At 49.2% G+C, this 275,171-nt stretch overlaps 17 protein-coding genes and 2 long non-coding RNA genes across 52 annotated transcripts in view; 9 read left to right on the forward strand and 10 right to left on the reverse strand.

Moving 5' to 3' along the window:
• Nucleotides 1-360: 360 nt before the first annotated feature.
• Nucleotides 361-9,737, forward strand: ACTL6B (actin like 6B). 6 transcript variants are annotated; one of them, XR_005028654.2, is made up of 14 exons: nucleotides 361-486; nucleotides 931-1,007; nucleotides 1,211-1,376; nucleotides 1,673-1,773; nucleotides 5,726-5,823; nucleotides 6,481-6,575; nucleotides 6,642-6,748; nucleotides 7,444-7,533; nucleotides 7,693-7,754; nucleotides 7,865-7,979; nucleotides 8,144-8,224; nucleotides 8,312-8,407; nucleotides 8,593-8,696; nucleotides 9,461-9,736. XR_005028654.2 is itself a non-coding variant. In XM_036904588.2 (14 exons), exons 1-14 carry the CDS (start codon nucleotides 462-464, stop codon nucleotides 9,539-9,541), a joined length of 1,281 nt encoding a protein of 426 aa, XP_036760483.1. In that variant the 5' UTR covers nucleotides 361-461; the 3' UTR covers nucleotides 9,542-9,736. The 6 variants fall into 6 exon arrangements, 3 of the variants coding, with proteins under 3 accessions (XP_036760483.1, XP_036760485.1, XP_036760482.1); XM_036904588.2 differs by having other exon boundaries at nucleotides 8,610-8,696; XR_005028653.2 differs by having other exon boundaries at nucleotides 8,312-8,696; nucleotides 9,461-9,737.
• Nucleotides 9,738-10,001: 264 nt separating this feature from the next.
• On the forward strand, nucleotides 10,002-23,310 carry TFR2 (transferrin receptor 2). 5 transcript variants are annotated; one of them, XM_036904592.2, is made up of 19 exons: nucleotides 10,002-10,060; nucleotides 11,126-11,186; nucleotides 11,413-11,662; nucleotides 11,771-11,957; nucleotides 15,219-15,359; nucleotides 15,428-15,539; nucleotides 15,648-15,770; nucleotides 15,908-16,024; nucleotides 16,149-16,288; nucleotides 16,655-16,818; nucleotides 17,487-17,606; nucleotides 17,982-18,064; nucleotides 18,143-18,206; nucleotides 18,302-18,369; nucleotides 18,452-18,528; nucleotides 18,622-18,706; nucleotides 18,794-19,021; nucleotides 19,382-19,522; nucleotides 22,580-23,310. In XM_036904592.2, exons 2-19 carry the CDS (start codon nucleotides 11,154-11,156, stop codon nucleotides 22,862-22,864), a joined length of 2,418 nt encoding a protein of 805 aa, XP_036760487.2. In that variant the 5' UTR covers nucleotides 10,002-10,060; nucleotides 11,126-11,153; the 3' UTR covers nucleotides 22,865-23,310. The 5 variants fall into 5 exon arrangements, with proteins under 5 accessions (XP_036760487.2, XP_036760486.2, XP_036760490.2 ...); XM_036904591.2 differs by lacking the exon at nucleotides 10,002-10,060 and adding an exon at nucleotides 10,086-10,356; XM_036904595.2 differs by lacking the exon at nucleotides 10,002-10,060 and adding an exon at nucleotides 21,077-21,149 and having other exon boundaries at nucleotides 10,901-11,186; nucleotides 22,580-22,717.
• A 3,185-nt stretch (nucleotides 23,311-26,495) lies between these two features.
• On the reverse strand, nucleotides 26,496-29,247 carry MOSPD3 (motile sperm domain containing 3). 7 transcript variants are annotated; one of them, XM_036904619.2, is made up of 6 exons: nucleotides 29,099-29,247; nucleotides 28,335-28,599; nucleotides 28,027-28,102; nucleotides 27,561-27,790; nucleotides 26,813-27,046; nucleotides 26,496-26,720 (listed from the first exon to the last, which is right to left on the reverse strand). In XM_036904619.2, the coding sequence occupies exons 2-6, from the start codon at nucleotides 28,534-28,536 to the stop codon at nucleotides 26,689-26,691; spliced, it is 774 nt and encodes a 257-aa protein (XP_036760514.2). In that variant the 5' UTR covers nucleotides 28,537-28,599; nucleotides 29,099-29,247; the 3' UTR covers nucleotides 26,496-26,688. The 7 variants fall into 7 exon arrangements, with proteins under 7 accessions (XP_036760514.2, XP_036760513.2, XP_036760519.2 ...); XM_036904618.2 differs by having other exon boundaries at nucleotides 29,048-29,159; XM_036904624.2 differs by having other exon boundaries at nucleotides 26,813-26,977; nucleotides 29,004-29,136.
• LOC118922173 (uncharacterized) lies at nucleotides 28,986-30,746 on the forward strand. The gene is made up of 3 exons (XR_005028656.2): nucleotides 28,986-29,205; nucleotides 29,864-29,957; nucleotides 30,332-30,746. It is a non-coding gene; the product is annotated as an uncharacterized LOC118922173 (long non-coding RNA).
• A 983-nt stretch (nucleotides 30,747-31,729) lies between these two features.
• On the reverse strand, nucleotides 31,730-36,720 carry PCOLCE (procollagen C-endopeptidase enhancer). 2 transcript variants are annotated; one of them, XM_036904613.2, is made up of 10 exons: nucleotides 36,527-36,720; nucleotides 35,575-35,683; nucleotides 34,895-35,153; nucleotides 34,626-34,700; nucleotides 33,913-34,037; nucleotides 33,286-33,422; nucleotides 32,754-32,989; nucleotides 32,422-32,499; nucleotides 32,116-32,286; nucleotides 31,730-31,969 (listed from the first exon to the last, which is right to left on the reverse strand). In XM_036904613.2, exons 1-10 carry the CDS (start codon nucleotides 36,619-36,621, stop codon nucleotides 31,833-31,835), a joined length of 1,422 nt encoding a protein of 473 aa, XP_036760508.1. In that variant the 5' UTR covers nucleotides 36,622-36,720; the 3' UTR covers nucleotides 31,730-31,832. The 2 variants fall into 2 exon arrangements, with proteins under 2 accessions (XP_036760508.1, XP_036760509.1); XM_036904614.2 differs by lacking the exon at nucleotides 34,626-34,700 and having other exon boundaries at nucleotides 36,527-36,715.
• A 135-nt stretch (nucleotides 36,721-36,855) lies between these two features.
• FBXO24 (F-box protein 24) lies at nucleotides 36,856-46,749 on the reverse strand. The gene is made up of 10 exons (XM_036904610.2): nucleotides 46,472-46,749; nucleotides 44,279-44,377; nucleotides 43,996-44,179; nucleotides 42,835-43,073; nucleotides 42,365-42,599; nucleotides 41,528-41,686; nucleotides 41,140-41,261; nucleotides 40,773-40,904; nucleotides 38,586-38,756; nucleotides 36,856-38,264 (listed from the first exon to the last, which is right to left on the reverse strand). Exons 1-10 carry the CDS (start codon nucleotides 46,484-46,486, stop codon nucleotides 37,902-37,904), a joined length of 1,719 nt encoding a protein of 572 aa, XP_036760505.2. The 5' UTR covers nucleotides 46,487-46,749; the 3' UTR covers nucleotides 36,856-37,901.
• A 141-nt stretch (nucleotides 46,750-46,890) lies between these two features.
• On the forward strand, nucleotides 46,891-58,006 carry LRCH4 (leucine rich repeats and calponin homology domain containing 4). Of its 4 annotated transcripts, XM_036904597.2 has the most exons (19): nucleotides 46,891-47,246; nucleotides 50,801-50,945; nucleotides 51,081-51,207; nucleotides 51,378-51,483; nucleotides 53,467-53,603; nucleotides 53,746-53,861; nucleotides 54,003-54,102; nucleotides 54,343-54,433; nucleotides 54,523-54,599; nucleotides 54,714-54,775; nucleotides 54,864-54,977; nucleotides 55,097-55,165; nucleotides 55,252-55,355; nucleotides 55,475-55,558; nucleotides 55,762-55,847; nucleotides 56,011-56,148; nucleotides 56,243-56,320; nucleotides 56,627-56,700; nucleotides 57,624-58,006. In XM_036904597.2, the coding sequence occupies exons 1-19, from the start codon at nucleotides 47,027-47,029 to the stop codon at nucleotides 57,733-57,735; spliced, it is 2,040 nt and encodes a 679-aa protein (XP_036760492.2). In that variant the 5' UTR covers nucleotides 46,891-47,026; the 3' UTR covers nucleotides 57,736-58,006. The 4 variants fall into 4 exon arrangements, with proteins under 4 accessions (XP_036760492.2, XP_036760491.2, XP_036760495.2 ...); XM_036904596.2 differs by having other exon boundaries at nucleotides 56,627-58,006; XM_036904600.2 differs by lacking the exon at nucleotides 56,627-56,700.
• Nucleotides 58,007-58,453: 447 nt separating this feature from the next.
• On the forward strand, nucleotides 58,454-60,330 carry SAP25 (Sin3A associated protein 25). 2 transcript variants are annotated; one of them, XM_036904616.2, is made up of 7 exons: nucleotides 58,454-58,622; nucleotides 58,783-58,935; nucleotides 59,140-59,240; nucleotides 59,313-59,422; nucleotides 59,516-59,669; nucleotides 59,782-59,879; nucleotides 60,014-60,330. In XM_036904616.2, the coding sequence occupies exons 2-7, from the start codon at nucleotides 58,790-58,792 to the stop codon at nucleotides 60,254-60,256; spliced, it is 852 nt and encodes a 283-aa protein (XP_036760511.2). In that variant the 5' UTR covers nucleotides 58,454-58,622; nucleotides 58,783-58,789; the 3' UTR covers nucleotides 60,257-60,330. The 2 variants fall into 2 exon arrangements, with proteins under 2 accessions (XP_036760511.2, XP_036760510.2); XM_036904615.2 differs by having other exon boundaries at nucleotides 58,454-58,935.
• Nucleotides 60,331-61,833: 1,503 nt separating this feature from the next.
• Nucleotides 61,834-63,139, reverse strand: LOC118922117 (insulin receptor substrate 1-like). The gene is given in 4 exon segments (XM_036904464.2): nucleotides 61,834-61,966; nucleotides 61,968-62,421; nucleotides 62,600-62,966; nucleotides 63,104-63,139. Coding segments are annotated over 4 exon segments (990 nt in total).
• Nucleotides 63,140-65,621: 2,482 nt separating this feature from the next.
• AGFG2 (ArfGAP with FG repeats 2) lies at nucleotides 65,622-87,554 on the reverse strand. 6 transcript variants are annotated; one of them, XM_057487316.1, is made up of 13 exons: nucleotides 87,120-87,548; nucleotides 79,035-79,128; nucleotides 78,114-78,229; nucleotides 76,869-77,022; nucleotides 76,119-76,284; nucleotides 75,362-75,487; nucleotides 74,661-74,693; nucleotides 70,301-70,418; nucleotides 70,018-70,112; nucleotides 69,759-69,830; nucleotides 68,701-68,829; nucleotides 68,114-68,199; nucleotides 67,572-67,806 (listed from the first exon to the last, which is right to left on the reverse strand). In XM_057487316.1, the coding sequence occupies exons 1-13, from the start codon at nucleotides 87,338-87,340 to the stop codon at nucleotides 67,747-67,749; spliced, it is 1,470 nt and encodes a 489-aa protein (XP_057343299.1). In that variant the 5' UTR covers nucleotides 87,341-87,548; the 3' UTR covers nucleotides 67,572-67,746. The 6 variants fall into 6 exon arrangements, 4 of the variants coding, with proteins under 4 accessions (XP_057343297.1, XP_057343298.1, XP_057343299.1 ...); XM_057487314.1 differs by lacking the exon at nucleotides 68,114-68,199 and having other exon boundaries at nucleotides 65,622-67,806; nucleotides 87,120-87,554; XM_057487317.1 differs by lacking the exon at nucleotides 74,661-74,693 and having other exon boundaries at nucleotides 87,120-87,546.
• Nucleotides 87,555-88,758: 1,204 nt separating this feature from the next.
• Nucleotides 88,759-93,714, reverse strand: LOC118922108 (uncharacterized). Of its 2 annotated transcripts, none has more exons than XR_005028640.2 (3): nucleotides 93,411-93,714; nucleotides 92,167-92,293; nucleotides 88,759-91,618 (listed from the first exon to the last, which is right to left on the reverse strand). It is a non-coding gene; the product is annotated as an uncharacterized LOC118922108 (long non-coding RNA). The 2 variants fall into 2 exon arrangements; XR_005028641.2 differs by having other exon boundaries at nucleotides 88,759-91,621.
• A 20,742-nt stretch (nucleotides 93,715-114,456) lies between these two features.
• NYAP1 (neuronal tyrosine phosphorylated phosphoinositide-3-kinase adaptor 1) lies at nucleotides 114,457-122,879 on the reverse strand. Of its 2 annotated transcripts, none has more exons than XM_036904626.2 (7): nucleotides 122,745-122,879; nucleotides 121,358-121,512; nucleotides 119,544-119,899; nucleotides 117,591-119,108; nucleotides 116,475-116,693; nucleotides 116,141-116,250; nucleotides 114,457-115,611 (listed from the first exon to the last, which is right to left on the reverse strand). In XM_036904626.2, exons 2-7 carry the CDS (start codon nucleotides 121,423-121,425, stop codon nucleotides 115,366-115,368), a joined length of 2,517 nt encoding a protein of 838 aa, XP_036760521.2. In that variant the 5' UTR covers nucleotides 121,426-121,512; nucleotides 122,745-122,879; the 3' UTR covers nucleotides 114,457-115,365. The 2 variants fall into 2 exon arrangements, with proteins under 2 accessions (XP_036760521.2, XP_036760522.2); XM_036904627.2 differs by having other exon boundaries at nucleotides 114,458-115,611; nucleotides 116,475-116,690.
• A 2,672-nt stretch (nucleotides 122,880-125,551) lies between these two features.
• On the forward strand, nucleotides 125,552-136,080 carry TSC22D4 (TSC22 domain family member 4). 2 transcript variants are annotated; one of them, XM_057487318.1, is made up of 5 exons: nucleotides 125,552-126,021; nucleotides 126,487-127,532; nucleotides 129,769-129,935; nucleotides 134,951-135,059; nucleotides 135,323-135,397. In XM_057487318.1, exons 2-5 carry the CDS (start codon nucleotides 126,771-126,773, stop codon nucleotides 135,380-135,382), a joined length of 1,098 nt encoding a protein of 365 aa, XP_057343301.1. In that variant the 5' UTR covers nucleotides 125,552-126,021; nucleotides 126,487-126,770; the 3' UTR covers nucleotides 135,383-135,397. The 2 variants fall into 2 exon arrangements, with proteins under 2 accessions (XP_057343301.1, XP_036760523.2); XM_036904628.2 differs by lacking the exon at nucleotides 135,323-135,397 and adding an exon at nucleotides 135,416-136,080 and having other exon boundaries at nucleotides 125,572-126,021; nucleotides 134,951-134,999.
• Nucleotides 136,081-136,223: 143 nt separating this feature from the next.
• SPACDR (sperm acrosome developmental regulator) lies at nucleotides 136,224-140,148 on the forward strand. Its single transcript, XM_036904629.2, has 3 exons — nucleotides 136,224-137,372; nucleotides 137,626-137,952; nucleotides 139,683-140,148. The coding sequence occupies exons 1-3, from the start codon at nucleotides 137,319-137,321 to the stop codon at nucleotides 139,887-139,889; spliced, it is 588 nt and encodes a 195-aa protein (XP_036760524.2). The 5' UTR covers nucleotides 136,224-137,318; the 3' UTR covers nucleotides 139,890-140,148.
• A 12,203-nt stretch (nucleotides 140,149-152,351) lies between these two features.
• On the forward strand, nucleotides 152,352-153,691 carry PPP1R35 (protein phosphatase 1 regulatory subunit 35). Of its 2 annotated transcripts, XM_036904631.2 has the most exons (4): nucleotides 152,360-152,780; nucleotides 152,858-153,101; nucleotides 153,183-153,319; nucleotides 153,440-153,691. In XM_036904631.2, exons 1-4 carry the CDS (start codon nucleotides 152,544-152,546, stop codon nucleotides 153,611-153,613), a joined length of 792 nt encoding a protein of 263 aa, XP_036760526.1. In that variant the 5' UTR covers nucleotides 152,360-152,543; the 3' UTR covers nucleotides 153,614-153,691. The 2 variants fall into 2 exon arrangements, with proteins under 2 accessions (XP_036760525.1, XP_036760526.1); XM_036904630.2 differs by having other exon boundaries at nucleotides 152,352-152,780; nucleotides 153,183-153,691.
• A 797-nt stretch (nucleotides 153,692-154,488) lies between these two features.
• MEPCE (methylphosphate capping enzyme) lies at nucleotides 154,489-159,180 on the reverse strand. The gene is made up of 4 exons (XM_036904632.2): nucleotides 156,886-159,180; nucleotides 155,475-155,693; nucleotides 155,173-155,299; nucleotides 154,489-155,066 (listed from the first exon to the last, which is right to left on the reverse strand). The coding sequence occupies exons 1-4, from the start codon at nucleotides 158,542-158,544 to the stop codon at nucleotides 155,014-155,016; spliced, it is 2,058 nt and encodes a 685-aa protein (XP_036760527.2). The 5' UTR covers nucleotides 158,545-159,180; the 3' UTR covers nucleotides 154,489-155,013.
• Nucleotides 159,181-159,714: 534 nt separating this feature from the next.
• On the forward strand, nucleotides 159,715-182,807 carry ZCWPW1 (zinc finger CW-type and PWWP domain containing 1). 4 transcript variants are annotated; one of them, XM_057487320.1, is made up of 17 exons: nucleotides 159,715-160,014; nucleotides 164,371-164,427; nucleotides 165,154-165,404; nucleotides 165,805-165,883; nucleotides 166,722-166,812; nucleotides 167,225-167,391; nucleotides 167,589-167,699; nucleotides 171,077-171,193; nucleotides 171,930-172,050; nucleotides 172,640-172,715; nucleotides 173,143-173,247; nucleotides 174,215-174,298; nucleotides 174,888-174,954; nucleotides 175,349-175,440; nucleotides 180,792-180,852; nucleotides 181,303-181,434; nucleotides 182,318-182,807. In XM_057487320.1, exons 2-17 carry the CDS (start codon nucleotides 164,400-164,402, stop codon nucleotides 182,635-182,637), a joined length of 1,902 nt encoding a protein of 633 aa, XP_057343303.1. In that variant the 5' UTR covers nucleotides 159,715-160,014; nucleotides 164,371-164,399; the 3' UTR covers nucleotides 182,638-182,807. The 4 variants fall into 4 exon arrangements, with proteins under 4 accessions (XP_057343303.1, XP_057343302.1, XP_057343304.1 ...); XM_057487319.1 differs by lacking the exon at nucleotides 159,715-160,014 and adding an exon at nucleotides 160,322-160,463; XM_057487321.1 differs by lacking the exon at nucleotides 159,715-160,014 and adding an exon at nucleotides 160,322-160,463 and having other exon boundaries at nucleotides 167,225-167,382; nucleotides 167,583-167,699.
• A 55,632-nt stretch (nucleotides 182,808-238,439) lies between these two features.
• Nucleotides 238,440-260,956, reverse strand: LOC118922181 (paired immunoglobulin-like type 2 receptor alpha). Of its 2 annotated transcripts, XM_036904639.2 has the most exons (9): nucleotides 260,338-260,956; nucleotides 259,849-260,039; nucleotides 258,917-259,048; nucleotides 258,225-258,614; nucleotides 241,683-241,880; nucleotides 239,683-239,713; nucleotides 239,162-239,211; nucleotides 238,916-238,947; nucleotides 238,440-238,748 (listed from the first exon to the last, which is right to left on the reverse strand). In XM_036904639.2, exons 3-9 carry the CDS (start codon nucleotides 258,969-258,971, stop codon nucleotides 238,638-238,640), a joined length of 867 nt encoding a protein of 288 aa, XP_036760534.2. In that variant the 5' UTR covers nucleotides 258,972-259,048; nucleotides 259,849-260,039; nucleotides 260,338-260,956; the 3' UTR covers nucleotides 238,440-238,637. The 2 variants fall into 2 exon arrangements, with proteins under 2 accessions (XP_036760534.2, XP_036760536.2); XM_036904641.2 differs by lacking the exons at nucleotides 259,849-260,039; nucleotides 260,338-260,956 and having other exon boundaries at nucleotides 238,440-238,710; nucleotides 258,917-259,415.
• Nucleotides 260,957-262,964: 2,008 nt separating this feature from the next.
• Nucleotides 262,965-275,171, reverse strand: part of PVRIG (PVR related immunoglobulin domain containing) — a 20,355-nt gene continuing 8,148 nt past the window's right edge. Inside the window, exon 4 of the mRNA XM_057487325.1 lies at nucleotides 262,965-263,985. Within this exon, the coding sequence (XP_057343308.1) occupies nucleotides 263,908-263,985 (78 nt within the window). The 3' untranslated portion in view covers nucleotides 262,965-263,907. The remainder of the gene's footprint in view (nucleotides 263,986-275,171) is intronic.

Here is a 275,171-nt window from a genome sequence, read left to right on the forward strand (position 1 = left end):
ATTTCATTCATGGCAGAACCTTGCTCAGGAGCCTAGAATGGACTACTGTCCAGAACTATGGCGCCGCTTCCTCGATCCACTTTAAAAATGTAAGGGAATAGGGGCCTTATTAGTCACCCCGTGGAGCCCTGGTCTCCGGATGGACAAGGTCTCCATCTCTTTCGCACGACCGCTGGCTACTGCCTATCCCCTACGTCCAGTCTAGAGGTGCTTGCTATCCTTTCCACAATCCCCTCCCGGTGGCCTAATCGTGAGGTGTTTGCGCCTTTAACTCAGCGGCCCTCGGCCGGGTTATTGTCTCGCCTCGCAGCCAATCGGCGGTGCCGTTGGGGGCGGGGGAATCCAGCCTCCGGATTGGCAGCCGCGCGCCCCGCCCCGCCCGGGATCCCGGGAGCTGTCCGGCCGCCTCGGTGCTGATCCCGCCGCCGCCCTCCGGCTGTGAGCAGCGCTGAGAGGGCACTATGAGCGGCGGCGTCTACGGCGGAGGTGAGCGAGCTTCGGGCTTCGCAGTCTGGCAGGTTTCGCCACCAGCCCTGCGCCCCCAACCCTCACGACCCAAGCTTTGGGCACCCTGCGGCCTGTCACCTCGGCGCTAGAGCAGGTCCAGCCCCGGGTTTGGGTCCTGCGCCACTCCTACCTTCGGTCCTCCCCGGACGCTCGCGCGCACCGGGATCAACCTTTCCACCATTCAACTCACTTCCGTCCGGCCCCCGGCCCCTTGTTTCCCGGCAAGGAGAATGGCCTGAGCAAGGCCACTGGGCAAGGAGGGACTTTGGAGGCTTCACCCCCACTCCCAGGACCCCGGACTCCAGGCCGAGCTCCCACCTGTCCCGGCCGGCTTTGAAGGTGGCGAGACTGTGGCTCTGCCCTGACCTCCTCTCGGAGCTATCCAGGGTAGAGATACTCTCACACGCCTGTCTCCCCGCACAGATGAGGTGGGGGCGCTGGTCTTTGACATTGGCTCCTTCTCAGTCCGCGCTGGGTACGCTGGGGAGGACTGTCCCAAGGTGAGCCTTCCAACCCCCTCCCCAAATCCTAAGGGCTCCGGACTCCTCTTCAGACTTCCCAGTGACTCAGGGCTCTCATAACCCAGAGAGAAGCTCTGCTGAGCGGGAATGTGGGAGTAACCCAGAGGCGGGCTGAGGGTTCTGCCGTGCTCCGGGACAGGAACGAGAGTTTGATCCCGCTCTCTGCCCATCCCCCACTCCAGGCTGACTTCCCCACCACCGTGGGGCTGCTGGCCGCGGAGGAGGGGGGCGGGCTGGAGCTGGAGGGGGAGAAAGAGAAGAAAGGGAAGATCTTTCACATCGATACCAACGCCCTGCACGTGCCTCGGGATGGAGCGGAGGTCATGTCGCCCCTCAAGAATGGCATGAGTAAGGAGCCCCCACCCACCGTCTCCTGAAACAGACCTGGAGCCCACACCCCACAACCCGAGACACATCACTCCACATCCACGGAGTCTTCCTTGCAGCTACCCAAGTCCCAGGAATCCCCTCACTGCTTTCCGCAGCTGCCTGGTTCACAGCCCAGAGGGTCCTGGGAAGGGGGGATTTCTGCTGAAGCTGACCTCACTTCTTCTCCCCTGGACTTGGCCTCCCTCCTTCCTTTCCTTCCTGCCCCCGGTCCCCTGCCTGCTCACCCTCATGTCTACACGCTGGTCTGGCCCCAGTCGAGGACTGGGAGTGCTTCCGCGCCATCCTGGATCACACCTACAGCAAACACGTCAAGTCCGAACCAAACCTGCACCCAGTGCTCATGTCTGAGGCTCCGGTAAGTGCCTCATCCAGCCCCTAACCCAGCCCTGGGGAGCAGCGTCTCCTTTCGACCATTAACCTCTCCCCTTAAGTCACTGCCACCAATTACTCCACTTCACTTTTCAGACTTTCCTTCCAGCTCCATCATCTTCAACCACTTTGCTTCGTCCCTGCTTTAGTCTCCATCCCTCTCTCTCTCCTCTTGCTCTAGCCATTCACCCTTCCCCCATTCAACCTTATCTACTGCCCCTTTTCCCCCCAAAGTCCTTTTCTGACCTTTTAACTTAAAATTTTTGTCAATAATATAAATGCACATAAACAATTTGCTTTATAAAGTATGGTAAGAAAAACTGCCATTCATACCGTCCTTCATTTCTCCTTTTCCAGCAGCAACTGCTTTTCTCCTTTAGCTAATTTTTTGGTCATTTCCTCCATATCTCTAAATGTCACACTTAAATTGTTGCTTGTAGATTTTTTTTTTAGTTTTAGGCATTATCTATGGATCTCCCACTATGGAAAATAAACATTTAGCTCTCTTTCCTCACCCAGCCCACACCACACACATTCCTCATTCCCCACCTTTAAGTACAGTTGCATTTTAGTGTTTTTGTTTAAGATCAGTTTTCAGTATTTACACTCTCATTATTATATATGCTAATCAGGCCTGAGCCAGCAATAAACTATGATCACTTTTTTTCCTATTCAGCCTTTTGTTTTCTCTAGAACTGAACATTATTTTGCTTTTAATTTTTCTTAGTTTTCTATTTACTTAATGTGACTCAAAATTATTCATCAGTTATTTATATTTTTTCTTCAGACATTAATTCCTTTAAGCGTTCTATCAGTTTCATCTTTTCTCTGCTTTGGACTGGTTATCTTCTACACAGAGGACATAGCTATCATTCTGACATCTTTCATCTTAGCGAATCCCTTTGCCTCTCTCCCATGTTATTAAGTCCTGTTCACTGAGTCTCATGACTTCGTGATTTACTCCCTTGTTTTCATGGAGCACATCCTCCAGTAAATGCCTTAGAAAGGTAATGAGAAGTAAAGGTTTTGAGACCTTGCATATCTGATCTTGGACTGATAGCTTAGCTAGGTATAATGTTCCAGGTTGGAAATTATTTTTTCTTTAGAATCTTGAAGGCACTTCTTCATTGTCTTCCAGTATCTACTGTTGCCATCAAGAAGGCTGAAACCCTATAATTCCTGATCCTTTGATGGATTGTTTTTCTTTGTGAAAGTTTATAGAATTTCACTTTATCCTCAGTGTTCTTTAATTTCACAATATTACATTGGTGTATTTTCAACCATTGCTTTAGACATCAGTATGTCCCTTCAGTCTGGAAATCTATGCCTTTCAATTAAGTGAAAAAATAATTCAGTAATTTTTCAATTCAGTAATTTTAATTACTTATTTGATGGTTTATTTCTCTCAATTTTCTGTCTCTCTTTTGGAAAATCATATTATTTGAATTTTGCACCTCCTGAATTAGTCTTTTAGTTTTCTTATCTTTACTCTTATGTTTTCCATCTCTTCATCTTTCCCTCAAATTTCCAAGATATTCCCTTAAGTTTAATTTTCAACACTTCTATTGAATTTTTCACTTCTGCTCCTGCATTTTTAACTTCCAGAGCTCTTTTTTTTTAATGTTACTTTTAAGAGCATCCTATTCTTGTTTCATGGGTGCAGTATCATCTGTTATTTCACTAAGGATGTTATTAGTTTTGTTTTTGGTAAGTTTTCATCTCCCTGTATATTCTCTGTTCTCCCAAGTTTATTTTTTTGTCCTTTTTGGGGGGTCTCCGTCTAATTTTAGAGGCTTTTCTCAGATTTCTGAAAATCCTTGGTTGTCTGCTATGTTTGTTGGTTGGGGGTGTGTGACTAAGGAAGCAGTGTGGGGCAGGGGACTTGTTGCCTGTAGTCTTTGTTATAGGATGATCTGACTGGGATGTTTGTTAGACAACTTCTCATAATTGGCATCTTTAGGTCTTTGATGTAACCCACAAGGAAGACTTCCATCCTAAAGACTGGCCTGGCCACTCTCTTTCTGGGAGCCAAGTGAGGAAATAGGGCTGATGTTCTCAGAATTCAATATGCATGGCATCATTTAATCTCCACATTTTAAGTATATTGTCCTCACTCCCAACTGTGTCATGTACCACCAGTTCAGAGACCCCCCATTTTACTCTGTCTAGAAAATAAACTTTCAGTTTTCTGCTGAGGCTGGTCAGAATTCAATATGCATGGCATCATTTAATCTCCACATTTTAAGTATATTGTCCTCACTCCCAACTGTGTCATGTACCACCAGTTCAGAGACCCCCCATTTTACTCTGTCTAGAAAATAAACTTTCAGTTTTCTGCTGAGGCTGGGGTGGGCAATAGCCCAGTGGCATGGAACTGGGGAGAGAGTTTAGGATTTGTTACTTAAATAGCTCTAAACAATCTTTTATTTTAGCTTTCTTTTCCCTTCCACATCCAGAGTACCTGATACTACCAATTCCTGAGCCCTTTGAGAATTCTGTGACTTAACACAGGTTGTTACTACTTTTTTTCCACTAATGGCTTAGGAGTCAGCATTTTTAAATCTATTAAGTAAAATATCACTCACCTATCTAATTTCCAACTTCTAAAAATATGTTGCTGTTCCCTCGTTTCTTATTACTCCCAACCTTTGAGGGTTTATTTCTTTCTCTCTCCCTCTCTTTTTGCAGTGAAACTTACATAACATAATATTAACCTTTTTAATGTTTAAAGTTCAATGGCATTTAAAACATTCATGGTCTTTTGTAATCATCACCTCTATCTAGTTCCAAAACATTTTCATCACCCCAAAAGAAAATCCATTTTCATTAACCAGTTTTTCACTATTCCCCCTACCTCCAGCCCTTGGCAACCATCAATCTTCTTTCTGTCTCCATAGATATATCTATTTTGGATCTTTCTTATAAATGTAATCACACAATATGTGACTTTTTTGTGTCTGTATTCTTTCACTTAGCATATTTTCAAAGTTCATCCATATTGTAACATACACCAGAAATGTGCTCTTTATTATGGCTGAGTAATATTCCATTGTGTGGATATACCACAATTTGTTTTTCCATTCATCCATCCATAGATATTTGATTGTTCCCACCTGGGCTATTGTGGATTGTGCTGCTATGAACAGTTATGTACAACTATTTGTTTGAGTACCTGTTTTCAATTCATTTGGGTTTATAACTAGGAGTGGAATTGCTGGATTATATGGTAATTCTGTTTTACTTTTTGAGGAACTGACAACTGTTGTCCACAGTACCTGAACCATCTTATCTTTCCACCAGCAGCATACAGGGGTTTCAATTTCTACACATCCTTTCCAACACTTATTTTTGTTTGTATTTTAATTATCACCACCAACCTAGTGGGTATTAAGTGGTATCTCATGGTGCTTTTGATTTTCATTTCCCTACTGGACAACATTGAGCATCTTTTCAGGTGCCCTATTGGCTTTTGTGGGTTTATGTCTTTTTAAATTGTCCTTTTATTATAGTTTTGCTGGGACCTTAGAAGGGAATAAAATTAGATGTTTATATTCAATATACCATTTTTACCCAGAAATCCTCTTCTCCAGCTTTCTTGCCTCTGAGATGATTAGAATGGGGAAGACGGATATACTAGGGACTGGAAGGAGCCTGAAGCGTGACACTGGGCTAGAAGTCAAGAGACTGGTTTTACTGAATCTTCCAAAAGTTTTCTGTGTGATCTGGGGCAAGCCACTCTCCCTCTCTGAATTTTATTTGCTTTAGCTGAGTTTGAATTTTGATCTTTAAAATTCTTTGTAGTTCTCACATTCTAAAGTTCTGTGTGGGTCAAGGGGCCTGACCTCTGTCCCCAGCCCAAGTTGTATGTGTGTATGTGTGTGTAAGCGGGCTTGTGCCTCTCCCTTCCTGAGTCCTCCCCTCCTGCACTTTCTCCCCAGTGGAACACACGGGCCAAGCGGGAGAAGTTGACAGAGCTGATGTTCGAGCAATACAACATTCCTGCCTTCTTCTTATGCAAGACGGCTGTGCTCACTGCGTATCCTGTGTTGAGCTGCTCTGGCTGGGTGGAGGGCCAGGGTGGTGTGAACAGTGTGCTGAGTTGGAACTGGGCCTGATTCTGTGATCAGTGTTCTAGATGGGCAGACACCCCACCCTGAACCCCATTAGTGGAGAGGGCCCCTGTGGGCTAAGTGCCTTCGATCATGGGGTGGTCAGATCAGTGGCCCTTTCCCATTCCTTAGAACAGACTGAGGAGAGAGAGAGAGAGAGTCAGGCCAAGTAGACAGCAGGGACTGGGCCAGGAGAGAAGAGGGAGGGGCATATGATACTGAGGCATTTCCTTCCCAAACAGCCAATAAACATTTATGATTTTTAAGGATCTGCCTTGCATTAAATCTTGTGCTAGGCACTGGGGTGATATGGCCCCTAACTTCAGGGGCTCATGGGACATAGAACCAAGACTAATGGGAGGCTGAGAGCTCAGAAGGAAGGAAACAAGGAAGAAGTTGTAGTTCAGACAGGGAAGAAGTGACAGGGGTCACAGGAGCCTTTGTGCAGCAAATGGGTCATAAACCAGGAGAGATTTGCAGACTGGGAGTGGGCTGGACCACGGGAGAGCAGTATGACCACCCAGCCATGGATCTCAGCCCCCTTCACTTGTTGCTGTCTCTTTGACTTACCAATCCCACGCCAGCTTTGCAAATGGACGCTCCACAGGTCTGGTGCTGGACAGTGGGGCCACCCACACCACGGCCATTCCAGTGCATGATGGCTATGTCCTGCAGCAAGGTGAGGCCTCGGCCAGGATCGGCAGTGCCTTGGTGGACCGAGTCCTGACACACCCTCCCTTTCCAGGCATTGTCAAGTCACCCCTGGCAGGGGACTTCATCTCTATGCAGTGCCGGGAGCTCTTCCAGGAAATGGCCATTGACATCATCCCGCCTTACATGATAGCAGCCAAGGTGGGGCCTCCAGAGTCTTAGACACTCACTCTATGACCGTCAACCCACTGGCCCATCAGATATCAGAGTGGGGAGCAGCAGGATCCCCAGAGTTCCTGGGTCCAGTTCCTCAATTTACAATCAAGGCATCAGAGATCTGGACAGGCTGAGGAATGTGACTGAAGTCATGTAGCTGGCTAGTAGCAGGATGTGTGAGGGTCAGTGTGATGGGTGCTGGGGTCCAAGAGACCCAGGTTCAAAGTCCCCTCTGGCCATGTAAGAGCTGTGTGACCTAGAGTCTGAGTATGAAGCTCCCTGAACCATAGCTTCCTCCCCTGCAAAGTGGAAAAACAACAAACAGGGTGACCATGAGTTTAAATGAGACCCTGCCTGCAAGGGTCCATTCTGGAGCCCCATATGGGACATGGCTCAAGAACAAGGCTGTTTCCTTAGGGTTCTGGCCTGCACTGTTTCCCCCTCACCAGCTTTCTCTGCCCGGGACTTCTCCCATCAGCTGTGCCTCTCATGCTTGGTGTGCAGGGGGACGGGTCCTCCCCGCTCGCTCTCCTCTAACCGGGAAGGGGGAGAAACACCTTTGTGGGCGACCCAGTGCCTGTCAGTTGCAGAGCCAGCGAGTGCTAGAAGGGCAGGTGTGGTCAGGGTGGGCTACGCATGTGTGGAGTGTGGAAGGGTAATCAGAGGCTGTGCCCCCACAGGAGCCTGTACGGGAGGGTGCTCCCCCAAACTGGAAGAAGAAGGAGAAGCTACCCCAGGTTTCCAAGTCCTGGCATAACTACATGTGCAATGTGAGGCCCTGGAGAGGGTCCCCTGAAACACTCCCTTCCCCTACCTAGCATCTAGTCCTCTGCCATGAATAGAGGGAAGCGAAAGAGGCCCTTCAGGAGGGTGGGCTTAGGGGTGCTGAGGAGGGAGACTGGGCCCTCACCACATCCCTGGGTTCCCAGGAGGTGATCCAGGACTTCCAGGCCTCCGTGCTGCAGGTTTCAGACTCTCCCTACGATGAACAGTGAGTGGGACCCACAGCTGGGGTGGGTAAGAGGGCAGGCCTAGAATTCAGGGGGGACCTCTGGTCCTTTATGAGCACCTCCAGGCCAAGTCTTGCTCCTTCCTGGGCAGGGTGGCTGCGCAAATGCCCACAGTGCACTATGAGATGCCCAATGGCTACAACACCGACTACGGCGCTGAGCGACTCCGCATCCCTGAGGGCCTGTTTGATCCCTCCAATGTCAAGGTTGGGGTGGCTGGAGTCCCTGTATGCCCTGTTTGATCCCTCCAATGTCAAGGTTGGGGTGGCTGGAGTCCCTGTATGCCAGGGTGTAGGGAGGCTGGGAAGGATCACAGGATTCTCGAGACAGGGGACAGAGGGTCCAAAGCCCAAGTCACCTTTCTCTGCAGGGCCTGTCAGGGAACACCATGTTAGGTGTGGGCCACGTGGTGACCACCAGCATCGGCATGTGCGACATCGACATTCGCCCGGTGAGGCCAGAGCCTGTGGCTGGGCAAAGGGATAGTGGGAAGACAGGCAGGGTTGTTCCCTGCAGACTCACTCCTCTCTGCTCTCAGGGCCTGTATGGCAGTGTCATTGTCACTGGAGGGAACACACTGCTCCAAGGTTTCACTGACAGGCTCAATCGAGAGCTTTCCCAGAAGACCCCACCGGTAGGAGCCCACCTCCTGGCCAGGGCCTTGAGCACCAGTCCAGACTTAGCCCTTAGGAGGAAGAAGACCAAGTCCTTCCTCACTCCCCAGTGCCCAGCGTTCTGGCCACCTCCCCCAGTGGCTTCCCAATCTTCCCTACCACCAGCCCTGTCCCTTCCCAGAACCCAGGTGTCTGCTTCCCCCAGCCCCTCTTTCCCCCCAGAGCATGCGACTGAAGCTCATCGCTAGCAATAGCACCATGGAGCGCAAGTTCAGCCCCTGGATTGGGGGCTCCATCTTGGCCTCACTGGTGAGAGGGAAGGGGCCTGGCCTGGGACTGACTGGGGGAAATGGGCAGACCAGACCCAGATAGCCCTACCGCCTTGCCTGCCTCATTCATTCATTCAACAAACATTTATCTCTGAGAAAGCACAGGCAGTGCGCCCAGCAGATGAATGCTCCATCAGGACACAAATCAGTGGGCAGAAGGACAGGAAGCTGAAGAGATTGGTTGGGATGAGACTGTGGTGACTTTGTGTGCCAGGATGAGGCACAGGCATTCACTTTCAGGCAGAGACAGGGCAACCAACAGAGAAAAGGGACAGTCTGAGATTCTGGGTGCAGGAGACCATCAAGGGACATGTTTCAACTGGGGTGTGGGGTAAAGCGGGGTGCCAGAGTGAAGACAACCCACCCAAAGGTTAGCTGGTACCAGGCTGGTGAGGGTGGAGGTCTTTTCTTGGGAATGAGGGAGGCTTGACAAGTTTGTAAGACCTGATGGAGTGATAGGGTACCTGGTGGAGGAGGAATGGGTGTGTGTGGGGTATTGGGGTGACGGTTGGCTGGCCTTGGTCCGTGAGCCAGGTGCACAATAAATACTTGTTGAATGAATGAATCAACATTGAGGAGGGGAGTTCGACCTCTGAACTTGAAGGAGACAGGAGGGTATGGGCCTGAGAGGCGGGGAGGCCAGGAGGAGGGCTTCTGAAGGGCAGAGCCTGCAAGAAGGGAATGTAGGGGGTCCCTCCAGTCTCCATGGCTGCCCTGATCACCGATGTCGTCACCCGCATCCAGGGCACTTTCCAGCAGATGTGGATCTCCAAGCAGGAATATGAGGAGGGCGGGAAGCAGTGCGTTGAGCGGAAGTGCCCCTGAGGGCGCCCCCTTCCCACCCAGTGGTGGGGGAGGGGACGCGAAAGGCGGGGCGGGGTGTATGTGTGTGCCCCAGACCGGCCTACGCACGCGCAGATCGACGCCCCCGTCCCTGTCGTCCCCTTCTCTCCTCCCTCTCATCCTCTTAGATTGTGATGTTTCCGGATTGAAAGAAGTAAAAACGTTTTAAGAAAAATAAAGTTTGGCCTTTTTGGGGGTGGGGAGGGGGGCAGGGGCTGGGGAGAAGGGAGGGCCACACCTACATCTCTCAGGATCCCACGGTGGACGCGGGGGCCAGGTTTGCAGGTGGGGGCAAACCCCAGGAGGTTTCAATCGGGCCGCGCGACCCAGGAGGATCCGGAAGCGAGGACGCGGCTAAGGCCACGATAAAAGCCCCAGCGAGGAGCCCAGTTGGGGCGAGATTGGGGCTCTGAGGGGGCGGGCGGAGGGCGGGGCCATATGTGGGAGGGGCCTCGGCCCAGCCCGAGTCCGCACCTAGGCACCCGCGGACCTGCAGCTCAGGTGAGCCGGGCTGCTCTCCTGTCTTCCTTTCCCGAGCTCGTGGCGGTTGCAGGAATGAGGCGGGGACTGGGGCATTGGAGCGCCTCTGCTGCTTAGAACTTCCCTTTCGACTTGAGCAGGAGCTGAGGTTTCCCAAGGGAAACCTCAACACTGACCCCTGAGCCCTTCTATTCCTGAGCTATTTGTCCTGGCATCCCTCTGCGGGGTTTAGGGACCTGCGACGCCTGCATGAAATTGTGGGCAAAACTTAGCGGTTTGTGCCTGTGATGTGCTCCTGGGGTCTCCAGATCAAAGAGGTAGGAACCTGCGTGGTCCACGACCTTTAATCACGAAAGAGGCGCGGGTTCCCAGAGAGGACCGTGACTTGTCCAAGCTCCCCACACCTTGGCCAGGACTCTTCCCACCAATGCTTGGTGCGCTTTGACCCACAGATCCCAACCTGGAGCATTCACTGTCCTGCCCCACCATGAGCTGCCAGCCATGCCACTGGCTCCCCAGCAGCCAGCAGAAACCTGAGACCCACTTTTCAGACCAAACCCTCAGGTCACACCACCGTGGCACCTTCAGATTAGGAGCCCACTAAGGCAGACATTGGGACAGGAAGGACAGCTAGTCTGTTACAGGGCCTGGGAGCTGGGGGGCCTTGGAGCCAGATGAGGAGAGGGCAGAGGTTTTCATGGTGGGAAACTCTGGAAGGGGTCCCCAAGGACACTGGGTGGCATGGAAGCGTGGGGGGGCATCCATTTTCCCCTCCCTCCCCACCCATCAGCCCCTTCCCCCACCTCTGACGGGAAATGGGAGGCCAAAGTCTGCCCAGAGGTAAAAAAATTGATTATTTTCAGGGAGAGGGAGGAGGGTCACTGTGGTGAGGTTGGCAGGGGCGGGCGCAGCCCCTTGTCCTCTAGCGTGGGCTGGGGTCCATATCGGGGCGGCTGGACTGCGGCCAGGACTGTGCCCCCACCCTTTTAGGGGGAGGAACGGCCTGGGCTCCAGCTGCCTGCCAGGACTGATAAGGGGCCCTCTTGGGGCTCCCACAAACGGTTTATCACTGGGGTGGGGGGACAGCCTTGTAGGGCTAAGGAGGGGCACAAGCATGGAGCGACTTTGGAGTCTACTCCAGAGAACGGTAAGACCACGTGGGGTTCGGGATACCTCTCCAGGTCCTTCAGCCCCCTCCCAACCCCCAAAGCCAGCCCCTCCCCTGCCCACCTCTATCTCTTCCCTGGCCTGCCTCTTGAGACCCTCTCCCTTGCCTGTGTTCGTTTGGCATCACAAAAACCCTATAATTGCCCGGTTTCTCCCCATCCCCCAGACCTCTTTCCCCAATCTCATGCCCACTGTGCCCCCCACAGCAAAGGTTGTCCCCACGACCCTCTCAGACCATCTACAAGCGTGTAGAAGGCACCCAGCAGTGGCGCCTTGAAGAGGAAGAGGAAGACGGAGAGGAGGGGGCTGAGCCACCAGCCCACTTCTGTCCCATGGAGCTGAGGGGCCCCGACCTGGGCTCTCGACCTAGGCGGCAAAACCTCGGATTCTGGGCAGCAGCAGGACGAAGGGCTGCCCCCTACCTAGTCCTGACCACCCTGCTGATCTTCACTGGAGGTGAGAGTCATGCCCCCCACCCCGCCCCCCGTGAAGGTCCTGGGTGGGGGGAGATTTCTGGAGTCCAGAGGAGGGCACAAGGAGAATCTCCATCTTGCTACCTGCCAGCCTTCCTTCTGGGCTATGTGGCCTTCCGAGGGTCCTGCCAGGCATGTGGAGATGACGTATTGGTGGTCAGCGAGGACCTGAACTATGAGCCAGTCCCGGACTCTCATCAGGGCACGTTGTACTGGAGTGACCTCCAGGCCATGTTCCTGCAGCTCCTGAGGGAGGGGTCTCTGGAGGACACCATCAGGTAAGGGTCACCCTGCCCCACCCCTGGCCCTCACAACCCTCATCCAGCCTCCCTTCCTCCTCACCAGGACCCTGGTGGAGGGGTCTCCCTTCTGGGGCCCTCCACCTGCCTCCCTGGCCTTCCTGCTCAGTGGTCCAGAGAAGGAGGGCAGGCATTTGGAGCCAAGAGGAGGGACAGCACTTTTGGAGATGAGCCTGTAGAGGGTGGCACATTTGGGAGATGGGGGTGCTGACTTTCCAAATAAGAGCAGAGAGGTCCGCTATTTAGATATGGGGCAGGACAGACCCAGCAAAGTCTCGAATGTTACACCAAGGAGATTGGATTTTGACCTGTGGCAATGGGGCACTCTGAGAAGGAGCATTTTAAGAAATCAGAAAAACAATCAAGAAAGTGTATTTGTGGACAGAGACCTCCCCTCTTCCATTTACACTATGGAGATGCCAGCCAGCTGCAGACTGTGTAGGCCTGCAGCACAGCATGAGCTGGCTGTGTTTCTTGGGTCCTGCTTGGGGTCACCTTTCCCTGGGGGAAAGGAGTCATCCAGGTAGGCCTAGAGGTAAGGCCACTAATAATCCTCATTTTGGTCAGGAATAGTTTTTCAATGCATGGCTTTTAATTTTCTTGAGCAAGACTTAGTAGTCTGGGTACAGTTGGGTACCCCAAACTGGGTAGACAGTTTGACGGGTCCAGGGGTAGAGTGTGGCATCATGGATGCCATCAAAGGGCAGGGAGGCAAGAGAGTAGCAGTGAGGGAAGAGAGCAAGGAAGTCATGCAGGGAAAGACAGGAAGGGAAGCCAGAGATGAGCTGATTGACTTGATAAATTGGACCATGCAGAGTGAAGGTAAGGAAGCAGTTTAGGTAAGGGACCTAGAAAGTTCTAGTCAGAGAGTGGGATTCTGGAACTTCCAAGATTTATCTTGGAGTCTCCAGAGCCTACCCAGTGCCTGGCAGTTAGTAGGCGTTCAATAAATCCTCAGTGAGCAAATATCCTGGCAATGGAGCTCTGGGTAATGGCAAGATCCATGTCCAGGGTGTGGCCAGGGAAGTGGGTGGCTGGATCCGCAGTGACAGTGATGAGGTCATTCCTTCATTTACCCAACAAATATTTTTGAGCCCCTACTGCGTGGCAGGTGCGCGGCTAAGTAGATGGTGCAGAGAACAAAAATCTGGACCTTGCCTTCATGGAGCTCACAGTCTATTGGAGGAAATACATACTAAACTAATAATCCCATTCATGACTGCATACTCACTACTGGGATCAGTTTTGAAGGGAAAGTAAAGGATGTGAGGACTATAGCCAGGGGGACCTGATTGAGATTGGGAGTCAGGGAAGGCTTCCATGAGGAAGTGACAAGTTGAGGCCTAAGGGGTGAGTCGTTTGTCAGGCAAGGAGAAGGTGGAAAAGCATTTCTGGCCAGAGGACCGCAAATGCAAAGGGTCTGGAGATGAAGACAGTGGGCTGATGGAGGAAGTGAAATGTGGCAGTTGAGGTGGATCTGGCTCAGACCATTAAGGGCCTTACTGGTTACATGAACTGCTTTGGATTTTATTCTAAAGGCAAAAAGAGAACTGAAATCATTCAAAAATAGAGTAACATGATCAGATGTGCAGGGGTGGGATTTTTTTTTTCAGATCAAGTGTGGGGAATGGAGTTGATCATACTCCAGAGACTGTCGTTCAGTGTCCTCTGTGAAAGGGCTTTCCTGTTCAGTTTTGTTCCCCATCCGTGAGCACTTCTCCCGGGCCCTTCCCCAAAAAGCATCTCATCTAATGTGCTTGATATGTGCCTTTAGATACAAATATATGTGTAATATTTGTCATACATGTAGTGCTTTATGTACATATGGAGGTTTTCCAAAACATTAATACTTGAGTAAAATGCTTTATGTTTGTAATTTTAAAAATCAAGCACCATGGAAAAATACAAAGAAGAAAGGGGAAAAAAAATCACTCCAAGGCCCATTATTCATCTATAGCTATCTCTACTGTGTTTTTAATTCTGATCAACTGTCTTTTGATGTACCACTATGTTTTTAAGTTGTCTAAATTGCAGTGTGTACATTTACTTTATTATTGTTCCTTTCTGCTGTACAGGAATCCACAGTGTGCATCCCCTATTTTATAAATGCATTGATAGGTATAGTTTCAAACACTTGAGCTCCTGGATGGGGACTGGAAGGGGGCTGGAAGGGGGGACAGGAATGGTCCTGAGAAAGCCACTATGACAATGGATGGCAATAGTCTTCGTGAGAGCCAAGAGGAGGGTGGCTGAGACTAAGGTGCACCATCCACGTGGATCTAGAAGTAGTGCTGAAGCATAGTGGACTGTTGCATGGGAGGCAAATGATCAACTAGGTGCCTCAATGAAAGCAGACAAGTGACTGATTGGCTAAAAGAGGGACAGAAGATGGGAGAGCAGGATGGCATGGATGTCAAAGGAAGAAAGTTATGCCAGAGGAAATATGGTCAGAAATGCCAACAGTGGAACCAGGAACATGCCTCCGCTCCAAGCCTGAGAGGTTTGACGACCCGAGCTGCCTTCGGGAAAGTATGCCCTATGCCTACAGGAAGGAGACCTGGCTTCTCAAGGGACAGCTGGGTAAAAGGTAGAGGGGTAGTCACTGATGATGCTGAGGAGGGAGGAGCTTGTCTGCCATGGAAAGGGCACAGGTGGAGCCTGTGGACAACGAGGCCATGTGGGGGTGGCCCAGGGCAGAGGTAAGACAGAAGAACAAGGGAGAGCTCAGGAGACACGAGGCTTGCTAGTTAGGTTAGGTGGTGACTCACGTGAGGTCTCCAAGGAGACAAGGCACCCACTATTTCATCTGGAGCCTTGGCAGATAGTCTCTGAGTTCCCAGTAGAGGATGGGGTAGAAGGAGGGTCAGCCCTTTGGAAGAAAAGTGTGTTCATGCCTGGGGCAAAGAGCAGGCTGCTGTGCCCACGTGTGGAGGGACCAGAGTAGACTGGTGCTTGCCCTGAACCTGGAAAAACATAAGGGATAAGGGACAGGACCCCGAGCTCTTGGAAGCTAAGGTTTTAAGCAGTTGGAAGCCCTAAGGACGGGGTCGCAGCCCTGAGAGTGATGGACTGGGTGGTTGTGGTACAGTAAATGAGAGACAGGAGCTCACCACCGCCCAGGGCCCAGGGCCACCCACGTCTCCAGCATCGTTACCCCCTCCTTCCCTCTCCTCCAGAGACCCAGAAGTCCAGACCCCTCCCCCCCACCCCCGCGCCCCAGTGCCATTTCTTCCCACTCAGGCTAACCAGCTTTCGGGAAAGGGTGTCCGGCTCTGCTGGAATGGCAGCCCTGGCCCAGGACATCCGCGCGGCGCTCTCGAGCCAGAAGCTGGACCACGTGTGGACAGACACGCACTACGTGGGGCTGCAGTTCCCGGACCCGTGAGTGCGCGGGGCAGGGCGCGAGGGGCGCACGGCGGCGGGGGACGCTCACCACCCCCGTCCCGCAGGGCTCGCCCCAACACACTTCGCTGGGCCGACACGGCCGGGAGGCCTGGGGAGCAGCTGCCGCTGGAGGACCCCGACGTCTACTGTCCCTACAGCGCCACGGGCAACGCCACGGTGAGCGCCTCCTGCCCCGCCCCCAGGACTGGGGCCGCGTGCGCCCGTCGTCCCCTGTGGCGGCCAAGGGAACGGCGGCCGCGCCTTAGCGTCCTCCCCCATCCTCAGGGAGAGCTGGTGTACGCCCACTACGGGCGGCGGGAAGACCTGCAGGACCTGCGGGCCCGTGGCTTGGAGCCGGCGGGGCGCCTCCTTCTGGTGCGCTTGGGGGTGATCAGCTTTGCGCAGAAGGTGAGGGTCCCTGGACAGCGGATGGTGGGTGCCGTGCGGATCAAAGCTGGTGTCATTTCAATTTTCCTTACTTCTCCTGCCCTTATAAATCGATTTTCTCTGGGAGAAGGAGTCCTTTAGCCATCTCCCTTCCCCAGGTGGCCAGTGCCCAGGACTTTGGGGCCAGAGGAGTGCTCATATACCCCGACCCTGCAGACTTCTCCCAAGACCCACACAAGCTCAGCCTGTCCAGCCACCGGGCTGTGTATGGACATGTGAGTTGAGGAAGCCAGTGGTGGCTTCCTGGGGTCCCAGGGATACACCTGGCCCCATATGAAGCTGGCATGTAATTCCCAGGAGCCCAGGTCAGTTTCAGTGTGGGCACCCCTCTTCCCATAGGTGCACATGGGAACTGGGGACCCCTACACACCTGGCTTCCCTTCCTTCAATCAAACCCAGTTCCCTCCTGTCCAGTCCTCGGGCCTGCCTGGCATCCCAGCCCAGCCCATTAGTGCAGACATCGCCTCCCTGCTGCTGAGGTAAGCGGCATAAGGGGACAGGAGGAGGCAGGGAGAGTAGCCAGCTTATAAGATGCCTTTGTGTGAACTAGAGAAAAGTGGCTATTTTGAATGGGCACAGCCTCTTGTCAGAGCCTACCATCTGTCAGTGGAGCTCCAGCTGAATATCACATCCACCTCCACTGGGCACCCTTGAGCAGGACACAACCTATACAACTGTCCATGGAAGCCCTGGCTGCACTGCCTCCCCAGGCAGGGCACAGAGGCAGAGAGCTGGAGCTACAGGGTGGGGAGAAGAGAAAGAGCAGAGAGGGGGCTCTGGGCTCTTCTAAAGCCTGGGCCTCTCTGCCACTTCCAACCTTTTCTGCCCCACCCACCCCTCTCCAGGAAGCTCAAAGGTCCTGTGGCCCCTCAGGAATGGCAGGGACACCTCCCAGGCTCTTCTTACCACCTGGGCCCTGGGCCAGGCCTGCACCTAGTGGTCAACAACCACAGGGTCTCCACCCCCATCAGCAACATCTTTGGCTGCATTGAGGGCCGCTCAGAGCCAGGTGGGCTTGCTTGCCCAGCAACACTCACAGCCTGTGGGAGGGGAGCAGTTCATAATCCCTGGCTAAAGATGGGGCTGGAGCAGGAGGCCCAGCAGAGCAGGAAAGGCTTAGGGGAGGGTGTGGCAGGGGTGAGCAGGGAGGGAGGCTGGCAGGTGGAGGCTCATCTGGAACTGAGATGGCAGTGAGGAGACCCTATGGTGAAATCTGTCCAGACCCAGGATGGGCAGTCCTGCAGTTGTGAGTTCCCCAGCACTGGAGCTAAGCAAGCCTGAGTGAGTGAGGTTACAGCAGGAAAGGGAGGTCAAGGAGATAGATGAGCCTTTCAAGCCTAAGTGGACGTGGATAGTGGCAGGGATTGAGGATGCTGGTGGTCATAGGGTGTGGATTAGAGATTCAAAGGAGAAAACCTATGGGGACCCAGTAAACAGCAGGATATGGCTGACAAGGGGGGTGATGGTCTCTGCTGAAGGAACAGACCAACAGGTGGGGCTGAGGGGAGGAGGGCACCCTTTTCAGGGGACAGCAAGGGTTGCAGGGCTTGGGTTGCAGAGATGTGAGGCACTGAGCGATGGGACTAGAGAAGAGGCCTGGTGGCCTTCCCAGGTGGCGGGAGAAGCCTGTGAGTGCTGCCAGTGTAAGAGGTGGACCCCAAACATCCCCTCCCTCAGATCACTATGTTGTCATCGGGGCCCAGAGGGATGCGTGGGGCCCAGGAGCAGCCCAGTCTGCTGTGGGAACTGGCATACTGCTGGAGCTGGTTCGGACCTTTTCCTCCATGGTGAGCAATGGTAAGGTCAGGGCCCGAGCCAGGACGGGGCAGAGAGGCAGTTAGGAGCACAGGCTGGTGGCCACTCAGACCTGGACTCCAAAGCCTGGCTCCTCCGTGTCCTACTTCGTGGTCCTGGGCAAGTGACTTCACCTCCATTTCCTCGTTTAAACGTGAAAGTGGTTAGTCGGTGGTCTGAGAGAAGAGTAAGCAGGGAGTCCACGTGGAAGCAATCCGTCACCGCTACAGTTGAGTGAGGTCAGACCTGGTGAGCTGGGTTCTGCTGGGGCTTGATGGGAGGGGAGAGACCCCAGGGGGCCAGGACAGAGGAAAACAAAAAGGGGGTCTTTGTTTGGTCCCCAGCTGGGTCCATCCTCCCTCTCCGTTCTGCTCCTAGGCTTCCGGCCACGCAGAAGCCTTCTCTTCATCAGCTGGGATGGAGGTGACTTTGGGAGTGTGGGCTCCATGGAGTGGCTGGAGGTAATGTGGGGTCCTGGGTAGGCAGTCAGGCAGAGGGGAGAGGTGGGGGGTTTCATACTCCACATCCCTCGCCCACAGGGCTACCTCAGTGTACTGCACCTCAAAGCCGTAGTCTACGTGAGCCTGGACAATGCAGTGCTGGGTGAGTGGGGACAGTGCCACCAGCTGGGCCCCCTCTGTGCATTGTCCTCGGGACCAAGCCTTCATCCTCGCATCCCTCTCCCTCCCTCTCTGCAGGAGATGACAAATTTCATGCCAAGACCAGCCCACTTCTGATCAGCCTCATTGAGAACATCCTGAAGCAGGCAAGAGCCCAGTCAGGAGCAGGGGATGAAGGGCAGCTGGCAGCTGCTAGAGCCTAACTGGTGTCCCCCACCCTGCTCCCAGGTGGACTCTCCTAACCGCAGTGGGCAGACTCTCTATGAGCAGGTGGTGGTCAACAATCACAGCTGGGATGCTGAGGTGTAAGTTGGGGTGAGCGGGGAGGGTGAAAAAGCTGAGAGGGGATATGGGGGTGAGCCTGAACCCACAGAGTGCTCCAACCTGCCCCCCGCCAGGATCCGACCGCTGCCCATGGACAGCAGTGCCTATTCCTTCACGGCCTTTGCCGGGGTCCCTGCCGTAGAGTTCTCTTTCACGGAGGTGAGACTGCCTGGCCCTGCCCCAGAGCAGCGGTCCCTCCGCCTGTCTGCACCATGCCCCTGCGCCACTCCCTCCCTGTCCCAGCAGGATGGCCAGGCGTACCCGTTCCTGCACACTAAGGACGACACATACGAGAACCTACACAAGGTGTTGCGGGGCCGCCTGCCCGCCGTGGCCCAGGCCGTGGCCCAGCTCGCTGGGCAGCTCCTCATCCGGCTAAGCCACGATCACCTACTGCCCCTAGACTTCGCCCGCTACGGGGACGTGGTCCTCAGGCACATCGGCTGCCTCAACGAGTTCTCTGGGGACCTCAAGGTCCAAGATGCCAACCCTGCTCCTGGGTTCTGGGGGCGGAGGGGCCCCATATCACCCCTAAGCGCTGCCCAGGCCAGGGGTCTGGCCCCTCCTCCCGCCAATCTTTGGGGTCTAGGTCCCCTCTGGCAGTCTGCCCCAGCCACCTGGGCCCCAAGGCAGCCACCAGGACCCAGCTGTACCCTCCCAACCGCCTAAGTCTTCTTTCCTCTTCCTTCATTCAGCCCCCACCACTCTGTCCCCTTATACCTCCCCATTCCTGTCAGGCCAGGGTTCCCAGCCCCGTCCCCCAGCACCTGGACCCCCATTCTAGGCCGGGTCCTGGCCCCTGCATCCGGCCCCAGCACGCGCCTCCGCCCTCAGGCCCGCGGGCTGACCCTCCAGTGGGTGTACTCGGCGCGGGGGGACTACATCCGGGCCGCCGAGAAGCTGCGGAAGGAGATCTACAGTTCGGAAGAGAGTGACGAAAGGCTGATGCGCATGTACAACGTGCGCATCATGAGGGTGAGGCCCCGCCCCCTCCTCCGCCCCCCTCCCTCTCTGCGCTGCCGTGAGCCTCCCTTCCCGTCTGCCAATTAACGCTGTTCTCTCTCTGTGCTTGTTCTCCGTCTCTGGTTCTCTGTCTGTGTTCCCGGGGAGCTCGCGGTCCTGCACACACAGTGCTCACAGACCCGCCAGGCTAGAGCCATCACTGAAGCAGGCCCTGCAAAGTGATGAAACGGACAGGGAGGGCCAGCCCCTTAGCAGAACACGTGGCAGAACTGGGACCAAGCCTCCCCTCGCCCCACCTCCAGACATGCACGCACACACATACACACAGCCTTCCACTACCTCCCCACCCCTCTGGAGAGAAAAAGAATGTTCATGACGGTCCACAGGATTATGGCCCGGGAGGTGTAAAAAGGCTTAGGAAATTCAGAGCGGAGGAGCACTCTCTTCCTTCTGGTAATGAGATAGGTGAAACCCAGAAAGACTGCCTGGAGGAGGTACCACGTGAAAGTTGTACAAGATCTTATTTCCCCACCAATCCCTCCTGCATAGCGTTGAATACAACCCGCACCCCATATCCAGTTCCAACCCCTTGTCTTCCTTCAATCCGAGAACTCAAACCCACAACCCTTCGATTTCAGGAAATAGAAGGATAGGGACGGTGGCTGTGGGAAAAAGCCTGTAAGGCAAAATTATAAACAAGACCATCCTCAGTGAGCCTACGCATGCGCACGGGTTTGGGAAGAACATGGGTGGGTCTTACAGGTTCGTATTCTTGCATTTTCCTCCTTTTATCCCTGCCTGTTTCTCCTGGCACCACTCATTTCTTCCTTCTGTTTGCAAACCCATCCCTCTTGCTCTTTCATCCTTGCTTCTTTCTCCTGATCCCTCTCATTCTCTCTCAGTATCCTCTTCTTCCCCACCCCCGTTCCTGAACTCTTGTCTCTTCTTCCCTTTCCTTTGTCCCCTCTACTGAGATGAATGTGACCCTGTGGTGAGACAGCTTGGGCATGGTTCATTCTCACTCACAAATCTTGCTTTAACCCCTGCTGTCCAGACTCCAGGAACACAAAAAGATAACTCTGTCACCAGACCTCCAAAATTGTCATATGGTCCTCAAGGGATAAAGGGCATCTGTGTGTAAGGGGCATGATGCAGACTCAGGGCTGGAGAGCAACAGATGCAGGACTTCAGAACGTGAAGCACAGGGCAGGGCCAGACCCAGGGAACTCTAGCTCTAGACCAGGGGTTGGTTAAATATGTTCAGTCAACCAGATTTGGCCTGCCATCTGCTTTTGTAAATAAGGTTTTATCTCATTGGTTTTCATATTGTCCGTGGCTGCTTTTATGCTATAGTGGCAAAGTTGAGTGGTTGTAAAAGAAACAATATGGCCTGCAAAACCTAAAATAGTGACTGCTTCTTTTGCAGAAAAAAATTTGCTAACCCCTGCTTTCGACTGTGATGTGGGTCTTAAAGGATGGACCTTGAGTTAGTACAAAGAAAAGACATTTATGGAGTAGAGACCCAGAGTAAGGGTGTCGCAGTGAAATAGGCTTGGTTTTCCTTAGGAGGAGGGTGTGGACCAGCAGAGCCAGAACAGGAGCCTTATGGAGAAACAGGGGTGAAGAGCGTCAGAGTCTGGTAGGGATCTCCTGTACGGAGTACTGAATGCCAGGATAAGAAATTTGTATTTTCAGGGTCTGGGCATCAAGGAAATTAGGAAGGTGTTTGAGCAGGGAGGTATTGTGGGCAAAATAGAGTTTTAGGAAGGATTTGGCCAGAGTGTAAACTTCATTCCTTAAGGAGGAAATGAAGTTAGTGATTGCATATCTCTAGGTGACGGTGACAGATGGCAGAAATGCCACCTGTGGGGGAGGGGACTGGCATAATTTGACACATTTGTCAGGAAAATGGTGTTGAAGGAAGAGGAGGAGAAGAATAGCAGCTGCCATTTATTGGGGGCTGCCAGGAGCTAGGGCTTTACTTCCTTTTCTCTCACAGAACTCCCACAAATCTGGTGAGGTTGCTGGTATTGTACACAGACCACGAGGCTCCGAGGGGCTAAGTAACTTATCCAAGATCCCAGTAGGTGGTGGAGCTGAACTTAGAAACCAGACCATGTGATCCCAAAGACTTGGACTCACCTCTTGAGGCTGGGAGTCTGGCACCTGGGGAAGACCAGGTGCTCATGAGGGAATGTGGGCACCAGGGTCAGGTTTGGAAGCAGTTGCTGCCCATGTGTGAGCCTATGTCCAGGTGCCCCCAACCCCAGTGGGGAGGTCCAGAAGGCCGAAGGGCAGGATTCCGGCAGATGATTTGTTGAACAGACTTGGCAACTGTTCTCAGAAGGTCCTGGTTGAAGCCTGGGGCATGCATGAGCTATTTGAGTGAAAGATGGAGACCTTAAAAAGATAACGGGCGTGTGAATAGACAATGATTTTGCTGGAGTGGCACTCATGCAATGGTATTTAAAAAGCCGCCTCCAAGTGATTCTAATACGCAGCCAGGGATGAAAAACAGGAAGGAGGAGGGCAGAGGTTGGAGGTTGAGCTTTGGGCCTGCCCACAGGTGGGAGCAGAAGGAACCAGAAAGATGGGAGAACTGGGCTAGGTGGGAGGCCATTTCAGGAAAGCTGAGCAGCATGTGAGTCAGAGGGTGAGGACAGAGAGTCAGGTGCTACATTAGGACTAGCCTGTCCCTTGACCTTTTACTCTGGGCTGTGGACACTGGCGGAGGTAGGGCGGAACAGCAGGACGACTATATTTTGAGGCTTTGGGCAGGGGAGCGAATGAGTGAGGAGGGAAGACAGGCGAGAACGAGATGCAGACTTGGAGGCTCAAGGGATAGAAAAAAGAAATCCAAAGCACAGCCTTAGGACGCAGCCTACCTGGCCACTGATGATGTCACATAATAGGCATTCTTGATTGGTTAGCCAGTGGGGAATGGGACTTAAACTGTTCCAACAACCTTTATTAAACGCGTACTAGGTTACCCCTTGGATAGGAGTTGCGGTTCAGGCCTTCGCTTCCAGGCAGAGCCATCACCCCAACCTGATCCCCCTCTTTGCGCAGGTGGAGTTCTACTTTCTGTCCCAGTACGTGTCGCCGGCCGACTCGCCGTTCCGCCACATCTTCCTGGGCCGCGGAGACCACACGCTGGGCGCCCTGCTGGACCACGTGCGGCTGCTACGCTCGGGAAGCTCCGCTGACCCTGGGGCCCCCTCTCCCCGGGTGGCGCCCGGTCTGGGCTTCCAGGAAAGCCGCTTCCGGCGCCAGCTGGCCCTGCTCACCTGGACGCTGCAGGGGGCAGCCAATGCACTTAGCGGGGATGTCTGGAACATCGATAACAACTTCTGAGGCCGCCAGGGACTCCACAGGTCCCGCCCCCTGCCGGGAGCTCCTGCTCATCCCGGTTGAGCGATTTCTGGGTGACTGACAGGCACTTCCTTTCATTGCTGGCCGATTTCTTATTGGCCCTTCCTGTCTTTCCAAGGGGCCCAGCACAAACACCTGCACACCCCTGGCCCTGCAGTGTAGGCGCAGGTGATCTTTGCCTTCCATAATGGGACTGTCCGTCATACTGTCAGCTAATCAGAGAGCGTCATCCGCTCCTTCAATCACACCTCCTTCCCTTTCTGGGTGGGGTATCCCACCCCTAGAGACCACTTTGGAAGGTTTCCTAGGCACTGGGACCTGGCTTGCCCTCTTGGTGGGAGAGATGGCTGGAACCATAGCCTTATAGCCAACTATGGTGGGAGGGACTTGGATTTGGACCTTAATAAACCACCTGGTGGCATCCATCATTCTTAAGCACCTTTATTCTTCTTTCTCAACTTCACTTCATCCAGTCATCCCTCCCTTGAGACCTAGGAGAGGGCTAGGCAGAAAGGGCCAAAGACAGTGCAAGTGGGGGTGCTGTTCCCTTTACCTGAGGAAGTACCGAAACTGCCTAAGGAAATAAGGAGAGCCCTTCTCCAAAGACCACCATGGAGTTAGAGGCTGGCTCTGCATCTTCTCCTGGGACCAGGGACAGCTACATAATTTGCAAGGCCTGGTGCAAAATGGAAATGCAGAGCCTCTTGTTCAAAAAAGAGCAACACTTTTTTCTTCCACAATCTATCAACCTGTCATGGTGGGGTTTATTTGTTATTGAATGTCTACATCCCTCAGACAGAAATACTCTGGGGCAGATACCCTGACCCAAACCAGAGCTTCCCTTTGCCTGTACCCAGGGGTAGGAGCGGGGTAGCTGTTACTGGATGGGGGCAGGGAGCTGGCAGGTGAGAAGTCATCCTGGGAAGGCAGGACACCCAGCACATACCACTGTCTCATTAGGCTGCACTTCCAAAATGTAAATCCAAAGACTTTAATTACGAATCGTTAAGAATTTCAAGATGGTGACCATTGAGCATTAACCCACACACACAGGGTCCCTTTTGGAGCATGGGGCCCTGGGAGACTGCAGCAGTCACATACCCATTAGATTGGCCCAGCTGGCGACCTCTCCCCACCAGGGTCCCCTTTGGCCAATCTTTGTCCACTGAGGTGAAAGCTGCAGGAGGCCAGGGAATTAGAAGTGCTTCTGGCGCCACTTTACTGTTAGTCATAGTCACTGGAGGCTGTGGCTCTGGCTGTCACCCCCAGGAGAGCTGCATAAATCCTAGGACTTGTCTCTGGGGCCATTTGATCCTCTCTTGCTCCCAGTATGGCGTGAGAGGCCCTACCCTTCTCCACAGGATGCTGATAAGTGAAGGGCTCTTAGTTTAGCTGTGGATGTCCCAGCCCCTGGGTTCCAGGGTGATACTGCCCCTCATTAGCCCCTGAGCATGACTTAGTGGGTTCTCAGGAGCTTGGACTGGGTCAGAACCCTCTTCAGCTATTCACTTCTCTGATGTACTGTCCAGAACAAATTTCCCAGAATGGTTTCCCAGCCCTTGTTCACCTTGTCCATTTGCTTCCTGTAGTAAACAGAATAATGCTCTGGATAAAGACGTCTAAGCCCTAATCCCCAAACTTGTGAATGAATGTTACCTTATGTGACAAAAAGTTAATTGCAGATGTGATTAAGTTGAGGATCTCAAGGTGGGGAGTGTTTGGGGGCTGAACTGTGTCCCCATATCCATATGGTGAAGCCCTAATCCTCAGCACCTCAGAATGTGTCTGTTTTTGGAGATAGAGCACATTTAGAGGTGGCTAAGTTAAAATGAGGGTGAGCCCTAATTCAATGTCTAGTGATCTTACAAGAGGAAATTGGACACAGAGATACCAGGGATGCGCAGGCACAATGAAAGGAGCACTTGAGGACAATGGGAAGGCAGCAGTCTGCCAGCCAAGGCGAGAGATTGCAGGAGGAACCAAATCTGCCAACAGCTTGATTTTGGACATACAGCCTCCAGAGCTGTGAGAAAACTAATTTCTGTGTTTAGGCCGCCAAGGCTGTGGCAGCCCAAGCAAAGGAACCCAGGGAGAGTATCCTGGATTGGGGAAGGGGAGACATGCAATGACTAGGGTCCTTATAAAAGGAGGCAGAGGGATCTGAGAGGAAGGAGACATGACAACAGAAGCAGAAGGTCAAAGTAGAGATTTGAAGACTCCTGGCTTTTTTTTCCCCCCCAGTAATTTAAAACAATGATCATTTATTTTCTCCACTCCTGGCTTTAAAGATGGAGGAAGACACAACGAACCAAGGAATGTCAATTGCCTCTGAAAGCTGGAAAGGCAAGGAAACATCTACTCCAGGTGCTTTCAGAAGAAACACAGCCCTGTTAACACCTTTTTTTCCCCCAGAACACTCATTTTGCATTTTAGACCCCCAGACTGTGATAATTAATTTGTGTTGTTTTAAGACACTAGGTTTGTAATATACTGTCACAGGAGCCACAGGAAACTCACAGACACTCCAACTACTGCAAGCTCAGTATTTTCTGGAAAATTTATTTGAAAGAAAGTCTGTGTCCCAAGCCCCTCCCACCCCTATACTGCCCCTTCATAGCTTTGTCTTGGAAAGCCTTCCTGATACCAGCAGGATACCTCAGTGCCCTTTTGGGTCCTGGGCGCAGCTAGCTCAGTGTGAGTGATTATCACACATACACGTGTAAGTTGGTGAGGGATTCACTGGGCCATGGCACAAGCCCTCCCTATGTTCCTAGAAACCCGCTGCAGAGCCATTCTTTGCAAATTATTGGGGCTACATTCCACAGGGACCAGCTCTGGGTGTAGGAGGGTCAAGACTCCCGAGGAGGTGGGGCAGTTCCCAAAGTCTGTAAAGTAAAGCTGCAACAGCTCATAACCTTCCAGTTGCCTAACAAATTGTCTGTCTTAGCAATATTATCCTACAGATTTCTGTCACTAATCACCAATCAGCAAGCTGCCCCTCTGCCCTTCTTCCCCCTTCCCCCTGCATCTGAAGGAGGGCTGGAAGCCTATCTTGTCCTGTGCCTTAGTTTCTCCTGCCTGGTTGAGGTTATGTCAGGTAATGCCATTTCCCCATGTCTTGGCAGGGACCTTGGTGTTTCTGACCCACAGAAGTTGACATCTTAAAGGAGGAGACAAAATAAAAGCAGATAAAGGGTTAAAAAGGCAGAAAAGGATTCTGAGGGTTGGAAGCATCTGGGCAACATTGGCAAGACACTCTGATGACTGAAGACAGTGAGACTTGGGTTTTACAGTAGATGGGATTTGATTAGATGATATTTGTTTCTCTTTTTAGTTTAGGGACAGGATCCTATCTTAGGGCTAAAAGGGATCTTAATAGTCAATTTGCCCAATTCCCTCATTTTAGAGGTAGACACTGAAGCTCAGAGAAATTGCATGACTTGCTCAAGGTCACAGTTTTTTTGTGTGCAGCACCAGGACTAGAACCCAGGTCTTCTAAATCGTCACTGGGCCTCTTCACTGCCCCAGGCACTCTGGTCCCCTGGGAATGGGAGTAGAAGGAGCTGGAGGAAAAGAACTGGGAAGAAAGGTGCATGTTTCTTACATTTCTCAGTTTAACTTTAAAAATGTATTTTATTCAACTTGAAAATGAATACAAATCCCTGGGTATTGTGTGGGGTGGGTGGGGGGGAGGATGGGCAGAAAGAGGAAGGGCAGAGGAGTTCAGGCAAGAAGAGTGAGCATCACAGTGGCTGTCTCCCATTCGCGGCCCTGCCTAGGACAGGGGCGAAAGTTGAGCAGGGAGCTCAGGTCCGGAGGAACACCATGGTGAGGAGGCCTGGGAGGGGAGAAGAGCAAGGTCCCATGAGCAGCCTTGTGGCTCTGCTAGCTCTCTTTCCAGCTCCAATCTCCTCATACTACTGTGCTTACCCAAAACATAGGCTGCCACCAACTTTTGTCCCAGAGAGACGTGCAGGATTTGGGGCAGCTGGCTGTCGAGTTCGTCCTGGAGTGGTAGCAGCAGGAAGGCCACAGAGACTATGCCCGTCAGCAAGAAGAGAAGGAAGGAGCTGGTGGCCAGTTGTGAGTGGGGGTCTGGGAAACAAGGTTCATCAGAAGCGTCAGCCCCCCTCCTGCCCAGCCTAAGGTCCTCCAGGGAGGGGGCTGAAGATGATGGAAGGTGTATGCATTTCTTATTGCCATCCAGGAACATACTGCAAGTGTCCTCTCCTCCCTGGAGCCTCTGTCCCCACAGCTGCAAAATCTCTCTACTCTGGTCCCTCACCATGCTTTCTCTCTCCTCCCTGCGTGATTACTGGCTCCTGTATACCCATCTGTCAGTTGGAGATCTCCAACTCCCATACCCAGCACGCACCTTGGTATAGTGTAATTGATCAATACAGGTCTCTAACTGAACCTAACTGAGCTGACACATGATAGGAGGTACGCAAGTGAGAGCTAAGGAACAACTTCTCCCTCTAAGTAGCAGCCAAAAACCAGGAAAACTGCCGTCTGCCTTTTCTCTAACCTGATATAAAATCTCAACTCCTAGGAATGTATCCCAAAAAAACAAATGAATGAACCAGAAGACCTCTTCAACTCCAACTAAACTCATCTCTAGGGCAATGCTAGGTTCTCCCCCCTCTACAGAACTCAAGAATTCCCATCCCCAACTCACTCTCTGGGAAGGGTCTGGCCGTGGGTAGCGCTGTCCAGGAAGGAGGCCCTGGGTGGGGCATTGGGTCAGGCTGTTCCTGAAGCTCAAGGGGGTGGGCTGGGGCCCTCAGAACCGAGGTGATGTCCTTGTGCCCCACCACTCGGCCCTCAGCTCCCTCCTCAGACAGCTCAATGCGGAAGCGGTCCTGGACATCATAGTGGCTGGGAATGGGGGCCACGTGGCGAATCACACTGGTACCAAAAGAGGAGAGAGGCCCACTGAGAAGAAGTCAGTGAGAGGCAGCGATCCACGTGGATCCAAGCCCCACCTCCCAGGAGCCTTTCCTTCAGGGATGCAGACAGAGGTGGGGAAAATGGGTTGAAGAGCACCAGATCTGAGACCTCAGAGAGTGACAGCGTAATTCAGAGAAAGGTGGCAGCGACCCCTGGCTTCCATCAGTCCCCCCTCCCCGCCTTTTCCAACTCACATGTCAATGCACGACTGAGGTTTCACATATCCTTCCGCGTCAAACACTGTGTATTTGGCAGGTGCTGTGCACAGAACTAAGAAATAAAAGCACACAGAGACTAATTGTCTCAGAGACCTTAACACGGGCCTTTCCCATGGAGGCGCACTATTGTCACCCTTGCCTTCTTCCCCAGGGCCGGGTATGACTCTTCCAGTCGGCCAAGGCTGGGAATCTGACCCACTCATTTGATTCCCTCAGCCCACACAGGCCCCCAGTGTCCTGCCGCCAGCCCCCGAATCCCTAGCATGAGGCGCCCATCCCTTCACCTCGGAAGCGAAGAGCAGCTCCTGTGGGGTTATAGAGGGTCAGCAGTTGCCGAGGTCCGCTCCGCTGGTCCGCTCTGAATACTAGATCCGGGGGAAAGACGAGGACCGGGACAAGTCCCGAGGGAGGAGGGGCGCCTCGGGACCCTCGCCGAGGAGGCCCCGGACCCACCAGCTCCTGGTCCTGGGGCGCCCCACGGCGCATGCAGGCTCTGGACAGTGGGACATCCGAGGGCAGAGCTCAGGGGACAGGGCCTGTAGTCTAAAACTGGGGAGCGAGAGGGGCGAAAGGGAACGGGATGAGATCGTGGGGCAGGGCCTTGGGCTGATGCCGCCGTCGCCGCCTCTGAAGCCCGCTAGATGAGGATCCCGCAGGCCAAGCCCGGGCCCCCAAACCTTCCCGTCTCCACCTCTGCCCCAGGTCTCTTTAGGCCCCACCCCTAAGTACCACCTCGTTGGCCACGCCCACCCCGTAAAACCTGCCCCTCGCGGCTTTCAGCCCGGGTAGTGTCTCCAGGCCCCGCTCAAAATCGCCGCAAGCCTCGCCCACTCCACCGCAGGACCCGCCCCTTCCTGTGTCCCGACGCTCCCGCCCCTTCTCTCCGGCCAGACTCCGCCTGCTGCAGCAGCCTCCTCCCGAGCTGCCCTTTCCGCCTCCTGCTCTCCGGAGACCTGTATCTGTGCCTCCCTGAGCTCGGGCCCGCGCTCCTTCGGACCTCCGGCTATGAGGCTCTCGGGTTACGAGGCTTTCCTTCTGGTCACAGCACCTGCCAATTAACTTGTGGCGAGACCCGGGCCGCCATCTTAACGAGAGACCTTTTCTGCTCTTCCGCCGTACGACCTTTGTCATTGGCTAGGGCGGCCTCGCTTTGTCGTTTTAAGTATACGCCGATTGGTGCGCTTAAAGACGTGATTGGCTTGATCCCAGTGACGTAAAACTTTACGGAGGTCTCTGGCTTGAATTACAGCCCGAGGTAAGTCAGCGGAGACCCAGTCGAGGCTGTGAGCTGCGCTCTGTTCGTTTATACCCAGTCCTGAGACCGTCTGAATTGTTTGAATCACATCCCACAAAGAAGCCTTTTTCTCCGCTTCAGTCCCGGGTTTTCCTGGAAGGCTCTTCAGCAACCAAAACCGTTTTCTGTAGTACTCGTTGGAGGTTTCTCCCAGTTGGACTCGGATCTCAGCCGATGGATCCTCTCCTGATTCTTTTCTTCCTGCTCAGGACTCGGAAATACTCATATTTCACAGGGAATTAAGATTTCCTAACCTTGCCACTTATATCATCTCACCGAAACTTCAACTCCTTTTACAGATGAGAAAACAAACAGCCTTGGTTGGCATGGTGAAGGATCTCACCCTAGGCCACCCTATTGATTTGGCAATGGAGCAGAAACAAAGTTGATCTTAGTCCAAAGCCTTCCCTGAGCACCCTGTCAAATGTAGAATCTCCCTTTGTCCTCATTATACTCTTGGTTTCTTGATAGCATTTAGCACTACTTGACATCATGTTTATTTCATTATCTCTGCTCCAGGACAATGTACTCTGCTCTCCACAAAAGCAAGGATTTCTTTCTGTCTTATCTTCAGCACCTAAAACAGTGCCTGATATTTGGAACGAACAAACAAGTGAGTGACCGAATGAACTTTGAGCTGAGATCTGATTGCAGTTAGGAAATGAGCAATGAAATACTGTTAGGCAAAACAATAGATATAAGTGGGTGGAGGGAGAATAAGGCCTGTAAAGCCCATTAAAAGGGACTCAAAGAGTTAACCAGATAAAACTAGCCAGAAAGGACTCACAGAATTTAATTAGTTGAAGCTCCAAAGGCTAAGGGCAAGTTGGAATATTCAGATATTCCCCAGATAAAGAAAAGTATCCTAGCACAGCCCATATCTTCATTGTATCAATTAGATCATGCTGTAAGATTTACTTTAGATTGTTGAAAGGCCTAGTTTATTCTTTAACTTAACCTATATGCTATTTTTTCCTCTTCCTGCAGTCCCTAATCAAGTGACTTTGTAACCAGGGCAGGAAGACAGACCTCGGAAGTGTAAATAAAGCTATATGGACAAAGAATGCTGAAGTCCCAAACCAACATAGTCACCTAAATAACCCTTTTTTTAAAAAACTAAAAGTTGCTTTATTTACTTCAAATTTTTTTTATTAAGGTAAAACTGATATACACTCTTATGGTTTCACATGAAAAACATTGTGTAAATAACCCTAAGACAAAACTCCAAAGGAATTATAAATCACCTGCCGTATGCTGACACTTACCCAAAACAAGTTCTATAAAACTCCAGACCCCAAACCCTTAAGTATGCCTTCTCCTTTCTGAGGTTGCCCACATTTGTCTTCCTTTGAGTGTGTCACCCTTTGTCCTACCTCAGATAGTTAGGGAGGGGCTGCTGAGAGCTCTGATATGGTCTTGTAAGTTCCCACCACCTGGATAGAACTGCAGCTGTACAATTATGGTTCTTAGTAGCTTGCCTGAAAATCTCTTTTTGCCTTTGGGAAGTTCTCAGAACATAATCTCACTCTATCCAGTGCTCTGTGGCTCCCCCAAACCCTGGGGTGGTAGGGTCTTAGATCCCAAGCTATGCAGATCCAAGTGGACACTGACGCCAGGTGACCCTGGCTTTAGGAGTTGGTAAGGTATTACGCCCTTATGCTGAGCAACCGTTCAATGAGCTTCCCTTTTCCTTCCTCTCTGCTTTATTCAAGTAAACCTGTCTTTATCTACCTTGACTTGGGCCCTCTCCTCCTTTGGAGTGTATTTGAATAAAACTTTTACTCTGCTTCACTACTGTGTCTGCCCTTCGATTCTTAGTTGCGCCGGGGAAAAAACTGAGGAAATTAAACTCTCGCCCCCCCTAACAATACTAATGGAGAGAATCCTGGATGCTGGGAACAGCAAAGGCAAAGCCCTGAAGCAGAAGTGCACTAGAAATGGTCAAGAAACCAGTAGGACTGGAACAGTTTGCAAGGGAACAAGCAAGGGTGGATGCAGATCACCTAGATGATTTTATTCTGAGACTGATGGGAAACTATGGGAGAGTTTTTTAAATTTCTTTTTTAAAGACAGCTTTATTGAGCCATCTTCAACATAAAAATTGTATGTATTTAAAGTGTACAACTTGACATCTTGATATGCATATACATTGTGAAAAGATCATCCCAGTCACACTAATTAACATCCATTACCTCTACATAGTTACCATTTTGTGGGTATGTGTTTGTTGAGAATATGGGGAAAGTTTTGAGCAGAGGTGACAAGAGCCAGCTTACATTCTTAAAAGATTCTGTATAGTAAACATCTGTTGAGTTGAATGAATGAATGAATGAAGAGAAATCCCTAGGATGGGCACCAAAATCATAGAAATGGAGATGTGACCCCTTGTCAGTCAAGAAACATTTATTTGGATAAGAATTGGGTCCCTAGGGCAAGGGATGGGAGGCTGGCCTGAGTCTCAGGCCTGGGACCCAGCAGCCCCAACAGGCTATTTGGGGCACCTTCTCTTGCTGAGGTTGGTGAGGATCTGGTCCTGGTTGGGCCGGTAGGGAACCACAAAGCTCTCTGGAGGAAGGACAGGACCTCTGTTTTCTTCTACCTGGCCCATCAGAAGATAACTGATTCCTGTGGGAGGGGAGGAAGGGAGGGATTGAGAGCTCATGTTATTGAGATCTTATAGATGTACCCCCTCATCAGAGTCCCTCAGGTTCTACCACCTCTATCATTTTTATGAGGCTAAGTTCCCTTCCCCATTTTCCCACATCTCTTACCTTTCTTCATGAGGGGACACTGCTTGCATGGCAAGTAGAACTTCAGAGAGGTGTCAGTGGGTGGAGAGGGCAGGTCCAGGCCTCCGGTTTTGTAAGCACCAATGAGACTGACAGTGACAGTGAGGCCCTCCTCTGGGCCCCGAACCATGGACTTCACTGTTGCGGTCACCACTGTGGGAGAGTGGGGGTGAAAGGTGAGGAGACAGGAGGCCAGGGCAGGGCTGCAACCAGAAGGAGGGGGACTTTGGGGATAGGAGGGGAGGTTAAAGGAGCTGCAAGAGCAGAGGTGGGAATGGGGCTCCTTACCCAGGCTGCTGGCACAGAAGCTGCTCTGCAGGGTGACTGTCCGCCGACACTGCTTTGGGCAGGGGACACTGGCTGCATCTAGGAGTAAGGGGCGGCTGTTTGTGGAGGGTGACCTACCCAACAGCTGGGAAGGACCACTTTTCCCTAACAACCTCCTTGCTTTGACCTTGTTCAGAACTCCATCCAACTCTAGGCCCAACACCCAGGACCAAACAGGCCCACAGCAGAGACAGCAGTGAGTGTTGTAGGAATGAAGCCATGAGCCCCGAGACGAACTCTTTGAAAAGGCCCCCTTCAGTCTGCGTCCCCTTCCTCCCCCTTCCCAGACTCACCCCGGTCCCCTGGAATTGCTTTGGCCTCAGGCAAGGCCTTCGGTTTCTCCGCAGGCAGGATTCCAGGCTTGTCTTGGGACCCAGTTCCGGGCTTGGGAGCCGGGATCGGGAGTGGAGGACCGGCTTCGGAGCTGCCCCGCGGCAGCATCTTGTAGGAGGCCGAGAAGCCATCGGCCGTGACACTGAGGTCCGAGACGAACTGCACAAGAAGCTCGTTCCCTTCGGAGGAGATGGGCCTGCAGGCGGTGGGCCATTGGGGCAGCGTCAGGCGGGCCGTGAACCCTGTCCCTACCTAGACCGGTGGACTTTTAACCTCTGCCCCTCGGTTGGCTGCATTAGCTTACCGACTTCGCAGGAATCTGGATCTGCCCACCGCACACCCAACGCCAAGCCTCCCTTCTGGCCTCGCCCCCTACCGGGTCCGCCCACCTGGAGCTCTCGGGTTCGGACCCCGCCTCAGCAGCCCCGCCCCGCCCCTCCCCCGGGGAGTGCCGAAGTCGCGACCTGCGGCCCACAGGTCCCGCCCCCTCACCCTGGGGCTGTGTCACCGCAGAACTTCCCCAGCCTCTTGGAGTCGTCGTTGACGGCTCCGTTAAACACGCTGACCGAATCGTAGCGGCAGTAGGTGTCAGGCTCCAGGTCAAACTTCCCGAAGGTCAGCGAGATCACCTGGCGGCGGGGCAGGGCGAGGCTGCGCCGCGGGCCCCCGGGCGGCCCGAGGGCGCAGAAGCTCTGCACCTTTCACCACCTCCGCCCTGCTGCCAGTCTCCCAGACGCTCGCGGCAGCCCCCCTCCCATGCATTCACACCACTGCTCCGAGGATCACACGCACGTGGGAACCCTGCAGTGGCGTCCGTCGCAGTCGTCGACAAGGTTAAGTCCTGGCTCTTTCTCAAGGAACAGCCCAGAATCCACCTCCACCACCACCACATACAAAACCTAGTTTATATTATCAACATCTTGTACCTCGCTCACCAGAGACTCGTCACAGCCGTAATTTTACATTGTTTGCGTGCAAGCAGGTCTGGGTCTGCTTTTGCTCCCCACCAGCGCAAGCTCAGGGCTCGGGACAGAGTAGATGCTCAATAAATCTTTGCTGGCTGCACGCTGGAGGACGCCGCCGGGGTTCCCGAGGGCAGCCCGGGCAGGGGGTCAGTACCTGGTCCAGGGGCGCGATGATGTGCCAGGAACAGCTGATGCCCGGGGGATAATCGGACTCGGGCCAGTTGGGCGTGGTCAGGGTTCCCTGGGCCTTCTCCAGCCGCCCCCCGCAAAATTGGTGCTCTGGGTAGGGGAGAGAGGAGTGGGGGTGGGGGGCGGTGGAGACCCTCGGTCAGCTCGAGGACAGCTCTAGACTGTCAGCCCGTGCAGGAAGCTCGGATTCCTGGGTCTCAGAATGAGGGGAAAGAGAAGGGGGGTAGGTTAGCAGAGGGGGCTTGGAGGAGCGGGGCTCAGGGACGTCTCGAACCGCCGGGCTTCCAGGCGGGCGGTGGAAGGGGAAGGAATTGGCTGGGTACGCTCCCTTCTTGCCCCTCCCTCTGACCCGCGGCCACACCGCTCCTCCTCCCCTGGGAGATCCCATCTCCCCGGCCCGGCAGAGAAGTCCCCTTTGCAGGCTGGAGAGTCTCCGCGCTGTGAGGGTGCCCTCAAATTGGGGCACAGCCCCCGAGGCCCCTTTGGGGAGGCCCCTGCCATGAAAAACTTTTCAGAGGAGACTTCTGCCGCCAGGAGTGGGTGATGGGACCGCAATCGGGAACCCTGGGCTGGGTGTAGGGGGCTCCGGGCCGGGGGAACCTAGTCCCCCAGGTCGGGGTGGCCCCTCGCGCCCGTCTGAGGGAGCCCGATTGCGGACGGGGGCGGGCAGTTACTCACCGTCCCAGTAACCCCAGGCCGCCCATTCCACCCGCGGGTCGGTGACCCATTTCCGCCTCGCGCCTTGGGGGGCGCCTAGAAGAGGGGTGGGTGGGTGCGGGATGGGGGAGAAAAGATGGGGAGGAGGGACTGAAGGGGCGGTTAGCAAGGGAAAAGGGTCAGGGAGGTGAGGGTCCCTAGGCTCTCGGGGTAGAAGTTAGGGCTGGGGGCGGGGCCTGCGCCGGGGGCGGGACCAGGAGAAGGGAAGGCGGAGGTGAGGGAGGTCTCACCAGTGCCTGAGGTGGCCCGCCCGCTGTACCAGAGCAGGAAGCCTCGTCCTCCCGTGCCCTCGTCCGCTGTCATCCGCAGGGTCACCTGGTTGCCGGGGGCGACTAAGGGTGCCGGCCGGAAGGTCCCGCAGAAGCGTCCGAGCCGCTGACCCGAGGTTCCAGAACCGGCAAAGACCTCAAGAGCATCGTAACGACAGGCGGGGTGCAACTCCAGGTCGAAGACTCGGAAGGAGAGGGACACAGTCTGGCTCTTAGGGACCTGAAGGCGGGGACAGGGGACAGGACCTCCAAGTCAGGCCACACACCACCCAGGCAGTGGACACCTCCATTTCCCCCAGCACTTCCTACAGAAATGGCCTGAACGGAAAGGGACCCCATGAGGGTGCAGAGCAGAGAGCTTGTACAGGGAACAAGACCTGGGGTCTGTGGAGAGATTAGAGGAGGCAGGAATGAGGTTGGGAGTGGAGAAACAGGAGGCTCTGAGTTAAGTGTGAGGACACTTGCCATATTTTATTGTGGGCATTGATGCCATCAATGACCAGAGGGGAGGGGGCTTGCACTTCCCCTGGGAGAAGTGGTGCTGCTGGGGAGAGGAGGCCCGGTAGCAGTCAAGCCTTTGGCTGCCAGGACTGGGCCTTGGAGACTTTGACAACGGGGCGGGACCAGAGGGGCCCTCTCACCGTTATTGTCCAGATGCACTCCTTATTGGGGGGGTAAAGGTTGGGGAAACCTTCACTTGCCACGTAACCTGACTCCCCAGTCACATCCCCTCCACACAGGAACACGGGTCTGGAGGAGAGAAGAGGGGTCAACCATAAGTGGAGAGCTCAGGAGGGGTAATGAGGAAGAGGAGACCAGGGAGGGAAGCCAGGGGTATTGAGGGAGAAAGGACCAAGGGATCTTAGGCAGCCTTGTTCAGCCCGAATGACAAACACTCCAGCAGGATCAGGAAAAAGTGGGGCCAGCAACTTGGCTGTCCCTCCAATCCCCCAGAGTCCCCACCCCACAACAGGAATTCCCGGAATCCTCCTCAGGGGTCCCCCCCCCTTCCTTTCTCTCCTCCGCCCCGCCTGGCAGTCAGGGACAGGAGCCGCCTAACTACTTCCAGATGTGGACACAGCCACGAGGCGGGAGGGGGGGAGGGGGCGGGGAGATGAGGGAGAAGCAGCAGCGATGGCCCTCAGATTGAACCTGGGAACGGACTCGCTGGGCTCTCCACCTTGGCCCTGCTGCTGTTCCAACTAACTGCTTGAGTATCTGACTCCCAAGTCTCCTTCTTGCTGCCCCCTCTTCTCCCTACAATGTCTAATTTCCTCCTGGAATCCAGATGTCCAGCTACCAGGCAAGTTCAAGGTCTTGGTGCACTCAGGTTCCATGGTGGCCAAGGGTCTGGGCGGATGCGGAGATGCAGAGGGCAGAGGACGGGAGGATGGAGGGATGGGGAGCAGTGGTGACCTGCAGGGACAGTGGACTTAGCACAGGGAGGGGGGACTTGGGGGCCAGAGAAGGGGGTGCTGTGGGAAATCTTGGAGTAGTATGTTAGCAGAATCCACAAGATCCCTAGGCAAATCCCCCCAGGAATCAGGGCTTTCGAAGCTCCCTAAGCTTTCTTGAAGGTGCCAACAGACCTACCTGGTGTAGTTGGGGGTCTGGCCCTGGGCAAAAGGCAGCAGGGCCCAGGCAGTGAGGAGGGTCCCCAGGAGCAAGGCTGTGGCAGCAGGCATCATGGCCAGGGGGTAGAGGAGCTGGGGTCCTCGAGGCAGAGGCAGCAGCTGAGTTCAGCAGCAACGGCAGCAGCAGCAGAGATACTCAGTGCCAGATGAGGCTGCCTCGGGTGTGGGCGTGGGGGCTGGCCAGTAGGGCGGGCGGCGGGGAGGCGGGACAAGGAGAGGAGAGCCGGACAGTGGTGAGCCCAGGGGCCTCTCTAGGTCCAGGACACATAAATATTGACCTAAGTAGAGGGTGGAGCAAGGAGGGGCAGAGGGAGCATCAGGCTCTCAGCCATGATCCAGGCATCAAGTAACGTCATCTGGAAACCTGCTCTGTCCAGTACCTGAGCATCCTGAAAACAGCCTCTGGTCCTTCCTGAGGATTCTCCAGCCCACCCATGATCCTCTCCATTCCTGCTTCCTCAGCACCCAGAGGATGTCCTTTCTTGGACTCCCAACCTCTAATCACTCACCCCCTTCCTGACCACTCCCTGCTCCAGCTTATTTTCCACTTAAAATTTCTACTGTTTTCTTTCCATCCCCAACAAGACTAAGCTAAGGAGAAAGAACTCTGTTCTCCCATTTTTCTCTCCCGAACATTTGGAGGCACAGGAGTGGGGTAGCAAGACATAGTATGCGGATAAAGGGAGTGTCTCCCTTGTCAAAAAAGAAGAAGATGGAGTAGAAAGTAAGGGAAAAGGACAGCATTTGAGGTAAACAGGAAGAGAGGGGGTTGACTTCACAGGGATGAAAAGAAATGGGTGAGAAGTTTCTGAAATCAGAGGAACCGGCTTCCTCAGGATGGGTATAAGCATAGCAGACAGAAGGTCCAAGTGGAGGAACCCAGTAGCACATGTTGACTGAGATGTTCCAGAAGATGGGCCCAGGACTCACAGGTCCACAAGGCTGGGCTCATCCTGGGAGAGGGAGGGGAAGCAAGCAGAAGGCCTCAGGTGCTGTCAGCTCTGCAGCACTGAATCTCCAGCCACTACTGCTCTGCTGCCTGTTTGCGCTCCCCTCTGGCCAGGCATCGGGCCCCCACCCCCAGCCCAGTTTTTCTCCCAGGCCCCAGGGTTCCAAACCAGGCCTCACTTCAGCCTTTTATTCTATTTGTCCATCAAATCTCTTGTCCATGATAGTCAGGTTAGCTCCTGGGTAGCCCCTGAACATTTTACAAAACACCCTGTCATGTCTAGAAGGCCCCCCTTCTGTATCCCCCTCTCCTTGCACCCACTCCACTCTCCTTAGCCCCTGGCCCAGGGCCAGACTCTCCCTCCAGGAGACCAGGAGAAGGGGGGTCAGTTCTCAGGGGCTGGGGGGCCCAGGCCAACCCCTTCAGCAGCACTCTGCAGCATATCCAGGGCCTCCCAGAAGAAATCCTTCTGTGTGGCCATCAAGGGCATCCAGCCCACGATCTCCTTCATCTTCTCCATGCGGTCCTGCAATGTAGAGCAACTGTGGATCTGGCTGAGGTATTCTTCACAGGCCCAGGCTACCCCCCGAGGGTCCTGGGGTGCTCTGGCCTCCAGGCTGGGCTCAGAGGTCCCCACCACCCTGCTGGCTGGTAGGTCCCGATAGGCTGGGTGGTGCTCGATGTCATGGCTAGACAGCACGTAGAGGCACTCTCTGGTAGAGCAGAGGGAGCAGGCACACAAAGGGACCTTGGAGGAGAGAAGGGTGTGATGAAGTGGGGCCTTTATTGTAGGGTTCCAGGGAGCCCCAGCTTTTGTGTTCCTCCCTCTCAGACCAGCCCTGAGCCAGCAAGTGAACTAGGGCTGGCTGAGACATGGGGTTGTGTGAGGTCAGAGAGGGTCACCAGGGATTAAGGGAGAGAGCCAGAAGCTTTGGTATATTGCCAGAAAGGGAGGTGGGTGGTGCTGGGCCTTGGGGCCCTGCAGGAGCCCCAGCTATAGTCCGCTGGGCTAGCTGGCTCTATTGTGCCTGCCCTCCCTGGTTGCCCTCTTGCCTGATCCTGCTCTGACCTTGATGTGGAGCTTGACGAAGGAGGCACTCCCCTTAGGCCAGCCAGGGAGGCGGCCTCCAGCCCCACAACCGCAGCCCAGCAGCTCCTTGCTGAAGTCCGAACCCTGGCTCAGCACCAGGGAATGGTTGAGGCCACACCACAGGGCAATGGGGCGTTGTAGATAATGTACCTGCGGACACAGGCCAGGGCCCCTAAGGGAGCTAACACCAAGGGACTGGGGGCTCAGGGCAAAGAAGGGCTATAAGAAGGCTCAAGGCAGAATCTTGGCAAACTAGGAGAGAGAAGTGGGGCCCAGAGTCCCCTCCCCACCCCAAGGGGGTCCACCCTCCTGAATGTAGCTGGGCAGAGGTCTCTCACTCCTTGATCCTCTGGCAATCCCAGTCTGACCACATGGGTTCTGGCACTTCTGTTGGTTGCTCATCTTTGCTCCCCAGAAAAGAGGCTCCTTGCCTAAGGCAGGCCTACTACTGACTAGTCACACTCACTATGTGGGCCAGTGCCAGTCCAGTCCCTCATCCTACCTTCCAGCCTCAGGACCAGGACTGTCCTTCCTCTCCCCAAAGCTGAAAGACTGCCCCTCCCCGTGCAAGTCCTGGTTAGCCCCCAGGAAGGACTTTCCTGCCACTTCTTCTCCCTTCCCTCTGCAGCACTGTCAACTTGTCATATTGCTGTTTTCCAAAATGACCACTCTACTTTGAAGAAACATTTCTGTATGATTCCTGCTGCTGTTTCTCTGTCTTTTAGGCGGCAGAACTGGTTATATGACCAGTATGAGGCTGCCCACATTCTTGTTCTCACCACAGCCAATCTTTCCTGAACCGTCCTGTGATGTCCCTTCTCTTCCTACTGTGCTACTGACATGTTCTCTCCAAATGCACTTGACCTTTCAGCTGCCTCTCCTGTACGCTTCCTCCTGAGATTGTGAGGGCTTTCATTTTGGAGACAGAGATAAGTAATTTATGATCATTAGAAAAATCATAAAATATTGGGAGGCAAAATTAATTTAAAAATCACTGGAAACCCCACCACCTATTAACACCTTGCTGGATATTCTTCTTCACTGCTGCCTATACAAATATGTATATACAAATTGTAGATTTTCAAACTAAAATGGAATCTCACTATGTAAACCAATTCATCGTTTTTTTTTTTCACCTAAAAATTTGGCATGACCATCTTTCCATGTCCGTAAGTATGGTCTTACATTATCACTCTGTTACCATGAATGAAACCCTCCTGTTTGAAACTTTCTGTGCCCTGTGGCTCCTGGGATTTGACATTAGAGGGTGTGCCTCCTGTCTCAGACAATTTTTTCATTCCCTTGCCTTATTTCCAGTTTTCTCCTCTATCTCTACTTTTGTCATTTCAACCTTGTTTCAACCTGGGATCTAATTTGGACTCTTCCTGTTTCCTCAAACCTGCATCCCTTTCCAACTTAAACTTTTGTTGGTTGGTGATACCACCTTTCTTTAAAGGATGTATTGCCAGAGCCACCTTTGTCCTACACCCCTTTCCTCACACATCCAATCTGTTTTCAGAACCCGTTTATTTTCTTTCAAAACATCTCATGTAGCTATTCCTTTCCATTCTTGCTGCCACTGTACAGCGTCCAGGCCCTTGTCTCAAGTGCTGCCATCACTCAACAGCCTCCCAGTGGGTTTCTCATTCTTGGCAGCCTCTTGTGCACCATGGACAGATGACCTGTTTGCAGTCACCCCTGGAGGTGCCTTCTCAGAATCCCTGAGGACTCTTTCCCAGATCTCTACCTTTCCAGGTTCACACCCACCTATACCAATTTCCAAAGCTCCCTCTGCTTTAGGTCAGTCTTTTCACTGTTCCAGGTATATGCAAGCTTTGTCCTTATCTCCATTACACAGACTGCCCTTCCCTATACCCACCTGAATCCTGTCTAATCTCCTAGGCTCTGCACACATATCACCTGTCCTAGTTACTGCAGCCCACCAGGTCTCCTCACTTCACTAAATCCCTACTGCACTGCACAGAATAGACCTCACAGTGCCAAGCTGGGTAAGCCATGCAGTGGTTACACAGACGTTACATTTGGTTGCCTTAAATTCGCCAGGGAGTAGGGAGTGGAGTCTAAGGAAAGCAGAAAAGTGGAGATCCAGGGGATATGGAAGTGGAGGAAGGGGTTAGGATGAGCATTGCTGGGAAACAATCTCACCTGTGTGGGTTCCCCTCGGTCCATTTTGTCCCCTGTTCCCAGCTGCCCATATCTGTTATTTCCTTGCATAAAGATTCGGCCAAATTCATCTACCAGGCCAAGGTGATTGTAGCCAAGAGCACAGAAAAGGATCTAGGAGGTAAGATAAAACAGAGAGGTAGACATTCAGTTCCCTCCAGAGGACCTCTGAGCTCCAAATCTCCCAACTGCAAACCTGCCATTCCCAGCTGATTTCTTTGGCCTTGCCCTCTACATCACCCCTCCCCCTGAGTCCCCTGTCCCCTGATCATTTGGTTTCTGCCCATATTTTTGACCTTTCAGTCCCTAGCCTCCCGCTCTGGTCTGCCCCTTTCTTCCAGGACCCTACCTTGGCAGGCAGCGATAGAGCAACCGGCATCTGCTGATCCAGGGGGTCAAAGGCTTGAAGGGTCCCAAAGAGATCACGATACACCCCCGGAGTATGCACCTCAAAATATACTCCCCCCTGGTCTGGGGGGTTGGGAGCCCTCAGCTCAGCAGCTTTGGGCCCCCATTACCTAGGGATAAGGCCCCGCCTGGAATGAAAGCTGCAAGATCTGGGGAATTGCACACCCACTAGCAATTCACCAGACAGGATGTCTGGGAACCTAAACTCATCTTTTCCCTGGGATGGTCAAAGGGGTCCACCACAGAGCTGGAGTAATGATAAGGGGGTGTCCACATCTAGGAGGTACATCTAGGGCTGGGGTCTGCTGCAGAAGGGAGATGGTTCTCACCCGTGATGTACAGGGTACTGCTCTGGTTGGAAGCCATGCAGGCCACCCGCAGGTGAGGCATGCAGCAAGACATTTTCCTCAGGGCCAGCTGGACTGTGTAGGAGTGTGGCTGGTGCAGCTGGGTTTCATTCACTACCAAAGAGTAGATCTTTCCTTCCTCTGGGAGTGGGGAGTAGCAGACAGTTATGTGGGGGAGGGACCCTCTAATGGCCGCATTACCTTCCCAATAGACTCTCTAAGCCCTATGGGATGAAACATTTACTGCCCCAGAGTGGGGCTGGAAGAAAAAGGGTAGAGATGAAATAGGGGAAGAGTGGCCGCAAGTTCATTCCCAAGACCCCAGCCCCTTGCCCCCCAGAAGAAATCAGGAAAGTCCTTCAGCATGAGAGGAGCAGAAAACCCAGAAGTTAGACTTGGCAGAATCCAATTTGAGTGATAGGAAGAATGATGTCTGGGGGATTCAGGGCCCTGCTTAGCATTAAGAAGTGCAGAAGTTCTCAGGCTTGGGAATGTGGTTAAATATAGGGAACACTGAGAAAGCAGGGCAGGGGGACAGTTGGGGGTATAAAGTGAGGTGCCTGGCACGGAGGATGGAGAGGCTAGAATTTTAAAAACCAGGCTTTCTCTAGAGCAGTGGTTTCCAACTATTTTATGGCTGGGCCTTTATTCATATGAAATGTGTGGAATCCTAGGCTAGGAGACAGACAAGAGCAGAGCCATTTGATCGGAGAGCAGAATGAGGTGTCATGCAGAGCCCCATGTGCAAGGCTTCCCTGAGCATCCCCTGCAGCAAGAGCCTGTGGGAAACAGTTTGCAAACCACTGCTCGGGGCCACACCTGTGAGCAGCAGTAGAGCACGCTGGGTCTCCTGGCCAACGAGCACAATCTGTTTGAACCTCATGGAGTGGTGGAAGGTCATCTTGAAGACCTGCTGTCCACTGGACTGCAGATAGACCTCGACACAGTCACAGGCCTGGCTGCTGCTGGTGCCTACTGCTCCAGGCTGCTCCCGCATGGCCAACACATAGAGGTACTTGCGGTAAACCTTGTCACATCTTGGGTCCGAGGCAAACTGTAGGGAAAGATGAAGGTGTCTGAATCTAGGTCTAGAGTGGGATGAGGCTGGGCCAACTGGATCCTGGAGTGGGACATGAGATACTTGGGTCCAGAGTAGGGAAATAAGGCCTTGTTTTCCAGTTCCTGGTATGGGAGGGCTGCCATTCTTAGGACACCACCTTGGGACTGGGGTGGGCCCTGGGTCTCCAGAGAAGTGGTGGGTTTTCTGCTGCCATGGCTCTGCTACTCACATCCTTGGCTCCACGACACAACACAACATAGCGGCAGGCCTGCTTCCACTGGATTTGGCCAAGGGTAGAGGAGACCAGGGCGTTTTTGAGGAAGAAGAGAGTTCCTGCATAGTCAAGAATGAAGACGTGGTCCTTGGTGGGCAAGAAGCGGCGGTAGCCATGAGCTAGCAGGGGGGCTACACTCTTGCTGAGACAGCGGCGGCGACCCCTAAATGCCTGGAAATACAGGCCCTTCGTGTCTGGATAAAGGAAGGAGATGTAAAGTTCAAGGAGCCAGGCTGACACAAGGATGGTGAATCAGAGCTTGTGAAAACTGCATTTCTCAGATACCCTGGTATTTACCTTCTCCCTATCCCCAGGACTAGGGAGCAGACGCCTTCCAAAGGACATATGGAAAACTTAGAAGACATGCTTAATTATGCCCCAAGTCTGGACTTTAGTTCTCTACCCCACCTCAGCCCAGGGCCAGACACTTGCTTCTAAGTGAGCAGTTCTTTGGTTCAACCTTGCATCAGACACTTCAAGGGAATATAAGAATATAGAAAACAAGCAGAAAGAGGAGTGAAAAGGAATGACTGAGAAAAACCAGTAACCCCTGTCATCTAGCTCTGGATCTGCTATCTGTATCTCCACCTCCAGTGTGGAAGATGAAGTAATTGGATAGGGGCTTGCTGGGACAGGATGGGGGTTAGAGCAAGGTTCACAACCTGGGATTTTGTCCTTCAGGGGACACTGTCACAGCTGGGGGAGGGGCTACTGGCATCTCATGGGCAGAGGCTGGGGATGCTGCTAACACCCTACTGCGCACAGGACAGCCTCCCAATTCAAATAACTGTTTGGCCTAAAATGTCAACAGTGACAAAGTTAAGAAACCCTGGTTTAAAGGAAGGAAAACTGCAGGTGTGGGAAGTGGAGGATGTCTCAAGGATGAGATTTGGAAGAGAGTTTGGTAGGGATGCTGGTAATGGGGGCTCTGGGTGGGATGTCTACAGAGCCTTGACGTGCTTGATGGCATATGTTTGCACTGTTAACAAGTGCCTTCCAGACAGGGGCTCTGGGAGTTTGGCTGGGAATGCTGAGGCAACTTTATGGAGCAGGAAGGAGGCCAGAATAAGATAGCACCAGAGACAAAGAGAACTGGAGGTTCTGGGGAAGGTGTACAGTTAAGAATGGCAGCTCTCTTCCAGGGCCGGACCCCAGAACCCTGCTCCCGTAGACGAGGATTGAGCCTGCGACAGATGCGTCTCCACACGCTCTCAGCATCACACACTTTGCGGAAGTAGTGGCAGGTCTGGCCTAGAGCGACTACATCTCTGACTGGGAGGAATGAGATGATATGCTCCACCTGGGGGGCAGGAGGGAGGAAGTAGGGGTCACTGACAGGCATGCCCAGTGATCCGGCCCCCAGTCCTTTACTATTACCTCCCCTGCTGCAAGGACTCACCAGCTCTGGGGGGAACAACTGAACAGAAATAAGGTTCCCTCTCCCCTTCTTCTTTTCACCCCCAGGCTCTGGGCCACATGAAGGGCAGCTCCGCTTCATCTACCCAGGGAGAAAGGGGAGCACAGGTGTTCCATGAGAGCCATGCCTCTTTCCCTTCTTACAGCCTTTCATTACTGTCTTGAGGGCTCATAGCTCTGACTTCCACCTCTGTGCTGTCAAATCCTTCTAAGTCCATGTGTCACCCCTCCCTGGGTCGGCCTTGTTGCTTGGTCCAACTTCTTCAAATCATCCCTCCCCCAAACACTTCCTGCCCTTCCCTTTCCTGGTTCCGCCTCCCCCTGAGCCCCTCCTCCTGTCTGCACAGCCTGGTGAATCTTTGCAGCTTCCATCTCTGGCTTCTCCTTACCATCCTGATTGCCCCCTCCCTGCTCACGTCCTCATCTCTCTGGCCCCCTTGGTGCCTGGTACTCAGCTCCCTGGCCCCCGTCCCTGCTGCTTTTCCCACACCATGTCCCCTGCCTGGGCTTGGGGGACCTCTAGGGCCCCTCTGCCTCCTAGCCCCTCCCCCATGGAGTCTGGGGCAGACAAACCTCTCTGTGACCTCACTGCCCAGCCACTGTGACCTATTTTCCTCCTCAACCTTGCCTGAGATTTTCTCTCAGACAGCTACTGGGTTCTAGCTCAGTTCTAGTCACTCAATGGCTCATGGGATATGCATTTTACAGGAGAAATTAAGTGTGAACACTGGTAGATGAGGACTTTACTTTCAGGTTTTCCTGCTTGAGGTCCTTTTAGCACTAACTCTGTATGTACAAACACTAGTGAATCCTTCATATCTCAGCAGGCTAGGGCCTCTGGGGGATTAGTAGCTCAAGAGTATAAACTCAGAAAAAGAAAAGTATAAATTCAGTTTCATAGATGAGGGGGGAAAAGTGACCCTGCTAATCATTTATCTCATGAAAGCATACACACACTGGATGAAAGTGGGAACAATTCAGCACAAACTCTTTACAGTCTCATAAAAAACATCCCAAAGCAGATTTCCTGGAACAGTAACAATGCATGTATGGACAATCTAATACAGTGGAAGAAAGGGATAGATACTCTGAAGGCTTTGGATGTTTCCCAGAGTCTAGGGTACTACCTTAGCTTTATGGGGGGAGGGGGGCTGACATATGTGAGACACAGGAGTTGATGTTGTATATGTCCAGGCAGGGGCCCAGGATCTATACAGACGGACCTATGCAGTAGCTGGGAAATCCAGTCCGGGACAACCAGCCCTCAGCTCTGCAGTATTACACTTTCATGCGTTTACTGTGCCAGCTATCAGACTGTCAAACATCCAGTCAAACCCCTTATTCATGGTGACGAGTAAACAGCTAGTTTGGGACTCCTAGGATGGAATCGTAATAATTCAATAAATGTTTAGGAGTACCAACATCTGAGATGTGCCTTATGAGAAACAGCCTTCAGTTATTTGTGGTTAGGCAACTATCAACGTATTAAATGGACTGATAATATTTTGCCACCTAAAAGGATGTTAAGATCTCAGCAGGCAAGAATCGTCATCTTCCTCTTGTATGGGGGTCCCCTTTATCCACTCCATTGCACCCTGGGAGAAAAAGAGGGTGCGAACAGAGTCCACTGTAAAAGCGGGTGAGGTGGGCCACCTGGCTTCCAGTGCAAACTGTCAGTAACTTGCTGTTCGCTCTGGCCAACGCACCAACTTCCCTTCGCCTCAGTCTCCTCATTTGTGCAACGGAGGTCTTCCAGATGGACATCTAGACTAAACCCCAGGTCCTCTCATCACATTTCCTGCCTAGGCGCGCTTCCCTGGCCAGGCTGGCAGGCAGGGCAGCAGCTCTCCCCGGTCTCCTACAACCCTCTCTCCAAGGGCAGAGCTCAGCATCTCGTCTCTGGGAAGCCCCCCTGACCGCCGGGACTCTGCAGACGGTCGCAGGGCCTCAGCCCCCGCAGCCGGAGTGGCTTCCACGGTACCCTCGGCGCAACGACTCCCGGCACACTGGCCTCAAGTGTCGCCTTACACCTTCCGACGTCCCTCACTCCCTCAGTGCTGGCTTCCTCCCTAACTCGTCCAGCTCGCACTCGCCATTCTAACCCCCGTATTTCTCCCAGTCGGCCCGGTGGGCCGCGCTCACGTTCTTTATTTCAGTTTCAAAAGTTCTAGCTCACCCGCCTTCTCCTCATCGAAGGGACCGCCTCGTCACCTCCACTATTGGTAGGGGGAACCGTCCCTCAGAGACGAGGCCGGGCCAGATTCCCTCTGGAGATTTAATTGGTCTTCTTGACAGTCACTCGCCTGTATCTGGCTTGCGATTGGTCTTCATTGGACGAGAGCCCGCCACAGGCTTGCGCGCTCTCCGCCGCTCTTCTAGTCAACTGCTGGAGCCCCGCCTCCTTCTTTGACTTGATTGGCTCTATCTCCAGCCCTAAGCATTGCGATTGGATGCGGCTGCGCGGGGCGGGCCGGCCTGGAGGGTCGGCCGTTGGCTAGCTCTCCAACCTAGTGCCCCTCCCTTTCCCTGTCTCTCCGCCGGGTCGGAGTCTCCACCCCCGCGGAGGGTTCTGATTAGCCACTTCCGACGCTTCTAGGGACCCCGATTGGTCTGCAAGGTCCCTGCGCTCGCTTCCTCCCCCTTAAAGCGACTACGGCGGCTCCAAGGAGGGGGAGGGGCAAGGAGGGACGGCCGGTCTCGTCAGTCAGAAAGCAGGAGCCGCCAGGAGCGGATGGCGGCGGCGGTAGCGGCCCCCCTCGCCGCCGGGGTTGAGGAAGCAGCGGCCACGACCTCTGTTCCTGGGTCTCCAGGTTTGCCCGGGAGCCGTAGTGCAGAGCGGGCCCTAGAGGAGGCCGTGGCCACCGGGATCCTGAACTTGTCTAACCGGCGCTTGAAGCACTTCCCCCGGGGCGCGGCTCGCAGCTACGACCTGTCAGACATCACCCAGGCTGGTGAGTGCACCCGGCCCTGAGCCCGGCCGGGACCTCATTTGCATGTTCCCGCCCCCAGCATGTTTCTCCCAGGCCGGGGAGTGTGGCCCGCCCCTTCACCTGGCGGTCGGGGTTCTCGACCCTGCACTTTTACATAAGCCTGCTGCCACTCACTCCTCACTTTGAGAACTGCTAAACTGAGAACACATTTCTCTTTTAAACGGAAAGCCCAGCGTCCCAGGCCGAGCGTGGTCAGAGTTTCACCTCCCTCCGCTTTATTTGCATATCTGCCTACCTGTAGAATGGTCCCGCCCCTCACCTGGTTGGCTAATTTGCATGACCTCTTCAACCTCAGTTCCGATCCGTTCAGAAAGCAGCCTCTCTAAGGACTCCTTTTTCTTCCTCCACTTTGTCTCCAACCCTTTTTCCACGTTCCACCGCGATCCGAGCAGCCCCAGGCTTCCCCCGTTCCCATGGATTTGCCCTTAACGACGTGATGTTTTTGCTTACTTTGTAGTCCCGCCCCCTGAGGTCGCTGGCCCTGTCTACTGTTCACCCAGCCAGCCTACAGGAAAGAAACAAACCTCCCCGAACTCTTTCTCCCCAGCTCTTCCGCTTATTATCCCTGACCCCCTTATCTGAGACTCCTCCCTCCTGCGTGTGTAAGGTCACTATGGAGCCTGTGATCTCACGAAGACCCTAGAATTACCCTTTCAGTTTTTGCTTTTCTTAGGGGGAGGGACTTGAGGCAGTTGCTGAAAGAAAGGACATTTTATCTCCTAGCTAGGAGTGCTGGGAAGCTAGAGACTGTCCCACTGTCCTTCCACTCCCCCACCCACAAGGTCCCTCTAATCATGCCTCCTCCACCCTGGTGTCTCTTGATGGTAGGGTGTGGGGGACTCTACTATAACAGGTGAGTTAGGCCTCAGCTGCTCTGGAAGCAACAACCTATGACCTTGGGCTGGCAGCTGGCGGGGTGGAGATTGGCAGACGGGAGGATGATTGCATTCCCGAAGCTCCACCCCAGCCTAGCCCAGGGTGGGACATGGGGCTTGGGGTTGTTCTCCCGGGGGTACTGCCCTGGAACTGGTGTCTTCCTTAGCAGGTGCCTTTTCACCTGTTAACTCTCAAGTGGGCACAGATACTCTTTACCCCACTCTTCTGGGGAGAACCAGTTGAAACCTCTCCATTTTCCTTGGGTTGCTGGGTAAACTAACTTGCCCACTATGCAGTCACTGGGTCCAGGGAATGGGTGAGCCCCGGGAGCCATTCCTATCCCTCTCAGTCTCCCCCAGCTGCCTTCCCCCATTCTCCAGATTGACCTTAGCAGCTGTGTGACACTCGCCGTCTGTTCCCTTTTCCTCCCCCTTGCTTGTTTTCTGACAAAGACCAAATGTTATTCTTTACTTCCTTAAGGCTCTGTCTCTGAGTGGACTCCTGGGGAAAACTAAGTACTCCCTGGCCCCTCCCATCTCTTGCCCCCTTTCCTCCTCCCCCAGCATTCCGGCTCAGGGTGCAGTCAGTCCTGCAAATGAGCTTGTGTGGTGAGGCGGGAAAATCCCAGCTTCTGGAGAATCCCTCTCTGCTCTGCCCTGCCCTCCACACAGGAATCCTCAGTCCTTTCAGGGCCCAGATTCTAGGCCAGGTGGGGTCTTTATTCAAAGCTCTCCTGTGCCCTCCCCTCTGCAAGGAGGGTGCTTATAGCTTGAGGCAGAAAGGGGAAGTCACAGAAACACAGTGTTGCCCATACCCTGCTCTCCATGCCTCCTTGCCCTCCAATCCAGACTAAGAGCTTCAGTGCTCTGCTGCCTGAATCGTGTTGAACTCTCTTTGCTTTCCCAGCTCTTTCTGAACCTTCATCTTCCTTGCATGTTTCTGATGGCACAGGTCCCTGATATCCCTTAGGCTCTGGTCCTTGGGCCTCCCTTAGGCTCTGGTCCTTGGGCCGCCCCACCCCCACCTCATCCCCCGCAAAGGAGGATGGATCCTGAGAGGGGGAGGGGCCGCTTTCACAAAGGAGAAGTGCAGCTTGTTCTCACAGACCACATCCTGTTCCTCCCGTGCCCTGCCTCCTCCAGCCTGGGCTCCCTTCCGCTCCTAGCTTTTGGCCCCACCAGTTGCTTACCCCTGATAAGTTGTCTTCCACCCCCTTCATCCACAGGCATGTACACTCATTTGTGGCCTTGTGGAAAGCAGGCAGGTGGAGGGAGGGTGAGAGGAGAGCCACATCTGATCCTCCCATTCCCTCTGGAACTGGCTTCTCCCTTCTCCCAGGACGGTCTTCTATCTGTGTGCATCTGTGCTGCTGCAGAGAGGGGGAGAGAATGATTGCTGGGCATCAGGCTGTCATCCACAGTGGATGGGCCCACCAGATCTAGGACTGACAGATTGTTTCTACTTCATTTCCTGTCACAAGACCCATTTTCTTGGGGGTATACCCCAGCTTCCCCTCACCCCGGCTTCTGCTCACCTCTTTCTGTGGGTGGGGGCGGTATCTAAGATGCTTCCCCTAGTTCTGTTGCCTGGGACTTCCCCCCAGCAGGCCCTGGGCCCCTGCCAATACAGGCTAAGCGGAGGAAACAGAAACCAGGGCTGGTAGAGGTCTAATCAGTTTTCCCACATTGGTGGGAACCCCAATGCCTGACTCCTTGCATTGGAATAGCAAGCCACCGCTTGAGATAAGGGAGTGGTAATAGAGTCTACCCTCCTTTCCGCCCTCTCCACTCCTCACTCATGCCCACAGCACAGACAAAAGACATGATCGTCTGAAGTCTGGGTCAGTAAGGGCGTAGAGGAGGACTGTGGGCCTGGAAGAGGGTGGGAAGGAGGCCAGCCCTGAAGAAGGTGTACTGAGATGGGAGGGATTTGGGGATTTCTAGTTTCCACCTCCAGTTTGGTTGGCTTGCCTTCCCCTCCTGGTCCTAGGGAGTCTGTTACTTCAGAGATCCTGTGACTTGGCTTACTGATCCCAGGGGCTGGTGAAAAACCTTTGTCCAGTGTCATGAGCCTTACTTAACTCTAGAGCCGGGCTGTAATGACCCTTGGTTTTTCCCTTGTGTTGAAGCAGGGTGAGGTTGGGCGATTGGGCCCCTGAGGAAGGATGGGCTTTCTCCATCGTCTCCCCAGAGGTTGACCATACTCTTACCTTGAGCCTCCCAGCCCTGTCACCTTGTTTTCTTTGGAGCACCAACCTCTCCTACCACCTCTGCCCTGCACCTCTCTTGGCATCACAAAACAACAGGAACAAAAAGCCAGGGTTACAGAATCCAGCCATCCTTCCTGGATGGCCCTTCATTTGCATGTTTGAAGATGATGTTCATGGCTTATCCCCCACGTCTGGCTTCTGTGTCCCAGTGACCCTAGCGTGTTCGCCTTCCGTTTGCATTCTGGTCATGTTTGGAATGTGCTTCACTTTGCAGAAGGCTTTGTTCTGTCCCCAGGGAGCCCAGGTTTACAGGCCTGATTTAGGTCTACTGGGAGGTAGAAGGCTGGGCAGCTGGCTCTGGGGAAGTTACAGGTCCTCCTGTCCAGGGCTGGGCCTTTCCAAAACTCTCTCCTGACACTTACTTTCCCAGACCTGTCCCGGAACCGGTTCCCCGAGGTGCCAGAGGCAGCATGCCAGCTGGTGTCCCTGGAGGGCCTGAGCCTCTACCACAATTGCCTGAGATGCCTGAACCCAGCCTTGGGGAATCTCACAGCTCTTACCTACCTCAACCTCAGGTAAAGGAGGCGTGACAAGGGCAGCGTGTGAGTTCGTCCTTCTCAGCCCCACGTGCCCTGAGTGACCCTGAAAGGAGGGCAACACTGGGATGCTAGGCCTGGGGAGCGAGCCCATTGCCTTTGTCCCTTCCACAGCCGAAACCAGCTGTCGTTCCTGCCACCCTACATCTGCCAGCTGCCCTTGCGGGTGCTCATCGTCAGCAATAACAAACTGGGAGCCCTGCCTCCTGACATCAGCGCCTTGGGAAGCCTGCGGCAGCTTGTGAGGATGGGGAACGGCAAACCGGGGGTGGGTGTGGGGGCTGTGCAGCATTGAGGCTCTAGGGACCTCTTTAGGGGAAAGGCCAGGACTAAAGGAGACAGCCAGAGGCAGGTGGTGGTTCTGCCCCTCCTGGTCTCGTGCCTCCTTCCCTACTTCTTTCCTGATTCCAGGATGTGAGCAGCAATGAGCTGCAGTCTCTCCCCGCAGAGCTGTGCAGCCTTCCTTCCCTACGGGATCTCAATGTTCGGAGGAATCAGCTCAGCACCTTGCCTGATGGTGAGAAAAATGAACAGCTGGGGGTGTATGCAGGTGCATGTGTGTGCATCTACCTTGGAGAAGTCATAGGCGAGGAATCTTCACAGAAAAACAATACCTTAGGTGCTCAGGGTTTTGCACTGTACAAAAGTTTATTTGCTCTTGACTAGCAGTCCTCTGAGGCTGGCAAGGCATGGATTATTAGCTTTATTTTACAAACACACAAAAAGGCATAGGAAGGAGAGTAGGTGAACGTGTTGGCACCCTGTAGAATCTCATGTTTCAAAGGTTACCCAGTGTCCCCACTCACCTCAGCAGGAACTTGCAAACACCTGAGGCTGGTGATACCCTGTGCCTAGTCCCCAAAGATTCTAGTCAGAGGAGTCCTGTGCTGAAGCCCAGGCGTCCCCATTTTAGTGAGCTAATTGTGATGCACCCCATTATTTGATAGCATCTGCTCCAAAGCAGGCACACCTCCCTTTATCGAGCCAGCAGTTCTGTGTGTGTGTTTTAGGTGAAGAACAGGTAGATGTGAGTGATGTCACTCAGATTTGGGGCCAACTCTTAAAACATAATGGCTTCATGAGGAGAGACAAGCTGAGGAAAGTGCTAGAACAGGACTTCTAAAGCACTGCGGGGGTCAGTGGGCATGCGGCTGTGCAGAGGCAGAGCAGGAGTGGCCTTTGAAGGAGAGTTCTCCTTCCTTATGCATCCCAGGCCAAGGGAAGCCTGCATCAAAGCATGGGTGTAGTTAGGGAGGCAAGGCTGGACAGGAAGGGCCTGTGCCATGCTGGCCTTGGTTTCAAAGAACAACAGAGAGGAGACTGGTGGTTACCAATTTTCTTTGGGCTCCCTACTCCTCCAGCCTTCTTCCTTTCCATATCAGTAGTGGTACAGATAAGCATTTGATCAGGGCCACAAAGGAGACCCCAGCCAAATGCCTTGGGGGACACAGGAAGCGGCAGTGAATCCCACCCTAATGTTTGGGAAGATTTCCTGGAGGGAGACCACACGAGCTGAACCTTGAAAGATGTGTGGGACAGAAAAATGGCATTCTTCCAGCTGAGCAAAGAGCATGTGGAAAGGCCCAGAAGCTGAGGGGCTAGAGGGTTGTTGGATGTGGTATGAGAGTGGGTAGTGAGGTAGGAAATGTGGGCTGAGCCAGATCATGAACACTTTGACCGTGCTGGGTCAGGGAATGGTGATTTTTATTCTGTGTCTCCACTAATCCAGATGTGCTCTTTGGAGAAGTTAGAAAAAGGCACCCTTTCTCAATTAGTGGTTACCAAAGGGGAGGGGTGTGGGAGGGCGGGTGGGGAGGGAGGGAGAAGGAGATTCAGGGATATTATGCTTAGTACACATGGTGTGGGGGATCACAGGGAAAACAGTATAGCACAGAGAAGGCAAACTGAATCTGTGGCATCTTACTACACTGATGGACAGTGAGTGCATTGGGGTATGGGTGGGGACTTGATAATATGGGTAAATGTAGTAACCACATTGCTTTTTCATGTGAAACTTTCATAAGAGTGTATATCAATAATACCTTAATAAAAAAATTTTTTTAAAAAGAAAAAGGCACCCTTTCCCTTGGGCAGCATGGCTTCACCCAGGGGGAGGGCGTAGCTAGTGAAATGAGGGTGGAATCGCGATGCCTCATCACCCTCTGCAGTCCCAGCCACAAGTATGGAAGGTTTTTGAGCAATGTGATGTCACAGTTTTGTTTGGTTCTGTGATAGCCACTTGAGAATGAGGGTGGGCTGAAGTGTGGAGTGGGTAGGACACAGGAAAAGGAGGGAATCAGGTGGGCTGGGCAGGGCCTAAAGTTGATAGACTTACTGAAGGTGGGCCAGATTTGTGCAGGGAGGTAGTCTCTGGGCGTCCCCTAGCCAGCCAGGGCAGAGGTCGTGTGGGACCCCAGGTTTCTGATCTGGTCAGAGCAGAGGGCAGAGGAAGTGAGCATGAGGCCCCCAGGCTCCTGACTCTTCCCTCACCCACCCCCAGATCTGGGGGACCTTCCTCTTGTCCGCCTGGATTTCTCCTGTAACCGTGTCTCCCGCATCCCGGTCTCCTTCTGCCGCCTCAGGCACCTGCAGGTCATTCTGCTGGACAGCAACCCCCTGCAAAGCCCACCTGCCCAGGTGAGGGGTGGGCCTGGGTGGACCACGGAGACAGGGCTGAGAATGGGCAAGAGTTTTGGGGTGGGTCCTTCAGTAGCCAAGTTGGATCTGGGGAGCCCCTTCCCCCTTCCCTAACTCCCCTCCATGTGCCTCTCACACCTAGGTCTGCTTGAAGGGGAAGCTTCACATCTTCAAGTACTTGTCAACAGAGGCTGGGCAGCATGTGGGGTCTGCATTGGGGGACCTAGCCCCTTCCCGCCCCCCAAGTTTCAGTCCCTGGTAAGTCCCAAGTGGGAAGGAAGGGAGCCCCTGGGCACTTAATGCCCCTTCCTGGCATCAGGGACCCCATGGTTTGCGGTGGGAGGGTGAGGGGGTTGCTGCCCGGTACAGGACTGACCAGCTCTCTCTGGCTGCCACCAGCCCCGCTGAGGACTTATTTCCGGGACGTCGGTATGATGGTGGGCTGGACTCAGGCTTCCACAGTGTTGACAGTGGCAGCAAGAGGTGGTCTGGAAATGAGGTAAGGGTCTCCTTTCCAAGGAATATTGCAGGTCTCAGCCCTGGGAAGAACCTCTGAGCTGGGACCGTTTAACTGGAACCTCCAAACCTCCGAGTGACCAATGGCCCTAGCTGTCCTCTTCCTTCCCTCCCCCAAGGATCTTGGGGAAGGGGTAGCTTAGTGGCAGACCCCAAGCCCTGAACCCTGTGGCCCCCAGCACTTTGGAGAGGCTCTCCCATCTCTGCACTACTGCATTTACAGTCAACGGATGAATTTTCGGAGCTGTCATTCCGGATCTCAGAGCTGGCCCGGGAGCCTCGGGGCCCCAGGGAGCGGAGGGATGATGGCTCCAGTGAGTAGTGGGATCGGGCCAGGGGGCTGGGGGAGTGGACAGGCACCTGAAGTCCCCAGCTGCTTGCTGATGTGCCCTGACCGCTCCAGCTGACGGAGACCCTGAGCAGATTGACTTCATTGACAACCACGTTCCTGGGGATGAAGAAGAGCGAGGTGCTGCTGAGGTGAGCTTCCAGCCCTTGTCTGGATGTCCATCCGCCATGAGAGTAGACTGGCGGGAGAGTCAGTGCAGGCTTGGGGAACACATGCCTTCAGCCCCTCTGCTGCTCTTATTTCAGGAGCAGCGGCCACCAGGATTAAGCCCTGCAGCAGGGGACGGGGAGAGGGCACCCAGCAGCAGGTACTGCAGAGCCACCGAGCCTTCCCGTTCGCTTCACTCCCTCACCCTGGGCCTCTCCTCTCCCCTGACCTGCCTGCCTCTTTCTCAGGCGGGAGGAGCCCGCAGGGGCGGAGCGGCGGCGCCCGGACTCCCTGCAGCTGTGGCAGGAGCGGGAGCGGAGGCAGCAGCAGTGTGGAGTGTGGGGGGCCCCCAGGAAGGACAGGTGTGGGCATAGGTTGGGCTTCTGCGGGGTGGTGGGCCCCAAAAGGAGTGGAAACAAGCTCTCCTGAGCTACCTGCCCTCCAGCCCGGCCCTGCTGACCCCACATCTCCTTCACTCCAGTTTTCTGAAGCTGGGGCCCCGGGCTGCAGGTGGAGGGGCTGCGGCCGGATCCACTCAGGCCACCTACAAGTATGTGTCCTCCCTCCTCCACCTGCCTGGGCCCCTTCTGTGCACCCCCCAAGCCTCCCTCTAATGCCCTTCCTGTCTCTCCTCAGCGGTATGCCTAAGTCCAGTGCCACCCCGCTGGGGGCTTCTGGTGGGCAGGGAGCTCCCGTCCCTGCCTCCACTGCCCAGGAGCCCCTTCTGATAGCTGGACCAGGTGGGATAAGCTTTGGGAAGCAGATGGGGGCCTGTGTAGGTGAGAGGGTGGTTGGGACTGGTGGCATGAGGGAAGAGGGGGACTCAGGGATGTCTTTCTCACCTGCCCTTGGCACCCAGCGGCAGCTCCTGCTCCCCGGCCACTGGGCTCCATTCAGAGACCGAACAGCTTCCTCTTCCGCTCTTCCTCTCAGAGTGGCTCAGGTGGGTCCCATCTCCCCAACCCTGTCCCCAGCGCTCACCCAGTGCTAAACCCTGGGCTGTGGTCTTCCCTTCTGGCCTGGGAGTTTCTGGTCTGTTGTCCCTTTGTGATGAAAATCCCACAAGTACAGAGGCCAGACACTACGACCCGGCTACAGCTGACAGTGGGCAGTGGAGACAGCCTACATACCCTCCTTTTTCTCCAGGCCCTTCCTCACCAGACTCTGTCTTGAGGCCTCGGCGAGCCCCCCAGGTTCTGGATGAGAAGGAGCTAATGGCTCATCTGCGCCAGGTAAGAAGGGGGCTCTGTGTGGGCGCGGCTTGGGCTCAGCATGGAGCCTCCAGGTCCTTGGCCTCCCTTGGCACCCTCTTTGCCCACCTTGGTGCTTCCGCTAAGGACAGGAGGGGCAGGCGGAGTGCCCTGCTGACCCTGACCCCTCTCCTCTGCTTCCCAGGTCCTAGAGTCCCGGCTGCAGCGGCCCCTTCCTGAGGACCTGGCAGAGGCTCTGGCCAATGGGGTCATCCTCTGTCAGCTGGCCAACCAGCTGCGGCCCCGCTCTGTGCCCTTCATTCATGTGCCCTCCCCTGCTGTGGTCAGTGGGGGCCCAGAGTGGGAGGAGGGGTTGTGACAGGGACTACAGCCTCTCCCTTACCTGTTTCTCTTTTTCCTTCCCTACCCACCCCTAGCCAAAACTCAGTGCTCTCAAATCTCAGAAGAATGTGGAGAGTTTCTTAGAAGCTTGTCGAAAAATGGGGGTGCCCGAGGTATGGGAAGTTGTGTTCTCAGGAGCCCAGGTCTGGTCTCTGCCCTAAAGAGAGGTGGCGTCTTGGGTGCAGCTGAATTCTCTGCATGAATGGCGGGGCCTGTCAAATGGGTCTGCTCCCAGAAGGAAGCCTGTCCAGAAGCCACTGCCCTGCACAGCTCCCTCCCCGCATGCCTTCCCTCCCTGCGCTCAGCACGTTGGTGTGGCTCTGGCCTTGGCACATGAGGGACAGGGTGGGAAGGATTGTCTTGCTGCAGCTGATGTCTGTCCTTTGTCCCTGTCCATCTGTCCTACTCTCCCTTCCCAGGCTGACCTGTGCTCGCCCTCGGATCTCCTCCAGGGCACCGCCCAGGGGCTGTGGACCACCATGGAGGCCGTGAAGTGGGTTGGGGGCAGGGCACCCCCGCCCCTCTGGCCCCCCTCTGGTCTGGGCGGCTTCATCCTCTTCTACGTGGCCCTCATGCTGCTGCTCTATGTCGTCTACACTCGGCTCCTGGGTTCCTAGGACCTGAAGTCACCCCTTCCCCCACTTTCTCCCCCCACCCTATTTCTATTTATAAGACTCCCCTGCTGCCCCTTCCCCACCGGTGGTGCCTTCATCCCCTACCAAAGACACTAGAGAACCCCCCCCACACTCACAAACACTGACCTCTGAGGCCCCACTCTGGTGTCCCTGCCCCTGGGCCCCAGCCTCTGGCTGCCCTCCCATAGCCCCACCTGGGCTGCCTCCTGTGCTGAGGGTGGCTTCAGTTCCTCTCCTGGCCCTGCCTGCCCTCTCCTCCCTCAGAGGGATGGGCCTTAGCCTTCTCCTTGCGTCTTTCCCCCACCCTGCTGTTGGTAGGGGGGCTAAATTATATTTTGTAGAGAGAACTCTATATTTGTAGGAGATGCAGGGGCCCAGGCTGGGTCCCTGTCTCCATGTATAAATTGTACAGACTGTGGCCGCCTCTGTGTTGTGTTTGCGTCTGCTCCTGCTGTGGCCAGGACTAACCCTGGCTGTGCCCTTTGGGCTCTATGTGTCAGCCTGCTTACTCCAGCATTTCCCTCTGGAAGTGACAGGTTTCTACTCCCCCTGAGTCTTGGCGCCCCATGTTCTCTCTCTTCTGTTACCTTCTGGCAGCTTCCTTGCATCCCATTTGTCCCCCAGCCTTGTCCAGGGTGCCCCTGACCTTCCCCTCCTACATCTTGAAGGGCCAGTGCATTTGCCCAGACTCCTTTAGGGTGTCTCCACCCTACTCTCTGCCAAGGGCAGGGAAGCTGAGAGAAGGTGACAAGGGGAACTTAACCTGGGCCCCTTCCCCCAGGAGTCCCTGTGCCAGCCCCACCACATCCTGGAAGAGGAGGGGGCCCCGGGAAGGGGTCTTCCCTACATCGCTGCTGTCGTCCACGCACTGCTGGAAAGGCCTTAGAGGTTGAGGTCGGGGTACAGGGCCCCGACCCAGCTGGGACCCTGGGAGCAGAAGACAGATCTACCTGGGCTCTGCTTTTTAGCAAGGACTCTGGTGAGGGCAGCCTTGGGCCTGGCCCTGTTCCTTGGGCAGCCCCCAGCCCCAGCGGTTAGAAGCAGCCCTGGCTCAGCAAGGTGCCTGGCTTCCCCTGGGTACCGCCAAGGATCTGGGATGGAAGACAGCACCGGATTTTGTGTCAAGTGCAATAAAGAGAAACCTTAAGTCTAGGTTGCCCTTCAGGTGTGTTGGCATGTGTGTGTGTGTGTGTGTGTGTGTGTGTGTGTGTGTAGAAACCTTAAGTCTAGGTTGCCCTTCAGGTGTGTTGGCGTGTGTGTGTGTGTGTAGAAACCTTAAGTCTAGGTTGCCCTTCAGGTGTGTTGGCGTGTGTGTGTGTGTGTAGAAACCTTAAGTCTAGGTTGCCCTTCAGGTGTGTTGGCGTGTGTGTGTGTGTGTAGAAACCTTAAGTCTAGGTTGCCCTTCAGGTGTGTTGGCGTGTGTGTGTGTGTGTGTGTGTAGAAACCTTAAGTCTAGGTTGCCCTTCAGGTGTGTTGGCGTGTGTGTGTGTGTGTAGAAACCTTAAGTCTAGGTTGCCCTTCAGGTGTGTTGGCGTGTGTGTGTGTGTGTGTGCGCGCGCGCGCGCACGCGTCTACAAGCAAGCAGCGCGTCGGGATGCAGGGATCGCCGCCAGGGCCACGTCAGGGCCCTGCGGTAGCGTCTGCACGCTGGTGAGGTCTGGCGGGCACGCGGACGCCGCCACCCCCGCCGCCAGGGGGCGCCCGCGAGATCCCGGCGGGAGCGCGCTCCTCGTGGCCCGGAAACACGCTGGGCGCTGGAATCGCCGCGAAGCTCTGTGAGGTGGGCCGGCGACTTGGGCTCGCAGGGAAGGGAAGGGCTGTACCGAGTCGCTGGCCCGCATGGGGCCCGCGTGGGGCTGGGGAGGGGCGAGGCGGGCTGAGCGAGAGGCCCTGGGCGACATGGGGCCCAGAGGTGCTGCCTTGCGCTGCCCTCCCCTCAGACGCGGTATGTTGCCCTCGTCCCCGTGGCGGTGCGGCGCCGGCGAGGAGCAGGCGCCCGAGGAACAAGACTCCTCGATCAGCGGTGACTCCTGTAAGGCCTGGCCCTCTGGAGAGGGAGCCGTGGGGGAGCCAGGAACACCCCCACAGGCCAGGTGAGGGTCTCGGAGGGAGAGACCTGGGGGTAATCCGCGGGGTGGCGCCCACAGTGTGAGAAAATCGCAGTTGTCCATATGGAAGAATGGGTATGCACCATCTCTCTGCACCAGGCACCCTCGGCTCTGCCTTGGAGATAGACATGGAAGGGGGTGTCTGTGACCCACTGGGTGAGGCTGTGACTCAGTGCCTCTCCGTCCCAGCCCGCAGTCCCTGTCCCAGAGGCCTTCCTTGACTTGGAGAGAGCAGCTGTCGCCCCAGCCTCCATCAGGCCTGGCTGCCCAGCAGGCCCCGGGAACCTCAGGTAGGTACCAGGCCTTGCTGCCTTTACCTCTAACCCTTAACAGCTTGCTGAGCCTGTTTGTTTCTCCCGCAGTTCCCCTTCCCCCGCCGAGGGCCTGGGAGGTGGCCGCCCCAAGGATGACCACCTTGTTAGCTCCATGGGACCCCAACTATGAGGCTAAAGTAGGACCTCGGCTGGAGTGGGTGAGTTGGGGTACCTATAGCTTTGTCTCTGGTGGGGCAGGGATGACTTGGGAGTGACCGACGCTCCCATGATCTTTCCTGCCCCCTTCACAGGGGCCCAGCTGGGGGTCTGGCACCTCCTTCTCAAGCCGGACCTTGTGTCATCCCTCATTCTGGCCATTGTATGGGGCAGCTGCAGGCAGAGGCCTGAGGCCCCAGGCCTCAGCAACAGGACATCAGAATGGAGAGCAGGCGAATAGGGGTGCAGGTACATCCCTTGGTCCCCCGGCTCTGGAGTGACGCTCTGCAGGGAACCAGGGCAGAACTCTATGGTGTGGGACCTGCAGCCTGCAGCTCTAAGAGCAGCTTCTCCTTCCCAGGGTTCCCAGTGATGTGCAGTGAAGAAGTCTTTCTTTCAGACCCGTTGCTGCCCTATGGGCAGCATGTTCCCCTGTACCTGTCTGGAGACCCTGAGCAGGTGAGCATTCCTCTGGCCCTGGCCTCATCCCAGCCTTCGTGCATAGGCCTGGGAGGAGACACTGCTCCCTCCTGTTTCCTCAGGTGATGGGCTCTCTGAAGCTGCTGCTCCCACCTCCTATCATGTCTCCTCAGGTTCACCAAACCCCTTACCCTGGATGCTCCACTGCCTGGCTCAGTGGGCCTGAGCTGATCGCTCTCACTGGCCTCCTGCAGATGAGCCGGGGGGAGCCAAGACTCAGCTCCCTGGGGGCTCCCGCACCTCCTGCTGGTGCCCCAGACCCTGTCTCTGACCAGCCAAGCCCCAGTGGTGGCCAGAGCTGCCCTTATTGCACTTATCCATCTCTCCCACAGACCCCAGACACCCATTATCCATAGCCCCTCTGGGGGCAGAGTGTGTCCTTTACTTCCCCAAACAGGTTCTACTGACAATAAAACAGTGTTGGTTTGCAGACAGGCTCCTTGTGCGTGGCAGAGTGGGTTGTGGAGGCAGGACTGGGATCTCTTCCTCTACCACAGCTTTGGCTGCCCTCCCCTCAAATTTTTGTTTCTCATTGGCCACCCTTTACAGTGGGGTGGGGTAATCCATGGGCCTAAGACCTTCCCAGGCTGACCAGACCCCTTTAATGGCGGTGTGTGTGGGTATGTGCGCAGAGCAGTCCCCCCAGGCAATATATAGGAACCAAGGACCCATAGCTTTGCCAGGCACCAAAAGAAGGAGGATGGTGTGAGCATGTAGTTGGCACTGGAAGAGGCAAACTAGGCAGTAAGCGGGTGCCATATCACTTCCGGGGGGCAGGAGAGGTAAGATACCTAGTGCTTTAATCCCCCTTGTGCTGGAGCCCCAGAATGTTCACTCTTGGGGTTGGGAGTTCATTCTTAGGCTGGGAGGAGACACAGGGCAGGCTCTACAGGTATGCAGAGAGGAGGCAGGTACATGTGGAGTCATCCGAGGCCAGGTCGGGGACCAAGGCTGACCTGGGACTCTGGAGTGATGCTGCAGGAACTCTGTGAGGACAAAGAGGACCAGGGCTTTGGCTGAGAAAGCCCTGAAGTTAGTAGTTTTGTACAGGTGGGGATGTGGGTGGGTTCTAGAATTTTCTCCCCTCAAAGAATCCAACTTCTTAGGGAACCTGCTCCTGAAGATTTCCCAGGCACAAGCTGGAAGGGGCAAAGTGGTCAGAGGGCCTAAGGGCAGCTCAGAACATCTGCAGGTCCCATGTGTGGGGGTGGGAGGGGCATCTGGGCCTTAGAGCCACTCTACCCCCCACCACCGTGGGTAGGGATGGGGGGTTTAGGGAGACAGGGAAGGCATTCCTAACTTTACCGAGTTATCTTCGTCCTCCCCATCCATCCATCCATCACCTAGACGGGGCAGGACCGCCCAGGCTCCTCACTGGTGCCTCCCTGAGGTTCTGGAACTCGATGCGCGCGTAGCTGTGCGAGTGCCTGCTGGTCCTGAGGTCGTTGGCTTCCCTTTGAGGGACCAGGTTCAAGTCGGTGTAGTTGAGGCGCCCCTGGGGGTCTCTGGTATGGCAGTGCCCATTCCTCCATAGTCTGGGCCCACGTACTCAATGCACATGTAATCCCCGGCTAGCTCTTATGGTGGCTGCAAACCTGGGGAAGTCCCTGCCGGTCCCCAGCTGTCCCCGAATCTGCGGTGGGGGCCTTGGGGCCCGAGTCTAGGCTCCCTGGCCCTGGGTTTGTGGGACCCTGACAGGGAGCTCGAGGAAAAGGACTCTGTTGGACGCGGCTCATGAGCACGTATTCGGTGCCCGCCCAGTCCTGGAGCGACTGGTGGGGAGCTGCACTTGTGCCGGCCAGAAGGCCCGTGGGCTCCATCACCATGTAACTGCCTGCCTTGCCGCCCCCAATGGGCTCATAGTCACACCCGGAGCCCGTTGCACTCCAACCCCTCGCGGTACAAGGCTACCGCCCCAAGAGTCGTCAGGTTCTCAAGGGTCGGCCTGGTCCCTCCTCTCACCCAAGCAACCCCGACAGCTCTTGCAGCTTGATTGGGCCATAGAGGCCAGGGTTTCATAAGGTTGGGGGACAGTGGGTCTGGGGGACGCTCGTCAAGGGATCCCTTGGCAGTGGCTCAGCCCTGTCACTGGCACCACTGTCCCGGAGTCGCTTCATGGCTGCCAGTACGGTCTTGTGAATGCTTTAGGCCACTACGGCATCGGGCGCTTGTAGCCACAGCTCCCTGGGACCTGTGGGCGCTGAGCGGCCGGGCTCCCGGAATAAGAAAGAGTCCGCCTGGCCCCAGCGGCGCACACTGAGCACGGACAGGTGCAAGGCTGGCGGCAGCGGCAATGCCTGGGTGCTCCCAGAGCCTCTGTCCCTGGGCTTGCGCAGCAGGCTCACTACCCCCAAACCCAGGCATAAGTGGTAGCCGCTGCTGCCCAGGCCTCGCGTCCGCCCCAGCCCCTTGGGCCGCAGCGTCACGGGCCAGACGTCCTGAAAAGGAACGAAGATCCAGGCCCCCGGGTCCTCGTGGGAGCCGAAACCTGGAGAGACAATGGACTGGGCACAGGGGGCTCCTGGGCTGAGAGCTTGGAATCACTGTTCTCCGAAAACTGAAAACGTGTGAATGCTTCATGTTTGACCTTGATTTCAGACAGGCTGGCTGTGGGTTGTGAGGGGGCAGCCCACGGATAAACCAAATCCGCGATCATCCGCCCCCCGCCCCGTCTTCACCTGCAGGGGACTCAGGCTCACCGGCGGCGGCGCGCACCTCGAGCAGGGCGCCGTACCACGCCTGCTGCTCCCTCTCACTGGCCGCCGCCACGCCCAAGCTGCGGTCGTGCATGTAGAGGATGATCAGGTGGCGCTGGAGCGCGTCCACGAGTTTATGGATGGTGCACGCACCCGCCAGGCTCACGCTAAAGTGGCCGTAGGACGAACTGAGACGGCTGGGAAAAGGCAGCAGCGGTGGGGTGGAAGTGGAGCCCCTCAGGGAAGGGGTAGCGTCCTGATAGGCTGCCACTTGTCTTGATGCCCAGCCTGTCTTCTGGCTCCCGACTTGTAAGTTTGGGACCGGGAGTCTTAAGTGGGCCCTTGCTGCGTGCAGCCTGTGCGTCAGTGGCTACCCTGGCCGAGCTCTCCCCTGTCCCACTCTGCTGACCGCCCTGGAGTCTCCACCCCCGCGTTCTCCCGGTGCTGGACGCCTGCAGTGGAAGTGCAGCAGTTTATTTGAGGCGGCCTCCGCCCCAGCCCACCCACCCCCTCGGACTGGGCTTTTGCAAGGGCGGGGAGCATGCGGGCGTCTCTACTGATCTGAGCTGACTGCTGAGAAAGTGACTATGGGAGGCGCCTGTGAATGAAACTGTGTCCAGGGTGGGCCCAGCTAGCGGTGGCATTTGCTGTCCTGGCGATTAGGGTTAAGGTGGGCCATGCATACTGCAGCACCCCCTTTTGGATCTTGCCATTCCCCAGGGCTTTAGATGTCCAGCACCTGTGTCACCCCCTTGCCACCTAGGAATGGTTCTGTACCCTTCATGTCGAAGGAATCCTAGGAGCCAGGGCCGCTGAGTATTAGGCTGTGCTGGTTTCAGATAGCTGGAGGTTGTTTCTCTGTGAGTTTGGGGTGATGGGACATGTCTTTGGATGAACTAATTTACACATTGGTCCCTGTGCAGACTATACCCACCAGAATCCCAGCTAAGTTGCCACTGAAGGAGATTCTGTGTTAGAGGTAATCTCAGGGGCACTTTCCTCTCACTGCCCTCAGCACCTCCTCACCATCATTGTCCAAAAACGCCACCACGGGCCAGCTTAAGGTGCTGATCCCAGAAACAAAGACTCTGGGGGAGGTATCCTTTGTCGCTTGCATTTGGAGAGGCTGAAGATGGGGTTGGGATTCAGACATTTTTACACCCTTCTGAACCTTCCAAGGACCACCCACCTACATTGGGGGTGATGGCACTGGTCAGTGAACACTGCGAGACAAACTAGCAGTTGACACAGGGTGGGGACCTAAGAGGATCTTGTGCTATCACTCTCATGGCAAGGAGGATGCCTAAAGGGGGAGCTGAGAGCAACTATGGCACCTATTAAAGATGGGTTTGGGGAGGGGCGCCATTAGGAGAGGGAGATATAACGAGTACTGAACAAGGGAACCTGGTTCTTTTTCTCACAGACTAGTCCAAAGGGCGGCACAGTCTGAGCAGGGAGGGCAGGGCTTCCCACCCAGGCCTCTCTGTCAGGTCTGGGAGGGAGGGGCTAGTCTGGGAGCTGGAATTCTGGAGATGAGGATGATGAGTGTGCCTTGAAGCTACGGTCCTCAAACTTCTTTTCAGGGGTCATGTTGATACCAAGATGTATGGAGCCCACCAGCTTCATGGGCACAAGCTAGCAGGCAAGTGGTGCCTGGGGCCCCGCCAGGTGCCTCCTGGTCAACCCAAGTCCCCTCACCCCAAGGTGCTGGCAGCTCAGGTGGGCCACTGCACTGGGTGTTGGCCAGGGAGAGGCATGTGTACAATGGATTCATACGTGGCCACCCAAGAGAGGTGTATGTTCAAGGCCATAGCTTCCAGTGTGGCCTTGACATATACACTATGTGGGACATGGCAGGGACAAAAAAGACATCTCCAAGCCCCTTCCCAGTCTTGATGCTGTCTCCAGCAGGGCACCTGCTATGCTCCAGCATTTTTCTCTGTCACCCTTGGTTCTTGTTCTGTCCTCCTGCCTCCTGTTTTCCATTCTTTCTGCTGAGAGCCAGGAAGGGGAGGAAGCTGAGATCCACGACATCAGTTGCTATCACAGACCCCCTGGTATATCACTGAGCCCCTAAGTGCTGGGTAAAGATAAGGCAGGAAGCAGCAGGGACCTGAGAGCCAGGGTTCTGGGTGAGCAGCAGTGCTGGAGTGGGTTGGCAGGGACAGGTGATTTAGTCTGCTGGGTACCAGAAAAAGCTGCAGCCAAACAACTGGCCTAACCAGTTGCCCTAGCAACAACACTGCCCTAGGTCATACCCAGACAAGATTTTAGTCTGTTGCCCTGGTAATTGGAGTTGCTCCCCAGGGACAGGGAGAGGTACAACCTTGGCTCTGCTGGTGAGAACACCTCCCACAGTATAAGGGTCCACAGGTGCATCCTCCTGCCAGGCACCAGGCCTTGGGATGGGATCCCCATGTTTTAAGTCCCTGTGGGAGAATCTTGTTACAAGGGAGAGGAACCCACAGGGGTACTAAGGCTGGGCTGTTGCTGGGTGCCCCTCGCTCTGATCCCACTCTCACTCCTCTGTGGAGGATGCAAGAACAGCACCATCCCCTTCCTTCAGCCCTTCCCCCCAACCGGCTCCCAGTGTGGAGAGAACAGAGTGCTTCACAGGGGAGTCACAGGTGACCTGCTGAAGGCTGGGGCCAACACAGAGGACTGCTGTCTGCAGAGCATGGTCACAGCATTGGCCAGGGAGACATGAGGACTTAGACAGTCTTGTGGGAGCCTGGGAGCAGCCCCATGGTGTGCACAGAGGGTTCAGATTAGTAACCATCAGGCAGGGCTGCCCTAGGGTGCGGGGCAGGAGGCACACAGCCCCTTTAGACATTTCCTACCAGGCCAGGAATTTTTCCACTCTTTGCTGCTCTCCTGGAGAGAGGAGACCTGATGGGGGCCGCACTGGTTGTTCCATGCCAAGAGAGGCAGCTGTAGCCCTTGTATTGGCCTAGGCCTGGGGAACTCCTGGGGGTTTCTGCCCTGGGGCTGGAGGCTGACCCAGTGTAACTTCTCTGACTGGTCATCCTGTCCTGGCTGGAGTCCATGTCAGACAGTGACTGGAGTGAAGAGGGGGACTGCAGAGAGGTCCTGGGCTCCAGCACCACGCAGTAAGGTGGTCACAGGGTACAGCAGGGGCAACTGAAACTGACAGTCAGAGGCACGCAGGTCCAGGCCTGGAACTCTCCCCTCTGAACCTCAGTGTTTCTGGCTAGGAAGTGGCAGGGGATGGGGGTGCTGCACTGGGGAAAATAAGAAATGGCTCCTGCTTCTAGAACACCTCAGTGGATCTCAGCTTCCTCCCTTTCCTGGCTCTCAGCAGAAAGAATGGAAAACAGGAGGCAGAAGGACAGAAAGAGAACCAAGGGTGACAGAGAAAAATGCTGGGAGAAGGGACAGAGCATAAAAAACCCAGGGAAGAAGGGATGGTGGTCCACACTGGGAGGCCCAGGAGAAGGAAGGCAGGGAGGGGCTAGGAGCAAGGGGACACAGATGCTAGACGGGCTGGTTACCGGCCTTGGAAAGGTGGGGAGGCCACTCCTGGACGGGCATTTCCAGGAAAATCCTGAAAGTAATGAACAGTCCCCACCTCTTGCTGTTAAAGGTCACTGGGTGGAGAGACCCACAGAAAACCCAGGAACGAAGAGCTGACGGGCCAGTTTCTGGGCAAAGGTGAGAAACCTCCACCTGACTCCTGGGCCTTTCCCCTCCCACATCCGGTGTTTAACCCAAGCGGCAGTTTTTGTCACCACACAAACAGCCCAGACTGGGCTGTTGACACAACACCCTCAGGTGGCAACAGCTTGAGGGGCTGAGAATGCACGGCCTGGGTGTGGTCTACTCTGGCTAGGCCCCGCCCATCTCCCCACCACCTCCTGCACCCCGCCCCCCAGTGGGAACACCCCTCAATGCAGCCACCCCACTCCCACTGGGCACCCTCCCATTGCTAACACCAACTCTAGCTCTGAATCCGGGGAGTCCCATCCTTGGCCTAGGGCAGCATTGCCACTGGCCCAGACATCATGCTGACTGATGTGAGGTCCCTCAAGCTGGTCCAAAGCAAGGCCACGAGAGCCATTTCCTTTCTCTTTCAAAGGCAGTTCTTTTCCAGCATTGCCTGCAACAGCTTGGGTGCAGAGATTTGAGGGGAGGGGAAGGAGGCACATGGAAAAAGAAAGAAAAAAACCAGCCAATAGTACAAAGCCTTTCTCTGGAAATGCCCAGGCTCTGGGACATGGGACTGCCCTCTCCCCACCACCCTCTGGAGCTCCAGCTCTGCTGGTAGAGGCACAGATGGGGATTCATTCCATTCCTCATGTAGTAAGCTGTCTGGAAAGGGGAATGGCTGCAAGTGCATATCTGTATGTGTGTGTGCATATATATATATAACAGGCTATATTAGAAAATTCTCTCTATGTATAAATATAAAACAATGGTATCCAAACATGACACCACGGCTAACTAAAGTGCTTGCCAGGAGTTGGGCAGGTCTAAGTAGGTAGGTAAAACTACTCATCCTGAGCACCCTGGATGAGGGAGGGGGCAGGGGAAGCAAAAACACGAGGGCCTCCTTTTCCGGTGGGGGTGGGAAGAAAAGGGCGTGCTGGCCCGAGTCAGGGGCACGGAGGGCACTCTGGCCCCTGGCCTGTCAACAGCGAACCTCATGTCCACTTTTACCCTGCTTTCCCCACTGTGTTCTGTCCACGAGGGGACAACGCTGGACAGTTGGGCAGGGGGAAGAGTTGTTCCCAGGGGACGACAGTCAGTCTGTGCCCACAGCTTCCTCTGCCCCGCTGGCTGGGAGGGGAGGGAGTGCGGTGTAAGCAGAGGGCCTGAGAGCAGCAAGACTGTCATCCTAATTAATAATATGGGAAATAAAACACCAGTGCTCCTCTAGGCTGGGCCTTCTCCCACCTGGGTGGGGCTGCAGGGAAGGAGGGAGAAGCCTTGCGGGCAAGTGATCCAGAAGCTGCCCTGTTATCTGCAAGCCCCAAGCAAAGCATTAGGACGCCCACCCATCCCCAGGCCCCCTACCCTGTACAACAGGGCTCTTCTGGTCTCAGACCCACAGAAATGCCAAAGGCAAGTGGTCACCAAAGCCCCAGGGAGTAGAGCGAGGGAGCAGGGACGTGGCCCCCCAGGACACAGTGCTACAAGAATGGGTTGGTGGTTGGAGGTTTGGAGGCAAAAGGGCTTGAGGAGGATCCAGTCTGGAAAGAAAAAACCACAAATTGTTAGATTAGGGTAGAAGAGCTGGAGGCCACTGACGAGTGCAGTTCAAGATTCTTTTCTCCCACAACATTACTGCTCGGAGGGACGTGAAAAGTGGCATAAGAGGCAGGGGGCGGGACTGGGTGCTATGACTGGGCCATTCACTAACCTGCTCGCCCCTGGCAGAACTTCACAAGGAAGGGGCAGGAGTTCCACCCCACATCACCCTCTTCTCCTGAAAGGATTCTGTCCCCAACTCCCAGAATGAAAGGCCACGCCCCCCACCACGCAGCACTGGGCCCTCACCATGAAGGGGTTGGTGGATGTGCCAGCTGGCTGGCTCAGTGGTCTCTGCCCCAGCTTGGCTGATCCTAAGTCGCTGAAGGAAGAGCCTGGGAACCAAGAGCAAAAACTCAGCCGCCATGTGCCCTGCCCGTTGTGCTGGGGTGACCAGCTCCGCCCCCTCCCCCTGCATAGGCCCACTTATACCCTAAAGGCTGGCAGCAAGAGGGGCCCTCTAAAGTTAGGGAGCACAGGCATGGAGCAGGGTCAGAGGACACAGGCAAGTCTGTTGATTCCCTGGATCCCCCTACTGGTCCAAAAGGGAACTTGCTCAGATGTGTGGTTCTACATTGAGATCTTCATTCCTCTATGTACACACACACACACAGACACAGACACACACACAGACACACACAGACACACACACAGACACAGACACACACACACAGACACACAGACACACAGACACACACACACACACACACACACACACACACACACACACACAGACACACACACACACACACACACACACACACACACACACACACACACACAGCCCCTGGGGCTGGAGTGGGGCAGGAGAGAGGGACACAGAACAAATATCTTACCATTCTGCTGCTGGGCCACCGAGGTCTGTGGAGGGAACAGCGGTGGGGGGAAGGTGCTGGCAAAGGCCCTGCCGGTCGGCACTGACTGGGGAAAACCAGTTCCAGCACTGCTCATCCCAAAGCTGGGCCCTATGGAGTAAGGCACCTGAGGCTCAGGCAAGTTCTGGAAGACAGGCTGGAGGACAGTTGTTCCTAAATCCCTCCAGGATGGGGAATGGGATAGTTTTTCCTTAACCAGAAGTAGGGCAAAAGTACCCTGAATGAGCCATGGAGCTCGTTGCTTCCCTCCCTGCCACACCGACTGTCCTCTTGCCCACAGTGCACAGAGGACACAGCAGTGACGAGTGGTGATGAGCAGGGACCTGGCACAGAACTGCGGTCAGCTCCCTGCTGCCTAGTGAACTGCCTGATCTGAAGCTACTCACCAGCCCTCTCTGTGCCTCCTTTTGCTCATCTCTGAAACGGTGCATGTACCCGTCTCTGCACTGCTGTGAAAACTAAGCGGCCAATGGAAGCCCTCAGTACTGGGCTGGCTGTTAGTATTCTCTCTTCCTGGCCTCAAGTTTGGAGAGAGAAAAGAGGCTGGGGAGGGGCAGGGTGAGAGGAGCTGAGGCAGGGGCAGGGCTGTGGCTTCAGGTGGGACACACACGGGGACAGGCAGGGCTGAAGGTTGACAGCTGGACAAAGGAGACTTATTGCCATGTGAGTCAACATTAAACCTTCAGAACTGACTCAGATGAGTAGCAGTCTTTTTTTTTTTTTTTAATTGAAGTATCATAGTCTGTTTTTTCTAATTCCGAAATTCTGCTTTTGTGACTTGAGTGCTTCTACTTTTTGCCCACTAGGTGTCCTGGAAATGAAGCCGGGTCAGGCCTGGGCTGCTACGGAGTGAGCAGGGGCACTAGCTTTTGAAGGGTCACAGTGGCCAGCCGAGGCTTCCTGTCGCTCTTCCTGATGGGGTGTGTGTGCATGCGCATGTGCTGTGTGCATGATGGGAGGGAGGTACGGGGGGAACTGGCACCCTGAACAGAGTCAGGGCCAGGGTCTGGGAGGCTTACCTGTGGCCAAGCCATTGGGCTGGAATGGGTTGGTGGAAGGCAGCTGGGAGTGAACAGCAGGGGTGGTGAAGCCTGCTCAGGGTGGAGTGGGGTAGAGGTGAGAGAAGGAGATGGTTATTTTTGTCCTCATCTGATCGACACTGTGGTCACTGAGCATTCCTCCGGATCTTGGTGTGCACCTCTCCCCACTCCCTTCCCTGTCCAGAGTCCCCAGTTTCCTCCTGGTCTTGGATTCCTCCCCCACCCTCCGAGGTCTCACAGGAAGACTCACCTCCAAAGGCAAGCCCTGCACCACCACCTCCACCAGTCGTGGCCGACTGCACTGTGGGGACCTGGCCAGCCATCCCGAAGACGCTGCAGTATGGGGAGAGAAGTCAGCATGCATGTCATCCAGGACCAAGGAGATAGGCTGGGCAAGGGACAGGAGATGGCAAACCCCTTCCTGCCAGACAGGAGGAGCTGGGCAGGCTGGGAAAAGCAAGGCCAGGGCTTCCTGGCTGCCTCTCCTGACCTAAGGCAAACTCCCCAACGTCTGGACCTACCTGCCAGGGATACCTCCAGCTGGCGCCCTGGGCCCCAGGAAGCTGCCCATATCTGCGAGACTGTTGGGCTGACTGGCAGGTGTGAAAGAAGCACCAAATGGTGTCACCTGGCTGCTCCCTGGGTAATCAGGAAAGAAAACAGGGAGTGCTTGGGTGAGAGAGGGTGGAAGGCAGGAGAGATGGCGGTGGTGGTGTGTGGAGTAGAGTGATGGCATGAGAGGCACCAGCTGGTTCCCCGAGCTGCCCCTTTCCCAGGGATCACCCAGTTCACAGGCCTTGTCTCCCACTGAGAATTTGAGGCCTTTCTGCCTCTTGAGAGCTTGAGGCTCCACTGCTGAGAGAAGAGCAGCCCTTCTGCTCTCATCTGACTTACACTTTCCATCTCTCCCTTCAGAGATGGAAGAGTCTGTCCTTTCCTCAAGTCAGCATTTCCATTTGTGGATAAATCTTCTGAAGGGGCAGGTAATGGGACTGGGGTCAGAAGCCATGGAGTGTGCAGACAGCACTGGAGGTGATGCAAAGAAAAAGCACAGAGCGCAAGCCTCACATGGGAGGCTTACCAAACAGCCCTCGGACCAAGTCCTGGAAATCCCAAACCATCTGGTCTCATGGGAGGGGGCCCGAGGCCCTGTCAGAAAGAGAAAGCCTTTTCATCTGTCTGAATGTCATCTGTCCAGTGGGATCCTGTCAGCCACCCTGGGCTCTTGTGAGGGTAACGTGAGGCTATGGACAGGAAAGGCTTTAATTTTATGTACACTGGAAGAAGACTCATTACTACTGACGGGAAACACACTTTGCATAGTGCCTGCCACTCCACGGTGCTCAAGAATGGTGTGCTGAATGAATATGTGAACAGGTAGAGGGGGAAGACTCGGATTCTAGTTGTGGCTCTACCACTTGGTACTGCAGTGATGCTAGCAAATCACCTCCCTCTCCTGAGTCCAGTTGTTCCTGGCCCTCCAGAAGGGTGGCTATAAAGACCCCTTTAGGTAAGTGAAAGTGTTGGGGAATCTGTAAAGCATAAGTGTAACACAGATGTGAGGTATTATATAACCTATAATCTAGGAAACTACTTCCAGGGTGAGAAGCAAGACAGGGTCTCAAAGGAAACACCAGATGATGGCTCAGACAGTAAACACAGGCGAACAAGACTCCCCTGACCCTCCACCCCAGCCTCTTCACATGCTTTCTTTGCCTCTGCTTTGAACCAGAGGTCCCACCCATGGCCTTGGCTGGTGACCCTTCCCTGATCCACAGTGTGCATTCGATCCTGGTTTTCCTCTCATGGAACTATCTTGTTTTCCTGTCTAGCACTGGACATATTTGTAGTGACATCATTTTGTTTATTTCTGTAACAGCCGTGTCCTTACTGGACCAATTCCACTGCCTGGAATTTTCCTACAGATAACACTTGCAAATGTGCAAAACGTGACACATACAGGGCTATTAAATGCAGCACAGTTTCACAGCAACAGACCAGGACATCCCAGTACTCATCAGTAGGGGACTGGTTAAATAAGTTAAGGAATATGCTTAAGTTGGACTACCGTGCAGCTATAAAACAGGAGGAGGAAGCTCTTCATGTACTGATAAAAAAATCTAACAGGACTGTTTACGTTAAAAAAAAATTAAGGTGCAGAACAGTATGATGCATATTATGCCATAAAACGTGTAAAAAAATGTAAAAGAGCTGAAGGACAATAAAGGCTGAGGCAAGTGAAGGCTGCAGGCTCCTCTCTGGGTGGGCGGTGTGGGTCACGTACAGCGTGTCTATGGGGAAGGGAATGCGCCAGCAGAGTTGGGGAAAATGGAGGTGAAGTGAGGTAGGAAAGCCGATGGGACAAAGCTCTGCGTAAAGGGGGAAGGATGGTGGGGGGTAACCTTCACAAGGGAAGATGCTTTTCTTTCTCAGAGATAAGAGGAAGAAGGAGGGAAAGGAAAAAAAGTCACAAGGCAAGGAAGGAATACCAGAGCCAGGCTGGCTCTCAGATCTTGCTCCCTGCCCCTCAAACCTCAGCCAGATTTCTGGTTAGTAAAGTGTTGGGCTTTTGTCTGAAAGCCTCAGAACTGTAATTTCAATCTCCATGCGTCTCCTTTTCTAAAGGGTTAGGCTGTGTTTATTCAAACTCTTTTTCAAGGGGCTCTTGCTGTGCTAGACACTGACCATAACCCATGGTGACCCAGCTCCCACTTGGAGAAGCTGGGACTCCAGATGCCCAGTGCCTTCCTACTGCTCGGTTCCTAAGCTGGGCTGCTGCCTGAGTGCCAGCACTTCAAGCCAGTGCTCTCCTTGGCCACACTCTCTCCTCTTTCTAGAGGAGCAGGTGCAGCAAGCACTCTAATGCCCCTGAGCACACTGCGTCTTCAATCCTCTCCCATCCACAGGCACTAAGGAAGGCTGGAAAGCCAGCAGGGTGGTGTTGAGCCTTTGATTCTCACGTCTCTCCCTTGCCTGTCTGACTTGGGCACATGGAATTTCCAAGTGAATGCAGCCCCACATCCTCACTTGGGTCTGACTCTTCAGACCTTTCGTTCTGGCCTTTCATGTCAGGAAGCTGCCCTCAGTGAGGACCAGGCCTGCAGTCCTCCCAGGCTCGGAAGAGGAGCTGTGTCTCTCCTCCCTCTGCAGGCAAGGCTGAGTGCCTCCCTGTAGACACTAGGGGGCAGAGCCGGCCTGCGCTCAGGTGGGTCAGTGGGGCACAGCTGGTGCATTTTCAGACAGGAGGCCACGCGAGAAATGCCTGAGCTCTTGTTTGCTTCCTATACACTTCCAGAGCCTCACTTCACAGTTGGATTTGTATTTGTATATGTGCCTTACAGTAGTTTCTAGAAATCTCCCTCCCTACACTCCCTCTCAGAAATATAAAAATACAAGTGAGCTTGTCAGAAGAGAGACCCACCTCTCACCAAAATCGTCCTACTTCACACCCAATGGTTCTTTACAGCACTTCCAGCAACAGCCGTGATCGTAGTGTGCTGGACAAAGTGAATGAGATATGCTGCTCATCAGCCATTCAATTTGGCCAAGTTGAGCCAGTTTCCTCCACTGCAAAATGCAGATCTTTCCTTCCTCATGGAGATAATACCAGGACACTCTTAGCAGTGGCAAGAGCCTCATAAGTGCTGGTTGGCTGCGGATGGCTTGCCTTTTGAAATGACCAGACATCCCAGGTTCAGCCTGGGATGCCCCAGGGGCCAACACCTGCCTTCTCTTCTTTAACACCTGGCTTTTTTGTGTGAAGGACCAATTTAGCACCACCTTATATAAGCTGTTTCCTTCTGTGTTTTCATTCCCAGGAACATGGACCTCTTGCTTAACTGAATATTCCTGTACCAATTTACATTCTCACCAACAGCATACCAAAGGGCCAATTTTTCACACAATGCTGACCTTTATCAATCTTTACAATTTTTGTGAATATAATATATAAAATTAATTTCTCACCCTAATTTGCACTTTCCCTGATTAGTTAGGTTGAAGACGTTTCTAAATTTTTTTCTGGGTATTATCTGCTTGTATCCCTTGTCCGTTATTGTATTCTTTCTTTTTTATTTATAAAAGTTAAAAAAAACACATTATGACTAATAGCTTTAGTCTGTTTTCCATGTTGTAGTTATCTTCTCCCTGTTTCACACCTTTAAGGACATGAAACACTGTTTCTTTCAGGACATCTTTCTTTAGGACATCTTTTATCACATAGAAGGTAATCTATGAAATTTTTATTTGTTAGAATTTATGGAGATTTTGTTTTCTAGTATATGGTCAAATTATAAAAGGGTTCTATGTTTGAAAATTATATACAGTCTGTCTTTTGGTTAAAAAGTTCTACTTATGTTTATTAGGTCAAAATTGTTAATGGTCTAGTAGTAGACCACTCAAATCATCTACTACTTCCTTGCTTAGTCTCTCCTTATCTATTCCTTGTGGAGGAATCTATTATAGTCTCCCTCTTTGTCCGTTTGTTAGATGTTAGAGATTTTCATTGTGTTTGTTTTTGCTTAATGAATTTCAAGGCTAGCCTTGACAGTTACTTCAAGTTCATGATGTGAGAACTTCTTTGTGGATTTTAACTTTTATCAATATAAACTGTCTCTTCTCATCCCATTCAAAAAAATTAAAACAGAAACACAAACAGGCAGACAGTTCACACAGTGGGAAGGCTGTGGGCAGAACACGGGTCAGGAAATCGGGCTCTGGGCCGAGCTCTGCCACTCTGCAGGGCTGCAACCTGGGAAACTGCTGACCAGCCTCATTGGTAAAATGCTGAATGTGAAGGGTTCCTTGCAGACCTCACAACTCCAGGATCAGAGGACCTTACGAGGCTTCTACCTTGGGTAGGCTGGGGTTGGGAGAACTTACCAAAGTGGTAACTTCCAGTTAGCATCCAACTGGCTGGCAGTGAGGGTGGAGAAGGGAGAGGGTGGGGAGGTGGGGAGGGGAGAGAGAGAGAGGTAGGTCACTGGCTTGCCCCCGACATGCACCTTTACAGCACTCCAGCTGCCCTCCCCTGGGTCCAAAGAGGGGCATTCCAAAGGCTATGAAGACTGATGTCTGGGAGCTTAGGGAGCAGCTGAATGCTTGAAGGCGGCCTTTAGGGTCTCCTTCAATTGCTAAACACCATCACACAGAATTTCTGGGGTTCTGCTCTAAGAGGGATGGGCGAGGGCTTTTGGAGATGACCTTGGACTTTGACCCAGCCCTTGCCCTTTGGGCAGTACACAACACAAACCATCAGAGCACCTGAGAAAAGGTCAAGTCCATTCTCAACTGTTCTAGGACTCAGGCCTCCTGTTTTTCCTAGTCAGAAATCTGCCAGCACACAACCTGCACAAGTCCTGCAGCCTTTTCAGCGTTTTCCCTACACGGAACGCAAGAACAGAGCCCCTCTTCCACACAAGAATCTAATCAGTCTGCTCTCATTCTTTCCTGAATTGCTTCGCTTCATCCCGTCTCTTTTGCACAGCTCTCTGGGTTGGTACAGATGTGAATGAAGGTGATGGATGGATGTGGACAGCTGGGTGCAGTGGCATGAGAGAAGAAGCTGGTGGGGCAGTGTTTACCTGTGGGTGGAGGCTGGGTCTGGAACAGGGCTTGGCCAGCTGGAGGAATGCTTCCAAAGGCTGAGGAGCTGGGGCTACTGCCAAAGGCGTCGAAGTTAGCAAAGCCCCCATGGGAAGGTGTCTGGCCTACAGGTGGAGGGGATATAAAGGTTATGCATAAAATGTCCATGTAATCTCTACAATACACATTAATCCTAAAAGCCAAAGGCCACTTGATGGGATACTTGGATCCTCTTCAGGAGATGGCAGGGGTCTGGGCAGAAAGCCAGACACATGCAAGAGGAAGGGGTTCTCAGAGGCCTCTGAGCCATTCCCCACCACATTTCCCTACTCCATGAGGCATCCACACTTCGGTTGGGTTCTAGTTTGGACAGAATCATGTGAAAACATCTTTTTGTGCATGGGGGAGGGAGCTTGAAAAGGAAAAGAAGAAACTGGATGTCACTTTCTTCAACCCTCTATTGGCTATTGCTGTCTTTGGGAAATGGAGGACATGGCAATACTACTGCCCCCATTTTAACTGAGACAGCTAGTAATACAAAGCAGTGCTAGGAGCCCCCACTTGTAAGGCTTTCAGGCCAAGCTCACATAATCCCGGCTATACTCATTGGGTCCCAGTCCTCCCAGCCTTTGTGCCGCAGAATTACCATCACATTCATTCGTGTGAAGAGAGATAGAGCCAATTGAAACTTGGTCACTCTAAGGGGTAAATGCCTTGTGGTGTGGGTACATATGTTGTAGGAAGGTTCTTGCTTACCCCCACAGGTTGGGAATGCAGCAAAAGCTGGTGCCCCCTGGGGAGCAGCAAAGGGGTCTCCACCGATGTCAGCCAGCAGGTCAGTACTGGCTTTCTTGATAGAGGAGTGGGGAGGTGGCTGAGAGCTCCGGGGCTGGGATGTCCGAGGCTGAGACTGACTGACAGACTTGGAGAAGAAGGCATTACATATGGCACTTGGAAGCCCAGACATGATCCACACCCCTGCATGGCTTCCCAGGCAGCCCCGGCACAGGCAAGGAGGAGAGAGGAGAGAGGGAGCAACTGCCCTCAAATGAGAGTTGCTTTAGCCCTTCTCATACCTAATTCCTAATTCTCATACTTAATTCTTCTGTCTTCCCAGTACATGAGCTCCCAGAACCACACATTTTAGAGCGCATCAAAGTAACCCTGAGATTTACAGGATGTTACCCAAGCACCCCCCTGGAGCTGTTATCTCCTCATCTTTCCTGGGTGCTTTAAGCAGGGTCCCTGCCCCTTGTGTTTCCTTGGAGGAATGATCAGGTTTGAAGTTTATACTCTAACTTCCCTAATGCCACTTCCTGTTGGGTTCTTTCTCCCAAAAGATACGAGTCCAAGGTGACAGAAGCAAGTCACAGGTAACTGCAGGGCTGAGGACCAACTCACACTTCCTGTATTATTGTTTGCTAAATCCAGGGCATCTGATTTAGGAACTGACATCCCTGTCTCCAAAATCCCCAAATAATCTTGAAGGGCAGAGCTGAGAGTTACCTGGCTGGCAGTGGAGGCAGCAGCTGCAAGAGATGGCACAGGATCACCCAGAAGTGTCCGCAGGGGCTTCCCTTCTGGGATGGATCCCTGCATGGGGGTGGAGGCACTGCCTTTGGTATAAGCCAGTCCCTTGACTTGGTCTGGGGGCACATACCTTTGAGAAAGAATAGTCATGCTGAAAGGAGTGGGGTAAAAGCTTGGCCCACGCTCAGCTTAGGTGCTTGGGGAAACACAGGTTATAGCAGTTAGAGTCCTTTCTTGTTTTCCCCGACTCTCTTTCTTGAACTAAAGGAAATTTAGCAACTTAGCAAAGTTCTGCCTATCTTGAGCTTCCCCCTTATTGTCAGATGCTCATTGTTCTCTGCAGGGATGTTCCGTTTGCTCTGGCTCGTGCCTACTTTCCCTCCTCTTTCTGACATGCCAAACCATCTGGGTTTCAAGTAATAACTCCTGAAGTAATGCTGATGGGCAGGCCCTCCTATTTTTCAACTTCCTACTCAAGGTCCCCCTTTTTATTCCTATGTGTTTTTTTTCAGATTCTTACTTTTCAGTCCCATAGAAAGTTGCTGCCACCTCATTTCCTAAGGGCTCATAATCTATCCTGTCAGCTCCTGCTCCTTCTGATAAAATCCCCTCCCACTACAGCGGATGTGGGCTCTGCTCTGGAAATGTCTTTCTTGTCCTGAGGACACCTGCAGGAGGGACGCGGGAATGCCGTTTTATCCACATCGACCTGCCTGCTCTCTGCATTCTCTTCTCCACCCTACAGTCACCCCCAACATGCACACACCCCAGAGATCAAACAACAGGAAGTGATACCTGGGGAGAGAAAAGGCAAGGGAGAAGAGAGATGCTATTTGGCTACGTATCAATCACAAATGAAAGGATGAGGTACAAGCATAAAGCTGGAGGACACGTGCATCCAGCTGCCCTTCTCCAGATGTGAGCTCACTGAGTTATAAAAACTAGTCCTCACTCCTGTGGGCCTAGCTCCCCACCCCAGTCAGTCTACTGTCTCCCAAAAGGGACATCAAATCTGCAAGGTAAGTAACTGGGAATGAGTTGTCCTTTCATGCAGCTTTATTATTTTGAAGTCAGAATTCAGCTCTAATTATATCTGAGTGGAACAGACTCAACCCAAGTCTAGCCTTTGAGAGAAGCCTCAATTCAACTCTGGAAACTGGAGGTCAGATGAAGTACGTCTTGGACACAAGCCTCCATAGTAATCTCTTTCCTCCTCCTTACCATCTCTTCTTCTCATATTTTTCCTGCAGAAACTCCTTCACCTTCTGAGGATCCCTGGAATCTGGTATCAAAGATGTTCGAGCATCAAAAAGACCCAGCCAAATTTTCCTGCAAACCTAAAGGAATGGAGTCAGGTGACTGAGGAGTTGGGGCAGAAAGTATGAAATGGGAAGGGTATCACTTCCAGTGTACTCACTGATGAACATTTATTGAGCATGGACACAGTGGGGGATCTGGATACACCTACAGAACAGACATAATCCCTGTCCTTATGGGACTGACCACCTTACAGGAGGTTATGCTTTACATAAATAAAAATAGGTTTATAATTACATATTGTGACACATCTTGTAGAAGAAAGAGGGCCATGAGTTATGGGGAACTAAATTTGCATGGGGGTGGGATAATTTACAGAGTCGTGGCTTCAAGAACCACCCTCTGGAGGCCCTCATGTGCACCTGTAAGCTGGGAGTAACACCAAGGATGGCATCTGCACACCAGGAGACAGCTGGGGAAGGGGTTTAACTCACTTTCAAGTAAAAGATATGGACTGAAAAACGAACTGCTGAGACTCGAGTCAGCAGAATGGGCTCAGGAGATCTTAGTCAGAGGGGCTGGCCCAGTCACCTATGAATGCCTGCCCATGTGCAGCTCTGGCTATTTCACCCTTAAGTGCCCAGGGGCCACCCCTACAGAGATCCTACTCCTTGCCCTGATTCCTCCAAGAGGCCTAGACATACCACAGTTTGTATCATTAAGATTCTGTAAATATACAAATATACATAAGACATCTTACATACTAAAAAATAACAGAAACTCGGCCAAAAAAGTAAATGGTAGGGTCTTCCTACAATCTTGAGGCAAAGCTCCATGGGCAAGTACAGGCCTATAAAACTAACCATTCTGTCAGTGGCAGCTCACCTCATTTCCTCGGGATTGTAGGAACACTACTTCAGGCTCAGTGAAGGTTGTCATGGAGATGGACTTGACTCGATGAGGGGGGTTCAGGCCTCTCCTGCGGGAGACAATAGACAGAAGGAGATGTAAGAGGCAGTCAGCCTAGCAGGGCTGCTTACTGGAGGAGGGGGAGGAGGAGGAGGAAGAGGAGGAGGAGGAAATCAGTAGCACTCCCTGATGGAAGCTGCCTCCTAATTCAAGAAAAGAAGGGAGGCAAGGATGTTTTGGAGGTGTGAAATGAGACATGGGACCATAGACTCAGCAACATACTGTGATCGCAGTCACTCTGGAGAGGAGGGCAGAGCCCACCCATCCAGAAGCCTCATCTCCCTTGGCTCAGACCCCAACAGTTTAGCACTCAGCCTGCAGGCTGAGGGGTTACTTCTGGGAACTTAAACATGTGACCATTTCCCATTTCCCAGTTTATCATTGTTTTGTATCTACACACATCTTCAAGGTCCCAGAACCCACACAGACACAAATCCCTCAAGCATGAGGGAAGGCAAAAATGAAGGCCCATGACTATTCCTGATAATACTAACACAGATAAGATCTGGAGACAAATAACAGAGCCCCTAGGCGGCTGCCTCTCCTCTCGTCTACATAGAAGGCTGGTGTGGTGGTAAGGATGGAGAGGGTCCCTCTATTTCAGGACGAGATCTCTGGGAAGAGAAGTTTGCAGACTTGCGCATTTCTAGACCTTTTAATGAAGCAAGAGGAAGTCAGGTTCAACCGTGAGATAAGAGATAGTCATGCATCAGGAACACATATCGTGTAGCGACGCCATTGTGCTAGCTCTGTGTGTTCCATTAACTCCCTGGGAGTCTCATTCTGCCCACAGAAGCCCTGTGGGGATTACAGCAGAGAAGGAGGCTTCCTTGTCCACACTCAACTGCCCTCCCAAGTGTTCTGAGGGTAAACTCGGGGCTAAACCAGGGTCCCCTGTCGTTACACCTTCAGTTTTACTATGGTCTAGACCAACTGTCCTCATCAGATTAAGACAAAATTGGCTGAACCAAAATAAACAAACTAGACCCTGGGACCAGGAGTGAAAGACCATAGGCACATGGCAGGTAGAAGAGCCTCAACTGATGAAGCCTCTTCAGACTTTTGCTTCCCTGGAAAAAAAGGGCAAATCAAGACGTGAAAATAAAAGTAACTCTAGCCTAGGGTCCTGGTAGATACCTCCAGGAAAGCAAAGGGAGAAGGAAGAGAGAGATAAATTTGCCAAGGGGAAATCCTAAAGAAAGGTAAGGAAAACACACATGCACACCTACAGATGCACACACAGGACAAAAGTGCTCCTGCCAAGTCTGGAAGAAGGGCATACGTGTTCAAGGAGGCAAGGCAGCAGGGCAGCAGGGCTGGGCAGGGGGCACAGGTGACACAGAATAGAGGGAACAGAGGAGGGCGGCAGTCTTTTCAAATGAAAAAAGATTACAGGATTCTAACAACACAACACTGAAGGCTACAACTGAGGGCGTTTTCAGCAATTCTGCTCCTAGACTTTTAAGTAAAGGGTCTCAAAATCCCCTTTTAAAAGACAAGCAATATCAAAGAGGACTGATGCCCCAAAGAAAGGTAAGAGCAGGGAAAACCAAGAGTAAGGCTTTGTTACTAGCTGTCGAACAACAGCTCTAACACTCGATCTGCCCTGAAGACTCTCTTCTGATCACATTTCAGAGACACTCAGTTTTCTCTCCTAAAGCCTCTCTTACTACTGGCATGGTTTTGTTTCCTTTTTAAGTCCAGACAGCCTTCTTTTCTACTTCCCTTACCCTTTCTCACCTTCACTAGGCCCTTTCCCCTCAGAATACCAGAGCAGACCTCTCTGTCCCTATGATTCCTCCCTCTCTCCCACTAACAAATATTTACTTGGCCAAAATTCACTGTGGTAGGCATTTTGAGGGATACAGAAATTATAGGACGTAGTCCTTAATCGCCGGGTGCTTGCTTCTTAGAAGGACCCAGGCAGCCTGGACAAGGGTACTTCTCAACACAGTAGGACGCCATTTAGGCACACACAGAAGGATCAGGGGGAATGTGGCACCAGGATGCAACAGGAGGGGAAGGAATAGAAATGGTCACGGGAAAAGTGAAACGTATTATGTTAACATTAGAAAAACAAATTCTAAGCCTATCACAAAAAGGTCATTGACATTTCCTGAAAGGACAACCAGGAACTGTTTGCAAAGTATAAACAGGGAGGTGCACTTCCTTGAAGAGCGCGGGGGAGGGACTTGACTACAAATCAATCTGAGGGAGGCTTAAAACAACAAAACTTCCTATGACTGAACTTGGACTGGAGGGGTTTGTTTTTAGGAGGGGGACAGGTTGGAGGGAAGGCAGAGAAAATGAGTAATTTTGGTGTTTTGGGCCAAATAAATCTGATGGAACAGGATGTTTCCACAGCACAGTACAAAAAGCATTGCTCTGACCTGGATGTCTGTAGGCTGGATTATGTATAACCAGAGCCACAGTTTGGGGGCAGGGAGAATTCTCTAGAAGACAACACTCCGCAGCCAAGGAAGAGGGCCTGGTTACAGGGCCTGTGAGTCAGAACATTTGTTCCCAAATCATAGCGAGGCCATTGCTGGCTGAATTCAGAAACAAGAACCCCTCTCCTCCCAATAGCTGAAATCAAAGGGTCTAGGAGAGCTGTGTTCCACTGGGTACAGACCAGGTTCATGCCATGGGCCAGACATGAGTGGCACCTGGGATGAAACAGGGCCAACTCTCTAACTTGTACCCAGTCTCCCCAGCTTCACTCTCAAGTTCTCCCCAAAAGAAGAAGTGAAAGCTTGAAGGAGGCACTGCCGTTCAGTTTTGACAACAAATCTATTGTTATTTCTAATGAGGAGGTGCTGGAGAAATAGAGGTAAATGAATTTGCCCAGAATAGAGGGAGTTTTCCAATTGCAAGCGAGTACATTACACTGAGAACTCACGCCTTCAGTCTGGTCATGATGTCTTTTTCTACTTGTTTCTTTTTCACAGGGCAACTAAAGGGCGTTTGAAGTGCTCTAAATCACTCTCTGAAGTACTCTGAACTACTTGGCAAGTGAAGCGACTTGCAGAGATCCTAAAGTCGGCCCAATTCTCTTTGCCTCTCTCCCCTCCCTTTGATTCTATGAAGCACACTGCTATTTGTACTAATACCACACCTTTTCTTCTTCTGTGGTCCTCACCTTCAAACTGGCCCATATTTTGCTCCTATCTTGCTTTGTAAAAGCCTCAAACCTGCTTAGCTGCTCAGATAAGAAGCTTCTGCCAGGTCAACAATGGAAAAAAACAGTTTCACCCAGCACCCAAGTCCTTTCATTTGTGCCAGATTTGGACTTGGGAATTCCTTACCTCTGAATATTTGTGCTCATTCATATACCCCAGATTGTGTTTCTCTGCTCCTGGGATTCCACTTCTCTGTCTCTAAGCAGGGTTCAGCTAAACCAGTTTAGCTTAACCAAGGACCCAAACATCACCAAAAAGAGTCCCTATTAGAGATTCTTACTAGTCCCTAATAGGAAGGTTCTCCTATCACCCTACTCCAGGATCATTTTCACTAATTTGGGGAAACTTCTTCCTAAGCTAAATTCCCCTGCTCAACCTATTTCCTGTAGTTCTTCCTCAGTGACAATGATAAACAGCTGTCCTCTCACGTGGAGCCATGCAGAACTAGGATATTACCAGCTGCCCTCCTTAGGCCCAATCCTTTTACATTTTTTCCTCTTCTTCTCAACCCTTTGGTAATTTATTACTTCCTTTTCAAGCTGTCCATGGGCCCTTACAATAAAGTGCTTAAATCTGTGATTTAGTGAGACTCTGTCAACCTCTGCCCAGCAGAGGTAAATAGGAAAGTGAGGTGGGAGGGGGTGGTGGGATGGGACTAAAACAGGGTCAAGGTACATGTCTACCTCTCTCAGAAAGATGGAAAAGTACTGAATTATTAAGCAACACACTACACCCTTCCTTCCATGGAGGTAAATGCTTCAACTAGGAACCACTAGTAGGCACAAGGAGGGTAAGAACTTGTCACTAACCCTCCTTATGCTGTCATAAATAAAGAATTGTCAAGCACATCTATTTAACACCCAGCCCAGAGCTCTGTCTACCTTAATCCTGACGTATTCCCATTATTGGAGAGACAAGTATCCACTATTGAGACCTGAAAGATGACGGACCCAAACAGCTGGGTCCCTGAAGCACATCATGTAATTTGCTGTAAAAAAAACTGGGTGTCAAAGGTCGTGCCCATCCCTGTTGTCAGTGAGATTTCAGGCCTCAAGATCTATTTTCTTTTTGAAGCAAAGTGGCTTCTCCATTGAGGTGCCCAGGCAATCAGAACAAGAAAGAACACTGAAAGTACTGTTTTGGAAATAAATCCACTTTAGCAGCAATCTTTACCCCATCATAGCTTGAAATGGCAGATTCATCCTCTATTTGAAGTTAGAAATCAAAACTAAACAAGCATATGTACATGTTGAGGAAAGTAAAAGGATCTATATCTAGGTTAAGGAAATTAGGTGTTGGAAGAAAACCAAATGAATAAAACTAGGTCAAGTTTGGACCCTACAACGGTGGCTGCATGTATGTAAATTTAGAAATGGCAGAAACTCTAAGCCTCTCTCTCAGGCCCTCACACCAACACTGTGGGTTTTGCTACAGTTGAGAAAATATTTCTCATTTTTAAAGAAAGTGAGAATGAACTCACACATGCAGAGATGAAGGAATAGTCATACCCACCCGCCAGTATTAAAATCTGAATTTTTCTTCAAATCTTGGGAAATCCGACTTTGGCTGGAACAGTCAACTTTAGCCAATCTGGCCAGCTGGGAACTCTGGTATTTCTGCTCACTGCTCCCAGAACACTCCATATCCCTAAGAGGTAGCCATACTTGTAACACACTCTGCAGAGAACTAGCTCACCAAATAAAGCCAATCCCCTTTCTCTGGCTACAACATGAAATGTGGTACTTTCATTTCCTCTCTCGATATCCTCTTCATTTTAACAAAGAGTATTTCTTCTGTTATCATCATACCTCAATACGTGCTCCCAACACTCTCCAGACTATGTTGACCTTTATTTTACTTCATAGCACTTATCACTACTTGCAATTATATATTTAATGATTTACTTAGAGTTCTAGTACCTCCACTAGGATGTAAGCTACATGAAGATGGGTACCTTTGTCAATTTTGTGCACTACCATTATCTCTAGTGCTTAAAACAGTGTCTGGGGCTTGACTAAATAAATATTTGTTGTCTGACTGAATCAATGTGCAGGCTCTTGACTTGCCACAATTTTCACTTCCCAGTACCACAAAATCCTAATTTACGGGCAATTAACTATGTGGATTTCAGATTTTAACTGGCCTATGTGTTACCATGAAGCCATGCCCCTCCATGGCCTGTGGGACTGTGTGTGCTCCCCCCTCACTCTGCAGCCCACAATAAGCTGCACACATTCTGTTTATTACGGCCCACTGGCCAGCTCCTAGCCCTCCCCGCAGTGTATCAGAGCACACAGGTAATACTTTCTGACCCCTTAAAAGGTTCCTACACATTGCCTGAGTTCATACTAACTAGAACTCCAGTAGCAAGTAAGAAGTGCCACAAAAATCCAGGTAGACAGCCACAGCCAGGGACATTACAGCTTTCTTGTAGAGTTTTTTCTGCTATTTCTCTCCTTATAATCTCAACATGCCTTCAGTTCAGCTTCATTTATTGGCTTGGCCTTTGGATCCTTCACTCTGTTCTCACTTCCTGCAAACAGAGCCTTCTCATTTCCCACCACCAAAATGTGTTCCCTAAAGTCTACCACCTCAAGAATCATTCCCTGATTCTCATTAGGCTCTACCAAACTACTAAGCAAAAATGTCCTCTCTAGACTCTTGAAACCAAACAAAGGGCTGATTAGAGTTCTCTTATTTGGTCCCATGGGAACTTAAGTTTCTAAGGAGCTAAGCCCCAAGTCTGAGCTACCTACACCCCAGACAAAGCTAGGCCTCTTGGGGTACTTCTCTATTGAGCTAATCAATACATAGGCCATGGTCACTTCCACCCAGTGTCCATCCAGATCACAGGTATTTGACTTCTCATTAATGAGATCAACAATAATGACCAAGGGGGAAGAAAAGTGGTAAAGTTCTGCAAATTATGCACTGACATTTAAGGAGTTAACTTTTCCAGCAAAAGAAACCAGATTTTTAACGTGTCCCAGATCCCTTGGCCCTCCTTCTGTCCTGATTGAGGGATATTCATTATAGAGGGGAAATGTTATATATGGGATACTTTCAATCAAGATCTATAAAATAATAATGATGCCAGCACTTCCCATTTATTCGGCATTTTACCTTCCATGCTGACACAGCTAACCATGAGAATGAATTAACATTGCTTCCTAACATTTTGTTCTAGGATCTAGACTCTCATCTACCATTAATTTTATCCCCCTGCCTCCCCTTACTACTTTTCAGACTCTACAATCAGATTATCCTTTTCATAACAGGATCTTGAGGGAACTGCTCTTTCTCTTTCACATTATAAACTTTGTGCTTTTTCTCCTTAGAGTACTTGTTCCAGTTTCAAGTCTCTATCCTTCTGCTTCATTTGAGTCTCTATCTCAACTTTTGACACATTCCTGTTTAGGTTCTAAATCATTGTCCCAAGAGCCACAGTGGCTTTTACTTAGACAAAGTCCATCCTCACAACACAAAAGTGGGGCTGATCAGAACATAGAAGTTTGGCAAAGGGGGTAAAAACCAAGTAGAGAAATAATCCTAAGCTGTATCTTAGGAAACCTGGATCATCATGTCTGGTCTGTCATGATCATAACTAATATACAACAACAAATACTGAAAACAGCAACTCCCACATGGCACTGGGTAAATTACTAAACCTCTCTTTGCTTCTGTTCTTCCATCTGTCATGCAAGAACAATACTGCTCCCCCCTCAGCTCCTAAAGGTGTAAGAAGAAGAAACAAAGAAAGCACGCCTTGTTAAAAATGAAACCAACCAACCAACCAAACCAATGTATTAAAACAACACTAAAAAAAAATTAAAATAAATCCCTTGATAAACTTGTAAAAAACAGAGATGGAGGCTTGGTATCTAATGTTAATCATGCATTTTAATCAAATAATTCCCTAAGGGGAAAAAGAACCTTACTATATAACCAGAAATCTGGGCCAGAACTGCAGCTCTAAATTAGCTCAGGCATGACCAAATACACTGCCAGGGCCAAGTGCAGCATTGCAGGTTACACAACAAAACCCCCCCAAATCTAGAAAGATTTGAGGGATGCTACTACGACGATCAAGCCGTGGCAACTGAGCTTAAAGATTACATACACCTAAGGATAGCTCATCCAGATCCCCAAACTTGTGGAAAAGTTAAGCTCTCTAATAGGGCTACCTGTAAGCGCATCGCTTAGATTTATAAGAAACCTACCTCTGCGTAGCATCCCAAAGGCCTGCAAAATTGGGACCTGCACCTGAACACTGGAATGTGGCTCCTTACCTCCACTATTTCTATGCTGTCAACCTGGGATAACTTACCTATTTTAAATTGGTTTCTCTATCTCATACTCCATAATGGGCACAAGCCAGAAGGAAGAAAGGTACTTCTTTATCTTGAGCCCAGCTTGCCCTACCTCTTCCCTTTTTGCCCTCCACTTACATGAGGTTCCCTTTCAAAGTGTATGTCATTCTCTGGCCCTTTAACTCTCTAACCCCCCTGCCTCCAGTTCCTTTCAATTCTTCCCATTTTCTCCCCACTTTCGGTTCGCTTCGCCTTCCTGAGGGAGTTTCTCCATTCCTCTCCGGTGTCCGTCTTTCCCCTGCAACGCGATTCCAATTGTGTCTTGTCTCCCCTGCCTCTTTCCCTTCTGCAAGACACCTCTGCAGCACACGACCCTCTTAGCGCACCCGGCGCATCCCCAAGCCTCTCCGCCGCCCCCCACCTCGGCTCTGTTCCTTCGCCCCCGGTCCCCGTTGCCCCATCGCGGACTCCCCGCCGCTCCTTCCCGGTCCTCCCCACGCCGGTCCACTCACAGGAGGCCGGAGCAGGTGGTGCAGACGAAGCTGCCCACAGTGATATCCACGTAGGTGACCCCGCGCTGCGCGCACTCGAAGCAGTGACGGTTCCCGGCCTGGCTGCAGCCGCCCAGCTCCCGCACCCGGCGACACCACACTTCCGAGGCCGCCTCCGCCTCCGCCTTTCCCCCGCCGACCCCGCCACCCGGGCCTGGGCCCTTCTTCGCCGCCATCACCATGGTTGCCCGCTCCTTTGGATCTCCTCCCCGCAGGTCAGCAATCGCCTGTACACCCAACTGCTGCCCTCCCGCCTCCTCAGCCGCCTCCACCCGCCCGGCTCCCCTGACAGAAGCTCGGGAGCCGGCAGCGTCCGCGCAGGACTCCTCAACCCCCTGCCTCGCCTATCGTGCACGCTGATTGGCTAGCATCCTCCCGCCTCCTCACACTGATTGGCCCGACAGGGAACGGCCGGATTGCGGGAGCCGCCAAGGCCACTTCCCACTGCCTTCAGGCCGCAGACCTCTCCCATTGGCTCGTAGAGACCCAGGCCTTGAGAACTGTTGAGTGCGTTCCCCTTGTCCCCGCCCCCTCTCGCCACTGCCTCTACGGCGGCCCGCCTCCCAGACTCGATTGGTGAGTCTTCGCAATTCGGTCTCCGACGCTAAATCCGATTTGCTGTCGAGGCTGCAAAGTTAGTGCGCGAGAAACACTAGGTGTCTCGCGCGTGCGCAGCTCTGGTCCTCCCTACTGATGACGTAAGTTCCCGCCAAATTTCAAAGGCATTAGTTTCAGCTAGACTGCAGGGAGGCACGCAGTGCAGAAGAGAAGTGGCCATGGGGGGGGCCATGGGGATGGGCTGAAAGAAGAATGGAGCCCTCAGATGAAGGGAGAAGGAGAGGGAGTGCTTTAGAAATGCTATTTCATTTACCCAATGCCATAGGAAATCTCAAAGTCTTAGGTTGTACAATTTCAGTATGTCACACAACTGGTATGTGGCCCAGCCAGGATTCTGATGTCGGTCATCTTAGAAACCCCCCTTTTAACCACTACGTTATTCGTGGAGTAGTAATTGACAACGCATTTGACTAAGTTTCATGTACTGTTTTAGACATTTCGAGTACAGCAGTGAACTTACCAATCAAAATTCCTATCCTCAAGCAGCTTATACTCTAATAGGGGGAGGTAGACAATAAACAAATTAAAGAATCATCAGTTGGTATAAGTTATATGCAGAGAATTAAAACAGGGTGTCATAAAGAGAGTGACTTGTGTATTTTAGATAGGTCAGGGGAGCCATCCCTAAAGCAGCAGTATTTAAGCTGAGACCTGAATAACACGAAGGAGTCAGCCATGAAGAGATCTGAGGAGCAACCCAGGAATAGGGAAAAGTGCAAAGGCCCTAAAGCATAAAAAGCGTGGTGTGTTGAAGTAGCAAAAAAGAAAGCCAGAGTGATTGGAGGGTGGTGAGTGAGGGGAATGTGGAAGCGATTGTACTGGAGTGGGACCTGATCATGAAGAATGTTCCAGACTTTGGTAAGGAGTCTGCATTTTCTTCAAAGTGTGATGGGAAACTTCACGAGTGAGAATTAGGTCCCAGCATTACAAAAATCCTCAATAATTGGGGCTTAAACCAGATGAAGTTTATTTCTCTCTCTGATGTAGAAGTACAGGGAGGTATTCCAGGGCTGGTGGGTTGTTCCACTCTGTCAGGGACCCAGGTTCCTTCTGTCTTGTTGCTCCACAGTGCATTACCTCCACTCCCAAGTTCACCTCACAATCTATTCCAGCTTCAGCCATCATGCCTGTTACAGCAGCAGGAAGAATCTACTCTTTTTAAGGACATTCCAGGAGACCACACAACCTCATTGGCTTTCACTGATCAGAACTGTCACATGACCACGCCAGGAGGGACTTTGGAAAATATGTACTTTATCTTGGGCTCCTATGTACTCACCTGCACTTCAGAGGTTCTTTTACTGAGGAGAGAAAAAATAAAAGGATAAAACCATAGTCTCTGCCACAGAAGCCACTGGAAAGATTGCAGCAGGGGCAAGACATGATCTTATTTTCAGTTTTGAAAGAATCATTCTGTCCACTATAGGAGAAATGATTATAGATGGGGAAGATTGAAACAACTGCAATAAAGAAGTGAGTTTAGCAGTCCAGGTGTAAGGTGATAGTGGTATTGACTAGGGTGGTAGGAATGGGTGGAAGGGAAATAGGAGTGCTTCAGGGAATGCTTTGGAGGTAAAATCCATAGGATTTTTTAATGGATTACATGTAAGAGGTGAGGGAAAAAGGAATCAATGGCAACCTTTCCAGAGAAGCCCTGATAGAACTGTGATAATGGAAATGCTCTGTATCTTATTATCCAATATGGTAGCTACTAGATACATGTGACTATTGAGCTCTTGAAATGTGGCTAGTAAAACTATTTTATTTAATTAAAATTTAAATAGCTACATGTGATTAGTGACTACCATATTGGACAGGGCAGCTCTAGAGTTGTTTTTTTTTTTTGAGTAATAGGAGCAGTTTAGGGATGGCTGACAGCCAGACACCAGCCGTTTTGCTTTGGACATGTTTTTTTTTTTTTTTTCCAGTAAGGGTTGCCCTTTTTTTTTTTTTTTTTTTTTTTTGGTATCGTTAATGTACAATTACTTGAAAAACATTTTGGTTACTAGATTCCCCCTATTATCAAGTCCCCACATACCCCATTACAGTCACTGTCCATCAGCGTAGTAAGATGCTATAGAATCATTACTTGTCTTCTCTGCATATACTGCCTTTCCTGTGTCCCCCCCACCGCTACATTATGTGTGCTAATCGTAATGCCCTTTTTTCCCCCTTATCCCTCCCTTCCCACCCATCCTCCCCAGTCCCTATCCCTTTGGTAACTGTTAGTCCATTCTTGGGTTCTGTGAGTCTGCTGCTGTTTTGTTCCTTCAGTTTTTTCTTTGTTCTTATACTCCACAGATGAATGAAATCATTTGATATTTGTCTTTCTCTGCCTGACTTATTTCACTGAGCATAATACCCTCTAGCTCCATTCATGTTGTTGCAAATGGTAGGATTCGTTTTCTTCTTATGGCTGAATAATATTCCATTGTGTATATGTATCACCTCTTCTTTATCCATTCATCTACTGATGGACACTTAGGCTGCTTCCATTTCTTGGCTATTGTAAATAGTGCTGCTATAAACATAGGGGTGCATATGTCTTTTTGAAACTGGGCTCCTGCATTCTTAGGGTAAATTCCTAGGAGTGGAATTCCTGGGTCAAGTGGTATTTCTATTTTGAGTTTTTTGAGGAACCTCCATACTGCTTTCCACAATGGTTGAAGGACATGTTGATTTGAGATCCTTGTGAAGCCCCCAAGGACTTGATCAAGTAGGCAGGTGGATATATAGTCTGGACTTTCAGGTGAGGCCGGAGCTGGAAATATAAGTTTAGGAGTCACCGGTAGTGTGAACTCCTAAAGCCATAGGACTGGATGAAGTTGCATAGGTACAGTATGTAGACAAAAGAGGGCATACAACCAGCCCCAGGCACCCCAGTGTGTATTTTGTTCCACCTCTCCAGTTATGGCCACAGATGCACTTCAACATCCCTCAGAGGAGCCAACTACAAAGTCTCATCAAGATATACGAATGTGATATTGCAGACCACCATCAACGTTTCTTCTAAATTTCAGAGTTCAGAGTTTCCAAGTGCTGCCCATTCCTCCTCTATTTCTTGCTAACCAAGGGTTGGTTATTTCTTACCATCCCAAAACCTTGAACAAATTGGTACACAATTTTTACCAGACCCTGATGTATACAACAGCAAGGAGGAAAATTAGAACGTTAATATGTATTGTGATCATTTTCTGTTAACTTGTGCCACTGGGTATGGTTGCACGATGCAATCACCTCTGCCCCTTGAGGGCCCTATTGGGGAGTGATAACCCTATTTCCCCTTCATAATCAGGGCGAGCACAGCTAGCACACGAACATCCTCTTCTGTCATTGCTTAGTGGGAGGAGGAGTCCCAAATTGCCAGCTGGAATCTTTATTGAGTTCCCTGTGAAAACACCTCACTTTTGGACAGTTAAGTCCACAGAGCATGAGTGACTCGGAGGATGAAAAGCAAATATTTTTAGAGAGAAAATTAACTGTGAGAACTGCCACCCTCCACCACTCACCCTCCTTGGTTTCTGGATGCTGTTGGCTAAGGGAGAATTGACATCGTATTTCAGTCACTGTTTGAGATTACATATCACTTTCTACAAGAAAGTGTCTCAACCTCACAGGTGTGGTCTCCTGGACACTGCTAGATCTGTTTTCAGAACACCATTTCTTGTTCTGTAAGGCCAGCTGCTTCTGGTGGATGGGAAATACGATAATGGCTCATGGCTTGCCAACTCTCTTATTTCTTTCACTGGGAAGTTTCTTGGTTGGAGACAATTTTGTTTGGACCACCTGGTGTTATGCAGAGTCAGTAATTCCAGGGATGATAAACAAGTCAGGGACATGACCTGCTGGGAAAGAAAATGCAAATGCAGAATAAGTATTTCTTCCAGAGTGTGTAAACCAGCACACCCTTTATGACAGAAGGGACCTGATGGAGTTGATCTGCCCCTAGATCCCTAATAGGTTCCCAACTAGCCTGGTGCTTGCTCTATTAGGGCCTCAGGACTGGATCCAGGTCCTACTGAATTCACATACTGGTTATAATACTTTTTGTTTTTTCAGTTGATTGTCTTCATTCTTCCAGGTTGAGATTCTGTTACCTTCAAACAATGATAATTTTAACTTATTTGATTCTTTTCTATCTCTAATTACTTTCTCTTGTTCAAGTAAGGTATTTGGACATCTAGACTTAGTTCAGTAATAGTGAATTATCTTGTCTGTTTCTGTAAGGAGAGCAAGAGCAGAAGAAACTCTACATGAAAGCTGTAGTTTACCTGGTTATGACTGTCTGCCTAGATTCTGGTGGTACTTCTCATTTGCTGACTGGAGTTCTCATTAGCATGGACTAGGCAAGGCATATAAAGCTCTTAAAGGGACCTTAATAAAGCATTACCTGTGTCCTGTGATGGACCAGAAAGGGCTGGATGCTGGCAGATGGGCCACAGGCAGAATGTGTAACTGCTGGCTGCACAGTGAGGAGGGAACACACACGGTCCAGCAGGCCATGGACAGGCATGGCTCTGTGGTGACACATACACCAGTTAACATCTTAGATAAAAAATCTTAAAATTTCTTACTTTAATGGAAGTGTATATTTATTTCCTCATATGTCCAATGTAAATATATTTTATGATATTAAAGAAGCAGCCATCTCTTCCCATTTTATCGACCAGTTTTACTGGTTTTTTATTTTCTAACTTAATTTCTGACTGTATCTATTAATTTACTTCTGCCTCTCAGGTTTGCTATTCCTTATCTAATTTCTTGATCTGTATGCTTAGTTATTTTAATCTGTATTAATTAAGGGCAAAAACATCATAGGAGTCTTGTTTGGGCTGTATCACATAGAGACTAATATGTTGTGGTTTTTTTATTATTTTCTAAATATTCTCCATTTTAATTTGTATTTCTTTATTGACTTAAGAGTTTCTTTTCTTTTTTTTTTTTTTGAGAGGGCATCTCTCATATTTATTGATCAAATGGTTGTTAACAACAATAAAATTCTGTATAGGGGACTCAATGCACAATCATTAATCAACCCCAAGCCTAATTCTCAACAGTCTCCAATCTTCTGAAGGATAATGAACAAGTTCTAACATGGTGAACAAGTTTAAGAGTTTCTTTTTAAAGAAAACAATAAAAAATATTCAGGTAATGGGGACTTTTCCTCCTTAGTTTTAATATTAGTGTTTAGTTATGTTACACAGTGATCAGAGAATGATGTATATATTCTGTTTTTTCAAACTTAATGAGACTTTCTTTGTAGCCTAATGTATAGCCAGCTTTTGTGAGTTTTCTCTGGGTACCTGAAGCTAAGGTGTGTGCAGTAATATCAGATCTGCCATATTAATTATGCTATTGCAGTCATTCAACTCCTTACATACTTGTAGAGTTTCTCATACTGTAAAGTCCCTTTTTTACCTTGCTACCCCCAAGAGAGACTTCCACATGCAATGTCTTGCCTGTCTGTCATTCACCCCACCTTCTCAAAGTTTCTGCTTCTCAAAGCTAAACGAGGTTCAGGAAGCTTCTGCCTGCCTCTTTCCCTACTCAGTTCCCCCATCTTAAACCCCTGAGACAGACTCAGAAGCAACAAGAAACAGAAAAATATACTTTTTACATATGTCAGGTACCCACCTAGTTAAGCTTGAGGGAACCCTCCATTATTTTTCAAGTCCTGTCCATCTTTGATATCAATCGGCCTGGAGATTTGAATGAAGCAGCAACCGTCTGAGGTTCCCATCTTCCTCTTTAAGGAGCTCTGGGGTCTATAGGACTCAGGGATGGTATCAGCTAGAAGGCATGTGACTATGTGGTGTGCTGGCCAGAGTTACATCTTTGTTAAACTAAGGAATTCTTTTGCTGTACAAATCAAGCAGAGCCCAGGCCTGCCCATCTGTTCTTACCAACACTTCAAGCAGAAGCCAAAACCTCAACTTAGTGTGTTGGGCCACTTCTCTGAATTTACCACACCTACTTGGCTTTTGCTTTTTTGTGGCCACAGCTAGGGGTGATACTCAAAATATTTAGCAGCTGGTTACCACATGGCCACCAGCCAATTAGAATAGACACTGACTTTTGCACTAAGTCAGATTCCAGGAGGCCAACAGCTGTGCTGGGTGTTAACCCTTTAGTTGCAGGATAAATAGGAGGTCTGGTGGTCTGGAAGCAGGTAGATGGGTGTGGGGACCAGGAAACTCTATGCAGCAACTTACCGATCCATAGGAAAGTATTTCAGTATTTCAACAACTAGTATGGCCACAGGCAGAATGTCAACCTGGACTCAGCAAACAACAGAGATTGGATGTTCGACCCACTTTGTTTTCAACAACTGACTCCCCTTAGGTCTAAAGCCATCTAGTTTCCTCCTGTCCCAATATCCTCAGTAATTTCATTTTGGTTAACTGCTCTCCTTCCATGTTCCTGGCTAGGATGACTCTTCCTGTACTGCTCTGCCCACACCCTCTTCAAACCCCAACAAAGAGGCTTCGCTAAGTAGTCTTTCATCAGTGGTGGATTTTTCTGAAGAAGATGAGTAGTGGATGTTGGAGGCAGCCTTAGCAGGTTGTAGGTGACATACTGTCATTCCCTTCTCCTCCAGTCTTGGTGTTTATTCATCTGCCATGTGCCAAGAGCTATTAGGCTCTTCAGTGTCATCTCGACAAAGTATAATCAGCCAAACTAGGCTGGAAGAGAAGGAAAATGGGGGCTGGTATGGGGGAGGGAACACAGACACAGAAAGAAAGGGAGGGAGGAGGAAGGAAGGAAATAAAGTAATAGTTTACCCCCCTTCGTTCATTCCACCTTCTTTGATTATGAATTTGTGGGATTCAAGTCCGATTAGTCACTCCTGCAACAATTCCTCAGAAAATCCCTGCAGTTCATTTTGCCTGTGATTTCTCTTTTCCTTGCTCAGATTTTGCACACCATCCTTGGTTTCATGGTATTTCCAAACTCCTATGACCAGATGTTCCTCATTATGAGGTGATTCATCACATTTGCTTGGCAATCGTGAATGCAGTAAAATTTATTTGGAGGGGCCCAGGAGACTGGAGAGCTCCATCCCCTCAAGATATTGCCATTCCAACTGCCAGGATTTCAGGCTTTGATAATCAAGACCTTAATTTTAACCATAGAAGCCCAGCATACTTGGGAACTTTGCAAATGCTATAATTTGGCAGTTTACAGTCTCACTTTTTATTATAAAATATTTGGTAGAAACTTTTTGCAATAACATATTTGAAAATATACAAAGCATAGGCATTATGTATATATATATCATGCACAAAAATAAATGAATACTAGGAACTCTGCCACTCAAGTTAAGAACTATGTTCAATATTCACTTTAGAGATCTCATTTTCAGTAGTTTCCATCCACTGACTAATAGTAAAAAGCATTTCTTGTTGCAGGGCCACAGAGAGGCCTTGAATATTGTTATGGGATTCTACCCAGGTGCTCTGGGACTAAAATTTGTTCCTTCTTGATGCAAATCATCTAATGTTATGAAAAATGTCCATTTAACCCTACAACCTTTATACTCCTTATTCCCTTAGGATGTCTTTCAAGCAGTGGTTCTCAGACTTGGATGTACTTTAGGATCAACTGGGGAAGTCTGAAAAATGCTGATGCCCTGGCCCCTGCCCAGGCCAATTAAATCAGACTCTCTGGGGATGCAAACTGAACACCCATGCTTTTTAAAGTACTTCACATGATCTAATGTGCTCTAAAGGAATGGCAATAAAGTCCACCAAAGCTTTACTTCCTTTCAATGGACATAGTATCTGAATACCAAGACTTCATTAACTGTGTTACCAATCCATGGATGTCTATCTTTCTATTCAGTGATGTAGATATTATTGTTGACTCTTTTTCCACTGTGTTATTACACAAGGTTCCATACCTCTTTTGAGATTCTGTTGCTTGCAACTCTGCTCCTAGGATAAACTTCTGTGTTTATTAGGCTAGTTTGGTATTTTGTTTGAAAGAAACATGGCTAACTGAAAACTTGAGGCATAAAAGGGTGTGAGTATACTGTAAGGATATAGATTAGCTAGCACTGGAAATCTGAGAACCTGAGGATGGACAGAGGACTGGTTCTGTCTCTGCTGTCTCTCATGGCTCACGTGGCCTTTCTCACATCATCCTCAGCTCACTGTCACCTCCCTAAGCCGTGGGGACCTCATTAGGTTGGCTAATCATTTTTAGACTCAGATTCTCTACCAGACTATACCTACTCTCATCATCTGTGGCCAGTTAAGATCAAAGCCCAAGCCTGAAAGTAAAAGGATGGAAAAGGTTACCATGAAAGTAGAAAAAAGAAAGATGGAGAAACCATACTAACAGCAGACAAAATAGACTTTAAAACAAAAAATGTTATTAGAGATAAAGAAGAACATTTTGTAATGATAGATTTAATCAGGAAGATATAGCAATTATAAATATATATGCAACTAACAGTAGAGCCCCAAAATACATGAAGTAAAAACTGACAGAACCAAAGGGAGAAACAAACAATTCAATAAAATGGTAGGAGACCCCTCATTCAATAATAGGGAGAATATCTTAGCAGAAGATCGACAAAGAAATAGAAGATTTGAACAACAGAATAAGCTAACTAGATCCAACAGATATCTATAAAATTATCCACCCACTAAATGCAGAATATATATTCTTCTCAAATGTACTTGCCACATTCTCCAGGAAGACAGTATGTTAAGCTATAAATAAAATCTCAGTATATTAAAAAGATTGAAATCAAACAAAGCATGTTCTTCATCTGTAACAAAATGAAATTAGGAATCAATAATAGAAAGAAATCTGGGAAATTCACAAATAAGTAGAAATTAAACAACACAGTCCTGAATAACCCTGGGTCAAAGAAGAAATAAAAATCACAAGCAAAATTAGAAAATACTTTGAGATGAATGAAAATGAACAACATACGACAGTTTATGAGATGCACCAAAAGCAGTACTTAGAGAGGGAAATTTACAGTTGTAAATGCCTGCATTAAAAAAAGAGAAAGATCTTCAATCAATAACCGACTGTCTACCTTAAGGCACTGGTCAAAGAAGAGCAAACTAAACCTAAAGCAAGAAGAAGGAAGGAAAAGATAAAGATTAGAGTGAAGATAAATGCAACTGGGTATAGAAAAACAATAGAGAAAATAAATAAAACCAAAATCTGAAATTAAAATTCAGTTATTTGAAAAGATCAACAAAACTGACAACCTTTAGCTAGACTAAGAAAAAAGAGAGAAGACTCAAATTACTAAAATCAGGAATGAAAGAGGGGCATTACTACTGACTGTATAGAAATAAAAAGGATTATTAGGGAATACTATTAACAGTTACATGCTAATAAATTAGATGTCTTATATGAAATAGGTATATTCCTAGAAATGCACAAACTGTGGAGGAGGGGTGACAGCCAAAAGGTATGGGGTTTCTTTTTGGGATTATATAAATGTTCTAAGACTGACTGTGGTGATGGTTGCACAACTCTGTGAATACACTAACAAACAAACAAACAAAAACATCAAAATGTTTCCTTTAAGTGGGTGAATTGTGTACTATGTGAATTATATCTCAATAAAGCTTTTACAAAGAAAAAAAAGACCAAGACTGGGAGCAATGTAACTGGGAGCCATCAGGAAGATTTACAGCCTGCCCTACACAGGAGGCCAAGATGGGCAAGGCTGAGCTAAGGTAGTGGCACCAGAGGTGCTAAAATTAATGGCATTGGTGTGTGATGTTCTTAACTCCTTTTGGGTTTCCAGACCAGATTCCAATGTGTGTGGGGGAAGAGGCTGGGGCCTTCCCACACACACAACACCAAGCAATTCTGGAACACCAGCAGGGTGCCTGAGAGCTCAACTTTATTCCGACGCTATCTGCCCAGAGAAAGGACCAGGTTCCATTTAAGGGCTCCCTCCTACAGGACTACCCTTCACTCGGACTCCAGACGCCTGTTGCAAGCCCCAGGCAGTTGCCTGTGCTTCTGACCTAGCTGCAGACTGGAGGCTCCCACTACTTCCCCCTTAGGTTTGATTAATTTGCTAGAGTGCCTCACAGAAGTTAGGAAAACACCTATGTTTACCAATTTAAGAAAGGATACAGTAAAGTATACAAGTTAACAGCCAGATGAAGAGGTACATAGGGCAAGGTCCCAAATAAGGAGCTTCTATCCCTGTGGAGCTCGGGGCCTGGCTCTGTGGCATGTGGATGCGTTCTGGTTCCCCAAGCGTGGAAACTCTCCGACAGAGAAGTGGGATCCAAGAGGGTGGAAAGCTTTTTTCCGGGGACATTGCATAGACATAACTGACTAAATCATTGACCATTGGCCGATTCAGCCTCCAGCCCCCGCCCTCGGGTGGGGTTCCAAAATCTCTCATTAACATGACAAGACATCAATTTCACCTTTAAGACCCTGCTATGTTTTTGGGAACTGTGGAAACAGACCAAATATACCTGGGAAACATATATTTGGCCATCTGAATGACCAAATATGTATGTTTTATAACTCATTATATCGCATTTGGTGATTTGATGTACACAGGGACTGAGAAAAGAGGCAGGTCCAGTACCAATCTCCCTCGCTGTCCATGTTCAGTTAGTTACCAAGTCCCGCTGACTTCTAACAGATCTCTCTGCTGCCTCTCTGTCCTCCTGCCATAGACTGAATTTTTTGTTCCCCACAAATTCATAAGCTGAAATCCTAACCCCCAGTGTGATGGTATTCGGAGGTGGGGACTTTGGAAGATGGGACCTTTGTGCAGAGCCCTCATGAATGTGACAATGCCCTCCCTTATAAAAGAGACCCCAGACACAGAGAAGACAAGTAGTGTTTCTACTACACTGATGGACAGTGACTGTAATGGGGTATGTGGTAGGGACTTGATAATGGGGGGAATCTAGTAACCACAATGTTGCTCATGTAATTGTATATTAATGGTACCAAAAAAAAAAAGAGACTCCAGAGCTCTCTTGCCTCTTCTGCCATGTGAGGGCAGAGAAGATGGCCGTCTGTGCACCGGCAAGAGGGCCCTCACTAAGCACCAAATCTGCCAGCACCTCGATCTTGGACTTCTCAGCATCCAGAACTGTGATAAATAAGTTTCTGTGCTTTACAAACCTATGGTAATCCATTATAGCAGGGAAAACAGATTAAGACACCCCCCATTTCAATCCATCTTCTAAACGACCACCAGTTTCCTTCCTAAAAGTCAGATCAAATTGTGTCACTTTCTCAAAGTCTTTCAAATAATCTGAACCCAGCTTATATCACACAGCACCCCCCACCCCACATACACACCCTGTACATGCACATACACACGGCCTTCATTACAGCCACAGGGAACCACATGTCTTCTGTGCCCTGTGACGCCTCTCTTCTGCTTACCCTGTCCCCTCAGGCCGGAATGTCCTTCTGCCTCCATATCTACAACAAAGGTTGAAATTATCTCTATTCTTCAAGGCCAGATTATAGGTCCACTACCTTCACATACTTTTGCTTGTGGGTGTGTTTTCATTTTATTCTCCTCTCTTGGCACACACAATCTGGTAGAGGAGATAAACAGGACAACTGAGTTCTGTATTACAGTGTGTTAATATTCCAGCTGGTGTGTGCACAGTGTCCTAGGAGCACAGGGGAGGAAGGTAGAAACTGTCCAGTCAGGTATAAGTTTGAAAATTCCGCCTTCAAGTTAACTTCCCAGTCCACAGGCTCAGAACTCAGTGGAGAGGCAATGACTAATCCTAATGGGTACCTTTCTACTAATTTGTTATTTTCTTAAGAGCAGGGAGTTCATTTGTAATATCTTTATTTGGTAGGGGTCCTGGCTGGAAGTAGTGGCAATAAATCTTTACAGGACTCACGTTGGAGGAGGGACAGGAAGTACTTCCTAGAAGTAATGGATGAGTTGAATCCTGGAATGTGGGTGGTGACCCAGGAAGGTTTGGGAGGGAAGGGGGCTCCGAATAGAAGAAACATGAGCAATGGCATAGAGGTATGAGAAACCTGCTTGGGAGGAGGCCAGCAGCCCTAAACCAGAGGTTTGGGAAGAGAGGGAAGAGAAAGCACTCTGAATCAAAGGGCCAGATCACCAGGGCTGTGAATGCAGTGTTGATGAATTTGAAATTGATGCAAAAAGAAGTGGGGAGGATGTCATGTGAGAAGATTGGATGGTGAGTGACATCAAGCAGATGGAATCAAAATCCATAGATTCCCACCTGTTTGGAGAACTCTCCCTTCTTAAAATTTCAGTTTAGTTTGTTTCTGAAAAATAGGCAATATAGTCATACCATTCAAAACCCAAAAAGGTGCTAAGCGTATATTGTAAGAAACATCTCATCCTGGCCCTCATTCTCTACTGTGTGGTCCACAGCTCTCCCTCCAGCTCCTTGGGGGAAATCAAGTGTACCAGAGTCTCCAGTACTATGTTGTGGGCATATATGTGACTTGTAGCTCAGTGTTTTTGCATCACTTTTTTCACATAACAATATATGTTGGAGATTGTTCCAGATCAGTCCCCAAAGAGCTTCTTCATTCTTTTTCATGTCTGTCTATATTCCATTGTATGGATATTCTGTAACGTATTTACATTTTGTACACGTACAAGCATAACTGTGCCACTAGTTTTAGGGATCTCTAACACCGAAAAGTTTCACTGACTCCCAAGCAGATAATGCTGCCTGTGGATGGAAAAAATACATATAACAAAAGACTGCTCTGAATTCAGGAATACTTTTAAGCAAATTGGACTTGCACCTGTTATTAACATTTTACATAAATTTGAAACTGCGTATTGTGTATATGTGACTCATGATTTATCTAGTCCATAGACAATCCTCAGTATACATACGAATTCAAACATCCCCTTAAACTAACTGGGTGTTTTCCCTAGGTCTTGCTTCTCATTTGGGGGTAAAACGGAGGTGGGAATATAGGATGGTGCCCAGGCTTTTGATGTCCTTCCCTGGAGTGATGATACCAGAGGAGTGGTAGGTTTGGGAAAAGGGTGGGCATTCAATTTGGGCATTTTGAGTTTACTGTGTCTCTAGAACATGTATGTTGGATTTTAAGCTCTGTAGCATTGTATTAAGTCCACCCTAAATCCTGAAATGTCCTAACCAGCCTTGAGGAATTTGCTGAGGGGATGTTGAGGCCATTTGGAGGAAAGGTCAGACAGCCTGCACCACTGCATCTGAATTTCTTAGAGGCCATAGATCGTCCACCTGCCATAGAGTCAGGGTGACTAAATTCCCTGATACCTAAGCAATTGTCAAATATCTTTTGAGTGCCCCCTCGGTGCCAAACCCCATGTCAGAGCCCTGGTACAGGGGCACCCACAGACTAGTAAAGGATAGGAAACATGTAAATATTATGTAATACAGAATGGCTGTGGTTGTCCCAAAATATGTCCACATACTCTATCGTGCTCCTCCCTCAAAAAAGTAGAATCTAATTCCCCTCCCCTTGAATGTGTGCTAGGTTTAGGGACTCACCCCCAGCATATAGAATGTGATGGAAATGATACTGTGTGATTTCTGAGGCTAGGTCATAAAAGACATTGTGCTTCCATCCACCTTGCCCTCTCTTGGATCATCCAATCTGTGGGAAGCCAGCTGCCATATCATAGGGTCATCCAGGCAGTCTGTGGGGAGGGCCACACAGGGAGGATCTGAGACCTGTGCCAATAGCCAGCATCAACTTGCCTGCCATGGGCATGAGCATCCAGGAAACAGGTCCTCCAGCCTCAGTCAAGCCTACAAATGACATTAGCCTTCTAGTCTTCCAGCTGAGGCCACAAACATTGTGGAACAGAGACAAGCCAACCCAGCCATGACCTGGATTGCTGACCCACAGACATGTGAGAAAATAAATGATAATTGTTGTTTTAAGCCACTATGTTTTGGGGGTAATTAGTTATGCAACAATACCTAACTAATACAATGGTGGCAGATGAATTCAGAGCACTAAGGGGACAGAAGGAATGGGTAATTAGCTCAATATGAGAGGTCTGGAAAGCTTTCTGAAGGAAAGGAAACTTGAACTGAATTTCAAAGGGTGCATAAGAACTGTCCAGAAAGATTGGAAAGGTATTCCAGGGATAGGGACAAGATAGATAAAGGCAGGGAGGCTTAAAACATGGGAATGAGCTACACATATAATTTACCCCCTTTGAATAGAGTCCCTGATGAATGTGCTTGATACCCAGTTCTACTCTAATATAACTGTATTTGTTACAAGTTTCCTACTAGTGACTAGATTTAGCATACAATGGGGTGTCTGAACTTTTTAATCTGTTGACCCTTCATAGAAAGAATTTCAGAAGGTCAAGTCTCAGACCACACACAGTTTGACATAATTTTCTACTACTGGAACACTCCATTTTCTAGAAACAGATTTCCAAACTTGAACATCAGAATCACCTGGGAACTTAAAAAAGTCAGATTCCCAGGGCCCAACACAAACCTACTAAATCTTATCTGGGTGGGGCTCAGGATTTAATCCAGTTTTTTCACTTTATAGATGAGAACAAGAGACAGACTGGACAAAGTTGAGACTAGAGCCCTGACTTATTCATTTCTATTTGTGGTCTTACTGCTGGATTCATCTGCTGCCTCCCTGCCAGAGCATCTTCCTTTCTCAGAGTCATGGCCAATCTCAGCCACTTATTATTGGTTAAATATTGTGTGAACTACAGAGGTGGAGTTTACCAGTGAAGATCCTGATCTCCACATTCCGCCTCTCCATCACCCATAACGAAGAGAGAATTTGATGTGCAATTAAAGTTCTATGTCACTTAAATATTTTTTATTCTAGCTTTCACTCCTATTAGTAAACACATACTTTTAAAAAATTGAGATATAATCCACATACCACAAATTTCACCATCTTAAAGTGTACAGTTCAGTGGTTTCTAGTATATTCACAAGGTTATGTAACCATCATGACCATCTAATTCCAGAATATTTTCATCACCAAAAAGAAACTCCATACCCATTAGCAGAGCTCACTCCCCATTTCCCCCTCCTTCCCATCCCCTAGCAACCACCAATCTACTTGTCTACATTCTGTCTCTATAGATTTGCAAATTCTGGACATTTCATGCACATGGAGTCATACAATATATGATCTTTTGTGTTTGGCTTCTTTCACTTAGCATGATGTTTTCAAGGTTCATCCATGTAGCATGTATCAATATTGCATTCCTTTTCGTGGCTGAATAATATTCCATTGTGTAGATAAAGACCTTTTTTTGGGAGTTATTGTTTAATGAGGATAGAGTTTCAGTTTTGCAAGATGAAGAGTCCCATACTGGTTGCACAACAGTGTGAATGTACTTGATACTAATGAACTGCATGCTTAAAGATGGTTAAGATGTTTCATGCTAAGTGCGTTTTACCACAATTAAAATAAAGTTGATAAAGAAAGAGCTCCCCTTCCCCAACCTGAGCAACATGAGTCCCTCCTCCCCCAGTATTATGACCTCCACTTCCCCCACCCACATTGATGACGGCTGGAGTCCTTTCTGGACTGGTTCAAGAGAAAGACCTTCAGATGCTGATATATAAATAGAGAGCTGAATGTCACACTAGCCTTTGACATGAAAGACAGAAACCAAAGCAAAGAGAGAAAAAATGACCTTGGAAGAAGCAGGAGGGGAAGAAAACCTTAGAGAAAAAATTAATATTGTTAGTTATTGGTTAAATAAGATTAGATATTTCATCCTTGAAGCAAGGACTAAAGACCACAAAAAAGGAACATTCAGAGAACAAAAAAAGGCCCTTAAAAATGAAAAATGTGGTATTGAAAATGAAAAGTTCAGTGAAAGAGTTGGAAAGTAAAGGTGAAGAAAAACCCTGCTGGATACAAAAGGAAAGATACAAAAAAATGAGAGAAAATAAGAACATTTAAGGATCCATTTAGGAGATTAATCCAACATAAAAAAATTTAGTTTCATAAAGAGAAAACTACATGGGAAACAATTATTTTTTAAAAACTCTAGAAAAATTACCAGAATCAAAGAAACAAAATTTCTAGGTAGAACAGCCCTATATGGATGCAATAAAATTGATCAAAACAAACTTACTCATGTTATGACAAATAATCTCGAAATTTCAGAATACAGAAGTGGAAGCAAAGATCCTGTAAATTTATAGAGAGAAATAACAAGGAATCGGAATGACTTCAGCCTTCCCAACAACATTCTTTACAACTAGAAGACAATAAAAATAAAGCAATGCCTTCAAAATTCTGAGGAAATAAATTTATATCAAATCATTATGTTGTATACCTGAAACAAATACAGAATTATATGTCAATTATAGCTCAATTAAAACAAAAGTAAACTTTCCATGGAGAAGCACAATATTACTATTAACACATTTTTGTTGAAAAATATTAAAAGAGACTGATTACTAAAACTTTTTTAAATTCTGAGGAAAGATTGTTGCAAACCTAGAATCCTGTACCTAGTCAAACTATCAATCCAGTTAAGGTAACAGACATTTTTGGGTATTTGAAATCTCAAAAAAATGACCTACCTGGCATTTTTTCACAGGAAGCTACTGCAGGATAGGCTCCAATAAAGTGAGGAAATAATCCAAGAAAGAAGAGACAGGGATCTTGGGAACAGGAGACAGGTGCAAGTTGTCCCAGGACAGCAACTCTTTCACAGCCTATGGCAAGCTGTCTGGAGTGTAACAAGAGGATGAAGGACTGCAGGACAGATGTCCCCAAGAAAAAGACTAGTCTGACCAACCTTACCTGCCTGGAATGAATTTGTGACAGGTACCTGGAAAACTAGACAAACAAAAACTTGACACAATTATTTCCAGGGCAAGAAAATTCCAAGAAAGAAAATATAATCTACCACATGGCTCAGCTGTAACTATTATTTATAAAATAATAATACTATAAACACTGATTTCTGCTCTGATTCCAAATTAAGATATCACTTTTTTAGGATGAGGAAGAATTTTTTGGTGGATGGAGGTGTGAGAGTTAAATTCTAATTTTCTGTTTTAAGGAATCATATCGAAAACTGAAAAAAAAATCAAGAAATAGCAGTACAAGCATGTTATTTAGGGACAAGGGGAGACATACCTGAAGAAATGGCTGAAAGACACAAAAATGAATCTGAGAAGTGGGTAGAGAGTGTCGTGAGGGGGAGTTGCTTTCCTTTAGGATTAACCTGTTAGTATTTTACCTTTAAAATGATGTATATGTCTAATTTTATAGAAACAAAAGTTAGATAAATAAAAGGCCAGGAGAAGGAGCAATAAAATGGAGGAAAGATTTAGGAAGAGTGATGGAATATTCTGTCACTTTGTATTTTAAATTAGGGGCAGAGCACATCAAACTAGTATGTGCATTAAATAATCAAAAAATATACTTAGGCTTTACATGGGATCAGTGATAAAACAAAGATGAGAGAGACAGATGAGGAAAAAGAGTATAGATTTGAGAAATAAAGAAAGGAGGAGGGGGAAAGAGAGAAACAAATGCTAAGACACAGAAGGACATACACTGACACACATACACAAAGTGAGAAATGGTAGGGACGAAACAGGAAGAAATCCACAGGTATGCTATGGGAGTACATACACCCATGTGTGCACATACAGTTGAGTAATGACAGAGACCAGGTCTTCATTGATAACTTCTCAAACTTTTGTTCAACAGCACAGAATAAACTTACTGCTACTAGACATCGCTCCCACTACCACTGTGGAACTAATCCTCTTCTGTTTTCAAGACTTAGCTGAAATCTCTCATCTTCTTGGGACCCTTCCAGGCCACACCAGCATGGAGCCATTGCTCTGTCTCCTCAACTTGTGGGAAAAGAACCTCTTGTCTTACCACTCATTTGGAAACAAAAAAATCATAGATGACTTTGGGATGTTGTAACATAGCCATATTAAGCTATTTCTTTTTCTATCTTGAACTGATATTTAGCTTTCCAATGTTCATATGTTGCACACTGGTGACAGAGGAACTGAGACTTATTGAAGAATCTTCCATGGGCCCAGCTCCCAGGGAGGCTCTGGATATGAACTTCTCTGCCATTCACTTGCTGTGTGACTTTGGGTGAATTAATTGACTTCTCTGTGCATTAGAGTCCTTCTTTGTACAGTAAAGACACTACTGGGTTGAATTATTTAAAACTGTCAATTTTATACCATATTTGACCAACAAAAATGGCAATCTAATATGGTCCCACCTAACAGAGCCGCTGCCTCTTAGGTGATATGAGGATTAAATGCAGTGCCCGGTAGTAAGTGGACCTGATATTAAACCACTCAGACCTTGCAGAACAAAGGCAACATCCTTAGAATGCACGGTAACCAGAAAGAGCCTGGCCAGAAATATCCTGGAGTCTCCAGGTCAGCTGTGGACTGCTGATGTCTAGATACTCAAACAAGCAAGAAATAACCCCCCGTTTAGGTTAAACCACTCTTGTTGAAGCAGTTACACTAATATCCTAATGAATAAAGGGTGTGTGTGAAGAAGAAACCAGGTATTTCTATGAGGAGATTCTGCCTTGGGAGACAGATGTAATGTCATTGAGCTGGGCAGTCTAAGATGTGGCAGGTGACATGGGGGGAAGCTAATGAGCACACTGGTGGATATGTTGGGAATCACATATGTGTATATATGATTAGAGTGACCTTGGAAAAGGTGTGATTATCCTGGGAAGACATGTAAATACAGAAAAAAAGGACTCTACTAGCCACGTGTATCATGAAATGGTGAGACCACTAATAATTATGATTATTATTACCACTGATGAAGCAGTTCGTCATGTGAGGCAGGCTCTGAGCTACATACTTCAAGTTCGTCATTTTAATCCTCCAGATAACCCCTTTGGTGGACAGTATTAGCCCAATTTACTGATGAGAAAACCCAGGCTTAGTAGATGCACATGTGAGATTTGAGCCCACTTCCAATCAACTTCAAAGTCCACGTCTCTGTTCTTTACTCCATAAATCTAAACATATTTTTAGAAACTTGTGAATGCAGAACAAAGAAAAAACTGAAGGAACAAAAAAGCAGCAGACTCACAGAACCCAATGGACTAACAGTTACCAAAGGGAAAGGGACTGGGGAGGATGGGTGGGAAGGGAGGGATAAGGGGGTAAAAGGGACATTATGATTAGCATACATAATGTAGCGGGAGGGGCACACAGGAAAGGCAGTATATACAGAGAAGACAAGTAGTGACTCTGTAGCATCTTGCTGTGCTGATGGACAGTGACTGTAATGGGGTGTGTGGTGGGGACTTGATAGTCGGAGCAGTCTAGTACCCGTAGTGGTGTTCAAGTAATTGTACATTAACGATACCAAAATAACAAAAACAAAAACAAAAAAAACCAGCATGCACAAAAAAACCTTGTCAATGCAGGGATATAGAGGTATCAAAACTCATCAAACTGTAGACTTAAAACAAGTACACTTCATTATATGTAAATTGTACCTCAATAAAGCTGATTTCTAAACATAGAAATGTGATTTTAGAGCTTATGTTGTGTGTGTGTCAGGGGTCAATAACCAATTGTTCACAAGAGATAATATAAGCTTGAAGCGCTAGCAAGTGATGAAGTAGAATTTAAGGAAAGTTTTGTGTAATTCCCCACTCCCACCCAATCTGAGAAATAAGAAGTCTTTACTGACACACTTAAAAACAAGTCCACAAAAAGCTGTGGATGGAATAAAGATGTCAGGTTTTATGTCAGAAATCTCGAGGTACCTCATCCTAAGTGTTAAGATACTCTACCTCAGGGATTCTTGACCTTAAAAGTCAAGGCTTCTCTATCTCAACGCTACTGACATTACAGATAGGATACTTCTTTGTTGTGGGGGGCTGTCCTGTGCATTGAAAGATGTTTAATAGAATCTCTGGCCTCTACCTGCTAGATGACCAGAGCAAACCCCATCCTCAGCTGTGACAATGAATAATATTGCCAGATGCCCCCTGGGAAGCAAAATTGCTACACTGAGAACTATGTTCTAACTACCAGTTAGCACATAACCAGGGTGTAGAGTTTCCTCTTGGCTGCAATACCATCAGGGTCAGGGACTCATGTCCCCTGGGCTCACTCAGACACCAAGCATTCCTAGGTCACTTTCTGGCTACCTGGGCTCATCGCCTTGCTCTTCTGGGAGGTGCAGCTGCTTCTTGCTTCCTTCAGACACTTCCACCACATCACCCCATCCAGCGTCTCCCTGTGCCTGGTCTCGTGGTTCTATGCTGCTTCCTTCTCTGCACCTCAGGGAGCAATGGCTGGCCTCTCTGCTGTGCTCTTGTACTCTTTCCTCCTCCCACACACTGTAAAGCTGGAGAGACCACCCCTTCCAAGGTGTAAAGGCCAGTGGTCTACTGGTGGAAAGGGGCAGTGCCACCTTCCTCTCCTTCATGATGGCAAAGGATGGTGACTTCTCCGTCCACCACAGGAAGGCTGGGCTAGCAGATCTCTTTGAGAGCAATGATTGAGGATGGCCAGGGTGGGTGGGCAGTCTCCCACCTCTCTTCTTGGGAAGGAGGTAAATAAACCCCATCCCCACCCCAGGAGGGAATTCTAGAAGCTAACTGTCCCTGCTCAGATCTGTTTTGGTGTCAGGGGCCCTTTCCCACCCTGGGTATATGGTTTTGCTTCTGTAAGAAGTTCCTATCAGGGGCTATCTTCATTCCCTGACTTCAGATATCCTAGGTGGGAAAGGAGGAAAGACAAATGGAGAGGAAGGGAAAACTTCCCCCAGAGCTCCTCACTCACTTAGCTCCAACCTCAAAATGGGGGGGAGAGCGTTTCTCATTTTTAGATCCCCATATCTCTAAGTAGACCAACCATGACAGGTTTATGACCCAAACGCAAGATTACATTTTATGTTACTAAGTGAGCAAAGTGACTTCAGATCTGAATGGACAGGGAAATAAATAGCACATATTTAAAATTTTCCTTCTAGTTTCTAATTTTTCCAGAAGGTTTCCCCTCATTACTCTGAAATTTCTGGAATGTGTACATCACACCTTCCCACCCATCTCTGGGCTTTAAGGCAGAAATGTCAAACACCATCAGCACAAGGTCACCACTTGGTCAATGGAAATTTTTTAAAATGGTGGTGACACCATCTCTGGTGCTTGCAGTCTGTAGTTTCTGGATCCCAGCCATTTTTGGTGACAAAGACTGCCCTGGGGAGGTGGTAGAGGCCAGTGGGTGGCTTGGATGTGTCCCCAGACAACATGCATCCCGGGGGCAGTCTGGAGGTAGAGGAGGAGCCTCAGGCTGGGCTGCTGCTCTGAAGGCGCATTCTTCAGGGACACCTGGGTCTGAATAGAAAGTGACAAGAGGCTCTTAACTCCCAGTACCTGTAAACTGTAGAGGTATCTTGAGAAAGCAACCTCAAGGGAGTGTGCCACTCTGTAGGACAACTGGCCCAGGCTAGTCCACAAGTCTGTTATGGGTACAAGAGAAGTAAAGATAATGGGTCAGATTAGAAGAGATAAGAAACAGAACAACCAAACGCAATGCCTGCTTCTGGATAGCATCTCAGTCCGAAATCGGTATGTTGGAAGCCCTAACCTCCAATGGGATGGCACGTGGAAGAGAGACCTTTGGGAGGTGATTAGATTTCAATGAGGTCATGAGGGTTGGGCCCTAATGATGAGATTAGTGTCCTCTTGGAGGAGGAAGACAGACCAAAACGCTCTCTCTCTGGGCTCTGTGACAATATAGCAAGAAGGTGGCTGTCTGCAAGCCAGGAAGAGAGCTCTCACCAGGAACCCAATTGGGCAACATGTGGATCTTGGACTTCCCAGCTTCCAGAGCTGTGAGGAGTAGATGCTTATTGTTTCAGCCACCCAGACTATAGTATTTTGTTATGGCAGCTGAGCTAAGACCAGGACACTTTGGGGCACAATTAGGGAGATATATGTGTGGCCTGGGCATTAGATAAGATGAAAATCTGTTGACATGGAGAGGTGGAGACCATAAATGGAAAAAAGTAGCTTTCAAAACAGCATGTGCTGGGTTGTCTTGTTTTGTTAAAAATGTGTATATATGTATAAAAAAAATCCTGTAATGTTATACAATCAGCTATTAAATGGTACCCTCTAGGTGGGGGAAATATGGTGCTTTGCTTTATTTTTGCTTTTCGGTATTTGATAACTTTCTACAATGCATGTACATTGCTTTGTAAAAACAAAAGGTTTACTTTTAATTGGAGAGAGAGTACATGCTGGGAGAAGTTTCCTAGATCATTTGCTCCCAACCCACATTTTTTTCAAAGGAGGAAAAATTTTGATATGTCACACAGGCTTTAAAAACAACACTTTTTATTGTAGAAAATTTCAGACAGACCCAAGTGTAGACGAAACATGCATCCAGTCTCAACAACGACCAACTAATGGCCATTCTTGTTTCATCTCCCTTTCCATTTTACCTTGAAGCAAATCCCAGACCTCATATAATTTATCCCATTAGTATTTCAGTATGATCTCTTTAAAGACTCTAAAAATACGTAACCACAGTATATTATCATGCCCCCCAAATTAATAATAATTCCCTAATGTCAATAAATATCAGTCAGTGGACATATTCCCAATGGTCTTATAAATGCAAGAAATAAGATTTCAAAAAAGTTTGAATCAGGATCCAAATAAGGCCCATAGACTGCAATGGTTGACATATCTTTTTTATTCTCCTTAAACCTACAGGTTCCTTCTCCATCTCTTTATTTTCCCTGGCAATGTGTTTGTTGAAGAATTCATCCAGCTTGCCTGCCCAGAGGCATTTCCTACAGGCCTTAATTTTGCTGATCACATCCTCTTGTGTTCAATGAGCTCCCTTCTCCTCTGTGTTTCCTGTAATTGGTAGTGGCACCTACAGGCTTGATTGTGTTTCCAGGTTTGATTTTTTTGGAGGCAAGAACACTTTGTAGCTGGTGGTGCATTCCTCTATCAGGAGGCACATAATATCTCATCATCTCTTCTAGTATGATCTGTGATGTTAGCTGCTGTAGAAACTTAACACCTGAATCTGTTACTTCGTGGTGATCATCCAGTTCTGAAATTCTGTTTTTATCTATTAGCTGGGATATTTCTAGAAAGAGAAGCTTCCCTTCAATGATGATTTCATGAAGGTAGATAGATGCTTGATTCTTTCCCTCTATGTACCACCTTCAAAATAACAAATCGATTCTCTAATATCCTCTGAGAAATCTTTTTGTTACTATGAACTTAAGAATTTAACCATGTTTGCCTTTCAACCCTTTGCAGCTCTCCGCCTTCTTGATGCACAAATTACCCCATCCTTTGGCTCTTGGGAAGGAGCCCATTCAAGTCTGCTCCCTGGTCTTTTTGATGTGACCCTAGTAATCTTTCATAGAAATCTCTCTTCAGAGCTGAGATATGACCTCAATAGGCAAATGGGCCATGAAAAGAGAGCAGAATATCATTTCTGAGGTTTCTCTTTTCTCTGCCCACTGGTTCCAGTGCCTCACCTCCTCAGTGAAGGTCTCCACCCATTTCTGGCTGTGCTGCCATACAGCCCCAGCTGTGCAGGGGTTTCAAAAAGTAGAAAGTGAGTGTCGGAAGTGACTTAGTGTCCCCAGGAGGAGACATGGACTCCCAGGTGATTCCCAGGTGAGTTTTACCAAGTGTCAGGCAGGCAGGGTGGAGTCCAGGCTGATTTCCCAGAAGTGCTTATCCCTCCATCCTTCCTGTGAGGTTTACGGTCCCAGTACAGACTATGTTCTTGATATTTCTAACTCTTGGCAGGCCTTGGGTCTTGACTAGCAGAAGGGCTGCATCTCTCTAGCCCACAGCAGCCTCAAGCACCTGCTTTAGAGGGAGCCCTGCCTGTCTTGGCTCCATCCGCTCCTGCCCCTCACTGCTATGATGCTGAGGTTCTAGGTGCTCTCATCCCACCTCAACTCTGTCTCTAGCCCCACCACTCTCATCAGCCTCAGAGGGAGGCTTTGCGCTCTCTTACTCTCCTCCTTCAATTCTCTAATTACCTCATTTTGTAGAGAAGGAGAGCAACAGACTTGGCTCTAAGTGCCCACCTGGGATTTGAACCCACACATGCCAGCCATACGGTGCCTGACACTTCATGCCTGCCTCTGCTTGTCACGACCCCTATATATATTTTCTGATTTCAGAAGGAAGACATACACATAAAAATTCAAGCAATGTAAATTAAAACACTAAACTAAGTCCCCTCTCTTCTCAGGCCTCAAAATAATCACCATCAGCTATTTGGTATATTTCCTCCAAGACTAACATAAAAACTTACAAATCATTTTTCTCAACATGGGCTTTTTCTATATGCACTTTTCTGCACATTGCTTTTGTTTACTTATGTCCTGTGAACTGCTTCTTGTGCTAAGAGCATCTATATCTTCTGCATTCTATTTAACAGCTTCAGTTTTCCATTATTACCATAAATTAGTCAGTGCCATGCTGATGAACTTGAACTTGTTTCCAAGTTTTTGTTATTTCAAACAATGCTTCAATTAGCACCCCTGCGCATTTAACCTTGCACACTTGTGTACCTATTTCCATAGGAAAAATTCCTGGAAATGGAATTTCTTGAGTCGAAACTATGCACATTTTAATTTTTAAGAAATATTATTGAACCAGCCTCCAGAAAGACTGTTTACATTTACACAATGAGCACCTGTTTTCTGCACATACTTGCCAGATTGATGTTATAAGTTTTTTTTTTTTGTCTGATAGGTGAAAGGTATTTTATTATTGCTTTATTCTGCATTACTGATTGTTAAGGTTGAACGTGCTTATTGCTAATTTCTGTTTCTTTGATGACTTCATGGCCTTTATTCACATTTGTTTGGGTTGTTCTTTCCTTATCAACTCACTAATCTTTCTTATATATTGTATCAATCTTTTTCAAATGTCTCAGAAGTATCTTACCAGTTCAATGGTTGTAGTTTGACTTTGCCATATGGAAGTTTTAGTTGTGAATGTGATCAAACTTAAGTCTTTTAGTTTGTTTCTGATTTTTGTGTCCTTTTAGAAAAGACTCCTCCATCCCAGGTTGTAAGAATGTTTGCCTACTTTTCTCTGTTAATGTTTTGCTTTCACACTGAAATCTTTTGGTATAATGAATGAAATCGAAATCCAGCTTCCCATACTCTCCCCTGACTAGCTAATTGTTGAAGAAAGCATTACTGAATAATCTTTTCCCCACCATTAAAATATCACCTTTATCATATACATGCTAAATTCCCACGTGTATTTCGGTTCTTTCTGGACTCTATCCTGAGGGATGACCCAGTCCTGTGCCAATCCGAGTACACTGTGCTTTTACTTCAATTTTTAATATTTGGTAAGCCTGGTTCCCCACTACTCATCTGTTTCAGGATGTTCTGGTTTTTCTCATTGTCATTCTGAATGAACTTTGAACTATTTGTCAAGTTTCCCAAATTATCCTTTTGGGATTTAGAAACTGCATTGAATTTATGGATTTAGGGAAAACTTGACATCTTTTATATTATGGTCTTCTTACCTAAGAACAAGTTATTACTCTGCTTATTCAAGTCTTCCTGGTTTAAAAAAAAAAAAAGCTTTAGTTTTACTGACTGACCAAATATAGATCCTATACATTTTTTCTTAAAGTTACTCCTACATATTTAATGAATTTTGTTGCCCTTATAAGTGGGATATTTCCCTCCATTAATTTTCTAACTAATTATTAAAAAGCCATAGGAAATCCTGCCATTTGTGACAATCCTGCCACGGATGGACCTTGAGGGTATTATGCTGTGTGAAATAAGTCAGAGAAAGACAAATACTGTATGATCTCACTTACATGTGAAATGTAAAAATAAACAAATTGAACTCATAGATACAGAGGACAGACTATAAACTCTGTTCTAGCTGGTAACAAACCTGAATATTCCCCATTACTTGAAATTCAACTTTCTTCCCTCAACCCCGCTTTCCTTGCTCTGTCAAGGTGATCACTTCCCAGTCACAACTCCCAAGCCTGGGCTTCAAGGGTGCACAATTCAGCAAGTTCATCCCGATCCTGAGGATGTTTTCTTCCAGCTGCATCTTGCAAACTGTCCCTCACCCTCTGTTCTCCGGAACACCCTATTTATCCTCCTCCGTGGATTCTTTCCTGAGACCAGCATCTTGTTTTGAGGTCCATCTTTCTGAACCAGCTCCATCACAGCTGATTCATGGCCCTCTGCATTACTTAAACAGGTTTCCTGACCCCCACCCCCATCTTCTACTGTTCTGTAGACAATCATACTGTGACCTTGGGATGCTCCCTCCTCCCCATCGGGCTCATCCAAGCCTTACCCGTCCTTTTAGGCTCACTTTCCAGGAAGCCTTCCAGATGATTCCAGCCCTCTCCCTCTCTCTAGTGTCGGCTCAGCTGTCACATCTCTCTGAGTAGACTATTAGCTGCTTGAGGGTGGGCTTCAGTCTGAATATTCCTTCTGTGCAGGTGCATTGCCAAATACACATCAGATGCTCAATCAGTGCTTGCCGAGTCACTGCATGGTGGCATTCCTGAGATTTACCTCCAACTCCACCTCTCCCTGTTTGCCACAGCCATTCAACCCCCCTGTACCACCTCCAATCCCACCAACCAAGGGCAAGAGAGAAAAGAAACAGGTTTAAGAAAGGCGGAGCACATTAATTAGAAGCCAGTTCTAGGATCATTAGTCTTTTAATATATTATTCTGAAAAGAAAGGAATTAAAAAAAAATTCCTGACGTCTCTTCTGATTTTTTTTAATTTAAATAAATACCCTGCCTGCCCCCCACCCACTAAAATTTCCCTCCTTCCCCATCATCCCACCCATTCCTGGAGCTAGACCCTCACCCCAGAGCTAAATGAGAGGCCTGTTTCAGAGCAGGCCACGCTCACTACCAAATTCTGAAGACATGTAAATACTGTAAATGAGGCTGTGGCCCTCAGAGCCCCTCCCTTCTTCTGCACTGCTCCCTGCTCCAGACCAATCCGTAGCTTTGGGGTGGGCATGGATGGTGGGGCTTTTAGGCATTGGGGAGAGTGCCAACTAGTTTCTTTTACTGGCCCACCAGTCCCCACTCTCTGTTCAAGAGTGGGTCAGAAGGGCCCAGAATTGCCCTCTCTGGACTGAAATAAATAACAAAATAAATATCCCCTCCCCATTCCCACCTCTATAAGGAATCCCTCTATCTGACTCTCTAGTCCCTCTCCTTCACTTAATCCACCTCCCTCCTCTCCAGCCCTCCCCTTCTCCCCCACGGTGACCTCTGGCTTGGCCTTTCCTGTCTCAGGAGGAAGGCTCCACCTCGCTTGATGGGGAGAGAGCCAGGGCCTCCTTTCCAACCTCAAGCAAACACTCCTAGGCCTCTCCCAATTTCAGGGGGTGCTGCTGGCGCCCCATGGCTGATGGGCCTGGCAGAAGCCCTTTCTGGGGTGGGGGGTGAGGGAGGCTCCGGTAGGGGTTCTCCCTGGCTTGCTCTCACCTGCTCCTTCAAGTGTCCCTCATTCAAGGTAAGTTCCCCGGAGAGTCAGGCAACCCCGCCCCATTCCCCAGTCCAGGTGCCCTGGACGCCCGCCTCCTCAGATGGCAGTGTCCCAGAGGACAGTGTGCTGCCGGCGGCAGGGCGGGGTGCCGGACTTGCGGGGCTCAGGCCCCCGCCGCCAGCTGGGGAGGATGGGCATGCTCTCCTGCTTGCAGAGGCCTCGGTCGGGGCGGTGGCGCGCCTTGATCTCCTTGCACACGCAGCGCTTGCGCTCGATCACCTCCAGTAGCTTGCCGTCGCGCTCGCGGGCGGGCTGGGGTGGCAGGGGCAGTGCAGGGGGCATCTGTGCCCCTTCCTCCCGCCGCCGGCCGACGGGGGAGAAAGGCATAAGGAGGGTCAAGGACCTCAGTGATCGGGCCTGCCCTACCCTACCGCCCTACGCAGAGATCAATACCTGTCCCCCAGGGCCACTGTCCTTTCCCGCTGGCTGGGGGAGGGAGGTGTGGGATGGGATGGGATGGGATGGGATGGGAGCAGAAATCCAGCCCTTGCTCCCTTTGCCTGGCTGTGCACCTTGGTGCCAGGCTAGGCCTGCCTCAACCTGAGGAACAGGCGCCTTCTAAAATCTGGTCTTCCCAGTAGGATATAGTTTTCTAATTGGTTCACCCAGAGGGCGCGCCTTTTTTTAGATGCACAGCCACCCATGGAGGGCTGGTGGAGGGCCTGATCTCTTCCATTCACGTAGCCCCTTTCGAGGGTCCTCCTCCAACCCCCTCTCCTGATCGGGTTCCTCTTAGTCTGTGTGGGGCCTCACCCAGGCCTTCTTCCCGGCCTGCTCCTTCACAATTAAAACACAATCTCTTCCTCCTCACCTGGCTTGGGGCATCCCGAGGCTGGCTGCAGGGCCGGGGCATGTAGAGCGCGGCCTGCCGGACTCCAGAGGTGGAGGCCGAACGCCCCAGGCGGTAGCCTCCAGTGAAGTCTGAGGCAGAAGAAGGAGTGAGGGGTGGGGTGGGCAGGGGCTCCACGTCCCCCTCCCGCAGTTCCCTAAGAGCCTCATGCAGGCTACCCTGCCTTGTCAGAGGACAGAAGCAGAGATGTGGGATTAGTATGTAGGGCCCAGGCCCTGGACCCTGGGCGATGCCCCCCAGCCAGCCCCATCCGTGTACAGGTGTCATTTGTGTGCATGGATGGGCAGGGTGTCACCTCCGTTGCGGTGGCAGGCAGGGAAGGTCTGGCAGGGTATGGGTAGCGCCGTGCGGCTTCCTCCACGATCCCCTCCGTGGTGGATCCTGGCCAGCAGTCCCTCTGCCCCCTGGCTCCTCACTGGGATTCCTGATGCCATAGGGCCCCTGTCCTCACGCTCCACCTTGCCTGGACCCTCGGCACTGCCATTCCAGGCCCGGGCACTGTCTTCGATCTCTGCTGGGATGACAAGGAGAGCTCAGTAACTGAGTGTTGCAGGTGTCTTGCTGTCCCCCCAGCTACATACACCTTGGCAACACCTTGGCATGGGTGGACCACAAGGAACTGCTCCTTGCAGCACACACACACACACACACGAGAAGCGAGTGATCCTACTTCATGTATTCCCAACACACACACACACACACGAGATCCCCGTACTGCCACCTTCCTTCTTACCCATTGGTACCACCCCTGGGCTGAGAATCAGCTATTTGCTGCTGCTAAACCCTTTTCTCTGGTCAAAGGTGTCTCCCCGATCCCAGCTTTAGCTGCAGAGCCCTTCCAGCCCCAGATAGGACCAGAATGACCACTCCTAAAACAGAGACCAGGAGCGTTGTTCCCCAGGAGGTGGGGAATACCCCAAATCCTGAGCCGGGAAGTGGGGAGGCTTTGGGGGAAGGGCTGCATGTGAACTAAGCTCATCTTTGAGAGTAGATCTGGCAGAGCATTGCGTTGCCAGGCAACGGTAGGGGCCCCCCTCCCTCTGGTCCGGATGGGTTGCCATGGCAACAGCTGGGAGGCAGCTGTGTTTAGCTCCTAGTGTGCGAACACTCACAAATACACATCCCTGCTGCCCAGCAAAGGGAAGGACAGGGAATAGAGTGGCATGGGGCAGAAGGAGGAGGCTGCTCTGGGGCCAGATTCTACCCCTCCCCATGGCAGATCTTCTCCCCCCTCCAGCACATGCGGAGACCCCATCCCTTTAGTCTGCTGTGTGCCTGTATCCTGTCTCCCAGGAAACTTCCCTGTTTAAGACGATGGGCTGTGGTTTCCAAATAACCTTTCCAACACCTCCCCCCAAACCATCACAGGCATACCCAGCTCCCCACCCCCACACTCCCACCCCTCACTCACTGTCCAGCTCTTTTGCCTTCCTCCCTCCATACAGGACCTTCCTCTGCAGAGCCCAGCCTGACCCAAATGTCGTGGCACCCATTTCTTCTTCCTCCTCTGGTGTCCCTGCACTGGTGATGACGTGGGCACAGGAGATGCTGGCAAAGGCACCCCCATCGGTCCCTTGCTCTTGCAGCTGGATCTTGACCATGGGGTCTGGGGCCCCCATTCCACAGCCCTTATTCAGCACCCCTCCAGCCTTAAGGCTCTCATAGGCAGGGGGTCTCTTGAGCCCAGCTGCTGCAGCTGGGTAGGTCCAGAGTGGGGTCAGGGGACTTGCAGTTGAGTCTGGAAGGCTGTGGGGGGAGGCCAGGCAGCCACGGTGGTGCAGGACCCCAGCTGCTGTGCCCATGGCCGCGCTGTGGGGGCTGGACTTCCCGGTCATGGGAGACCTTGAGCTGGTGCACAGCATCCCATGGAGGACTGAGATCTCCTTCTCTGTCTTTGGCTCCCCAGCACCCAGGGGTGGACCGGCAGGCAGGACAGAGTGCGTGGTCACTTTGACTGCCGAGTATACCATGGTGTAAGACACAGCCTTGTCCTTGGAGGGACCAGGGAGCAAGGCAGCCGGGACAGGAGGGGCTGCTGGGACCCCGGCCACCTTGGGGCAGATCATGCTGTGGGAATTGGGGAGCTCCCGTTCTCCCCGGGGCTGGCCAGAGCCCTGGGGTGGCAACGGTGTTGAGTGGCTCCTGGCCCTGCCTGAGGGTCCCAGCAGCAACAGGTTGGCAGCAGGAGGCAGAGGTGGTGGTGGGGGAGGCGTCTCCCGCTCCCGGGCAGGCACTTGGGGAGCTGGGGTGGAGCCAGCTGGCTCCTTGGAGTGGCAGAGGACTGGTAGCCTGGAGACTCCATTGCCAGGGGTTCGGGAAGTGGACTTGGCTTGGGGGAAGGCCAGGAGGGGAGGACGGTGCTGGAGGAGGTTGGGGAAGGGCGGGGGGATTTCGCAAGGGGTGGTCTTGGTGGGCGTCCCGTCCCTCCAGCTAGGGAGGGCTGAAGCTGGACGGCGGTGGGTGTGGGGCTGAGGGGCATGAGGCTGGTGTAATGAGGAGGTTGCTGTCAATGGAGGGCCCCCATCAGCCCGGCCTTCCCCTGCCTCCTCAGGCAGTGGGTACTTCATCTCCTCATATATGGCCTCACTCTCTTCTGAGTCTGAGTCAGCACCAGCTGGAGGGGTCGGGCCCCCACCCCCAAGAGGGGGCCCAGTTAGGCCCCTTCCACTTCGCCCTCCTCCCCTGAAGACATCCCCCACCATCTCAATGTATACAGGCTCTTCCTCTTGGGCACCCACCTCAGGGTCCCCAGCTACGCAGGACCCCCTACCCAGGCGCTGAAGGGGTAGGTTCCCCCCTCGAGAAGAGGGGGCCAGGGGGCAGGACTCGTCGAAGGAGACAGACAGCTGGGTGTTGGGGCTTCGTCTGGGCTTCTGTGGAGGGACCTTCCGGCTGGCCTCCCGGCCCTCGGGGGCTGGTTTCTGCGAGCCTGGGCAGGACAGGAGAGAGAAAATAAACCCAGCACTTAGTGGGGGAAGGAGAGGGGAGACCCCTTCTAGCCCCTGGACCCAGATGGAAGGAAGGACACGTCTGCCTCTTTATTCCCCACTTCCCCCAGCTTAGAGCTCAGTAGGTTCCCCTTCCACCAGCCGGTCCACAGCCCTTCCAGTGAATTCCCCAGAGTCTGCAGCTCCCACTCAGAACTCTCCCCTTCCCTCCGGTCCCTCCAAGGCCACCCTTTTTCCCACGAATGGACTTTCCAGGGAGCTTTCCCTGCAAAAACAAACCCCCACTCCCTGTAAGAATGGAACCTTCCATTTCCTTGGTTCTTCCCTGAATGAACCCTCCCAGCAGACCTCCCCGGCTATAGAATAGATGCTCCCAGCTCCCAGCTCCCCCCTGGGGAGGCGGAAGGGTGCCTCACCTGCCTTCTTGCTGGGAGGGGTCTCTGCCCCCGACCCTGCCATGCTGAGCTTGGTGCTGGGGTGTCTCCGAGGCTTCACTGGAGGTCTTCGAGCACTGCTGTCCTCTGCAAGACCCCCGCTGCCACCCCCAGGCCCAACCCCCACACTGTCCATGCTGCCCACTGAGTGGCAGGAGAGGGAGCGCGGGGCCATGGCACTGCGGCAGGGGTGGGGGGTGTGCTCCTGGGAGGCTGGCATTGTCATGAAGCCCATCCTGAGGGAGCGGCGCAGCGAGGCGATGTCCCGCACACGGACCCCGGGCCCCGCGCCAGCCCCGGACCCTGCCGGGCCTGTGGGAGCCACCTCTTTACTGGAGCTGGGAAGAGAAGGCCAAGATGGAGCAGAGATGGGGCCTCAGGTTTGGGCCTCCCCGTCGGCCACCCTAGGAGGGATTTGCAACCCTGTGGCCTCCCAGGGGGAAGGAAAAGGATCCAGGGTGGCGATGGGGGAGCCTGAAGGCCCAGGGCACTGAAGAAGCTTCAGGCAAAACCCCTAAGCTTTGAAAAAGGCAAGGAAATGGGGGCGGGCACAGGAATGAGAGGAGGGCTGAGTATGTGTGCAGGGGCGCATCCCTGGAGCTTGCTGGTCCCAGCCTGGTCACCTCCCACACACGTGTGGACGGCTTCATGCATAGGTAGAGAGATGCAGCCCCAGGTAGCACAGCCCTGCCAGACACATAACCTGTCGCCACAGTGCTGCTCCTTGTCCCTCTCACGCAGGCCCACACCTGCCCTCTGGCCTCCCCTCCAGTCCAGCTACTGCGCCCTATGCTCCACACCTGCACAGCACCTTCTTTCTCAGACCAGGGCTGTGCTGCCGCATCCTCAGAGCAGCCTCCCCCAACCAACGCTTTTTCTCCCTTCCTCTCTCTCTCCTCTCCCTCATGCTGTCCTCTCTCTGTCACCCTCCCAGGCTCACCCCCATTCCCTTTCACTGTCCCTGAGCTTCTGTGTGAGTGAACGGGGGGCAGCTGGCAGGCAAGTGGGGAAAGCTGCTGTGGGGTGGGCTCTCATTAAGGCCCTGTCTACTAACCCTTCATTAGGGAGAGATCACTGCAGTGATAGCTCTGATTAATCTAATTAACAACAAGAATTAAACTCCACAGTTACAAGGAGGGAAAAGGGAGCAGGGAAAGGGGCTCTGACTCAGGCTCCAAGAGGCTGTGCAGTCAGTGGGGGTGAAGAGTGGGGAGCCAGGCCAGCCCCAGATCCCTGGGAGGGCAAAGAGAGCTGGTGAGCAGGAAGGGTCCCTAGACCTGGCTTACCTGCAGAGCCCACCTGCAGTCCCCTACCACACATACATAACCCGTCACTTGGCAACTCACCTCCCCCAGCAGAGGAGGCTGTGAGGGGGCCAAATGGGTCCTCTCTGGTGCCCCTCCAATGACCTCATGCCTGGACTGTAAGGACAGCAGGGCCTGCCCCTTCCAAGGTCAGGTGACAGGGGGAGCAGGTGCCCGCCCCACATTGACAGAGAGGAGAAGACCACAGGCCAGAGGTGAGTCAGGGAGGAGTGACTCGGGCCTCCAGGGATGGGGACGAGTCAGCAGGGTGCTCCTGAGCTGGAAGAACCCTAAGTGGCCAAGACAGGGGCTGGAGCCAGGAGCAGGGTGAAGACGGGGTGTGTGCAACTCCAGCAGTTCTGTACTGAGCACAGACTCTGAGATCAGACTGATCACCAGGCTGTGAGACCCGGGAAGGGAAGAGGGATATGGCTCATTCCGGGGGAAGAAGAGGTGAGACAGGCGAAGGGGCAACCCAGGACGCAGACTCACCTCCTCTTGGCCTCCTCCTCCTTGTGCTGCCTCCACTCCAGCTTGGTTTTTCGGTAGAGAAGGTTCATGTCGTCGTGGGGAGGGAGGTGGGGGCTGGGGGGCCTTGCTCAGTGCCACCAGGCCCGGGGGGTGGCCCTCCCTGGGTCCCGGATCCACTTGATGGAGGATGAAAAGGAAAAAAGAAAGATGTGGGGTGGGGGTAGGGGCAAGAATGAGTGAGAGAAAGAGAAAAAGGAGCAGAGATGTGACTCGGGTCCTCAGAGAGAGAACAGATGGAGGCACAGAAAACCCAACTCCACCTCTGGGACTCACAGACAGACAGAGACAGACATGTGTACACAGTCACACACCCTGACAAAGGTGTTCAGAGCCACAAATACACTCTGGAGAGATCAGACTAACACAGATTCCCATCCTGTAAATACACTCTGATCCACCACAGTCAGGCCCCCCAAATGCACAGCAAGCCCACAGCCACACACACATTCAGACATATAAGCCACAGGGCCACAGACCCGCATCTACAGAGGACCAGACACAGATCAGCATAGGTAAACAGCACCGAGGAGCAGGCAGACACAGACATAAACACCCCCCGACACACCCACAGCACACACAGGCCTCCAGAAACACACAGCAGCTCCTCAGAACTGGACATACCTACAGACAAGGAGTTATAACCCCGGCCTAGTTGTGTATATTACATCCCGCAAGGGAACGGGGGACAGTCAGACTCCCACCCAGTCTAGGGCCCAGAGGCTGGGGGGTTGTAATGAGGGCAGGGTTGGGACGCTGGAGAAAGGGTGGGGGCACTCTGAGTTGGGCATCTACAATACCATCCACCCATCTATCTCCACTGCCTGCAGCCGTTCCCCTTTCCACCTTTCTTTCCAGCCTTTCGTCTGGTCCACCCCTATTCCTGCGCCCCGGCCCCTCCGCCACGGTCTCCGCCTCCCTCTCTGATGGCCCAAATCACCTTCTTCCTCCTCCAGGATCCGGGAGGCTCCCGGCTTCCCTCGTCCAGTCCCTGCCCTCAATCCCACCCAGAGGCCTCCAGTCTGGCCCCATAGCTACCTTCTGAGCTGCGGCCTCCATACCTGCTTTGGTTTCCCTTCCCCCAAACACATTCTCCTTTGCGCCTTCAAGCCTCACCTCTCCTCCTAGGCGCCCCTCCTCACTGCCGGCTTCTCCTTTCCCTGTTTGTTCCAAACCTGGCCGGCTTCATCGCCCTCTTCAACCAAGGGCCCCAGGTTCCTGGGCACCCTCCCCTTCTCCTTGTCCTGCTACCCAGGGTTTCTCCGTTTTTCGCCCCGCCAATCCTCACTGCCCCTTCTCCCCCCATCCCACCTCCCCGCACCAAACCTCCCCAATTTCTACATCGCCGTACCTGGCCTGCCGGGCGCCGACCCCCCCATGCCGGGCTCCGCCCGGAGCAGGAGGGAGGAGGAGAGACAGAGAGAGACCGGGGGAAGCCGAGCTGGGCCCTGCCGCAGAGACAGCCCCGCCTCCGGGTCCGCCCCCAGACCCGCCCCCGGCCCCAAACCCACCCTTCCACACCCTCCAAGGACGGAGCCGGAGCTGCCGCGCCTCGTCGCGCAGCCAGGCTGAGGTGAGGGTCACGGGAGCCGCGGAGCCCGCGGCGGGGACTCGAAGAAAGGTCGTGGTGCACGGGGAGCCGGGCGCCAGCCCGCCCCCACTCCGGGGCGTTCGTTTCTCGCCGCCCCTCGCCCCCTGCCCTGCCGGGTGGTGCTCAGTTCGGTGTCCAAGGCCCCAACGGAGTGAAGCGGGGCGCAGCACGTAGTGGCGCCCCCCAGTGGCAGCCCGGGGCCTGCACCCACGTGCGTACCTTGTGTGCCCAACGCTCCCCGGGTGCCCAACCCGCGTCGGGACGGGGCGAGGCTGCGGCTGCGGGGCCCCGAGTGCAGTGAAGCGGCGAGGCCGGCAGGGGGGACCGCTTTCCGGGCGGAGGGGCTCTGAGAGTCGGCAGCCGGACCTTTGGCGGCTTTGCCCAGCAGGGGGCGTGCTCCCATGGCCGCACCCCATCATCCTACCGTCCCCCAGGTGCCGGGAGGGCACTGGATTTGGCTCTCTGGGTACTCGTCGCTTATTCCTGTGGCCTCCGGGCCTCCGGACCTTGTTTCACGGCCTGGGCTCAAAGTCTTCCTCCCGTCCGCCTCTGCGGGCCAAGTCATCCTCCCAGTAACCTTTGACTTCTCCGGCGGCGCCCGCCAGGACCTGGGCACTCTGGGGTCGGCCTCCGACAGACCACCAGGGCCGAGGCCTGGGTCCGGTTACAGCGGCCTCGCCACGCCCCCCCATCACCTTTCTTATCATCTCCCTGAGAAATCCTATCTTCGAAATCCATTTGTCGCACATTAGCTGCAAGAAGACCTCGGTTTCACCCTTAGCTGGACGAAAAGTGATCCCCCCGAAGAGCGATGCCCTAATCCTTGGAACTTGTGAATATTTCCTTATATAGCAAAGTCTTTTCAGTTGTGCTGTGTGGCTTTGGGCATATCGCATAATCTCTCTGAGAGGTGCCTTATCTACTTACCTCAATAAAGTTTTTGAGGGGCAGCAAAGTAATCAATACAAAGAGCTTTGTAAATTGTAAAGGTTTTCATACATTAAAGGGCTATTATAATTACCTCCAGGAGAGTAACAAAATACATTAACAGTTCTTTCGCATATACGCCTTAGTGCGTACAAATTTTTATTCATTCAACATCCTCACAGAGATGAGAAATTTCCTAGAGACTGTAGATGTGGAGGAGTTCAAGTTAACTGCTGAGTGTCTTGAGTTGGTGGGAAGGGGAGGTCCAAAGATAAATTCTGGGGCTAGTAGCAAGTCAGCTGAAGGAAGGAGGATCTGGGGGTAGAACAGCAGGGCTGGTTCTGAATAGGCCAGAGGGGAGAGGGATGGGGGGCAAGGGGTGCATGGGAGGCTGCTTCCTTTCCTGGACCTCAGGACTGGGGAGGCCTCAGGACCTGCTATGTTAGCCTCAGATACCATGAGATAACTTTGTGAAGTGGACAAATATGAGGGGTTTTTAATGTCCTGGAGTATAGTTTCATTTGACCAGAATTAATTATAATCCATTTCCTTCTGAACCTGGGAGTGAAGACAGCTGCGGCCTAATTAGACACTGCTTTTGCTAAAATAATTCCTCTCAGAATATTGGTTAGGGTGGGGGTGAGGGGGTGCAAAAAAAAAAAAGGGAGAGAAAATGGCAGTTGGAGGTTTATTTTCTCACACCAAGCACACAGTAGGCCCTTTGTGAGTGTGGATTCTCCTTACTGAGCAAGGGACAGGATTGGGTGAGAGGCAGGGGAGGGTCCAGGCTTTTGGCCAGCTGAGTTCCTCTTCAGGTGCATCTGTGTGGGTGACTGTACATACGTGACCAGCGGTTAGAGAAAAAGTGCAAGCCAGCACCTCTGTGAGCATGTCTTCGTGGTTTCTCCATATAGGGGCCACACCTGAGTGTATGGAATGTCCCTACTCTATGACTGACAGCCTTTGTGACTCTCCTCGGTCCCAATTTCCTTATCTAAGAAGGTGAATAATGCCTGGGATTAGATTCAAATACTCTAGCACAACATAAAAGATACTGGAGGAGGGAAGGGATAACACATATTGGCTGTGAGTTGAAAACTGGAAACTGCGTGATGAGTACCTGGGAGTTCATTACACTATTCTCCCAACGTTGGGGCAAGTTTGAAAATTATCCTAATAATCCACTTTTTAAAGTAAGGACAGGAGAGAATAACTACTTTCCTCATGAAGGTGCTGTGAAACCTAGCAAAGATAAAACCATAAGAGCGGCAGCGGCGTCCTAACATTTATCGGGCGCTTACCTGTGGCGAGCCCCCAGCGGAGCTCCTGTAAGCTCCTTCCCACTCTTTGGTGCGGGGTTTAAGCGGGCAGCAGCGAGTGCCTGCAAGTACGGGGTTCCCGGGCCTCCCTGCAAACCCCGCCCCTTTCTCTCCGCCCTCGCCGGCCTCCTCCGAGGACGAGCCGGGCTAGGGCCCCACAGGTGTGGGCTTAAGGGAGCCTGTTGGCGGCCCCGGAGCAGCGGCACAACTGCACCAGCGGCGTCGGTGGCAGGCCTGGCCCCGGGCCAGCTGGCCGGGAGTTCCAGGAGGGAGAGAGGGCGGAGGAAAGGGAGGAAGAGGGGAAGGAGGAGGCGGAGGAGAGGAGCAGTCAGCAGGCCGGAGGAGGCAGGACTTCCTGGTGTGGGGGTTGTCAACAGCTCAGAGAGAGAAAGACAGCGAGACTGGACGGAGAGGAGCTGAGGAGCGGAGAGAGAGCCGGCAGCGTCACGCGAGAGGAGACTTGGGAGACCCGCGCGCCCCCACCACAGACGGTGCACCACCTAGAGGATCGGGGGTTTGAACTGCCCCTCCTGCATCAGTCCGGAGACCCCTGGGGCTTCAGAGGCCGCGCCTGGGCTCCACCAAGGAGGCGGGGGGTTCTTCTTTGCTGAAGAGCAAACTTTCCACAGAGATGCCTTACGGGGCGAGGTGCGGCCCCCAAAAAGGACTGGGCAGCCCCTGATCGCTGCCTGCTTCCCCCGCGCTGCTGGGGCCGGAAGGCCCCGGGGAAAGGACAGCCCGACATCTTGGGCGGCGCGGACCCCCGGCCCAGCTCGCTGGCTGAGACCGAGGTAGGGCTCCGGGCTGGGCGGGGCGCTGGGGCAGCGAGGCAAGGCCTGCCCCAGGGATGGGGGAGCTGGGGCAGAGGGCCAGGAGACCCAGCTGGGGCCTCCGTGGGACGGGCCACTCTGAGGAGCGGCCTCATCCTGTTCGCTAGGGCCCTGGAGCCCTGCAAACCCCCTTCCCCTCAACCGCGCCAGCCCGGGGCGCCTCGGTCCTGTGAGTTTGAATCCCAGGCGAGAAGTGCCCAGCTGTGGGTCTGGGCTGTCTCCTCCTGCTGTGTGCCGGTTGGGATCCAATCTTCTCCACTCAGATCTCTCTTCTCTCTGCCGGCCTGTCTTTCTGTGTCTGGGTCCCTGGCGGTTTCCCCTTCCTCCTTCATTCTGCTCCCCGGAGAGGAAGCCCCGGAGGTGGCCTGCCCACTGGTTTCTCACATACACACACACACTCTCTCTCTCTCGTTCTCTTTTTTTCAGTTTGCAAACTCAGCTCTGGAGTTCGGCAGCGACAGCAGCAGGAAAAACCTGCCCCTGCCTCCCCCTACACCCCCAGCCACCGCCTCCCCCACCCTGTTCTCCCTTCACCAACCAAGCTCTCCGTTTCCTCAAGGCCCTCCTGCCATGTCGGACCCAGACATCCCCAGGGGCCCTGATGCCCCTACCATGTGGCCCCCGTGTTCCAGGGGTGCCTGAATCCCTTCAAGGAGTCCCAGCCACCGCCCACTCCGCCTTACGTGACCAAGTCCAGAACCCCGGGGATCATGAGTGGGGGCAAGAAGAAGAGTAGTTTCCAAATCACCAGCGTCACCACAGACTATGAGGGCCCAGGGAGCCCAGGAGGCTCAGCTCCCCCTGCCCTGCCATGCTCTACTGGGCCCCAGCCCCGCTTGCCCAATGGGGAACCCAGCCCCGAGCCAGGGGGCAAGGGCACCCCCCGGAATGGCTCCCCGCCGCCTGGGGCCCCTGCCTCCCGTTTCCGGGTAGTGAAGCTGCCCCACGGCCTGGGAGAGCCTTATCGCAGAGGCCGTTGGACGTGTGTAGATGTTTATGAGCGAGACCTGGAGCCCCCTAGCTTTGGCCGGCTTCTGGAGGGAATTCGAGGGGCCTCCGGGGGCACTGGGGGCAGATCTTTGGATTCCAGATTGGAGCTGGCCAGCTTGGGCCTTGGCACCCCAACTCCACAGCCCGGCCTGTCTCAGGGCCCCACCTCCTGGCTCCGTCCACCTCCCACCTCCCCTGGACCTCAGGCGCGCTCCTTCACTGGGGGACTGGGCCAGCTGGCTGAACCCAGCAAAGCCAAGGTGGAGATACCCCCACTTTCAGCCTCCCTGCTCCAGCAGTGTCCCCCAGAGCCTGGGACCGGGAATAGTGCGGGCCCGTCCAAGGCTGCCACTCCTCTGCCCTCCCTGAGGGTAGAAGTGGAGGCTGGGGGTTCAGCAGCCGGTACCCCTCCACTGTCCCGGACGAAGGATGGATCCCTGCGACTGAGGATGGAATTGGTTGCTCCAGAGGAGATTGGACAGGTAAGAGCTAGGTTCTTGGGCTGGGGAGACACCTGAGAGGTGCTTCTTGCGCATCTCAGCCTTGGCCTAACCTCCTACCTGGGCCTCCCTGCCTCTACCTACATATGGACTTCTCCCTGCTCCATGGGTACCTGTTGACCAGGTCAGATAGCCCCTTTCTCTTCCTCCCTTCTCACTCAGAAATCCATTCCTACTTCTCACAGGGCCTTTGTTTTCTCTCTGGGGCTCCTTCTTTCTAACCTAATGTACCTTCTTTCCTTCTCTTTGGCTTCTCATTTGTTGCCTTTGGCCCAAGTCTCCGTCTCCATATGGCCCCGTCCCATCTATCTCAGATATATATGTAGCCCCCTTACTTTGGCCTTTACCTTCTGTCTTGGTCTCACCCCTTTCTGGCTCTAGGCATCGAGGGTGGAGGCCCCAGGCAGGGCTGGCTGGTTGGCCTTCTGGGAGAGGAGCTGCCAAGGTGGAAAGGGAGGGGTGGAAAGTAGGCATTCCACTGTAAATCTCTCCTTTGCAGCCCCATCCCAAAAGTGGGGGTCTCTCTCTCTTTGCTGTCCACCATTCCAGCCCCAGCTCCAGCTTTGTCCCTAGCCAGACTCTCTGTTGACCTGAGGGTTTGGGTGGTGGAGGTTATTAACAAGGCTGGGGGGCTTGCTGGTGTGCCCTTCCCACCCACAGTTGTCATCTCAGTTCCCTGCATGTGGGCCTGTCCAGGATTGATAACGGGGGTTGGCCACCATGGGTGGAAGAGACATGGGAAGCAACTGAGAAAGAGTTAAATCCTTTGCTCTTTCTGCTTCCTGTCTCCAAAAGAGGAACGAGTCTGGGCTGGGGTCAGGATGCCTGGGTCCCTGGGGTGGGGAATGGATGCATCTGTCCTGAAGGAGAAAATAACACCTTGGACTGCAAGAGAGCAGGAGGGAGTGTGGGGATGAGAACTTCCCCCCTTCCTGGCCTTGGGCACAAACCGCAGTGTAAAAATAACCTGGGACTGGATGTCTGGGCCCTGTCAGGACCGGTCAGGACCGGTCCCCCCACCCCCTCCTGGCCTCCAACTCACATCTCTCCTGCTTGCCCCCCCACCTACTTTTCTTGAGCCCTTTCATTCAGGGGAGAAGGTGCTGTTTGCTGTACTGTCCCTGTCCCCTCACTCTTCCGAAGCAAGCCCCCTCCCACAACCTCTCTCTATCCCTGAGCCTTGCCTGAACTTCCTTTGGGCCTGCAGACCCTGCCCCGTTGGTGCCCTAGTCCCCTTCCTTCACCCACATCCTGATCCCCACCTGCGTGCATGCATTTGTGTTGCTGTTTGCTGCCCCGAAGTCTCTCTCCCTTTTATATCCACCCATGTGTTTTCTCCCTCAGGTGAAAGGCCGGGAGGAGGGCCAAGGGCACCACCTGGGCCCCTTCCTCTGCTCTGTGCCCCTAACCGCCCTGGACTCTCTGTTCTTGACTTTTCTGAGAAGCGGGGGCCTCCTGGGGCCTCACAGAGGCATCTTGTTCCTATGGCCCTGCCCTTTTGCAGCCACCCCCCAGCACCTGTTGGGCTGAGTGGGTCCATGTCTGGGCCCCCCTCCCCACTTCAACCAGTCTGCCCCACCACCAAAGGCTGAGTGCAGGCACTGGACTTCACCTGAGTCCTGAGAAGTTTGCAAGGAGAGGCTAGAATGGGTAATGTAGGGAGGGGGGAGGACCAGTTTCTGAGGATTCATTCATTCTACAAATAGCTATTGAACAAACTATAGGCTCTGCCCTCTGGAGCTTCCCTTCTAGCAGTAGAGAGGCAAAAATACTTTAATTTCAGATAAAATTAGGTGCTATAAAAAAAGTAAGTAACAGTTCAGTGGAATCCACTAGTTGAATGATGGGGAAATGCCTCTCTGACGAAGTGACATTTGAGTTGCTTTAAGAAGTCAGGTGACAGAAGGCAGACACACTCTGACCAGCCTCTGGTTCAGCTGATGGCAGAGTATTGGCAATCAGACCAGAGCCCCTCTCTGATACTCCATGAGACACTTTTTGGAAGCTGCTCATCCCGTCCTCAGGATGGGCACTGTTCTGCTTCCCTCTGGTACCTGCACAAAGCTTTCACCAGCCCTTGGGGAGAGAGCAGCCTCAGGGGCAGGGCTCCCTGAGAGTAGGGGTGGGGCGGGGAGGGAAGATGACTACTAGGCAAGTTGTAAGGTGGCTGGTTCCGTTCTCTCACTCAGTGTGATGGTTCCTAACTCTCTGCCTCCAGGTGCCCCCTCTCGACCCTCGCCCCAGCTCCCCGGCCCTCTACTTCTTCCCCGATGCCAGTCTGGTTCACAAATCTCCAGACCCCTTTGGAGCAGCAGCAGCCCAGAGCCTCAGCCTGGCCCGCTCCATGCTGGCCATCAGTGGCCACCTGGACAGCGATGACGATAGGTAGGTGGTCTCCAGCTCCCCACCCAGCACCTGGGATAGCCACATGAAACTGCCTAGTAGGTGTCCTTACTCCAAGTTGGATTTGGAGAGGATCTCTTAAACAAAGAACCCAGCCTGGGCATAACCACTGGGCCAAGTTGATTTGGGACCCACTCCCTCTCTGTGGGGAGAGCTGAGTGGGACACTGTGGCTTAGGATTGTCAAATCACAGACTTTTCTAGAGTTTGAAGGGAGTCATTGTTGTCAGATTCCAGAGCTTTTGCAGATTTAGCAATCAAGTAGCCAACCCTAATAACTTACTGGCAAATGCACTGGAGAGGAAAATAGGGAGTTGGTCTCTCAGTTCCCATTTCCCTCTCCTTCCGGAGGGGACTGGGGCTCCTGCCTTTGGAGGCAACATCCTTATAGTCCAGGCAGACTACTTTAGGACCTCTTGTACCATGTCCCTAAGGTCCTGTCCTCTGCGCTAGGAACATCATGGGAGCTGAGCCCTTCCCAGCACCCAGCCATCTGAGGGGAGGATGGCAGTGGGGCACTGGAAGGGCGCAGGGGAGTAGGATCTGCTGGGGTTTGCCCTTGCGGGGAGAATATGTCCTGTCGGTGGACAGAACTTCCTGTTGCAAGGGTAGGTTTCAACAGAGGAATGTCAGCAAGCTGAAAAGGGAGGAACAGAATCGCAAACCAGATAGCCAGGCTGCTCCCCTTCTGTCTGAGGACTGATAGGAACCCAGGAGAAGAGCTAGGGAGTCGCCACTTTTATTTTGGAGGGAGGAGTGGGACTTCCTGTTTGAGGCTCTGGGGGAGGGACTTCCTATTTGGAAGGAACTTAGGGGCGGGGCTTAGCCGTGAGTGAGTGGGTGCCGGGGGTACCTGACCCAGAGGGGAGTCATCTCCTTCCACCCTGCCGCTCACGTGGCTCCACCCCCAGAAACCGGGACTGAGTCCCACGGAAGGAAAGGGCCTGAGGCCTTGAAGGAGCTGGGAGGACAGAGACGGTGGTGGCTGGGAGCCCGTGGGAGAGGGCAAGGAGCCTCGTAGGGGCGCGTGGAGAACGAGGGACACAGCAGGCTGGGCAGGGACGCTGCTGGGCTCTCAGACTCCCAGGAATGTGTGAGCTGTCTGTTCGGCCAGGGCCCAGAGAGTCATCTGCTCCTATCGCTGCTATTCTAAGTGCTTCCCACCCTCTTCCCCTCCACTTGGGAGGTTCCCTGTCCTGAGGGCTCCCTGTCCCTCCCCGATCCCTGTTGATTTCAGAGCCCAGCCTCCTGCTTTCTCTGTTTCAGAGGGCTCTGCCTCCAGAAGTCTCCCCAGCTCTATTCTTCTGGCTTATTCCTTCTCTCCCGCTGTCCCACTCCCCTTCCACACACCCCAGTCTGACCGGTCTGGCTCCCAGCCTCCACTTTACCTTGCTCCACTGCAAGCCTCTGGGGCTACATCCCCGCCCAGCCCCTTGTGCCCCACCCTGCTGGGCCAGTGTTTTGGGGCTGGGCCACCCCCTTGGCCCCCTGGAATGGGACATGTAACCCCCACCTCACCTCTCTGGTTTGCCCGGAGCTGGCAGAAGAACCAAGTCTGTGGGGCATGGGACTTCCCTTTCATGAGGGAAAATGGGCTAGGGTATAAAATGTCTCGATCCTACATGGGATTGAGGATGCCTGGCCAATCCCAGAATCTGGGATGGGAGAACAGAGGGTGCCTGGTGAATCCAGACTGCTCATGTGCTCTGGGTAACAAGAACCTTCATGTCCCCAACAGGGCCTGGCAGTTGGAAGGTACTTAAATTAGTGGATGGATGGGAGGGTGGATGGGTGGATGAGTGAACAGGGGTCTAGGCATTATAGGGAATGAATCCCAGGGAAAGAAAGAGTACATTTGTTTATCCAGTATCTTCTTTGGGTCAGGTCTTGCCTCTTACCTCACCAAAGCAACTCTGTGATCCCCACTTTCTAGAAGAGGAACCTAAGACTGAGGAGAGGAAGGTTTTAGAAAACTTGCCCCAGGGCACCCAGCTAATAAGTGCCAGGACTACCTTCTGAGCCTGGGTCTAACCCCAAAGCCACATTGTCTCCATTCTCCTACTGGGATGCTTGTGTCGCAAGAGAAGAGGAGGCAGCAACCATCTCTAGGATGCCCTTTCTCTGCAGGAGAGGGGCAGGGACAGCTCTCTCAAGCTGGGCAAGGAGCCTAGCCCCTCACCTCCCGGTCTTCCCAGCCTCCCAGCTCAGCTCCACCCCAAAGGCACCACAGATCCGGGAGGGAGTGTAGACAGGGCAGCCGGATGCTACTTTGTTGGCCTCTGGCCCAGCCCCTGCGGGCTCTTCAGAACACAGCAAGGGAGCAGGGCTGGTCCTTGTCCTCAAAATCAGAAGAACCTTCCCACCTCTCCCAGATGTCTTGCTGCTTCATCTTATCCTCATTTTGAGGCTATTTCATTGACCCTTCAAAAAGGAAGCCCAGCCTCTAGAGGTGTCCTTGCCCCAGGACCCAAAAGTCCTTTGGGCTGGCATCTCTAGTTGTGCATATCATGCACTGCACAACTCCAGAGAACACCACTTGCATTTAAAGTCACTTGACACTTGAAGTCATGACAATTTTTGGAAGATGGCAGTAAGTGTCTTAAAGAAGGGAGCATTTTGTTCTGATTTACCCAGTCTCCTTTGGGCTTGTGGTCAGGGCTGATCCCACCCAGCCAACCTCAAGCTTCCTGCTCCTGACCCTGCCTAGGAATGCCAGAACGGTGCCCACAGCCCCTCACTTAGGGGGTTCTTGAAGGGAGGGATTGGGTTGCCAGCCAGAGTCCTGGTCCCTTGAAGTGTTAATGTTAGAAGGTGACAGTGGAAAATGCTGTCAGAAACTCGCCAACACTAGACAAACAGGAGATAGTGATTTATCAGCTAAGAAATGTTTATTGATGTATTATTTATTTCTGGCAAGAATGAACAACTTACTTGGCATCTTTACCTGAGTGTCCGCCAAGTAAGGCCAGTGTTCCTATTCCTGTGAATTTGCCCCTCTTTGATCTTTGTGTGTATGTGTGTACTAGGGGTGGGAAGACAGGGATCTGTTGTGGCCCAGTCTCCACCCAGGTGTCTCAGATTGAAATAGCTTGAAAACTGCTTTGATTCTCCACTCTTAAATTTGTCTTCTCCCCCCACACTCCAGAAGTCATATGTATCCTTACCCCACCCTACCCTGTTCTGCTCTCTCAGGCCTGGTCACCCCCTTAGTTACTCCACCTGTCAGCGCCTTCTGCACCCAGAGCTTGGATGGGGAGTGGAAAATTCCCAGCTCTCATGCTCCCTTCCTGGCTGCAGGGCCTCATCCAAAGGTCACCTTGAATTGAACGGCTAATTCCCCCCACGGGGAAGCAAGTTGGGATTGACAGCCAGGAGAAAGAGGGTGCAAGCACATGGGATGCAGCATGTTGGGGCCACTGACTCTGAGGGGCAAAGCTGGGGCCTGGAGGCCAGGGTGGGTGATCCTGAAGCACAAGGGCCCTGGCTGGAGGGCTGGCCTGGGACTGAGGTGGCCAAGGCAGAAGCTGGACGGGGATGGGTCATGAGCTGTGGCATGAGGCGGGAGCGTGAGGCCTGAGCTGTGGGGAAAGGAGTCTGAGTGGCTAGGGCAGGGCACGAAGGCCTGTGCAGGCTCTGGGCCACCAAGAGACCAGAGATGGGCCCTGGGGGAAAGCCGGGTTCTGGGACCCAGAGCCTGGCCCTGGGGACCATTGAGCCAGGCCTGAGTCGACCTCTGGTGGCCACTTAACAAACTGCAGCCAGACCTCTGTCCCTTCCCTGTATCCCTCGGAGGGTTTTTCAAAGCCCCTGCTCCTATTCCCCATGTCCCACCTGCCTCACTTTCCCACCTCTTCTTAAGCCCTTGTTACCTCCAAGACCTCAGACCCCAGACTCAGGTTCCAGTGCCAGAGGCTATACTTATCTCAGGGCTCTGGGCAGTTTCTGTTGCCTTGGTAACCTTTCCCATTCCTTCTTGCCTTCACCATGGGAGATGGGGGACCTTCTGGCTGGGCCCCAGGCGGTGCCGGGATGTGGGCTTTGTGTCTGCGGGGTGCTCACAGTCTAAGGAAGAGGACAAAGCACCGGAAGTATCCTCCATCTCAGCTTGGAGTAGCTGAGGCCTTGAGGTTGGCTGTGTTAGTCCAGAGGGGGTAGGATGGGGTCATCTTCCCAGGGCTAGGCTCTCCCTCACCTTCTACACCCCTTCCCACCCAGGCCTCTGGCCCCACAAGCCCTCCCCTGAGTCAGCCCACCAGCTGACTTCCCTCTGCCGGCCCCCTTCCCTGCACTCTGGGATTGGTGCCAGGGTGAGAAGGGGACACTGGCACTGACCGTTCCTGGGAATTCCCGCCCACCGTGGAGTCTGTGGGAGGGGGTCCCCGTGTCCCTCAGGAGCCAATAGCAGCCAGGCTTTGCCCTGGGGGGCGGTGTATATCTTTCAGACCAGCACCCCCTAGGCACTGTCTCCTCTCTGCCTGCCTGGCACCAGCCAGACCCCGCTCTGCCCCGGGGGGCTCTGAGCCCCCCAGGCAGTCCTTCTGAACAACCATCTTCCTTGGGGGGTCCTGAGGACCCTTTCCTCTTGGGGATGGCCCAGCCAGGAGTCTCTGTCAAGTCCCTGGTGTCATCGTATGAGACCCGAGTGGTAGGGATGGCTCCGGGGCCTCCCCGGAAAAGAGGCTGTGTCTCCTCTCCTTGTTCCCCTCGAGGGGCATCTCCCATCCGAGGGGCATCTGGACCCTCACCCCACAGGGGCCTGGGGGGACCTGGGCAGCGACCCTCACCCTGCCGGGGGATGGACAAAACCCTCCTGTCCTTGATACTCTACTGTCACAGGTACAGGCAGGGCATGGGTGGGAGGCTGCCGTGCACCAGGCTTGGGGAGGAGGCCAGAATCTTCTCTGAGAAGCTCCTGGAAAGTAGCTGGCTGGGATGTCCAGACACCTGGCTTGGCATCTGCTCTTCTTCCTCACCCGTCGTCTCCCTGTGTCTTTCCAGCGGCTCCGGAAGCCTCGTTGGCATTGACAACAAGATTGAAAAAGCCATGGTAAGAGAAGCCATCTTGGTCCCAGGAAGTCCTGGCTCATGTGCTGATGCCGAGGCCCCTGTATCCTTTAGCTGTCCTGCTGCCCCATCCCTGCTGTCCTCATTAGGCAGTACTAACTCCCAGCTACCCTACCCTCCTGGCTAGGTTCCCTTGGGTTTTCCCCCTCCTGTCTCCACCAGAATCCTTGACTTCCTTTGGTCCTGGCATGGTTCCTAGCCCCCATCTAGTCTTTGAGCCTTGACTTTGCCTCTTTCTGGCATCCGTGGCCCCCACCCTTCCCTGCTTTGCCTCTTCCTCATTGGCCCCTCATTGTTTGAGAGCAGGGGAATCTCACACCTGGGCTGTCAAGACATTGGACGGGGGATGAGACTGGGGTGGCCTAGGACCCTGACACTTTGCCTGTCCCCGGGCACCAGGATTTGGTGAAGTCCCACCTCATGTTTGCGGTTCGGGAGGAGGTGGAGGTGCTGAAGGAGCAGATCAGAGACCTGGCTGAACGGAATGCTGCGTTGGAGCAGGAAAATGGACTGCTGCGGGCCCTGGCCAGTCCTGAGCAGCTGGCCCAACTGCCCTCCTCGGGGGTCCCACGGCTTGGGCCCTCTGCACCCAATGGGCCCTCTGTTTGAGCCTCCCTTCCCTCACAATGTGCCTTTGGGGGCTGCCACAGTTGTCAGGCCTTGCCAGCTGCCTGCCCCCTCTTCCTATGCAGCTTTAATGTCCCCTGGTCCCCAGGGATGGGAGTTGAAGGCTCAGAATTGGCCTGTCCCCCTACCCTTCCTCCATCTCCCCATAATGCCCAGGGACTGGGCTGGGGATCCTTAGGCCTTGATGAAGGGGGCTTCAGGATGGGGTGTTAGGTGAGGCCCTCTTCCTCCTTCCCTGGGTGTCAGTGTTCTGGGACCCCCAGCAGTAGATGGCTGGAGAGTTGGAGGCTTCCTGGCAGACACCCCATATCCACCTTCTTCCCTCAGAGTGCCCCCTCTCCTCTGCCCAGGGAAGGGAATATGGACAATATCTGGAAGTTCTTGGATTCAGGTTGTTATTAAAATAATAATTATAATTAAAACCGAAGAAACTTGAATCTTGAGGTTGGCATCTCATTGCTTGTGTCCAGATGGGGCGCCTGCACCATCAGTTTCCATTGTCAGGAGAAAGACTGAGGCCATGGGCTCCGCTGGAGATCTTGTCCAGAGGGGGCAAGGCCAGGTTCCATGTGGCTCAGACAGAGTGGTCAAAAGAGATGCGGGAAAAGGGAGCCAGTGGCCTGGGTCCTGGGAAGGGGCAGGCGAGGCTGGGGAAGGTTGCGGGGGAGCATCAGCCCATGTGCTGGGGGGTTGGGGGACACACGGAAACAATGAGGCCTTTGGTGATTGTGCAAGACCCACTCCCAGCTTCCCAGCGTGTCCCCTCTGCCGGCTGGATCCGGGTGGCTCTTGGGGGCGGGGCAGGGGGCCCTGAATGGGCCCCTTGTCTCAGTGCTGGGTGTGGGCCAGGCTCCCCAGGCACATAGTGCCCTACCAAGGCCTGGCCAGCCTCCATGGCTTACACCCCCAGCTGGCTGAGGACGGGCCCTGTGGGTGAGCAGGCCCCTCCCTGTCAGCCTTGGCTGGCTCCCATCCAGTCCCAGGCGGAAGAGGCGGCTAGAGAGACGGACCCCATCTAGTGGGAAGGGGGAAAAGCAGCAGCCTTGGCTCAGAAGGACCCTCACCCCAAGCTAGAGAGCTAGAGGAAACCCATGGAGAGCCAGATACTGGGACAAACCCAGATTGGACTCCAGCCCTATAGCTCTCTAGATTTATGACTTTGGGCAGTTCTCTGGTTTTTCTGAATCTCAGCTTCCTCACGGGTAAAGTGGCACCAACAGTAATACTTGCCTGAAAGGCTGCAGTGAGGGTTCTGTGACATCATACATGAAAAATGCCCAGCGAGCACCAGGCGCTCCACAAAAGTAGTTTTCCTTCCGCGGATCTGGAGGAAGGAGGGGCCCAGGGTGCATGCAGGGCTCAGGGATTGGCTCCAGGGGTCCTGGAAGGGCCTGGGGTGGGGGCAGTTGGGGTCAGCCAGGTAGCTCTCACAATGGGCTAGAACTCTCCCTCCCTCTGGGTTCTCATCCACTTTGATTCCTCTCCCTGTCTCAGGGAGGGGAGGAAAGCCCTAGGATGAGTTGTTGGGGGAAGCTTTCCTATTTCTTCACTGCTCTGCTTGAAGCTCCTGAGAGCTCCCTTAGGTGGTGGCCACTGGCCTACAGCCTGTCTCCCTCCCCCTAACTCTACCAAATGCTGGTATTGCCCTCTGCTTGGTGCTTGTGTATCGGGAGAAATGGCCAGGGCCATGAGGTTCTTCCGATGGATTTGGCAAAAGATTACTTTCTGGGTGAGTTTCAGAGACTACCCCTTCCTCATGACATGCTGGGGTGCGAGGTTTTGACCTGTGACCTTTAGGTCACACAAATGCTCACCTCTCTTGGCCTCCTTCCCTCACAGCCTCCTATGAGGTAAGGGGTAGGGAGGTGGGGAGGAGGCTGGTACACTCCCTGCCCCTTCCCCTCCATGCCTTCCTTTCTGCCAACTCTCCTCTCTGCTCTGCCCCTTTCTTCTGTCTCTCCTCTCCCTGTCTTGATTCTTAGATTTTCTTCTGGAAACACAAAGTGAAGCCAATCGTCTCAGAATGCCCTGACTCCAAGAAAAGCATGTTGAAGTTGGAGAAGACCCCCAACGTGGTTGAGACTTTAGAGTTGATTGAACCCTCCAAAGAGTCTAAGACTTTCAACACGGATGAGTCCCCGCAGGTGGCTGATCCCTGTGGCACGTTGGCTAAGACAACAGGTGGAGCTGAGGTGGAGCTGGGTCATGGGGGCTGGTCCGTGCTGCAGCTGCCCTGGTTGGCCATCAAGTCTGTCTCCTTGCTTATGATCTCGTCCCTGCAGTCTGGCTGGCAAATGTGCAGTGGGAAGGTCAGTACCACACCCCCTTGTCCCCACCAGTCCTCTCATCTTCCCTGATTCCCCATGGCTCATTGCTCCCTCTGTCCACTTGTTCGACATGTGCCTGTAATAAGTGCCAGGCACCCACAGTGAAGCAAGATTCACCCAGACTGAAGGGGCTTACAGACAAACTCATAGCATTTTTGGTTCAATATCATAGAGCTTGACATGGGCATCTAGGGGCCTGTGGGAGCCCAGGGAAGGGGCATCTAATCTAGACCCAGGGAGTCAAGAAAGGCCTTCCTAGCAGAAGAGAGGGTGAAGCTGAGACCTGAAGGATTTGGCCTGGCTTGGGGTGGAGTGGGGGACTACAGGGAAGTAGAGGGAGTAGGGGGGGCAGTCCATGAACAGAGAATAGCAGATGTGGGGTGCTGGCCCAAGGTGATGGGTTTGGGCAGTCCTGGGGCCGAGGGCCATGCTTGTACAAGGAAAGTAGGGGGCCAGTTGTGGAATTTGGATTTGACCATAAGAGCAATGGGAGTCTTTGCAGACATTGGAATGGAGAAGTGACACAGTCAGATTTTGATTTAGCAAGCTCACCCTCACTCATACATTGCTGGTGGAAATGTAAAATGGTATGGCCCCTTGGCAAAAGTTTGGTAGTTTCTCATACAAACTTGCAATTATCATATGAACCAGTGACTGTCTTCCTGGGCATTTCTCCTAGACAAATGAAATTTATGTCCACACAAAAATCTGTTCATGAATGTTCATAGCAGCTTTATTTATAGTAGCCAAACCAACCTAAATGTCCTTCAGTGGGAGAATGCTTAAACTGCATATATCCATGGATTACTTCTGCCATACAAAGGAACAAACTATTGATATATGCAGCAACTTGGATAAATCTCAAGAGAATTATGCTTGAGTGAAAACACCCCATCCCAGAAGGTTAAATACTGTATGGTTATATCATACACCATTTATATTATAGACCATTCTTGAAATAACAAAATTATAGACAAGGAGACCCAATTACGCGAGTTTGTTGTTATCAGGAATTGCAAGGTAGGGTTGTTGGGGGTGGGATAAGTTGGTTATAAAAGGGCAATATCTCCAGCCAAGAGAGAGAAAGATGTTCTGGACAGTGCTGGGGGTAGAATTGTTGTGCTGGTGGTTGACTGAATGACAGAGCAGAGGGAGAGAGAAGTCACGGTGGGCTGGAGCCATTTGCAGAGATGGAGAAAGGAGGAGGGAGAGCTGACTTGGGAGAAAGTGAAGAATTTAGGGCACTGGGACGAGATGAGTTGAGATGTTGGTGGGACACCTGCATGGAGACATCTTGGAGGCAGGGAGATTACAGGCCTGGAGGTCAGGAGGGAGCTCTAAGGCTGGAGACAGAGGTCAGAGTGTCATTCTGTCCTTGATTTTAACACACGCTCCATGAAACCCTAGTGGGGATTCAAAGGTGGGTCAGACATGGTCCAGGTCTTCCCGAAGCTTTCATTTTGGTGTTGAAAACAGATGAGTCCACAGAACAAATAATGTATGAAATACATATTCATTCAAGGAAGAGGAAGCAGAGACAATGAACACCTAGTGCAGCCTGGGAAGGCTTCCTGGGGGAGGCAGTGCCTGAGCTGAGGCCTGAAGGAAGAGGTGGAGCTAGACCAGCCTTTGCTGTTTATCTGCAGGTGGTCCCACCAGCAGTTTCTTCCCAGATCAATTTATTTACCTGTGTACATCTCTCTTCTTGATAGTCATCTGTGAGTTCTACCTCACTTAGCTCCCAAATGAGGACCCGGTCCCCTTTGGAGTCACCGGAGCCTGAGATGCTGTGGCAAGTGTACTTGGTGCTGTGGGCCATTCGGAAACAACTGCGGCAGCTGGCCCACAGGCAGGAGAGGCGGTGGCGGCGCCACAACCAGGCCCCCACCGGCCCCCACCCTGCCCAGTTCCATGCCTGAAACAGGATATCTGGAGTTCCCTCTAGGGGGGAGCCCCACATCCTCAGAAAGCCCCCACCTCACTCTTAGGTAAGGTTGATAGGAGAGGTTAGGGCAGCAAGCCGAGAGTTGTGGATGAGGAGAAGTTTCATACTGTTACCTCTCCTTGGAGGCCCAAGACCAAGCCAGGGCCCCCATACTCCTCTTCATTCCATGTATTCAATCTGTAAAAAAAATTACCAAATTGTTGGAAAATAAAGATCAGCTATTTCAGAGTAAATGCAGATTGTGTCTGTGGGTGGCCAGAGACAATGAGGGGAACTTGGGTGGGGCAGGGAGGGGCACCCAAGGTGCTGGCCTAAATCTGTGTGGAAATAACCTGTGGGCCTGTTGGAGCCGGGGGAATCAACAGGTTCTGGCCCTGGGCCCACACGCACTTCCAGGGGCTTATCTGCCTTTGGTAACCCTGCCAGCTCATAGGGACCCCAATAGCACCAGTTTCTCAAGGATGTGCTGTGCGCATGTCTGTGGCCTGAGCTCTCTCCTGCAGTCCTACCAGATAGACAGACAGACAGGCTATGGACAACAGCCAAGAAGACATCGCTAGAAACTGCCCACCTCCAGCAGCCAGCCCATTGCCCTGCCTCTCTGGCACCCTTGGCCTTGGGTCAGGGGGCCTGAAGACACTCCAGCCTCCAGGGGCCGCGCATGGGTAGGCCAGGCGCGCTCAGGCCCTGCTGAGAACTGCAGAACCCACACCTATAGGATCTCCTGCCGTGACAGGTCGGGAGGGAGAGGACGTTGATGGGGAGGCAACAGAAGCAGCAAGAGGCAAGTCTGGACCCACAAGGCTGCTCTCCGTGTTAGCCTGTGCTCTTGCAGGCCATGTGGAGGCACAGAGGTTCCCTAAGGAAAAGCAGGGCTATTTTTTTTTTTACAAGCCAGCAGAATTCATATACATTTCAGGGTTCACAGAGCTTGGGGTGGCAGCAGAGGCCCCGGGAGGGTACACACTGCTGCACTGAGGACTTGCTCCCAGAGAGGTTAGTAGGGAGTAGCTGGTGGTGGGTGCAAACAAACTGGGGGTAGTGAGGAGCAACGGGTGGTTTGCTGGGAGCACTCAGTTCGCTAGGGAAGTCAGCAAACAGCCTCTGCAGCTCTGGGGGAGTTGGGCCCCATAGGTAGGAATCTGGTGGCCTCTTCCAAGAAACTGGAGCACGGGGTTGCCCAGTCTCAGCTCTGCCACCCTGAGCCTATCGCTATCAGGGCACCTCCACCTTTACAGCCACAACAATATCACCCCCACCACTTACTAAAGCAGCTACCGTTTTTATTATTATTACTATTATTTATTTACTAATTATTTTTATTATTTGTTATTGTTCTAATTCTCACAACAGCTTTATGATGTATTACCATTTCCATTTTTTAGAGGAGAAAACCAAGGGACAGAAAGGTCATGTTTAATAAGGTCATGCAGCTTTCATTCAGCTGGTTTACGAGTCCAGCTCATGAAGGACATTAACACACATGCGACATGTACACACACATACATGTTCCACAGCAGGTGTTCAATACATGAATGAAGTGACTTCTCTGGGAATCAGTCCTGAGTTGAATCTGAAGTCGAAGCCTGATTTCAGGTGGGGCCTCAAAGCACACTGATACACAGCTCATTTCTGAGTCTTTCAAGGACCAACTCATCCCATCTCCCTGTGTACCAGGAACCATTCCGGGACCGAACAGCATTGGTGCTGGGTCTGTGTCCTGGGAAGCCAGAAGTTAAAGGGTCCCAGAGCTATACAGGAGTGCCTCACTGTAAGATTCAGATCAGCCTGTCCAGGTCCTGAGAGACAGGCTCCTTTTCATGCTGGGGACTTCATGGTTTCAGTGAGAAGAGGACAGGATGGAGTGAAGGCTGGGCGTCCCCAAGGGTCTTGTAAATGGCCTGTATGCAGCTGCACATCCAGGAGCCAAGCTGGGCTTGAGGCTGTGGGCTTGTGGGAAGGAAAACTGCTCTCATTTGTATGGGCTTCTTCAGCATCTTGGGAGTGGGAGGAGAGCAAGAAGGTGAGTTCAGCTAGCAGCTAAAGGAGCTGCTGGCACCTCCCACCCGTCGCTGCCCAGCAGACAGGAGGGAGTCCTGCCCAGGTGAGGCAAAACAGGGCGGGGAGACTTGTGGGAGAGAAAGGGCAGGAGTGGAAAGGGAAAGGCCACAGAACTTGCTTTTCCGATGTCTCAGTGCACCCAGGTGACCTCCTCTGTCCCCATCCTAAGTAATCCAGCCCAGAGCCCTGGTGACCATGAGGAAGAACTTCTCAACAGGGGGAGAAGCATGGAGGATCTCATGGGGTAGAGATTTGGGGGTAAGGTCTTACCCTGCCCTCTTCTGGGAGAGAGCAGTGGGAGACAGTGATGCCTGGGGAAATCTACCTCTTGATGACAATCTTCAGTAAAAATGTCCCACCTTGGATGACCTCCCCTCCCATCCCCATCAGACCACAGGCCCTTCCCTCCCTCAGAGCTGCTCTACCTCATGAGAGGGCTGTGGGTGCACTTAGCTGGGACTAGGGCTCTTCTTTATTTTCAAAACCCACACACCGTGTTAGAAAGGGGGTCCTGGGAATGTGGGAGCAAAATGAGAGGCCGGTCCCAGAGGCCCCTGCTGCCTGCCCTGACACCCCCACCCCATCATCGTGTGATTTCCTGAAATCTCAATTATTTTCTCCTGCTCCACCAACACAGCAAAACATGTCACTCCCCTGCTATAACCTTCCAATGGCTTTCCATCGGCCTTGGAAAAAATCCAAACTGTTCCCTTTGTCTAAAGTGCCCTTCTCTCAGATCTTGGCATAGGGGCTTCTTGCCAGTTTGGATTCTATACAAATGTCACACTTGTTCACAAACTTTTTCCCTGCCCACCCGACCTAGAGATCATGGGAGACCCACTATCTCAGTCATCCTCTATGTCTCTCCATGCTTCATTTTTCATAGTACTGTATGGTATCTGGAATTATATTTATTTGTTTACCAGTGTACTTGGGATGCAACAGTGAAATGCAGTAATTAAGAGCATGGGAAGTGGTTTAAGCTAACACTTCCTGGATGTGTAACCTTGGGTAAATTGGTTAACCTCCCTGAGCCTCAGTTTCCTCATCTGTAAAATGGGGCCAGTAGTAGGTACCTGTATGACAGGGTTGTCATGGGGATCAAGGAAATGATGCTGGGCACAACATAAGGACTCAATAAATGTTATCTGTTCTTATTATGATAATGGTTAAGACTTACTGTTTATGATGACTATTCCCTAAAACAGTGCTGAATGCCACAGGAAGTAAACTTTCACCTAGGGTGTGGGATGCCTGCTCCCATCAGCTGTATTATGGAGGGAATGCCATTGTGGATGTGACAAAGAATGCCATGTACAGCAGGTAGCTAGATGGAAGAGCACATGACAGAGCACTTTACTTACTGCAGGACTCAGGCAAGTCCCTTCCTTCTCTGGGCTTCAGGCTCTTCTGGTAAATTGATGTGTTGAAGCAACCGATTGCTCTGCTCCCTGCCAGCTTTCAGTGGTTCCAGTGTGGGTCGTGTGCTTCCTTTATCCACCACATAGGCTTCAGGGTTCCCAGACACCTGGTACCTTCAACTTCCCTTAGCCCTGCTTCCTAACAGTCCAGAGCTGCCACAGAGAGAGCTGACCCATGTAAACCAAAGGGTTTAAGCCTTTGAACCCAGTGACAAAGTCCCAGTCCTGGACACCAGTTCTTTTTTTCACCCATGCCCCTCTTCTCTTCAGCCTCATTTACTTTTGTATTTGAGACCTGGCAGAGGAGAGCCAGCCCTGAGCCTACAGTGGGCTGGGCACGGGCATGAAGGCCTTGACCTCAGAGTTATTCCCAGACATGCAGACAGGGTGTATGTCCAGCTGAATGCACACAGATGCATGTGCCTGTACGTATTTCTGGGGGTCTAGCTATATTTCAACCTGTTCCCATCTTCCCAGCAGTGGCAAGACTGAGATTAGTTAGAGTACAAGAGTGCCATTTCTGGGTCATATTGTAAGTACCTGTTTAGTTTTGTAAGAAACTGCCACACTCGTTTCCATTTACACTCCCACCAGGAATGTGTAGAGTGATCCACTTATTCTGCATCCTCTTCAGCCTTTGGCGTTATCACTATTTTTTATTTTAGCCCTTCTGATAGGTGTGTAGTGATATCTCATTCTGGTTTTAATTTGCATTTCCCAAATGGCTAATGCTGCTGAACATCTTTTTCATGATTGCTCACATAACTGCCATTGATGTATCCTCTTTAGGGAAATGTCATGTTTTGCCCATTTTCTAATTGGATTGTTTTTAATTTTAATTTTTGAGTTTGGAGAGCTTTTTAGAAAATATTGTCTAGATGTGTATGAGTCCTTTGTTGGGTATGCCATTTGCAAATATACCCTGCTGGTCTATAGCTGTCATTTCATCCTCATAGGAGGGACTTTCACAGAGTACAGGTTTTTAATTCCGAGTCAGTTCAATTTATCCCTTTTTCCTTCTATGTATTGTGCCTTTGGTGTCAAGGCTGAAAACCCTTCACCTAGCCCTAAGTCTCGAAGATTTTCTCCTATGTTTTTCTTTCTGTTCTCTATTTTATACTTTGACATTTTACATATTTAAGTCTGTGTTCCCTTTTAAGTTAATGGAGTTATTTCATATTCTTCTTTTACCATGCAGATATATTTTCCAGAATTTTTATGGGGCTAGTGAATCTTTTTTTAGTGTAACTTGGAGCATATCATCTCTCCATTTAAGATCTTTTCAGAGTCCTGTAGCATTTAGGATGAAATCCAAACTCCTTACCTCAGCTCCTGGCTGTGGTCCCTGCCCACTGGCCTGGCCTCATCTCTCAGGGTTTCCCTTCCACTGCGGCTGGCTAGTTTCAGTTTATCTCCTCTTCCCCTTGGGCCTTTGCAAATGCTGATTCTTCTGTTTTGAAAGTTGCTCCTCCACATTCTTCGCTGGGATTGCTGACAGTCTTCCTTCAGATCTCTCCAACTATCCTGAATCCCGCCCAGCTAGTCCCGCGGGCTTTGTTCTGGCCGGGTCCCAGGGCTTACCTCAGCTCAGTGCCTGGCAGGCATAGACGCTCAATGGATGTTTGGGAGAGGGGAGGATGACTCTGTGGGTGTGGACTAATCGGTCCTGGGCTGTTCACCTAGTGAGACCAGATGTATTTCAGGGTTCAGACTCTCTTTGGGGTCCTGCCTCTGGCTTCCCAACTGTGCTTCCTTCCCCCAAGAAGACCTTAAAGACCCAGGAGCAAGCAGGGAGAGGCACAAAGCTGGAGCCGCAAGGAAGAGGCAGAGGAGAATAAGCCCTGTCCACAGGGACTACAGACCCCCTGTGTCAGGCTTACACCACAGAAATGGAGGTTGGGGGTGACAAGGGACAAACTGGGGTCTGAAGTAGACAGGAGTTGGGAATTCACAGGTAGGAGCCCTCCTTACCCTAACAGCCCTCTAGATTTGTTATTTCCCTCCACACTGTCCTTCACCTGAGGGCCCCACTTAGATCTGCGGCTCCACTCTCCACCCTGTCTGCAGCTGTGGCTTGACCTGTGTGTCCCTGCCCCTAAGGACAGCCTTCCACTGGTTCCTGTCTGGGCAATTCCTCCAGGAAGCCCTGATGAGGCGCCTAGGCTCCACCTCTCCTTTCTCCTCTCAGGACTCGGTGGTCCTGCCTCCACCCTGCTCTTCCTGCGGCACTGAAGTGGCTCCTAGTTCCCAGTAATGGGTCCAGGAAACTCTGGAGCCAATCAGAAAGAAGTCAGGGGACCTTCCACTCCCAACGTTAGTGGAAGCAAAGGACCCAGGGATCAGCACCGTGCCAGGAATTGGCCTCTCTGTCCCTTCCTTGTGAGCCCTCTGTACAGAGAGGCTGGCACCTAGCAAAGTCAGTCACCTGAACCCAGGAATGTGGGAGACTTCAAAGCCCTACCCTGCACCTTCTCAGGCTTCAGGGAGTTGCCTAGCTGACTTCTAGAGATAATCTAAGCCTCTGGGAGGGGATAACTAGCAGGACACAGGAGGCACAGCCAATGCAGCCTTTGGGTTCAGGAGGACCTGGGTTCAAATCCTACTCTTCCTGAATAAGTGAGTTAACCTGTCTGACTCTTACTTTCCTCATCTGGGAAATACAGTGAATATTTTTTTGATATGTCTGTATGGATGTGAAGTGCCTTGTGCAGGACTTGGTGCCCAGTGAATTGGGAACAGGTGCATAGCTCTTCTCCTACATGTATTAAAGAAGTTCTCAGAGTGTGGTCCCAGACCACAAATATCAACATCCCTAACGTGTAGGAATGCAAACTCTCAGGCCCCATCCCAGACCTACTGACTTAGGAACTGAGAGGGTGGGATCCAGCAATCTGCTTTAACAAGCCCGCTAAAATCTGAGAACCACTACCACGCTGAATGAGATTTTGACCGACTCTGAAGCTTAGGATATAGAATCACTTGGGAGCTTGCTAAAAATACAGATTCATGGCCTCAAAGCCTGGGACTGAGGTAGGGTCTGGAAATGTATATTTTGACCTGAAATGAGTCTGATGGAGGGGCCCCTGCCCCAGAGGCTGCCCTGGAAGAAAGTCACGGAAAGCACGTTGAGTCCTTGAAAGTTCCATCGTGGGGGGCTGAGAGCTCCCCTTGGGTGGGGGAGGGGATTAACGCTGGAGAGGGAAGGAATTAGGACTTTACCTTTAAGTCACTGGGGAAGGGGGAGGAGGACTACACAATGAAGGGAGTGCGTGCGGGATCTGGACACCTGCTCAGTCCCGACCCCACCAGTGGGGCAGGGGGATTAGCCCGCTGTCTGGAGCGCCAGGGCCTCTTCCGTCTCCGCCCCCGGTCTAGTCCTCCCTCCCTCCTCGGGGCCGGTGCGGGTGGGGACAGGCCCAGCCCGAGGGCACCAAGCGCCGGATGCAACCTGTGGAGGGCCAGCCCGGCGGCCACCGAGCTAGCGAACCCGGCCGACACGTCACCTCGCGGCCCTGGGCTCCAGGTGGCGCTGCGGCGCGCGGACGCAGGTACTGCCGCGCGACGCCATTGCCCTGTCGCCCCGCCTCCCTTGGCCGTGCGGAGGCGGCGGGGGCGCGGAAGGCCCTGTGGTGGCGTCCGCGATCAGGAAGGAGTACCCCCGAGCCCCCGACCGCGGGTCCTGCTCTTCCTCCCCTCAGCCCCGACGGTATCCGGGAACCCCTAAACACTCAGGCTCTGCCTACCGTGGTGAAGCGGGCCGTTGGTGACACTGGTTCCATGGGACAGTTAATTTCTAGTTAAAACAACTTCTCGGCACGGGGAGGGCTGTGCAACACAGAGAAGACAAGTAGTGATTTTACAGCATCTTACTACGCTGATGGACAGTGGCTGTGAGGGGTATGTGGGGGGGACTTGGTGAAGGGGGGAGCCTAGTAAACATAATGTCCTTCATGTAATTGTAGATTAATGATACCAAAAAAATATATTAAAAAACAAAAAAACAACTTCTCAGCAAGCTAATGAAACCCTGTGCCCTGTCTGGGAACAGCTGGCCTCTCTCTCTCGACCTTCTCCTGTCGGCTACGGTTCTTGTTGCCATGTCCACCATCACGGGGTATAATGTCAGCAGAGCTTTGCTTCTATCATCTCACTTAGTCCTAAAGGCAGACCAACCCTTAGGCCCTAAGGCTATCACCCCCCGTTATTCAAATCAGTAAATTGTGACTTAGAGGGCTTAAGTAACTCCCCCAAGATCCCATGGTCAGTGATATTAGACTGAACACAAGTCTGCCAGCTGGGAGCGCTTGTCACCAACACGTGTTTGTCCAAAGGCCTCTTTCATGCCATCTACCACTTGCAGGTTAGGAAGTGCTAGGGGTTGTGGGTAAGATCCCGGGCAGTCAGACAGACCCAGGGGTAGACTGAGGCATTACCACTTACCAGCTGTGGTTCACCACCTGGGAGCTGCTAAGAAATGCAATTTCTGGGGCCCCACTCCAGGCCTACTGAGTCAGAAACTCTGCTGTGAATCCCAGCATTCTGTGTTTAATAAGTCCTCCAGGAAATTCTGATGCACACTAATTTGAGCAACCACTGATGTAGACACCTCATTTTTTTTTTTTATTTTGGTATCATTAATATAAAATCACATGAACATTGTGGTTACTAGATTCCCCCCATTATCAAGTCCCCACCACATACCCCATTGCAGTCACTGTTCATCAGCATAGTAAGATGCTATAGTCACTACTTGTCTTCTCTGTGTTATCCTGTCTTCCCCGTGCCCGCTCTCACATTATGTGTGCTAATCATAATGCCCCTTATTCCCATTCTCCCTCCCCAGTCCCTTTCCCTTTGGCAACTGTTAGTCCATTCTTGGGTTCTGTGAGTCTGCTGCTGTTTTGTTCCTTCAGTTTTTGCTTTGTTCTTATGCTCCACAGATGAGTGAATTCATTTGGTACTTGTCTTCCTCCATCTGGCTCATTTCACTGAGCATAATGCCCTCTAGCTCCATCCATGTTGTTGCAAATGGTAGGATTTGTTTTCTTCTTACGGCTGAATAATATTCCATCGTGTATATGTACCACATCTTCTTTATCTATTCATCTACTGGTGGGCACTCAGGTTGCTTCCATTTCTTGGCTATTGTAAATAGTGTAGGCACCTCATTTAAAAAATGTGGATAATAGGTCCTACAGTGAACACATAGAAATTGGTAGGATTAAACAAAGTTAAGTCCACAGGAGACTTCCTGCAGTGCCTGGGTTTTCAGAGTAGGTGCTCAATAGATATTTGTGGGTAAATGAAGGGGCTTTAAAATTAGTAACAGAATCCCGTTGGTGTGTTTTTCATTTACTCAACATTTACTGAGTAATAGGTCCTGCCTGGAGTGGTTTTAAAGGTGATTCCCCACCTTGCCAGTTCACAATCAAGGGGGGTAACTGAGAGTCACAGTGGAGGGGGAGAGGTGCCCCAGCTAAGGGGTGTTCCGATGGGCTGAGGGCACCCAAAGATGGAAGGAAGGAACCACTGCATTATTGATTTCATTGTTTTCACACATCCATTATCTTTTTGATCTATGAAAAGAGCACTAGAGTCTGGTCCTGTTTCCTATACCTATTTGCTGTGTGACTCTGAGTAAGCCCCTTGGCCTCTTTGTATGCAGATGTATTCCCTCAACTGCAAAATGGGAATCATAATAACTACATAGGGTTTTGTTTCAAGCAGTTAGCACAACACCTAGCATATGGTAGGTTCTGAAAGATGTTAAATCTCTTCCTGTAGTCGTCTCGGCAATCCTGTGAGGTAGGTATTAGATTCATTTTTTTTTTAAGTCTAGTTGGAGAGAAACATGTTAGGAACCTAGGCCGAGGTTAGTTATTGCAATCTGGCCCCAAATGTAGCATTGAGCTCCGTAGCAGCCAGGGCAGAGGATGAAATTTGATGGTTACCATCAGAGTTGTTTAATTTACACAACAAAAGGAGGTGACCCAGAAACTTGGGGGGCCCTTAGCAGGGCTATCTGGAGGCTGGCCCTCTCTCCCACTTCAACTCTCAGTTAGAGGGGTGGTTGGTTTATGAGAAATAGAGTTGCTTCAGTGAAGGCACAGCTGAATCACAAGCCTGCTCAGATAGAAGGGAAGGGGACATCAAGTCCACCTTTCAATGGATGGAGTATCAAAGAATTTTCGGTTATTTCTTTTACTTACCACATGAATCAAATTCCAAGTTGTCAGACTTGAGTATAGTATTTACAATCCGAAAAAAAGTAGTTCTCCATTATTTGACAAACATTTATTTTCTCTCTCCATGGCAGACCCTGACCTGGGCTCTGGGGAACATGGTCCCCACCTTGTCTAAGCATAAATGGCAGGTGTTGGGGAGAGTAAAGGATGGAACATGAGAGAGAGGTGCCCTGGGTGCTGGCCCTCTGCATCTACCAGCTGATCTCAGTTTTCTCATAAGCTCTAAGGTCCCCTCTGCTTTGAGCCCCCAGATTTTGGGAGAGGGCTCAGTCTGGGCCTTGGCAACTCTTGAGGGCAGCCTAGGGGAGGTTGGCATAGTGTGGTGACAGAGAAACAGGCTGAGATAAAGGGGAGGGTTTGGGGGCCGGCTCAGGCTTTGGACAAGGGAGAGGCTGGGGCCTGCTCTCCCAGTGGTATTTGGGGAAAAGAGTCCTGTTGCCCCACCTGAGCCTCCCAGCAGTGGACACCAGTGGGCTCTTGGCTGAGTTTCCTTCTCTGTGGTCTTGCAACCCTCTTGAAGCCTCAGAACCTCTAAGGTGGGGCCTCAGAGCTTTGGTGATTAGTGCCTTTATAAAAGAGACCCCTAGAGAGCTCCCTTGCCTCTTCTATCATGTGAGAACACAGTGAGAAATGGCCATCTATGAACCATTATTATAATAACCAGGATATTGCCATTCATATCTAATCTTATTCAGATTTCCCAGCTTTTACTCATTATTGTGTATGAGTGCATTAAGTTCTATACAATTTTATCACCTGTGTAGGTTCCTGTATCCACCACCACAGTAAAGGAAATGAGCACTGTTCCAACACCAAAGGATCCCTAGTGTTGCCCTTTTATGACCACACCCTCCTCCTTCCCACCACCTCTTCTTCCCCTGTGTCGCTAACACCACTAGTGTGTTAATCTGTCTTCCATTTCTAAATTTATGTCGTTTCTAAAGTATTATATAAATGGAACTATACAGCAAGTACTTTTGTGGGATTTTTTTTGTTTCTGCACAGCATAATCGCCTGGCAATTCTTCTAACTTGTTGAGTGTATCAATAGCTTGTTCCTTTTGATTGCTGAGTAGTATTCTATGGCATGGATGTACCATAGTTTAACTCTTTACCTGTTGAAAAATATTTGTTTCCAGGTTTGGGCTATTATGGATAAAGCTGTTATGAACATTTGTGTATAGGTTTTGAAATGCTCAGGGATATGGAATTAGCTACCACAACCTGGGGGCCAGGGGTGCTTACTGGGTCCATCTTTATAAGGGCTTTTCAGCAGATGGAATTAGTATATACTTTTTAATTTAAGCTAAAATACACCATGAGTTCATAAGATAGCTTCTAAATTCAAGACTATAGGGAGTTTGCATAACATCGTTGATTTTATAACTGTATCTTTCTTCCAAGTCAAAATTCCAGTTTGGATAACATCAACATAATTATGTTTTATTCTACACATTTTCACCTATTCCCAACAAAATGACTACTGAAGACAATTTATGATTTTGTGGCAATTGTTTTTTTTTTAATGGCGGTTAGTTTTGCCTTTAGAGTAGTTCTTTGGGATGTACAATTAAATTACTGTGTTTTCAAGTCATTCAGAAGAGTTCCTTTTGTGTAGTTAGGCCACCAACTAGATACACATTTAGGTTCATTTGTTTCATTTTACTTTTGACTTTTAGGGACTGATTTCTAAAAATTAACTTTTGTCATATAACCATGTAAACATACCGGTTTCCTAAGGCAAATACACAAAACAAAGTGTATTCAAAGTCTTTATTCTATTCTCTCCTTCCCAATGTAAACCATTAAAAATTTTAAATAAATTATACTTACACTTAAAAAAATATACGTATTTATATTTGTACCTTCCTACTCCCTTTCACAAATGAATACTAGACGGACTAGAGCAGGCAAGCCTTTAGTATTTCACCGAGATCCTCAGAAACCTTTTCATAAACTGTGGGCAACGCTATCCATTCATTGTTATCTCCCACAGCATTTTTTGGTAAGATAAAGGATATGAAAACTCTAACTGAAAAGTTGGTACACAACATGTCTGTTGACTGAGTGTTAACACGTTTTGGGAGAGCCTCCAGAGTCCTGAACCCAACTTGGTACATTTTACACCAAAAAAACCCAAAAACAAAGGCTCATAGAACTGAGGACCTGCGCCAAGCAGAGACGACAGCTCCGGTCTCGAGCGCTGCAGTCCAGGGGTCTAGGATAAATTCCCCAAGCCTTTTTTTTTCCAACTGTACTTAACATACAAACATGTATCATAGAAACGGGTATTTTAGGGGACTCTCGAAAGGAGAAAAAAATCTTTTACAAAAGGCCGCAAAGCTGAATGAGGCAGTTACGGGCCGGGCAATCACAAACCCGGAGTCCCAGGAGGCAAACGGGGGCTCGGGTGAGCGAGCCCCGCGTTCACTCGGTGGGAGTTCGGAAGAGACGGAGAACCGGGAAAAGTTGAAGTGGCACCAAGCAAGGTCCAATGTCAGGGTGCTGGACAGTTAAGTTAAAGCTGCCCCATATGGCGCTCTGACAGGGAAGACTGACACACTCGACTTCAACAGAAGCCGGATGAAGATTCGGCAGGGCAAAGACGTATTACCGAGGGTTTAGAAATGAGAAATGGTCCTTATGAAGACCCGTAGGACGTCCAGGGCTTCGATAAAATCCCGGCTTAGCAGTGGGGCCGAGGTGTGCGGACGAAAACCCGCCGGCGGCAGGGGGCGGAGCAACGGAAATGACGCTTAGGAGCACCAATAAGGCGGGTTAGGGACTGGTCTCCCGCTCCCTGCGTAGGTGCTAACAGTTTCCGGTAGCGGTGTCTGGAAGGGGCGGGAGAGGAATCGGAAGTCGTGTCCGATGACCCTCGGTACCCGGCAGCCACACCAACATGATGGGCAGCGAGGAGTCAGAGCTGGAGTCGGTGGGAGGGGAAGAGGCCGTGGCGGCTCCGGGACCACCCCCAGAACCCCGCACCCCGCACCCCGGAGCCCCAGTTCCTGAACCTGGCCTGGATCTGAGCCTGAGCCTGAGCCCACGGTCTGACAGCTCCGAGCGGCCGAACTTCAGTCCTGGGCGGCGGAAGGGGCGGGTGGACCGGCGGGGCGGGGCCCGAAAGGGGCGGCAGGTGAGCTGGGGGAAGGCCTGGCCACCCTCCGGACGTCCTTGCGCCCACCTCTTCGCTGCCCTACTTTCTGCTCTCAGGTCCGCTTCCACTTGGCCCCGCCCTCCCCAGTCCGGTCCGAGCCGCCGTCGGCCGCCGCCGCACCGAGCGAGAAGCTGCAGGACCTAGGGGCCCCAGCGCAGAGGAGCAGCCTGGCCTTGAGCCTCGAACTGCAGGCCGCCCGAGCCGCAGCCGAGGGCCAGTTCGATGCCGCGAAGGCCGTGGAGGAACAGCTAAGAAAGTCTTTCCAGACCCGCTGCGGCCTGGAGGAGAGCGTGGCCGAGGGTGAGGGGGACAGACCAACCGGCCGGGCGCGGGAGTCGGGGTGAGAGGCGCTGCTCACCTTCGTTCCCCCTGCGGTCTCAGGGCTAAATGTACCGCGCTCCAAGCGGCTGTTCCGGGACCTGGTGAGCCTGCAGGTGCCCGAGGAACAGGTTCTGAACGCTGCGGTGAGGGAGAAATTGGCGCTGCTGCTGCCGCATCCCCGAGCCCCGAGCCCAAAGGTGAGGGATCTGGGCTTGAGTGTACCCCTCCCCACTCCGTGCCTCTTCCCCTCTCTCGCCTCGAGTTTTTTCCCGTCCTCTCCACGTGTAATCTTGGCTTCCGGCCCCAACTACGAACAGGAGCCACCTGGGCCGAGGCCAGACATGACCATCCTGTGTGACCCAGAAACATTGTGTTACGAATCTCCACACCTGACCCTGGATGGCCTGCCTCCTCTCCGGCTTCAGCCTCGTCCCCGGCCCTCAGAGGATACCTTTCTCATGCATCGGACTCTGAGGCGCTGGGAAGCGTAGACCTGGAGGCTCCCTGGATTGCTAGTTCATATTTCCTTGTTAAAACTTATTTTCAGAATAAAGTGGTCTTGCTAAAAACGGGACTCTTTCTGGGGGCCTTAAGAGGGGGTCAAGCCTCAGGCTGAAAGCTGCCTGGAAGTCAAGTTCTGGGCCCTTTTTAGTGATGGCATGTTGAAAAAATTGTTCAAGTCAGGAGTTTAGATGCCCTCCCAGGACTTCAGTCACAGCTATTACCTTTGTTTTTGATAACACCACGTACGTTTCTTTGCAGTACTCATTTCTGATCACTTTATGTAGATTTCAGCACACGTGTTACACTTCAGGAAGCCCTTCCCTCTACTGGGCTCAAGGGGCCTGCAAAGCAGCAACTGGCACCCACTTACTACAATTACCTCCTTGCTTTTTTTTCACCTTTAAAGGCCTTGCGAGTCTTGTTTACACCTGACCCTAAAGTGCACAATATTTTTTGAATGTTCAAAGGTCCATGAATTCTTAAGCTGCTGAACAGCTTCATGTTAAATTGCCTACTGATCTGGTTACACAGCACAAAAAAGGTGGGTGGGTGGTCAAGTCCAAAGTGCCTTTTTCTAGTTCAACTCCACTGTTAACTCTCACGTTAGCCTTCTACCCAAAGCTCCCATTAAAACATTTTGTCAATGGGTTTTTTTTTTTGGGGGGTGGGGAAGAGACTTTTTTCTTCAAGTTTGACATCAAAATTTGCATCATACCCCTTTTTTCCTGACTAGGATTCTGTATACTTTTGTGTCAAGGGCTCAACAATCTTCCTCAAGCCTAGTTTGGGCAGAAAGGAAGCACAGGTTCTACGGGGAGGCACCATACCTTCCCCACCAGTTAGAAAGTGACAGACACAGGTATGGGGAGGGGGCCACTGCCCTAAACATCAAATTTATTGTGCTGTTCTTACATTCCAAACCCAACCCTCTCTTCCAATGAGGGTCAGCAGAGGTAAGGATTTTCACAGTACCTGCATGCCTCCTTGCTGTGCTTCCCCCTTAACCCTTAGTCCATCTATCCATGGTCCATGGTCCACGGGCCAAGGAGAAATGGGAATCCCTTGTTGGGAGAAGAGGAAGAGGCCAGAGAACTTGATAACCCCCACCTCCCATGCCCTAGGAGAACAGAGGTCAGCAAACAGTCCATGCCTTCGAGCCCAGTGGGCTGACTGAAAGGAGATGATGGGAACTCCTGCACAGCTGGGCTTAGGTGCCAGAGGTGCGGGGAGGAGGCTGGGGCAGCAATATAGGAAAGCTTTCTTTGCAGATCCAAGAAAGGAAACTATTTTTGGAGCCAAAGAGGTAAGACTTCGGGATACTTTTCTCTTCCCCCAGGTTCTCAGGGAGCAGTGGGTAGCTTCTTCACACTTCTCTTCAGGGGGCCACTTAGTGGCTGGGGGATCGGGCCTTGTGAAACAGGTACACAGGACGCTGGAAGCCTGAGAGGAGAGAGTCCAATCAGAAGCTGACAGGATGTCAAGACGCTACAGAGTCTGCAGTCCTTCAGAGCTGGACTCCCTCCTCCCAACCAGTAAGCCAGCTTACCTTTGGAGGTGTTGTGGGGTGTGGCCACAAGCTCATAGCTGGAGAAGCCCACCTCTGGGGATGTCAGGTACGAACTGAACTGCTCTGGCTTCAGCTGGATTCGATAGTAGTTCTTGTAGATTGTTTCCTAGGGAGAAGGGCAGGGGACTGCTTCAGCTGCTGCCTTCTCTCCTGGTGGAGGATGCCCACCCAGGGGGCCTGTTCACCTTGTTCAGAAGTTCTTTTCATCCTGCTTCCTTGAGGCCTTTCTTGCCTCAACTAAAGGAAAGATGTCCCCAACTGCCACTGAAACCCCAACTCACCGTGAGAGTCTTTCTCTTGCCATAGGATGACCAAGGTTGGGGCTCCAGGACCAGAATGCCCCCAGGGCGTAGGTGCCGGTAGATCCGGCGGAACATGCGCTTCAGCCCCTCATCCCCCCAGTTCAGATGCACCCACTTGGTGAGGCTGAGGCAGAGCACCACGTCATACTCAGGTGTTTGGGCCTCCACCAGCTCATCTCGTTCCAGCACATAGTTACCCTGAGGATGAGAATTGAGGGTGAGGTCAACAGAAGCGTTAAAACAATGTCCCCACAACCCACTCTCTGCAGCCTCACTAGAGCCCTTGGCTAAGATCGTCTCTGATACTCCTCAAACTAACTCCCTAAACAGTGCCGTTTTTGAGTCCCTTTTCCTGCTTTACATCCTCCTGCCTCTGCTTTTATTAGTAGCAAACATAAAAGGGGAGACTGGATAATTTTAAATTGAGCAAATTATCCACACAGTCTCCAAAGCTGCAGTGAAATTACAGAGAAAGAATTCTGGGGTTTGCCCAAGACCCTGTCTAATACTTATGCCTACCCCAGAAACATTAAGCTGGGTGACTCAATGTTATGCATAGGGACCTAACCCAAGTTTGAAAGGGAAACCTGTGGTTCCTTCCCTGTACTTGGGGCAGGCAAAAGTTTCAGGCCCATTCTTTCCTTTCCTCAGAGAAATTAAGAGCCCCCATACCTTAGGAAACCTGTTCTAGATGATAATCTCACCACTGCCCTCTGGAACATCTATTCTTTCAGGCTTGACCCAACACACTACCACCTATTCCTGCAGGTGGCCTAACTAAGCAGTTTGAGGGACAGATGAGCAGTTGGGATAGACATTCTGAACAAAGGACACCCTCCCCAGTGCAGAGGACTCTCTTCCCCATCCCACTATCTAGGGTCAATGTAGAGATGATCTGAAGGCAGGCCACTTGGGTTCCTGACTCTTCAAGCAACCCTGCATCTAATGCAAACAAGGTTCCTATCAAAGGACAGAAACTATAAATACTAGCCACTACCCAAATCCAACCCCCACGACATTCCATGTCTGGTGCCAATTCCTTTATGTGCCTTCAGCACGCTGGGGTACAGTTTTCCATCTGGACCATATCCTCTAGTGATCAGCAGCACCCCCAAGGCAAGGAGCAGGGCAAAACGAGTCAGGCCCCAGCTTGGGACTAGTAGTCATGAAAAAAAAATCCCAGGTAGTGCCCCACCTTTCCAGGTGATAAAGAGGGGAAGACACTCAGTACTATCAGTTGCACATCTCGATCCTTCTCTTGAGGACCTGGTTTTCTTAGAGAGGAGTGCATGCACTGAAATCCCTCTGAGTCATAACCTTGCCTAACACATTCCTGCTTCATCTCATTTTCAGACCTGGCCCCATCCCAAGAGCCTTTGGACCCTCTTACCGTGACGAAGACAACATTGTTGGGGAAGACTGATGTGTCCGCTCCATCCAAGGGCACTTGCGGTGCAGCGATGGGACCACGGCTGGCTGTCAGTGAGGCTGGGAAGCAGCTTCTCTTTCGGACGGTCGTGGTCCCTTCCTCACTCTCTGCCTCTGGGTCCCCTTCAGAAGCCTGGGGTGGCAGACGCAGCTCCTCAGACAGGTAGTGTCGGATGTTTTGGCGGGCCGAGTGGATGAGCCGGGCATCGATATCCAGGCCCACCATGCGGGATGGGCCCCACTTACAGGCAATGCTCAGGGTCAAATGGCCCACATTGCAGCCCAGATCTAGGACGTCCCGACCCCGAAACCACTCGGGCTTCAATACCCGAAGGCGCCCATCCTCACAGGAAGGATTGCGGTACCCATAGTACTTGCAGTAATTCCCATACTGGAACTTGCGCTGTTGCTTTTTGAAGCCGGCTGCAGGTAGTGGGTGGAGGTGGTGGCGGCCTCCCCCACTTCCTCTGCCCTTTTCCTTGGGACCCTGGCCTCCACCCCTACCCCCTGCCTCTGACTTGCTGGAAGTCCTGCGACGTTTTCGATGTCGTGAGGAGGAAGACGAGGGTGCAGAGGTAACTGAGGCAGCTGGAGGGGCTGAAATGGAGCCTGAGGGACCCTGCAGGGCAGATGGAAGGGGAGACACGACCTCATCCCTACAGTTGATGGCTGTGTTGAGTTCATAGGGCTGGGGGGCGTCCCGGTTCTGGCTCCTATGCCGCTGCTGCTGTGTGGCGCCCTCCCCATGGAGTGAGGGAGTGAGGGGGGCTGTGGGCAGCACGAAGTGGCTATCATTCCCTCCAGCTGCCTGCTGTTGGTGGTGCTGTCCCCGGTGTCTATGCCGCTTCCGACCAGTCTTGAGTGGCGAAGCAAGAACTACTTGGGCCTCATCAGTGCAAGTATTGAGACTGAGCGGGTCAGTAATATCTTTGGGGATGAGGATCTCCACTGGATCTCGCCCCTTGGCCGGAAGTGGGGATGACTTAGGGGTCTCCGCATTGAGTGCGCGGCTCACTTCCTCATCCAGGAGACTATTCAGGTTCAGTGGATCAAAGATATTGCCCCCCAAGAGGAAGTTGGAAGGTAACAGGGAGTCACAGTCCGAATTAACCCGCCTGCGCCTCTTGAAGGCCGGATGTTTGAAGCCTCCGCCACCTCCCCCAACATTACAGCTATTTCTCCTCTTGCCCCCACCTCCCCCAGGGGGCCGGTGAGGCTGATAGCCATTACGGGGTCGAGGGGCAGGGGGGCCCAAGTCTGTCCCGCCCCCTCCCCGTCGCTCCTCCCCCACGTCCAGAGGAGCGGCCCGCCCGTGGGGATCCGACAAGCTGGCCTCGCTGTGCGACTGAGCCTGGGGGCCGCCCCCTCGTTGCTGCTGCGACTGGCCGCCCCGAGGAGTGGATGTAGCGCTCGGGCTCTCCTTGCGAGCCTTAGAGACCGGTGCCCCCGCCGAGGGTGCGCGTGGACCCGGCCCACGCTGCGTACCGCCGCGGAGCTCTCCGGAGGCGGCCTCTCGGTGCGATTGCACCGTGGGGCCGCCCCCTCCGCCCGATTCATCTTTGAGCGGCGGCGGCGGGGCAGGCACCAGAAATGGCTCTTTCTCCGCCGCCATCTCGATCATTTCCTCCCCTTATTCCGTCCCAGCGAGAGCAACGAAGGGGGTGCCAGGGGCTTAATCCCCGCTTCCTAGACCCCGAACCCTTCCCCCCTTTCCCGAGTGCGCGCGCAGCTCTGCTCTTCTCGCCTAGTCTCGCGTCCAAGCGCCTCCCCCGAAGCGCTCCCCACTCGCCCGCGAGACCAAAACAAGATGCCCGCGAGACCCGAACTCGAGGAATCAACCGCGCGTGCGCCGACCCTTTTCTCTACCACTACCGCTTCGCCGCGAGCGCGCACTGCTGGAGCGCGTTCGTCTCGCCCCGGAATCACGCATGCGCACTCCGCCACCACCCTGATTGCGCGCGCATCGGAGTACGAACCAACTTAACGGCTCCGAGAGTTTAAATATAGAATCCCTGCGCCCCCCTCCAAGAGCCCACCACCCCAAATTGACACCCTACTTCCCTTCGCTGCTATGTCCGTTCCCTACTGATATCCTTTGTCTCTGTCGCACGATCCCACCCACCGTAGGCGGGGGACGGGGAGCTGGTGTGAAAAGGTCTCCTTGACACCCGACCCTTGTTCCTGAGGAATGAGTCTCAGCGGTCTCCGCCCGGCTCTAAACCCAGCAACCTCCCTACCCCGCCTCCTTCCTCCCCCTAAGCGCGCAGCGCCTGCGCACACCCTTTTGGGCTTGCGCGGGTAGATACAGCACGTGCTGGAGATGACGCCCCGCCCTGAGCCCAATGGGCGGGGACTGTTACGCAGCTTCCTTAGGTTTGGTACACGCAACGTGCGTCAGCACGATTCGGAGAGGCGTGTTTTAAGGAACGGGGCGGCCCTCATGAATTATTCAGGTTCCCCCCCCCCCCCCCCGACCTTTGCCTATCTACTTAAAACGGTTTTCGAGGAAGCGGAGGGATGAACCTAAAAGTACAGGAATGGAAGGAGCGGAGCGTGCGACCGTCTTCCTACGAACTGTTCTCAATAAAATACGATAGGTCATTTTAACTCACCCCCGCCCCGGGTAATAGTCTCTGCTGAACTGAAAACAAAACACTAAAACAACCAAAATTGTCCAACTTCCTCTTCCCCGAAATGGCCGAGTTAGTCGCTCACTCCTCCGCCTTTCCTTAATCGCTATCACCTGGGGACACCACGCCCTCATCTCTGCCTCCACACCCACAGCCCCGGCCCCAAAGCCTCCGCCCACCACCCGACGCCTGCGCAGGAGCCAACAGTCTGCGGACGGAGACCTGACGCCCACCGTAACCACAAATAGTACATCCCCCACCGGCTCGCTCACTGGACTTCCTCAGCAAACGCTGTGTCTTACATAAAAATGAGAGTGGGCGGGCAAGAGGTTTCGGCCTGCTTTGGGCTCCCTGTGTCGCCAACGGGGAAGAAGCTATTCGACGCCCTTTTCGCAGGGTGCCAAGGTGGCCCGTCCTCCCTGCCAACAGTGCTTGGGGTGCCGATCCTGAAGTAGAATAAGGTGGGAAAGACGAGAGTGGGGTTAAGGTCACTCTCAAATAAAATATCAAAATAAGGGCGTAAAGGACGATAAAAGGAGGAACAGGAATCAATTAAAAGGGGAAGGAACCGGCAGTTTAGAGCAGAGAGTCAGTAAAACGAAGATGTGCTTCACGAACAATTGGGCGCTTTCGCTGTCTAAAAAACTGCGGCCAACAAGGATTATGGGACTCGTAGTTTTACTGGGCTTCAGGTCCGAAGATGGAGGAAAATAACTAAGCTGCGCAAACGCAGAATTGCCTTCCAGTTGAGCATGCGCCTTAGTCCTTGGAGCCGAGTGGGTGGAGCTTATGCGTGGCCTCGCGCTTTTTCTCGGTGGCGGGAAGACTGCGTAGAGATTGGTGGGGGTTTGCAGTGTCGCTTCAGTAGCTCACTCTGCTCCTCGTCCTTAGGTCGTCCTCGCTCCAGAAGGTAGCTGGCCCTTCGGTTGCACATGAAAGTGTGAGGCCCGGCAGTCCTGGTACTTGTTGCCTGAGGAGAAGTTTTCTCTTCAGGGCAAAAACCAGCTCTTAATTTCCTTAGAATCTCTGAGCGCAAACTCACCCTCAACAAACAAAAGTAACCCATAATCACGAAGGGCGACGACGGGCAGAGTAAGAATGAGGAGCTTGGTACCTCCTCAGGGGTGGGGGTGGAGCAGCTGAGGGGAGATTCTCTCCTGGTGGGTTCTCGATGGCGAAGAGATGCTGGAAAGCACTATTTTACTCTTTGAGGAGAGTCAGAGACTTTGGTCTCTGTGATACCTTCGAGCTTAATTGCTGTGCTGAAGGGAGAATTGGTGAGAAAAGGAAAAATGCAGATTACCAAAAGTTCTTTCCTCTGGTTTGGAAGGTGGAATTAAGTCTATTACTATTACAAATCTCGGTGCCCTGAGAGGGGCAATGGTACAGAGATCTTGGGGTTCATGAGAATGTGCTCCGTTAAGCGACAGCAACACAGAAAGGCTAGTGTGAGGTGGGTATAGGGCACGTGTGGAAATAGTTAAGGTAGTAGATGGCAGGCATCTCAACGAGACCAGCAATCCTGAGAAAGTCTGCTTTTGGTGATAAGTGACTATATCTTTGTGCTTCCTTGCCGCTGAATCAATTATTTTGCCATTATGTCTAAGATTCTGTGAAAGGTTTATTTAGTTCAGGTAGTTAAGGCAGTAAATGTCTTGTTAGGGCGTGTTTAGGTAGTAGAGTATGGGCAGTAAGGGAGGCTGGAATTTTTTTCCCATCCCCAATTCCCTCAGGTACTGATTTTTCAAGGTTTTGATAAACATCCCACATGCCATTAGACATGAATAGCAAAAGGAAATCAGACTCCAGCTTAAAGGAGATTTTAAATATAGTCTTTACGTACAGTTTTCCAAGGCTCATGGAATCTGTTAGAGGACAATTCTATTCTCTTAGACCAAGGATTCCAGGAACAATATGAAATGGGAATAATTGGGTAGTTAGCAGGGGGAGATTTGTGAATGGGGGGAGGAGAGAGGATTAATGCTTTTTGAAAAATACAAGACTGAATTAACTGGTTTAGCTAGGTCAGTTCTCAAAGTTATTGGTCTTAGAACCCTTTTATACTCAAAAATGTTGGAGGACTCCAAAAATTGGTTTATATCTGTTTATATATCAATTTATATTAACATACACAGAAAAGTTTTACATACTTATTAATTTGAAAATAAGAGTAATAAGCGTATTACATAGTAACATGTTTTTTATGAAAAGTATATTTTTCTAAATGAAAGAAAATTTAGTGTGAAGAATGATGGTGTTTTACATTTTTGCAAATCTTGTTACATGTCTGGCTTAATAGAAGACAGCTAGATTTTCTTCTGTTTCTGAATTCAGTCTGTTATGTTATCTTGTTTTGGTTGACGTGTATGAGAAAATCCAGCCTAACACAGATAAGCAGTTGGAACCCCCGGAGCTTTGGATCACACTTTGAGGACTGCTGAGCTAGACGATTTCATCTTTAAATCAATCTGATGATTTTTAGTGTTCTAAGTGAAGGGAAACATTCTATTTTTTGGAACACCTGAATCACCTTTCTTTGGTTCTCCTTAGTTATTTCTAAGTTCTTTTTCCATCCTTATTAACTATTTTTTCTATGTTGAGTAGCTAGGATCTGGTTTATGGAACTTACTAAAATTTTCATATTTAAAGCTTTATTAGTTTTTTTTTTCTCCCTCTCTTTTTCATCTCAGGTAAGAAAAGAGAAGTTAAAACCTCGAATGTTATTCCTGGGTCTAGAGCCTAAAGTTATTTAGTAGCTGGTCAGATGAAAGTTGGTGGTATTTTGTGTACTTAGTAACTGTCTGTTTTAAATTTTTTGTCTCTCTAAACTAGATTTCAATATTTGTTATTGTGGAAGAAGATAATTTGTCTGAAACAGAGGAGCTGAGACTTGAATTGTCAGAATGTGACTTCCTGGTTTTCCCTTTTCTATTGATCAGGTTTTAGATTTTTCTCTAAAAGTAGTGTTCATCACACCCCCATTCTAGACAAGGAGAACTGGTATACACTGCTGCCTCTAGATCTTAAGTAACTCAACAGTGATCCACAACTTTATCCAGTTGATTGGGCCCAGTAACACACTTTGGCCTATTGAGGTCAGTATAGGTTTGGATGATGATCTGGACCTAAATACTAGAAAATTTTGCCATTTTAGGTTGATTAAAATACTCTGTTTATTGAGAGACTTTAGAATTAAAATAACTTTTGAAGTGGTAATATGTGTATGTTGTAAAATACTAGAGATATATAAGAGGGTACAGTAAAAAGCTCTCTTTCTCCCCTAGCCACCCAGTATCACCCCTCAGAACCACTTTTGTCAGTTTCTTGTGCATTCTTCTAGAGAGAGGATATACAAGCATATTATATAGATGTATATTTAAAAAAATCAAATGTCGTCTCAAATACTCTATTTTTAATTTGGCTTTTCTCATTTAGATAGCTCTTCTTATAATTTAGATTAGCCTCATAGGGACTTATGATCTTTTTTGGAATCCTGGAGTCTGAGAGATGTTTGTCATTTGTTGTTAAATTAATTCCTTTCACAGCCTAATTTTTTTTTATCAGACACTTTTTAAAAAATTTTTGTATCATTAATCTACAGTTACATGAAGAATATTATGTTTACTAGGCTCCCCCCTTCACCAAGTCCCCCCAACATACCCCTTCACAGTCACTGTTCATCAGCGTAGTAAGATGCTGTAAAATCACTACTTGTCTTCTCTGTGTTGTAGAGCCTGCCCCGTACCCCCCACATTATACATGCTAATTGTAATGCCCCCTTTCTTTTTCCCACCCTTCTCCCTCCCTTCCCACCCATCCTCCCCAGTCCCTTTCCCTTTGGTAACTGTTAGTCCATTTGTGGGTTCTGTGATTCTGCTGCTGTTTTGTTCCTTCAGTTTTTCTTTATTCTTATACTCCACATATGAGTGAAATCATTTGGTACTTGTCTTTCTCCGCCTGGCTTATTTCACTGAGCAAAATACCCTCTAGCTCCATCCATGTTGTTGCAAATGGTAGGATTTGTTTTCTTCTTATGGCTGAATAATATTCCATTGTGTATATGTACCACATCTTCTTTATCCATTTATCTACTGATGGACACTTAGGTTGCTTCCATTTCTTGGCTATTGTAAATAGTGCTGCGATAAACATAGGGGTGCATCTCACAGCCTAATTTTATTCGGTTTCTAGCTTCTATTTAGAATTATTACTAAAAAACCAATTTGCTGCTGTGTTTCTCCTCCAATTTCTCATTTGCCTTCTTTCCTGGTGGTTGGTGGTGATGAGTTAAGATGGAAACAGAGAGAAAATGTTCTCTTTAATAATAGAAGAAAAGTAGTTGTGGCAGAACAGTACATCTGTGTTCATCACATTTATAGAAGTAAGAAATGGAACAGAGACATACCAAAAGATAATTTAAAAATACTTTCCTCAGCCATGCTGTGGTCACACTAAGTCCAGCCCCCATGAATCACTGAATAGAGCCAATAAGATCTTCAAAATTTGTGCAATTGAATTTCTGTTTATTTTCAACACCTGTATCACTTCTGCCTACTGATGAGTACCTACCTTGTGTGGGACATCGTTCTGGACATTTAAAACACTAAGGATTTTGCTAATCTTTAAAACAGTAACTCTTATTATCCACTGGCATGTAATTGGCACTGCTGAGGAGGTAGCAGTATAGTCAAGAAGGCAGAAAATGTAATTCAGGAATCCCAGCCAAAGATCCTGAACCCAAGAAGACTGGGAGAGGAGAAAATTTTAAATCATGTTCAATCAGAATCATAGCAGTTAATTTCTTTTTTCCAACAGAGGCACAAAGAAAGTGTAGCTTCTGAGCTGAATGATGGCAACACTGCAGAGTAAAGAAGGTAGGCAGAGAGTGAGGGAGGTTTGCTTTGTACATTTCTCTCACTTTTCCCTTCTTTCTCAGCCCTTGGAAATCTGCATACCCTTCTCACCAAAGGGAAGCTCAGTTCACTTATATTTTGTGTCCACTTGGTTAAAGCAACTACTTTATTACTTTTCTAGATACTTTTGAGTGAAATAAATATGACTTAGAAATTTCTTATTTAGGAATGTAAAACTTGTAGGGAGAGAAAAGACATTTAAATATCTGTAACATAAACTGGAATATGGTAAATGCCACCAGACAGGTACAACATATATGGAAGCTCAGAAGAAAACAGTATTACTTAAACCTGGCAGGACCAGTACAATTTTCATTGCATCATTTGTAGATTTTTGACTCATTTTTTTTTCAATTTCTTTAATTTCCCATACAGTTTTGTCCACAGTTACAATGAGCAAATTTTTAAAATTTCACATTTGAATAATTCAGCTTCCTGCATGGTTATGTTAATCACCTTTCAATTAGTGGTTCCTAAACCTGGCAGGGCATCACAATCATCTAGACAGCCTTGTAGAATTACAGATTCCTGGGCCTCACTCCCAAATATTTCATCAGAATCTTAGGGAGGATGGAGAGAACTAGGATAATTCTGACATGATATGGCCAGTCAGTAAACAGTGTTTGACAATTTTTATGTTAGATTCTATGTTTCGTAAATTCTATTTGACAATCAAATCTCTTTCAGAATGTGGGAAAGGACCAAAGAAAATCTTTGCTCCACCTGTACAGAAATTACATAGCTTGATGTCCTATAGCCTTAACTCACCCAAGGAAGAGACCCTGGGAATCAATTCCCCAGCGGCAGAGGCCAGACCAAGCCTGCCAAAAGCCAGGTTAGAGGAGAAGAAGGAGAAAGCGACCTCAGAAAATGGTCCAAGCAATGGCCAGGAGAAAAAAGGAAAAGTTCAAGACAAGCGAGCAGTGAAGAAAGGAAAGGTATTAGTTTCCTAGCTGGGCTCTAGTGGGACCGTTTCTCCTAAACACCCAGCCTAGACAAACAGAATCTTGTGTGCTGGGGAAATTCATTCTGTACTTCAGTTTTTTATTCCATCATGTTTTAATGAAAGCATTTAACAGGAAATAATGGGTAGGTTGGGGTTCAGTTGGGATGGAGGTAAGAGTAGAAGTGGACAGAGACTTTATACACTCTTTCCTTTTCTTTGACTTCTTTATTCCCAGGAGATCTGGGATAGAGTTTATAGAATTCTTAGGTTCACTGACTTCATGCTCTCAGCCTGTGAATTTAATTTGCTCATCTAAAGGAGACTTGGCTGAGGTCAGAGAGGAGAACTGGGTAAAGATGAGTGGTTTTCCTCCTCCACCCTTGTCTCTGCAGGAAAAAGCAAGTCTTACCAATGACGAATTTGAGGAGATTGTCCAGATTGTGCTACAGAAGTCTCTTCAGGAGTGCTTGGGTATGGCATATAATGAGAGAAAAAGAGTTTCAGTTAGAGAAAGAAACTGTTATCTGAAGGTTAGAGCAAGTTGACAGCTTCTCTCCTTCCTCCTATCTTCCCTAAGTAGGGAAATATTAGAAGCAATTTTGAAATATTTTTAAATACTTCATCATCTATCAACAGGACTATAGCTAAACCACTTAGGCAAAGGGTAGACTGTTAGAAAAATAGATTACATTGACTTCAGAATATAAATATAGTTTCATCTAGATTTTTTAAATGTGATTTAGATTCATTTTTATATATTTACAATCTACTTGGAAAAGATAAATTGGTTTTCCCAGGTCTGAGGAACTTAGTTTCCATCTACACAAGTATATTTATGTTTCCAATACTGTTTTAACAAGGATTTGATTTTTAGAATAAAAACTCTAAAGTAGGCCCTGAGGTCTTCTCCATAGGTTGTGAGGCAAAGGAGAACGGTCTGACATTTCAGCTTTTCCTAGGTGTATTTCTCCTAGAGAAAGTTTGAGGTAAAATGATATAAAACCAGTATGTAAAATTTCTGTTATGCACACAAAATGAAATTAACATTACCTGGCTATTTTGGAATGAGGCAGATCAATCTGGAAAGGCTTGAAGAAAGATACAGATTTGTTGTTTTTCCTGAGAATTAAAAAACTTAAAGTTCTATGCTATGACAAATATCCAAAGGTAGACTCTTCAAGGTAATAGGTGGGACATATGTTAATGAAAGGTTATGGCTTGGAAATAATGGAGTGGTTATTTTTATAATTGCTTCTCTACTTATGGTATTTTGTTTTGGGAGAGATGGGATCTAGCCTTGATTTTGCAGAGACTTCCTGTGCCCAGTCCGTAAGATCTACCCAGTTAGACAAGGAACCAGGAATTGCTTCTCCTACTACTGATAATGCTCATGCTAATGGGTAAGTTTATCCAAGTGAGATGAGTTATCACAGGGTGGACTTAGCATTGGTAAATGGTTATCTATCTCTCTACCAGTCATTTTTCATATCTCTAGATTTCTCTCAACCCAGGAAAGATACCTTGTTTGAATTGGGAAAAATTCAAGTAGGCAAGTAGATGTATAAAATGCCTTCAAGAGGCCTTAGAGATCTTCTAGGATTCTTCTATCCTTTTAGGAAGAGTTGTATTTGTTGTATTTTCAAAAATATATGTGGTTTTGGGAGGATATTTCCGCTGCTGTACTCACGCCGCCATCTTGGCTCCCCCTCAGATTCTTCTATCCTTTTAACTTTTATCCTTGAGATTTTTCAAAAGAAGTGTACTACAAATTGTTCCCTTTTACCTTTTCATTAAAAAATATCTTATTTTCAGAGGGAGGATAATGGGACCTGACATTCTAGAGCTTTCAGCCTCTCAGGAAGATGGAGTAATCCCTGAGATAGAGACATCTAAGACAAGCCAGCCAGATCCTGTATCCTCTGAGAAGAAATTCAATAGACTCTCCTTAAGCAAAGGAAAGAAGGAAGCTCGTAAGTATAGTCTCTTATACTTTGACATCTGGCTTTGATACTTACTCCACAAAAGTAGTGAATGGGACAGTGGGCAGGCTGAGAATTTTCAGCCAAAGGCTGGAAACTATTAGGCTCTGATTCTTCTTTCACTAGCCTTTAGTATCTACAAATACTCTCTTTATCTCCATGCCCTATAATGTTTCACTTTATCTTCTAAGATAAAGTGGAGAAAACCCAAAGTGGACATGAGCATAAGCAAAAAGACCAACCAAAGAAAATAGTTCGGGATCATTCTCACATCAGGGAACAGCAAAAAGGAGAAGAAAGTGGTTTTGGTGAGTTCATTCATGGTTTAGAAAATCTACTTGGGATTGAAACTGGAAAGGGTAAGGTTGTTACTGTGAATTCTGCAAAGACTGTAATTTCTCTCTCACGACTGTTTGTTAAGGTTATGCTGCAAGGAAGACAGAAAGAGTTCATTCATTTCCTTATTCAGTCATATAACCCATAGTTGTTGGGTGCCTACTATAGAGCAGGCATTTTAAGTGCTGAGTAAATACAGAGGATATGAATATAAGCGTGCTGCAAGGGAGACAGACTTGTGAGGAAGGCAGACCAGAAAGCTGAGTTGGGAGTAGACCTGGAAAAGTGTCCAAGAAAAGATACCGCTTGAGCCAGATCTTGAAGTGTAATTTCTCAGGGGAACTAAGGTGGGGCTAGGGGTCAGGGTGATAGTTACTAGCAGAGTTAGGGAGGATGGCTAATTGTTGTAGTTTTTGGGTGTGTTGGGGTGGGGGATAAGAGGTTGTAGGCGGAGGTAAGGCTAGAGACATGCAAGGGCAAGATCAGAAAGTGCCTTATGTGTCAAGCTAAGGAATTTGGGTTTCATTTCAAAGGTAAAGAGGAACCATTGACATTAAGTAGGGAAAACTTGATAAGATTTGCATTTTAGAAAGCTCATTCTGCACAAGCATAGTAGATGGATTGGCAGGAGCAAGACTAGCCCATAGAAATAGAGATCCAGCAAGGAAGGTAGACTGTAGCATTGAAGAGTAAGAGACAAATTTGAGATCTTTAGGAGGCAGGATCAACACAATATGGTTGCCGGTTGGATATGAGAGCTAAGGAAGGGTGAGACCTCTAAGATGATTGTGTTTTCTTGAGTGGCTCAAAGAACATGATCTGAAATGGAGAATCTAGAAGATAAAGCAAGTTTCAGGTGATAAATTCAGCTTTGGAGAAGTTAGGGGATCTGTGATGAGATTTAGAGTTTAATAAAGCGATCTGGTCTGGAAATACAGATTTGGGAATCATTTGCGTCAGTAAGAATGGATGAAGTTTTCCAAGAGGCTGTGGAGTGAAAAGAGAAGAGAAATGAATAAAAACCCTGGGGGAACCTAATGTTTAGGTTTGAGCAGAGAAACAGCTTTCCAGGCAGAAAACTAAGAAGCTAAGAGAAAATTCATGTAGAAGGAAGACCAGGAGAGTGTGGTATCATAGAGGCCAGGGACAAGAGAAGTTATGACTGTTCACTGACTGAGTTGTAACAGTCTCACATTGGCTGGGCTGTTGCAGGATTGTTGCTAGAGGCAGCAGAAACCCCTCTCTTCTACTGGGTGATAAAGAAGCCAAAATAGTATGGGTTGTAAAGTGTCTGTCTCTTCCTTCCTGTGGGGTCTGCACTTGACTAGGAGTGATGGGGCATGGGAGCTCCCAGTGCAGGCTTCCCACTTCCAGTCCTGAGGCTTCCCTTTATCAAATTTCACAATACATACTTGAAACAAAATTCTAGAAAGACTATGTAGGCACCCAACAAGGTAGTGTAAGGCAAAAAACTTTTCCTCATGTTAAAATGACCTGGTAACATGTAGAGCTGGAGGTGTACATCCAATCTGGGCAGTCAGGTGGTCTGGGCAGTGTTCCATGTCCAGCACCTCTCAGTATTAGGGCAAGGATTGGATTTTAGACTGGATGGAAGTTCACTCCTTGTGAGTTGAATTGTGATTGTAGTGAATGTGTAAGCTTCTTGCTATAAATAAGCCACTCTTCCCCCACATTATGAGATATTTTGAAAGGTCCCAAATGTAAATCAGCTGCTTTTCTGAGGGATGGTTTTGGTGGGACAGAATGCATTCACTATGTTCAGGCATTTAAGGTAAAATTTAAGAGTGGGAGAGTGAATTTACTAGAGGAATTTATCAGTTGATATTGTTAATTATGAATATATAGCATACCTATTTATGTGATTTTTCTCTGGCAACACTGAGTTGAGTGAGTGTAGGTACAGAAAAGGTAGACTGGATATGTTCAGGGTTGCGTTTTGTCAGCTGAATGGGAAGAAGGGTGGAGGGAAAGGGTGTTGAAGATGTGTGAGATAATCTAAGGAATCAAACTGAGTAAGAACAGAGTGAAGAATGGAGGTTGCTAGTAGATTGAGAGGAAGGTAGGGGCCAGTGGATTGGAGATCTAGGTAAAGTGAAAGTTGCTTTGGGGGTCTTAAGCAACTAAGGTGGAAGGATGGGGCATTTTTATCAAAGAGGGATATTTGGATAAGCAGTTTAGGGGAGTGTGTGGTCCCTGCAGATAACTGGGTGGGACATGCAGGAGTGGGAGTGGGTTACTGAAGTGGCGTGGAGGAAAAGGTCAAGGAACTCTGAATGGGGTGAGTTATCCCTGTGGAAATAGTGGATCAGGAATGAGGGCAGGAGATGGAGAGGAGGAGAAGGCTGAATCAGATGCCAGCATGTTTACAAGGGACATGAGAGGGTGGTATAGTCCCATCCCATGGGCTTCAAGGGAGGAAGGGTTTTTAGAAAGAAATAATAATAGTCTGGAAGGGAAAATAGAGAATAAGGATGATGCTGACACCCCTTTCTAGCCTGGGGTGTGTGAGAAGGAGCAGACTCCACTTACAGGGAGGGTGTGGGATCGTGTAGGGGCAGTGTCATTAGTGCATTACCAGGTTTCAAAAAGGAGAGGGAAGTTCAGAGAAGAGGTTGAGGATGTGTGGACTTTTGTTGCTCTTGTCTAGAATTCCAAGGAACATAGTGAAAGGGTTTGAGAGGGAGGAAGGAGAGACTGAGTGGGGCACTGGGTCAATTTAGAAGACATTAGAGAAAAGGATAGAGAAGGTGGGAATGAGGGTTTGGGAAGTAGTGGATAAAGAGAATGTGTGGCCTTTGAGCAGGGCCTGAAGTACATAGCTGATTGAGAAACAATAGACTTAGACCTGTTGGAGGAGGGCAAACTCAGGGCTGTTGGTCCCAAAGGAGATTTGGTAAATTAGCTGAGATTCAGATGGGAGCTCTGGATGTTGTGTACAAAAGAGATGCTAGTTAGCCCTTCAGAAGAATTTTTCAGTAGTGACAAAGTAGCAGAAAACGAGGTACTAGCCAGAAAAAAGCCAGGCCACCTTTTTAAGAACTGTCAGTGCAGGAAACACTTCTGCGCTGGTGGGAGGAAAGATGGTAGCGTGGTATAGGAAAAAGATAGAACCTGGGTTCTGAGTTCAGCTCTGCCACCAATTTAGACTGATCTTCAGCAGGTCAGTTATCTTCTCTGAGCTTAGTTTTCCCATTTATAAGTCAAAGATTGGATTAGTTGATCTTCAAGGCTAATATTATGCTAATAGAATTATATATTGATTTTAGTTGGCTTGAGGAAAGAACAGCATATTTTTAAGTCTCTTATTTTAGTTTTTTTCCTTTCACAGGTCAATGTCAAGTGTGGGTCCAGTGTTCCTCTCCAAACTGTGAGAAATGGAGGCGACTTTGTGGGAACATCGACCCCTCTGTCCTTCCAGTTAATTGGTCCTGTGACCAGAATACAGGTACAATGGAATGGAAATGTTTTTTTTTTTTCAGTTTTTATTATTCCTCCCTGAATAGATCATTTAATTAATTATGTAATAGGTGCAATTTTAGCTTCCAGGGGTCCTTGTAGTGTTTGGGAGACAGGAAGGGATCTTCCTGTCAGATCAGGATGAATCTGGTGTAAGGGGCTAGAAGACCCTGAAAAGTAATGTTGTGGGGAGGGGCCAAGAATCTAAACATATGTTCTGAGTGAATTCCATCTTCTTCAGCACTGGTCTGATCCTGTCAGTCCTGCTTAGGTTGTTGGCACTGGACTGGTGGATAGGAAGGGATATGGGCCATATGGGTGAATGTCAGATAAAAGAGATCCAGTGACTTAGAGTGAAACTACTTGGAAGAGCTTACTTATGACAGTCAAGTTCAGCCCAGTCATTTTACAGATGAGATAACAGAGTCTCAGAGAAATTACTATCATGATATTACACAGATGGAAGCAGGGTCAGACAGTGAGGGACAGAAGCAGAAGGTTGGAATCTCTTTTTATAGAGTGTAAGGAGGCAGCACTCCTACCCCCTCTGGCTCTAGCTGTATTTCCTCCACAGGTCTTTGTTCTTCTTCCTCCATGACTGTCTTTCATATGCCCTTTTGATCCCACCTGTGGCAAATACCAGTTTCTTTTTGTCCTCTTCCTCACTCTTATGTAGATTTTCAACTTATGTGGCTCTTCCTTCTCTTCATTCCTTCTTTTGGCAGACTTGGAGTATAATTGCTGTGATATCCCTGAGGAGACCTGGACAGGGCGTGAGAGTGATGTGGCCTATGCCTCCTACATCCCAGGATCCATCATCTGGGCCAAGCAATATGGTTACCCCTGGTAGGGCACCATGGCATAGTCAGAGAATCCTTCATGAACTCACAAGTGGTAGACTCAACCAGGGAGGAAAGAAAATGGAAAATATTGTTAATGGAAATGGTACCTGCCTTAGAAAGAGCACAAGAGCATGGGATGAGGGAAAAGATAAAGTGCTGAGCTTGGAGGCTTTGAAAGGACATGCTTCCTAGGGGTTTCACAGTAGAGGTTGTATCTTTCTGGAAAAAAGGGGTCTGGTGATTCTGCTCTGAGTGGGTAGAGAGATATTTTTTAAACATTGACATATGAGGATATACAAAGTAAAGAACAAGGAAGGGTAGGATAGTTTCTTCTTTGAAATGTCCTTAGAAGATTTTATCAAGGTTGTTGGAAGGGCTATAAGGATAAGATACTTTTACTAAGAAGATTCTGAGCTTTGTACATTGGTGGAAGTCACTTCAGTCATTTGGTAGTGACTGCTGACAGGGAGGTCTTATCTTTGGGATCCTGTGTTTGCAAAACATAGTGCCCCTTTCTGTGGATACTGATGAGTCTGTGTTCTCTTCATGTAACTTCTTCTCTTCTGTCCCTTCTACCCATCTGTCTTCTACAGGTGGCCAGGCATGGTAGAATCCGATCCTGACCTGGGGGAATATTTTCTTTTTGCTTCTCATCTTGATTCCCTGCCGGTGAGTTTTCCTGGCTCAGGGTAGGGAAGCACTCAAGCCAAAGTAATGACACATGCATTCTAACAGGTGCAGAGTAAAAAGCATTGATAGAGCCAGCAGACATGAGCAGGAACAGACACCTAGCTTGAGTCACAAACTCAGAAATAAGTACACATATATAGAAACAAACTAGCATCTAATTAAATATTTATTCGTTACTTAAGACACTTATGATTCTGATAAATATGCTTTGGTTAGGATTCTTGAGGTCAGGATGGGAGAACAATGGCGTGAGGTCAGGTAGGTGGGTCAGGTTTAAGGGAGCGCATGAGGCCCAGCACCTCTCTCTCCTTGTGAACCCTCAGCTCTTCCTCTGCCTTTTATGGCTAGAGGGCCATAGCAAGAAGAAGGATAAGAGACCATGACTGAACCTCTTTTATTATTTCAGTCCAAGTACCATGTGACATTTTTTGGAGAAAGAGTCTCTCGCGCTTGGATCCCAGTCAACATGCTGAAGAACTTCCAGGAGCTGACCCTAGAGCTAACTGGAATGGTAAGCAGCCCTCAGGGGTCAGTTATGATTAAGGGAATTTGAAAACTAAGTCTTACCTTTATTAAATCTGATTTTCTCTCAACGGAGGCTGTGTCAGGAGAGAGTTCATGTCTGACCAAGTGTGAAAGGGTGAGGTTATTCATGAGGGACTCTTCCTTCTACCAGGATTGTAGCAGGATAATGATTTTTCTTAGTCTTTCTTAGTCTATTTCCTCCTGCAGATAGGGGGCCTTTCTGAAGACTGCAGTTTTCGAGTTTAGCCAAAGCAGGTGTGGCAGAAAATGTGGACACAGATTAACTCAGGGTTTCTCAGTCTTGGGACTGTTGACATTTTGGGCTGGATATTGCTTTGTTGTGGAGGGCTGCCCTATGTATTATTGGCTATTTAGTAGCAGCCTTGGGCTCTACTGGCATCTGGCCAGTAGTAGCCATTGCCCCTAGTTGTGACAACCAAAAAATTGCCTCTGGACATTGCCAAATATCTTGTGGGGTTGGGGGGGAATCTCCCCTGGTTGGGAATTGCTGAGTTAACTAAATAATATATCCTCATTATAATCACTTTGGGCTCAACCAGCCTTACCAATGAGCAGAGGCCCAATAATAGTTCAGGGACCTTAGAAAATCAGGCAGTGAGTATTAAATCAAGCAGCTGGATCTAAAGAAACTTGTCAAGATCTTAAAAGTGGAATCTCCTGAACTCCTTTAATCTTACCTTTTCAAATATCCGTGGGATTTAGTTTGGAAAGGATACCAAAATGTTGGCTGAAAATATGGTTTGGAACACGTGAAAGTTTTTGGGAGGATTAATGGGATTGTGTCATTGAGCTCAAAAGATTAAGAACAGGAGTATCATATCAATACCAGGTACTGGAAATAAATGCAGTTAAAGATAATGTATGATAAGCGTCAGTATGTTGGGGTCACTTCTCTAATATTTATCATTAACTCTAATTTTTTTCCATTTCAGAAAAACTGCAGGAACAAGGACTGCAGCCAGAAACTAGGGGCAGCCCTGATGATGGCTCAAGAGGCAGAACAGATCAGTATTCAGGTGAGACAGTGTTCAGACCACATACCTGCTTCTCTTTGGGACTTGGAAAACAAATCAATCCATACATACACTCTGTACTACAAAAAACTGGTTTGTCTGTTTACATTACACACTCTTAGTCTTAGAACTAGTCTTTCCTGCCCAGGCAAGATTCCCTTGACTCCTTAAACCACCCATTCTTTTCCCTACCCTTGGACAAACGGGATCTTCTCTCAGCCCAGGCAGAGGCAGTTTGTGGTAGGGGCTATCCCACCTCCCTATTGAACTGTAAGTCTCTTGAACCTTAACCTCTCTTATGAAGGCAGTTTTTACCCTCAAATGCTGCCTTTGAGAGTGGAGTAGAGAATGACAGTGAATGTCCCATTCCCAGTTACTTACAGAATTATAAATGAACTGGAAAAAGAGATTATAATAATGTTATAATATTATAATAGTTAATCATAAAAATTGAGGTAAACCTAATGTAAATTTTCAAAAAAATAGCATGGAATAGAAATAACAAATTCCAAAACTAAAATCTTGAAGATGGAAGGTAAACATCACCCTTCAGAGAGTAGTGGATGATGCTTTTGTTTCTTGGTTCCTTTAGGAGCGGGTTAACTTGTTTGGTTTCCGGAGCCGATTCAATGGATCTGATGATAGTGGGGAAGGAAAAGGTAGGATAAATAGGAAGAGGGTAAGGATAGAGAGGGAGGTGAGGAATTCCTTCATGAGGCCAGCAGCTGAAGCTTTTCCTTATTTTTATATCCAATGTCATCAGCCTAGTTCTGGATTTTATAATAGGAGGCTTTCCATGAATGCCATTGACCAAGTGTGTGGGATTACTGGATGGATACATGAGTGGAGCGAGGAATGGAAAACAGAGGAGGGGGGAGGATGCATGTCGAACAGTGATGGGTTTTGAAACAGGTGGAACCGTTATACCCTAGGATCATGTTTTATGGAGAAAATACCACTTAGGCATGAGAGGTAGAGTTAGAAGAATGATTCTCTGGGATCACCTATTTTCTTGGAAAAATTATTTAGCCTTCTTTCCTATTTCTGTTCTAGACTTAATGCTCTCTGGGCCTAACAGCCCAGATTCCTGCTTGGAGAAAGAAGAGGAAGAGTCAGAGTTGGAGGAGGAGGAGGAAGAGAAAAAAGTAAGATTGATCTTGGGGATTCCTTTTAGGAGATTCCTGTAGGACACCTGGTTAGCATGTATTTCTGTTTACTAAGGAACAGTCCTGTCCTTGCCCCAGGGTAGCCCTGACTGGCTGATGTTATCTCTTAAGGGTCTCCAGGGAAGCAGATCCTCCTCTTTCCTCAGAACCTTTTTCTGTAGCTCTTTGGTTCTTACTGAAACAATTTCAGAGAATAGCAGGTTGCCTCTCTTCATTCTCCCTTCTTCCCTGTGTGGAAACTTAGGATTCTCATTCACTTGTTTCCTTAGTCTTTTTTCAGGCATATGAAATACAAATTTTTTCATATTTAAGGGTAGTTTTTAAGAGTGGTTTTAGATTCACAGTAAAATTAAGAGGAAAGTAGAGTTTCCATATACCTCCTGCCCCCACACATGCATAGCCTCCCCCACCATCAACATCCCCCTGCCAGAGTGGTGCATTTGGTTACAATTGATGGATCTACATGGACATACCATAATTATCCAATGTCCATAGTTTATATTAGGGTTCACTAGGAATTGTACATTCTGTGGGTTTCAACAAATGTGTAATAACATGTGTCCGTCATTACAGTATCATATAGAGTATTTTCACTGCCCTGAAAACCTGTGTGCTCTACTTATTCATTCCTCTCCTGCACCCCTGGAATCCCTGACACCAACTGATCTTTCTGTTGCCTCCATAGTTTTTGCCTTCTCCAGAATGTCATATTTGTAATCATACAATATGTGGCTTTTTTAGGCTGGCTTATTTCACTGAGAAATGTGTATTTTAAGTTTTCTCCAAGTCTTTTCATGACTTGATAACTAATTTCTTTTTTTTCCTGATGAATAGCATTCAATTTTCTGGATTTGCCACAGTTTATCCATATACTTATTGAAAGATATCTTGGTTGCTTCCAGTTTTGGGCAGTTATGAATAAAGCTGCTATAAATATCTGTGTACAGGTTTTTGTGGGAACATAAGTTTTTAGCTCCTTTGGGAATAAACCAGCCCTATTGCTGGAGCATATGGTAAGAGTATGTTTAGTTTTTTAAGAAGACACCAAATTGTCTTCCAAAGTGGTTACTCCATTTTGCATTCCCACCAGCAATGAGAGTTCCTGTTCCTCTGCGTGCTTGCTGACATTTGGTGTTATCAGTGTTCTGGATTTTGGCTATTCTCATATGAGTGTAGTGGTGTCTCATCACTTTAATTTGCATATCCCTGATGACATATGATGTGGAGCATCTTTTCATATTCCTATTGGCCATCTGGATATCTTCGGTGAGATGTCTGTTAAGGTGCTTGGTCCATTTTTTTAATTGTGTTGTTTATTTTCTTAATGTTGTGTGTTATGAGTTCTTTGTCTATTTTAGATAACAGTCCTTCATCAGATGTGTCTTCTATAAATATTTTCTCTGAGTCTGTGACTTGTCTTCTCATTCTTATGACACTGTCTTTCACAGAGCAGAAGTTTTTAATTTTAATGAAGTCAGCTGATCAATTATTCCTATCTTGGACTGTGCCTTTGGTGTTGTATATAAAAAGTAATTGTCATACCCAGCATCATCCAGATTTTCTTCTATGTTATCTTCTAGGAGTTTTATAATTTTACAGTTTATACTTAGATCTATAACACATTTTGAATTAATTTTTGTGAGGGGTATAAGGTCTGTGTCTGTGTTCATTTTTTTACATGTGGATGTCCATTTGTTCTAGCACTATTTGTTGGAAAGACTGTCTTTGCTCCATTATCTTATCTTTGCTCCTTTGTCAAAGATCAGCTAACTAGATTTATGTAGGTCTATTTCTGTGCTCTCTATTCTGTTCCCTTGACCTATTTGTCTACTCTTTTTCCACTACTACACTGTCTTGATTATTGTAGTTTTATAGTAGTCTTGATGTTGCCTAGAGTCAGTGCTCAACTTTGCACTTCTTCACTAGTGTATTGACTATTCTGGGTCTTTTGCTTTTCCATATAACTTTAGAATCAGTTTGTTGATAGTCATAAAATAACTTGCTGGGATTTTGATTGAAATTGCATTGATTCTAGATCAAACTGGGAAAAACTAACATCTTGACAAAATTGAGTCTTCCTATACATGAACATGGAACATCTCTCTATTTATTTAGTTATTTGATTTCATTCTATCAGTTTTATAGGTTTCTTTTTATAGATCTGGTACATATTTTCTTAGATTTATATATAAGTATTTAATTTTGGGGGTACTAATATAAACGGTATTGTGCTGTTAATATCAAATTCACTTGTTCACTGTTGGTATATAGGAAGGTGATTGACTTTTGTATATTAAGCTTTTAAGCTTGTATCCCACAAGCTTGCTATAATCACTTACTAGTTTCTAGAGTCTTTTGTTTATTCTCTTGAATTTTCTACATAGATGATCATGTCACCTGCAAACAAAGACCATATTATTTTTTCTTTCCCAATCTCTTTATCTTTTATTTCCATCTGTCTTATTGCATTAGCTAATACTTCCAATATGATGTTAAAAAGGAATGGTGAGAGGGGACATCCTTGCCTTGTTCCTGATCTTAGTGGGAAAGCTAGTTTCTCACCATTAAGTATGATGTTAGTTGTAGGCTTTTTGTAGCTTTTTCTTTTTTTTTTATCAAGTTGAGGAAGTTCCTCTCTATTCCTAGTTTACTGAGTTTTTTCCATGAATGGGAATGGATTTTGTCAGATGCTTTTTCTGCATCTACTGATATAATTGTGTGATTTTTCTCTTTTAGCCTTTTGATGTGATAGGTTATATTAATTGATTTTCAAATGTTGAATCTACCTTATATGTCTTAGATAAATGCTACTTGTTCATGGTGTACAATTCTTTTTTTATACATTGTTGGATTTGCTAATATTTTGTTGAGGATTTTTGCATCTCTGTTCATAAGAGAGATTGGTCTGTAGTTTTCTTTTGAAATGTTTTTGTCTGCTTTTGGAATCAGGGTAATGCAGGCCTCATTTAAAAAATAAAGTATTCTCTCTTCTTCTATCCTCTGAAAGAGAATGTAGAGAATTGGCAAAATTTCTTTCCTAAATGTTTGGTAGAATTCACCAGTGAACCCATATGGGCCTGGTGTTTTCTGTTTGGGAAGATTATTAATTATTCATTCAATTTTCTTAATAGATATAGGCCTATTCAGATTGTCTGAATTTTGGCAGATTGTGCCTTTTAAGGAATTGGTCTGTTTCATCTTCATTATCAAATTTGTAGACACAGAATTGTTCCTGGTTTTCCTTTATTATCCTTTTAATGTCCATGGTATCTGTAAAGATATCCTTTTTTTAATTTTTGATATTAGTAATTTGTTTCCTCTTTTTTTCTCTCATAGTTAGCCTGGCTTATAAATTTTGTTCATCCTTTCAAAGAGCCAGTTTGTTGTTTCACTGACTTTCTCTACTGATTTCCTGTTTTCAGTTTCATTGATTTCCATTCCAATTCTTATTATTTATTTTCTTTTTGCTTTGGATTTAACTTGTTTTTTCTTTTTCTAGTTTCCTAAAATTTAAGCTTAGATTATTGATTTTAGATCTTTCTTCTTTTCTAATATATGCATTCAGTGTCCTAGATTACCCTCTAAGCATTGCTTCTACTGCATCCCATAAATTTTGAAAAGTTGTATTTGCATTTTCATTTAGCTCAGTATATATTTTTAAGTTTCCCTTTAGATATCTTATTTGACTCATCTGTGGTTTAGAAATGTATTATTTAATCTCAGGTATTATGGACTTTTCCAGTTAGCTTTCTGTTACTGACTTCTAGTTTAATTCCATTGTGGTCTGAGAGCATAGTGTATGATTCCTGTTCTTTTAAATTTGTTGTGTTTTATGGATCAGAATGTGTTCAATCTTGGTGATTGTTCCACATGAGCTTGAAAAGAATGTATATATGCTGCCATTGTTGGTCGAAGTAGCCTGTAGATGTCAATTATGTCCAGTTGACTGGTGGTGTTGTTGAGTTCAACTATGTTCTTACTGATTTTCTGCCTGATGGATAGTAATTTCTCATAGAGGGGGATTGGAGTCTCTAACTATGATAATGGATTCACCAAATTCTCTTTGCAGTTCTGTCACATTTTGTATCACGTAATTTTGTGCTTTGTTGTTGGTTACGTACACTTTAAGGAGTGTTATGTGTTCTTGGAGAATTGACCCCTTTATCATTACATAATGTCCTTCTTTATTCCCAATAACTTTGCTTGCTTGGAAGACTGCTTTGTCTGAAACTAATATAGCTACTCCTACTTTTTTGTTTTATTAGTGTTACTGTGGTATATTTTCCTCCATCCATTTACTTTCATAACCTGTATATGTCTTTATATTTAAAGCGGGTTTCTTGTAGACAGCATATAGTTGGATCTTATTTTTTGGTCAACTAACAATCTGTCTTTTAATTGGTGCCTTTGGACTGTTGACATTCAAAGTAACTACTGATATAGCTGGATTCATAGCTACAATATTTGTTACTATTTTCTATATGTTGCCCTTGTTCTTCCTATTTTTGTTTTCCACTCTTTTTCTGCCTTTTGTGGTTTTAACTGAGCATTTCACATGATTCCCTTTTTTCTCTTTCCTTAGCATACAGGTAAGGTATTTTTTTCTGTGACATCTTTCAGAACTTTTTATCTTTGATTTTCTCTAGTTTGAAAATGATATCTCTAAGTGTAGTTGTTTATCCTTCTTGGGGTTTTGATCTTCCGGGATTGTGGTTTGGCATCTGACATTAATTTGGGGAAATTCTCCGTCGCTATTGTTTTCATTATTTCTTTGGTTCCTTTCTCTTTTTCTTCTTCTTCTGGTGTTCTCATTATGCATATGTTACACATTTTGTAGTTGTCTCACAATCCTTGGATATTCTGCTTTGTTGTTAGAACAGAGTGGCAATTTCCAAGCCCATTATGTGTAGCACTAGAAAATACAGATTTTTCACTTTCTCTTCCAACTTTTTTTATTGAAGTGAAATTAGTACACAACGTTACATAAGTTTTAGGTGTACAACATTGTAATTTGATATCTGTATGCACTACAAAGTGATCACCATTAAAAGTCTAGTTACCAGTTTAATTTTTAATTTACCAATTTTTATCATGTTTGTGGCCTAGCTTTATTTCCTTCTCTGTGCACAAAGCCTTGCATTGTAGTGTCAAACAGAGTGGGACTGATGAGTGCATTTTTCTTTGTTGTCATTTATTTAAACAGTATTAGGCTCACAGAAACTAGTATGACTCCCCTAACTCTACCCATCACTCTGTAGCATCCCACTCTTATTAAAAACACAATTATGTGACTTAATTTATATCTTCTTATTTTTCTCTCCCATTCTCAGGACCCAACTTTGCCCAGTCCCAAGCCAGCCAAAATTCAGACCAAAAAACCCAAGGCAAGAGGTAAGCAAGTCAGCTGGAAACAGAACATGTGCTCCAGTTAAGGGCAGAGCAGAAGCAGAGAGTAAGAGGGGTGTGCAGGTAGAAGAACTTTACTGTCTCAGCTTCAGAACCTGAGAAAAGGCCAAGACTATTGCTAGTGTATCCAGGAAGCTGTAGCCTCCTCACTTCTAGGTAGTGAATTATAAAATCTTAGGTTACAGGTGGAATGGATGTTTTAAATTCTTAGCCAAGGATGACTTCCTAGAAAATGCAGGCTATACAGAGAAACATACAGAAATGATGATCCAGGGGGAAAAAAGAGAAATGATTGGGAAAAAGGAACCAAAAAAACTCACTAGATTGAGAATGAGGACAGAGACAGAATGTGGGGAGTCCCTGGACCTTTGCCAAGCTGTCATTTAGAGAGAAATTGACAAATGTCCTTCCTGGTTGTGGGTGGGGATGATACAGGTATAGCAAATGGACAAGATGGAACCCCTCAAAGGAAGACAGTGAAGAGATCTCTGGGAAATGAATCTGCAGCTCCTCCTGTACCCATAATAGGAAGGAAAGGACATGGAAATTCATATCCTGACCAGCCAGGTAAGGCTCAAGACTTGGGAAAACCATGAGAAATGAGGTTCATGTCTTCATTTTCCCTCCCTGGATCATTTCCTAACAATTCTATAGCTTTTCATTACTTTAAAAAACAACAAAAATTAGGCCAAAAAGACACCCCTCAGATTGTAGATCACAGCAGCACACACTATGGGAATATAATGGTTACTGATCCGATTTGATCCAGGGATGGGAGAATGGTGAGGAGGTAGGAACTAGCATTTTTTGAGCATTGGTGTGAGCTGACAATATACATACTGTCAGGCTTGTTCCCTTTAATTCTTTTAATATCTCTGTGACTGGGTGTTTGCCATTTCAAAGGTAAGGAGAATGAGGCCCAAAGGATTTAACATTTGCTCAAGACCCATGTCTACCATGTGGCTGGCCCATGGCTTGAATGCAGGTCCTTTTGACTCTGAAGCCCATTTTCATTCTTCTGAGAAAGGTCATCTTTTCCAGAGACTTTTTGGAAATAAGAATTTAGGAGTTTGGTTACCAAAGGGAAAGGGACTGGGGAGGGTGGGTGGAAAGGAAGGGAGAAGGGAATAAGGGGCATTATGATTAGCACACATAATGTAGAGGGGGGCACGGGGAGGGCAGGCAGTACAGCACAGAGAAGACAAGTAGTGACTCTATAGCATCTTACTACACTGATGGACAGTGACTGTAATGGGGTATGTGAGGGGGACTTGATAATGGGGGCAGTCTAGTAACCACAGTGTTGCTCATGTGATTTTTATATTAATGAAACCAAAATACATACATACATACATACATACTCCCCCCAAAAAAGAATTTAGGAGTTTGACTTGTAAAAGGTAAGGATACATAACCTAATAGGATTCTCACTTATGTCACTGTCACTTAGGCCCTACAAAAAAATTTAAAGCTCCCCAAATCAAGGCCTCCTTAACCAACTTGTCTGAGGAAAAAGAAGCTAGAATGGTGCCAAAGGGCCTGACCCCCACAGTTCATTGTGGGGCCTGTCCTGTGGTGGGAAAAGAAGGGCCTGGACCCCAGGAGCTACCACCTCAGCAGGCTAGAAGTTTCCACCCTGATGATGAAGACTCCAGTGACCTGGACCTGGAGCAACTCCTGGAAGAAGTTGGAAAAGAGCTGGAACAGAGAGAAGAGCCACAGCTCAGGGATGATGCAGAGGAGTTCACCATGGCCTTCTTCGAGGAATAGCTGTGTGCTCCTGCTTCCTTCCCGCTCTCCAAGCCCCTGCCTTGGGAGCAGGAGAGTCTCTTAGTGGGTCCCTGAGAAGCTGATAAGTTTGGGGTGTTTGTTGGCTATGAGGTTAATGGCTAAAATCAGAGCTGTGCAGTTTGTGTTTTAATAAAACAGTTACTAGTTAATTGGTTTGGTTCCACTCTAACCACATGCTTCCCTTTGACTGCGTGCCCCTCAGCTCCATGTCACTGTGGCACATTGTTGTTTCTGGTGGGAGGCCTGCACAATATAAGAATCTGGGAGGGCAGTGCCACCTGAGTCCTGGGAGAAGGACATTGAGAAGGCCAGATCGGGGTTCAAATCCTAGTACAGCTAGCTACTTACTAGTTGCATGGTCTTGGAAAAAGCACTGTAACCATTCTGGTTCTTCTTTTCATGCTTTAAAAGAGCACATCCAGTACCATATAGGGTTGTTGACGATGCCTAAATGAGGTGATGCGCAAAAAGTATTTAACACAGTACATTTAGTTATTACTGTAAGGGAAGTAGAATGGTTAGATTACGGGGCAGACCTTGGGTTCTGGACAGCTGCCAGTGTTTGGGGATTTACTGGTAATGGAGCCTCAGTTTCCACATCTGCATAGTAGGGGGGACCCAGCCAGGCCTGGGGGAGGATGAAGCAGGGCCAGTGCAAATGTGCTTTATAGAGCCTGGAGAGGTTCCTGTAGGTGGGAAGTGGCCACTGGCAAGGACTTCTCAACCCAACTAACTCCCCTCTCAGCTGAGGGAGCCTCTGCTGCCCTTCTCAGAATGAATTGAACTTGACAAAAATGGAATGCCTATGACCTTGTCTTTAGAATTTCCATCCCTCAGCAAGAGCAGTTTAAGCAAAGACTCTGAATCTGACTTGGCCCCTAGATGAAGCCAATAAATTCAGACCTGCCTCTTATCAAGCATCTATATTATGTGCCAGGTACTACACTAAGCATTTTTCCTGTATCAGTGTCACTGAATCCTCACAGCAGTCTTATGAAGAAAGGACTATCTTGGCTCCATTTTACAGATGAGGAAGCTGAGGTCCAGGGAGGCCAATCCACTTGGCCTAGCACACACAGCCAGTAAACGTGATGCCAGGCATCATGCCCTGTTCATACCCAGCTGAGTAGGGCCTGGACATAAGATGCCAAGGCCTTTTGCTGGACCGCATTGCCCCCAGTCTCTGCCTGGGCGTGGCTGTGGTCAGACTGGCTGTTCTGGATTGGCAGAGCAGCCCAAAGGCTGGAAGGCAGCCTTCATCCCCAGCCCTCCACCTGTATTATTGCTGCTCTGGATTCCGCCTGCAGAGGGCAGTACTGAGCACACTTCCCAGTACTCCCCCACTACCAGGACTCAGCTCTTCTGGCACTCTGCCACGACTAGGGAGCGCAAGAAGCATTCTGCTCATAAACCAACAGGCCGGCCAGCCAGCCAGCCCTTCCTCGGACCACCTTCCCTTAGCTGGACCCTCTGAGGCCATGCCTTACCCCCAATACCTCACGGGCCGATGCAGATGTAACAGAGGGAAGGAGTTCCCTGGGGTTGGGGACTGCTTGGCATGTGTCCCTCTCAGCAGTGCCCAGTGTGGCAGGGGCCTAGGGCCAGGCTCAGGGGACTCCTTGGGCTGGATGAGGATTTATGACTTTGAAAAGGATGGGAGAAGTGCTACCAGATTCCCTAGGTCGGCTGGATGTGGGGCAGGGGGGTAAAGCCTGAGTCCGGGTATCAGAATGAGGGCTCCCCAGACAAAATGGGACCTGGAGTGTCCACCTGGGTCTGCTGTGACCTTGGGCATGTCACTGCCTTCCTTCCCATCCCAGGGGACAAAGGCTGAAAGAGGCACCTAGGACGAGCCACCAGAAGACAACCCAGACAAGGTGGGAGTGACCAGAGAGCGGACTTCAGTTTCCCCAGCCAACGCGCGGGGCCCCGGACTCTCCTCCTGGGATCCTCCCCGCGCCCGCTGGGTGACCTTGACCCTCCGCCCCGGGCCCCGCGCCCCGGTCTGAGCTGGCTCTCCAATCCAGAAGGGAAGGCGCTGGGGGGGCGGAGGGGAGTCACCGGGCAGCCAGCGGGCACCCAGGCCGCTGGCGCCCCTCCCGCAGGCCGCCCTGGCGGCGGGCGCTGGGGCGGCGCGGGCGCCGGGTGGCCCAGGACGGGGCGCGGGGCCAGCCGGGCGGGCTAATTCCATGTGTAAATGACCCCCAATGCAGGGTGGTGTTGCGCGGGGCTGGGATTAGGGCCAGGGCGAATGACTGGCAATCTTACTGGGATTACAGAACAAAGAGCCTCCCTGCGTTCCCGCTCTCGGTTCCGCGCTCCGCCCTCCGCCGCCGCCCGCGCCGGGGGTGGGGGCCGCCGAACGCCAGCCCCCCGGCCGGCCCGAGAGCCCCCGCCGCGGCCCCTCCCCGCCCCGCGCCCCGCTTCCCGCGCTCCCCCGCCCGCGCCTCCGCCGCCTCCCTCTGCCTCTCCTTCCCTCATTCACCCGGAGTAATTAAGGAGGCAGCGGCTGCAGGTTGTCCTAACCGCGGGCCGGGGCGGGGGCGCCGCTGGCAGGAGCGCTTGGGGATCCTCCAAGGTAGGAGAAACTGTTGCAAGGGAGTGGGCGCGAGGCCCTTCTCTTCTTCTCCTCCCACCCCCGTGGCCCCCGCCCCCCCCTCAAGGTGTTACAGAATCTGGGTCCAGCTTTTGAGTTCATTGGGAGGCACGTGACTGGGATTATAATTCGGGCCCGGGGGAGGGGAGGGACGGCCGCCCCCACCTGCCAGGGGGTGCTGGAAGCCGGGAGCTGTCACCCCTGGTCGTCCGGAGGTGGGGGGCGCCCCGGGCGGGCAGCGGGCGCCCGCAGGCTGCTGCAGTTGGCGAATGAGGTCAGTTCTGCTGCCCGTGGCGGCGGGCGCCCGTGTGGGAGCAGAGGGGGCTGGGAAGGCCGCGGGTCTCCGCCCCCCCATCTCTGCCTTCCTCGGGCTGGGCCACCTCCTGACCCGGGCCCACCCCCCTCCTCCGCGCACAGGCAGAGTCCAACACAGGAGTACTGCCCCAGCACAGTGGTTCCTGTTAGAGCCCTCAGGGCAGGGTTGACCCAAGCAGTGTGGCAGCTGAACCCCTGGTTGCGGGGAGGAGGCTCAAAGGATGGCAGTGGGGAACACAAAGTGACAAGAGGGGCAAGTTGGGGGTGCCCCATCTGTGGATGGTCTCTGAATTCCTGCAGTTGGGTGGGAGGCCGGTGGAGGGGCCACAGGGTGCTTGATGCCCACCCCCCAGCCTGAGTCCTTTGGAATGATGGGCTTGTCGCCTCTCCTGGACTCCAAGCCTGGCCTGCAGCCAAGGAGAGGGACGATGCCCTGGCCTGGGCCCAGGGCAGGGGGCCCCATGCAGCTAATGGAGTGGGCTTGAGCTGTGCATGTCCGGCCGTGTGACCCAGCCTCCCGGGAGGAGACCTGGGGTGGGAGGCTCCTGTGTCCTCATCGTAGCCCAAGTGAAGCAGGTCAGCATGTCAGCATCTCCCTGCCTGGCTCCTGGGGGACCCTGGCCTCAGATGGGTGGTACCTGTGATGCAGGGTGTGGGGCTGCCCTGGGATTGCCCTGGGCCTGGTAGCAGGGTGAGGGGCAGACCTGTACAAGCTTCTGGAGGAGTGGGCATTTGTGGGGCTTTCTCTTACTGCTCACCGCAGGAGGAAGGGGTGGCTGGACGGGCTGTGACCCCCTCTGGCCATAATCTCCTTCTGAGTGTTTGGTTGCCCCGTGGCTAGGACTGCTCGCTCCTCGGCACTGGCCCAGGGCCTCGGGGCTTGGGAGGTGCCTCGGAACAGCCCATTTATTTCAGCAGCGTCATTCCCAAAGGGAAAGGGCACTTCCATCGATTTATTTATTTGGAACAGGAGGTGGCTGTGGCTGGGAGGCTGCTGGCTGCTGGTGGAGAGGGGCTGGGCACAGGGCCATCAAGGATGGGGGCAGTCAGGTGGCCAGGATGAGCCACCTAGTGTGGGGCCCAGGAGGGTGTGAGGTGGACTCTGACCTCTTCTGAAAAGGGACTGTTGGACCAAGAGACAGGCTTGGGCCCAAGATGACAGGTGTTGGAACCCCCAACCTGTTTTTGGGATATGCAGAGCTTAAGACCGCACCCCATTCTGCAGCCTGCTCTGAGGGTGACCTAGAAAGTTGTGATATGACTCAGAGGACCCCAGTGGAGGAAACAATCAAGGATTGGAACTATGCAGCCACTCATGGCCCGCTCATTTAAAACGTGGGAGCTAGGGGCCAAAGGCTGCAAAACTGGGTCTTGAAGACAGCCTTGTGGGGGCATGCTTAATCTACTTAAGGGGACTGCTCTTAGAGCTCGAGGAAGGGTCGTTTATTTGCAATGTGCTGATCACAAATACTTTTTATCTGTTCATTTAAGGCAGTCTCCCGGAGCCAGGTTAGCCTGACACAGTGACGGTTGTCAGTGTTTGATGCTCTGAAAGGCAGACTAATTGTAGGGGTCTCAGAGGCAGCTGTTCTTGCAGCCTGCCTGTCTCCAGCAGCAAGGGTGTCCACAGTCTGGTGGCACCCCGGTTGTCCGACACCCCAAGTGAAGGTCTCAGGATGATGTAGTGGGTGATGGCTTGGGGCATTCATGTGCTTAGCGTGACTTTGGAACCGCAGACCACATCTCCTGGTCCATCCTCATTCTGGTTTCTGGTTCATTTCCTCTGGCTCTCATCTGCTTCCTCAATCAATCCTGGAAGCCTGCAGTTTTCCTGGAAGGCCTTTGCACATGCTGTTCCCCTTACCTGGAAGGTTCTTCCCACCCTTCCCCTGTGGGGGATGAGGGGCTTCCTTTAATGGCTCTGCCTGGCTGGGGTGGGGGTAGGGGTTGAAGAACCTGCCTCTTTGCTCTCCTCCTTCAGGACCTAGCTGGCTGTCTTATCCTTGGGCTGGAAGCCTTCTCCATCCTCACGGTGGCCAACACGCTAGCTCTGTGTCCCCATGACATCCTGTCCTTCCATTGTCCCAACATTGAACTCCCTCAGAAGTTACATGTCTGTCTTCCCAGGTACACAAGGGACGGGGCAGGAGCAGAGCCTTGCTTTTGAATCCCTGGTGCCCCAGGGCTGGTACCCAGTACTCACTGAATGGCTACTTCAGTGAAGGAATGAATAAATGAAGTCCTGCTTCAGAACCCTGGCCCACATTGCTAAGCAGACTCTTCACTATTCTTCAAGTCCCATCTCTGGGGCATGTCCCCCACAATCGTAGGAATCCCAGGGTTTTTCCCTGAGCTTCCTGCTCTCCATTTCCCTGGGGCTTCCTCTCCCCATCACCCCAGACCGTGTCTTCCCCCACATCTGAGCCAGGGGTTTTGCTCCCTGAATGTCACACATCCTGCTTCCTTCAGCCCTTGGACTCTTGGCCATTTGGAGGCATAACTCATATCACAGCCAAGTTCTCTGGGACAAGCCAGTTGTGTGCGCCCAGCTCCGTGGGTCTGCGGAAGCCTCAAGGGGCCCCCAGAAGCAAGACCTGCAGGGTTGATTGACAAACTCTGGGGAGCAGAGCAGGACCCAGGACCCAGGACCCAGGGCTAGGGATCTTCTGGGAGGACATGGGGCCCAGGAGACGTGAACCCTGGAGGAGACTGGAAGGGAATTCCTGGCGGGAATTCTTATAAGCAGGACAGAATGGTGGAAAGGATTGGGTTATGTGGGACCCCTGTAGGGAACAAACCTGAAGACAGTGAGATGTCCCCCTGTTGGTGGCAGTGTAACAGGTGGTGTCCAGGGGAGCCAGCCCCCTTGCTGGGATCTCCAGTCCCTCATTTGCAGCAGTATCTGGTTGGGACCCTTTGCGATCCTAATGCTCACCCAGGGAAATACTTGACTTCAGTCTCAGTGCTCTGGGTGACGGCTGATGACAGCAGAGGAGCCACAGCCGGCGAGAGGGCAGTGCAAGAGCCTGAGCCCTTGTTCCCTCTGGGGCGAGTTAGATTTGCTGAAGGAGCTGGTTGAGGCTGTACTCTGTCCATACACAGGCCTGGGGTGACCGGGAGGGGGTTGGGGGGTGTCTCAGGCAGTGAGCAGAACTCTCATTCCAAACACCCTCTTGGTTTGGAGCTAGGCCTGGCCGACCAGAGCTATTTGTGTGCCCACCTGTCTCCCTCCTTCAGGACCACCTGCTTTGGGTTGCCAGATTTGGCTAATAAAAATAGGGCTACCCAGTTAACTTTGGATTTCAGATAAGCAAGGAATAATGCAGGATTGGGGACATAACTTACATAAAAACTTTTCTGTTGTTTATCTGAAGTTCAGACTGAATCAGGGTCTTGTGTTTTATTTGGCAACCCTATGGCTGTTGGGGGCTGGGGAGGGGCTCAGGCTGTGGTTGGAACCTGGAGTTGGGCTTGGAGGCTCAAACTGAGGTTCCTGGGGTGCCCTGAAGTGAGTTCAAATCAGTGCTGATTCTGATTTCCTTGGTCAGGCTTTCTCTAGTTTATGGTGGAAGGGTCCAGATTTCCTATAGGCCTGGGTGGTGTGGGGGGCTCAGGGATCCCCAGCTTGGGTAGCTCAGGTTTTCAGGGTCTTCTGTGCTATTGTGGAGAGTATGGTGTATTCAGAAGTGTTGGGACGAGGAAGAGGGGGTAAGTCGCCAGGGGCATCTTTTCAGAAACCAGATTGGGATTTGTTAAAATTTGCAGAGCCAGGCTTGAGTCCTGGGAGGCCATTCCTCTGATTACCCCCTTCAAGGCTCAGAGATCCTGCCTATGGGGCCCCTAGTAAGGGAGGGTCCTCACTGGTCTGGGTCACATTTTGAGGGGCTTTTCCCTTGGAGGGGCATTAGGTGAGTGACACCATGGTTTCTGGAAATAGCTGCCCCTCTGCCACACTGCCATCTGAGGCAGCACCCAGCCTCTGTGGGGTTCTGAGGCCCCTGGAATGTAGGGGGGCTGTGGCCAGGCAGGGGCAGGGTCTTGTTATCCATGTTCCCTCTCCCCCCAGTCTGGGCCACGTGCTCATATGTAAAATGGAGATGCTACCCCTTGTTTTCCTAGAGCTCTGGGGTGGCACTGTCGTTCCTGGGGGGTTACTCCACAGCGTTGGTATTTGGGTCACCCCAGTTCAGGTCCGGGGTGGAGACAGGGTGGAAAACCGGAGGTAGGAGGTCCTGGCTTTAGGGCTTGGGGTCCTAGGCAGCTTGCAGACACCCAGCTGGGCTGTGTAGCTGGGGAGGGAGGGCCCGCTGTGAGCTGGGGGCAGCTGGGACCTTGTCCCTTCTGGGCCCACTTCCAGAGGAGACCTTTCATACTGCTGCTCTCCTGGGAGCTTGGGCAGAGCCAGGCCTGTTTGCTGGTTGGGGTCTAATGGGGTATGAAGGTTCATTTTCTGGCAGAACTACCACATGGGGAGTCTGTATCTGTCTGTCATTCCACCAGCCAGTGAGAAACATACAGCAGTACCCTGTCTGCAGGGTCTCAGGTCCTGGCAGCCAGTCCCAGGCTGGCACATAGGAGGGGCTCACCCCACGAGATATTAGATGTGTTGTGAAGGGATGAGGGATCTGTAATGAAATGCCCAGATCTTCAGTATGCCGGCCAAGGAGCTTGACAGGTGCATGCATTTCACATAGCCTGGCCCTGCAAGACATCAGACATTCTACGACCCCCAAAAGTCCCCTCAGCCTGTTTGCAGCCAGCCCCCTCCTCTCCCTGGCCTCTGGCAACCACCAGTCAGTTTTGTGTCTCTAGTTTTGTGTCTGCTGGAGTGTCACACAAATGTGCTCACACAGTGTGCAGCCTGAGTCTGGCTTCCTATACTGGGCATAACACGTCTCTCCACCTTGGTGTATCAGGAGCTGGTTCCTTTAGGTGGCTGTGTAGTATTCCATTGTATGGGTGCATCACAGAGTTGCCCCCACTCTCCTGGGGGTGGAGATCAAGCCCACTGTCCTTGCCAGCCACCCTGAGGAGGGTACCTTTTTCTGATTTTCACAAAGGCACTGCCTCCCCCCACTGCTGCCACCCCCACCGAGAGCTGACCCCGAGCCAGGAGAGCTGCACACCTCTGTCCGCAGAGCTGGAATTTCATCCTCCATTTCTGGTGACTCACACACGCAGCGATTCCCGGATGAAATTACACCTGCCTGCGGCTGCCCTGGGGCTGCAGTCGCTGTCCTGCAGCTGGGCTCCGGAGCAATCGATGCTCTAGGACCTGCTCGGCATGGGGTGGCCCAGGCCTGGGAGCTGCTGTGTCCTGTGCCCCTTGCTCCTCTCTGTGTGACTCCCCTGGGAGTCTGGGGTCCCTGGCAGTGTGTCCCTGGTCTCCACGCATGCAGCTTTCTAGCCTGGGGGTAGAAATTCTGTGTTCTCCTTAAACAAGGGCAGGGCTTCCTCTGGGAGTAGGGAAGGAGGGCAGTGGGGCCGGCATTGCAGTCAGGAGCATAGTTTAGGGTCAAACAGGATGGGGCCACGTGACCTTGGGACGCTGATTTCATGCCTCTGAGCTTCGGTCTGGTCATCTGAGTGGGACAACAGAGCATCTGTGTGCAGGACCAGTGTGAGACTCAGCTGGGGTTACACAGACAGTGGGCTTCCACGGAGCCCTGGGGGGCATGAGCCTGTTAAGGGGGAGGTGGGGACATGTTGGTCTCCAGGCATCTGTACCCACTGTGAGCCAGTTCGGGTGACTTTTACCTGAGTTACCTCTTCAGGCTCTAAATACAGTGCTGGCTGAAGAGAACATTTGCTGTCCCTCTTTGCCTGTAGCTGGTTCCACAAGAGCAGCAGTCCTTCCGATCGTTTGTGTCGGCAGCACTGAGCTTTCAGCTGGTCACGGAAGCTTCTAGTCAGACCCGCTGCAGCCCTGCCACCTGCCTGGCCGGCTGAACCTCAGTTTGACCATCTAGACAGTGGAGGCAGCAGTACCATGTGGGGCTGCCAGGGCTGCCCTGCATGGGGGCCCAGCAAGGGCTTGTCGCTCTCCCAGGGCCTGTGGGCTCCTCAGGAGAGCTCCCATGGTGATGATATGGCCTGTGTGGGTATCTTGAGAGATCTGGGGTTTTAACTTTATTTTTTTGTGAGGAAGGCATTTCCTTTTCCCAGTGAGCTGGGCTGCCCCCAGCACCCGCCCCCTACACACACAGTGTCCTCAAAGGCAGGACCCCTAGGTCCACCCCTGGCTGTACTTGGTGGGAAGCCTAGAAGGACTGTGGTAGGGGGGCCTCATGCAGAAGGGCCCTGGGGGGCTCCTAGGTGGCTCCCTGGAGTGGGCAGGACTCCTGCCCGCCCTCCCGTCCAGCGCCAGGGTGGTCCTGGTGGGCTCCAAGGGGGTCTTGTGACTGGCCCAGTCTGGTGTCTCTCATGTTTATCCAGGAGCTGGTTTTTCAGGTGTGATGGCTTTCAGCAGAGAGGCCCAGGCTGAGGGAGGCAGGGCCTTTGGGAAGGAAGTGGTTGCCCCTGTTCTCTGTGCACCTGGGCTTCCAGCTGGTGGCGTAGCCCTCTGGGCAGATAGGCTAACCACATCCTCCCTCTGATCCTGGTCCATCACCTGCCAGCCTGCCTGCCAGCCTGGGGCTAGCTGCTCCCTGAGACACTGTTCTCAGCATATCCAAGGGAGAGATCTCTTGGTTCCCTGGGTCGGAGGCCAGTGCCCCTTCCTGGGGGCTGCTCAGGGCTTCCCAGCTTCCCATAGGGGTGCTGTGGAACCATCAGGGCCCTTGAAGCCAGATAGACATGAGTTCAAGTCTCAGTTCTACCACTGACTTGCTGTGCAACTTAAGGCAAGTGACTTTACCTCTCTGAACCTTGTCTGAACAAACAAGGATGGTTATCCCTACTTTACAGGGTCCTTGCAGGGTTCAGCACATTCAACTGCAGGAAGCTGGTCATCACCCCAGTTAAGATTCTTTCCTCGACTTGTCACATGATATCCCAGAGGCTGACCCTCTGTTTTTGGGGCAGGGGGAATTCCCAGCTCTGGAAGCCCGGGTCCTGTCCAGAGAGGAACTGGATGCCATCATTCTCTGCTCTACTCTTACCGTTCCTCAGTTTCTGTTTCTGCAAGCTGGGAAAACCCCAAGGGTACAACTGGTTAGTCACTTTGGCCCATCACTGCTCAGCCCCTTGTAGTGCATGATCGGGCATCACAGATGCCAGGCCCTGCCTTGGTGCTGGGTTACCCAGGGCTCTGGGCCCTGGGGCTGGTTTTTAGAGAGCCTGCCCTCTCCATAGGGGAGGAAGGTGAGATGTGCCTGAGGGCAGCCTGCAGGAGGGGACCTTTCCCTGGGCCCTGGAAGGTGAGTGGGATTCAGACCCAGGGGTTCCAGAACTGGGCTGGGTGGGCATTCAGTGGTCATGGTGGGGGAATGGATGGTTGGACAGCCATGTGAGTAAGGGTCCAGAGATAGGAAATGACAATGTGCATGTGGCCCAGCGAACACGACACTCTAGCAGTGACAAGGAGTTCCATGGGGGCCAGCTTGGGCCATTGTGATGGGTCCAGATAAAGACTTTTATTGGATTGCCTCCATCCCAAACTGGGCATGGCCAGGCCCTGCTCATTTCTTTGCCAGCTGCAATGAGCTTCCCTCAGTTTCTGGAACATACTGTGCTTCATCTTGCTTCCCCATGTGCTGTTGCTTCTCCTTTGAACAGGTTTTAATGCTCCCTTTAATTTCATGGGACTGATTCTTACTTGCACATCTCAGCATGCATGTCACTTCTCTCGGGAAGCCTTCCCTGATGCTCTCTCCCGAGGCTGTGTTCGGTGCCCCTCTATTCCTACCAACCCAGAACTTCCCCAGATAGCCCTCGTCACATACTGTGTTCCAACTGTCCTGGTACTTGTCCGTCACCCCCCAGTGGGTCAGGGCCATGCTGCCTGTCCCTCCGCTCCCTGCCCCCAGCACCCTGCCTGGCACAGGGAGTGTCCGATACAAACTCGCTGAGTGAATGGAAGCAAGTTGGATGTCGGGACCTTTGAAATTGGGCCTGGAAGGTGGGGAGCTTTCTCTGCTCTTGGGTACCAGCTCTCACGGGGCCACCCCCATCCTCCCCTGTTGCTGCGTCTGCTGGTCTGGCTGTGGCTGAGAGATACCCAGAGGGTGGTGTGTGATGGTAGGGGTGGGCATGTGTCTCCCTGGGTTGGGTGCAGCCCCACTTTGGGGATTTCCCCTCGGTAAAGGGCAGCTGGTGTGCGTGGAGAGCGCACAAGTGTGGAGCCTCAGAACAGTTAATCCCTTGGGCTATTAAGACACACTTTTGTGTGTGTACGTGTGTGCGCACGTGCATGCACGTTATGTGTGGCATTCCAGAGGCCACCACTGTGACTGTGCCGAAGAACATCACATTGAGCTGAGTCTTGACCACCAGCCTGGATGAGTACTGCCCAGTGTACAGAGCCCCCCAGCCCCAGTAGATAGCAAAGCATAGTCTTCTGTTAGGTGTGTGTTTGGCTCCAGGTAATAGACACCTGATCACAGAGACTTAAGCAAAGAGGGGTTTATTTATTCCTACAAGAAAAAGCCTGTGGGTAGGCGGCTGGAAGCTGGGATGGGGGCTCAGCGATGCCTTTAGGGACTTGGCTCTTTCCCTCCCTGGTTAGGTTTTCTTTTAAGTTTATTTTTAAAATTATTTTCTTTAAAGTGTACTTTCATATGTTAAAAAAATTGTGCAATATTCACCACTATCTAGTTTCGGGGGACATTTCAAAAAGAAAATCACCCCATGAAGTAGTCACATACCACATTCCCACCTCCCCCAATCCCCTGGCAAGTGCGGTTTTACTTTCTGTCTACCGATTTGCCTATTCTGGACGTTTCATGCAAATGGAATCATATAACCTGGCTTTTGTGTCTGGTTTCTTTGACTTAGCATTGTTTTTAAGGGTCATCTCTGTTGTTGTGTAGCTCAGAATTTTATTCCTTTTTGTGACTGAACTATATTCCATTGTAGGGATATACCACATTTTGTTTATCTTTTCATGAGTTAGTGGAAATTTGGGTTGTTTCTACTTCTGGGCTGCTGAGTAATGCTGCTGTCTACAAGTTTTTGTGTGAACTGTGTTATCAGTTCTCTTGGCTAAATACCTAGGAGTGGGATTGCTGTGTCATAATGGCAATTCGATGTTTAACATTTTGAGGAACTGCCAGACTGCTTTCCAAAGTGGATGCACTGTTTTATATTCCCACCAGCAATGGGGTGAGGATTCTAGTTTTCCCACATCCTTGTCAGCACTTGGTATCATCCATCTTTTCTGTCATAGCCATCCTTGTAGGCTATAGGTGAAGCTTTATCTCATATGATCTTGATTTAGCTTATTGGATTTTGTCTTCATGCTATACCTCATGGTCACAAGGTGGCTACATCCCCTCCAGCCCTTACACCCATGGTCCAAATGGAGAGAAGGAGTTAGGGCACTAACATCTACTCTCAAAGCCTTGCCTTCATGAACACTCTCTTCAGGGACTTCTCGAGTGTCAGACAGGTCAGGCCTATATCATACAGTATTCCCTAATTGCAGGGAACCAGGAAGCTGACACCCTCAGCTTCATGTCAGCTTCCTGGCCTATGGGGGAAGAAGGGGGCTGGGAATGCTAGAGGGTGAGCATTGCCCTTCTTTGCCCCTCATGACCCAGACCAGTGTGGCATCTTCACTTCTCCAGGAGCAAGAAGAAGGATGTGAAGCCCTCAACAGGTAGGGTAGGGACTTAGATCATGGGCACCTGATTCTGCTGCAGCTCAGAGTCTCCATTGCCCATCAGATGCCCCCTGCTCTGGGGCTTGGGGGACCCCACTTTGTGGATGGCAGTATCAGTCACCTCCCATGCCACCCAGATTCCCCTCCCCATGCATAGGCCTTTTTTTCCACTCAGCCCAGGAGACCTGTAGCCCAGGGCTCACTCAGTGCTGCCTCAGGGCCTTTGCTTCTCCCTGCCTCCACCCCAGAATGAGCTGTGGGAGGGCTAACCTTTAAAACTGGCCAGGGCTGGGACTCTCATACGTGGCTGGTGGGAGTGTAAAGTGGTATGGCCATTTATGGAATACAGATTGGCCATTTTTATTTACTTACTTTTATTGACATAATCATACCATAATTCACTATTTTAAATGTTAAGTGGTTTTCATATATTCACAAGGTTATGCAATTGTCACCACTGTCTAATTCCAGAAAATTTTTATCATCCCAAAAAGAAACCCTGTTTCAGTGGTTAACTCCTCATTTCCCCCAACTCTCAGCCCCCTGGCAACAACTAATGATGTCTCTGTGGATTTAGGGAAGCTTTTTATAAAGTTAAGCATACTGTACGACCCAGCAAATCCATTGCTAAGTATTTACCCAGGAGAAATGAGAACAGGCTCACATAAAAACCTGAAGAGAAATCCCATGCTCTTGGCTAGGAATAATTAATATCATCAAAATGGCCATCCTGCCCAAAGCAATATACAGATTTGATGCAATTCCTATCAAATTACCAACAACATTCTTCAACGAACTGGAACAAATAGTTCAAAAACTCATATGGAAACACCAAAGACCCTGAATAGCCAAAGCAATCCTGAGAAGGAAGAATAAAGTGGGGGGGGATCTCGCTCCCCAACTTCAGGCTCTACTACAAAGCCACAGCAATTAAGACAATTTGGTACTGGCACAAGAACAGAGCCACAGACCAGTGGAACAGAATAGAGACTCCAGACATTAACCCAAACATATATGGTCAATTAATATATGATAAAGGAGCCATGGACATACAATGGGGAAATGACAGTCTCTTCAACGATGGTGCTGGCAAAACTGGACAGCTACATGTAAGAGAATGAAACTGGATCACTGTCTAACCCATACACAAAAGTAAATTCGAAATGAATCAAAGACTTGAATGTAAGTCATGAAACCATAAAACTCTTAGAAAAAAACATAGGCAAAAATCTCTTAGACATAAACATGAGTGACCTCTTCTTGAACATATTTCCCCGGGCAAGGGAAACAATCGCAAAAATGAACAAGTGGGACTATATCAAGCTGAAAAGCTTCTGTACAGCAAAGGACACCATCAATAGAACAAAAAGGTATCCTACAGTATGGGAGAATATATTAAAAAATGACAGATCCGATAAAGGGTTGACATCCAAAATATATAAAGAGCTCACACACCTCAACAAACAAAAAGCAAATAATCCAATTAAAAAATGGGCAGAGGAGCTGAATAGACAGTTCTCTAAAGAAGAAATTCAGATGGCCAACAGACACATGAAAAGATGCTCCACATCGCTTGTCATCAGAGGAATGTAAATTAAAACCACAATGAGATATCACCTCACACCAGTAAGGATGGCTACCATCCAAAAGACAAACAACAACAAATGTTGGCGAGGTTGTGGAGAAAGGGGAACCCTCCCACACTGCTGGTGGGAATGTAAATTAGTTCAACCATTGTGGAAAGCAGTATGGAGGTTCCTCAAAATGCTCAAAATAGACATACCATTTGACCCAGGAATTCCGCTTCTAGGAATTTACCCTAAGAATGCAGCAGCCGAGTTTGAAAAAGACAGATGCACCCCTATGTTTATCGCTGCACTATTTACAATAGCCAAGAAATGGAAGCAACCTAAGTGTCCATCAGTAGATGAATGGATAAAGAAGATGTGGTACATATACACAATGGAATATTATTCATCCATAAGAAGAAAACAAATGCAACATTTGCAACAACATGGATGGAGCTAGAGGGTATTATGCTCAGTGAAATAAGCCAGGTGGAGAAAGACAAGTATCAAATGATTTCACTCATATGTGGAGTATAAGAATAAAGAAAAACTGAAGGAACAAAACCGCAGCAGAATCACAGAACCCAACAGTGGACTAACAGTTACCAAAGGGAAAGGGACTGGCAAGGATGGGTGGAAAGGGAGGGATGGGGGGGGAAGGGGGTATTATGATTAGCGTGTATAATTAGCACGTGGGGGGGGCATTGGGAGGGCTGTGCAACACAGTGAAGACAAGTAGTGATTCTACAGCATCTTACTACACTGATGGACAGTGACTGTGATGAGGTTTGTGTGGGGGACTTGGTGAAGGGGCGAGCCTAGTAAACATGATGTTCTTCATGTAATTGTAGATTAATGATAACAAAACAAAACAAAACAAAAACCTGAAGAGAAATATCTATAGTGGCCTTATTCGTAATTGCCCAAAATGGTAGTTAATGCCCTTTGGACCGTGTGTGTAAGAGCTGGAGGGAATATAGCCACCTTGTGACCATGAGGCATAGCATGAAGGCAAAATCCAATATGCTAAATGTCCAACCATGGTATGGATAAACAAATGTGGTACATCCATTCTGTGGAATGCTAGTCAACAATGAAAACAAACAAACTCAGTATAGAACAATATGGATGAATCACAAAAGCAATAAGCTGAGTGAGAGGTGGCAGACCCAGAAGGTCACATCCTATCCGATTACATTTATATGACATTTTTGGAAAATGTACAACTAGGGACAGAAGCAGATAGGGGGTGGTGTGGGGCAGGTGGGTGGGTTGATGAGGGGTATGGGGGAATTTAGGGTGTTGATAGATTTGTGTCTTCATGGCGGTGGCAGTTATGTGAGTTTGCATTTGTAAAAACTCATGGAGCTATATACACCAAAGAGAGTGAATTTTACTAGTGTATATTATGCCTGTTTTGAAAAATCAGCCTGAACCTGGAACCAGCCTTCCCAAATTGACCCCACCTAGGGTTAACCATTCCATTTGTTCTGTTGGGTGCCACTTTCCCTTTTACGTGTCACCACTGAGTTTGGGTCTGTCTTCCAGGATGGCTAATGTGACATGCTGGGTGGGGGGGCAGATCTTCAGTGCCCCCTCCTGCCACCTTCCTCAGGCATCCTTCTCCCCCCACCCCCTTTCCTGAGCCTCCCAGATGGGGTATGCCATGTGCTTTTGGGCCATGAACTGTTAGAGCTGGAAGGCACCTCAGAATGAATTTCCCTGTGTTGTGGGGAGACCAACCATCCTGGTTTGCCTGGAACTAGAGGGTCTCCCAGGACAGGGGACTTCATTTACTAAACCCAAGAGCGTTCCAGGCAAACCAGGTGGGTTGGTCACCCTGGCTGTGCATCAGCTGCAGATTCGATGGGCTGGTCCTTCTGTTCTCTGCATCCCAGCAAGCGTGAGGAGGACAATCCTCCAGCCACTTGTCGGTAGGAAAGGACCAGGCTTAAGGACAGATGGGCAGACCTCATCCCCACTACCCACTGTCTGGGAGCCTCTGGCAAGTCCCTTTCTTGTTTCCAGGATGGAGTGATGTTAGCAGGGAAGGTGACTTGTGCACACAGACTCACCCCAGACGTCCTGACAAGCGTCCCGGGGGGCTAGTGCTGGGTCCTGGGACCGCACACGGAGGAGTGCCCGTCTGGGACACCTGTCTGACTGAGCGGCCTCTGTGACTTTAAATATGTCCAGAGTTGAGCCTCCCACATTGTTTTTATTTTTATTTCTTTGTATTTTATTTTATTTTTTGGTATCATTAATGTACAATCACATGAGCAACATTATGGTTACTAGACTCCCACCATTATCAGGTCCCCACCATATACGCCGTTACAGTCACTGTCCATCAGCGTAGTAAGATGCTGTAGAATCACTACGTGTCTTCTCTGTTATACTGCCTTCCCCATGGCCCCTCCTACATTATGTGTGCTAATTGTAATGCCCCTTTTTCCCCCATATCCCTCCCTTCCCACCCATCCTCCCCAGTCCCGTTAGTCCATTGGTAACCGTTAGTCCATTGTTGGGTTCTGTGAGTCTGCTGCTGTTTTGTTTGTTCAGTTTTTGCTTTGTTCTTATACTCCACAGATGAGTAAAATCATTTGGTACTTGTCTTTCTCTGCCTGGCTTATTTCACTGAGGATAATACCCTCTGGCTCCATCCATGTTGTTGCAAATGGCAGCATTTGTTTTCTTCTTATGGCTGAATAATATTCCATTGTGTATATGTACCACATCTTCTTTTTCCATTCATCTACTGATGGACACTTAGGTTGCTTCCATTTCTTGGGTATTGTAAATAGTGCTGCAATAAACATAGGGGTGCACAGGTCTTTTTAAAACTGGGCTCCTGCATTCTTAGGGTAAATTCCTAGGAGTGGAATTCCTGGGTCAAGTGATATTTCTATTTTTAGTTTTTTGAGGAACCTTCATACTGCTTTCCACAACAGTTGAGCTAATTTACATTCCCACCAGCAGTGTAGGAGGGTTCCCCTTTCTCCACATCCTTGCCAATATTTGTTGTTTATTTAGGCATAATCTTAATCATACACTTTTAAATGATGACTTGTACCCACATAAAAAAGAAAATAAAATGGTTAAGTCATGATTGAACTCTTCACATTCAGAATTCTATTCTATTTTTGCACTCACTGTTGTCTGCGCCCATGTTTTTCCAACCACCATTCATTTTCCTTGCCACCAAGAGTATTGGTAATATGGCAATTCTTAAGTATGTTCCACTATTATCTCCGGGATTTTCTTCTGAGCTGTTGACACCATTCTGGTGTGCTTCTGTACTGATACAGACATGATGACTACTCCCAGTGGCACCTGGCCAACAGCAACTATAAGGTATTTCAGGGATATGAACATGTAATTTCTGGATTTCAGAGATAATGAACAGTATAAAAGACAGCCTTGAAGTAATCTGTGCTTCTTTCCACCTCCCAAATATTTTAGATACTCCATGGCTTTGTGACTGAGTACAGGGACATTGTAGTAGTCAGAGTTCTCTAGAGAACAGAACCAACAGGATGTAAAGAAATTGATTAGCAATACAGTCTGCTTTCTGTGATAATACTGTGACAACCACTCCTGGACCATTTTTGAGTAAATTGTGTGTTCTCTGCCTGCAGTTTTTAGATTCAAGCTAGGAAGTGCTGTCAGTCATAGCTTACTGACTATCTTTTTGAGTCTTGTATGAATGGTAGTAGTATTGTGGGTATCTACACAGCACATGACAGAATGATGTCTTGTTAATTTAATCATGCTTATTAGAATTTTTCAGTTTAACTGATATATATAGTTTATATTTTTAACTTTAACTCATAGGACATAAAGCTGGCTGCTGTGATCATGATGGGGTACATATTGATACTGTAACTGGGAAATATATATTCCTTTATTATTTAAAACAATACAAAATGAAACAAACAGATGCACATTTGAGAAGTTTCCTTAAAAGTGCTCAGAAAACATCTTGGATGAGCTAGGGTATACCATATAATCAAAACAATTAATATAACCTAAAAACTCTCAGGGACAACAAACACAGTGTCTTTCTTACTCATCCTGCATGTCCATGTCTTCACTCTGGAACACAAACTGATAGAACGATCTTCTTGGAGATTTTCTGAGTCTCACAGCAGAGGGAAAAGAAATAGCAGACCAGAAGCTCACTTAAAAAAAAAAAGATTGATATACACTCTTATGAAGGTTTCACATGAAAAAACAATGTGGTTACTATATGTACCCATATTATCAAGTCCCCACCCATACCCCAATGCAGTCACTGTCTGTCAGTGTAGTAAGATGTCACAGATCCACTATGTGCCTTCTCTGTACTAGACTGTTTTCCCCGTGATCCCCCACACCACGTGTACTAAACATAATACCCCTCAATCCCCTTCTCCCTCCCTCCTCACCCGCCCTCCCACACACCTCCCCTTTGTAAACCACTAGTTCCTTCTTGGAGTCTCTGAGTCTGCTGCTATTTTGTTCTTCAGTTTTGCAGAAGCTCACTCTTTTTTTAATTTTATTTTATTTTGGTATCATTAATCTACAATTGCATGAAGGACATTATGTTCACTAGGCTCCCCCCCTCACCAAGTCCCCCCCATATACCCATTCACAGTCACTATCCATCAGTGTAGTAAGATGCTGTAAAATCACTACTTGTCTTCTCTGTGTTGCACAGCCCTCCCCATGCCCCCCCACACACTATACATGTTAATCGTAATGCCCCCTTTCTTTTTTCCCACCCTTATCCCTCCCTTCCCACCCATCCTCCCCAGTCCCTTTCCCTTTGGTAACTGTTAGTCCATTCTTGGGTTCTGTGCTTCTGCTGCTGTTTTGTTCCTTCAGTTTTCTTTTGTTCTTATACTCCACATATGAGTGAAATCATTTGGTACTTGTCTTTCTCCGCCTGGCTTATTTCACTGAGCATAATACCCTCTAGCTCCATCCATGTTGTTGCAAATGGTAGGATCTGTTTTTTTCTTACAGCTGAGTAATATTCCATTGTGTATATGTACCACATCTTCTTTATCCATTCATCTACTGATGGACACTTAGGTTGCTTCCATTTCTTGGCTATTGTAAATAGTGCAGCGATAAACATAGGGGTGCATCTGTCTTTTTCAAACTGGAGTGCTGCATTCTTAGGGTAAATTCCTAAAAGTGGAATTCCTGGGTCAAATGGTATTTCTATTTTGAGCATTTTGAGAAACCTCCATACTGCTTTCCACAATGGTTGAACTAATTTACATTCTCACCAGCAGTGTAGGAGGGTTCCCCTTTCTCCACAACCTCGCCAACATTTGTTGTTGTTTGTCTTTTGGATGGTAGCCATCCTTACTAGTGTGAGATGATATCTCATTGTGGTTTTAATTTGCATTTCTCTGATGACAAGCAATGTGGAGCATCTTTTCATGTGTCTGTTGGCCATCTGAATTTTGCAGAAGCTCACTCTTAAACGAGACAAAGATGCATATCTCTCTCAAGGCGAAGGTTATATCGCAAGTCCCAAGCCCGAATCTGAATTCAACTGGGAAGGGTAGTATGATCCTCTTCAAGGAGGGACAACAAAGGTTTTGAACAATAATCTACTTTGGGTACATGGTTGAGGTGCACCCATGGAAAGACAGCCTTGAAGTAATCTGTGCTTCTTTCCACCTCCCAAATGTTTCAGATACTCCATGGCTTTGTGACTGAGTACAGGGACGTTGTAGTAGTCAGAGTTCTCTAGAGAACAGAACCAATAGGATATACATAGATAGCTAAAAAGAGATGTATCATGAGGATTTGGCTCAAACAATTGTGGAGCTGATAAATCCCACAATCTGCTGTCTGCGAGCTGCAGGCCTGGGAGAGCAGGTGGTATAGTTCTGGATGGAGTCTGGAGGCCCTAGAGCCAAGGGATTCAGTAGTGTAAGTCCTGGTCTAAGTCAGAAGACCCAGCGACCCGGAGCACCATGTCCCAGGGCAGAAGACGGATGTCTCAGCTCAGGCAGGGAGAGCAAATTACATGCTTCCTCTGCACTTTTCTTGTATTCAGGCCCTCAAGGACGGTTTGGTGCCCACCAGAGATCTTCTTTACTCAGTCTACCAATTCAAACGATAATCACTTCCAGGAACATCTCACAGACACACGAGAAATGTTTTACCAGCTATCTGGAAATCCCATAGCCCAGTCAAGTAGACACATAAAATTAACCATCACAGGAGGTGGATATATTCCCACCTGAAAGCCTCATTTTTCTGTGAAATAGATGGTGGCAAATCCCTTGACTAAGAAAGAGGGGCTTGGTGTTGAGGTAGAGAGTTTAGGAAATCAGTATCTAGAATGGCTGGCTGTTGGGAGTCAGAAAAAGAGACAACCACGGATAAAAGCAGATAACCATGGATAAAAAAAGGACTGCCAAACTATGGTACAGCCTAGCTGAGCTTGAGATTGATGACTGTGGGATGGCACCTTCTCAACACTCAGTTTTGTCAGGCTCTGTGCCTGACGCTTGTCAGCAGTACACAAAGCATGCCTGGCCTTTGTCCTCATGAGATTTACTGTCAAGTGGGGAAGATGTTCATAAAAATGTATAATTACAAATTGTGGTAAATCTATGAAGAGAAAGAACTGAGTTCTGTGAGAGAATTAATCTGAATTAAGAGAAGGAGGTTTGAAGAAGTGACATTTGAACTGAAATCTGAAGGATGCCTCGAGGATCCTAAGATGCTCTAAGCAGAGGGAATGCGGAGATTGAAGAGCAACAGAGTTTGTGGTGTTGTGAGATATTGAGAAGCCCATGTGATCTGAGTGTAGAGAATGAATAGGAAACTAGCAGCAGATAAAGCACGATTGGCAGAGCCAGATTATGCAGGGTTTACTGTGTTCATGAATTTATGTCTAACTCCAGGGCAGAGGAAGGCCACTGAAGGGTTTTGAGAAAAGCAATATAAACAGACTAAAATTTTAAATGTTCATCTTGGCGCCTTGACAAGCGTGGATTGAGATTAATGTGGAGACTTCTCACCTGACGGTGGTAATTCAGAGTAAAAAGACACTTGGGATGCAATTGGCTTCTCCCTGTTACTGTGCAGAACTGGAGTTACAGCCCCAAGGGTTTCTGGCACTGAGGAAAGAAGTTACCTTTTGTCTGAAGATCTCTGGCTCAGACGGAGTGACCCTTCCAGTACTAATGTTCCTAAACTCCACGTCCGCGTAACTGTCCACCTCAAAGCAACCTCCCTACTTGCTTCTTTCTTACATCTAACGTTTCCCCGTGGACTCACTTCTCATGTTTCTTTTGTATCTCTTCAGCCAAGACAGTGGCTTCTCAGCTCTGCCTATGCTTTTTACCAGCCCTAATGCTTGCAACAAAATTAGCACAGCACCCAGTTTACAGATTTGGGTCTTTATTTCAGGAAAGAATCGAAAAAGGAAAAGACTGTGTGACAAGGCCCCATCCCCCACCTCCAATTAATAATCAGGTACTAAAATCATTTGGCGTTTTTAAACGAGTTTCTCACTTTATTCATAAAGGGAAGGAAACCGACCAGGTGGGGAATTACTTCCATTTCAAGGCCGACACTGCAGGCCCGCAGCCCTCTGCCCTCGTTCTGCAAACGCCCCCGGAGGACCGGCTCCGGGGACCCCGAGCCCCCTGGAGGGTGAAGTCCTCCCGCCGGGACCCCCGACCTGGCGCGGGCGCCACCAAGTGCTCAAGTGCGGCTCCGCACGGAGCTTCGGGCTCGGGCCGTTTGTGTCCCCGCAGCTCCGTCCGCCCTCCCAGGGGGCAGCCCCGCAGGGATCCGGGGCAGGGGCCGCGGCGCGTCCGGGATCAGAGGAAGCGGGGCGGAGGCGCGCACGGGTCCCCGCCCCCCGCCAGGCCCTGCGAGCGGGGGACGGGGACGCCCTGGTTTCCGGCTCCGCCCCCGGGCTCGCGCTCCTGCTGCCTGGCCAGCGGGGCCGCGGGTTCAGTTATGAGCAGGGACGTCCGGGAAGAGTGGGGGGGCCCTAAGCCCTCCGGAAAGTAGAGTTCGGGAGTGTGGGGGGCTCAGCGGGTTCCCGGCTCCGCCTCCGAGCTCCTCCCGCAGGTTTTGGCCTTAAATCTTGTCATTCTCCCAGAAGCCTTAAGGTTTTGGAAAAGAGAATAAAATGGGGTCCGTATCTCGCTCATTCCCCCTTCCTTCTGTGCTTTTCTCAATCAAAGTTTTGGAGCCCGCCTGTATTTGGGGGCCATTGCAAGGGGTTCGAGGCTGAACATCCAGGGAATCAGCGGTATTAGAGCTCCAGCAATCAACTGCTTGTGCTTACGAATAGTAAGGGTAAGCCAAGTGTGGGAGCCCTGCTCATCTACCGTTCCTGCTACCATAATCACAGGACACCCTATGGCCACTTGTGTGCTTCAGGGTCTCAAGGGAGTTTGCACAGTCTGCAATCAGGTGTGTGACAGGCTCACAGTTCACTGCCCTGAATTCCTTCTGTTTTTGCCCTGGTGTGGCATGTAGTGATGGATCTTGGTACTCCAGAGTCTTCCAGCTGTGGAGATTAATTGAGCCTAAATAATAAAGGTTCCAAGAAAACTAAAATTACCTCTGAGGCCCTGCAACTTAAATGCACAGGAATAAGCTCCCTGGTAGTAGAGATAGAGAGAAGGAGATGCCCCAGGGAGCAGGAATCAATTCCAGAGGAGGGCAAGCCTAGCCTCAAACCTCTCTCCAGAGCTTCAGAGGAGAGTTGAAAGATTTACACAAAAAAGCAAATTATGTATTGCTGAAAAATCCGTGTTTATCTCATCTGAAGCAGTGAATGAAGGAGATCATAGATAGCAATAAGAGGACAAGGAAAAGAAGCTAATCATGGATTATCTGACCACTGAAATTGAGGAAGAAGGTAAGAATTACAGAAATAAACACTGAGTTGAAAATGGGCACAAGTGGAGGAAATACTCTTGATGGGAATTAAAAGTTTAGGTATCCCCTCTCCCGGTCTCAACTCCTCAATAAAAGTGGAAGCAGATGCCGGTCTGGAGAAGGTCCTGGAGTAGAGAAACTAAGCTACCATGTTTGGAAATCACTAAGTAGGGTCCTTATAACTTATTCTCCAGTCCCATCTTCTTTCAGCACTTCTGTGCTCATCCACATTCCCTCTGTAGCTGTGGAAGGGGGAATATTCCATAGTGCTTGTTTCTGTGAAAAGGGCAGGTCACACTTTCCCATCCTTGTTAGACTGCTCCAGAAGGCTGATGTACTGTGGGTCTGTGAGTTTTAAGTCTTTGTTCAAAGCACTTTCACTTCCCTGTCTTGCTCTATCTTCATCTGAGCTTTCTGAGTTAAGTAGAATAGGCCCTGTCTGTACAATTCACTGGCTGTGATAGTCATGGTCCTAGTGAGTCTGCAAGTGAGAAGATAGCTGACCTCCTTCATGGCTTTTTTCCTACTCCCAGCCATAATTACTGAGGACACTTCTCTGCCCCAAAGACAGAGCACAGAAGAAATGGAACCTTCTGTTGAGCTGCAGGTGAGTTTGGGTTTAATTTCCCTCCCCTGAAATCTTAGGTTGGTGTTCACAGTGTGTCTTCATTCCTTTCTTACCTCTTGCTTCAGAGGTCCATGGAGATTCCACCCTGAACTGAATTGAAACTAAATAATTTTTCCTTGCAGACTAGAGCTCATAGAAGCTCTGGGAATAGCTCAGACTGGAGTTTAAATTTGGGAGAAATCTGTGTGAATGGTATTTTAAACCACGACACTATGATCACTAAGGGAATAAGTGTAGATAGAAAAGAGAAGAGATCTTATTAGAGTCCTATAGCTCTCCAGCACTTAGATCGGGGAGATGAAGAGAAAACAGCAGAGGAGGCTGAGAAGATGTGGCCCATGAGGTAGGGGAAAGCCACAATTGTGGCATCTTGGTAAGCACTGAAGAAAGTGTTCAGGAGCAGGGAGTGATCAGCTGTTAAGTGCTGCTGCTAAGTCAAGTAAGATGAGGCCCAAGAATTGACCATTGGACTTAAAAATATGAAGAAGATCATTGGTGACTGCCAAAAACAATTTCATGGAGTGGTAGAAGTGAAAACCTGATTGGAGTGGATTTGGAAGAAAATAAGAGAGAAACTGGAGCCAGGGACTACAACAATTTGAGAGTTTTACTCTGAAGGGAAGAAAAGAATTAGGGTGATAGCTAAAAGGAATAGTCAGACCAAAGAGGGTTTTGTTTCTTTTTTTTTTTTTCTAATGGGAGAAACAGCAGATTATTTATAGCTGTATAAGAGTAGATGGAGAAAAGATGTCTAAGGCCTGAGCTCTGGGGAACTGCAACATTCAGAGTCACTTTTCTAATATGACTTCATTTATTTCAAATAAATAATCCTGTGAGTTAGGGGTGATACCTATTTCACAGAAAACTGAGGCTCATGGTAACTTGCTCAGAGTCAGAAAATGGTTGAAGCCTAATCAGAACCTACATATGTCTGATTCTAAATCCTATGCTTCTAACTACTTTATTCTACTTACTGACTTTCCCACAAAATATTCTCCAGTTAATTATGGTCACTCACATGACTGTTGATATAACATAGACTATGAATCTTATCATGGAACAGATGATCATTTTCAATTTAATATCAATAATCCACTCATTCAGAATGACTTTAATTACTAAAGGATAATGAAAGAAATATAGCAGTCATGGCCATAAGTGCAGAGCAAGAAGAAGCCTCTATTAGAACAGCATGAGCATCTATGTACTTTCAGGATATCAAGCTGAATTTCTATAAAATCTCAGAATTTCTAGGAATCAGTATAAATTACATATCTGAGGCTTATCCCTTCTACAACATGAGTAACATTAATTGTCATTCAATAAAATTATTTATATTAGATTTATTTAGTAAAATATGTAAGTCAGAATAATATAGCTAAGAGTATATACAATTTTAGAGTCAGACTGCCTGAGTCCAAACCTCAGATCTGATCCTTACATCTGGAAAACTGTTAGCAGGAGTACTTGTATCATACAGTTATTACAAGAGGTGATTCAAAGGCCTCAGCCCATAGAAAATAAATTATAAATGTTAGTTGTTACTATGTCCTCTAACATACACTAATGCTTAGAAATTTTAGAATATCCCATTAAAATTGTTTAAATAAAGATTTAACCTTCAGACTAAAAAACACTCCCTCTTATGAATTGTTCTCTTTCCTCAAGGATTACCAAGTCCTATAAGAATGTGCTTGTTTTCCAGGAACTGGTGACAGTCAAGGATGAGGAAATGGACTTCACTTCTGTGGAGGAAGAAGAGCTGAATTCTGCCCAAAGGTACAGGGGCGTGGATAGGAAGATGGAGAACTGCGGGAGCTTTGTACTTTGGGGTAAGGAAGTTATTTTGTAATACAAACTGCTTATTAGGACATAAGCTTTCTCTAAGGTAATGGCATCTAAAATGCTATGTCCAGAGAGACCTGATCCCCTAGGGGATCCCTGATGACTTTGGGCTCAAAATTGGGCTTCTTTTTTCTTTTGGCAAGTGAATGTTCACTGTATGTGGAGCTGAAAATGGATAGCTTCATTATATTGATTTTAAGACATAAAATTATAGTAGTCCAAACAGTGTGGTATTGGTGAAAGGATAGATATAAGTCAATGGAACAGAACAGATCATCCAGAAATAGACCTATATATATATATTGTCAGTTTCTGACCAAAGATGCAAAAGCAATTCAGTGTTAAAAGGAGAATCTTTTTTTAAAATTAAGGTATCATTGATATATAATCTTATGAAGGTTTCACATGAGCAACATTGTGGTTTCAACATTAACCCATATTATCAAGTTCCCCCCACTCCCATTACAATCACTGTCCATCAGCGTAGTAAGATGCTACAGTCATTATTTGTCTTCCCCATGAACTGCCTTCCCCATGACCTACCTATATTGTGTGTGCTAATTATATTGCCCCTTAATCCCCTTCTCCCTCCCCAACGCTTTCCCTTTCCTAACTGCTAGTCCAAAACAAGAATCTTAATAATAAATAAATGGTGTTGGGACAATTAGACATCCACATGCAAACAAAAAAAAAAAAGGAAAAAAAGAAAGAACTTCTTCCTACTATATGTACAGTAAGTGACTGAAAATGGATTGTAGACCTAAATATAAAACCTAAAACTGTAAAACTCACAGAAGAAACATACATTAGGGACAGTCCTTTGTGACCTTTTGTAAGATGAAATTGTATTAGATATGACCAAAAGACACCCAGTAAAGCCATCTGGGTCTCAAGTTTGCTTTATTGGAAGGTTTTTAACCGTGAATCCAGGTCCCTTGCTACATATAGGACCATTCAGATGATCTGTTTCTTCTTGAGTGAGCTCAGATAATGACATCTCATCTTTCACTCCTGATATTTGTGACCTGTATCTTCTTGTGTTGGTCTTCCTAGGAGTTTAACAATTCTGTTGAACTTTTTAAAGAAACAGATATGATTTCATTGATTCTATTTTCTGCTTTCATGTTATTTACTGGTGCTCTTATCTTTATTATTTTCCTCTTTGCTAACTTTGTGTCTAATTTGCTTGCCTTTGTTTTAGCTTCTTAAAGTAAAAACTTGATCATTGGTATAAGATTTTTCTTCTCTTCCAGTGTGAACATTTAATGCTATAAACTTCCTTCTAAGTATTGATTTAACTGCATTCCACAGTTTTGTTATGTGGTGTTTCAGTTCTAGTCAGTTAAAAATAATTTATATTTTCACTTGTGACTTCCTCTTTGATCCATAGGTTACTTACAAATTTCCAAATTTTAGGTGATTTTCAATACATTTCTCTTTCCAATTTTGTGGTTTGGTTCTGTGTGATCAGAGATACTTTGTATGACTTAAGTTCTTTAAAATTTTTGAGTCCATGTGCCCTTGAAAATTAATTTAATTAGGTCAGATTGGTTGACAGTTTTGTTCAGGTCTTCCGTATCCTTACTGATTTCCTGTCTGCTGGCTTCTATTGATAACTGACAGAAGAGTGTTGAATTCTCCAATTATAATTATGGGTTTGCCTATTTCTCTTTTTAGCTTTGTCAGTTGTTGCTTAATGTATTCGGGAACTCTTATAGGTGCATTCACAATAAGAATTATCTTCCTTGCGAATTGACCCCTTTATATTATATAATGTCCCTCTTTAGCCTTGGTAACATTACTTCTTTGGGAGTTTATTTTGTCTGATATTGATATAGCCACTCTAGGTTCCTTTTAATTAGTGTTTACATGGTATATATTTTCATTCTTTATGTTTAATCTATTTGAAGTGAGTTTCTTGTGGACATAATAACTGGTTTTTAAATACAGTCTGACAATCTCTGTGATTTTCAACTAGTGTTTTTAGATCATTTACATTTGAAGCAATTATTGGTATGGTTGGATTTAAATATTCTATGCAGCTAGTTATTTTCTGTTTTTTTCCATCTTTTCCTTGTTCATTTTTTCTTTTTCTGTTTTTTTTAATTAGGCATTTTTTATTATTCCTTTTTATCTCTATTAGCATGTCATCAAACCTTATTTAAAAAAATTTTTTTAATGGATATCCTAGAGTTTCCAATATGCTTCTTTAATTGAGCACAGTATACTTATAAGAACATTATACTACTAGGGAGGGGAAAAAAGATGGTGGCATGTGAAGTGTGGTGGAAATCTCCTCCCAAAACCACATATATTTTGAAAATACAGCAAGTACAACTGTTCCTAAAAGAGTGATGAGAAGTAGGAGTGCACCAGCCAGTCTACATGTGGGAGAATTGAACATCTCACGGAAAGGGTAAAGTAAAAAAGCCACGACCCAGTAGGACCCGAGCACTCCTTCCACCCCAGCTCACTGGCGGGAGGAAGAGAATCAGAGCAGGAAGGGAGTGGAAGCACAGGACTGCTAGATACCCAGCCCTAGAAATCTACCCTGGGAGCACAGACCCACATTGCATGGTGCTCTGCAGATTAGAAGGGCTGAAACCAAAGTTAGAGACTAAGGCTGCGAACATGTTCCCACAACCTGCTGCCCTGGGACAAAAGAAAAGCAGGCGCTTTGAAACACTTCTCAAGAGTCAGAAGGCTGCTAAAGGGGGGAGGATTTAGGAGAAGGAACAGGCGGACAAAATCAGGCCAGTACACACAGCCCAGCAGGTTGGGAACTTTGAGGAGCTTCAGGTGCTCCATTCCCCTGCTTGGCAATGCAGCTTCAAGGTCCCCCACCACAACAAGCAACCTACCGCTCCTTCCTCCCCGCTGATACCTCTGCGCAAACCCACTGTCCATGCCATTGATGTAGACCAGCCGGAAGGCAGCCCAGCCTACAGCAGCTACACAGCTTAACGCAGAGGCTTCTCACTGTGCTCGGCTAAGCGTCCCAGACACCAGAGACAGGCATGGCGACCGGAAAGCATGAAAGGGCTTTGCCCTTCCTGCAAACAACTGCACTGCTTGCCTGTGACCCCCTAAATCATCCTAGGCCATTCTGAGGGCCACCCCCCCAAGGCAGCTTAGGGGATCAACACAGAGGCTGCTCCCTGTGCGCGGTTAACCAGCACAGACAGTGGAGACAGGCACTACAGTCAGGAAACACGAAAGGGCTTTGTCCTCGCAGCTGGCACCTGCACCACTTGCTTGCGACCACTCCTATCGCTCCAGGACTATGAAAAGGCAGAAGGACCTTGTTCAATCTAAAATCCCTCAAACACCAGAAAGAGGGCTCGGTGAGACTGAAAACACCAATCTTCCTGAAAAAGAATTCAAAAATAAAAGTCATAAGCATGCTAATGGAGCTACAGAAAAATATTAAAGAGCTAAGGGATGAATTTAGTGTCTTTGAAGAAATAATTGCTGAAAACTTCCCTAATTTGGGGAAGGAAATAGTCTCTCAGGGCATGGAAGTCCACAGATCTCCCAACACAAGGGACCCAAGGAGGGCAACACCAAGATATATAATAATTAAAATGGCAGAGATCAAGGACAAAGAGTATTAAAAGCAGTCAGAGACAGGAAAAAGTTCACCTACAAAGGAAAACCCATCAGACTATCACCAGACTTTTCAGCAGAAACTTTACAGCCCAGAAGGGAGTGGCATGATATATTCAAAGCAATGAAACTTAAGGGCCTCAAACCAAGAATACTATACCCAGCAAGATTTTCATTTAAATTTGAAGGAGGGATTAAACAATTCCCACATAAGCAAAACATGAGGGAATTTACTTCACACAAACACTCTCTACAGGGTATTTTAAAGGGACTGCTCTAGATGAAAGTGTGCCTAAGGCTAAATAGCTGTCACCAGAGAAAATAAAACCACAGCAAAGGAAGTAGACCAATTAAGTACTAACCAAATGCCAAATTAAATCAGCTACCCACAAAGTCAGTCAAGGGATACACAAAGAGTACAGAATATGATGCCTAACATATAAAGAGAGGAGGAGAAAGAAAAAAAAGCAGTGGTGGGGAAAAAGAATCTTCAGATTGTGTTTACAATAGCGTAATAAACAAGTTAAGGTAGACTGCTAGATAGTAAAGCTGCCCTTGAACTTTTGGTAACAACAAATCCAAAGCCTGCAATGGCAATAAGTACACACCTATTGATAATCACCCTACTGTAAATGGACTGAATACACCAATCAAAAGACAGAGAGTTACAGAATGGATAAAAAAGCAAGATCCATCTATATGCTGACTACAAGAGACTTACTTCAATCCCAAAGATATACACAGACTAAAAGTGAAGGATGGAAAAAGATATTTCATGCAAACAACAGGGAGAAAAAAGCAGGACTTGCCATACTTGTATCAGACAAAATAGACTTGAAAACAAAGAAAGTAACAAGAGACAAGGACATTATATAATGATAAAGGGGTCAGTTCAACAAGAAGATATAACCATTATAAATATCTGTGTACCCAACATAGGAGCACCCAAATATGTACAACAAATATTAACAGAATTAAAGGGGGAAATAGAATGCAATGCATTCATTTTAGGAGAATTCAACACACCACTTGCTCCAATGGACAGATCAACCAGACAGAAAATAAGTAAGGACACAGAGGCACTGAACAACACACTAGAACAGACGGACCTAATAGACATCTATACAACTCTACACCCAAAAGCAGCAGGATACATATTCTTCTCAAGTGCATATGGAACATTTTCCAGAATATATCACATACTAGGCCACAAAAAAAGCCTTAGCAAATTTAAAAAGATAGAAATTATACCAACCAACTTCTCAGATCACAAAGATATGAAACTAGAAATAAATTGTACAAAGAAAAAAAAAAGGCTCACAAACACATGGAGGCTTAACAACATGCTCCTAAATAATCAATGGATCAATGACCAAATTAAAACAGAGATCAAGCAATATATGGAGACAAATGAAAACAACAGCTCAATGCTCCAACTTCTGTAGGATGCAATGAAGGCAGTTCAAAGAGGAAAGTATATAGCAATCCAGGCCTATTTAAAGAAGGAAGAACAATCCCAAATGAACAGTCTAAATTCACAATTATTGAAACTGGAAAAAGAAGGACAAGTAAGACCCAAAGTCAGAAAAAGGAGGGACATAATAAAGATCAGAGAAGAAAATAAAATTGAGAAGAATAAAACAATAGAATTGATGAAACCAAGAGCTGGTTCTTTGAGAAAATACACAAAATAGATAAACCCCTAGCCATACTTATTAAGAGAAAAAGAGAATCTACACACATAAACAGAATCAGAAATGAGAATGGAAAAATCATGATGGACACCACTGAAATACAAAGAATTATTAGAAAATACTATGAAAAATTATATGCTAACAAACTGGATAACCTAGAAGAAATGGACAACTTTCTAGAAAAATACAACCTTCCAAGACTGACCCAGAAAGAAACAGAAAATCTGAAAAGACCAAATACCAGCAATTAAATTGAATTGGGAATCAAAAAACAACCCAAGAACAAAACCTCCAGACCAGATGGCTTCACCGCTGAATTTTATCAGACATTTAGAGAAGACCTAATACTCATTCTCCTTAAAGTTTTCCAAAAAATAGAAGAGGAGAGAATACTTCCAAACTCATTCTATGAAGCCAGCATCATTCTAATACCAAAACCAGGCAAAGACACCAGAGAAAATGAAAACTACGGACCAGTATCCCTGATGGACATAGATGCAAAAATACTCAACAAAATATTAGCAAACTGAATTCAAAAATACATCAGGAGGATCATACACCATGACAAAGTGGGATTCATCCTAGGGGTGCAAGAATGGTAAAACATTTGAAAATCCATTGACATCATCCACCACATCAACAAAAAGAAGGACAAAAACCACATGATCATCTCCATAGATGCTGAGAAAGCATTCGACAAAATTCAACATCCATTCCTGATAAAAACTCTCAACAAAATGGGTATAGAGGGCAGGTACCTCAACATAATAAAGGCCATATATGACAAACCCACAGCTAACATCATACTTAACAGTGAGAAGCTGAAAGCTTTTCCTCTAAGATTGGGAAGAAGATAAGGATGCCCACTCTCCCCACTTTTATTCAACATAGTACTGCACGTCCTAGCCATGGCAATTAGACAAAACAAATACAAGGAATCCAGATTGGTAAGGAAGAAGTCAAACTGTCACTGTTTGCAGATGACATGATATAGTACATTAAAACCCCTAAATAATCCACTCTAAAACTACTAGAACTGATATCTGAATTCAGCAAAGTTGTAGGAACAAAATTAATCCACAGAAATCTGTGGCATTCCTGTACACTAATGATGAACTAGCAGAAAGAGAAATCAGGAAAACAATTCCATTCACAGTTGCATCAGAAAGAATAAAATAGCTAGGGATAAACCTAACCAAGGAAGTGAAAGATCTATACCCTGAAAACTACAAGACACTCCTAAGAGAAATTAAAGAGGATACTAATAAATGGAAATTCATCCAGGCTCTTGGGTAGGAAGAATTAATATTGTCAAAATGGCCATCCTGCCTAAAGCAATCTACAAATTCAATGCAATCCCTATCAAAATACTGACAGCATTCTTCAAGGAACTGGAACAAATAGTTCTAACATTCATATGTAACCACAAAAACCTTGAATGGCCAAAGAAATCCTGAGAAGGAAGAATAAAGCAGGGGGATCTCACTTCCCAACTTCAAGCTCTACTACAAAGCCACAGTAATCAAGACAATTTGGTACTGGCACAAGAACAGACCCATAGACCAGTGGAACAGAATAGAGAGTCCAGATATTAACCCAAACATATATGGCCAATTAATATACAATAAAGGAGCCATGGACATACAATTGGGAAATGACAGCCTCTTCAGCAGCTGGTGTTGGCAAAACTAGACAGCTACATGTAAGAGAATGAAACTGGATTACTGTCTAACTCCATACACAAAAGTAAACTTGAAATGGATCAAAGACCTGAATGTAAGTCATTAAACCATAAAATTCTTAGAAGAAAATATAGGCAAAACTCTCTTGAATATAAACATGAGCAACTTCTTCATGAACATGCCTCCTCAGGCAAGGGAAACAAAAGCAAAAATGAACAAGTGGGACTATATCAAACTAAAAAGCTTCTGTACAGCAAAGGACACCATCAGTGGAACAAAAGGCATCCTACAGTATGGGAGAATATATTAATAAATATCATATCTGATAAGGGGTTGACATCCAAAATATACAAAGAGTTCATGCACCTCAACAAACAAAAAAGCAAATAACCCAATTAAAAAATGGGCAGAGGAGCTGAACAGAGAGTTCTCCAAAGAAGAAATTCAGATGGCCAACAGACACATGAAAAGATACTCCACATCGCTAATCATCAGAGAAATGCAAATTAAAACCACAATGAGATATCACCTCACACCAGTAAGGATGGCCACCATCCAAAAGACAAACAACAACAAATGTTGGTGAGGATGTGGAGAAAGGGGAACCCTCCTACACTGCTGGTGGAAATGTAAATTAGTTCAGCCTTTGTGCAAAGCAGTATGGAGGTTCCTCAGAAAACTAAAAATAGAAATACCGTTTGACCCAGGAATTCCACTCCTAGGAATTTACCCTAAGAATGCAGGAGCCCAGTTTGAAAAAGACATATGCACCCCTATGTTTATCGCAGCACTATTTACAATAGCCAAGAAATGGAAGCAACCTAAGTGTCCATCAGTAGATGAATGGATAAAGAAGATGTGGTACATATACACAATGGAATATTATTCAGCCATAAGAAGAAAACAAATCCTACCATTTGCAACAACATGGATGGAGCTAGAGGGTATTATGCTCCATGAGATAAGCCAGGCGGAGAAAGACAAGTATCAAATGATTTCACTCACATGTGGAGTATAAGAACAAAGAAAAACTGAAGGAACAAAACAGCAGCAGGATCACAGAATCCAAGAATGGACTAACAGTTACCAAAGGGAAAGGGACTGGGGAGGATGGGTGGGAAGGGAGGGAGAAGGTTGGGGGAAGAAAGGGGGTACTATGATTAGCATCTGTAATGTGCGGGGGGGGGCATGGGGAGGGCTGTGCAACACAGAGAAGACAAGTAGTGATTTTACAGCATCTTACTACACTGATGGACAGTGACTGTAATGGGGTATGTGGGGGGGACTTGGTGAAGGGGGGATCCTAGTAAAGATAATGTTCCTCATGTAATTGTAGATTAATGATACCAAAAAAAAAACAAACACAGCAGCAGACTCACAGAACCCAAGAATGGACTAACAGTTACCAAAGGGAAAGGGCCTGGGGAGGGTGGGTGGGAAGGGAGGGAGAAGGGGAAAAAGTGGCATTACGATTAGCACACATAATGTAGGGGGCTAGTTGGGTAGGCACGGGGAAGGCAGTATAGCACAGAGAAGACAAGTAGTGACTCTATAGCATCTTACTACGCTGATGGACAGTGACTGTAATGGGGTATGTGGGGGGACTTGATAATGGGGTGAGTCTAGTAACCATAATGTTGCTCATGTAATTGTATATTAATGATACCAAAAAAAAAGAAATGTCATTTTTTTCTTTTACATTCATCTCAACAGTTTAAAAATAATTATCTCATTAAAAAATAATCTCATAAGACAAGTAATGACTGTATAGTATCTTGCTACACTGATGGACAGTGACTGCAATGGATTGGAGGGGACCTGATAATATGGGTGAATGTTGAAACTACAGGGTTGTTCATGTGAAACCTTCATAAGATTGTATATCAATGATACCTTAATTAAAAACAAAAAACTGCACATTAAAAAATTATCTCATGACTACTGAACACTTTTTATTGAAGTACATATTGCTTCTGCTAAGAATCTCTTCTCTGTCCTCTCCTTTGTGAGCCATGTTGAAAACTCCCCGTTTACAGCAATATTCTGAAACCGTACAGCTGGGATGGCCCAGGAAACTGCATTGTAACTACGATCACGGAGAGCCTGAAACTCGTAATCTGAAGACTGTTAATAGACACTAGGAGGCAGTAGAGATTGTGTGAAGCATGTGGGTTCAGAGCTCAGCCTTCTTTAAAATCCTGCCCCTAACACTCCTTGGCTGTGCAGTGTGAGCTTTCTGCTCCCTGGATTCTTCTTCTGTACAAAAAGCGATAATAATAGTATCCACCTCATTGGACTGTAAAGAGGATTAAAAGAGAGGACACATGGAAGACACTTAGCACAATGCCTGGCAGGCACTGTGGTGCCCTATCAACGTCTGTTTTGCCCCACCACATATTCTGAGTTCCTGAACACTATGTCAGTTCATCCAGCCGTCAATTTTATCATCAAACACAGGGTGAGCATTTACACCAGAAGGCAGGAAACTCAAATTCTAGTTGCATCCATGTCAGTACCTGCTGTCATTGTTGCTGTGGCATGTGTGGTTTTCTCGTAGTGCTCTTGTCGGCTTCTTCTCATCAAGAGTGAGCCCGTGGCCTGATCTAGAATTTTATGTGGTGGAAATCCACCTATCTTCATTTCATAGTCCTTTTCTTCCTGGTGTCTCCCAGAGGACTAGGCAAACCTCACACTTTGAAAGAGTAGGTGGGGGCATGGGGGAAGATGAGGAACATAGGGAGTAAGGGATGCAAGGATTTGGGGTTCAGGTTGTAAGAAGCTGACAATTTGTTAAGCATACAACTCAAAACAAAAGATTTCTCCACTTAGAAATTTTGCCACAGGTATGTGCTATTTGCAGTAAGTTATTTCCTATTTTATGGAGTGTTGTGGAACTCTGAGCTTGTGAGATTTGTTTTGAAAACCTGTGGGAAAATATAAAATTATACCACTTTTCTCATGTTCTGTGTAAGTGCAGGTATGTTTATAGTAGCATTTGGGGAAAACCCACAGAATTCATAATTCATTAAAGAAAATTAGCAGGTGAAGGGGCAGGTCCTGTAACTGGAAGGGACTTTAAGAGTTCCTAATCCATGTCTATGACTCTAGGAGCAGGTGGTCTTCATTAAGTACCATTTTTACAGACAAAATAATTAAGGTTATGTGATTTCTCTAGGTCACATGGAAAATGTCAGGGATGTAACGAATTGGAGTTTCCTGCCTCCTGGTATAAATGCTCACCCTGTGTTTGATGATAAAGTTGAGGGCTGGATGAACTGACATGGGGTTTAGGGACTCAGAATGTGGTGGGGCAGAACATACCTTGATAGGGCACCACAGGCATCTGTAAAGAATGCTGGGAAAACTCTCATTCCTATCCACTGTGCTCTTCAGGCAAGTGAGGTTTGGTATCTGTTGGATGAAGGAAAGCTGGCTGGTCGTTTTCAGTTCTCAAAAGGAGTATGATGTGGGTCAGTCATTGTCTGAAGTTCTGGTGTAGAAATTTGATACGTGAGTACCTTGAGAATGGAATCAATGGAATCATCTCTCACAGGCACATAAGTATGGACTAAACTCATAGACCAATGCAATGCAAAAAAAAAAAGACAAAAACCAAACCCCCAAACCTATTTACTAATTTATACTGAGAAACTTAACGTGAGACAGATACTTGTGTTCCACCATTGCCGTGTTCCTATTCTGTATAAGGGATGTGGTGAGCCTAGAATGAGACATGGCCATTTATTTAATATTATTCTGCCTTCTTTTTTTATTAAGCTATCATTGATATACAATCTTATGAAGGTTTCACATGAGCAACATTGTGGTTACTACATTCACCCATATTATCAAGTCCCCACACACACATTCCATTGCAGTCACTGTCCATCAGTGTAGTAAGATGGACAAATAAAAAATTTAAAAAAAGCTTAATTTTTTGGGAAATATTCTTAAATATATATGTCAAAATATAATGTATTCCTGATACATGTGACCCAAAAGATATAAATTTTGAAAGGGATGAAAGAGCTAATAAATAGTAGATGTCACAAATGATTTGATTTACCATGTGCCAAGATGAAAATACACCCACTTGTCTGTTGCTATTTACAGTACAATAATGGTGAAAATCCAGTCTATGAATCAAATAGTGTATTGACGATTTTTTTAATGAGTCCATTGTACTATCAAGCCCTGCAGAGATAACAGATTTTTTTTAACACCTGAAGACTTATCCCTTTGAATGATCATGATGAGCTCTGCATGTAGATGTGGTGGAATTTTTCTGTAAATCTCTCTTCTTATGAAAGCAAAAACAGCATATAACTAACCTAAGATAGTTTGTTTAAAATGGCAAGATGTGTGTTGGAATAGCAGCAAATTTGGCTCTGATGTCATGTATAGTTTTGGTTATAAAATGGACTTTTCCTGGAGTGAGAGCAGTCTGTTCTACATTCAGAAATAACAAATTACACGAGGTTCTTGGGCAGAGCTGGCTTCCCCTGCCTTCCCAGGGCTGGTGTGGGAGGCAGAAGAGGAAAGGTAGAATCTGAGCTGTGTTGGTGGAGGAAAAAACGATTGCTTCTAGTGCTGGCCCCTGTCATATCTAAAACTTTTTCTGGAAAACTTGAGCCTAGAAAGCAAATGAACTTAGAAATAAGGTTTCTATTAGATGCTTTCAGTATTGACTTTGTCAATTTTAGGAAATTGTGTGGAACAAAGGATGCTTGGTAAGGGGAAACCATGACTGGACAAAAAGACTGTAGGGGTCTCACAGTGCTGAGGTTTTAGTTATGTAATAGCCAGATGCCTTTCCTCTGGATTTAATTTATAGTGCTGCAATAAACATAGGGGTGCATTTATCTTTTTGAATCTGGGATCTTGTTTTTTTTGGGTAAATTCCTAGGAGTGGAATTCCTGGGTCAAATGGTATTTGTATTTTTAGTTTTTTGAGGAACCTCTATACTGCTTTCCACAATGATTGAACTAATTTGCATTCCCACCAGCAGTGTAGGAGGGTTCCCCTTTCTCCACAACCTCACCAACATTTCTTGTTGTTTGTCTTTTGGATGGTGGCGATCCTTACTGGTGTGAGGTGATACCTCATTGTGGTTTTAATTTACATTTCTCAGATGACAAGCGATGTGGAACATCTTTTCATGTGTCTGTTGGCCATCTGAATTTCTTCTTTGGAGAACTCTCTGTTCAGTTCCTCTGCCCATTTTTTAATTGGATTATTTGCTTTTTGTTTCTTGAGGTGCGTGAGCTCTTTATATATTTTGGATGTCAATCCTTTATTGGATCTGTCACTTATGAATATATTCTCCCATACTGTAGGGTAACTTTTTGTTCTATTGATGGTGTCCTTTGCTGTACAGAAGCTTTTCAGCTTGATATAGTCCCACTTGTTCCTTTTTGCTTTTGTTTCCCTTGCCCAGGGAGATATGTTCATGAAGAAGTTGCTCATGTTTATGTCTAAGAGATTTTTGCCTATGTTTTTTTCTAAGAGTTTTATGGTTTCATGACTTACATTCAGGTCTTTGATCCATTTTGAATTTACTTTTGTGTATGGGGTTAGACAGTGATCCAGTTTCATTCTCTTACATGTAGCTGTCCAGTCTTGCCGGCACCATCTGTTGAAAAGACTGTCATTTTCCCATTGTATGTCCATGGCTCCTTTATCATATATTAATTGACCATAAATGTTTGGGTTAATATCTGGGGTCTCAATTCTGTCCCACTGGTCTGTGGCTCTGTTCTTGTGCCAGTACCAAACTGTCTTGATTACTGTGGCTTTGTAGTAGAGCTTGAAGTTGGGGAGTGAGATCCCCCCCCACTTTATTCTTCCTTCTCAGGATTGCTTTGGCTATTCGGGGTCTTTGGTGTTTCCATATGAATTTTTGAACTATTTGTTCTAGTTAGTTGAAGAATGTTGTTGGTAATTTGATAGGGATTGCATCAAATCTGTATATTGCTTTGGGCAGGATGGCCATTTTGACGATATTAATTCTTCCTAGCCAAGAACATGGGGTGAGTTTCCATTTGTTAATGTCTTCTTTAATTTCTCTTAAGAGTGTCTTATACTTTTCAGGGTATAGGTCTTTCACTTCCTTGGTTAGGTTTATTCCTAAGTATTTTATTCTTTTTGATGCTATTGTGAATGGAATTGTTTTCCTGATTTCTCTTTCTATTAGTTCATTGTTAGTGTATAGGAAAGCCACAGATTTCTGTGTGTTAATTTTGTATCCTGCAACTTGGCTGTATTCCGATATCAGTTCTAGTAGTTTTGGAGTGGAGTCTTTAGGGTTTTTTATGTACAATATCATGTCATCTGCAAATAGTGACAGTTTAACTTCTTCTTTACCAATTTGGATTCCTTGTATTTCTTTGTTTTGTCTGATTGCTGTGGCTAGGACGTGCAGTACTATGTTGAATAACAGTGGGGAGAGTGGGCATCCCTGTCTTGTTCCCAATCTCAGAGGAAAAGCTTTCAGCCTCTTGCTGTTCAATATGATGTTAGCTGTGGGTTTATCATATATGGCCTTTATTATGTTGAGGTACCTGCCCTCTATACCCATTTTGTTGAGAGTTTTTATCATGAATGGATGTTGAATTTTGTTGAATGCTTTTTCAGCATCTATGGAGATGATCATGTGGTTTTTGTCCTTCTTTTTGTTGATGTGGTGGATGATGTTGATGGATTTTCGGATGTTGTACCATCCTTGCATCCCTGAGATGAATCCCACTTGGTCATGGTGTATGATCCTTTTGATGTATTTTTGAATTCGGTTTGCTAATATTTTGTTGAGTATTTTTTGCATCTACATTCATCAGGGATATTGGTCTGTAGTTTTCTTTTTTGGTGGGGTCTTTGCCTGGTTTTGGTATTAGGGTGATGTTGGCTTCATAGAATGAGTTTATGAGTATTCCCTCCCCTTCTATTTTGTGGAAAACTTTAAGGAGAATGGGTATTATGTCTTCTCTGTATGTATGATAGAATTCCGAGGTAAATCCATCTGGCCCGTGGGGGTTTGTTCTTAGGTAGTTTTTGATTACCGCTTCAATTTCATTGCTGGTAATTGGTCTGTTTAGATTTTCTGTTCCTTTCTGGGTCAGTCTTGGAAGGTTGTATTTTTCTAGGAAGTTGTCCATTTCTCCTAGGTTTCCCAGCTTGTTAGTGTCTTAGGTTTTCATTGTATTCTCTAATAATTCTTTGTATTTCTGTGGGGTCCATCGTGATTTTTCCATTCTCATTTCTGATTCTGTTGATGTGTGTTGATTCTCTTTTTCTCTTAATAAGTCTTGCTAGAGGCTTATCTATTTTGTTTATTTTCTCGAAGAACCAGCTCTTGGTTTCATTGTACAGAAGCCTTTTAGCTTGATGTAGTCCCATTTGTTCATTGTTGCTTTTGTACCCTTACCTGAGGAGAAGGCGTATGAATGGAATTTCGGGGCCTGTGGCTCAGTCCTCACCCTTCCTGTGGAAGTTCCAATGTCAGTGCATGGGAGAAAAATTGCATGCACCCTTATGATGCGCTGAGCACCTTGACCATGTTTTTATGAACATTAACTCCAGGGGACCCGACAATGAGAAATGGGAGCGTGGTGGCCCCCGTTCCTCATGCCCAGAGAGGAAGGCCAAATTGCCCACCCACCTAAAATCTAACCTTTATGGCTCTTTCCCCACCAAGCTCCTATTGCGGGGCTGCTCGCTAGCACCACTGGATGCTGCCCTCTTGAGAGTGACAGAGAACCTTTCTAGTTGCTCCTTCGGGAACATTCACAGAAATAAGATCATAGGCTAAAGGACATAAACACCTGCCCAGATCTTCTGAACTGCAGGAGCGTTTCTCCGACAGGCTTACCCTGCTACCGTCGCCCTTGTTAGCGCTGGGGCAGGGTGCGTTCTCCTGTCTCACACGTGCCGTGGGGCTCAGTCTGCCCCTTCAGAACTGCCACGCGGATTTGCTTTCAGCTCGTTTCTCCTGGGTGGGGACAGGACCGCAGGAGGCCGAGGAGGCTCCTCTGGCACTCCCCACGAGGAACGTGGTCTCCAGCCCTCAGCCCCCTGCTGCCCTCAGCAAGCCGTTACGGGAACCCAAATGCCAGTCCAGATGCCGTTAGAACCACGGGCTCTGTTAGCCAGTGAAGTGGGTGTCGTGAAGCTGGGACAAAAGTGTCCTGTGCTCCTGCGGGCCTGGGGCAGGGCAGTGGGAGGCACAGCCGGGCCTTCACAAAGGAGGCCAGGCCGGGAGAGTAGTGATACTGTGGGCCTGGTTTTTACAACCTTCCGCTCAGTTGGTTTTTCCTCGTTTAGCACAGGCCTGGGAGCCGGGAATCCTGGGCGCACACACTCATCCATCCATCCTGGGGGTGTCCTGAGTACAGATCCCGTACCCAAAATGAGAAACAGCCCAGAGGCTCCTTGATGGGGAGCAGGGCCCCCTGAGGGTGACAGAAGGGACCCAGATGCCCTTTGCCACCCTCTCCTGGCCCAGCAAACCCAGCCAGGACCCAGCGTGGGCGGCAGGCCCAGCCCACCCCACTCCAGGGCCTCCTCTTTCCTGAGCCACCTCCTCTCCTGGACCTGCTCTCCTGTCTTGTTCACGGAAGATGACGCCGCCTCTCTCTCTCCCTCTCTCTCTCCGGCTTCCTCCTCCCTGTGCCCCGCTTCCCCGCCCCCACCTCCCACCGCCCTGGCGCACCAGACCCAGACGCAGCTGGAGCACGCGCGCATTGGCGAGCTGGAGCAGAGCCTGCTACTGGAGAAGGCGCAGGCCGAGCGGCTGCTCCGAGAATTAGCCGACAACAGGGTAACACGCTGCCGCCGCCCGCCACCACCTTGGCCCCTCCATGCCCCTTCGGCTTCTCTGTCCTATTATTTTCTGCCTTTGGCTGCCCTCCTCATTGTTTTCTCCTTTTGCGCCCCTTCTGGGAGGGAGGTTGCGGGTTAGGGACGTGCCTAGGCTTCACTGCCACATGGTACTTGTTGGGGGGAGGGGTCTTCACTGGCCAGCTCAGGGTCCCACTGGCTGGGAATGTCCTGTGAGACCCTCCCCTTCCTCCCTCCCCACCCACTGCCTTGACGGACTTGTCATGGCTAGAAATCGGAAGCCTCTTGGGCACATTCTGCCCCAAATGTGGTCAGGCACGGGGACAGCCTGTCCATGCCTGCCTTCTCCCCAGGCTGGGAAGTCAGGGACCGCAGATCTTTTGGGAAAAAAATTTTCTTTTTTAAGTTACAAGAGTTGAACACAGAACTAGGGAGTAAGTGGGGGCTGGCACGGGGCTGGTGTCAGCAGACTCGGCCTGGCTTTACACCCATGGCTGTGGGCCTGCTGTGGCGTCTGGCGATCGTGGGCAGCAGTGAGGACGTTCATGCCCGATTCTGCTGAGGAGCAAGGCTCTGGGGCCTCCCTGCCCCGCCTCCATCTAGCTCCAGTTCTGTCTCAGCAATAAGAGTATCCGGGGGGGCCAGTGAAGAAGGCTTTGGCAGCGTCATTATCTGGAGTTACCAGGAAACCCCCCCCACTTCACCATTACTCGGATGTCTGAGGCTCGTGAAAATGACAGAACTGTCCTGACCACACTCGAGTGTACGGGCAGTGGACATAAACACAAGGATGTCTTCTAGATTTTCTGGGAGAATATTGCGTAAAGGGAGAGCTTCATCTGGGTATTTTTCTGCTCCTCGGGTAGAAGAACCCCTGAGCCTGGTGCTGATCTTTACTTCAGAGTTGGCTGTGCAAGAAAAATCAAATCAAATAGCAGATCAAATAAAAACCAGAAGGAACACAGGAAACAAAACAGGAAAGAAACGGGAGCCAAGAAGCAATTATTTTACTGTGCTCCCTTTACAGGGTTAAGCTGGATGCAGGACTGTTGGAAATTAAGAAGAACTGAGTGGAGGAACAAGAAGTAAGAAAAAATTGATTAGGTGGGAAACACTGATTTGAAACAGATCATGACCTTGATGCATCCAATATCCGGAGGTGCTGACAACACGTGGAGGTCAATGAGGCTTTGTGCCAGGAAACAGGTGCCTGGGAGCTACAGTCCAGGCTACGATCCTCCACTTTTTGTTTTTTCCTAGGAAAAAATAATTTTCAGGAGATTATTCTTCTGATAACTTTCATCATTGACCTGACCTTAAAATTTCATATAGAAGGAAAAAGTACAGATTTCCAGTTAATGGTGGAAAACTTATAATGCTGCCTCGGCCAGCTTTCCAATATAGAAACCATGATGAGGATAACTCAGTGATTTCAGGTTGGAGGTGGCCTGGGATGGATGGAGCTGGGGAGGAATGGTCTACACCGAGGACCTCAGTGGGCATCGCTATTTAAAAAGCGTTCTTTAAAAGTATGATCCTTTGTAATTTTTTGAATGTTTGGAATATTTCATAGCAAGCTTTATTTCTTTTTTTTTTTGAGGATTAACTTACATGCAGTAAAGCACAAAAATCTTAGGTGTCCAGATCGATGGATTTTTACCAAAGTATTCTTCAGTGTAGTCAGCACTCAGGTCAAAATATAGAACATTTCCAGCTCCAACCAGGCTCCCTTGTGTCCCTCCCCTGCCACACTCAAGAAAGAACTAATATTTCTACCTCTATCATCACTGATGAGTTTGGCTTATGTACTGTTTGGGGTGTGTGGTTTTTTTGGCTGACATTACACTTGCGAGAGCCCTCTCTTTCTTGAGGTAACAATAGTGCATTTTTTCTTATTGTTGCATAGAATTCCATTGCATGAATGTATCACAATATTGTCATCCTCCTACTTTTTTGGTAATACTATTTATTTTTAATTGAGATATAATTGACATAGAACATCGTATTAGTTTCAGGTGTACAACATAAGGATTTGGTGTTTGTATATATTGCAACATGATCGCCTCGATACTAGTTAATGTCCATCACCGTACATATTCACAATTTTTTTCTTGTGATGAGAACTTTTACCATCTACTCTCTTCACAACTTTCAAATATATGATACAGTATTGCCAACTCTAGTCCCCACACTATATGTGACATCCCCTAGACTTACTTATTTTATAACTGGAAGTTTGTACCTCTTGACCCCCTTCACCCATTTTCCCCACCCCTCACCCCCTGCCTCTGGCAACCACCAGTATGTTCTCTGTGTCTATGAGTTTGGTTTTATTGTTGTTTGCTTAGATTCCACATATAAGTGAGATCATAGAGTGTTCGTTTATCCATTCTTCTCTTGAGGCACAAGTGGGTTCAGATAGTGTATACTAAACCCATGAGGACAGAGGGAAAGAGGAAGTTCGTAACAACGTTATACAATAAGAGGGACAGACAGCCCAATGCCAGGATCTGGGAGGTCTGTTGACACTAATCAAGCCTCTGTGCCCCCTGACTCAGGCCTCAGGAAGCTCCAGGCTGCTCAGGAGTAAGGTCCACACAATGGCAGCTCCTTAGGAGGTGCGGGCATGGGAGACTGAGCAGAGGCACACACTTAAGATTGGACTGAGAGTGGCTCCCACCCACCCTCCACCCGAGAATCTCAGATGGGACCCAAGCAGTGTGCAGTGAGAGCCCTCCTTCCATCTGCACTTACTGAGCTATTCCCAGATCACAGAGGAGGGGAGAAAAACGTAGCGGTGTACGACCTATAAAAACACTGCAGAAGAAAGGAAAGAGAGCAGCTTTGGGGAGACTTGGAGCAGAACCAGCCTCTGAAAATAGTCTATTGTCTCACAGAATCCAGAGGCATTACAAATGTGTGCCTAAAGACAGTGAGATTTCTGTTTCTGGTGCTAGAGCAGGTGAAATTTCATTAAAAAAATATTCCTCTTGCTCTAATTTCTCCTGATAGAATTTGTCAGATAAAATAGAACAAACATGCTTTTAAGCATAGAGCTGAGCTTGCAGGAAAATACAGGAACAACTCAAGGGCCAAAAACAAAGGTGATCTGGCACCCAGAGTGGTAAGGCGACAAGGGAGCTGAAGCTGCCCTGGGAATCTGCCAATGTCAGAAGCCAAAGGCCTGGTGTTTCATGGCCACAGGGGGAACGAGGCTTTGCAAGGAGGAATCGGTACCAAGATGCCCGCCGAAAGGCAAAAGAACAGAGCTCCACCTCCTTAGAATTACGCACTAGAACATCTTTGCCTGGGCAAAGGGAGTGACCAAGAGGATTGAGTGTGATGGCCTGGACCCTGGGTGATGACAATCACAGGAGATTTTCTGACAACTGAACCCTCATGAGAGGAGAGAGTGGAGTTTGAATACATGCCATTGGAGTGGTTCAGGGAACATTACGCCAGCAAGTGGTCCTGGTGCAGAGCACCTGGTAGGAACAAGTGCACTTCTGCTCTCCATCCCAGGCCTTGCAGGATCCCACTGAACACAAGCTCACAATTTAACAATCCACAGAGCAAAAGCCAAAAAAGCCAGGAGAAAAGGAACTTCAGATACCGGAATTGTTGCATGCAAATATGAAATGCTTATCTCTATGGTTTAAAGAAATTAGGTTGAATTAAAAACAGGAGCAAGGAACATGGTACTACCAAAAAACACCAGACTGGATAGAAATAAATCTCATTAGAGCTTCTAGAAATGAAATAATCTCACCACTGCAACTGAAATTCAATAGATAGTTAAAACAAAAGATTGAACAAAGCTGATGGGAAATTAGAAACCTGGAAGATAGATCTGAAGAAATTGGCCAGAGATGGAAAATGGGAAAAAAACTGGTTAAGAATCACAAGGGAGCTTACATACCTCAAATGCCTCAAATCATGCCTGGCATGGCGCTCAGTAAGCATTTGCCGAATAAATAAGAGGCAAAGAGAATAAAAAGAAAGTCTCATATATGTCTAATTGGGTTCCAAAAGAAAATAGAATTGGAGAGAGGAATTATTTAAAGAAAAAGCAGCTGAGAAATTTCCAGAACTGACAAAAGATATGAATGTGAAGTAGGAAGAATCCTGAGCATTGTAAATAACAAGAAATCCACACCTGGGCACGTTACGTTAAATTTGCAGAAGGCCCCAAACCCAGATCCACCAGTACTCACTCGCAGGGTGTAACCGTAACAGCAACTTTATTTTTGTGTCCCAGTTCGTCACGAAACATGTTCAGGCTGGGCGCTCTGCCCCTGCCCGGCATGAAAGCTCGGACAGGCGCCCAAAGGTAGACAGGAAGTGCAAACGACGGTCCTTTGCACACGTGGTCTCAGTTCAGTACTTCAACTGTTGGACATCTGTCCACTGTGTCCCCCAGCTTTGAGGAAGGCATGATAAGCCTTCCAGGGGTCTTCTTAGAGCCCCTCTTAGGAGGCTTCAGTTATGAGATAGAGAACCCACCCTTGCCTGGAAAGTGGAGCTCACCACGTGTTCTCCCCAAGCCAGCGGTTTTATATTCCATGTGTGTTTTCCCCTAGGCACATTTAGCAACTTCTAGACATTTTTGGTGGGCGCAAATGGGGGATGCTACTGGCATCTAGTGGGGAGGCCAGGAATGCTGCTAAGTACCTACAGTGCACAGGATGGGCCCCGGGAAGGCTGATAAATGCTGGTTTAAAACAATCCTCCAATCCTTTCAAATCATGCACAACTGAGCCTTTATTTTCCTGATGTGAATCCCCTAAGAGTTCCTTGCAGTGCACGGGGCCCTACATGTGTCGGCAGGAGGCAGCACCAGGCAGTGGCTGAGACCCACTTCTGACTGGCTCGAACCCGCCTGTGGCCCTGGGCAAGGCCCTTCCCTCCCTGTCCTCAGTTTCCTTGTGTAAACTGGGGAGCATAAACTGCCGGGAGCCATGCTACTCAAGCTATGTAGCGAAGCTCAGGCTGGAGAAAGACCCCCGCAAAGCAGGGGCCTTCACAGCTGGCTCCCTCTATTACCCACCTTGATTTTGTTATTTTCTATTATACTATTGGCTTTGTATTTACTTGCATTGTTGCCAAAGACTAAGCTAAACTTTGCTAAGCAGCACAGAAAAGATGAGAACATAAACTTCCCAAAAGCTTTTCAGGACAGTGCTCCTGAAGAATAGAACACGCAGGGGCCAAATGGCGATCTTAGCATAAAGTACCAAAACCTGCTGTTAGTCAGTCAAACATTGACCACCCCATTTCCACTGAGAACGCCCCCCTGTTTACAGTGCTAGTGAAACTAGTGATGGAAAGTTTTATAGAAATAGAGTCATGAGAATATATTGAATAGAGTAACCCTGGTGACACTTAATCAATCATCTCATGTTTTCTTCCCTCTACTACTTCTATAGTTTGTTTTTCTTCTTTCCTAATCACAGCCCTTTACTAGAATTTGTGCCTCATATGTGAAATTACCAAGTACCATATTCCAGGAAGTAAAGATACCTCAAAAACAAGTACTGGGCATAGAAGCCATGAAGCATAAATCTGCAAAGAAGTGAAAAACTAACCTTTTCAAAGAATATTACTTCTCTCTCACTTACCAGCTTTACATTTCCCTGTATGGCCCCGGAAGATGACTGGTTAGCCAGAGACGGGTAAGATTCCTCAAGGGAGGAGCAACCTAAGACAGGCACAGTTGCAGGGGGGCCATCAGGTGAGAAAAAGGGGGCCAACAGAGGTGAGGCTTAGAACCTCACCCCCCCAGTTTTGAGAGAAATCTTCTACACCTGTGGATGTTTTGTTGCCCTTGTTCAGCTTGGATTAAGACCTGGTCTGTAGGCACAAACCTGATCATCTACACCTGCCTTCTTACAGTTCTAAATCATGCTTTCTATCTATATCTTGGATTTACCTACTACATTAACATTTTATTAGATTCACATATAAAGTATAAAAATCAAATGAATAATCATACATTATATTTGACGTGATTGTTTATAGTTTAAGGTTTGTAGTTAAAACAGAAACAGTTTCTATGATATGAATGCCCTTGCATTGTTCACCATGTAAGAACTTGTTTAGTCCCTGCAGTAGTGGAGTCATAGAGACCTGTGTAGCATATGTCAGGGAGATTTTGGTATCCACACAGAAGGAAGAGAAATGTAGATAAGAAGGAGAAATTTAGTTTGCTGCCTACTGTGCCCTATAAAGGGGTATAAAGTGAAGATATGAGTTTATGATTTTAGATTGATTATAAATTTATTAAAGCCTCTAACAATATTTTTGTGGAAAAGAATCCTAGCTAACTGTGGCACTGGGTGACCTGTATTACACACTGAGCTGATAGACTCCACAGTCGCTGCTACATACTGCATGCTCCTACAGTCACATGCACTTCTTAGAAACTGTGTTGCATAGAAACGTAAAACACAATAGAGTACATGTTGATGGGAAAAGTTTTGGTCAAAGAACAGAAAAACAATCACCTGTCTAATGCTTGACCAACCATGAATAGATTAGAAAGTAAAAGAAAGAAAAAAGCTTGCCTATACTTATTAACCAACTGCCTATACTAATGAATCATCAGAACAATAAAAAATAATCATATCCTTGTGCAAAATGGTATAAATAAAGCTGTCATCAACACTTTGTCGAGAGACCACCTCCATCTGACTCCGTGTCCTGTCTCTCCACGCGCCGACTCTGTCTCATCCTTTCGGGCTTCACACCCCCCTGCTGGAGCTGGACTCCGGCATCCATGAGTAGATGAATGGGTAAAGAAGATGTGGTACATATACACAATGGAATATTATTCAGCCGTAAGAAGAAAACAAATCCTACCATTCACAACAACATGGATGGAGCTAGAGGGTATTATGCTCAGTGAAATAAGCCAGGCAGAGAAAGACAAATACCAAATGATTTCACTCATATGTCGGGTGTAAGAACAAAGAAAAACTGAAGGAACAAAATAGCAGCAGAATCACAGAACCCAAGAATGGACTAACAGTTACCAAAGGGAAAGGGACTGGGAAGGATGGGTGGGAAGGGAGGGATAAGAGGGGGGAGATAGGGGGCATTACGATTAGCATGTATAATGTGGGGGTGGCACGGGGAGGGCTGTGCAACACAGAGAAGACAAGTAGTGATTCTACAGCATCTTACTACGCTGATGGACAGTGACTGTAATGGGGTTTGTAGGGGGGACTTGATGAAGGGGGCAGCCTAGTAAACATAAAGTTCTCCATGTAATTGTAGATTAATCATACCAAAATAAAAAAATAAAAAAAAGAGCTGGGCCTAGAGAGGTGAGTGGAAGATGGGCAGGCAGACAAGGGGGCTTCGAGGACACCCAGTAGCCATCCGTCTCAGAGCCTCAGGGTTCTCTGAGTGCCTGGTTGGCCCTGGCACATGTGTCCCCTGAGCAGCAGCTGCAGGAGAACTTCAGCACCAGCCCCAGAGTAGCCACCACAAGGTGAGGGTGGTCGTGTTTCAGGGACAAGGCCCCAGTGCCCCCAGGCCAGGCCCCAGATAGGCCCACCCACCCCTCATTCAATGAACACACACCTCTGAGCTTCTTCAGGACATCAGGCAGCGGACACAGACCTCTAAGGAGGTCCCAGCAGGCAGGGGCCTGGTGGCCTAGACCTGGCGGCCTCCGAGCAAATTATAAAGCGGCTCTACTCTAAGCAGATGCCGTGCTGGGGTGCTAAGCATGAAGAGCTGACCTGGATGCAGCCCTGAAACACTGCACCCCAGTGAGCTCAGCACGGCCTGGCCTTCAGCCCCAGCTCGCCTGCCCACCCAGAGGCCAGGAGCAGCAAGTCCTGATGACTGGTGTGTCTGTCCTCTCAGTTGCCCAGCCTGTCTCCCCACCAGGGCCCCTTGGGCTGCCAAGGACTGGGGCTGAGGCTGGGTAGTGGGGACACACACAGCAAAGGCCACGGAACCTTACATGTGCCACGCCGAGTTCTGACCATTTGGTGCACAAGGACCCATTGAGTTCCCATGGTACCTCCTCGAGGTGGCAAGCTCCATTTGATTGGTGAGGTCACCAATGCACAGAGAGGTGAGGTTATTTGCCCAAAGGCACACAGCTGGCAAGGGGCAGAAATGGGGCTCCCCCTCTTAACCACAGGGCTGAATAACCTCTTCCTCCTTATCTCTTGGTTCCCTTTGGTTCTGGCTTCGATGGCCCCCTTTAGACACCACTTAGGATGAAGCTGAGGGAAATTCATTAGGTTAGATAACTGCTCTTGTTTTACAAATGAAAAAACTGAGGCTCAGAGAGGGGAAGCGACTTGCCTGCAGCAGTACAGCAACTTCGAGCTCCCTGCCCCAAAGTGAACAGTCGTGTTCTGTCACTCGGACACTTCCCGTCTGAGATCTCAGTGGGTCCTGGCACTCACCCTGGGGAGGCTGCCAGGCGAGGCCTTAGTGCTTAGGCAGCTTGTGCTGAGGGGACAGGTGGGGGGTGAAACCAGCCCACACTCAGCTCGCCAAGCTCATGGTCTCAGGCCCCGTCATCCAGGGGCCCCGGTTGAGGGGACAGAAATAGGCCACCTGAGGCTTTCCTGGGGCTCAGAGGAGCCTGGGCGCACCGCCTCCGAGTGCACCGCATTTTCTACTCATTTATTTTCAGAGCAGGGAAGTGGATCTGAAATGCTCCTTCTGCTTGTTTACCCCTGGGGGAATGTCGGGGTTATGAATAAGGCAGCACACGGGGACGAGGCTCCTTGCCCCACAAGGCTCCCAGTCACCATATGGGCCCGGGGCAAATCCTGCCCTGCCACTTGCTGCTCTGCAAGTTTGGGGTCTTTCTGCACCTCAGCCCCCCAGTCAAATGGGGGCGTGGCGCCTCTCCTAGCCATGGGCGGCCCATGGAGAGCTGGCGCCATCCTTGCCGCCTTGGCCCTCTCCTTGGGCATTGCTGTCCTTGCTCGGGGGTCCACTCTGACGCCCAGAGTCTACCAGCCTTTGCTACACACGGGCTTACTTACTGGCACCGACAGGTGAAGAGAGCCGAGACTGAGCTAACTCCAGGCTGCTGGAGGATGCGGGCTGACCGGGGGCCCGGTTCCTCTGCGATGGAGCCCGCTCAGCTCAGAGTGAGGCCTTGGGGCGGCCACAGGGGCGCCTCTCTTTCCCAACCTCGGATTGTCTGTGTGCTCTCTTAGGGGCTAATTGTACATCCAAGGCTAATTGTTACAGTCCTTGTTCCTTGCTTCTCCTGTAGAAAGGGAGGCCTCAGGATGCTAGCAATGTCTCCTGTTCCCCAAGGACCATGCCTGGGGCAGTGGCCCTGTCCTGCCCTTTAGCCCCTTGCCAAGAGCCCTCAGGCCCCCTCTGGGTTCCTGCGGGACTGAGTCACCAGTCAAACCCAACTTGGGTAGGGAAGGACCATCCTTTCTGGCTTGTCTTACCTCACCCCCCCAGAGGAAGTTACCCCACATCCCCGGAGTGCCCTCTGCTGGTGGGGTGACAGACAGATGGCGTGCCCCCACACCCTGCAGGCTTCTCAATGCTTACTGCTGAGCCTAAGGCAGGAATGATTCACGTTGGACACAGGGAGGACTGTTGGGTGTTAAGATGGGTGAGGAAATGTTGGGGTGGCGAGTTCTCTGGAGAGGGGTGGGTGGGTTTGGCTGGGAGTGGGGGAGGGACCAGGTAACCCCTGGGGCACTCCCATACCCCACCCCATCCCTCAAGCTCTGGGAGTTAGTGACCTCGTGCTACTCCCTATCATAATATTTACCAACAGCGCTGCAATTGAGCCAGGCAGATCGGCAATTATAATCACACTATCATTATTGCTGATAATTCCGATCATAAGCATAAATTATAAACAAACAGGGCACAGTGGGTAGGAGGGGGGGCAGGGCCACCTCTGGGAGGGCATGGGAGTGAGACTGGCCTCCCTTCCCACTCGTTCACTCCCACTCCCCTCCTATTTCTGTCCATGTGTCCCCTCCAGAGCCTGGCCCATGGAGGTGATAGCTCCAGGTGGCCCTTTTCCCGCCAGGGTCCCGGGGCTGTCCTGGCCACCCCACACCAAGCCTCATTCTGCCTCACAGACACTATTAAGGCGCAATTATTACAGAGACAGTCGTTCCAAATTGATCTTTCAGTTACTCCACAGCTGCAGCCACGGAGACGGCCCCAACTCAATCACATGCCTCTGTTCTGACAGATTCCAGCGGAGGCGAGCCGGAGGAGGAGGCCGGGTGAGGACGACCAAGACAGGCGTGGGGAGAGAGAGACGCAGAGAGCACGGGAGACGAAGACCCCCCAGAGACAGAGAGAGACAGAAACACAGAGACCCAGAGACAGAGAGAGATGACCCATGGTAGCCGGGAGAGAGAAAGGCTCAGAGAGCGCCCTGCGGCAGAGCATCCCAGGAAAGACAGCCGACTGAGACACACAGGGAATCAGAGAGGCGGCTGGAGCCAGACACGGATTAAATCCGCAAGAAGGGGGTCAGAGGCCAGCGCAGAAACAAGGACACAGGAACAGACCCACACGCACATTTTGCTGGTGAGAGCAACCTAAAGAGACAGAAAATAAGAGATCGATAAGTCAGCTGACAGCAAACAGATGAGGCCTATTTTTCTTTCATTCATTCATTCATTCATTCATTCATTCCGCAGATGTGTGCAGAGCCCTACTGTGTGGCAGGCTGGGTGCCACTGAGGCGCATGAAGAACCCCGCCCAGCCTCTGCCCTCCTGTGAGCTTAGTCAGATGGGGATCAAAGTCACTCACCCCATGTAATATTTGGACCAGGCAGAGTGCTCGGAGCCCTGAGTGGCTCTGGGAGCCATGGTCAGGCGGTGGTGCAGGCAGTGTGGACAGGAGGGCTAAGATCTGGAGGAGGAGCTGACCTGGCAGTGGTAGGCAGGGCCCTGGGCTTAGGACTGTGGTGCAAAGACACCATGTGAAGGCCTGCTTCCACTTGACACAAAAGCAAAACCTTGGTTCCAAGGCCTGAGCCAGACCCCTCCTTGGGGAGGTGGGTAGGGAAGGCTGGTGGGGGAGAAAGGGAGACCCTGGGTGATAAGTCTTCTGGGGTGAGGAGGGTACAGCAGGGCCGTGGATTGCCAGACAATCCAGGGACGGGAGAAAAGTTGGTTCACCATTCCCCAGGGGCCCAGAGGGGCAGGACCTCAGGCTGGGTTGGATGCCTTTCTGGCTCCAGTGCCCGGGGCCCCAGAGCTGCCAGGGCCGGGGTCTGCATCTCTGTGACACCACAGAGGGCACTTTGGAGTGGAACTGAGGTCCTTCCATCTCAGGGCTGGTCTGATGCAGGCACATGCCAGGCCTGTGGCAGAGGAGCAGCACTGAGTACCCCGTGGCACAAGGGATGTGGCTGTGGGCAGGGGCAGCACGGCTGAGTGAGGCTGAGCCAAGAGGCCAGAGCCTGAACAGCTCCCAGGCTTGAATGGGTATTAGAAAGACCTGGGGACTGTGTTCTCAAAAAAGAAAAAAAAAGTCCTGGGCTTCTCTGCCCATCCTCTGCCCCCAGTGTCTGAGCCAACACATCTCCTGGAGGGGTGTGGACCTACATTTTTAACAAGCACACAGATGAGGAAACGGAGGCCCAGGACCCCCAAAGTCAGTAGCTGAGATGGAAGATGCTCCCACATGACCCCCCCGGGTCTGGCCCTGTCACATCTGGTCCCTGCCCCGTGCCAAGTGCAGGGCTGGGCTGTACTCACCATAGGCCTTGGGCTATGCGAGAAACCCCTTCCGCAGATAAGGAAACTGAGGCTCGGAGAGAAGAAACCATCCCAGGGCGATGCAGCTGAGTCCCAGTTTCTCACTGTGCTCAGTGGGCTTCTGGCAGGGAGGGGGTGTCTGCCTGCTCGGCAACCCCTCTGCCCCCAACCCTCCACTGAGACATGCAGAGAGCATGTCCTCCCCAATCTTTCTAACTGAACTTGGCTTTTTCCGACAGCATCTGGAGAAGTTGCTTTGAAGGGCTTTCCCCTCATATTTCCTTTTCTGGCCCTGAAGTTCTGCTAAACATTCACCAGTTTACAACTAGATTTGCTTAGCAGAACAGCTGCCTGCTGTCTGCTGGACAACCAAACCTGCTGGGTCCCGCTGGGGTTGGGGGTGCTGGGCCCAGGTGAGAGGAGCAGGGGCCCCTCCTGGGGGATGATGCAAGGGGCAGTGACTTTGCTCCACTCCTGGGTGTGGTGCTGGACTTCTGAAGTTGACTGTGTACCCTCAGGCATCTCTCTGAGCCTCTGTCTTCTAAAGAATGGGCACAATGTAAGATGTTTAGCACCATGCCTGGCTTGCAGTAAGCATCCAATAAATGTTAGTTATTAGCACTGTTGGTATTTTCAATGGTTGCTCTCTGGAGCAGGCAATAGAGGGGTGGGAAGTGGGGATATAGAGGCCTCTCAGAGGAACGAGGGGTTGAAGGGACTGGAGAGCGCAGCCCTAGGACCCCCAACCCTGCACCTATCTGGAGCAGTGTCATGCTTATCTCCTGTATGAACTGAATATCTATGCAAAAGTTTACTGGGAAAAAAGGTCTATGGCTTAAAAAGGGTTGGAAAATTACCCCTTGAAACTGCATTATCCAATGTATGGCCACTAGTCATATATTAAAGATTATCTTGTCCAAACTGAGATGTGTTGTAACTGTAAAATAGACACTGGACTTCCAAGACAGTGCAAGAAAAATAATGTAAGATATATCTTAATTTAAAAAAAAATACTACATTTTGGAATGAACACAATTTGGGTATGTTGGCTTAAATAGAATGTTATTAAAATTGATTTCACCTGCTTCACTTTTTTAACATGGCTCCTAGGAAACTAAAACTTTCCTCTGTGCTGTGCATTTGTGGCTCACATACTATCTCTGTTGGCCATGCTGCCCTTAACTACTCACCAGGGCCCAACCCTGGCCCTGGGAGGCTGGGCTGCATTGCCCCCGTCCTAATGGAAGACCTTCTTGCTTCCAGGTTGTCCCTGCCCCAGCTTGCTAGGGTGCCTGAAATCCCAGAACCAGCGCTTTATGTTGGGGGGTCCTTAGCAGCCTGGACAAGCCATGGCGACAAAGATGCAGGAGGATAGGGCCCAGACAGGGAATGAAGGAGACGCTGGAGGCCTGAAGGATGGCCCTTCTGGGGGTGGGGGTGGGGTGGAGATTTGGGTCAAACTCAAGGGGCCCCCAGGCAAGCCCATTACCTACCCTTTGCACCCTCATAGCCCCCATCTCACCTGCGGATCCTGGCTGGCAGGGGTAACATTTAACATCGCAACTACAGATTCTATGCACACCTTGTCTGCCCTTGTTTTATGGGTCCTTGCTTGCTGCCTTGAAAGCTTATTTCCATACATTAAATCCTATTTTCCCTTTGACTTCCATGATGAGGCAGGAGATATGTTGTTAGTTGGTTCCAGAAGCCACTCAAGTCTCGTTTTTAAAGGATAAATACTAATTATCAGATCAAATCATTTCCTGAAAATCCAAGGAAAGCCCCAGAGACTGACAAAAAAGGAGTGGCACTGGGGTGGGGTGGAGGGGATGGGGAGACCTGGGGTCCATCCCTGCCACTCCCCACTGGGCAGCTGTGGGTCAGTCCTGCCCCCCTTGGTACCCCAGGCTGCCTACCTGCAAGATAAGGGCACTGGGTTCACTTTGGTTCTTGTGGTCACATTCGGGACACCCCAGCCCCAGGCTCCCTCTGGGCTTGCTCCAACGTTCAGAAAAGGGTTACCTTGTTGGGAATGGCCGGGCTGTCCCTCTACCTGTACTTCCTGGCCCCCGTGGAGTCTCAAGAAGCAAGGAACAAGGAGCCAGGAGAAGTGGCCCAGAATTGTGAGAAAGGAAATAATGCAGGAGCGAGGTCAGGGACCCAGGGCTGGGCCCAAACCCCAGGGGAGCAGGGGCCTGAGGGCCTATGGGCATTCTCTCTGGTGGCCAGTCTGTGGGTCAGTGACCCTGGAGCTCACGCACTGGGCCAGGAGGAAGAGACGAGATCTGCCCGGGAGATCCTGAGCTGATGGGGATACAGGATGCACAGGTGCACACTCACTTCTGCAGATGACCTGGCGTCCTCCATCCCCACCTGAGAAACAGGGATTGTCAGGAAGGTGAAGTGAATGAGGGCAGGAAAGGGCTCTGTAAGGGGAAGAGCCCTGTGGCTCTGAGGTTGTCAATCTCTGGCCTGAGGCACTCACTGGGATGAGAATACTAGAGGAAGAATCTTGGGCCTGAGCTATTCTGTATTACAGTCCACTTTTGGTGAGAAGGACAGAAGTTGAAGGTGACATCAGTTTCCTTCTTAGATGCATTCAGGCAAATACTATGGGAACTTTTATTTGTGTGGGCAAAGGTTAGGAGTTGAAGAGGGAATTAGAGCAGATGGCTGGTTCCTTCTGGTCCCTGGTGGCTTCAACACCTGCTGGCTTTTGAGACGTCTGTGACTGGCCGTGGTGTCTGTAGGAAGCTGTGACCCCTCTGCACAGCTTACTCTGAGGAGGTTGTCATTTGGTCCCTCTCGCTAGGCCTTTACCATAGAGTATAGGGTCTCTTCCTGGGGGCTCTCTTGGGCAGGGGCTGCTGGAGAGATCAAGCTGGAGAGGGCAAGCGAGGCGTAGAGGATGCCATCCTCCTGGGCAGCAACCAGAGAGAAGGGGTTAGATAGTGGGGGGAGCTGTCCCATCCTAGAGCAGGGAGCCCACACCTGAGGGACCTGCTGACACCACAGGCTCTCTAGTCCTTCCAGCCCCACCTTCTCCAAAACTGCCCCTAATTCAGGCCCTCCTCTGAGCAGCTTACCTTGGGGTTCAGCTTGGGGTCTGTAAGTTGTCCTAGGAAAAAAAATAAAGGTGTGCGGGGGTCAGGTGGCATAGCAGCCAGGGTGGAGGAATGGGCAGGGCACCAGCAGTGAGGTCCTCGGCTAGGGCAGGCCCAGGGGCAGGAGGGACGGATGGGAGGCCTGGGAAAGAAGGCTCGCTGAGGGCCCTGGAAGGGGCGGGAAGGCAGGCCGCGGTGGGGAGTGGGGCGATGGTGGTGCAGACTTGCCTGTACTCCCAACGTTCTCGTATTTCTCCTCGGCTCTGTGCAGCGAGTCCCTGTGTGGGAAGGAGAGGGCGGGACCCGTGTTCCCGGCTTAGCTGAAAGGAGTTCAAACCTGCCTGGGGCGAGTTCTCTGCTAGGGGTTCTGCCACCCCCACCCCCACCACCTCAGAAGGTGACTCAGAGGTTGAGGCTCCCAGGAGGAGGCTGCTGGGAGGGGATCGGGAGGCAGTTTGCGGGGCAACCCAGCTGAGGTTCGAGCGCCCGCTGAAGGCGGGTTGTTGCAGAGAAGCGGCTGTTAAACGAAGCGCTGGGAGGGGAGGCGGAGGACAGGGAGGGAGGGGACCCAGAGGGAGGGGGTCTGCGAGCCGGTGGGCTGCAGGAGGGGCCCCGGGAGGGAGGGGACCCAGAGGGGATCCAGAGGGAGGGGGAGCGGGGCGCGGCGCACACGCGGAAAACGGACCCGCGGACGGGACGGTGGGCGGAGCGCGGTGGAGTAAGAGGCCCCTGCCCGCGGCCGCGCTCACCTGGCTGGGCTCCCGGCTTCCGCGCTCCGTCCTGCGAAGGGACCAACAGGTCGTCAGGCGCTGCCCTCGGGCGTCTCCCGCCCGCCTCCCGGCTCCGCCGCGGGCCCCGGCCTGGACCGCGCCGGCTCTGCCCTGGGAGGGCCGGGCGCCGCGCTGCTGGGGCCTCTCGCCCCGCTCCCGTCCCGGCCGCCTGCCCCGCGCTCCCCTCTCCCGGCGGCCGCTCCTTTCCCGTCAGCGCCCCTCGGCCTCCTCCTGACGCCCCGTGTCCCCGCTGCCGCCCTGCGGGTGCCCCCATGTCTGCGCTGCGCTCCCCCGATTCACCCCCAGGACACAGCGCCGTCCCCACCAGCACCATCCTGGTCTATTTTCATGCAGCCTCTTTGGGTTTTTCTTTCTTCCGTCGCTTTACCTATAATCTGTTTATTATATGCCACTGTCTCATCTTTTTAATTATAGTAGCTTAATAATTATGAGTGCTCATGCTCATATAGTGCTTGAACTGTGCCAGGGTCTATCCTAGATGTGTTACGGCTATTACAATAATAGCTCCCCTGTTATCAATCCCATTTCGCTGATGAGTAAGTTGAGGCACAGAGTAATGGTACCATGTGTCAGAGTTCACCTAGCCAGGCTGTGGGGCAGGATTTGACTGCAGGCAGTCCAGATTCTATGGTCTTCTCCTCTGCTTTAATATCTGGTAGGACTAATCTCTGTTGACGTTTCCTTTAAAGTAATTGCACATCTGTTCTGGTGGGTGTTGGGGTACAATGAATGCCTCCAGCTCTGTCCTCTCTTTTGAGCTGTAACGAATACATTCATACTTAGACGGACATCTCTACTCAGATGCCACATGGAAGTCTCCAGTGTAACATATCCCAATCCAGAGAGGCATGGTTCTCTCCCAGGCCAGGCCTGGGAGCTCTGTGCTCCCTGACTTACTGGGCAGTGTCACCACGCACTCATTCACCCAAACTGAAACATGGGACTTCTGCCTGCTCCTCACCCTACACCAAGTCTTACTGGTTTTCCTTCTTAAACTTTCCCAGGGCCTGGCTCTCTCCCTCCCTCCGTGCCCCATTGCGTTAGACTGCCCCAGCCTGGCCCACCTCCAGCTCCCCTGCCCCCTGATGGGTCTGCAGGGGGAAGTTGAGGCTGTTGGCTGCTTCTCTTTGCCTCTGGGATCAGAGGCCCTTGGGTGTGACTTTCCGAGGTCCTGTTCTGTCCCCGCCTCCTCCTCAGCACTGAGATTTTTACAGTTCCAAGTGCTTTCCTCCACCTGCATGGAGAGTGACCTCTGCACCACCCTCAGCACCAGACTGGCTCACAGCTTGTTTATTCTTTGAGACTTTTTGCAGGTATCCCTTCCTCTGGGAAGTCCTCCCTGATTCCCCACTTCCAACCACCACAGCTCTTTCCAAATGAAGCAGTTAGCCCTGGAGGCACCCTCTCATCTTCCCTCTCCCATTAAGATTCTGGAAGTAGGGCCCCTGCCTTACTTACTTTTTTATCTCCCATTACAAGCCAAGCCCAGGCATTCACCACGATCACTGAGATTAGCCAACTTCCTGTCCCTCTGCTCTCTCCTTATTTTTTGGGGGAGTCTCCTCCCCTCCCCGTGAACCAAAAGGTGAGGATTGGTGAGAAATGAGTAAGTGAACAGACTAGCCCTGGAGAACGATGGGACTGTGAGAGGGGCTGGGCTGGAGTAGTGGTTCTCAAACCTGATCACTCACCAACACCACTTGAGGAGACTTAAAAAATGCAGATTCCCAGGCTGCGCCCTGAAGCCCTGCGGGGATCTGCATTTTTAAAGAGCCGCTCCAGATATTCTTGTGCAGGTGGGAAACACCCAGTTGGGAAACTTGGAGCTCTGTGGGGCTACTGGGATTTTACATTTTGATAGATATTCCCAAACACATTCCCATGGCACCATGGGAGTATAAATTGGCACCTCCCTGGGAATGTGTTTGGGAGAGAGGGTGGGGGTCCTGGACACTTACCTTTGCTTCTTTTCCTCCAGATGTAGAAAATCAGTCCCAAAAATGCAGTTAGGAGCACAACACCGGCCAGTGCCACCCCGATTGCAGCTCTCACACTCAGGGGCGAAGACTCTGAGCTCTTTTTGGCCCCCGGGTCCCTGAGGTCAGCGGTGGTGGCTGTGGGGGTGTAGGTGGGGCCTTGACTTGTCATCCTGGATGCTGAGAAGACAGGAGAAATCAGCAAAGTCACGTGGAGGACAGGAGGTCTCTGGGTGAAACCGTCACCCCTTGTTTCCCCAGTTTGGGGGTTCTAAGGGGTGGGAAAAGCTGTCTGAAGCTCTCACACAGGGAGGGGAGGAGCAAGGTGGGATGCTGAAGGCTTAGACTCCACATCACTCAGTGTGAACCCCGAAGCTACTGCCTGTCAGGGGTGTGGCCTCAGCCCCAGTGCATCACCACGAATAGAGAACACAGGGTTAAATTTTTTAAATTGTGCTAAAATACACATACCATAAAATTTACCATTTTAGTCATATTTAAGGGTACAGTTCAGTGGTTTTAAGTATATTCACATTGTTGTGCAACCATCCCCACCATCCATCACACCAGACCTTTTCATCTTCCTCCAAACTGAAACTCTGTCCCCATTAAAAACAAATTCCCAATTCTCTCTTCCTCCCAGGCCCTGGCAGCCACTATTCTATTTTCTGTCTTTATGCATTTGGCTACTCTAGGAACCTCATCTAAGTGGAATGAAACAATATTTGTTCTTTTACAGGACTTAGTAAGTGAGAGAACATCTGCAAAGCATTTAGTTGTACATCAGAAATATGTTTTTAAGGTTAAATTAATATATATTGAACTTCAGTTCCTACAAGTAGATTTTACCTTCGAAGATGTTTAATGCACCATTAAAAAAATTAACACAATACAATAACCAGAAAAAAAATCCAAATCCAATAAAATTTCAGTTTAGTATGGACCAAATTCTGTCTCCTCTTATTAGAAATTAATAATAAAAGTAAACACCACCTTTCAATTAAGGTAAAAAATTTTTAATTCTTAGTCAAAATATATAGAATACCATGCTATTTAGATAATAAAAATTAGGCCAGTACATATTTTATAAAAACCTAGAATATGATGAAAGCCACATTCTAAGCTAAATTTGTAGTATTAAATGCTTTATTATTAAAAATGGGAAGAAAAGTTTTAAAACGATAGAAATAGTCAATTTCTAAAGAAAACATATAAAAAAAAGAGGTGAGCTAGCCCTGAGGAAATTCATAGTTTGAAAGTAACAAAAACCTAAGTAGGAATAAACTTACTAGGAAACAGGAGACAGTATAAATGCAGGACAAAAACAAGAAAACAGACAACACTCTCAATTGGGACAGCAGCAAATGAATCATTGGAATTATAAATGAATGTATGCTCAATTTTAAGTCAATAAATTTTAAAAACCTCTCTGAAGTGGATGATTTTCTAAAACAATTTTTTAAAACAGATTTAAGAACTAGTAAACTTTAACTGATAGGTAGATGAAGTAAGAACGCTATTTGAGAATTATCTTTTCATAAAGATTCTAAGATCAGGAGGTTTTATGGGTAAATTTTTATAAAAATTTAAGGAACAGATAATTGCCGGATAGAAGATTCTAGAATGCAGAGAAATATGGAAAACTATGCAGCTCTAATTCAGTTCATAAAATCATAACCCTATGCTAATCTCCATAAACTTCTAAAACTGAAACTTAAAACTACAAGAGGCTGAGATTTGGTTTGGTTTTGTTGTTTAACTGATCTGGATGGAAGAAAATACCTAGTATTGGCACCATGGGAGTATAAATTGGCACCTCCTTTGGGAGTGTGCTTGGGAATATCTATCAAAATGTAAAATCCCTAGGCATGCCTTTGACCCAGTGATTTCAGGGCTAAGAATTTATCCTGTGGAAATGTTGGTGCAAGTATTGGAAGGCCTGTGTTTAAGGGTACTCTTTGCAGCGTTGTTTGTGATGTGGCAAAAACCTCAATGTCTTTAAATAGGACACTGAGTAAATTATGATACATTGCTGCAGTGGGATACAGTGCAGCCACATAGACTGTTCTCTACTGAAATGGAAGGTACATCCGGTACGTGGAGTAGAAACAGCAGGTCCTAGCTCAGAACAGAGTGCAGGGCGATTCTATTGTGTACATGTCCACACCCGTATCTGCACCAGAGAACATTTCCGCAGAGACGGGTAGTGGCTGGGGAGGTGAAGTGCAAAGGGAGTACCTTACTTTTCATTTGGCTCCCTTCTATGTTGTCTGACCATTTTTTAAAATTACATGCAAGTATTACCACCAGTACCTTTATTATTTTTTTTTTTGAAAAAATTTTGTTGTTGTTATCATTAATCTACAATTACATGAAGAACATTATGTTTACTAGGGTTCCCCCTTCACCAAGTACCCCCCACAAACCCCTTTACAGTCACTGTCCATCAGCGTAATAAGATGTTGTAGAATCACTACTTGTCTTCTCTGTGTTGCACAGCCCTCCCCATTCCCCGCCCCCCCCACGTTGTACATGCTAATCGTAATACCCCTTTTCTTCTTCCCCGCCCTTATCCCTCCCTTCCCTCCCAACCTTTATTATTTTTAAAGTGTAACCTTTATTTTTATCAAAGTTGCATAGGCACATAATTTAGAGTCCACAAATCCCAGGTGACTTACAAGAACAGCCACCCTGCTGAAGCCTCAGCACTCCCTTCCCACCCCAGAGGCAGCTATTTTCAACGTGTTGAATCCTTTGGCATTGACCTCATATCTAACTCATGCATGTACTGCTGATGCTTGAGTTTGCTGTCTTAGGGAGCATCTCTTTACTCCTGCTATTCACTTGAGGCATCAGATCTCTTACTCCCCCATTTTCTCCCTCTTACTCAGCCCTTCAGCATTTGAACTTCTCCATGAACCCCAGGCTCCTACATGGCTGCTGGGACCCCATCTCTCCTGGTTCCTTCCCTGCTTCCCTAGCAGATTCTCTCAGTTTCCTCGTTGGTTCCCCTTCGTCCTCCCTCCTGTAACACCCCAGCTCAGCCCTGGGCCCTCCTCCCAGTCACTGCTCACTCCCAGTCATCTCATCTAGCCCACAGCTTTAACCACCTGCCAAATTTGCAATCCCACCCTCTCTCCCCTGCACTCCCCGTGTCTCACCACCTACTCATACCTCCGTTTGTCTCAGAACATCGCAGATTTAAGATGTCCAAAGTACAACTGCATTTCCTCCTGTGCCTGACCCCCTGCCTCCCACGTCCCCTCTCGGTAAATGGCAATCCTCATTTGAGGTGCTCAGGCCAAGAGCTGGAGTCATCCCTGATTCTTTTTCTCATGCCATCATCCCTCCATTCCCTAGTCCTGTCTGTTCTGTGGTCAAGATATAACCGACATCTGGCCACTTCTCATCTGTCATCGCTGTCGGCCTGTTCAAGCCACATCATGTCTCCCTGGGCTCCCTGCTTGTGACCTTGCTCGTCTGTGTCGTCTTATTCTCCTACAACAGCTGGAGGGACACTCATACCACGTGATTTGGGAAGACACTGCCCTGCAGGAACCCTCACAAGCTCCTGAGCACTCAGAGTACAGGTTCTTTCAGGGTCTTCAGAGCCACACAGGTCCTGCCCCTGCCTGTTCTGGCCCACCTCCTGCCACCCTCAACCTGTTCTGCTCCAGCTACACCCATCCCTGCACCAGCCTCCACCCTGCTGTCCCCTCTTGACTGGAGCCTTCTCCAGACCTCTCCCTCACTAATTATAGGTTTGGCCTCAGCTGGGTCTTCCTGCAGCACCTCTAGATCTGCTCCCTGCCTCTCTGTGAGACAGAGACTGTGGGCGTAGTCAGAGTAGGGTGAGGGCCTCTGGAAAAAGTAAGGCAAGAAATTTACAGTCAGAGCAATGTAACTACATGCAAAGAAACCCCCTACCAGAACTCTGTATTAGACATTCAGTTCTAGAGTCATTCTTCAGTGAGATCAGTTAATATTCCCCAGATAAAGAAGAGTAGCACATGTTTTTATTATGCTAATCATTTATAAATCATGTGTAAGATTCACTTTAACATGCTAAAAGGCCCAGGCCTGTGTGCTGTCTTTCCTCCTTCAGATCTGATGAGATGATTTGCAAACTGCGCAACTAATTTAGCACGCAAACCCAGCCACAAACAACACAGTAAAAGGCAAGAAGAATTCCACCTTAAAGATAAGATTGCATTTTAATACCCAAGAAGTTAAGAAGTTAGAAATTCTTAACTAACTCTTTAGCAAACAATACCTCAGCCCACCTTGGGGGCTGGGCAGGCAGCCTTATTTAATATGCCCCCAGACCAAGACAGTAGTATCTCATGGAAAAATCATCAGAGCAGGAAGTTGCTTGTGTTAAGTTAATTCTAAATATTCAGACACCACTTAACAAGTCCACACCCCTAAGCCTTTTTCATGTTCTTAAAATCCTCAACTGCCTATAAAACCGCTAGACAATGCACCACCCGAACTCTTTTGTCCCCTTCACTTTATCTCTAAATAAAAGCCTGTACCTTGCTCTCCTACCTTGAGTGTTTGTGAAGCTCATTCCTCGGCTTCGTGAACAAGAACCTGGACATCATCTGCACCTGCTCTGTGCCCTGGGAACCCATTCCTGGGCTTGCTCTCCCACTGGTTCAGTGGCCACGGGAGTCTACAGCAGGAGACGAGGGACAGAGGGGAGTCAAGACAGGCAGGAGAAGATGCTGTCTCCACTTGGGGGATGCATCAGTGTGCATGCCCTTCCTCGACTTTTGTCTCTTACTGGGGCACTCTGGGGTGGTGGGGCGAGATGCAGGATGCCCACCAACTGCTAATCTCTCCAGAAACACCCGCAAGACACCCAGACATATGGTCTTACCAGTCCCCAGGTGCTCTTCAGCCCAGGCCTGCTGGCACATGAGCTGCCCATTTCGGGTTTGGGGCTCCATCTCCCCACAGGCTGCTACTGCTCTCCAGGCCTCTGTGGGGCCCAGCCCCTCTCCTTAGGATCCACCCTTCCTGACAGTCCCTGTCCTGTGTCCCGCCCACACTCCCTCAGTTATCATCTGAACACTGCTCCTGCCAGGACCTTGACGGGAGGGCAGGGGCCTCCCTGCTCCACTGACATGAAGTGGTTCCATTGCATGTTCTATCCCACTGATTGTAAGACCCAATGGCCTTATTCCAGTCTGCGCTTCCCCCCAGTGAGGAGACGAAGGCCACGGCAGATCGATGCAACAAGCAAGAGGTTTATTGTTATTCCAGCTAGCTGGGGTCCAAGTGTCTGCCCAACACAGCGGGTTTCAACAAGGACCCCGAGCACTCAGAGCCAAGGGTTTATATAGCATTTTCAAAGCACTCAACTCATAGTAATTTCCCAGAGCTATACATTATTCTTGCAAGACATACATCCTGGGGTTAGGCAAGAGCAAGATAAGACCATTCTTCAATTGTCAGGGCGGTTCCACACGATAAGCTTGGTATGTAGGATTAACTGACCAAGGTTAGCTGACCAAGGGTCACCACTGCCTTATTCCGGTGTTCATGATTGATTACCTTGTTTTTCTCGGCCTTAGTTCCAGTTCACACACACTCAGGAAATGGCTTTTAGGCCCTTAAGATGGCTACTCTTATGCTAACCTATTTCTATTCTTACATTTAACCTATTTCTATTCTTACATGATCAAGGAGTTAACCAGGGCAGCACTCTCCAGAGAGCCTCAGGGGAGGGTCTGTCCCTGCTTCCTCCAGCTTCTGGTGGCTGTGTCACTCCAGTCTCTGCCACCATGGTCACGTGGCCTTCGGTCCCTGTGAGACAGGAACCATGGGCTTAGACAGAGTAGGGTGAGGGCCTCCAGTAAACGCAAGGCAGGATATTTACAGTCAAAGCAATGTAACAATGTAAAGTCCCTATCGAAAGTCTGTGTTCAGCATTATGCAAAGTCAAGGTCACACTAATTCTCTAGGGTAAAGATACTAGACTAGGAATATAGACGTCTTCAGTAAGATCAGTTAAAGGTCAAAAGGCCAGGGGCAACTTGGCCTGGAATGTTTGAGTGTTCCGCAAGGGTATCTCAGCATAACCCAGACTTCACTGTAAACAGCCCTAGCAAACAGACAACAACCCAGCCCACCTTGAGGGCAGGGCAGGTGGTACAAGTCCACACCGTAAGCCCTCAATTCTCAAAAATCCTCAACTGCCTATAAATCCCCTAGACAACACACCACCCCGGGCTCTCTTGTCCCTCCTCCCAGAGTGAGCCAGGAGCTCTTTCCCTCACTTTATTTCTAAATAAAAGCCTCTCCCTGGCTCTCCTACCTTGGGTGTTTGTGAAACTCATTCTTTGACTTTGCAAACAAGAACCCTGGCATCACCTGTCAAGTCTTCTCTCCCCGTTATAAGGACCTTGGGTCTGCATTTAGGGCCCAGCTAACCCCAGATGACCTCCTCATCTCAAAATTCTGAACTGAATCACATGTGGCACCATATAAGGTAATATAGGTTCTGGAGACTGGGATGTGGACATGCCTTTGCGGGGCCTCTCTGCAACCCCTGCCAACTTCCAAACCTTTGACCTTTGTTCTGCGTTGTAAGAGACTCCTACAAACTTTATATTTCATTCTATCTTTTTACAGTGTTTCACTTTTGCTCTTATATCTTTAATTTCTAAGAGCTCCTTTCTGTTTGGAAAGCTCCTTGGTAACCCCTGTCTGGTACAGGTGGGCCCTCTCTAACTATTTGAAGGTATCCTTATACCCCGCTGGTTTCTGGTGGTTCTGCATCTCCCTCTCTCTGCCTCCAGCTTTGGTTTGCTCTCTGCGGGTCTTGGGAAAGGCTTACTCAAATTTTTAGTTTCACAGGATTTGTGAATAGTGTTTCTAGCCCACCCCCTGACCCCAGCATCCCAGGCACAGCTGAGGGGAGGGCGCCATCCTCAGGGCTGGGGAATTCTGTGCAGGCCAACACCCCTGCCCTGCCCCCTGGCTCCCAGTGTGCACAAAGCCTCGCTGACTGGAAGCTGTGGGTGGCTGCAGGCAAGTGCTGGTCGGCTACTGGGCTGTAGGGGCATCTGTCAGGATTTCTAGATCTTTTGGGGCATCAGATAGATTTCCAGAGAACCATCTCCTCATCTCTTGCCCTAGATGGACTGTGGGCCACCAGCTTGCCTGCCTGAGTCCTGGGAGGCGTAAAGGGGTCCAGGCGTTTAGGGTCTCATCAGTTCACCAGTTTGCCAAGTTCTAAGGGTGAACCATGGCCCCAGAAATGCCTGGGGTCCTCCCCCCAGAGCCCCTCTGGTTCCTGCTTCTGGGAAGCAAATCTGCAGCCTTCTGCTGGGTGGACGGTGGGCACAGGGGTTTCCCTGTTTCTTCAGTAGATTTCCAGCTCATCCTCTAGTTGGGACGCCCTCTCACTCCCGCTGTCAGGGGTGCCTGGGGCGCTGCTGCTGGGCCTTCATGGGGACTGGGTGTCAGTCCCCATCCCTGGGCCTCCCCCCCGCTGGGCTTGGGGCTCAGCTCCTCTGCTCTGCGCAGCCAGTCACATTCCTCTGTCTGTGTCCAGCCGCCCAATTTTGTTTTTCACCACCTAACTCACATATTTTTTGTTCTGGGGATTTTTGTCTTAAAAAATACCCTTTGCTGTCATTTTAGAAGATTTTGGGCGGATCAGATGTAAATATGTGCATAGAACCTGCCATCTTGGCCTGAATTCATACATTATTTTCACAGTGAAAATTACAAGAATTGAACCTTCAAATAATAATAATGTTGCCTATTCATAATAAAATAAAGGATATAGAGGAAAACATCTTGTGAAACAGTAACATGATTTTTAGAAGAACACTCCCAAGGTTTCCTGAGGGATATAAAACAGAGCCCCTCCTCGGCAGGGAAGATCGCGTGTTACACTGACTTCCACTTCTGTCAATTGCTTTATAGGTTTATGCAGTTCTGCTTTTAAAAATTCCCATAGGTGTTTTTCTCAGAACTTGGCAGACTTATTCTAATAGTTATATGAAAGAAAAGGCGGATACAATAATGAGGTTTTTTGAGGAAGTGATGTGGTGCAAATAGAAATAGTCTTGTGAGCCACTGAAAGATGATAAAGTTGCAATAACTGAAACAGTGTGGTAGTGATGGAAGAAAGAGCCATTGGAACAGGACAGATAGACCAGAATGGACACTGTGCACAGAGACCAGGCCTATGAATCAGCGGAGAAGAGAAAATATTCCATAGCTGGGGTGGGGAGACTTGGCTAGTTTCTTGGAATAAAGATCCATGTAGTTCCTTACCTTACACCCTACTCTGACTACCCCCATGGTCCCTGTCTCAGTACCACCATGCAAAGACATCACACTAAAGGAATATTTGCAGTAAATATAACTGATAAGTTTGTGATTGACTTATTTTTTCTTACATACAGATGTTCTAGTTTTGTGACCAAATCAAATTGTATTCTCCTTTGTAATTTTTTTCTTTAATTTCTAAGCCAAACTTCCATATCCCATTAGGGGTTGAAAATATTTTAATTTCTCCAAATTTTTGTATCATTTATTCACAAGGAGGCTTGGCAGGTGAGGACCTGGTTCCAACGAATCCAGTAAGGCCCCGTGGCACCTGACCCAGCCAGTCCCACCCGTTGCGGTGGAAGGGGAGCCTGATCACCTCCCGGAGGCTTATTAGAAGTCTCACAGGTAGACATTTCCAGGGGTGGAATGTTTAAACTCTGGTCTGTGTGTGTAAGTGAGTGTGCAGGGTGGCTGAAGTCATTCAGTCTGCCTTGAATCTGTGATTCCATGGCCTGCGCTATGGAATCTGCATGGGCCCTCGTCCGGTTTTGTGGTCAGCGGTCATGGCGTATCGGTGATTCAGCTTCGGCTGACCTGGCCTGGGACTTATAAGGGTGCACCTTAGCCAAGGCTGACCACAGTCTCCACAAGGAGCATGAACAGATGGGCATCTGATTGGCCTCCTCTCTAGAGGAGGCACCCCTCCCTTGTCTGTTGTCATGGCACCATCCACGGACACGTCATGGGGTCAGGGCATAGTAAACCCACAGTCCTTGACACTATGATCAAGAATTTCAGGAAGGTATTTTCAGAAAACTACAGAGTAAAATTAACTCCTGGCAGGTTGAAAACCCTGTGTGTATCTGTATTGCCCACCTTTAGTGTGGGGTGGCCTCCAGAAGGAACCCTAGATGTCCCAACAATCTGCTGAGCCTGGTCATCCCTAGAGATCCAGGTCATCCTAATCAGTTCCCATAGTTTAACTCCTGGTTAGAAATTGCCCAGACTCTTCCCCCTTGGATGCGATTCACTTGCAACAGGCAGGGACAGGGTAGGGTCTTAGTTGCCTCAACAAAGAAGCCTGCAAAGAATCAACAGAAGCCTGAGCCTCCGCAAATTTTTACTGGTGACCTGGAGGAAGAGCCAATAATTGCCCCCGCCTTATGTGCCTCCAAGACCGTCAGCACCCAGCCCCTCAGTCCCTAATGCCTTGCCGCCGTCAGCCTCCCTGCCAACTCCAGAACCAGTGAACCCACTCTCCCCCGGACCAGCAGCCAGACTGCACCCTCAGCTGGGAGCAGGTGCCCTTCAGATGCCAGTGCAAGAGATGCAGGGCCTGAAAGACATAATAAGTATGGGACCATCCATCCCAGCCAGTCCATGTTGTACTATCAACCCTTCTCCACAACTGACACCCTGTCAGAAAAGCCACAAGCCCTGGTTGATCTTATGTAATCCCTCTTCCAAATCCATCAGCCAAACTAAAGAAAAACTGTCAACAGCCTCTCCACACCCTGTTCACAATGGAAGAGAGGAGGCAGCTGGGGTCCTTGGTTGGGGTGCATAGGCTGAAATTGCTGTCCCTGAGGAGCACCCCAAGAGGGACTTCACCACCCCTGAGGGACAGCACCAGATCCACCAATATCAGGATGCCCTCCTCCAGAGGATCAAAGCTGGGTCCAACAAGCCTATGAACATACTAAAGTTTCTTCAGTCACTCAACAACCAGAAGAATCTCCTGTGGCCTATTATGAGAGACTGTGTGAAACTTATCACATCTACACCCCTTTCGACCCTGAGTCACCAGGGAGCCAGCAGATGGTAAACACTGCATTTGAAGCCCAAGTTGCCCCAGACATCAGAGGAAAGCTCCAAAAGCTTGAGGGCTCTGCTGGGATGAATATCACTCAGCTGATTGAAATTGCCAACAAAGTATACATGAATAGGGAGGTTCAAGCTGACAGGGATGCTGAAAAAAAAGAATGAAGAAAAAGGCCAGTCTCCTGGCAGCTGACCTGAAAGAGAGAGATGGGCAGAAGGCAGAGAGAAGCCAGCCACCAAGAGGGAGAAGCCCAGGACCCCCTTAGCCAAAGACCAGTGTGCTTACTGTAAAGAAAAAGGGCATTGGAAGAATGAATGCCCCAACCAAGGCAAAGCTCCGAGGCCCAGTCGCTGCTGGGAGGAGCCTCACGGGAAAGGCTCATTAGCCTGGCAGAAATAGACTCAGATTGACAAGGACCGGGCTCTCTTGCACTCGTCCCCCATGAACCCACGATAAAAATGAAAGTGGGGGACCAAAACATGACTTTTATAGTAGACACAGGGGCAGAACACTCTGTGGTCACTCTCCCTGCAGCCTCCTTCAGTTAAAAAGACTGCAATTATTCTCAGAGCCACAAAGACAGCTGCAGTACTCCTTCTCACAAGAGGCGAGAACAGGCATCCAGGAACACCTGATCAGACTCAGAGAGGCAGGCATTCTAATCGAGTGTCAGTCACCCTGAACACCCTGCTTCTACCAGTCAAAAGGCCAGGAGGAGGGTACCAGCCTGTTCAAGACCTGCGAGCCATGAATAGAGTGATTGTTTCTTTATACCCAGTGATTTCAAACCCGTACACCCTCCTCAGCCAGATCCCAGAGCCTGCCGAATAGTTCACTTGCCCAGACTTAAAGATGCCTTTCTCCGCCTCTGGCTGGCCCCGCAAAGCCAGCTCTTATTTGCCTTTGAATGGACTGAACTGGATACCGGGTGGCAGATGCAGTTAACATGGACGCGGCTTCCATAAGAATTCAAGAACTCACCCACTCTCTTTGGAGAGGCATTGGCTGCAGACCTTGCCAGCTTTCCAAGAGATGCCACATGCTGCGCCCTCCTGCGGTATGTAGATGACCTCCTCTTTGCCAGTGACACCAGGAAAATTGTGCAAAAGGCACAAAGACCCTCCTACAACTCCTGTCAGACTCAGGATACCAAGCCTGATAAAAAAAAAAAGAGCACAAATCTGCCAACAGCAAGTCTGGTACTTAGGCTTCCTCCTCACCCAGGGAGAAAGGGCACTAAGGCCAGAGAAGAAAAAGGTCGTTAACTCCTTGCCCCAGCCCAGGATGAGTGGGGGCATGTGAGAATTCCTAGGGGATGCTGGATTCTGCAAAAATCTGGATTCCCAGATTCTCAGCAATGGCAAGGTGCCTCTGCAACCTCCTTGGGAGGCCAGATTGAAAGCCCCTGTCTGGACAAAAGAGGCCAGAGCCACCTTCCTGGAAATAAAAACTGCTTCAAAACAGGCATCAGCCCTAGGCCTGCCAGATATGAACAGGCCCTTCAATCTCTTCATACATAATACAGGTAGCAATTCTGCATTGCAAAGAACATCAAAAGGGAAACAACCCTATAGCACAGGGGAATCGGATGGCAGATGAAGCTGCCAAAGCAGCAGCCAGTAAGGAGGCAGGGAGAGCTCCTTCCCTCACCACGGCACTAACACCCCCCAGTAGAGGCCCCTCCACCCAGGTACACTGAAAAGGAGAAAGACTGGGCCATAACTGAAGGAGCCACTTTAACTGAAAACAGATGGTGGATGTTGCCAGACAGACGTATCTTTGTCCCAACTGCAACCGGGAGGTGACTAGTCAGCAAATACCACCAGCTCGCCCACCTGGGAAAAACTGCACTGTAGGCTCTCCTCAAAAAGCAATACTCATCAGCCAGTTGCCAGCACTATGCCGAGCAGTGAGTGAACAGTGTGTAACTTGTGCCAGAAATAATGCTCGATCTGCGCGACTTCCACAGAATGGGAGTTGCCCCCTTTGAAGATCTTGAGATAGACTTGGATGTCCAGCCAAGCAGGGGACTCAGATACCTCCTAGTGATAGTGTGCACATACTCTAGCTAGGTCGAAGCCTTCCCAACCAGAACAGAATGAAGCCGGGAGGTAGCCAAAGTCCTCCTGAGAGAAATTGTACCCTGGTTTGGCCTACTGTCCACAATCCAGTGACAATGGGCCTGCCTTTGTAGCAGATATAGTGCAAATGTTAACTAAATCCCTTGATATTACCTGGAAACTCCACACTGCATACAGGCCACAGAGTTCAGGGAAAGTAGAGTGAATGAATAGCACCCTCAAAGGAACCTAGCTAAATTTTGCCAAGAAACTGGCCTCCTGTGGCCAGATTTACTGCCCCTGGCTCTCCTGTGTGCTCGCTGCACACCTGGAACTCAAGGTTTTTTCCCTTTTGAATTAGTGTATGGACGCCCTCCCCCATGTCTAGGAAGCATCCCAGGGAACCTAGACCATCGGAGATAAGGGGGTAAGAGAACAGCTCCAAGCCTTGGGAGCCGCCCTGAATAAACTACAACAATACACCATAGAAAGAGCCCCAATCTCTCTAGGAACCCCAATACATTCCTTCCAGGCTGGGGACTCAGTCTGAGTTAAAGATTGGAAAAAGGACCCCCTCAACCTCAGTGGACTGGCCCCCACATTGTTGTTCTAACTACTCCTAGTGCCCTCAAGGTTGCAGGCATCACTCCCAGGGTCCGTCATTCCAGAGTGAAAAGGGCACATCATCCTGACGAGGAGGCACATCAGTGGGAGGCCCAGCCAGACCTCCAGATCCTCTTGTCGGAGTGGTGTCTTTTATTCCGGGCATTAGACTCTCTGCTGTTGCACCCCTGGACTGGACTATTCTTCAAAAAGTTGTCCTTTCCATTGTCTATTGGGTCATCATTAAGCTGTTTTGCTGTGTTTACCTGTCTCTCCTAGCTGGACTCAAGTCTCAGCCTGCATTTCCAAAGTACCTCTCTGTAATGTTTAGCTGTACAAAAGTTATAAAGTGCATAGTGGGCCTGAGGGGAGCTACCTCCTTTCCCCCCGGTGAGATTTCCTAGGTGGAACAGGCTGCCCCTTTACTGATCTCTGCTCTAGTTGAGCTCAGTGTATCCGGATCAGCTGCAGCAGGCACAGCGGCTCTAATAAACAAAGGAAGTTAATCAAGATTTAGAGCACCTTGAAACCACCATGATTCAGCTGCAAGATCAAATTGTTTCCGTGGCTGAAGTAGTGTTACAAAATCGTAGAAGACTGGACCTCCTGTTCATGTCACAGGGAGGCTTATGTGTACCCCTTGGAAAAGATTGTTGTTTTTCTATGCAAAATTAAGTCTAGCATAGTTAGGAGCTCTCTAGCCAAAGTAAAAGAAAACATCCAGCATAGGAATAAAATGTTAGAAAATAAAAAGTCTTAGTTCCAGGGATGGTTTGAGTAGAATCCATGGCTAACAACTCTTCTAACTGGCCTTGCTGGGCCAGTGATTCTGCTGTTCCTTAGACTATTAGTGGGACCCTGCATATTTAACTGGCTCATTAACTTTACCAAGGAACGTGTTTCCTCCACACAGCTCATGTATATGCGGAGCCACTATGACCCTGTCATAAGCCAGGGAGATGATGCCCCCTAAAACAAAGTGTTTAAAGGGGCATCAGAGAGGGGAGTGATAGGAAAAGACTTATGAAGACAGCAATCTAGCCTGGATGGCTCCTCTCTGTCTCGACCCCTCCTCAACACAAACAAACAAACAAAAGCACTCCCTTGGTTTCCTGCTCTGTTGAGCACTGGTTCCAAGATTCACTCCCTAAACTCCCCCCCACCCCTTGCCTGCTCGCTTGCTCTGCATGTAGGAATGTTACAGATACGAAGCAGAAAGATATATATTGCTCCCTTTGCCTTTGTTCGGGGCTCAGACTTTTTGGGAGATTACTCCCCTCTGAGCCCACCGGTGTGAAATAAAGCCTCAACACTCCAAGACCTCCGAGTGCCACTTGGTTTTTCCGTCAGTGATCCAGTCCAGGTTTATTCAGTATTTTCCGTAACAGAATTAAGTGACAATTAATTTATTAAAGAAAAAAACACATAACAAATGTGACTCAAACAGAGACATGACAAGAATACAGGAGGAGGAAGAGGAATCTCAGGAGAGATGAAATCTCTCAAAAAAGGCCATTTAAAAAAATAGGGAGGAGGTGCAGGAAATATAAATCCAAGGCTGTCCTGCTGGATTCAGGATTGAACCACTTCCTATCTGCTGTTACAGTGGCTTGGTGGTAGGATGGGGCTGTGCCTAGCAGCGGGCAGGAGAGGCCGGGGGACAGCAATGCATCGCTGACAAGGTTTAGAATTGCCAGCACAAGCGATTGTACAAATCAAACTAGCTTACTGATTTTTCATTTTCTGAATAATTTTCTGCAGACCATGCACCTCCTATTTCCTGGGCCTGGGAGAGACCCCTTCCCCCACTGCTCTGGAGACAGATAAACCAGGTTTAAATTCCAAGCCCCCAGTGAGTAGTATAGGAAGATCTATGAATGCAACACATGCCATTATTAGGTTAAAAACAGGTCAAGACAACAATATGGCCAAGTCAGTAGGTGAGGCCAAGCAGCTTACGGTTAAGAGCAGACAGAGGCTGTGGGGACAAACTGAGTTGGGATCCCGCCTGTACCATTAGCATGACTAAGGGCAGGGGTACGCTCCACGAGCCTCAGTTTCCCTGCTTGTTAAAGGGAAGGTGAGAACAGTACCTACTGTTCTTGTGGCGTTGTGCTGAAGGTGATCTAGGGCGATGCCTCTGTTAGGCAGGAAAATAGACATAAGCGGGGTGGAAAGAGAACAAGGCCAGAAAGTCCACCAAAAAGACCCGAAATCAATCAATTAAAGCTCAAAAAGCCAGGAGCAACTTGACCTGGAATGTTTGAATATTCCCCAGAGAAAGGAGGGTACCTCAGTAGAGCCCATGTCTTTATTGTGTTAATCATGCAGGCCCAGCTTATTTTTTTTACCTTTACCTATATGCTGTTTTTTTCTCCTTCCAGCCTTAATTAAGTAGTTTGTAACCTAGGCAACTAATTTAGCCTGCGGACCCAGCCGTAAACAACATAGTGAAAGACAGGAAGGATTCCATCTTAAAGATCGTATTTTAATACCCAGGAAGTTAAAAATGTAAGATTCTTAACTTGCTCTTTAGCAAACAGACAATAACTCAGCCCACCTTGCAGAGTGGGCAGGCAGCCCTGTTTGATCTGCTCCCGACCAAGAAAGCCGGCATCCCAGGGAGAAATCAGAGCAGGAAGTTCCTTGTGTTAAGTTAATTCTAAGTATTCAGGGACCACTTAACAAGTCTGCACCTGCCAGCCCTTAATCACATTCCTAAAGAATCCTTAAAAGGCGGAACCCCAAGCCTTTCCTCTCCCTGAGGTCACCCGCACTTTCTAAGTGTGTAACCTTTTAATCTTAAACTTTCCCTCTCCAAAAGTTTCAGGGCGCCTCTCCTTGCTGAGGTGGCCCGTACTTTTTCTCTCTTTTAAGTAACTTTAAATAAAACTTTTACTCTGCTTCACTACTGTGTCTCTGCCCTTCAATTCTTTGTCGCGGCGGGGACAAGGACCAAGGAAAACACACAGCGCTCCCACAACACCGCCCAAGCTGTTCAGCCGGGACAGTACACAGGGGGTGGGGGCTGCCCTTCCTGCTTATTAAAGGTGAGCTTTTGAAAGAGAAGGAAGATCAGGGTGACAGTGGGGCAACAGTACAGGGTCTACAGGGGCGGTGGGGACTGGGCCAGGCAGAGGCGAGCCTGGTGAAGGGCACGGAGGCAGGCAGGTGGGGGATGGGAAAGGACAGGAGAGATGGCTGAGCAGGGCACTGAGGCAGCAGACAGGAGAAGGGAGTGGTGAGGCTGGGACACTGGTGACAGCCGGTGCCATGGGACCCGGACTCCAGGGTCATCACTGAGGACCTCCTGTGTGCCAGGCTGAGGTCATAGCCTCAGGGGGACAAGTTCAGGGCTGGCTGGGACTGCACACACTGACACACGGCAAAGGGGAGGCCGGCCACATCCTGGAGTCTAGTCCACCCGACCACGTGGGGCAAGGGCAGGGGGCAGGGCTGGAGCCCCAGCTGGGGGCAGGAAGGGAGGATAAGTGGGTCCCAGGAGGTGCTAAGGGCTGGGGGCCGGGTCGGGGCTGGATCTGGAGGCAGAGGGTGATGGGCAGGGAGGGCACTCCAGGTTTGGGGAAGATTAAGGAGAAAGGGTCAAGTTGGCAGAGGCCTGGGGAGGAGTCGGGGGCAGGGAGAGGGTCTGAGAGAAAGCAGGAAGAGTGGGGCCTGGGGAAGAGGGCCCCAGTGGCCTCCGAGCCCCAGCGGTGGGCACGGTGGCTGCCGGGTAGTTGGACTCACCGGGGATGATGGACAGTTTGGTCCCGTTGATGGATTGCCACACCTTGCTGCCCTCTATCCGTGTGTTCAGTCGGATCCGGCAGAAGTATGTAGTCTCGTCCTCTTTCCGCAGGTTTCTGATCCTGAAGGAGCCATTCTTGGACCCCTTGGTCCAGTTAAGGTCGATCCGGTTCTTGTAATTGTGATGGGTGAAAGACCGCGTCCTGTTGTAAAGGATCTCCCCGTGGAAGTGTGTCAGTCTCCAGCCTATATCCACCTTGGGCTCCTTGGCTAACTCCCAGGGGTAGTAGAAGGAGAAGGGGATGTCCACAGAGCCGCCCTCAGGGGCTGAGAGGTGCGCTGGTTGGTCGACCCCATAGGGGAACTGTCTATTGGATCCGGCTGAGCTGCCTAGAGGAGGGAGAGAGAGACTTTGAGGCCTTGGAGAGACGAGATGACAACCCCAACCCGTCTGGCACCCTCACCGCGGGCACTAGTGTGACACATGGCAGGACTGGCCCTCTGGCCTGGGTGTCGCCCTCTCCAGGCTTGGGGTGGGAGGAGGGTGAGGGGTTGGGGTGACCCAGCCCTTTGAGTGTTGGAGTGGGAGCCTGGCCGGCTTCCCCAGCAGTCCCCCTGCTCCAGATGCAGGTCACAGCCCTCCCGGGGCTCCCCCAGGCCCCAGGCAGATCCAGGCTGGACCCCCCACTCACCAGCCTGCAGAGACGCCAGCAGCAGCAGCTGGGGCAGCAGCTGGGGCCACCCCATGGCCTGGTTGTCCTCCAGGGGCTGAGAGGATGTGTAGTGCTGTCAGGCGGGGTCCTAGGAGGGGCCACCTGGGGCTACTGGGGGACCAGGGGAGTGAAGATCAGGTTCCTTCAGAGGACAGAGGGAGGGTGGGGGCCTTCCCCAAACCCGCCCACCCCCAGGGTGACCAGTACTTCCTTTATTAATCTGCTTCTTCTTTCCCTGTATTGCAAAAGGGCCTCCCTTGTGGTCAGGGCCCAGAGGGCCCTGGCAGTGAGACAGGGACAGTGGGTGTAGTCAGAGTAGGGTGAGGGCCTCTGGGAAACACAGGGCAGAATATATAGTCAGAGTAATGTAACAATGGGCAAAGAAGTCCCTATTGAAACTCTGTGTTAAGCATTATGCAAAGTCAAGGTCATACTAATTCTCTAGGGAAAGATACCAGACTAAGAATATAGACGTCTTCAGTGAGATCAGTTAAAGGTCAAAAGGCCAGGAGCAACTTGGCCTGGAATGTTTGAGTGTTCAGCAAATAAAGAAGGGTATCTCAGCATGACCCGTGACTTCACTGTAAAGAACCCTAGCAGACAGACAATAGCGCAGCCCACCTTGAGGACAGGGCAGGTGATGCAAGTCCACACCCCTAAGTTTTTTCATGTTCTCGAAAAATCCTCAACTGCCTATAAAACCCCCTAGACAACGTACCACTGCGGACTCTCTTGTCCCCTCCTGGCGTGAGCCGGTAGCTCGGTTCTTTCACTTTATGTCTAAATAAAAGCCTGTACCTTGCTCTCCTACCTTGGGTGTTTGTGAAGCTCATTCTTCAGCTTCGTGAACAAGAACCCCGGCATCAGCAGGGGCCCAGCCCCCACCTCCCACCGAGGGCTGTGGTCCTGACCTTGGCCGGCTGGGGCTCTCTAGCACCCTCCACGTCTCCAAGGCCTCAGAGTCCGCCCGTCTCCTTCTCTCTGGTTCCTGAGTGTCTCCTGGCCTCTGTGTCTCTCCTCCCAGGGGAAGGGGTGGCAGCGGGACCAGCTCAGGCTCGTTCAGGAGGAAAGGCGGCCGGCAGTGTCTGCCCAGCTACAACCCCTTAGAGAAGGAGGAGGGGGTGGGTGGTCAGAAGCCCCCAGCCCCAGCCCCAGGGGCACACAGACTGCTCTTGGCCCCTCCCCTCCCATCAGGGGCTGCCCCCCAGTCCTTCCCCTGCAGAACCAGGCCCACCAGGCCCCTCCCACCCGGCGGGCCCCCTTGTGCAGTCTTACACCCTCCCTGAGGTTAGGAGGTGGGGGTGGGCTCCCATCCCACCCACCCAGAGTGGGCCCTGGAGGCCAGGCCTGCCCCACAGGACGCAGGATGGGATCCGCAGGGCCCTCTGTCCTCCACTCACAGAGGAGGAGCCAGTGTCACATGACTCTCCAGTGGCAGGTCCAGGACGGGGACTCCAGAGTCACTGAGTGCACAGAGCCTTCTGCTCCTTCTGGATGCTTCTGCCTGGATGCACCACACAGTCTCTGGGCTTGGCTCCCAAGTGCAGAGTTCTGGGGGTGACCAATTCTCTGGGTGTTTATAATGCTCCTTAGGTGATTCCCTCCACAGCCGTGAGAGCCCTGCCTATCCCAGAACTTTCCCTGGACAGAGGGGAAAATGAAGAATCTGAGCAGGCACTAGTCCCCGGAGCTATCCCCGGTGGAGGGCACTGCCAGCTGGTGGCATTCGGGGTGAGAGCCTGCGGGCCATGGCCTGGGTGACTGCAGGAGGCTGCTGCTCCCAGGGTGAGGTGGGCCCGGGTGTACTGAGCTGACAGTGTGGGCGGCACATGCGACTTCATCAGAGGAAGCAGCCTCTGGCGTCTGGAGGTGGAAGCAAGCTGTTGGACTTCCTTTCTCCTCTTGTCAGTTTTGGCTCCAATCCAGTGTTTCCACACTTCTCCAGGGCCAGCCTGGCAGCCAAACTGAGGCACAGATAGATGTCTTACAGTTTCTTATTGGCTCTATTGTCATGGGCTGTAAAAGGTGCTGGAGAGGATTGGTGACAGCTGGAGATGGGGGCAGAAGAGAGGACAAGGAACCCATTGACATCTCCCAGGGCCTCTAGAGGGGGACCTGCTCTGCCCAGGGGTGACACCTGGGTTCCTTGCCTCCCAGCACCTGGCTGACTGTCTCCTTGCCAGTTCCCCTGAGGAGGGTGCTGGGCCCCAGCAGGGTGTGCAGCCCAGAATGTTCAGGAAATGGGCCCTGGGGACTTTGGCAGAGCCCCTGCTGTCCAGGTGCCCCAGGCCCCACTGCTTCCTCAGGAGTCTCCCTGGGGGCAACTTGCATTTTTCAAGGCACCATCAGACCCCTGGGCCCAGGGGGATCTCCCTGTGGCCAGGAATTGTAGGGAATCATTTCTGCTTAGGGGCCAGTTCATCCTTCCTCCCTCAACAGGAATGAGAGGCCTGGGAATCAGCCTCTAGCTGAGGCCCTACTCACAGAGGGCCTTCTGGGAGGAGGAGGGCCTGGAGTTGTGTGATTCAGAGATGGGCAGACCCTACCTGCAGCACCGTAGTCCAGCGAGGCGCCCAGCGAGGGGCCTGAGCACTGTGGTCAGAGCGGGACAGTGAGGGCTGTGTTGTGGACCAGATTTTGAGAATATGATAGTATGAATCTAGAAAAGAACATGGAGAAAATCTTTGTGACCTAAGGTTACATGAAGACTTCTGAGATTTAACACCAAATGCATGCTCTGTGACAGGAAAATACTGATAAACTAGAGTTCATCAGAATTAACTTACAGTCTTCAAAAGCTCCTGTCAGGAAAATAAAATGGTAAGCTACAAACATGGAGAAAATATTTGTAAATAGTTGGTCATAGCACTCCCAGCAGGGTCTGTGTCACCTGGGAACTTGTGAACATGTGAATTCTCGGGCCCACCTGGCCCTGCTGGCCTTTGAGAACCAGTGCCCTGGGGGAAGGACAATGACTTTGAGTGAGGACCTGCCTGCTGGGCTTCCTTTACTTTGCACATCAGTACTGCGAGATCAGGATTTTATTCCTGCATAACAGAGGAGTTTGAGGCTCAGAGAGGTCCCCTCACACACCCTGACTGGCCTCCACTTGACGGGTCTGGAGTTTGGACCCTGCTCAGGCCTGTGTGCCTTTTAAGCTTGGGGTTAACCCAAACGACTGCCCATCCCCCTCCCAACAGTCCCCCCAACCTCCTCCCCAAAGCCCTTCCTGGACTGGCGTTCATAGTGCCTCATTCAGGGGGCCACTTATCAAGGTCTGGGGAGCAAAGACAGCAGGGATGTGAGCTGAGGCCACATGGGGCAGGGGACAGTGACAGGCGGTTCTCTGGAGGGGAGAGGGACCAGGTCTTGGTGTCAGCCCTCCCCGCCGCCTGCTGAGTGCCTCCACTGACCTCAGCATTCTGCACTTCCTCTTGTTTTCCATCTGCAGGAGGGGCTCTGAGAGGGTTGGTCCTGTCCTGGCTGGGGACAGGCATGCAGTGAGCCCTCTAGGAATTGGAGCCCAGACCACTCAGGCCCCCCAAATTCACTGAAACACGTGGGGTGACACCTCCCACTTACTGTGTGCTGGGAGCTTTGCTATTGTTTTGACCGTGATTTCTTACTGGCTCTGTTCTCGATGCTCTGACATCCAGGGCCTTGCTGACCAGGGAGAGGCTGCCCTCCAGGGCTGATCAGTTCTTAGAGATGGCAGTCCCCCTGCCCAGGAGCAGGCCTTTCATTTGGAAACAACCAGTCAGAGCCCACACTCCACACCACCCCCTCTATCTGTCTCTTCTGCTCCAAGAGGCCAATATTCCTCTGCCCTGTTCACTCAGGGCAGGCACCAGACAGCTACACAGCCCCTCATCGCCAGAGCCTGCTGAACTCTCCCCAGCTAGCCAGTCCTCCACAGCTCACCCCACCTTGCCTCCCCACAGAAACTACACTGAAGGCCCGGCCCATGTTTCTGCCTCCTCACTCCACCTCCTGACCGCCCTGGGCCCCCCATGTGGCCTTGCGTGGAGCACCTGGCCTGCTATTTCTCAGGATCTGAGAGTAGGAACTGCTTCCTTCATGCCTGTCATTTCTGGTCTGCATCTTACCAAACCCGATTAAAGCAAACGCAGGGGATATTTTTACATAGCATTTGACTCTCCCAATCCCCAGGACGTCGTAGACAGGGTGTGTCACAGTGCTGTTTTAAGCAAGAGGAAACTGAGGTCCCGAGTGAGTTATAACTTCACCGAGGTCATGTTGCCAGTAAACCTGCGGTTGGGTCTGAGCCCAGAGCATGGGCTCCCGACCACGTCCCAGCAGGGGTGGCAGTTGGTGCTGCTCTGGGCCCTTAGTAGCCGAGGGCCCCTCTGTGTTGTCCTCCAGCTTCCCAGGGAGGTGCCTGGGGACTGACCGGGCCCAGGCTCAGGGAGCTTTGGGTGCCTGTCACCGGCAGAGAGCTGGGCCTTCCGTGCTGAGCAGAGTTCTGGGAAGATGGGGAGGATTGTACAGGTCATGTCAGAAGATGACAATCCATACAACTTCCCAGGCCTGTGCAGTGTGTCTGTGTCACCTCCTGTCCTCGCTCAGACCCTGCAGTGGAGGGGGTGAGTGTGTTATGGCCTCACTCGACAGATGAGAAAAGTGAGGGAGGGACGTCATCTGCCCCAGCAGTCTGAGCCCAGGGCTGCCACCTGTAGTTTCTGCCTCTGTCATAACGACAAGTTTCACTGGTCGCATGACTGTGACATCCTCACCTGTCAGCCTCCTTGTGGTGCCACGGGGCTGCATGTCAGCTCCTGGTCAATCTGACCAATGCTGACTGAGCTGCTAGGAGGTGAGCAGATGGCTGAGACCCAGGAAGCAGAGTCCCACTATGTGAAGGCTCCAGGCAGGATCCTTCCTGCCTCTTGCAGCTTCTGGGGCCTCCAGCATCCTGGGCATCCAGGGCTTGTGGACGCATCACTCAGTCTCTACCTCCCCTGTCTACCTTGACCGGCTTCATTAGATTCCCAGTTCACAGAGTGGGTCCATGGCTCCAGGGCAACTCCCTGAAGGGTAAATAAAAATCATGATGGGAACAGTCAACACTGAAAGGCAGACAACACAAGCATGTAACCCTGAATGAGACCCCCAAGAGAAGGGAGGGAGGGAGTTTGTGTGTGAGGTGAGTGAGTGAGGCTGGCAACCCCACGGGAGGGACCAAGGGAGAAAGAGGCTCCTCCAGAGGCCAGGTGATGTCTGAACACCCGTGATCCTTGTCTCCGTACCTAATCTGTCAGGGACTTTGTTAAATGGTGATCTCTGTAGGAAATTAATTACTCAGCACAAGCAAAAAGTGATGTTCCTCAGTACAAATTTGTGAATTTTGCTTGTAAAGACAGAGAAGACCCCAGATCACCCAGGAGTTACTCAGAGTGGGGCTTCCTGCAGCAAAGTGGGGTGCAAGTCCTCCTGTTGGACCTGGGGAGATAATGTGGCCCATTTTTCCTCCCATGGGTTGGTCCCCCTGCTCTCTCCTAGGGTGATACACTGATGCCTCCTTCCTAAGACAGTGGAGCAGAGGCAGGATCATAGTCAGAGGTCAGGAGGAGAGGAGGTTGCCGAGGGGCATCTCCCAGTCCACACCTGATGGGGTCACTGCCGGTGGCCACCTTCCTGTGGACACTCTGGTTGTCCCTAACGGCCGTGGGACCCTGGGTTAGATCACAACCAGGGGCCCACACTCCTCATGTCACAATATTTAAAATTTATCAGTCAAGCTCATAATCTGCTAAATAATACCTCTCTGCCCAGAGAAGGAGACCTTCAGAATACAAAATTGATAAATATGTGTTTTTATGGGAATGAAAGTTAGAAAAATAAAGACAACTGTGTTAATTATTATAGCACAAGTCTGGATGGTCAGTTAATGGGCTGGTGATATTGCAGGACTTTTAAAGACATACGGAATTCTTAAATTATTATACATTTATGTTGTAAAATTAATTTTTTTACCTTTTCCCAGTAAAATCTCCAAACACACTGTTATAATCATGATTTTCATATAATTCATTTTCTATTGACAGCAATGTCCAGCTGGCCCGCCTTTCTTGAGTCACTGTAGTTCTGAGGTCATTTTGTTTTATTACCTTCCATGTGGAGAAACTTCCCTGTTTTGAGGCAACAAGGTGAAATGTCAATACAATTCTTAAAGCAGTACTTAGATTTGGAAATATCATGCATTTTATACAACACATTCATGTGTTGTGGTGGGAGTCACTACCAGAAGTTATCATTGTGGTAGAAAATATTACAAAATGTCTTAATTTCGTGATCTAAATTGTTATCGCTTAATATTGTGCTTTTAACTACTTTTTAAAGCAACATCGGTAGCTTGCTTCATTCTTTATATGTCGAACCCATATATATGCACATATATGTAATATACACATATGGATATTACTAAGAATTGTTTAAAGTTCTGCAGCTGCCATTTGCAACTGCTATGCATAGCATAGTAATTTGTATTTTTGGAACCATGAATTGGCACAGGAAGAGAAGAGAGAAAGTGGATGTTTGACACGCCAAGGCAACAATGACTTGTTATGCAAAACCCCTTTTCTCCAGGGCTGGGATGGTGTTATGTCTGAGGTCCCTCTTCACAGGTTACAGATTGCGAGCAGCGCTGGGTGTTGGAGTCCAGGTAAGCCAGATGTTCACGCATCTTTCATAAATTCACTTGTGTGTTTATGTTCAAGATTTCTGGAACCTGGGGTCAGGGATGACCTGTCTTGCCTGAATTTAGGGGTGGTGCAGTCACACCCTCTGCATAAAGGGGACTGCTCCCTTTCCTTCCTCTCTGGACTCTGACCTGGAAACTGCAGATCTGCTGGACTGGCCTTGGGCCACCTCATTGTTGCTTACAGTGTTGCTATACCTGTCCACTTCCTCTATAAATACTCCCTTTCTTAAGCTCTCCTCCAGTTGCTTTCATGTGAGACAACCATCCATGTCCACCCAGGACCACCCTGCTCCATGACCGGACAAGGCACCACAGAGTTTGAACTTGCTGTGGCCAGTTGTGAGGTAGATATAAAGAGTGAAGTATTCACCATCTCTTTTTCTATTTGCTTCTGAAAACCCCTGGTGCAGAAGAGCAGGGCCACAGTATAGACTGGAAAATGTAGTAGGGAGAACAGGGGTCTCTTGCCAACCAAAGAAATTGTGTATTATATTTTTTAAGCCTTGGACCTGACATGCACAGTATAAAGCAGATCACTATTGCTGTAAAAAACAGCCCCCAAATGCCCATGGTTTAACCCAATGGCAGTCCAGTTCTGGATCCTGTAACATTCCAGTGTGGATGCGCCTGGTCCAGGCTCTCCTGGGCATCTCTCCTCCAGTCGGTGATTCGGGGCCCAGGCTCCTTCTGTCTTGCAACTTCATCTCCTCTAGTTCCTTTAGGTCTTGTAAAGTGCTGCTTTAAGAATCATGATAATAAGTGACACCAATTTTCATGAAATTACATCACTTCCTCCCAGACTGCATTGGCCAGAAATTAGTTGTCTAACTGCCACCTAGCTGTAAGAATGGCTGGGAAATGTATTTAGGTGTGGGACTACGATTAGGGTGAGGCACTCGCCTAAAACTGAAGATTTAAGGGGACTCCAAAAAACTGAGTAGATTTTGAAAGTGTTATTGATGCCCAGGAAGGTAAAATTCTAATAAATTCTGTCTTGTGTATAAATAAAATGTTTAAACTTTAAAAAATAATGTTGTGAGTTTTAATTTACAATTTATAACTTATACTCCTTTACAGGTTTTCAATATTTTCATCTGTTTAATGTTCTGTTAAAAAATTCCCACCAAAAAAATACATGCAAATACGTACATAGGGGCCCACACTTTTGGGCATCTGGTAGGAAAAGGACCTGGGTTTTGAGGAACATGGTGCCATCTCTGCCAAATCCCCACACTCTATTTTTCATCCTTTATTTATTCCAGTTTTCATCTTTCTTCTTTCACAGCGAATGCCTCTAAGGCGGCACTTTTCTCTGCATACACCTTCATTGTGTTCCAGGGTGCTGATATGATGTGTTTTCCTTATTGCTACTAAGTGGTGTGTTATTTCCCTTTTAATTTCTTTTTGATACAAGAGTTCTTTAAGAGTATGTCTCTTCATTTCCAAGTTCATTTTGTTAAGTTTTTTATCCTATTAAAAGAAAACAGCTTTATTGAGCTATATAATTCATATACCATACAATTCACTTATTTAAAATGTACAATTCAATGGTTTTTGGTATATTACATTCTTAATTTTTTTTTTTTTAGATAATTATTTTTTATTGAAGGGTAGTTGACGCACAGTATTACATTACATTAGTTTCAAGTGTACAACACAGTGATTCAACATTTATATACATAATTCTAGGTTCCAGCTATCACCCTACCAAGCTGTTACAATATCTTGACTATATTCCTTATGCTATACATTACATCCCGGTTACTTATTTATTTTACCATTGAAAGTCTGTCCTTTTTTTTTTTTTTGTGAGGGCATCTCTCATATTTATTGATCAAATGGTTGTTAACAACAATAAAATTCTGTATAGGGGAGTCAATGCTCAATGCACAATCATTAATCCACCCCAAGCCTAATTTTTGTCAGTCTCCAATCTTCTGAGGCATAACAAACAAGTTCTTACATGGAGAACAAATTCTTACATAATGAATAAGTTACATAGTGAACAGTTCAAGGGCAGTCATCACAGAAACTTTTGGTTTTGCTCATGCATTATGAACTATAAACAGTCATTTCAAATATGAATACTCATTTGGTTTTTATACTTGATTTATATGTGGATACCACATTTCTCTCTTTATTACTATTATTTTTAATAAAATGCTGAAGTGGTAGGTAGATACAAGATAAAGGTAGAAAACATAGTTTAGTGTTGTAAGAGAGCAAATGTAGATGATCAGGTGTGTGCCTGTGGACTATGTGTTAATCCAAGCTAGACAAGGGCAATAAAACATCCACGTATGCAGAAGATTTCTCTCAAAACAGGGGGGGTGAGGTTCTAAGCCTCACCTCTGTTGATCCCCAATTTCTCACCTGATGGTCCCCCTGCGACTGTGCCTGTCTTAGGTTGTTCCTCCCTTGAGGAATCTTACCCGTCTCTGGCTAACCAGTCATCTTCCGGGGCCATACAGGGAAATGTGAAGTCGGTAAGTGAGAGAGAAGCCTTATTGTTTGAAAAGGTTAGCTTTTTACTTCTTTGCATATTTATGCCCTGTGGCTTCTATGCCCAGCATTTGTCTTGAGGTATCTTTACCACTTGGAAGAATTATGATACTCGGTAAATTTGATATGAGGCACGAATTCTATTTAAGGGTTGTAATTAGGAAGGAAGAAGAAAAGCTATAGAAGTAGCAGGCGGAAGAAAACCTGGGAAGATTGATTATTTCTTTGACATATCTTCTTGTAGAGTAACTTCAGCATGGATAGGTTTTAAGCTACTACTTAAATTGCGCACACACATTAACATAATAGGAGTATAGTTACATAACCAAAGCATACCTGTAATTACCAGCCATCTCCAGTGAAACCAAGAAAACCAGTTAGGCACCTTAGGCATTTGTGAAAACTTATCTATGATATGGTGGATATTGTCCAACTGAACTTGAACAGTCTGAGAGAAATCAGACAAATTAAAACAACCCATTCCTGGGGAATGTTCACATCCCTTATGTTCTTTTAACAGTAAATAGTCTGTAGTTGTAAGATTTTGGAGTGCTACAATTTGCACTTCTCCAAATTCTTGGTTGAGTTCCAACAGTATAGATCCAGTCAAATTTGTTGTTTCACTGTATGCACAGGCCAGCTTAGATATCTCCTTCTTCATTCCCATGGCAAGTCCAGGAACTGCTGGGATGAGTGCATCTACAGCTGTAGCAGTGCGTGGATCTTTGTTGGGGTTTTTTGATGATCATCTTCTGGCATGAGTCTTCCAGAGAGTGCTGATGTTGGAAGTTTTCTTTCATATCATATCTTAGTTCATTTTCAGGGTAGCCCAATTAGGCTTTGATCCTCTGTATAAACGCAAACAGACCCTTTGCCTACACTTTTATATGCCCTTTATACCCTTGTGTAGAACTCACTGGAGGTTACCACACAGGAACTGCCCTTTTTTTGTTTTGTTTTGTTTTGTTTTTGGTATCACTAATCTACACTTACATGACGAATATTATGTTTACTAGGCTCTCCCCTATACCAGGTCTCCCCTATAAACCCCTTTACAATCACTGTCCATCAGCATAGCAAAATGTTGTAGAATCACTACTTGCCTTCTCTGTGTTGTACAGCCCTCCCTTTTCTCCTACCCCCCCATGCATGTTAATCTTAATACCCCCCTACTTCTCCCCCCCCTTATCCCTCCGTACCCACCCATCCTCCCCAGTCCCTTTCCCTTTGGTACCTGTTAGTCCATTCTTGAGTTCTGTGATTCTGGTGCTGTTTTGTTCCTTCAGTTTTTTCTTTGTTCTTATATTCCACAGATAAGTGAAATCATTTGGTATTTCTCTTTCTCTGCTTGGCTTGTTTCACTGAGCATAATACCCTCCAGCTCCATCCATGTTGCTGCAAATGATTGGATTTGCCCTTTTCTTATGGCTGAGTAGTATTCCATTGTGTATATGTACCACATCTTCTTTATCCATTCATCTATCGATGGACATTTAGGTTGCTTCCAATTCTTGGCTATTGTAAATAGTGCTGCGATAAACATAGGGGTGCACTGATCTTTCTCATACTTGATTGCTGCATTCTTAGGGTAAATTCCTAGGAGTGCAATTCCTGGGTCAAATGGTAAGTCTGTTTTGAGCATTTTGATGTACCTCCATACTGCTTTCCACAATGGTTGAACTAACTTACATTCCCACCAGCAGTGTAGGAGGGTTCCCCTTTCTCCACAGCCTCGCCAACATTTGTTGTTGTTTGTCTTTTGGATGGCAGCCATCCTTACTGGTGTGAGGTGATACCTCATTGTAGTTTTAATTTGCATTTCTCTGATAATTAGCGATGTGGAGCATCTTTTCATGTGTCTGTTGGCCATCTGTATTTCTTTTTTGGAGAACTGTCTGTTCAGTTCCTCTGCCATTTTTAAATTGGATTATTTGACTTTTATTTGTTGAGACGTGTGAGCTCTTTATATATTTTGGATGTCAAGCCTTTATCGGGTCTGTCATTTTCAAATATATTCTCCCATACTGTAGGGATCCTTTTTGTTCTATTGATGGTGTCTTTTGCTGTACAGAAGTACATTCTTAATTTTTAAAAAATTGTGGTAAAATATTTCATAACATTTTTCATCCTAATCATTTATTTAAAAATCTTATTTTACCTGGTATTCAGGTTGGATAATTTCTTTGGATCTATTTTTAAGTTCCCTGACTCTTTCCTCTCTCATATCCATTCTGTTACTGAATGCTTCCAATTAACTTTTTGTTTCTAGGTATCATATTTGTCAGCTTTAAAATTTCCATTTGGCTCTTTTGTATGTCTTTTATTTTCTGTTGAGAATGTCTATTGTTCCATTCATTTCAAGACTGTTCACCTTTATTTTGTGGAGCACAGTGACGCTAGCTGTGTTGAAGTCTTTGTCTAATGATTCCAGCATTTGTGTCATCTGAGAAGTAGCTTTTTTGTGCTTGTGAGTTGTTGAGAGGTCATTTTAAATATTATTCTATGTGTTGCTGGGTCCTGTTCAAATCCTTTGGTGAATGCTGATTTCTCTGTTTTGGCAGACAGTTGAGCTACATTCAGACCCAAGACCCAAGCATCTCATGTGGTTCCAAAATGCCATTTCCACTTTCAAAAACTTGGCTGTGGTGTTTGGATCTGTCCCCTGCCCTCTTCCACCTCCCCTCCACTGCCCATGGCTATTCTGAGACTGGGGTGTGGGTTCTCTACCATAGTTTAGCTCTCAAAGCCTTTGGTATGTTTTTACGGATTGGCTCCATGTACGTGTATCTTGGAGGTAGGCTTGGAACTGCATATGTAGCTTATGGAATACACATGGGGGTCCCTTTCTCAGGCTTCCTCTGTGAAAGATAGAAAGTCAAGGGTTTTGTTTTCTCACACACTTCTTGTCATGCATCTGCCTCTTAGCAGAAGCAGCAAGAGGAAGAGAAGAGAAAAAATCAAGGGGATTCCCTCCACACTCTTGGCAACAACAGTTCCCTTTGCCAGCTTCTGTGGTCAAGGAGAAGGACTTTTTTCTCTCTCCCAGTTTCCCTCTCAGTGTAGTCACATCCGCTGCTACTGTGTTGCAACTGCTGTCATGAGTGCGCGTCTTTGAGATGGGACTTGCCTCAGGGCTGGTTGGGTGGGATTAAAAATAAAATCAGAGGTTTCCCCCTAATGTCTGTCCTCTGGCCAGAAGAACAGGGTTTTTCTTGGGGCTTTTTCTTCTGGGCCTGCTATGCAGTCCTGGGATTCAGGATGCTCTGAGTCTGAGCTGGGAGAGGTGAGATGACAAAGAGCCAAACCAAACTGTAAACTCACTGCCATGTCTTTGCTTGGGTTTTATTTCTCTCTCCAATCTGTCTGCTATGGTTGGCTTTCCAGTTGTGTCACTTCCCAATAGTTGCCTTATGTACTATGTCCAGGATTTTAGTTGCAGTCAGTGGGAGAGAGAGGGTAGCATGTATTTAGTCCATCTTGACCGGAGCTGGAACTCTTATTGTGATATTTTAAAAATCCCACAAATGAGGCATCACTGTTATTGTTTTATAAGCTCGATATTTGTTTTGATTTACCCTCGTGCTTACTTCTTTTTTCTCACCACTTCCTCTTGCACCTCAGACCTTACATCTTTCTGTTACTTTTGTTTTATCTGAAACTGTCTTTATTTTACTAGTGTTCTTGAAAATAATTTATCTGGGTTTATAATTCTAGGCTGACATTTTCTTCACAATTCAACAATAACAATGTGCCTTCTTTTGGGTTTCATTGAGACGTTGGCTGTCTACCTGTGACTATTTCTACATTTGCTTGCTAGTAACACATTTTTGTTGTTTTCGGTGTTTTACAGGTTAACAAGAATGTTTCTGGTGGTGAACTTTTTAAAATTTATTAATGCTTGGAATTTACTGGGCTTCCAATACTGGAAACTTCTTAGCCATCGTCTCTTCAAATATTGCTTATTTCCCAGTTTCTCTCGTCACTCTCTGGGAAGTGTATTGTTAGGGTCCAGGACTCCCGGGGTTTCCCCAGAGAACAAACCACACGGACACGGAGATGTAAATCCAAGCAAAGCCTTTATTCAGCCAGCAAGCTGGGGCCGACAGCACCTCCCCTGACACGCAGGCCGAGTCCGAGCTGCCGACCCCTAGGCAACTTTAGGTATGGATTATATAGGGTTTTCACAGCCGTTGCACCGAAGCCCGCGCATTTCTACAACCAATAATTTTAAAACACATTCTATATATTCTATATTTTAACCAATGGAGTTGAAACGACAACGCCCCGGTTACCTAACCGCTTCCCGTAATCTCTGGCTCACACAAGCATGTCTACGTGACTTATCACGGGTTATGTCCCGAGGCTCCTGCCCACCTCTGGTTATCTAACTTAGGGCAGGCGTGTTAGCTTTGGGCAGTTTCTACGAAAACTGGGTGGCTCTTGCTCTAGGGTCAAGTTAAGTTTTATTAGTTCTTTTTCCTGACTCTTGATGCTCCCTACACTCCCTTACAGTGTTATCAAACACATCAGATTGTCTTGTTCTGTCTTTCATGTTTGACTTTTTTCTTCATATTTTTCATCTCTCTGTTTCTATGCTGCATTCTGGCAATATCTTTGGACCTATCTGAAGCCTACTCACTAATTTTATCTCCCACAAATGTAACTAAATAAATTTGCTGTTTAACTTATTCATTTACTTTTTTATTTCAGTATTTATATTTTTCACTTCTAGATTTTCGATTTGTTTCCCCCTCTCCCTCTAAATGTGTCTGATCATTTTTACATCCTCTTGTTTTATCATGCTTCTAACATCTTCTTTTATTTCTTCAAACACATTGTTTTATGATCTGTGTCTGATAGCTCTAGTATCAGCAGGCTTAGAGGTGCCCGTTCCTGCGGTTCTCCTGTTCATGGCCACCTGCTTTGGTGTGCTTGATGACTTTTAAAAAATTGATATTTCCTCTTCCTTGGAACTTCATCTGCAGGGATTCCTCGAGGCATAGTAAATGCCTCCCTCCAGAGGGGATATGCATTTACATCTACCAGATGCGGGAGTGCTACCCATCAGCAGTCACTTTAAATAATATTTTTGGCTTTGTATTTTTCAAGGCTCACAGGCACCAAGAATTCTGGCCTAAACCCTTAAGAGTGTGGATGAGTGATTATGGAAGCTCTGGGGTGAATTTTTCATTCTTTCTTTAAAAGCCATGGGTGAAGACTCAGTGTTCACTTCCTCCCTCTTCATAGCAGTCCTTTCTCTTCTAGCTCACCATCTGAGGGCCTGGTGTGTGAGGGCTCCTGGCTTCCCTGTACAAGTCTCATCTGATCTTCATCCTGCTCCGGCCTAAGCATTGGCTCTTGTCTCTTGTCTTGCTCTCTTATGGATTCTGAGGCTGGTTAAATCTGAGGCTTTATCTTGGGTTCCTGGGGATTGGATGATTGATGGGAGGTATTTCCCAGGCTGCATTCATTTGCAACTTGCCTTTTACTTTGTGATATTGAGATTGATAAGAAACACATATTTGGGCTTTCCTCATGGACATTTGGTCTTTGCCCACAGTTCTTGGCTCACAGCTCCCAAATCCTTTGTTATGATATTTGATCTCTTGTCCTCAGTTTCTGAAATCCCTGCATATTCTAGGAGGTGAAATTGGTGTTGTGTTGTTTGTAATAAGCCTTTTTCCACCAAAACAGGGTTTATGCTAATGATGTGACTTCTGCAAAGCACCTGGTGATGGGGTTGGTCGCAGGGGGAACCACTTGTGAACCCATCCCCTGATTTCTGGGGAGAACAGAGCAGATAGCAGTTGAACCAGTTACCAATGGCCAGTGATGGAATCCATCATGCCTATGTAATGAAGGCTTCATAAAAACCCACAGGGCTGGGGTTTGCAGAGCTTCTGGGTTGGTAAACACATGGAGGTGTGGGAGTGTGGTCACTCAAGGTCATGGAAGCTCGGCTCCCCTTTCCTATACCTTGTTCTGTACATCTTTTCCACTTGGATGTTCCTGAGTTATATCCTTATAATAAACTGGTGATCTAGTAAGCAAAGTGTTTCTCTGAGTTCTGTGAGCTCCTGGCAAATTAACTGGATCTAAGGAGGGATTTTTGGAACCTCCAGTCTATAGCTGGTAGGTTAAAAGCCCAGGCGACAACCTGAACTTGCCATTGGCATCTGAAGTGTGTGTGGAGTCTCGTGGCACTGAGTGCATCAGCTGTGGAATTTGGCAGGTAGATAGCATTTGAATTGAGTTGAACTACAGGACACCCAGCTAGTGTCGGGGCATTGCTTGGTGACATGGAGAAACCGTCCCCCCAACACATACACATTAGAATTGCTATCAGAACCGTTTTTAACTGTACATTGTGATTTGAGATGTTTATCCATGGATATCCACCTATCCTTGATAGGTGAACTTGAGTTCATTCATTTTAAATGCTGTTAAGTATTTAATTGTGAATATTTAGTACCATTTATCTATTCTTCTACTGATGGACATTTAGGGTATTCTCAATAATGCTGCAATAAACATTTTTGCATGTTTCTTTGGGTATGTATGGATATACTAGTTTCTTTAGTGTATATACTGAAAAGTGCAATTTATGGATCACAGAGTGCATGCATTTGAACTTTTTGAGATTGTGTCTAATTACTCTGCAAGCAGTACCAAGACACACTCCCACCATCATTCACATTATCGCCAACATTTGGTTAGTCACACATTTAAATTTTTACCAATCTGATGGGTGTGAAATGGTTATTTTTATTGGCATGTCCTTTATTACTAGGGAGAAAAACATTTCTCATGCTTTGGGCCATTTTTTTGATTTGCTCTTCTATGGATTTCCTTTTTGTATTTATATCTTTTAGCATATTTTTCTATTTTTAAATTGTTTTGCCATTCCATAGATGAATTCTAATACTTCATCAATTATATGTACTGTAAACATCTTCTTGTCCATGGCTTGTTATTTGGCTTTACAATACTTTTGAACTATAGAAATTTAAA

The sequence above is a fragment of the Manis pentadactyla genome, chromosome 10 (assembly GCF_030020395.1).
Source record: "Manis pentadactyla isolate mManPen7 chromosome 10, mManPen7.hap1, whole genome shotgun sequence".
NCBI lineage: Eukaryota > Metazoa > Chordata > Mammalia > Pholidota > Manidae > Manis > Manis pentadactyla.

Bases quoted from the DNA above. Each gene is read 5' to 3' on its own strand.
- ACTL6B (XM_036904587.1), top strand. From the start codon at position 462: ATGAGCGGCGGCGTCTACGGCGGAG. The intron at 5,824-6,480 runs GTATCCTGTGTT...ATCCCACGCCAG, and splicing joins AAGACGGCTGTGCTCACTGC to CTTTGCAAATGGACGCTCCA. The intron at 6,576-6,641 runs GTGAGGCCTCGG...CTCCCTTTCCAG, and splicing joins TGGCTATGTCCTGCAGCAAG to GCATTGTCAAGTCACCCCTG.
- TFR2 (XM_036904592.2), top strand. From the start codon at position 11,154: ATGGAGCGACTTTGGAGTCTACTCCAGAGAACG. The intron at 15,771-15,907 runs GTGAGGGTCCCT...TCCCTTCCCCAG, and splicing joins TGATCAGCTTTGCGCAGAAG to GTGGCCAGTGCCCAGGACTT. The intron at 18,207-18,301 runs GTGAGTGGGGAC...CCCTCTCTGCAG, and splicing joins CCTGGACAATGCAGTGCTGG to GAGATGACAAATTTCATGCC.
- MOSPD3 (XM_036904619.2), bottom strand. From the start codon at position 28,536: ATGCGCCGTGGGGCGCCCCAGGACCAGGAGCTGGTGGGTCCGGGGCCT. The intron at 28,103-28,334 runs GTGAAGGGATGG...TTTATTTCTTAG, and splicing joins AGCTGCTCTTCGCTTCCGAG to TTCTGTGCACAGCACCTGCC. The intron at 26,721-26,812 runs GTAAGCACAGTA...CTCCCCTCCCAG, and splicing joins GGTGGCAGCCTATGTTTTGG to GCCTCCTCACCATGGTGTTC.
- PCOLCE (XM_036904613.2), bottom strand. From the start codon at position 36,621: ATGATGCCTGCTGCCACAGCCTTGCTCCTGGGGACCCTCCTCACTGCC. The intron at 35,684-36,526 runs GTAGGTCTGTTG...TCTCTCCTCCAG, and splicing joins CAGACCCCCAACTACACCAG to ACCCGTGTTCCTGTGTGGAG. The intron at 32,990-33,285 runs GTGAGGGGGCGG...CACCGCCTGCAG, and splicing joins TGCGGTGACACAGCCCCAGG to GCCCATCTCCTCCGAAGGGA.
- FBXO24 (XM_036904610.2), bottom strand. The intron at 44,180-44,278 runs GTGAGTCCTTGC...CCTGCCCCCCAG, and splicing joins AGTTGTTCCCCCCAGAGCTG to GTGGAGCATATCATCTCATT. The intron at 41,687-42,364 runs GTGTGGCCCCGA...CCCCACTCCCAG, and splicing joins TGCTCTACTGCTGCTCACAG to AGGAAGGAAAGATCTACTCT.
- LRCH4 (XM_036904596.2), top strand. From the start codon at position 47,027: ATGGCGGCGGCGGTAGCGGCCCCCCTCGCCGCCGGGGTTGAGGAAGCA. The intron at 53,604-53,745 runs GTGAGGGGTGGG...TCTCACACCTAG, and splicing joins TGCAAAGCCCACCTGCCCAG to GTCTGCTTGAAGGGGAAGCT. The intron at 54,600-54,713 runs GTGAGCTTCCAG...CTCTTATTTCAG, and splicing joins AAGAGCGAGGTGCTGCTGAG to GAGCAGCGGCCACCAGGATT.
- SAP25 (XM_036904615.2), top strand. From the start codon at position 58,682: ATGGGGCCCGCGTGGGGCTGGGGAGGGGCGAGGCGGGCTGAGCGAGAG. The intron at 59,423-59,515 runs GTGAGTTGGGGT...CCCCCTTCACAG, and splicing joins TAGGACCTCGGCTGGAGTGG to GGGCCCAGCTGGGGGTCTGG. The intron at 59,880-60,013 runs GTGAGCATTCCT...ATGTCTCCTCAG, and splicing joins TGTCTGGAGACCCTGAGCAG to GTTCACCAAACCCCTTACCC.
- AGFG2 (XM_057487314.1), bottom strand. From the start codon at position 87,340: ATGGTGATGGCGGCGAAGAAGGGCCCAGGCCCGGGTGGCGGGGTCGGC. The intron at 78,230-79,034 runs GTGAGCTGCCAC...CCATTCCTTTAG, and splicing joins TACAATCCCGAGGAAATGAG to GTTTGCAGGAAAATTTGGCT. The intron at 75,488-76,118 runs GTAAGCAAGAAC...CTCCACCTGTAG, and splicing joins TGCATTCCCAACCTGTGGGG to GCCAGACACCTTCCCATGGG.
- NYAP1 (XM_036904626.2), bottom strand. From the start codon at position 121,425: ATGAACCTTCTCTACCGAAAAACCAAGCTGGAGTGGAGGCAGCACAAG. The intron at 119,900-121,357 runs GTGAGTCTGCGT...TTCTCTTCCCAG, and splicing joins GAGGAGGAGGCCAAGAGGAG to CTCCAGTAAAGAGGTGGCTC. The intron at 116,251-116,474 runs GTGACACCCTGC...CTTCTGCCTCAG, and splicing joins TGCCTGCCACCGCAACGGAG to ACTTCACTGGAGGCTACCGC.
- TSC22D4 (XM_036904628.2), top strand. From the start codon at position 126,771: ATGAGTGGGGGCAAGAAGAAGAGTAGTTTCCAAATCACCAGCGTCACC. The intron at 127,533-129,768 runs GTAAGAGCTAGG...CTCTGCCTCCAG, and splicing joins CTCCAGAGGAGATTGGACAG to GTGCCCCCTCTCGACCCTCG. The intron at 129,936-134,950 runs GTAGGTGGTCTC...GTGTCTTTCCAG, and splicing joins CTGGACAGCGATGACGATAG to CGGCTCCGGAAGCCTCGTTG.
- SPACDR (XM_036904629.2), top strand. From the start codon at position 137,319: ATGGCCAGGGCCATGAGGTTCTTCCGATGGATTTGGCAAAAGATTACT. The intron at 137,373-137,625 runs GTGAGTTTCAGA...CTTGATTCTTAG, and splicing joins GGCAAAAGATTACTTTCTGG to ATTTTCTTCTGGAAACACAA. The intron at 137,953-139,682 runs GTCAGTACCACA...TCTTCTTGATAG, and splicing joins GGCAAATGTGCAGTGGGAAG to TCATCTGTGAGTTCTACCTC.
- PPP1R35 (XM_036904630.2), top strand. From the start codon at position 152,544: ATGATGGGCAGCGAGGAGTCAGAGCTGGAGTCGGTGGGAGGGGAAGAG. The intron at 152,781-152,857 runs GTGAGCTGGGGG...TTCTGCTCTCAG, and splicing joins GGGCCCGAAAGGGGCGGCAG to GTCCGCTTCCACTTGGCCCC. The intron at 153,102-153,182 runs GTGAGGGGGACA...CTGCGGTCTCAG, and splicing joins GGAGGAGAGCGTGGCCGAGG to GGCTAAATGTACCGCGCTCC.
- MEPCE (XM_036904632.2), bottom strand. From the start codon at position 158,544: ATGATCGAGATGGCGGCGGAGAAAGAGCCATTTCTGGTGCCTGCCCCG. The intron at 155,300-155,474 runs GTGAGTTGGGGT...CCTTCTCCCTAG, and splicing joins GCAAGAGAAAGACTCTCACG to GAAACAATCTACAAGAACTA. The intron at 155,067-155,172 runs GTAAGCTGGCTT...CTCTCCTCTCAG, and splicing joins ACCCCACAACACCTCCAAAG to GCTTCCAGCGTCCTGTGTAC.
- ZCWPW1 (XM_057487320.1), top strand. From the start codon at position 164,400: ATGATGGCAACACTGCAGAGTAAAGAAG. The intron at 164,428-165,153 runs GTAGGCAGAGAG...AATCTCTTTCAG, and splicing joins AACACTGCAGAGTAAAGAAG to AATGTGGGAAAGGACCAAAG. The intron at 167,392-167,588 runs GTCTCTTATACT...TCTAAGATAAAG, and splicing joins GAAGGAAGCTCGTAAGTATA to TGGAGAAAACCCAAAGTGGA.
- LOC118922181 (XM_036904639.2), bottom strand. From the start codon at position 258,971: ATGGGGTGGCCCCAGCTGCTGCCCCAGCTGCTGCTGCTGGCGTCTCTG. The intron at 258,615-258,916 runs GTGAGTGGGGGG...TCCCTCCTCTAG, and splicing joins GCTGGCGTCTCTGCAGGCTG to GCAGCTCAGCCGGATCCAAT. The intron at 238,948-239,161 runs GCAAGTCTGCAC...TTTTTTTCCTAG, and splicing joins CGAGAACGTTGGGAGTACAG to GACAACTTACAGACCCCAAG.